The sequence below is a fragment of the Chlamydotis macqueenii genome, chromosome 3 (genome assembly GCF_036417535.1).
Source record: "Chlamydotis macqueenii isolate bChlMac1 chromosome 3, bChlMac1.mat, whole genome shotgun sequence".
Classification (NCBI taxonomy): domain Eukaryota; kingdom Metazoa; phylum Chordata; class Aves; order Otidiformes; family Otididae; genus Chlamydotis; species Chlamydotis macqueenii.
Genome location: NC_141558.1, coordinates 87,674,977 through 87,952,768, shown reverse-complemented (window position 1 = coordinate 87,952,768; position 277,792 = coordinate 87,674,977). Strand labels below are relative to the sequence as shown.

Sequence of the window (277,792 nt, the reverse complement as noted above, 5' to 3'; positions counted from 1 at the left end):
ATCATAGAGATCTTTAGCATTGGCTGTGGCCAAGCAAGAGTTTCGTTTCTCTACCTTTTTTGCCTGTTCACTGAAAGCAGTTGAAGGTGGTGGTGGTGGAGGGGGTCTCACAGGCATTGCCAGCATTGTCTGTTCACTTTCAGACACACCTGGAGCTACTTCATCCGCAGGGATGACAGATGCCTGCTGGACTGCTGGTGGAGGAGGGGGTGGAGGTGGAATATCTGAAGTCTGAGAAGACTCGCTTTTCTCTGATGCTTTCAAATCCTCCTCTGCCCCTTTTAAAATTACTTCTTCTCCTCCAAAAGCTTTTGAGATGATATCTGGAGGCAGTAGAAGATCTGTATTGGTTTCTTTTACCACAGGCAGTGGTTTCGTGGTAGTTCCAGAGGATTTTATTGACAAAAACGTGTTCAAAGGTGCTGGTTTGCTAACTGTTGCAGTAGTAGTCTTCCTGAAAATCATTGTGGGGACTGGTAGATTGGGTAGAATTTTTGCTGGTGTTGATGTGGAAACAACTGGTGTCCATGGGCTAGTGTGTGGAATAACAGTTTTCCCAGACAGTTTGATTTCAATGGGCTTAACATGGAGTTTCCCAGACTGACACTTGTTCTCCTCTTTGTTTCCTTCTGTACTCTCCTCCTTTGGAATAACTCCTCCTGGGGTTTTATCCTCTCTCTCAGTCTTTTTCCAGCTGAATTTCCCAAAGGAAGTCTGGCTTGGTGATTCCTTTTTAGACTCATCTTTCTTTTCCTCTTTTTTCTCCTCTTTCTCTTCCTTCTTCAGCTTAAGCTTGATACCCAGTTTTCGCCCAGAAGAATCTATTTTGCCTTGAGTTTCACTAGTCCCTTCTCCAAGCTCTGGGATGCTGTTTGCTTCCTCTTTCTTTATTATTTTTGGTTTCTTCTCGTCCTTCTCTTCTTTCTGTTTCTCAACTAGTTTCCGTTTCAGCTCACTCTGCCGCCTGCGCTCTGTTTCCAGAACTACAGCCAATCCAGCCTGACGGTCTAGATTTCTCCTCTCTTCATAGAGTGGGTTTTCATCTATGTATTTCTGTGGAAATAAATGGCACAATTTTAGCCACTGTTTCCATGAAAAAGAAATAAATAAATTCAGCTCTGTAACAATTTTGACTTGTTCAGTAAGTGCCATCTCAACACTAAGAGAGCAGGGAACTTCTTCCTACCAAGAAACTGAGATGCTACAAACTCCACATTCTCTAATTTAATGTGAACTGAGTGGTGGCTTGCAGCAGTGGTGGCACTTTACAGAAGAGTGTGAAAATCAACACTGGGACTTAAAACACAGTTTCACCCCCATGCAAATGAAAGATTAGTCTCTATATAGTGGGAAGTTCTGCTTGTTTAGTTCAGCAGAATGTAGTGAAGATAATCAAATAAATATACTCTAAGGAGTCAAATGTCATTCTTCAGGAAAGGAAGACAGTAGAAGCTAACAGAAAGAATGACTCACTCCTGGTACACCAGTTACCAACCTTATATTTCTCATTGTGGGGATGACTTTTCACATGCTGCTCTGCTGAGATTTGATCTCCAAAAAATTCATGACAGAGCTGGCAATAATATCCAGTGATGGGAATCAGAAACTCAGAGCCTGAAAAGGCCGAAGAAAACCATCAGAGAAACAAAACTTAATAAATGCCAAGCTCTTAACAAAGCCAGACAAACATAGCAAAGAACAACAGCAAAACCTCCAGCAATGTTCCTTTTGGAATAGTTAATCCTGCTTTCCTTACGCTTACAGTATGGGAAATACGACTACCAGGAGCAGACATGTAAAGTGAAGAAGCTTGATTACTATGATTCAAAAAATTATTTTAGTGCTCTCCATCATATTAAGGCTATCCCCTATTCAAGTAGGTTAACATTTCCTACAGCCTTAATCTATTTTCCATCTTTATGGTATAGTCTGCTCACATACTAAACACCTGGTTTATAAAAAGAACACAAGTATTTTCAGTGAAGTTCAGCAAGACTGCATCCTTGTGCCTACAGAACCAGCTGCCATTATCTATCACACTGCACATCCTCCTTTAGTGGGCACTACTAGAAGTACATAACAGATTAATAAACTGAGACTGATCACTGGCCTATTTAGACATTCAGATTTTAAATCTTATATTAATTTTCAAATAACTTACAGCCCCTTCCATATGGCTTTCTCAGATTCTCTGTATCTACCCTCCACCAAGTACTCATCCGTGATTTTTCAGGGACACTTCCACCAAAAATGTATTGAATGGAAGAGTCTGTTACAAGGCTGTGTGGAATAATGCACAAGATCTGCCCAAACACAGAAAGTTCTCGTGGTCATGTTCTGAATTCCATTAAGTTAGCAAAAACCACTTCAGAACTACACTGGAGAAAAAAAAGGCCAGCTGGTATTAAAAAAAAAAAAAAAACACCCTAAACTCTAAAAAGAAGAGAAGGAACCATGCTATGTTTTCCTACGGTACCGCTTCATGACCTTTTCCACAAGAATAACCATGAAATTAAATAATTTGCCTTTTACCTAATAATATAGTATCTAAGTGTGCTCCTACAACAAAATAAAGTTTTGAAATTCCTTTCTCTGAGCAATTGGAACGTGCTGGAGGGCAAAGGGAGCTGATATCCACGTCAAAAAAAATTAACATACCTTTGGCAGGAACAGTTATCTTATCGATGCGTTTTATGGAGTCTTGTTTGGTCTCACTCTGCGTCTTCGAAGCCCAAGGTCTGTTGTAAGGATCCAGGGTCTATTTGCACAGTGACAGAGGTATACAGGCTCATATATTACACTAGCAAGGCAAGTACACTTGTCTTTTTCCTTTTTAACATCCTTTCAGAACACTGAACATTAAAATCAACGTGCAAATATTTACAGGAATTATGTTTTCCTCTCTTTCCCCTCCCATTTTGCATTTTATAATGAGAAAATAACCTGTGAAAAGGGTAAAATGTAAATGATGGCAAGGGACAGGTAAACATAGGAAACGCAAATATCAAACGCTAGTTCCTGAGGGAACGGAACACAGGCCCCATATACACTAGTCGGAACACACTGGTAGCTGTACAAACTGCTGAAGTCCAACATTAGGGAAAAAGAATCGGATAAGCAACTTCTTGGGTTCATTATTACTTCAGATTCTCTTGTAAAATTTAGTTCTTCGATGTGTGTTTTAGTGTTAGTATTTATAGCAATATGAAATTCACTTAGTGAAGGAAACCTGCAACATACCTGTCTGTGTTTCTTATTATGCATGTGTGTGAAAAAGTCAAACATGGTCCCGCAGATGGTATTGCAGTCTTTGCACCAGTGGTTCCCTGCATCATAATATTCATAAATATTGGCCAACTGGAAAGGATGTTTGGAGGACTGTGAAGAAGATTCTGCTGGTTTCGGGCTTCTACCTCTGGATTTCTCATTAGTAGTTTTTGATTCCTAAATTGAACAAAAGGAAACACTTCTCTAAGACAAGGCAGGACAGACATAATGCTCTAGAACTCAGAACCTGCCTCCAGCAGAAGCCACATACATAGAAAATATATATATATATATCACCTGCTTTTCAGCGCCCAGGCTAATTCCATCGTTTCAGAGAGCTGGTATTGCCGACTAAGATGCTGCGTGGTCACAGTGAAGAGCTTCCAATAATGAAGAGCTCCCAGATGTAATGGCTGGATGGTTGCAGGTAATCAAGGAACCAAATGCACAAATTCCCTATGGCATGCACCCTTCTCACTTTATGGGTTTTGCATAAAGATCTGAATAGCTCCAATTTACCATACTAGCCAAACAATGCCCAGAAGACCTAAAATGGTTCCCCTAGAAGCATTCAGAAGTTACTGTAAAAGTAGCTTGGATTAAAGCAGATTGAAAAAGGAAGTAAGAATTAGTTGACTATGATTTAACTCAATTGGCTTTATCAGATTATTTGAGAACTCCTGAATTCTCCAGAAGACTCGTGGCTTAGCAATAATAGAAGGATGGTGTTTTGTTAATTACCTGAGTATATAAGGTGAAGCATATTGCGATTTAAAGATGTGATTATTTGCAATTACATTGATTTGTACAGAAAGATGCCATACAGTGATACACAGACATTTCAGGACTCTAGCCAAAATTAATACCGCACTGATGCTGCAAAGTAGCAAAACAGATAATCCCTGAAACATATCATGAATGAGCCCTGCTAATTTAGATTACGACAGTACTAGATGTATTCTGAGTTTTGAGTTACATTTTCAATGGCTGAAAGGCCATTATGTTATCATTTCTAATCTGCATGGTAGTCTGGAAAAAACAGCATGTTAACTTAGCAGAACTGAGTTCTGTCGTATGACTTGTTATTCACTGTTGGCGTTGAACACATTTACTTAAACAGATTCAAAATTGTTAAATAACATCTGCCTTACTTGAAATTCCTTTCGATAAACAGGGATAGATTCTCTCCTATTAACACCTCCCCACACAACATACATTGTAAATCAAACAATGAAGAGACACCCAGGCCACTATGCACCCCACCAATATCCATATCCCACTACAATCTAGTTCTTAGTAGCAGAGTAGGGAGTGACCAGTGAATATTTACATATATTCTGTCTGCAAGAACATAGCAAAGCTGACATTCTCTTAAACAATGAGAAGACCAACTTATGATCCACAGGAAGTGTATGGAAGGATGTTCATGACCCACCCAATATATCCTATAAAAATACTATCTCAACCAGAACTTTAAAAAGACAATGCTTCTCACATAGATAGCTGACAGCCAACTCTTTAACTCCAGTTTGTGCTTAACCCCAGCTCAAAGATGCCTTTATAATTTGCTACTATTTAGAGCCCAGAAAAGATGATCTGTCTGTTTAGTACAAGACCAGCTTCACCTCTGCACTCACTATCTAACTACAACACACAAACACAGGTTCAGCAGCAAGAAACCACAAGGTAGCTTGCACATAAGCAGAAAGGCATACGTTTTTGCCCTTAGCTTGGCATAGTCGATCAATCCCAGTGTCAAAAGGCCTGCACCGTCTTTCTTTTCATTAAAAAAAGTAAACAATCAGAATTACAAGGTGAATCTTAGACACTAAGGGCAATGTCCTACGTGCCTATAGATATCTGAAAATATTAAATGTTCCTGGCTAGCGCTCAGAATTTTCCATGTTAAAATAAGGAACTATGAAAAGGGGATCAAGTTATTATGGGTATGGACAATACAAACAATGAAAATTAAAATAATAAAAAATATATTCACACATGCCTTATCTCAATATAAGAAAGCAATGTAACTTAATGCAATGTAGGATTTAGCAGACACTGTTGCCTACATTAGTTTTTCAATGTGGTGACTGAAGCAAATGATTTGTAAAAGTAAGTGGATACTAGACTTCAGTGACATCTCAAGAAACAACAAAAACAAAACACAAAAGCAAGCCTTAAAATCAAAGACATCTAACGAGTTATCTGAACCAGAACACGATGAAGCATAAGAAAAAGTCTACAGGATACACAGATTTGAGTGATCTTGGAAGAAATACCTCTTACCCTACTAACATTTTCCTCTCTGCAAAAAATATACAGTAAAGTCTACACAAAAAGCATCTACCATCTCTCATCAACTATTTTAGTTACATATTTGAATAAACATCTGAAAAGCAAGATAATTAATCTCCTAAATATACGTATAACCTTTCAGATGCTACTATCATACAGTACTTCCAAAGTAAAAACTATATTTTGGAATGCAATAAGCCTGTTCTGGTATATCCAGCACTCAGTAGTACAGACCATGTCAGAGAGACCATACTGATGCATTTCCTAAGACAGAGCATGTACATAATAATCATGTTAAGCTGACAATCATATGTGAATCTTGTGATTTGTTAATATCATCACCCAGTGAGAAGACCAACATGCTCCAAACTTGCAGAGAGCTTTGCTGCTACAAACATTCCTCCTTGACAGGCCATGCCAGAAATGCTGTAGAGAAAAAAAAAGTCTGTCCTCCTGGTATGGTATTGAGACTGAACAGCTACAAACACTCATGATATTATTTAATCCAATCAACACCTCAGCAAAACCAAGATCAAGACCAGGAAGTGGTACTGAACTGCACAAACCCTGAAGGAAATCATAAACACTGATACATTGATTCTCACCTGCATGCACCATCAAAACCAGCGTATGAGATGTGATAAGAAATGACATCAAATGATCCTCTAGTGAATGTCTGGGAGCAGCTGTCTCCCCAGTGCCCTCTTCTCTTAGTGGGAAAATCACTAGCACACAAGCCAGAAGACTTTACCTTGTTGGAGGAAGATGTTTTCTCCAGACCTTTTGTATTTTCTGACTTGCTGTTCTTTTCCGAGGAATCTTTGGTTTCCACAGATGGCTTCCGGGGTTTTTCAAAAATGTTAATCCCCAGGATCTGTGCTACTTTGTCAAGCTCAGACTGCTTCTTGTCAGCTGCATCAGATTCTTTATGCAGCTCTGAAATCTCCTTCATAATGTTCTCTTGCAGTCTGTTCACTTCAACCAACAAGGGGTCTTTGTGTCCATCCTTCTCACGACGTTTTTTCCTCAACATCTCTCCTGAGTCAATCAAGGAAGCAGAAGAATTGGAAATGCAACAGGAAAACTGTCTTAAGATTTGTATAACTATTCCAAAAATAAGTAAAACACTTATATTAAATATTACAGCTAAATCTTAACTAGGAAGCTGTAAAGATGGAACTGACTCTTAGGTACAGCATCACTAAATCTGCACGATCCACCTCTATAAGGACTGCCTTAATATACACCCTAACAAAAGCACCATAATCCTCAAGAGAGAGAATAAATTTAATAATCACTATTTCCCTGTGTGACCAAACAAGCAAAAGTTAATCGTATGTTCTAACCTGAAAGTGTTGTTTTCCAAAAGTGAAAGAAATTCGTATTTACTTGGACTGATCAAAATTTTTAAAAATAAAAAAGTTAGCTCTGTCTAGAGAGGACTTTTCCTTCTCCAAATAAGATTCATGAAAAATTGAAAGGCATGCTGACATATCTTCAGTTACTCTTTCTCACTTCTTCTAAAAAAGCACTAAAATGCAAAGTGTAATTCATTTAACTTATCAAGCTGCCAAACAAGATGCAAGAGCAAGTGTTTGCTTCAGTGTAACAGACAAATTTTGACATAATTAATTTTAATATAGTAATTATGTCACTGCTTTCTCAAGAGTTCTGCATTGCCTAGAGTATGAAAATACCAGTTTTAAACTACAGACTATTATTATTTTGTTCTTCACCTCTCCTAGTACGTACTAGAACGTCTCACCTCTCCTAGTACGTACTGGAAAAAAAAAAGGGGCGAGGGGATGCACTCTACCTTGCTGTTTACGAAGCCTGTCCAGTTCAGTCTTGAGATAGTAAAGCTTCTTTTGCCGTGCTTCTCGTTCATTCTTCAGTTTTTCTCTCTCCTCTATCACCTAAACAGATTGGAAGGGGACTGGATTTTCTTCTCTTCCCAACAAAAGTTGACAAGTCTTGCAGGAGTGACAGCAAGACCTCAGTTTGCCAGTCACAGAACACTGCTCGCTATCCTTAAAAAGTTCTTGAGTATTTTAACACAACAAATACACCTCTACCTCTGCATCTGCGGGTAACTGTATCATGTGCTCATGCTCAACCCTATATGCAGGTGATTTTTTTCTTTTGAGTAGTGTATTCCTCAAAACCACTTTATTTGTTGCACCATTTCCCAAGGCACTTAGGCTCAACTGACGATCTTCTACAGAGGTGAGCAAGATCAATGCTAAATGGCTCTTCAAAACTCATGGCAGTATCTCTACAGCTGGCATGTTCCATCAGTGACAAAAGACTTCACAGCCTTTCACCTTGCCTCCTGCTTCGACTCTGGCCAATTTTAGCTATTATTTAGGTTTCTGCTTCAATCTCATCATAACTATATCACCAAATTATTTTGCAGGCAGAACTGTCTGAAATTAAACACTTGGATTAAGTTTTTTTTTTGCTCAGTAAGGTAAACTCTGGAATAAGGAGCTCACAACTCTGCTTTTCACTGGTTTCCATTGATTCTCACAGAAGGAAACGAGGCAACAGGCTAAAATGAAACCTGATAAGTTCTTCCAATTTCTTCCAGGTTCAGTTTTCAAGACACAAATCTCAATTTTTTTTTTTACCTTCACAATGCTCTTGAAGCTTACTATTGACTTCTCCCTCGAGCAAACAACAAACTACTATGGCAATGTAAACATTGGCAGGATCTAGGGATTCTGGAGTAAGCCCTGGAAGGAGTTCTACCAGCACAGTTAGGCCATGTCTTAAATGCCACAATTTTTTTTTTGTGTTTGTGTTGTTTTTTTTTTAAATCACCATTCTGAGTTTTCTGCCAGTATAGGGAGTGCATCAGCTGCAGCATGCAAGATTTTATACTCCAAGCCATCCCAGCAAAAAAAACCAGTGGACTAAGCCCAAGGCAAAGATGTCTGTAGTGCAGACAAAGTGCTAGAAATTCTGCCATGCATAGGTGAGCTACCAGGGTATGTCACGGCAGGAGAAAATGACACACCTTCAGCCAACAGAACTTGTCCAGAAGTGCCAAGTTTCATTAACAACAAAATTTCAACCACGTCAGCTGAAGAAATTACTAGTCCTGCAAGCAGTGAAAGCTCATTTATCTGCTGATGTAACACTGTTTAAGTACTTGAGTCACTTCAAACAAAAAGCAGAGAGGTTATCTCAGACCAAAAATTTAAAGTGACTTCTTTTGAGCCTCTCTTGGATTTAGTGGTCCATCTTTCCATGGCCTGATTCGTTCTAACGAGTTTTTTTGCCTACTATAACTGAGTAGGCAAAAATAACTTTCAGGAATCTTCCAGTCCTTTGACAGTTACAGAACTACAGTTTCCTATTCTAAAATATGCTCTTCCCCACTACTCTCTAATTATCATGCAAACCAAGGTAACTAGAAACACCCATAACCTAAACTGGTGTCAGATGCACCAAGTAAAGAACAGTTTCCCTTAAATTCTTCCGATTTTGTGATTCTTAAAAGAGATAATGAATACAAATGGGGGAAACATGTAAGCAACTGTGAATGATGACATCCTTCAGTATGTATTTAAGAATGTCTACTACAGGTACAACCATGGTATTGCTGTACCATGTACCATATTCAGATGGAGCCTCCTGTGTTTCAGTTTGTGCTCACTGTCTCTTGTTCTGCCATTGGACACCACTGAGAAAAGCCCAGCTCCACCTTCAGGTATTTCAGTATCTAAAGCTCAGCAGAAGAAAGCCAAGCGGTTGCCACCATGTCTTTCTTCTGTAAGACTGTTGACTGGCCCCAAGAACTTTGACTTTGTGCTTGATTTCATCTGTTCAGCCATAACCTATGGGTGTATAACTCTGAAGGATTTTTAACACATTTTTTAAAATTGTCACAGCGTAATACAGACAAATACCTAGAAATCTTTAACAAAAGCAAATTTAGTCCAACTGCTTTTAAACTGGAGCCATTCAGGGAAAAAAAAAAGTGCACTTGGAGTGGAAAACCTTCTACCCCAGCAATCAAGCAGTCCAACATATTTTGATGTATTAGAATAAAAAAAACATACCTTCTGCTTTTGAGCTGCCCTATTTTTTTCATCCGACATCTTTTCTGTGGTATTTTTGAGAGGGTGTGAAGACAGACGAAGGGGCACTTTGGAATGAGCAGGCGTGGTAGGCACATGAACGAGCACAGAACCATCTCTTTTTACATCAGGGACATCCTTTCCCATAGAGACAGTCTCAATCACGCGGAGGTTGGGACGTGTGGGGTTTGCTGACATGGCCATAGTAAGAAGACCATGAGCTTCTGGCAGTGTAGGATTAGGCTGCTGGGCCGGAGGGTACATGGTCCAGCCAGGGGCTGCATATGCCATATAGTGTCCATATGCATCATATCCTGGAGGAGCCATTGTGGGAGGTGGATAGTTTTGGGGCATTGGAGTGGCAGTGAACTGGGAATAGTTGTGAATTTGGTATTGGGAAACTGAAGTAGGTGTAGGTGGCAAACTAGCAGGAGCTGGGGGAACCGAGGTAATGAGAGAGACAGAAGGAAGAGGCTGTTCTGGTGCACAGGGAGGTATATCCTGTCCCACTGGCTTGTTCTTAGTATATTCTGATTTCTGAAGAGAAGATGCATCTTTAGACTGCTGGAAAGAGACTGGAGGTGATGCTGAGTGCTGCTGGCCTGATTCGGGAGAACGAGTGTCACTCCGGCTGCGACGCAAGTCCCAAGGGTCCAGTCTGCGAGAATCTGAAGAGCGACGATCAGGAGAACGAGACGCCAACTTTTTGCCATGAAGGCGTTCCTGTGTACGAACAGCCAGTTTTCCAATTTCAGCAACACCGATGTCAAGTCCAATGGTTTTGAGTAAGTCATGGATCTTTGCATACTCAGCATTAGGCTCCTCTAAAGGATCCAGCTTGACAGCTGGAGCAGGAGTAGGAGGTGGGGTCACTTTCTGGCTTGTGATCTCATTGCCACAACTCACGGGGGGCTTCTGAATGGGGAGAGATTCAGTTTTGGTGTCTTCATCCTCATCACCATAAAGAAATTTCTCTTCATCCTCAATGTCAGGAAAACTACGCCTCCTCTTCTCCTGAGCACTAACAGAATCAGCCATCATGCCCAGAATTCGGGAGAAACCACTGCCATCCTGACTGGCCCTCTCATGAGGCAGCAGGAAGTCAGTATGGCGATCAGCAGGCTCTGACTTGGGTTCTACCTTTTCCTTGTGACTTAAGAAGCTTCCAAACTTCTCTTCAAACGTGAAAGCGTCTTTGGGAGCCCCAGAAAGCGGGCTCCACTCATATAAACCGTCACGCAACTCCTTGTTTGCAGACTCCACAACAGAGTCTTTGTTAAACCGTTTGAGAAAGTTCTCCACTTCAGAGGCAAAAGGAGCCATGTCGTTGCTCTGGGGCAAAGATGAATGACTAGAAAGAAGAGGAAGATCCTTGCTGGGAGCTGGACTGCTTGAGAAGCCCTCAGGCTGAAAGAAATAGAAGTTACTATTTAGTACAGTACCTTCTGAGGGGACTATGCACCTCACAGAACAAACAAAGGAACATGTAGATTTCTCCTCAACTTCACAGCTGAAGAGTTCAAAAACACAACACACAATTCAAAGAGAAGACAAAATATTACATAACAAGTTGCCTAATGATTCTGGAATGTAATGTCCAGCAATGAATGCTTATCCCAAGGAATACACAAAATCACAATTATATTTCATTAATTTTTTGCAAGCATAAAAACTTTGAAATTGAATTCCCATAATATAAATTTGGCTATGCTTTGAGTTTAATCACAGACAAATAGGATTTCAACACCTTAAAACAGATAAAAACAACTGCACTGGGGTTATTCCCAGTCAATTCTTCAGATACGCATAATTAATGCCACGTTAAATAGGACTTCCAATAATAGGTATAGAATAGGATCCTCAGTATTGGAGCACCTCCTGAGATAAACATGTCACTGTCAAACCCAAACCGATCAGTACAACAGGCAGATCAAAAGTGACATGCTAAAACATCAGAAAAGTCAATTTAACACAGCGGTCGCAACCGCTTATCTTTCCATTGCTCTGATTTTGAAACCCAACTGGTACAGCCTGGGTACAAATTAAGTAGGACTGATCCCAGCTTACAATCCAATGGGAAAAAAATAAGGAAACTTGAAGATGTTTTCAGCCAGAGGTACTGAGGATACATTAGGTAGTTCTCTAAGTTTATGAAGAAACAAGAAAGAGGCACTGTGACAGACAGAGAGCTTCGATCAATGTCCTGACAGCCTGTAGTACAAAAAAGACTCAGGTTTTCTATAAAAGCTAGCACAGATCTCAGCATCCTCGGCTGAATTTCAACAAGGACACTTTACTCTGCCTCAGATTTTATATATGTTTGACTCTTGATTAAATGCCTTCACCGTTTAAAGTTTCTAATGCAATCCTAACTTGTATAGGCCTCCAAGAAGATACCTGTTCTCTCAAAGACAGAAAAACATAAAGACTTGGCTTTTCTATTCTGGAAATCAAACTAACATTCTGTATCATGAAGTGACTGTTTTGGAAGGCAGGAACATATAGACAGACAGACAGAGATCAAACCTGAATAGGAGACTCTACTTCCATCTCCACTCGTTTCTTCAAAATAGATTTTTTGGGCATGGATGGAACTTCCTCAGGCCTATACATATACCGAGGCTCAGAAGTCTGTGGTGTGTTAGTCAAGCCAGGGATCACATAACCACTGCCTGAAACATCATTATTCAAGTTTCTACTGCGCTCCTCTTCTTCTCTTTTCCGCCTTGCACGGTCAAGCTCTCTGAACTCTTCATTCAGGTATGATGGACTTGGGCTTCTGCTGCGGCTGCGGCTTCGTCTGCGATAGTTTCGTGTTCCTGATGAGAAACTCTGATGCTCTCCACTCACACCATGTATCTTGTCATCCTTTTCATACCGTGGACGCTTTATTTCTCGTCCCCTCTCTTCTGGCCTCGATGGGTAGGAGGATTTCCTGAGTTTGTCACCATCTCTGTCAGATCCACGAGGCAGCTCTTCTCGACGACCATAATGCTGACTATAATCTGAACGATGGAGAAAAACATCTTGGTTGCGGTAGTCTTCATCATGTCTCATGACAAAGGAACTCGAAGGTTGATCTTCATGTGATGTGTATCTCTCAAGGCCTCGAGGACATGAGAGGCCTCTAGTGAATATTGGACCATCAGCCACATCATCCCTGTGTAAGAGACGCACAGAATAAACATAAGTGCTCAAGTCAGAGTAAACTAAATCTTACTCCTACTCAAGAGTAAGAAATTCCCAAATCAGTTTCAGAATAACATCTCCATCCCTAAACAGAAGCAACATTTTATGTTCTTAAAGGGCAGGGGAGAGGGGGAGACTTATTTTTAACGGTACATGCCTCCTGGGAGGTCACCTACAAATACAGTGACATGAACAATTCAACTCATACTGCAGAGGGAGAGCATTGAAAAATTGATAGGATGGACTTACTTCTGTGAAGGAGAAAGACTACACGTTTTAAAAAAAACATCACTGTCAAATTTCAGACCACAATCCCTTTCCTCATCTCTGCCAGCAAGATGCCAAGGTCACATTTCATATGAATTATTCAAGGTATAATTCAGTTTCACACCAGCAAATGCAACCAGATCCTCTTTTTATCTTCTGCTGTGGACAATGACCACAAATTCTAGCAACATTTTCTGTTGCAACAGATCTGTAGACAGGACTATCACTAATCACATGAACTACTATACCCGAAAAGAAGCAGAATTTTTTGTAAGATATCTAGGAACAAGGGACAGTAAATGTAATAGTATCAATGCTTTGTGCTAGCCTCTGCATTATTACACACAGTGGATGTGCAATTGGCACAACACCAGAATAACCACAGCATCTCTTGGAGTATCTTCTTTTGGACCAATTCCTACACACTCATCCAATTAGGAGTATCGTTTTAACTAAGGCCTTTGGCCCCACCTCTAAAAACTTTTCTGGGACTGTTCTTTAGATGAAGCAGAAACAAACCAAACCAGTTGCTCTTTTTACTCGCAGGTATTTAAAAAATAGAGCAAGATTGTCCAAGAATGGGAGGCAAACGTGCTCCTTAAGTGAAATCAATGGGACAGAAACCCTAGATAAACATCTTGCCCAAGTGATCAAGACATCAACTTGAGATAAAATATGTGTGATTGCTGGAATCCTCAAAAATCACCTCCTCCTACTGAGAAAAGTCCCTCCACAGATCTGAGAAGGGAAAAATCAAGTAATGCCAGATGACATCTTAAAAAAAAATCTGCAGATAAATTATAGCCCTAGTTTTTAAAATCACCAGACTAAAGAATAACAGACATAATAAGACAAGGTCTTTTTCTTTAGTATTTTCATAGTTTACATATGCATATTTAAGAACAAAACCAACACGAAACTTGACTTTATCTCCAACCTGCATCATTGCAAAGCATTTCATATGTTATAGATGCTTTATCAGTCCAACACATCTTATAAGGCAAACATGACACAAACCACTACCATAGCACTACATGGTAGCTTTCCAGTTCCCAGCAAACTACACACATCCACTCCCTCTAAAAGCACCAAAATATCTAAAAAGTAGCTAGAATTAAATTTCATACATAAACGTTGCTGTTCATAGCCTACATAAAGGTATGTCTATCCCCAGTGTTACCTTTTCTGAGAGCCTGCTAAACCTATACAAATTGCATGATCGCACCTGTTGGAGTAACAGATGTACTTCACCACACACCTTCAGATGATTTTTGTGCAAATAATTCACATGCATGCTTAATTCAAATGCTCTGACTGCAGTGACAAAGCAGAAGGAAAATTTAATCATACTTCGGAAAGAAAGGAACAGCAAACCTACTATACTTACAAAAAGATGTTCCAAATACACTCTGAACAGCTAAGATGCAGATTTAAAACTCAAAGATTAAATACAGGTGTGAGGAAAATAATTATCTGCCTTACAGAAACTTTGATTCTTTGAAATATGTTTTCTGTAAATATAGTCCAACAGATACATGTCCCTCTTAACTGGTTTGGATGCTTTTAGTCAGCAAAGTCCACTACAAGCTATTGCATCCCTGAGAGAGGATACAAGCTGGTACCACTGTGACCATCCCAAGTCCTTCACCAACACAGAATCCATGAATTACTAATTTGCAGTTTCAGAGGAGAACAGACCCTAGACTACATAGACATGATGCCTTAGAGAGCTACAACTAGTGTAAGGTAAGTTTACTTTTTGGCATATTTATTCACATACATGGAAACAGAAATAAATAATGGTATTCTGCTGTCAGCAACCGACAGGACTCCACCTTAACAAACAGTCTTTGAATAAGAGTCAGATGAGCTGCTCATACTCAAGCCAACTGTCACTCTTGATATTATGCCAAAAAAATGTTATTTCAGAGCACAGCCTAGCACAGACCAAGTCTCTGCAGTGATATGGTCTAGTATTTTGGATTAACCTCAGATAAAAGAATTAGTGGGATGCTCTATATAGCTTATGCCAGCTCAGATAGTAGCAGAATGTCTTAAAAATGCTGATAGAGGGAGAGATGGAAGACGGAGAGAGGGATAATATTCTTCACTTTGATAGAGTGAGATTCTGTAAGACAAAAAAAATACTAATCTGTTGAAGTAGAAGACTGAAGCTGCTTAGGTGACCTTGAAGTCACAGGCCAGCAGCTTCAGTATGCTTTCTTAGACATGTGAAGGAGGCCAGCTGCCCTAGAAACTCGGGGCAAGTTCCTACAGATGTTTTAGGATGAGACCTGCACATGGACACACACCCTGAGAAATGCTCCTGGGGCATGCTGAAAATCCACTGCTGCAGGAGGATACAAAAGCATCCTCGATTTCCATCCTTTAGTATTTTATTTCCTTTATAGGCTAATGTATCTCTCTACGATCCCAAGGCCCTGCGAATTACAGAGCATAATTTGTCAAAGTGACTGCTTGAAATCTCTGAGCAGTTAGCAAAAATAGCTGAAAATAACTAAATTCAGAATTATTTGCTCCAATTACTTCAATATTTGAAGTGACATCTTTAGAAAACACTCTATTTTTTACCTTTTTTTTAAATGAAAATGAGAACATACCACATACTAAATAAGAATGTGATATGCCCAGTATTAAACCCAATGATGACTGATAATAAGGGCTAATTTAAAGCCTAGTGATAGACATAGAATCAGTGTTCCAGTACCAGGGCAACCTCTCAGAGAGGGAAAAAAAAATACATGACAAAGAAATACATGATAAATAATGTCCTTAACTGAATACAAAGCATATTCTAAAAACAACCAAAATAACTAAACATTGAAGAAGTTTGAAGTCTGAAGCAGTACCTAGAAGCTTTAGGAAAAGCTAAGGAATGACTAGGTTGTCACACCCTTTAAGGTTCTGGACAGCAGGCAACACTCAGCCAGCACAAACAGATTGGACAAAAAAAAAAAAAAAAAAAAGTGTAACCATGTAACCACATGGAGTTCTTGCATACCTACACTATAAATATATGGGAAGCCACTTAAAAACTGAGGTCTACATGGTCTCACTTTCTCTTATTCTCATTCTGATTCATCTGTCACTTTTATACCTTCTCAGGAGTCTATTCTGAACACTGTTTTACATCTATGGGTCCTGTAACAGAGACAAAGTGAAAGTTCTTCGTCATGTTCACTCATGTTAAAATAAACTCCACTGTACCTGATGTTACTTCTAACCATGCATCATAACCACAAACCAGGTTAAATATAAAACCTCACTGGAGAAAAGGAAGCAATGGCACAAGCACACGTACTCCCCCTGCATGTTCTTAATTTGCCAGAGCAGTGCCAGTTCTCCTACATACCATTTCCTGCTCCTTCCAACCACTGTATTCTCCCTGGGCATATGCACTCATTTCATTCGGAAGACTGCAGACCGCACAGGGGATTTACAAATTGAACACTGATCCCAGGAGAACTGAAGTAAAGGAGTAAAAGTGACAGTACTGAAAACTAAACTGTCATTTGGTTTTCCGCACCTGCTGAAACTTAATCTTACACTTGAGAAAGACAGGAAATTCACTCACTCTGCTCACTTCTCTCTTATTATTTTTTTTTTTTTAAACAGCTAGGGATAGTTGCATCAAAAATGGAAGTTAATCACTTTTTTTTTTTGTGCTGGATGCTTATCCCTGACCTGAAATTGCAATTGTCTGCTCTACAGCACAAACTATGCCATCTTTAACTTCACAATTCAAGACAAAGAAAACTATTTTATTTGCACAACGTCTTCTAATTTTGCTTATTTTGCCAGATTATACCTACTGAAGGAAAAGATCTCCAAACAGCATCTACAAACATTTATATTTCACTGTTCATAGCAGTATTTTTAACTTAAAATATATCTCTTCATTAACTATGTTTCTCTCCAATTCCAATCAAGGGACCCTAAGAATTCTAGCACTTATTTTATCATGTATTAAATAGTCTGACTATGTTCACTTCTCCTCTGCAGGGTTTTTACAGTCAAAATAATACATTTTCTCCAAGCTACAGTAGAGCTTTCTTCTGGACTATTCTCAAAAATCAGGGAAGTAGATTATTCCTCCCAATAAATGAGGAAGTTGAAGTTTTACACTATCCATAAACAACCTTCCTTTCAATCAGGACTAGGTAGGTTCATAAGAAACAGAAGAAGGTGGCCGAGGCTGTGAAACATCAAATGAAGTAGTTCTCTCTTGCAGTACACTCTGAGCATTTTTAGTTTACATGGGTTTTAGAAGCAGTTCACAAAAATTAGAGAAGAAACATCTCTTTAGAGTTACTATGAACACAGGCAGTGACTTTTATTCAGGAACCCCCTGCACCACAACTTGCTGGAGGCTGAGGGAGTACTCCAGGGAAGCATCACTATGTGCTTACCCTCTTATTTTCATTCCCTACGCATTCATTGAGCTAATTAGATGTTTGGTCTCAGCCAATACAGCCATTCCCACGTTCTTACTGCTTCACACACTTGAATCCCCATCTGTGGAGGACCATACCTGTCGCTCAGGTTATCAATTGGTGAGCCCAGTCTATCAGGCAGCCTCCTTCGCTCTGGTGTGCCAGTGCAATACCGGTCATTACCAACAGTAATCCGCAAACTCTGTTCCAGTGAAGACTCAGAGCGGAGACTCGGTGAACGTCTCTGTAAATTGAAGAAAGAGTGCAAGCCCATCAATCAGGGAATTTTAATCTCAGCTACAGAAAGGCAAGTGACTCTGTTCTGCTTAACACACGAGACTTAGGGTGGATGGATCAATTAAAAAATCAAACTAGAAGAACAATTGTTCCAAATATTTCAATTGTCTTTAGTTACTAAAGAAAAGGGAGGGTATTGAGTGCATTTAATTTCTAATCCCAGCTGCCAATAACGCGCTTTTTATTTAAATAAACTAGAAGGGAAATTTTCAACTCAAAACCACATTTCATAAAGCACCATTTTGGAAGGTGGAAAAACAGAGAGAAGTTCAAGAAGTCCCAGATTTGCTGCTGTCCTCCTTTCTTTGTAGAGAAGCAGCTAAACAAACAGTGCATAAAGAACCGTGCCAGGAATTTCTTAATAAAAGTGTCTGGATTTCTGGCCCTTTCCAGCTTTAGTAACAACATAAACCATAGTATAAACCAGTGTAAACAAAGATTTTCCTAGCAATGATGTTTTCATCAATTTTCCTCATCTCATGCTGCTTTCAGCAGGTAAGCGCAACACAATACTAAAAACACCAGTGACTTTAGAAACACACTCTACAACAGAATTCCCATTATAATTATTTATTACTGGTAGAGCTAAACCAGAGCTAAGTAAAGGTCCCTTTGAAAAAAACTACAGCAGAGAAGTTCTGAACTAACTGCCTTTGCACAGACCTTCCTGTGGACGCATAGTCAATACAGTAAATGTCATTACTGGTAAGTTATACTTAACTAGTTATGCCTCACATCATTCTAGAATGTGGCACTAGAACACAGGAATGATCCAAGTAAGGGGAATTCCATGAGAAAGACGAGACTGCCTGAAGACAGAGATACTTGATTTACATTTTTAAACCAACGTGGTTTAGATTCTGCTTAACAGGAAGCAATGAACCAGCTTCAGTTCTGCCAAACTAGTCATACATTGCATATTGCTTTCACTGTTGAAATCTGCAGTAGCAAGCAGCAGGTGCACTACACTGTCTGCATCCACCCTGAGAAGACAGAGCAGATTCAGCTCAATCTTCCAAGAGACCAAAAGAAGAAGAGTACATAATCTTCAATAAGAAAGCAAAAGAACCACCTCACAAATGTGCTTTAAGAAAATTTACTTGCAGTACAAATCTGCACTAGAATCCACTGTGCACATAACCTTGTCCTAAGGTAGCATATTAGTGATTTCTGGTTTGTTCCATTAATCTGAATTCCAGCATTTATCAGAACACATTTTAATTACTTTCTAAGAGCAACTGTGTTGTATAGCGTAATATGATCCTGCAACAGCCTGACTGAGATGTAACATACACAAGGTGCACGCGTCTCATAGAAACACATCATGAAGGCTCACGTGTGCCTAGTATAACACAGAATTTTGAGGGCTGCCTCAAGAAATTATTATCTTGAAGGGCATCTTCTTGCTATCAAGACTGTTGGCAAGCTGGGCACATACATGACAACCATCTCCAGGAACTGGAGACAGAGAAGTGATGACTACATCTCAACAAACTTCTGGGAAAAGGAAAGAAACAGTTTACATTTAGAAAGTTTGGGATGTAACGATTGCCTATGACTGCCATACAGATTACCCAAAGACAGCAGTTACAGTGGCACATATTTTAACTTCTTTTTTTTTTTTTTCCTCCAGTTTGAGAAACTTGAGTTTTATCAGCTTTTTGATTTGGAGCACTGAACACCACTACTAGTCATTCCTGCCGATGCACTGCACTGCATTTTCCTCCTTTCCTGTTCTGGCGCCTAAACTGCAGTTACCATTGCCATATTATTGCACAGGTTTCATACCAGCTCTCCGTTTCTTCTTTTCCTGTTGACCCAACATGCTCCAGTCCTCTAATTTCAGCCAACTTTCTTACAAGAAAGCAAAGAAGCTGAGAGAAACTATAAAAAGAACAAGCACGCAGGTCAGCAGGGACAAATAAAAGCAGCATGTGTCAGCCTTGCAAGAACAAATAAAGTCTGCCAAAATCTGTCACCGTATAGTCCTGACCTTCCTCTCCTCCACTACATTTTTCATTACTCACCCCAAACCTTTGCTGTCACTCCATGCTCTTCCATTCCCACAAAGTTTTCTCCAGCTAAGAAACTAACACCACTTGCACTTACAATGCCTGATACACAAGCTCCACTGGCAGTCAGCATCCCAGCTATGCATGGGAAAATGGTCAACGATGCTGATAACCTGGGAATGCATGCACGCATGCACTCCATCTCAAAAAACAAAACAACAAAAAAAGAAACCACCAAAACAAAACAAGCCAACCAAATCCAAACTCCCAGAAGCAAGAAAAGGGAATAAGAAATCTCCAAGGCTGCTCCTTCCACACTCCAATTCATATGAAGGGTAGGGACTAACTTAGAGCTTGTACTCAAAACTTTTCTGCATTTCAACCCCATGCCCTTACCCCATCAGTCTCTTCATTCCACATCCTACATCTTCCACCCTTATGCATATACTCCCCCCCTCCAAGTCCTCCTTCCTTGTTGCAGCTTAAATTCCTCTTCCTCAGTCTTCTGTCTGAATTTATATCCTTTCAGTAACAGCTCCAAAATAACACTTACTAAAACATTTGTGTAACTCTCCACATTTCCACATTTTGTATCCCCAAACTTCTGGAGAGGTGGTCTTAAGTTATATAAATCTGAAAACTTTATTAAAACTTTACCCGATCATGCTGCCCCAACATATCTGCTGTCTATTTTGTTTTGATCACACTTCATTCCACTGTCTGGAAAACATCAGCATAATCCCACCTTTGATCTTTATCTAACTAATGCTAATTTTGTAAACAGTACTTCTAAAAAAGTAAAATGAACCTGTATATGTATTTTATGCTTTATAACACCAGTTTTAAAGAAGAAGTAGTGCTGGTCAAACACCCCTTGGTGGACAAAAGCCTCCATGGACAAAAATGTGCACAATATACACTCTTAAGAATTACTTACACTAGGCTTTAGCATATGCAAAAGACTGCGCAATACAGGTTGAAGAGCTGTATTTAGTTGTCTCAAGATCCCTCTTACTGTGAGAGCTGCTTCCTAGACAAAGGTTTTCCTTAAATGCAGTGATATTCTTGTAAATAAACAAAAAATGTATCTGGCTCAGCAGTTCAGCACTAGCTAACTTGCTAAAGCCTAATTTCTAGGATTAGTAATTTTTCAGTCCTTCTTCTCTGAAATTAGAATAGGCAAGAAAAGCATCAAGAATCTGCAGCAATTTGTTGAGATGACTACTGTAACTTGAGACAGAAGTCTGCAAAACAACCTTGGAAGAAAAGCGTTTGTCAAGAATAATATTTGTATAAACCGGGGGTTTTGGTGGCTTTTTTTCTCCCCCTAAAGTGGGAGTGGGAGACTTCCAGTTAAAAATTCCTAGTTCAAATTTCTCCAAGTCTGAACCACCAACACATTCAGCACTGAAAGTTTTGTTACAGCCGGCACAGGTTCACAGCCTATCATGGATACAGTGAAAAATGGCAGACTGAGCGATGGTGAAGTTAGTTTAAGAAAGTTCTGCTCCTTTATCCCAGTTTGTCATTCCGTCAGTTGTGACCATGCAGGTGTCCATCGAACTACAATACAAACTGACACGAATCAGATTTAAAATTACTTCCTTTTAAAAAATCACTTATTTTCAACCTGGGTCTTACTAGCAATGCAATTTGCAGGGCTGCCCCACAGACACCTTATAGGACTGAGGTAATCAAATGGCCAGAGGCAAGCTTCTCAGTCTGGCTTGGCTTACCTGTCAAATACAACACTATCTTCCCATACAGGACAGCTCACCTTTAAATAACAAATAGCACCAATAGCTGAATTTTAACTCCACTACAATCACCTATGATCTCTCCTACGGCTACAGCTCCAAAAAAATCCAGTAAGAACCTGTACCACCATCAGAATGGGCAATTCCCATTCTCTCTTGGGGTCCCATCGTGCAATGAATCATAGCAGACAATGAATGTTTGTTGGATTGACTTTCAGCCACACCATTTCCTCAGATCAGCTCATCCTGCAACTTCACAAATACAAGGGTAAGCACAAAGGAGAGGGCAGATATATGGCAGAGCAAGAGGAAAAAGTGAGTCTACCATTCTTTTTAATTGTACACGGGCTGGATTGAGTGACCATGGAACCATCACCTAAAATATCCCAGTATAAAAATCTCTTCTTTCAGCACAATACAAACGCAGAGTGTACCTATTATATACCACAGCTAACAGTTACCAGACAAGACAATCATTGCACTAAAGAGTAAGAAGAGGAAACCTAAGTGAGCTCAAAAAAAAAGTACAGCTATACACTTCGGTTTAGTAAGAAAGCGTCTGCATCAAGGTGGTATCACTTCAGACGCCAAATCAGAGTTTCACATGCCCAAATCAGATTTTGCCAAGACTGAACGAGAAGCCTGGAACACCTTGTGCACAGTTCCAACTACAAAGCAGTGCCTATCAAAGAATACCTGTCAACGATATAAATCTGTAACAGAGTCTCCTTTGTATGCCCATGACAGCAGGAAGAACTCAGATGAAGTACTCATTCAACATCCTTTTAAAAAAGTTATCTTCCCATAAATTAAACGACATTTATACAATAACACAAACCGGTGTTAAATGGAGGAAAGCAACTACTAACATCTTTTGCCTTCGCAAAAGACAGCATCATCTTGAAGCCTTATCTAAAATGGCTCTAGCCGATAAGAGAGAAATAAAAATGTAAAGGAAATTAAAGGAAAACCATTACTTAAAATGAAAATCAATTATTTGTTTGTTTGTTTGTTTTTCATTTGGCTCTCTAAGGAATAGGGGGGAAACCGCCCTTCTCCCTCCGCGCAGGGAGAGCCCGCGGCCGGTGCAATTCAGCGAGGATCCCGCCGCGCCAAGTCCGGTGCCACCGGCCCGCTGCCCCCCGCTCCCGCCGGCCCCGACCCGGGCTGACCCCTGGGCACAGCTGGGGGGCCGGGGTACCGCTGAGGGGAGGCCAGTGCCGGGAGAAGCACCCCTCGCCAAGCCGCGGGGGCCGGTAGCCGCCGTGGCCGGGAGCCGCGGAGGTGGTGAGGACCCGCCGCGTCCTGACAGCCCCCGAGGGAGGGGGCAAGCCCTGCACCGAGCCCCCAGGCAGCTTCGCTGCACGGCGGTAGTTACCCGGCTGCTGCTGCCGTCCCCGTGCTCGCTCCCCCGGCGGCCCCGGGTCCCTCCGGGGCCCGGTCCTCCCGGCGGCGATGGCAACCTCCTGCTGCGGTGCGGCGACGGGGATCGGCGGGAAGCGCCGCGGTGGCCCGACGGGGAGCGGTGGCGGCGCGGCGGGGGACGGGGCGAAGCGGAGCGCGGCGGCGAAGCGGAGGCGGCGGCGGTGGAAGCGGTGGCGGGCGGCGGCGGCGGTGCGGGAGGCCGGCCGCGGCCTGGCCCCGGCCCCGATGTGCTGGAGCGGGAGGCGCGGGACCCCGACGAGCTGCCCTCTTTCAGCCGGTGGGAGGAAGACGAGGACGAGGGACCGGAGCGGCCGCTGCTGGAGCGGTACATGATGGCGCCGGCAGCCCGGGGGTCCCGGCGGCCTGCGCGGGCGCCCCAGCTCCTCTGACCCGGCCCCCCCCCGCCGACTCCCTCCCCGGCTGCGCCCCCCCCCCCGCCCCCCGCGCCTGCGCGCCGCCGGCCGCCCTGAGCGCGCTCCCGAGCCAGGCACCCCGGGGCCCGGCGGGGGGGGCGGGGTGAGCCTGGGCCGGGGAGGGGGCGGGGGGCGGGAGGCGTTGCTTGGGGACGCCCGCACAAAATGGCGGCCGCCGAGCCTCAGTCACGTGTGGCGGGGCGGGTGCAGGCCGGCGGGAGGTTGGTGCTGCCGCTGTGCTCGGCCGTGCGGGGAACCGCTTCCTCCCTCCCCGCGCCTGGTCGCCGGCGGCCGTGAGGGGGACGCGCTCGGCCGCGCACAGGCGGGTGCTCCACCCTGTTTGCCTCTCGTCTGGGGCCTCCCGCTGCGCCCTCCGCCGCGGCCCCCGCCTCAGCGCTCCCAGCTGGGAGAGCGGGCCGGGGGCGAAGGCGGTGGGGAGGGAGAGAGGGAGCTTGGCCGGGGAGGCCATGGGTAGCATCCCCCTCACGGAGGCCGAGGGGCGGGCTGTGAGGCGGCGGCCTCGGGCGGGCCTTGCCGCAGCATGGTGTGCCTGTGGTGACAGCAGCCTCTAGGTTGAAGCCAAAAAGGCTTTGGGGTTTTTTTTTGTCCCCACACTGTGCTGTGGAACTTGTCGGTATGAGTGGTGTTTTTAAGTACCGGTGTGCTCAAGAGTAGTCCTTGGCTGCTCGATGAGGTGATGCTGAGCTTCCAGCTCAAAATTTCTGAACAAATTTCTTTGCTGTGGCTGCCAGGTAGGGAGGAACCACTTCCCACCTCCTTCCTCTCCTCACCTGAGCACCTGCTACCGACCATGCTTAGTGCAGGCAAGTGAGTATGACAGTTTCGATTCTCGTAAGTGAAGCATGAAATGTTTCTCTTGTTTTGTGCTTGAGCTGTCTCTGGTGAGGAGGAGGATGACAAGTGTTTTCAATTAACTGAAATGGGCTAGCAGTGGAAAGAAATGAATGCAGAGAAGTGAAGATTCTGATAAAATTATCTATTTCCCAAATTCCTGAGCCTTTATATCTTGTTTAGAAACTGGGAGAAGTTTCATGTGCTAGATTTGTGTTTTATTATTAGCTTGATGCCATGTGAGGGCTTGTATTTGAAGATCTAGACTTGGATGAAATTTTGTCTGTGTTTTTGGGGAATATATTTGCTAGAACATAACACACCATTTGAAGCATAGGACTTACGGCAGCAGTGGCAACGAAGAGCAGCAGGCTGACAGGTGGGCGTCCATTTGATACTATAATAAGGTATTTCTGCTGGGAGTGGTTGGGTACAAGTGTATATTAAAACTAACTGCCGCACCTTAACATTTTCTGAGTGAATGCACCACTACACAGGCTCAGGAAATATGCACAGTTATGCCAATCATCAAAATAAGCACAAGCTATATAAAGACCTTATTTTCCGTTACCATTGTTCACTCCTCCCCCTTCTCTCCTAAGGTTGATAATGTTCATCAGTGACCTTAATTCAATTATAAGTATCCTGGAAAAAGAATTTCTTCTTTGAAGATGCCCAGCAGACTGTGGATCTGCTTCTGGTGTGAGCAAAATGTAATGACAGTGGAGGCAATGGATACTTAACCTGTTCAGCAAACTACCCAGCGCCGCAGACTTGGTGACACTCGGAGAGGCACAGGGTTGTGCTTTACAGTAACTCCAAAACTGATGTGTACATAGGAATTTTCCCTCTAGTTCTGTAGTGTAGATCACATCCAAGTAGTTTATTGCTATAAGGAATAAACTATTATGCCAAATGCGTATTGTTTCTTCATTGAAAGGAAAACCATGTTTTAATACATTCGTGTCAGGCGTCTGTGGGAAGGGCCCAGTTTCACCCACTGAAATACATAAAGAACCTACCATGAGAAAGAAAATGGACTTGTTTAGTTTTGTACATCTCTTCCATGCTGTTGCATTCTTCACATCAGTTTTAAAAAATTGTTTTAAACCACAGTTTGACCTTCGAAACCAAGAGCCACAATCCCAAGAAAAATAGCAAATTATTTTATTTATGTAAAGTTATGCATATAATATTTAAAAACTTTGTAAAATACCAGAACATTAAAATATTTTCTAACTTATTTTTGCCTTGTATCCAAAAGAGGACTACAGGAGGTGTCCTGGTAGTTCCTGGTGACAGATCTCAGTGGCATTTGGAAGGTAAAGGAATCCAGCTGTTAATAACTAATTAGAAAGTTCATTAAAACTTCTGTCTGCACGCCAGTAAGTAAACTGCTCAAGAGAGGAATGGTAAAAGAAAGCAAACAGCATGTGTTGTGGTGTTAAAAGAGTTCGGAAGAGAAAAATTCCATTTGTTGGAGAAAAAATATTTGACTGACTAGTGCTTATTAGCATTTTGTAGCACCCTGTCGTCTTCATGCATTGAATTACAATTTATAAACTTGTTTTGTACTAGCTGTAGTGTCATCTTTCCATCACGTGCCTAACTGAGTTAAGTTTTTAAAGGGACTGAGCACCCATAGTGAGAGTCAGTTAAATTGTTCCTAAAATCAGTACTGAAATTTGGGCCCAATGGTGCAGAGCAAATCGAGAGTCTTCACATCTTTGCAAGAGGAAGTACTGCAGTTTGTCTCAGGGACTGAAAAAGTGAGGCAAGGTCCTTACCTGCTTTGCAGAGGTTTGTGTAATACTCCTGCAACTGATGCTCTGGACTCTCACTGGACAAAGGAGGTGCCAGTCAGTCTGCTCTGATACAAAGTCAGCTCCCAAACTCCTCTTTGGAATTCCAAAACTCATCTCTGAACTTGCAATTAGCTGCTGCTTAGACAGATTTTAACTAATTGGATGCTGAGGGTGATGGACTGGTAATAAGGTGTCTCTGGATTCTCATTAGGCCTCAAATAAGAACATCACAGGAGCAAACAACATGGAGAAAGAAAAGAATGGAAAGAGAAAAGTTAGTTTAGCATGAACAAGTAAACAGACATCAGAATTGAAGTAAATTCAGGTTGGACCATAAGGTTAAAAAAGCAGTACCGTAACAGAAAAAAACATAAGACCTATTTATAATTTTTTACATTCTTACACCTGAGTCAAGACTAGATCCAGGGGCATGAGACAACCATGCAGCACTTCCTCTAATGCTAAATGGCTAGGCTGCTAGTAAGAACAAAGACAATTTCTGTGTTTTTATGACAAAATGAGTGTTCTTGTGAGAAGGTGTGGTGGAAGATATTCTGTCTTCTGAACTTTGCGGGTTCCCCCCGCGCCCCCCTGGGAAAACAGGGCAAAATGTGTATGTTGTGTCTTTGGGTCCAGACAAAGCAACCTGCTCACGAAAAGTTTTGGACTGAGACAAGTAATCAAGGCTTCCTTGGTCATGATGTTACGGAATTTGAGGATGTTTCAGCTGATAGCAGAGCCCTGGCTCACAGAAAATGCATCCAAGCAGACAACTGCTTTCCGAGATTTTATATCTATAATTACAAGGTTGATATTTCTGAATTTAAGGCTTGTCTAGGCTGGCTTCTGTTTCAGCTCAATATTTACTTTTAGCTGGGAAATGGAATGCACATGCAGCCCACACTCATTCCCCGACTGTGTGTCCTGGGAGGGTTATGAAGTAATCTGTAACAACATAAACTCAAAAGAGAAGGCGGCGGGGGACAGTCTCCCTTTGCCACATAGCTCTTCCTCGCTATGGGTCCATCAATTGTTCTGCCAATGGACGGGGGTTAGCACTAAGGACACAGACAGCAAGTTAAAGAAGTAAGCTTATCTTTACTGGCAGTTAAAGCAGTGATATGTTATAGATAAAGATATTGCAAAGATAAAGCAAAATACGGCAATGCACGTAGTCATTACTGCATACAGTTAACTGTAGTGATTCAGATACATCACCATTGCCCTGATGCTTTACCATCATCCAGATCCACAATCGCTGGGGAGCCCCGGTTACAGTGAGGATTTGGAGAGCCTTTCCCGGCAATTGGGAGGTCCTACGCAGTGCATCTACCCGTAGGTGAGGTCTCCAAAATCGCTGCAAAAGGGTCCCGCCTTTTGCTAAATAAACAACTTCCATCTCTCTAAAATGCAGAATCATCTGGTTTCAGCTACCCTGTTGGCCCCCCCTTCTAGAGCTTGGCCAGAGATCAAAAGAGGCAACAAGGGAGCTGCTGTGATATAACGCTTCTCTCTTGCATATCTCCTGGTTTTTTTCATACACAAGGCGAAGGAGTTGTTACTTATTCTTACGGTGTACTTTCTCACACTCTGTGTATAGTGAAGAAGTTACAATTAAAACAGCACAATCCTGCTGACCATAGCAATGCGATACGGATCTTCCATGGGTCAGCTCTGGCTCAGGCCTGTTAGTCAGGCCCGATCCCTTCATCAATCTAGAGCATTAAAAAATTCTGGATAATAAACAATGAATAAAATCTGGCCTGTGGGGGGTGAATTAAATTAAACCTGATGTTGTTGTTTTTGGTTTTTTTCCCATTGTAAATGCTCTGATTTTTTGATAAATGTCAGGTGTATGATTATTTATAGTGCGCAAGGTATTTTGTAAGCAATATAACCGCAGCCTGTACTCCACATGGCACACATCTTGAATCAGCCAAACACATAGCAATAAATGTCACAGGCAGCAATATTCAGGAACAGGGGAAACGGCCAAAAGGAAGCACAAAAAGGAGGAATGTCTATTTAGATTCTTGCCTTGCTCCTATTTAAGTGTCCTTATGTGGAACAGGCACCAGTGATTTCAGATCAGTTAGGGTGGTATTCTAGGGTTCCTTTTTTTTTTAATACCCTTTATGTTTGTTTTCTCATGTGAGTGTAGATAATGCTGTCTGGAGCAAAAAGGGATATGTGGCATCTTAAAACTGCCTTATCTTTCAGTTGAAAAGTTCATGGTTTTGAACATGAAGAGGTTAGGAGATAAGAGCAAGCAGAACGCAGCACATTAAAAAGAATGCTAGAATGCAATGTGGCTGAAATAGAAAAGCTCTGAGAATTATTAGCTCAAGGGAGAGAGGATGGTCTTTGTCCTGGTATCTGAGAACTTCTCTGGTGTCTTATTAAGTCAAGAGAAGTTGGTGGTTGTTTGGTTTTGTTGGTTTTTTTTTTCTAATTTTCATTTGGAAATAAATAAGACATTAGAACCAGGCAATCTAAAGGTTTCATTCATGTGTAGCTCATGCTCCAGCCTCACACATCCTCTATTTGCTGTCTTGAGAGTTCACTGCTTTCACAACATCTTTTTGAAGGGAAGTTTCCTTGAGCGGAGAGAACATAAAACTTATTATCAAGGCCTCTACAGGAAAGTTTATTCTAGAAACCTTTGGACAACCTGTGGGAGAAAAAGCAGACTGGCCAAATACACAGCGTATGTAGCTAGCTCAGCTGTGAAAAGGCAGCCTTGCAGCTGACACACAGGCAAAGATTACTTTCAGGGCTGCGAGAAATCAGAATCCTCAGAGACAACAATTAAACAAGGAGAGATATATATATGTTTACAAAAACTTTCAAGGAAACTATGATTAGAGAGTACTGTGGACTCCAAGCTCTTGCTCTTATCTTTCCTGTCTCACACTCCCTCAGCCAGATCGCTGTGTTTTCTCAGACAGGAATGTTACTGATATTTTCCTTCCTCACCACCCCACTGATAACACTTCTAAACTGTACTGGGTTTGCATGGCAAGGTTTTGGTAGCAGGGGTAGCAGGTGCTGTGAGAAGCTGCTAGAAGCTTCCCCTTTGTCTCATAGAGCCAATGCCAGCCGCTTCCAAGATGGACCTGCTGCTGGCCAAGGCCGAGCCCATCAGGGAAGGTGGTGGTGCCTTTGTAATAACATAGTTAAGAAGGGGAGGGGGGATCTGCACAAGGGAAAACTGCCGCTGGAGAGAGGAGTGAGAATATGTGAAAGAAACAGCCCTGCAGACACCAATGTCACTGAAGAAGGAGGGGGAGGAGGTGCTCTATGGTGAGGCCGGCTGTCCCCCTGCAGCCCATGGAGGTCCACGGAGGAGCAGAGATCCACCTGCAGCCCGGGGAGGACCCCACGCCGGGGCAGGTGGATGCCTGAAGGAGGCTGTGGCCTGTGGAGGGCCTGCACTGGAGCAAGATCCTGGCAGGACCTGTGACCTCATGGAGAGAGACACCCACCCTGGAGCAGGTTTGCTGGCAGGGCTTGTGACCCTGTGGGGGACCCACACTGGAGCAGTCTGTTCCTGAAGGATTGGATCCCATAGAAGGGACACACGCTGGAGCACTCACTGAAGAACTGCAGCCTGTGGGAAGGCCTCACGTGGAGAAATCTGTGGAAGACTGTCTTCTGTGGAAGGTACCCCACGCTGGAGCAGGGGAAGAGTGTGAGGAGTGCTTCCCCTGAGGAGGGAGTGGCAGAGACAACCTGTGATGGGAACCCCCATTCCCCACCCCCCTGCGCTGCTTGAGGGGAGGACGTAGAGAAAATTGAGAGTAAAGTTACGCCCAGGAAGAAGGGAGGGGTGGGGGTAAGGTGTTTTAAAATTTAGGTTTTATTTCTCATTATCCTATTCTGATTTGATTGGTAATAAATTAAATTAATTTTCCCCAAGTTGAGTCTGTTTTGGCTATGACAGTAATTGGTGACTGATCTCTCCCTGTCCTTATCTTGACCCACGAGCCTTCCTTGTGTTTTCTCTCCCCTTCCCAGCTGAGGAGGGGACTCATAGAGTGGCTTTGGTGGGCACCTGGTGTCCAACCAGGGTTGACCCACCACATAAGCTCAGAAAGTGCTTTATTATAGCTCTAATGAGCTGCATGTTGAAAGTAAAGTTTGCTACCTGTGATTAATTATTTACGGTGATATGCTAATTTTCCCTGCCAAGAGAGAGTACTGAGGGAGGGTTTGGGAAAGTGAAGTACTCAGAGCATCTGTTATAAAATCACTAGTAGCAGCTAAAATTGCCAGGCAGTGTGGTGACACTTAGTGCACACCCCTGTATTGTATAACAGAGGGGTTGAGCCTGGATGTCCTCTCAAGTTTGTTTCCTCTCAGCTGGAAAGCTGAGCATTTACTGAGGCCCCCAGTGCAACGTGCTCTTGTAGTGAAGACTCAGTGTCATATTTGGGGATGCTGCTTGTATGTGTGTGTTTATGCTCTGGATAAACATAGTCACTGAGCATAATACAGGTAAAATGGAGTGGTTTTCTTTAGCTTGTGTTATTCAGATGACTGTATTAGGCTAACATAATGATCTTGCTTTATATGGCTATTACTGCGCTAGGAGAGCTCTGCCACTTTGGGGTATACTGATCTATTGTTGGCAAAGCGCTCTTGTAGTAACGTCATCTGCCACCAGCAAAGAACACTGGCACCTCTAAAAGCACATTTATACCCGTAGAAGTACTGCCTGGGATATACCTGACAGTGTGCACTTGTGGAGGCGCAGCGGTGCATAAATATTCCTGTGCTGTAACGTGCGCCTGGTGTGTGTTGGTGTCAAAATGTCCATGGAGTGCCAGACACCGTGGGCCAAATATGATAGGAGAAGGAGGGGAGCGATAAGTAAGATCACCAGGAAGGAACTAGAGGAATTTGGGGGAAAATCACATTTGTTTGTGACCGGGGACTGATTTTTAGTTTGTTTTTAACTAGAAGGTAAAAGTCTGAAGGAGCTGCATGTTTAATGCGTTTGCTTCTCCTTATGTGGGCCTCACGCTTTTGCCCGAATCCCTGAATTCCCTTGGGTTTGCCATCTACCTGGCAGCAGCACGGCACTTTACCGGCAGAGTTGAGCAGGAGCTGCTTGGGAAGAGACAACTGCTCCCCACCGCAGGGCCCTGCCGCCTCGCCTCCCCGGCTGCCTGCGGCCGGGCCTCGGGCCTGGGCCGCCGCCGGGGCCTGGCGCTCCCGCCTCCGAGCGGCCTCCCCGGTCCGGATCTCCCGGTCTGACTCGCGTCCTCATTTCGCTGCTCGCCGGCTCGTACCTGGCCCCGGCCCCGCAGTGGCTCCCGCCGGCCACTGTCCGGCTCCCCGGACCGCTCGCCACCCGCCCCCTGCCAGGGCTGCAGCGCGTCCTCCCGGCCGGCAGGGGGCGCACGGGGCGGCTCTTGCGCCCGCTCCTCCCCCTGCGGTGCGCGCCGCGGCGGCGGGGGGCGGGGCGGGGCGAGCCGAGGTACGGCGGGGGGCAGGGGTCAAAGCTCGCCGTTCGGCGGGAGCACGGGGAGGGGGTGATGGCACCGTTGCGCGTCGCCCCGGTGGAAATGGCCGGGGGGCGCCCGCCCGCTGCAGGCCGTCTGCCAGCCTCTCCGCCTGGCCTTTGGTTCAGCGAGGCGGCCGCCAGGCAGGGCCTTAGCCAGGGCTTCCCCGCACGCAGGGCTGCGGCGGCGCAGGCCGGGAGGGCCGCCATGGCAGGGCCCCGTCCCCCGGCTCTGGTGCTGCAGTGCCCCGTTCCTGCGTGCCGAGCTCGGCCCCCCGCTCTCAGCCGGCCCCAGGCTGGAGGTGGGACTGGCTGGTGCAAACAAAGAAATCTTTGTAAAGCCGCGGCCTTCCCAGGTGTGCCTCAGCACACAAGGAGGAGTCCTGCTGATTCCCCTGCCCTTTGCAGCTTGGAGGTGCCGCCTGCTTTTCTGGATGGGCGCTGGCATCCTCCCCTGCAATTTGGAGGGTGTGTAATGTTACACGCTGTCTTAAGGAGTACTGCTGTGGGGATTGTTGTGAAGATGGAAATAAAATTGATAGATTATTGTTGAAGCAGCTCAAAATACTTTTCAGAGTGATCAATTGAAAGGCAAATGCTTCCTGACATTAGTTTCAAAGGACAAACTGGCTGTGGGGAAAAAAAAATCAGCCTGGAAATAAGCAGAAGGCTTCAAATTCCCAGAGCACTGAGGTCCCAGAATGACTTAAGAGGACAAACAACATAATTTATTTTAAGCTGGAGCTTGATCATTTTGTAAAGTAGGTGATCTAGCAAGTGCGCAATAGCAGGGCCCGGACTGTGTGACCCAGGAAGTTGCTTCTAGCCCTATGTTCATTTCTTATCACAGTCCGCCTTGGACTGAGGCTGTACTTTTTCTGTTTTGTACCTCATGCTGTTTCTTTTCTACTCTAGGAGCTCCCGTCTCTCACATTGAATTCCCAGAAAAGGATGGAGAACATCCTGGCTGGTTTGTGTGGGACCAGCCCAGAAGATCCACTCCCTGTGTGGGTTCACGGCAGCGTTGGCCATTGCTTTAATCAGCTGATATTAAATGTGATTCCTCATGTGATCCTTGCAGTGGTCAGTGCCTGCTTCCTTGGCACTCCAAGGTATGACAACTAACTGGTCTAGCTCTTGATTATTATGCAGGGTGGGGTGGAAAGGTTGGAAATTAGACCTCCCTATAATGTGTTGAATATGTAATTAGAGAAGGACACAATATTATAATGCTATTATATTTATCAGAATCTGTCCTAATTCAGAGTACTGTGTACAGCTCTGGTCCCTCCATTGCAGAAAGGAATCCAGAAAGAATAGAGAGGGTAGTGAGCATAAAATCACAGAAAATAATTTTAAGTAATCTCAGTGAATAGGAATTGGGAAAACTGGGAGTATTGTGGGAGAGGATGTAAATCCAAGGTGGCATGGAAGCCATGGTACACATGGTAACAAGGGGTTCAGAGAAACCAAAAATTGTTTTTCTGTTTACTCTCTTCTGAAATTTGTAAACATGGCAACATTTACTGATATTGAAAGGCTACAAATGATAATGAATCAAGTGAGAATTAAATATTTTGTTATGCAATAGATTGTGGTCTTTATGTACACAGCATCACTGAAACCAACAGTGATTAAAATGTTTCTAGACAAAATATCACAAAGACAAGAGAAATCAGGGATTAGAAATTTGACACAGAGAATCTGATCCTCCAGAGTTTGTGTTGAAGAGGTTAGATACACTTTTTTTTTAATCCTCAAGGATTGGCATCTGATTTGAGTACAAGATATCGCAGTTTGCAAACACATTTCTATAGAGAAATGCTATACTTTGATAGCATCTGAATCTCTGGTGTTGATCAGATGCGGGGCTGTATTGATCTGATGTAGTTTAGCAATGCCTACAGTCTGAAGCAATTGCAAATCTAGGGAGGTCAATCCAGGAGGTTAAGTAAGAGTGAACAGATAATGGGGGAAGAGGAGAGGAAGAAAGGAGTGTACTGACTGAGAGGTGATGGAATTCTGACTGTAAATTTTTTTCTCTGCTCTTTCCTCTTCTAGATCTGGCTCGAGGGTGCCTTGCAAGCCAGGCTGGGGATGCAGAATTGCTGCCTCCTTTGCGCTTGCTGGCCTATTTGTTGCTGATACTATCCCAGCCACCATTTCTCAGCAGGAGCTGGGCCCTGTGTACCTGGAAGTGCTGGCAAATGGCACTGCCGCCCTGACATGGCTTACGCACGGCCTCGCTCTTCTTATGCTCTTCAGGTCCAGTCACGGTTCTACCAGGGGCCCTGTGCCCCTGGCTCTCCTTGCTCTGTTACCGCTACCTTCCTTCATCATCACGCTGGTGTGGTACTACCAAAGCAGGACAGCTTGGTCCCCTGCGCACCCTGCTGCCTCCTCCAGATTTGCCATTCTCTGTCTGCAGCTGGCCTCTCTGCTTGTGTATGTGATCAGCTACCTCTTACCCACCACTGGCAGGCAAGACTTCCTCTCTATCAATCGTTCCTGGCAACAAGACCAGCTCATCTCAGAGCCAGGGATCCCAGTGCCTGATCAGCAGGGAGTGGCAGAAGATGGTGAGAGCTGGCTCTCACGCTTCTTTTATGTTTGGATGAACCCTCTTATGAAACGTGGCTATCAGTGGAAGCTCAACCAGCCACAGGATGTCTATGAGCTTCCTCGCCAGCTCCAGGCTGCCAGGGTCTGTGATCGGTTCTACGCTTGCTGGCAGAAGAAGGCAGCTCTGCACCAAGTAGAGGAGGAGAGAGTGTCTCTTACTAGTCCAGTCATTGCTGGAGGCAATGGGAGTAGTGATGCCTTGGACAGCTCGCACTATGCTCAGAAGGCCGTGCGACTCTTCTCAGTCCTTCATGCGGCCTTTGGGCTTCGTTTCTACTCCCTTGGACTTCTCAAGCTGGCCGGCAACCTGCTGGGTTTCTCAGGTCCTCTGCTTCTGAACCTGCTGGTGAATTTCATGGAGTCGCGGCAGGAGCCCCTGAGCCATGGGGTGCTCTATGCCCTCGGGCTTTTTGCTGGCTCCTTCCTGGGTGCTCTCTTGCGGAACCAGTTCACCTATGAGGTGAACAAGGTGATACTGATGATGCGGGCTGCTGTCGTCTCTGCAATCTACCGCAAGGCTGTGCGTGTCAGTAGCACCAGCCTTACCCGCTTCACCGTGGGGGAAATTGTCAACTTCATGAGCACAGACACCAGTAGGCTGGTCAACTTCTGCCTCAGCTTCCACGAAGTGTGGAGCCTGCCTTTCCAGTTTGCCATTACCCTCTACCTCCTCTACCAGCAAGTGGGAGTTGCCTTTCTAGGAGGCTTGGCCCTGGCACTGCTGCTTGTGCCCATCAACAAGGTCATAGCTAACCGCATCATGATGAACAACAAGGAGATGCTGAAACACAAGGACATACGGGTCAAGGTGAGGGGCAGCTGGTGGCTCTCTGAGTTTGTTGCTGTATTTTCTCCCTGTTTGTCCCTAGCACGTTGGTTTTTTGGCTGCTTGTCATAATCCAAAACAGATTAATTGAATCACAGCTGTTGGGAAAAATGCTAGACGAGACAAACACAGAGATGCAGTTTCACCACCCACAAGACAGTGCACCTTTAATGCTTGTCTTGCCCTCTGGGCTAATTCAGGTTCCCTTGCAGATTTCTTTTCTGTGTGTAGTAGTTGAGGTGGGACTCCTGATTGCTTCCTCTAGAGATGCTTCCATCCTATTGCTCCAGTCATGCTGTCAATGGTGAGGTAGCTTGCAGTCTGGACAAAGGCAATTATCATGGATGTAGCAGTTTTGTATCAGTCCAAGCTTGGCACCCTCAGTCATCTTTCCCACTGCTTTTTGCATATTTGCAGTGCCATCTCTCTCCTTGCCACATGTCAAACATTTGATTCCCATCTTTTAGCCTTATATCTCTAACGTGAGGGACAGTACTTTCACTTGATATTTCCATCATGCTTTGGAAGCATGAAACGTAAGTCAACTCCATGTCAGAACTGTTGGGAGCTTTTACAAGTATGTCTTTTCCCAACAGAGGGTGCTTCTACTTATATGGGGTTTGCTGGACTTTCTCAAAGTATTCTAAGACTGGTTTCCTGCCTGAACTCTTTCTTGTTAGTTTTCTTTCATGTTGGGCACAGACACATCTTGGCTTGCTCTGCATGTGCTTACCTGAGAGCAGGAATGAGAGGGCAGGGACACCTGAGCTGCTGGATGTGAGCCAGCCAGGCTCCAGATACAGACTAGCTGTGTCGTGGCAGCACCGGGCCTGGGAATCAGGTGTTACTATCTCAAGGTGCTGTCAGGCTGAAGTAGGTGAATGGCATCCAGGCTGGAGCTAGTAATTCCAGACATCTGTTCACCTGTGTTGCACATCCTTCAGTTGGGAAGTAGTGTGATAGTTTGCCTTTTCCTGAGCCGTACACAGCACAGGTGGCTGAGGAAGCTGGCGGAATGAGTGAGAGCAAAGTTCCTACTACCTGCCACTTGATTTTATGTCTTTGTTAGCAGTAAATGGTTCCTGATATCTCTAACCTGGTCCTTAGTACGAGGCAGCTGCAGACCTGGCCCCAGCCCAGATGCCTAGCTGGCATTTGGTGCATTAGGCAGGCACTGGTTGGTCTATATGCTTTTCCTCTTTGCCTGCAGCTAATGACAGAGTTCCTGTGTGGCATTCGTGTGATCAAGTTTTACGCTTGGGAGAAGCACTTCAGCACCAGGATAAATGCCTGCCGGGCTAAAGAGCTGCAGAAGTTAAGAGCCATCAAGTATTTGGATGCTGTGTGCGTGTATCTGTGGGCAGCGCTGCCTGTTGTTGTCTCCATCGCCATCTTCATTACCTATGTCCTGTTGGGTCACCAGCTCACTGCCACAAAGGTGAGTAGGTGGTAGGGAGAGCACCAACCTTGTCTCTTGCAGAAGACAATCTGCAACAGGGCTGCAGTCCTGAGGCATCTTCTCTGGGAAATGAACCCAGCCTGTGCCTCCCCACGGTTCTTCAGGCTCTCACTGGTGAAGCTATTTGTAGGATGCAAGATGCAAGGGAGTAATTGTCTCCAATTCATGGCTGTTTCCTTACCCATGCAGGTGTTCACAGCACTGGCCCTTGTAGGGATGCTCATTCTTCCCCTGAATAACTTCCCATGGGTGTTGAATGGGACCTTGGAAGCCAAAGTTTCCCTGGATCGAATCCAGCGTTTCCTTGAACTTGTGGACCAGGACCTGGAAGCTTATTATGCCCTAGGTAATGGGGAAGGATGCTGCTGGGCTTGGGACCCTGGGCAGGGGGCACTGGGAGCAGAGAACTGAGGTGTGAGGCCCAGAGGCAGTACGGGAGGGCAGCTGTCTGTCACCCCATGATGCAAGAAATTTGGTTGTCAGAGGCAGAGTGAAGGCACTTCACTTCAGGGGAAAACAAGAGACAAGTCTGTCACATTCCTCCTTACCAACTGTAGGTCATTGCTTGTCCCCACAGAGCCCTTGCTGTTAGTGTCCCTCTGGAAGAAGCTGCTCCCTCCTCAGTCCAAAGTTCCTCTGACATCAAAGCCGTCAACAACCTTGGCTTTGCCTGTCAGAAAGGCTTGAGTGGGCGCACTTCTTCTGAGCTTTTCTCTCCTTCCTTTCCATTTGCTGGCTCTCTGCCATTCTTTCACTTTTAGCAGTAGTAAAACCAGGTTATCCTTATAGTGTCTGCCTGACAGCCGGCAGATCACCATCTGTGTCTCGTGGGAGCTGAAGAAAGGAGGGTTGGAGGAAAGGAGGTATAAGTTTAAGGGCTAGTCAGTAGGCAATAATATCATTCTGTGGTTGGGTCCAGGGCATCATGGTGGTGCCCTGTTCATGTCTCATCCATTTGGGAACAAAGCTGATAGTATTTGTGATGCCAGGTGCCTTTCATTTTCTGCCCTTCTCATAGTAGTGCAATGCTGTCCTGCTTTTCCCTTGCAGATAGCCCTTCAGTTACTGCTACTGCCTTGGACATGCGATGTGCAGCTTTCTCATGGGGACCAGTTGAAGAGGAAAGCACTAAGCAGCCCTTACCCAGGGGCACTCTGCAGCTGTACATTGAGAACCTGTCAGTGAGAAAGGTGAGCAAGGATGCAGGAGGTAACGGAAGAATAGCACTAGAGAAGCCAAATAAAGGAACAGGGGTGCCATGTTTTCCTGGTCTTATGAGCCATGCACCAAAATCTTCTCTTAGTCAAGAGGCACAGGACACATATCACATCTCTCAGAGCTGAAGGGGCTGGAGATCCAGGCATGGCTTACAGACAGGAGATGAACCAGCTCCCTCTGCTTTCTACCACTGCTGCAGAAGAGGACTGGGCAGGGAGCACAGCTGGGTTCCAGAGTAACTCTGTTGTTAACACTCCTTGCAGACTTGTGTTGTGCCACATCAGGAGTCTGGTTTACCCAGCAACTGTACCCAACTGCTGCTGGGCCTCTGAGATACTCCTAGTTTAAGACAGCAGTCAGCTTTCTTACAGGCTACTGGATGAGCTACCCTATAGTAGTGCATCAGGTTGCTGCTTTTCATTTTCCTTTGCAGGGTATGCTCCTGGGGGTTGTTGGGAAGGTCGGCTCTGGCAAAAGCTCTCTGCTTGCAGCCATCACTGGAGAGCTCATTAAGTAAGTAGCTTAAAGACTCCTCCCTGTCTGGTTCCTCTATGGTAGAGCAGGCAGGGACTATCCAGCACTATCCCTATTTGTAGGCCATTTTGGTCTGCTGACAGTTCTCCTTTGTTGCTCTTCTCACCCACCTGCGGTGTGCTTGCAGACAAGGTGGACGAGTCCATGTTAGTGACCTGGAGCAAGGATTTGGTCTGGCCACACAGGAGCCTTGGATCCAGTTCACCACAGTCCGTGAGAACATCCTTTTTGGGCGGGAATATGATGCGAGACTGTATGAGGAGGTGGTGGAAGCCTGTGCCCTCTCCGAGGACCTCAATGTAAGTGCCTAAACCGTAAACCTGCCTGGGCCTCTTTGGCCAGCTTTTGCATCCAGCCTGAACCTCACTGGGAGCGGTTTTCATTCCTGCAGGCTTGAGCCTGCTTTTCCAATGTCTCAGTCATGCAGGATTGCTGTAATTACCAATCCCAGACTATACCTGGCCCCACTGTTCTTTAAGGTGTGGTGCTCTTTAATGCTCTCTAAGGCTACTCTGGTAGCATTTTGGATGGTTTCTTCTGCTGAGCCAAAAGCTTTTGATCCTGGGGAAACGAGATGATCTTGCACTGCTGATAACTGCTGAATTTTTCAGGCAGAAACTATCAGCAGCTGATGCTTTTTTTGATCAGAAGGAACTTCCATGGGATCTGGAAGGGCTGAGTCTGTGGTCCTCAGGTTCTGTATTCTAGGCTTGAGGTTTGTGGCCATGTTAGCCAGTGAACCTGCTGTTATCATGTTAGGAAGCTGGCCACCTTCTCCCAGTTTATAACCTGATGCCTGATTTTCTAAAGGGCCAAGCACTAGGAGCTCCTGTTTGCTTTGGCAGGAGCTGCGAATACTCTGTTGAGGCAAGGTATTTATTTGAGAAGCAGCAGACTATTCTTATGCTACTAAATCAAGAGCAAAATGTTTCCAGCTATTGAAACTCAATAGTTTTTACTGCTAAATTGTTTGAATGGGCCCCAGTATGATTTTGGTGCAGGCACAGCGATTGCTCTCCCAGAAAATTCCCAGGTGCAATTTCAGAGTTATCTCAGACCAGAACTTGCTCTTGATAGGTAGTTCAGATGTGGCCATCCTATTCTGGAGTGTAAGACCATTTAGTGGCATAAGTGTGACCAAACTTGCCAGTTGTCTGCAGAACCAGTGCATGGACTCTTGCATTGTTTAATTTTCGGTAAGGTGTCACCCTAAAGGATTGCTGCCAGAGGCAGGAAGGAGACTGCAGTGTTCCGGTTTTCAGTCCCCAGTAGTTTCCTGTCCCTTCTAAATGGATTTTCTTGAATGTTTCAGATTTTACCAGCAGGTGACCAGACAGAGGTGGGCGAAAATGGTGTGACACTCAGTGGGGGACAGAAGGCTCGAATAGCCCTTGCCAGAGCTGTTTACCAGGTAAAGAGCAAAGCAATCATGCTGTGGCAGATTGTGCCCCGTGCCAAGTCGGATGTAAAGAAGCTGGAAGCACCCAGTTGTACAGTGTGCTGTGGCAGCATGTCTTAAACCACATCATGCTGGCCTAAAGGTGCTGGCAGTGGGCAGCATGGAGACACTTGCACTGTTTGCTCTGGCAGGACCACCAGCTGTATCCTTGTCTTTTGTCTCCCTCTCAGGAGAAAGAGCTTTACCTTCTTGATGATCCCCTGGCTGCTGTTGATGCAGATGTAGCCAACCATCTTATGCAGAAGTGCATTCTTGGAGTTCTCAAACACAAGACCAGGATCCTTTGCACCCACAGGACGGAGTTTTTGGAGAAGGCCGATGCCTTGTTGTTGATGGACAATGGCAGGATAGTTAAGACAGGTACACTGGCTGTCTTCTCAAGCGTACACTTGTGCCTGTGTACCAGACGTGGAATGGCTTGAGGAAAAACAGACACAAGGGAGTAGGATTAACTAGAGACAAACCCAGTGATAAAGAGCTTGAGGACACTGCTTCTGGGCAAAGATGGGGTGGAAGGGAAAGTGCAGATGCATAGATAAAACAGCACAGCCATAGAGATGGGGAGTTGATAAGGCAGAAGGCCATAGCAGGTTGTATGGAGCAGGGCCTTCAAGGGTGCAGGTGCTGTGGGAGAAAATGGGGAGTATTATGAGAGAACAAAACTGGGCCATTTCATAGCAAGAGACAGTGAGCAGCTGGCATGTGTTCCTCACAGACTCTGGAGCGTTTCCATGTCTCTCTTACAGGCACACCAGCTGAAATCTTGCCACTTGTGGAAGCCTTCCCCAAGTTCAAGGATATGGACAAGAAGCGGAAGGATAAAGGTCTGTACCGGGTGAGCTGGAGGGTGGATAGGGCAGCACGGCTCAGCTGAGCACTCAGACAGAACCTGCACCTGATGGCTGCTGGCCTTAGAACAGAGCTCCCACCACCTTGCTCTGTTGTGGTAGTGCTGATCTGTGGGTAGTATGTGCATAGAGGGAGAGGAGGCCCACGTATCATTGGTTGTTGGTCTGGAGCAGTATTTGAATCTGCTCTTCCACTTGTGGTCTGGCTTTAGATGAAGATCTGTCAGGATCAGTGCACCTGTCTTTAAAGGAGAGAGAGGAGGGAAGAAAGTCTCCCTCATAGCCTAGAGTTGCTCTGCTCATAGCAAGGAGCAGCTGCAGGAGGAATTTAAGTCGCACTGGCCTTTGCTTTTGCCTCCATGTCCACAGGCCCTGATGAACACTGCCAAGAAGAGGCCATAGAGACAGAGGCAGAAGAATCAACCCAAAACAATCATCTCATCCGCAAGGAGGAAGAGAAGAAAGAAGGGGCAGTGGCTTTTCAGGTTTACAAGGCATATTGGCTGGCAGTGGGCAGCTGCTTGGCATTATCCATCCTCTTCTCGCTGTTCCTGATGCAAGGTGAGGCAGTGGCCCAGCAGCACATCTCTCTTTAGATGTTCCTCTCCTCTTGTTCCCTGGTTGTGTGGAGTCCAGGGAAGAAAAGTGAGAGAGAAAAAAGGAAAAGGAGAGCCCTTTTCTCTTCCCCAAACTAAAGTAGCACAGTGGGAGGGGGCACATGTGGGAACAGGATCTGGCATCTCACTGCTGCAGTTGACTGTCTGCTTCTCTAGCAGTGCCCTGTCGCTGCTGCGGCTCAAGGGTGTTCCGTTGCTCCTGCTCTACTACTAACATTGGAGAATGAAGGCAGGGGACTAGACTGGGCAGTGACACAATAACAGAAGTTATCCAGGAGCTTCCTTTCCAGCCTCTCTGCTTCATATTTACTGATTTGAAGGTTGAATGCCTCTTTATGCAGTCTGTCTTTCTCTGTAGCATCCAGAAATATCTCAGATTGGTGGCTGTCACACTGGATCTCCAGCATATCCCAGACAGCAAATACCTCTGTGATGGTCTGCTCAGCTTCCCCGCCTTCTACCGAGCTGCTTCTCTTCTCCATTGTTGGGCTTGTGTAAGTGAATGCTCGTCAGAAGATGCCGAAGGAAGCTAGAAACCCCCTCCCATTCTGCTCTTAAGTGCATTTCCTGTGAAGATCCTTGTTGAGAGCAGGGATAAACTGACCACCCCGCTGCAGGGGATCTGTGTGGCTGCTTTGGCAAAGAAAGAGAATTGAAATTTCTGACCTGATGAGGTGCCCAAACAACATCTGCCTGGGGCTGATGGAAGGCCCCTAGCTGCATAGTAATCAGAGTCTTTGTCCCAGAATGGCAAAGGGGTGGTCTCACAGGAGTATCAGGTTGAAGTATCCTGGTTTCCTCTTGAGTATGCTCCTACGTTCTCATGCCCTGTCTGTGAGTTTGCTATCATGGGGACCTTGGCAGATTCATAATCTTCCTCCTTCTGTCATAATCTTCCTCCTTGTGTGTTCCAGCTCCCCCATTCAAGCTCTGGACACCACCCCAATCCCTTCCAATGGTTCACTGGATTTGAATTTCTACCTGATAGTTTATGGGAGCATTGCAGGGGCCAACTCCCTCTTCACCATTCTTCGAGCCTTCCTCTTTGCTTATGGCACTATCCGTGCTGCCACTGTCATTCACAACCGACTGCTCCAGAGGGCTCTAAAGGTAATGGTCAGAAAGGCCAGGACAGACTGGGGCTCCTGTAAGTCACTCTGCTTTGATGTTCTCATAGTAGGGAGTAAGGGGTTTGGGAGGCGGATTAGGGTTTCTGCTGGTTTTAGCTGATGAGCTTCCCATAGGACTATATCCAAAAATGGCTGCACCACAGCCAGCACAAGGGACCAATGACCTGGGGTTCAAAATGTGTGCTTTAAGGCTTGTTCCATTCCATGGAGGGGTGGTTTATGGCTGCAACCTGCATCTATTCACTCATTAGGCCTAGATATATAGCCAAGATGAGGGCCAGTTGAATCAAAGTAGCTTTTGCAGGATTATGAGCTCAGATTCAGATGAGGTTGGAAGGAGTCATTAAGCAAGATCTGGGGCTGATGCTGGCATGTGCCAGTTAACTTTCTTTAGGATTTGGGCTTTCTTGGGTCCTTGGGCTAGAGTTAGGATTAGAGGATTGGAAGATAGGATTAGAGAATTGTCTTACTGGCTACTGGTGGGCTAGTATGGGATGTGAGTGACTGCTGTCTTTGTAGCTGTCTGCCATTCACCATGGAAGGGCTCCTTCCTTTTACTGTGCAAACAGCATGAGTTGTTCAGCCATGAGTGGATGCTGACTCTGGAGTCTTGAGATTTCTTCTCCAGCTGAGGAAAGGAAAGGGGCTGTGGTGGCCACGCCTTTGTGGCCTTATCTGCTCCCCTTGGTGCTGTGCTGTTGTGCGGCTGGATCTCGCTGCAGCTAACTGACTCTTACTTTCTGGTTCCCTTGTTGCCAGGCCACAGTCACCTTCTTTGACACCACACCAACAGGGCGGATCCTGAACCGCTTCTCCTCAGACTTGTACTGTGTGGATGACAGCCTGCCATTTATCCTCAACATCTTCCTGGCCAACATGTATGGGCTCCTGGGCGTGCTGGTGATAATCACCTATGGCCTCCCTTGGATTGGTCTAGTCTTACTCCCTCTGGCTGCCCTCTACTTCTCCATCCAGCGCTATTACCGGCGCACATCCCGGGAGCTCAAGCGCCTTTACAGTGTCACCCTGTCTCCCATTTACAATCACTTCTCAGAGACCCTCTCGGGTCTGAGCATCATCAGAGCCATGCGGGCAACACGGAGGTGAGTGGAAAGAAAGAGCACCTAGAGAGCCAGAGCTCTGGCTTTATAGACCAGGGCCTTCCTGATACAGGGCTGGTTGTAGAGTGGCAGGAATGCCCCTGGTCTGAGGCAGCAGGAATGGAGGTTGAATGTTGCAAACCTCTGTTGTGCACCTGACAGATTTGAGTTGGAGAATCAGCTGCGCTTGGAGGAGAACCAGCGCTGCCTCTTTGCCAGCAACACAGCCGTGCAGTGGCTGGACATCCGCTTGCAGATGATTGGGGTTGCTGTGGTTACTGCTATTGCAGGAATTGCCATCATCCAGCACCAGAAGCAACTGGGAAATCCAGGTAGGTTGCCAGGGGTTGTCCTGTGCCCACCCCTAGGCTGTGGCGCAGAGGTTCCTCCTCTCCTAGCCCAGAGCTGCACATCTTCCCACACGGGCAAGACCCAGAGCTCCTGCTCTCTGTCCTTCTACAAGTCACCCACAGTGTAGTGCTGCAGCTCCTGTCTCCTGTGTGTCTCCATCGTAGAGTGCGATCCCAGGCTCTAGAGTGCTGACTTCTGCCTTGTTTCTTTGTCCTCCCACCAAAATCTCAGTTCCTTCCATGTCAGTAACATTCTTATGCTTTTGTCCTCACAGGACTTGTTGGCCTCGCACTCTCATACGCCCTGTCTGTCACAGACCTGCTGTCAGGCCTCATTTCCAGCTTCACTCTGACAGAGACCATGATGGTGAGTGTGGAGCGGACAGAGGAATACACCACAGACATCCCCACGGAGCCCCAGGATAAGATGGTCCAGGTAAAACCTCAAATATGTTCTCAGGGACTGGCTCTGTGCCCTGCATTTGCCACCCAGGGAGATCACAGTGTTAGAGTGAATGGGTGGAGGACCCTAGCAGGGGGCTGGAGTTGGAGCTGGGCTGTGCGTTGAGTCTGCTTGGAAGCCAAGCAGCCATCTGAAGGGATGGGTGGGGCTTGGCCTCTGAGGAGTTGAGACTGAAGATGACAGTAGGTCGCAGTCATACCCTGTCTCAGCCAGCTATCCCTCTTAGGTTGCTGCTGACTGGCCAAGCCAAGGGCTTGTGGAGTTCCAGCAAGTGGTCCTGGTCTACCGAGCAGGCTTGCCCAATGCACTTGATGGTGTGAGCTTCACCGTTTACCCTGGAGAAAAGGTGGGAATTGTGGGTCGCACAGGATCTGGAAAATCCACCCTTTTCTTGGCCCTTTTCCGCATGCTGGAGCTGAAATCAGGCCGGATTCTCTTGGATGGTGTTGACAGCCAGCTGGTGGGCTTGGAAGAGCTGAGGTATGGAGGGCTGAGCAGAGTGGAGGGCAGCGGGGGGGGGGGGGGGGGGGGGCGCCTGGAAGCTGAGAGCTGTCAGTGGTTGGATGCCAAAGGGAAGAGTGAGAAGCAAAGGACTCATCATGGCACCCTCTTGTCTGATTCTCATGGCAGCTTCTTATGAGTTTCTGTGTTGTTTCTGAACAGCTGTGCTAAGGATACCAGACTGAATATGTGACCCATGTCTTTGTGCCCCTAAGATGTGCAGCAAGCAAAGAAAAAAAAAAAAAGGCCTTTGCTTTCCTTCAGAACCCACCCCATGAGCCCTCGACTCTCGTTTTCTTGCAGATCTAGGCTGGCCATCATCCCCCAGGATCCATTTTTGTTTAGTGGCTCAATCCGAGAGAACCTGGACCCCCAGGGAAAGCGGACAGATGCTGAGCTCCACGAGGTGCTAGAGCAATGCCACCTGTGGGATGCTGTTACTCAGATAGGTGAGTCTGAACCCAGCGAGGAGCAGTTGGTGAGCCCTGGTTCTGGAAGAGGGGAGAAGGCTTCAGCTCAGTCAGGGAACTGAGGAAAAGGGACTAGGTGGGTACAGTAGGGAATTGATTAGGTGAAGCCACGCTAAGACCAGGGTGGGAACAAGTTGGTGGGACCCAGTGGCATTCCCTGAGATTTAGTGGGAAGAGACTGGCAGGTGGTGGATTGGATGGTAGGATCTTGCTGATGAGACCAGGCCGTAGTGAATGTTAGAGCAGACCCTGAGAGATAAGCCAGCCCCTAGTTCTAGGGGAGTGTGGCATCTCTATGCCAGGTGTTGCTTGCATCCAAGTGTAAAGGCTCCAGTTCCCAAGGCCTGGGCCTGAGCAAGACTGGGATTTTGAGTGCTACTGGGAAAACCCCAGACTGCAGGAGCTGTCTGGGGCCCTGCGCAGGGTCCAGTGGGGTGACTGCTGAGCTTGACCCCTGCAGGTGGATTGGACAGCGAGCTGGGAGAGAGGGGAAAGAGTCTGTCCGTGGGACAGAGGCAGCTGGTGTGCCTGGCAAGAGCCCTCCTGACAAAGGCCAAGGTGAGTGCCCGGCCTCCATCAGAGCAAGGGGGAGGACGAGCTGCTGTGCAGAGACAGCAGAATGCTCCAGAGCTGGGAGTGTGATGGGAACAGACATCCTGTGCTACCTTCTTGGGCTGTCTCTAGGCAGGGATTGAAGTCTCCCCTGTGGTGCCTGGGAGCTCCCTTCACTCTCTGTCCCTGGTAGGTGCTCTGCATCGATGAGGCCACAGCCAGCGTGGATCAGAAGACAGACCAGCTGCTGCAGCAGACCATCCGCCAGCGCTTTGCTGACAAAACTGTTTTGACAATTGCTCACAGGTACTGAGCAGGGAGGTCCTCGTGATGAGGCTTTTCAAGTGCAAAGGGCTGGACCTTGCCTGTTTGCCTGTTCTGCTTTATTAGCTCCTGGGTGCTGGGAACAACTGACTGTGAAAATGTTGTACCCAGAAATTGAGGGCCGGCAAAGGGCACATTGTATGGCAGATAGCTCTCCTGGGCACTGCCTCCTGGGACCGAGGGAGTGAATTGGACCTTGTGGTTCTGCCAAATAGGGCAAGAAGCCACAGAGAACTATCCTACAGAAATGAGAAGCGTGGAGAGCTGGGAGGAGCAGGTGTCTCTGGCTCAGTAGAGGGCACTGCAGGACAGCCGGCGGCAAAGGGCTGCAGCCAGCTCCTGGCTAGGGGAGGCAGAATGCTGGGTAGTTCTTTTTCCAAAACCCTGAGTTTTGGTCCCAGCCTGCACCCAGTGCCAGCAGGGCAGGACAGGGCAACAGTGCTTGCCTCACAGCTGAGTGATTTAGTGTAAGAGTAGGGACAGTGGATGGTTGCAAAACACAAATACTGTGAATACTGAGAAGTGATGGGCTCCCTGCCCGGGGTTTTCCTACTCTTGCCAAGTGGAGGAGAATTTGAAGGAGGGTTATGCAGTTGTATGGAGGGTGTTTTCAAAGCACAAAGGTTACCACAAAAATAAAAATCAAATGAGCAGGTGGCAGGGGCTGGTGTCCTGCTGCACAGAAGTGGGAGTGATGGATGACAGGCGGGTTGGGCTGGGCCTGGCGAGTGAACTAAGTGGGTCTTGTGAAATACATCAGATAGGAGGGAGGCAGGAGGGGTGTGAAGGGAATGTGGTTCCTACGCTAGGGAGATTATGCAGAAACAGAGTAGAAAGGTAAGGGCACTGTGGGCTGAAGTGTGTGTTTGGTTTGCGGGGGAGGCCACCTCTGATGGAGAAGCAATTAGAGAGGAGAACCAGGAGAGGAGGGTGTGACAGGAGGCAAGGCAGCAAGACTGAGTTGAAGATGGCCCCAGCCCCACTTCCACTGGGATGAGGGGAGATGGGGGAGAGCAGTAATAAGGAGGGAGAGATGGTGACATGGTTGTTTTGTACCCGTGGTTCTTCCATGCCATTCAGCTTCGGGTGAACCATTAATTGGATGGGTGAAATCTAGGATGGGAGGTGATTCAGTACTTGTTCTTTGCCCTTCCAGGTCACTTCCAGTGCTGCAGCCTGGCACTCTTTTGGGGGTTAACATGTAACCAGAGTCCTGAACCCCATAATGTTTTTCCCTGCTCAGATCCTGTGCTGCAGGTTCCCTGTGACTCGCAGCTTTGTACAGCTCTAGTTTCTCACTGAACAGTGCATGACTGTGCAAAGGCATTCCTTCTGCCTTGTCCTCCCTCCTCAGGGCCAGAGGTTGCTGCCCGACCAGCAGCCTGGGCAGAACTGGGCACGTACATGTGCTGTGGGTGCTGTGGTTGGCAGTCTGGCAACTACAAATCCACTGGTGGTGGCAGCATAAGCAAAGATGCCAGACTGCCGGGGAACAGCAGCTGATGAACAAGTCAATTTCTGCTGCTGTCAGGAAGGGGTAGGTGAGGAAATGTAGGGGCAAACAGAAGCAACTCAATAACTCTTCTGTGGGAACAGAGACATCTTGTGCAACCCCAGAATCAGGTGTGCCCTGAGCTCTCCCTTCACAGAGCTTCCCTGTGTGCTCCTGATGCCCTGCCATGCTCAGCAACTGGAAGGCGTCGCTGTGCTCTCCTAAGAGGTGTGCGTTTCAGCAGTGTGCAGAGGCTCTCTGGGGAGCTAGACTGCAGGGTTTCCCTGAGTGCAGAGGGGGAAGCTGATGCTGGGACATTTCTTGGGCCACCCCGTGACAGTAGGGGACGCAGTATCCAGGGTTCCTCTTCAGATCCACCAACGTATTTCCTGGCATTTGCTGTCCACAGGCTGAACACCATTTTGGACTCGGACCGTGTGCTGGTGATGCAAGCTGGAAGAGTGGCAGAGCTGGATTCACCTGCCCGCCTAAGCCAGAAAGATGGCTCCTTGTTTCAGCGCCTCCTGCACAGCGGGCAGCAGTGACCTCCCTCCTGGGCTGAGCCCAGGCAGCTCTCCTGTCTCTGTGGCTGGCTTTCCTCTCACCCCAGCCACCAGCACAGTGCCTGCAGGGCCAGGAGCTGCTGAGGTGAGGGAAGAGGTTATTCCTGCCTGCAGGAAACAATTGTGTGTCCTCAAGGACAGGAGCATGGCACTGCAGGCCTTCCTTCAGTAGGGAAGATGGGACCTGGTGTTTAGGGCCATGCAAGCCTGGCTGGTGGGATACTGCTCCCCTTCAAGGCCCCCCCTTTGAGATTACAGAGGGCTTTTCTGCTCACTGAAGAATCAGTGACTCCTAGTCTGAGACTTAGTCTCACATATGCAATCTCAAATAAAGTGGAAACATCCTTGTGAAGCTCTGTTTTTCAGGTTCTTGTCCCCTTTTCCCCCCAGACACAGACTTCCTTCTGAGATACAGGAGTGGTGCCTTCTCTGCACAAACACAACCCTACCTGCTCGCTACTACTTTCAGAGGGCACTGACCTTTCCAAGCCCAGAAAGTTGCACCCAAGCACCTTGCTGCTTTTCCTCCAGTTTACAGTGGAGAAGGCCTGAAAAGCCAGAATGTGATTATATTCAAGGTCTCAAAGGGTAGTTTATTTCAAGCCACTCTTCCAAGGAAAAGTCCCTATCCCTCCTGCCCTGCTCCCAGCTGCACAAACCCACAGCTGCTTTCAGTTTTAGGATCAGATTGCTCTTCCCATCAGAACCCTTGGACTCAGTCTTGAATTTTGCCCTTCTCCCCAGCACTGGGGCAACACCTAGCAAGTACACAGCTTTGCTATGCTGACCTAATGCACGTGCCCTTCCTTCCCCTGAGGCTGCGGGATTCATCTCCACCCCTGCAGCCAGAGCATGGCACAGGACAATTCCTGTGCCACAACCTGGGTTTGCCTTCTTGAGTGACATGATGGAGATACTAATCCAGAACAAGTAGCTGAGCAACGTGATCTAATTGGATCTGCTGCACGCAGGTCCCTTCCAACCTAAATTATTTTATGATTCTCTGATACACTGTTTCTGGGCTTGCATTTGTTTTATTTGATAAAGGTACATCATCCATCCATGTATTAAAAAAATAATCTTTCTGATGAAGCCCCCAGTCCCCTTTCCCAGATCTCCTTCCTGGCCGGGTGCTCACTCCTCTCTTTGCTCTCTTCACACCATCTTGAACCAGCTCTGCAACCGTACAGGCCAGTAGTAGGGTTTGGGTTGTGGGGTTTTTTTACTCCACTGCTTACCCCTCCGTGCTCATGAGGAGGCACGGAAAACCCTGGCCCTGGCTGGTTACTGCACACCAGACAAGCACAGGCAGGAGCAGACCTAGTACAAAGGCTAAGTGATCCGGCCATCTACTGCCTCTTAGGTGTGCTTTAGCACACCTGGTCCTCTCGTCATCCCAGGCTTCGTGGCCTGGCCTCACAGCCACTGTGGGAGCTTAGCCTTTGTATCGAGAAATGCTGTAATGACTGATTTCAGGTTAGTGCCATCAGCCTGCCTTGGAGTGACTGGGAGGGGAAAGGAGGGTCTGGATCTCATATTGCTCCTCAACCAGCCGCAGCACATCTCCAGCCTTGTCCATCTCCAGTTTCACCTGTGACGGCATATGAGGACCAGCTCAGGCCCTAAGGACCCCAGAGGGGAGCACACCATGCTCCTCCTCAGCAAATGGTGAGGCAGAAGTGCATGCCGGCGAGGGGAAGGAAGTTGGTCATTTGTGGCCAGACTAGAAAAGACGGCTTGGTAAGTGGGGGGAGAAGACCCCTAGATCATCAGGAGGAAAGTACAGAATGTGTTTGTAACCCCAAGTCTGACAGCAAGAGGAGGGAGCATCACCCAGGGCAGAAGAAGGGCACAAGGAGACCCCAGATGATCTCCAGAGTCTCTCTGAACTGGCTCACAGAACCACAGACCAGGGAGCAAGGGTGTTTGCTCACTCCCTAGGGACATGGCATCTGAAAAGACAGCCTCTAGAAACAGCCGTAACCCACCCCATTCAGTACCAGGGCAAGAAGGCCCATGCGGTCATGACTGTCCTGAAGGCCCCAGAATAAACATCCCAACGCCAGCGGAAATGTGGTCAAAGCCCGTTCCAGTAGTCACAGAGAAGAGTTATAAAGGGCCTGGCAGAATCTGGGCTTGCAGGAAGGCTGTGCCCTCCTCAAACACCACCTGTCCTGTTTCTGAGAGCTCATGTTGGACAATATCGGCTCTGCATGGCGTGAGCTGCCGCAAGGGACACGTTCCTGCTCCCCTGCAGGCCTGGTCCAACACAGCCCTGCTTTCAGATGCCCATGGGTGGCGGTTGTGCCAACCAGGCAGGAGATGGCTCAGACCCAGGCGGGACCATCACTCCAATGCTTGACGCCCAGGGGTTTCGTTGACACGTTTGCTGCCCTGTGCAGCCCGTCCCTGCTGCCTGGCACAGCTCCCCAGGGTGCAGTTCAAGGGCTTTGCCAGCACAATGACTTGCCAGGGCCTGGCACAGAGTCCTCACAGCTCACAGCTCCGTCGTCTTCCTGGGCTCGATCAGGACGGTGTTGAGCATGCCCACCTGGCACTCCTGGTCTTGGAGCTTCCTTGCAGCCTGCGAAGGGCTTTGGCACCAGTTTGACCTCTGACGGCCCCTCTGCCAGTTCCTCAGCATTAGCAGGACGGTGATGAGGACCAGCACTGCTGTCAGCACCCCAAACACCAGCACTGTCACCAGCTGGGCTTCGCTTAGCCCTGAGTCCCTTTGGGTCACCACTTCCTTCACAGAGATTTTCAATAACCCTCCCCCCGGCTCTTTCTCGCTGTGGTTGGCCACACGCCGCCCTGTGACCACGGTCCTGACAGGCTCTGGCTGTGTCACCCCCGGCATCTCACTGGTGGTGCTTTTCATGACTCCACTATTCTCGTGGTTTGCAGAGTGGTAGGGGGGAGCCCAGGTGGGCTCAGGGACGGAGATCTCGCAGGTTTTTCCAGTAAAACGGTCGGGACACAAGCAGTCATAATCATTGATGCGGTCGTAGCACTTTGCCCCATTTTTGCATGGCTGGCTGGCACAGTCATTGATGTTGATGGTGCAGAAACGCCCTTCAAAGCCCACCTGGCACTGGCAGGAGAAGCGGTTGATCCCATCGTGGCAGGTGGCACCGTTGGCACAAGGACGCATCAGGCAATCATCCACATCATTCTCGCAGAGAGCCCCCACGAAGCCAGCGAGGCACCGGCAGGTGAAGTTGCTGGCAAAGCCGTTTTCATCTTGACATTGCCCCCCGTTCTTGCACGGAGACCTGCGTGGAGAGAGTAAGGACAGTAAGCCCTGGAGAGCAAACAGTTTCCCCTACCCCAGGGAGGAAAACACACACAGTGGATTGCGTGGCCAGTAGGTCCAGCGCTGGCTTTCTCCTTGGGGACAGCTATTCTCAAGTAGAAGACTGGACAGGAGTTTTCACCTCCCTGAGTGAGAGGTGATGGGATCTGCCCTAAGGCCGTGGCTGTGCACAGGCTCACCACCCACCACAAAGGGTATTCAGCAAAATGATCTGAAGGGGAAACGTGCCCTCCTGATGCTCCTCAAAGGCGTGACGAGTGTCAGCTCATCACACCTACAGCGGCGAGGGACAGGAATCCGTTCAGATTGCAACACAGACCTTGCCCCGGCAGGACTGCGCAGTGCACGCAGCTAAACCAAAGGCAAAGATGGTTTTGGCTTAGCTTCATTAGCGCATGGAAATCCACAGATAACGAGCCAAGCTGGGCCACCCCTTGGCAGTGCGTGACTGGAAGCTAATGCTGTCTGTAATCTCACTGCCCCCGCTGCCGTGGCTCACCCTGCCTTCTCACATGGCCCTGTCTTCATCTCACAGTCCTTCCCATGGAAGCCTTCTGGACACAGGCAGGAATATTCCCCGTCTCGATCGTAGATGCACTGAGCCCCGTTCTGGCATGGGGACTGGTGTTCGCAGATGTGTATGTCTGAGGGGAAAGAAAAAGGTGGGAAATAGTGAGAAAAGAGGGGTGATGTGGCCAATTTAGTTGGAACACAGCCTGTCAAACTCAGGTGGGATGGAGAAATGGCAGGAACTTTTCCTGCCTGTTCTCTCATGGGCACCTGCAGAGAAAGCACATCGTCCTGCAAATCTGCACGACGTGAAGATGCTGTGCATGCCATCCCGCTAGCCAGTGCAGATCCCCTGGCACTGAGGAGTCTCTGAGGCTGGAGGAGATGGTGGCCCACCAGCCACCTGCCAAAGGCAGGAAGCCCCAGGGGAAGCAGGAGGTGCTGCCCAGAGCCCAGCTGTGGCATGGGAAAGGCAATGAGTTCATCTGCTCCATATCCTCAGGCTGGCCGGTGTCAGGGCAGCTATTGCCGTGCAGCCAGGGAGCAGGTGCCAGCAGCCTGACCTCTTCTGCAGAAAGCGGATGGCTCCAGCCACAGCAGCCAGACAAGATCCTATCTCCTGGTCAGCCCAAGCAGCATCACCCAGGTGGCTTCTGGCTACGCCAGCTCACCTGTCCATGCAGGATGTGCTGGGCTTCTGCCCTCAGCACTGAAGGCTGGGATGTCCAGTGACTCACCTTTGTCACAGAACTTGCCGGCCCAGCCGCTGTGACAGATGCATTGCCAAGGCTGGTGGCACGTCCCATGGAGACACCCTGGCATACGCACGCACTCCTCGCAGTACTCGCCCTCCCAGCCTGGATCACACCTGCAGGAAGACAGGGCATGGCAGCATGATAAAATCCAAGCAGCGGCTGCGGAAAAGCTTGCTGGTTGCCGTGCAGAGTTCCTGCAGACACGACGGCACTAGGAAACCCTCCCAAAGCCCACCATGAACCTGCTGGCTCGCTTCTCCAGAGGAGTTCAGTACTGGCATCTCATCTTTCCAAGGAAGCAAGTGGACAGAGTGGGAGCAGGCTCACCCTCTGCAGCCAGAGAGGATGAGGAGGCAGAAACAGAGTTCAGCAGCTTTGCTTTTAGTGCCCATGCCCCACTGCTCTCCTCCAGCCGACTCCTGTGTTAACTCAGCAGTTCCTGCACCTCCCTCATCGTGCAGCCAGCCTGATGGGCTTAGAAAAGCCCCATCCCTAACCCTGAATTCCCTGCGGGAAGGGGACCAGAGGCTCCTGAGGCCCACATGTTTCATTGCGCCACTTCGCATTATAACGTGTGTCATTTTTCCTCTGAAGTGCACCATAAATCAAGCTGCGAAACCTTGCTTGTCATGGCTGGCGTACGGAATAGACTTGTCAGCCAGCTCACAGGAGCAGTGTGATGGGAAAATCCAGAGGACACACCAAGCCTTCTGGCCCCAGAAGAGTGGGGCAATGGTGATGGCTAAGTAAAGCCAATCTGCAAATCTGCACGATGTGAAGACAGTGTGCATGACATCTGGCTGGCCAATGCAGATGCCCTGGCACTGAGGAGCCTCTGAAGCTGGAGGAGATGGTGGCCCACCAGCTACCTGCCAAAGGCAGGAAGCCCCAAGGGAAACAGGAGGTGCTGCCCAGAGCCCAGCTGCGGTGTGCCACTGTGTTGCTCCACCGGCTTCTCTCAGGCTTGCCAGCTCCAAGGGGGAAAGCGAGTGACAACAAGATGAGAGCTGAGTGGAGGTGGCACCAGCCACAACAAATCTATACTCAAAACCACATGAAATTAAACCTAATAAAACCAATGCAGTCTCCAGAGTAACCAAGGGGGTTCATTTTCATGGCTGGGGTTCATTTTCATGGCTGGGGCTCATTTCAGTGTGATGTGCAGTGACTGCAGCTTTGACTACAGCTGGTCCAAGCAGTCACACCTGGACTGACTATTGCCACTGCAGGTTGTTGCAAAAAGATAAGGAAAATGATTTAAAAAGTAAATATATATATATTAATTAGAGGCCTTTTAATGGGAATGGAGGCGATACCATGTGCCTGATAGAGCCTGGGGAAATGCATTCATACTTGGACAGCCATGAGCTCACAGAGGGCTGTGGGCATCCCTGCCCCCTAGTACCTGCTGGAAGCAGGTGCCATCAACTTTTCCCCTTCTCTAAAAGGGAGATGGCCAACCTAAAAATTGCCAAGAAGTGGGCCAAGTAAGAGGCCAAGTGTCCTTGAGTTTGGGGTACTGCCAAGCTGCTGAAGGGTTCAGCAAACCTGCAACCCGGAGCAGGGACACAGGAAAAACCTGTAGCTGGGCCACTCCACTGCATGGAGAAGTGTGGCATCTCTGGATGGGGCTTCGCAGCACTGAGCTCAGCGGCTGAAAGGGCTCAGAGAGGAGCAAGCTCTTTGCAGTTGCAATCGGGGACCCAGCAAAATCAGAGCTGGATGGTCCATGTTGCAGCAGTCCGTGCGGTTATGGTCACGTGCTGTGCAGATGTCCCAGCCCCGAGCTCCCCAGCCGGGACGGCCAGGCCACATCTGTGCCATTAGGTGAAAACAAGTGGCCCAGGTGTGGTGTGGCACTGGGGACTGTGCTGCGAAAGGGGGCCGAGCATGCCCCAGCAAGGATAATTGGCTGGCGGTGGGCAGTCTGTTCCCTTGCAACACAGATATCTGGGCCAGCCCGAAGCAGCCTGCTCCTCCCAGGGCTGCCCTGCAGGGTGGGGGCTCTGAGTGGCCCTACGCCGTGACGAGGAGCAGTGTCTGGGGCCTTGGCAGCTGCGTGGTTGCTTCCCAGGCTGAAGTGCAGGATCAGGCTGTGAGCTTTGCCCGTGTGGGATCTGGCCACCAGCTGGAGCTGGGACGCCAAGGATCACGCATGCACTTCTGCTGCAGTAGCTCCCAGCTTGCTGGCCAGCCCTTTATGAAAACATCTAGAGATCACCACCATAGCCCAGGCTTCTGAGAGGGGACCCCTGATGCCCTCAGACATTTATATGCACTCTGGCAGCTCTGCTCTTCCATGTTCCCAGGGAGAGCATCCCCATCTCAACCAGTGTGGAGGCCATGCAAGCAGGGCACCCCTCAAGCCTGTCCTTGCTGCCTGAGGACTTTCCCCATCATATCTGAGCCAAAGGGCTGCCTCCCATCACCCAGGCATGGCTGAGCTGTCCTAAGCTCCTGTCTACACAAAAAGGGCTCAGCAGAATGATATCAGTCAGTGTGTGGTGGGGCAGACCCTGGAAGCACTGGAGCAAAGGCTGGGGGGACCAGCAAGAGGTTGAGGAATCAAAATCTCCCACTCCAGAGGGTGTCAGGTAAAAAGAGAGAAGAGTCCTTGATTCCAGGTGTGGGTGAGTGGAGGAGGAGGTGCCTCCACTTGGGGCAGGGGTGTAGACACTGAAGACAAAGCATCAAGGGAGGGAGAGCATTTAGTCAAGGGCAGCAGGAGCGGAGAGCCAAGAACAAGCCGTACCTGCACTTCCCATCCTGGTCACAGCAGCCGTGGGCGAGATTACAGCGCTCGCTGCAGTCATCCCCTACAAGGCAGGAGACAGATGGATTTGGGTTAAGCGGAGACCACAGATGACTCTAGATCTGCCTGTGGCCTTGCTGGCTCACAGCTTTTTTTTCCTTCCTAAGCCATCAGCCCGGCCCTTCCCCAGAACTGTAAGGTGATGGACCTTCCTTTCAATAGCTGGATGCCACACAAGAGATGAGGATCTTGCAGTAACCCAAGCAGTCATAACACTGTCTTTACTGAGAAATGGGACTCCGCTTCAAAACTACCCAGTCTCTCATCATCTTCCTCACTCTCTCTCTGCTGCCTCCCTTAGATTTCAGGCCCTTCTGGGCAAGAGCTGGGCTTGCCCGTGCATTAAGGCAACCTGTGGGCCTGACACACCTGGGACCTTGGTCCCACAGTTGTGCAGCAAGTATGGTGGGAAAGCTCAGGGCAGGTACTGCGAGGGGCACAAAGGGACTGAGGATGGAAATGAAAAGAATGGCTCCTCTTTATCACCTAAGATGTCCCGTCCCCAGAGACAGCTATTGGCACAGAGAGGTCTTGTCAAGGCTCCTGCCCTCCATCAGGACCCAGCTGCCAGCGCTTCCCCTCTGGCATGGGGAAGCAGAACAGGGCATCACATGCAGCCAGGTATCCAGTTCTGTTTATTTATTTAAAGGCCACAGAAGCTGTAACTGAGCCATGGCCTCGTCGTGCCACTTCTCATCCTCTGCTCGGTGCTGGCCTGCTTTCTCCAGCCAGGTGTCCCCTTTCATCTCCACCTTCCCCTCTCCCCCATCACTTGCTTGCATCCTAGCCCCACAGGGAGCTGGCTTGCTACAGCTCCATGGGCGGTAGAGCTAGAGCACATGCCAGGAGGCAGGGGGTTTCTCCAGGAGCTCAGCACGATCCCAGGCCAGGCCCAGGAGATGGATGCCCCTTCCTGACTCAGCCCCTCCATCCTAGACCAGGGCAGTATAGCCCCCACACCAAGAGGTGTGCTCAGGCTTTCCCCACGCCGCACGATGTGCTTGCCCAGGAAGCAAGCAGGGAGAGAAATCCCCCATGCATGTGTTTTTGCTGGAATGGGGCAGCAGGTCCCACTGCTCAGGATAAGACACAAGCCACTGTGGAACTGGAGCAGCATCCTGGGACTGCTCAGCCCAAGCCTGGGTATCGTCATCTTTCCTATTTGTAACTATTTCTCCTGGCAGATGGCTTTGGGAATTCATTGCTCATCCGGAGCAGGGGGAGAGCAAACCAATCTTTGAGAACACATTTTGTCTCAGGGATCCAGGATTAGCCATTCACTTTTGAGAACTTCTTTCCCCCTCGCCCTGCCTCTCCGAACAGGCTCATCAGCTCAGGGACCCATTTGCCCTAACTGTGAGAGACAGAGCAGTGGGACCTCTCGCTGCTGATCTGCTCAGGCACTGCCACTCCCATGGGCACCAGACCGGGGGTCTCTACGGTTGCCACCAGTCACTCCCCAGGTGCCAGATGACTGAGCAGCATTTTCTGGTCTTCCAGGTCAGGCCAGCTCTATTTCACATAGAGAACTGAGGAGACCTCAGCAATGCCAAGGACAGGTTTGGAAAGATGGATATAAGAGAGAAGGACCCATGTCTGCAGACACTCACCTTGGGCAAGCTGGTGATGGGCCAAGAGGATCCAAACCAAGGACATGAGCTGGAGGCAGAAGCTCCTGAGCATGGTCAGTGTGGCCCCACCGAGATGAACACCTAAAGAGAGAAAAAGAGCAAGCTTTTAAGAAAAATCCCCTGGCTGACACCGCAGCTTCACTTCACGCATCCCTTCCTCTCTGCTACCTGGGAGCTTTGAGTTGAAACATCCAGTTTTGTACGGACTTGTCACTGCACTCCTCTCTGTCCTTCCAGACTCCTTCCTCTAAGGCAATGTTGGAGCACTAAGAAGCAAAAAGCCCTTTAAGATGTGTGTATGCGAGAACTGAATGCACACACTCAATCCTGAGTGTGTAACAAATAGCTCAGGCTGTTACAGCACATTTTGCAGCACCTGTCCCTGCTAGCTGCTGTCAAGAGAGCAGAAGCCTCCAGAAACACCAGTTCAGCTGTGGGGACCTTAATCTTCCCTCCCTAGCTCTGGAGGTGCTTCAGCTTCCTATTAAGCAAGGTTCCTCCTGTGCATGTTCGAATGAATAGATGGGCTGAGTCTTTTTACAGTGCCCAGGCTGCTTCTCAAGACCTTCAGGAGGGCAAGGAGTCAAGAAGATCTAGCAGATGGGCAAGCAGTAAATGGCAGCTCCTTTGATCCTAAGAGAGTGAAGCCATAGGCACTAGATGTGGGCCACAGCCCCAGGTAGGAAAGGCAGACACGCACCCCATGCCAGGTGTGGTCCTTTTCCTCAGCTGTCCTGCAGAGAGCCCCATCCACCCAGGGTTCCTGCACCCATCTATTTTCCAACCGCCTCCTGCCCTCTTGAAGTAACACTAAATACTTTCCAAAAACACTTCATTCCCTCCCAGCCTTCTGGGGTTGTTAAGGGCAGGAAATTTGAGGGTGATATCATAAATACATTACTATAATGAGATGGGAGGGGTTAAACAGTTCTGCTAGAAGAGCGGTGAAGTTATGGAGCAGACTCCATCCAGCTGCGTGGGTGTGATGGACAGGGGCCATTCCACTTTCAGCTTGACTCTTTAGCTCGGGAAGGTTGTGTTGGGTCAATAGCTGCATGAAAGATTTCTCAGATGGGGACAGAAATCCTCCAACCCACCCACATGTACACATGCATTGCAGGAAGAGATTCTGGGGTCCCTGATAAGGGCTTCACCTGCCTGGACCGGACAAAATAGTCCACAAAAAGCCAAGATCTTTCTTGAAGCATCTCTCTGGTAAACAAACCATCACCAGTGACGGATGCAGCATTTTCAGAGGGGCTACAGGATGTTACTGTCACTGCCCCAGCCAAATCCCAGCACAGACCGTTGCATCCTCCCTCCCCATGGTCCCCTTGTCACCATGCTCACAGGACCCTCCTTCGCCTCCTGCCCCAAAACATCTGCTGCATTTCAGTGGCGGGTGAATCAATTCCTATCAAACTTATAAAATAATTTAGGGCTGAAAGGTCGGTGTCCTGTTCCTTTGGGGCCATGAAGAGCTCAACCTCCAACCACATGTCATTGCAAAGGTCGTTTCCCCCGTGGCTCCTCACAGCCTCCCCACTCGAGGCTCAGCCTCTCAGACCTCCTGCCGCAGCTGCCCCCCAGACGCTGCTCATTGCACCCACCCAGAGGCCACCCCAGACCCCAGCAAGGCGCCGGGGGCATCCCGGGGGGCAACCGGTACCCGAGATAGGTGTGAGCAGCAGCCGGGCAGGCCTGGCTTTGGATGGCAGGGACGCAGGGGAGGAAGCTCCCTCCGTCCCCCGCCTCTGCTACCGCCTGGCCGGACTGGGGGCTACCAGCCCCCCAGGGGCTGCGGTCCATTAGGGATGCCCCCGGGGGCTATTAACCTCCCCCTCGGGGGTATTAGGCACCTCCGTAAGGTTGGGGGCTACCAGGGCACTCCCCTTCGTGTGGGGGCTAGCAGGGACCCCTCCGTGCTGGGGGGCCGGGGGCAGGGGCCGCTGCGGCTACCCTCTCCTGCCTCCCCCTTCCCGCAACCCCCGCCGCGGCTTTGAGACCACCCCAATGCTCCCGATGCCCCTCGGAGGGGTACAGCCACGGAGGTGCCTGTTTTCCCCCCTTTACCCTCCCGTCTGGCCGGGGGGGACGCTCGGCGGAGCCCCGCACCGCCCCAGCCCCACCAGTCCCCACTGCGGCCGGGACGACGGCGGTTGAGGGGGTCCGGGCCAGGGTGGGGGGATGCTACCGGTCCCCGCCGCGCTCTGCCGCCCCCCCTCCTTTCCCCTGCTCACCTCGGCGACGCGGCGGGTCGTGGGGGGCTACCGCGGGGCGCGGCGGCGGGGGGCGGCCATGCCCGGCGCGGCGGCGGCGGGGCTGGGGCTGGGGCTGGGGAGGCGCGGGGCTGCGGAGGGAGCTGCCGCCGCGTGTGCCGCGCCGCGCCGCGCCGCGCCGCTCCGCCCGCCGCCGTGCGGCCCCGGCCGCCTGCCAGCCGCTGCGTGTGCCTGCACATCCCCGCTCCCTCCCCGGGACATCCCGCCTCCCGCCGCCCCAAACCGCAGGCAGCCCCCGGCCAGGCCCTCCCTGCCCGCTCACCCCTGCCCTGCTCCCACCGCGGGGGCCGGGGGGCGGGGGGGGCAGACGGACACACCAGTCACGGCCCCACGCGGGCCTGGCTGCCCCGCGCCACAGGTCGCGTCCCCCCAGGACCGGCTCGCCGTGCGTGGAGGGGCGCCCCGGGCAGGGGATGCCCCCCCGCCCCGCCGCGGCGCGGCCCTGCCAGGGAGATCCCACTCGCGGCTCGGGGGGCTGCAGCGCTCGCCCCCACCCCGCGATTGCACACGCGTGTTTGGGTGAGGCTTGCGGCCCGCAGGACACCCCCACTTCGCAGCCTGGTTCCTCTTTCAGAGATAGATGCGGGATGATCTGAGCCCTCATTTTGCTCAGGTTATCCAAAATAAGCAAAAACACCTCCGGTAGCCCTTCCCTGTCAGCTTCGGGGGCCACGAACACACCTCCACCGGCAAACCGCAGGGTTAAGAAGCCCCATCCTTAATGTCGAGGTGCTACATGTGGGTCACCCCACAAGAAAGAAGCCATTCCGCGAAGCTGTGGTCCCCGGCCCTTCTCTCACTGCTGCTGACAAGCCCAGGGCACAAGTGCCTCGGTGAAGAATGAGACAACCCTGACAGAGGGGCTGGGCCGTCACATCTTCGGGAGGAACAGCTGCCCACTCTCCTCCTCACCTTGCATGGCCTTTCTGCTACTAGACAAGATGGTATCTGTCACCTTCAAAGGTCCTAGCAATACTTAATTAGATTACAAGTTCATCTCAGCCAGCCCTCTTCTACCCCTGCACCCCACGAGGTTTGCTATTTTCCACCAGGAAGGAAGAAGAGACACATGCTCCTGGCACGTAGGTGGATGCTTCCACATCTCATCTCCTCACCTCACCAGACAAAGCTCACCCCATCCCTGCTCTTACCTTTTCCAGTCCCCCTGTCCCTCCGCAGCTCCTGACAGCCCCGTCAGCACCATGCACCTTGCGGCAGCTGTGGGTGGCACTGCGGGCCCCAGCACCCAGGACAGCCCAACAGCCAGCAGCCCCATCAAAGCCCAGCTCTCTGCCGGCTATGGCTGCAGACCCCTACTTGCTCCATCCTGGGCAGGTCTGGACAACACAACCCTACTGAGCAATAACATGGGAGCTTCCCACCCTGCCCACTGCCACAAGAGCTGCCTCCTTCCTGCCTCTTTCCTGCTCTCCTCTCCACAGGAACACTGCTCCTTTTCTTGCCTGCCTCCTCCTGTCTCCATCACCCCACAAAACTGCTCCAGGGTCCCCTGAGGGCCAGAGAGGTCCAAACCTCCTGCTACTCAGGCTGCTTTGTCAGCTCCTCAGGTATTTAGGGGACAGGTGTGCACCCGCTATGTTCTGAGATGCTTCCTGTGGTTCTCCATCCATTCTCATGACCCAATCCTTCACATCAAGCTCAGCCTGCTTCTGAGGTCCTGGCTCACACCATATCTGGGGCTTGCAGCAAAAGGGAGAGGGGAAGGCCAAGGGCCAAGCACAGCTCTTGGCACTCGGTTAAAAAGCAGACAGCCTTTCCTTCAGTCACTGCTGCTCTAGGACCTGGGGGAATCCACCTTTCTCCTCTGACCCCTGCAACACCCTGCCTTGCACTCTTTGCTCTGCCAGTAACGGTTGGAGGCCAAGTTTTTACTGGCGGCACCTCCAACATTGAGTGTAGGCTGCTCAGCCTCACCCTCACCTCCTCCTTGAAATCCTATTGCCTACGCCGACTGTCTCGGGTACAACAACCACCTCCTGCAACATCCTCACCTGCTTTCGCACTCCTCTGCTGGGATCTGCCCCAGACCTGTCCTGACCGCCATCACTGAATCATGCCTGGGTGCTCTTAACCCTCCCTTGGTTAAAATGCACCTCAGAAAACCCTTTGGATGCTGCATTTGAATGAGCAGGTAGGAGGGTGCGTGTGGAGGGGTCCCTGCACGTGTCGATATCCATATCTGCATCCACAACACAAGCGCTGCGGGAGAGGGAGATGGGATTAGGTTGCAGTCAGTGGAGCCGGACACGTGGCTCTCCCCGTGCCGCTTCTCTCAGAGGTGAGCGTGGTGTGGAGCGAGGGCTGTCCTAGCTGAGGAGACAAAGTTGGTTGCTGGAGGTATGAGCACCAAGGCAGGGGAACGGGGAACAGAAACCAGGGCTGGATTTCACAGGGCGCAAAATGGGTGTATTTGAGGAAATGGGGTTTGAGGTTTTGTTTTGAGTGTGAGTATCATAGACAGAAGCAGGCAGGGATGGGTGGGAGCAAAAAAGGTGGGTACAGAGGAGGGGGAAGGGACCAGAAGGGAACCCCAAGCACTATGGACCTTGGTTGCACTCCTTGCTCAGCACTGAAGAGCTCCTGTCCCATCCCTGGGCACACTCCTGAGTCCCAGGCTTGCTCTGGCCATCCCTGGGCTGCCCAGGGTGATTAAAGCAGAGCAGCTCTATTTGCAGACCCAAGAAATAGACATTGAGGAGGGGATTCCTGCGCTTGGCTTAGACCTTGCTCTACTGGGCTCTGATCCCTGCCGTGCCATCCCTAGAGGCGTCTCAGATGGAACAGCTGCTGGGTCAAAATTAGGAAGGATTTTTTCCTAGCCATAAGAGTCTCTCCACTGCTTTTCCCTCCGGTGAAGGAAATCCCACAAAGCAGGGACCCGGAGTGGGAATGGGAACGACCTGTCACCACAGTCAGCCCCTCAGTGCATGCCAGCCCCAGGCTCCCTCCCCTGACGTCCTTCCATCACCACTCCCAGCCGGAGGGAGGAATTACCTGTCAAAACCAGCTGGAGCTGCTTCCTTTTCTTCCAGCACCTGGAACCTGCACCTTGGAGGCAGCCGGACATCAGGGGTGAGGAGCAGATGCTGGGCTGCAGGAACAAGTGATGTCTCCTCTTCTCCTCCACCCAGGAGCCTTCCACGGAGCAAGGAGAGAAAGAAACTCTTTCCCGTGCAGAAGCCTGGAGAAACTCACCCCTTTCTGCCCACTCTAATCCCTCGAGGGAGGCAGAGGAGCAGCACAAACCAGCTGGAGAAAGATGGCAAACACCTCCAAGCTGCCAACTCAAATGATCATCCTCTCCCGCAGCTCTCACTCCGGGTCACCCTCTCCGCCTTACACACAGCACCAGCCCGGGGTCTCTGGGTAAAAACAAATGTTCTCCCCCATCCCACCCCCCTTGCTTTTCCCATTCCACCCCAGCCCACAACAATCAGCAGCTCGCTGGCCCTGCAGCCATGTAACCCAACCCCAGCCATTGTTCCCCCTTCCCCAAGGTCTATATTTGACTCTGCAGCAGCACCGTGGCTGTGCGTGCGTGCGTGTGTGCGCACGCGCTCTCACTACACACAGACGCTCCGATATTTGTTCAGAGCCTCATTCCCCAGATGCCCGGGATTGCTTAGGAATAGCTTCCATGGGCAGTAGGTGTTTGTGCCTGCAGTGGGAAAGTGGAGGGGGTGGGTGAGAGAGGCAGCGAGAGGGTGAAGGTCGAAGGTGGAAAACTTCCTGGCTCTTCCCTGCCAATTTGCACCATCTCAATGATTTGCCACTCTGCGGAGCATGGCCAGGTTGACAGATGACCATGCATACACTGAACAGTGGGACTGGCGGCAGAGCTGGGGACCGATGGAGAAAAGCCCAAGCTGTGTCTTGTTGAATACATCCTGTGTCACTTTGTGCTAAGTTTATCTCTCTGGTGGCAAAAGCCCATCCAACTTTCCTAGGTCAGCCACCAGAAACAGCACTGGGGAGGGAAGTACCTAATTCCCTTAGCCTGGTGGCTCTGCAAGGGGTGCCTCAGAGTATGGGAGCTGCTCAGGGATTCACCCTCCTCTGTTTCAGTACTGCGTTAAGGGTAGCCACCCTGGGCTACCCCGCAGTGTGTTTTCCCAAAGCCTCCAGGAATACCGCCCAAGCCCTGTGTCACATTCCCCATGACCCCAGAGTCCCTGGGAACACTGCCGAGACTGGGCATGAGCCTCTTTTATTTGCATCCTTTGCAGCCTGCCAGGACACATGGCAAAATCAGAAATAAGTGCAGTCAAACCAAATGACGGGAAGGATCACCTTTTTCCTAAACATTGATGATCCGGGGAACTCATTGCCGCTAGGTAACAAAAAAGGCATTTGTTTTAAAAATGACAAGCCATTTATACAGATAGTGAGAATAAATAGGAACGAACTCCGAAGAACTGTAAACCCTCTTGCTCCAGGGCACTGAAGGTGAGCCCCAGGCCATGGAGTAAGAAGCAGCTTTCCACGAGGGTAGGTTCTTCAGTAATTTCGCTCAGAGTAATGCTTGTACCTTCCCCTGAGCCATGCGGACCTGGCCCTGGGAGGGGAAGGATGCTGGGCATGAGGAGGCACCATCCATACAACCAAGGCTGAGGGGGGATGGACTGTATGGATGTTCCGGTGGTGCCTGTGAGATGTCCTGGAAAGGGGATTCCCGGGTGTTCAGAGCCAAGCGTCAGCCTCCCTCCAAGCCTCTGACCACCAGCTTGCCTCTCCTCCGCTCTGAGCCAGCTCCAGGGATTCCCTCATCATCAGGGCTGCTGCTTCCTGATGGGGGTCTGAACCCTGCACTGGCCTCCAGGCAGCTGCTCTATTGGGACTAGCTAAAATCTGGCTGCCAGGCTGCTCGACTTAAACAGATCCCCCGAGTGTAGGAGACTGCATGTGTCATTGTATGGGACTTGAGTTCAGTACCTGGCAGCCTCCAAACCTGCTGTGAGGAGCTGGAAAAATAAGCTTAAGTCACACGTTATTTTGAGATACAGATTCCCTGAGTCTACCCTCAGTACTTCTATCCAAAACAGGACAGAACCACTAGGAAAAAAAAAAAAAAGAAAAAAAAAGATTAAATCCTGGATTCAAAAGGCGTTAGACCTGGAGAGGGAGGGAAAGAGATGGAGTTGTATATAGAGGGTGGCTAGAGAAAAGACATCTTACCTTGTGCTCCCACAAATCAAAAGACTGAGTCATCCCCCTTCAAAAAACTCCCATGAGTTCACTGAGAAGATGTAGGATCTTGTTTTGCCCTGTGTCTCCATGTGCATGTGTGACAGCTAATGTCAGGGCTCTACCAAGCGCACAGACTTTAGGGGCTGTACCTGCTTCCCCCCACCTGCCTCCCACTGCTGGCAGGCGGTCTGGAAGGACGAGAGCGGGAAAGAGATGTCCACCAGGCTTTCCCTTTGCTGGCACACCCCTGCGGGTGCTTTGAAGCCCATCTCTAGCCATGCCCTCTCCCTTTCCCTTTCCAGCTGGCAGCTCTAGTGATGAAACCTCTTAATCTCACCGGAAGCGCACAAGCATTTAACGGGAGTTTCTAGAAGCAGATGTTTTCAGCTTCCTTAGTGCTGGTCTCCAAGCTTGCTCCTGGGTATTTACGGAGGTTGGTGTATCTTGGTGTTCGCAGCACAACCTGGGAAGAGAGCCTGTTGCAGTGGATTTCAAGGTCATTTCACGAAACTACAGCTTGTGCTTAGAAAGGCTTGAGCGAATCCTGGGTGCAGAGGAGGGGAGTCCGTAATTAGCCGCCCCAGGGGATGTGGACGGGTGTTGCGGAGGGAGGCTAATTGCAGACTGACTGGCTCCTTGGCCTTCAGCAGCTCCCGCGAAGCAGGGAAGCAGTGCGCTCAGCCAAGCACCAAGCGTGTCCTAGGGAAAGGTAATTCCTCCCTGGCCTGCCTGAACCTGTCCCTATAAACAACGAAAGCAGCGCGGGGAGAGCAGTGCTGCAGATCTCACAAAGGCAGAAAAGGTCTCTGTGAGCTGGAGACACGTGCCAGGCACGCAGAAAGGCTCCTCGGGAGACGACACATCGCCACGTGCCTCTACCTGAACGAGCCCGTGAGTCCCTGCTCTGCCCTCGGAGAGCTTGGGGCATCAGCTCCTTCCTCCCCATTTGTGCACCCTGGTAAAGTGCCATCCCCAGCATGCAGTGACCTCCCCTCATGCTCGGGTGAGTGCTCAGCCCCAAACCCAAACAAAGCCCTATCTGCCTCTGTGTGCCAGGGAGTGGCAGCATCACGCCTAACTCCTCTGCCACTTCCCTGCGTGCTCTGGTGAGATATTCCCCCTCTTCCTCTCCACATACTTTTAGCTCGGTTCACTTCAAACACTTTATTAACATGACAAGCTAAACAAGTTTTGACAAAGGGGAAGGGAAGCACAGCCCCCTGAGTCTCTGTCTGAGGCTGACCCCATGACTCCAGCCTTTGCTTCCTGTGGGGTTTGCCTTGCATTGGAGCAGCCATCCTGCCACTTGGGCGCAAGTACCCGTTTCCCTCCAGTCCTTCACCAGCCTAAATCGCTGGCGTGGGAGGACAACTGCCCTTCAGTCTCTGTTGCATGGCAGCACCCATGCTGGATTTAGCACCCATTTGGGCAAAGGCTTTTACAGGGACCGTTGGCGGGGTTCAGGTGAGGTTGCGGGAGGAGAAACTGTGCAGTGCTGGGGCAGCTCCTCCCATGGAGAGTTCACCCTGGGGAGCAGTGGTAACTGTAGTGAGTCCCAGCTTGGAACAGGTTTTTTCTGGTACAATATCCTGTATAAGGTCATAAGCTCCTGGCACCTGGTACCTTGCAGAGCCCTAACACCACATTGAGTAAGAGTTGGAAGCACCTGTGCTGAGACTGGTTCACTGGGTGAGGGTGGCGTGGAGCTGATGGTGCACAGAGGGACAAGGGGGATGCCTCAACCAACTACTTGAGGCCAGAAGACCCCAGTTTCTGCTGCCTGCCCCTGGGAGTGATGCAGCAGGCACAAAGCAAGTGTGGAGAGTACAAATCCACCGCTACCAGGCTCTGCGCTCCCTGCCCCTGCGATGGAAGATTGCACCAGGGACAGGGCAAGAGGCGAGAGCCAACTGTCACTGCACTATTTTATGGCCAGTTAGAAATGGCCAGTAGGGGTCACTGATATCTATTTATTTTATTCTATTTTTATACATACGCGTGTATAAATACACAAAACATGCATAGGCAGCAATTGTAATGGGGAAGTGTTGATGTGCAATGTATTCATCGAGCGCACTTCTGAAATACCAGTGTGAGCTGTGCATCCCTCTCTGCTCAAACCCCGTGATGGCATGAAACCACTGAGCTGTGCCAAGAGCCAGGGTACCGCAACAGTGGCTTTCTGCTATTGTTCTCCAGTTCTGCCTTCATCCTCCATCCTGTGTTGGCAAAGATGTTTTGAGAGAGAATCAAGAGATTCAGAGATTCAAGCCTTGGGGGAAGGATGTTGTGTCTGCTTGTCTTTCTATACAGTGCCCATCGCCATTACATCCCTGCTGCGATGAGTGCCTTTAGGCAGTCCCATAAGACAAACCAGCACTTTGGGTTGGGATGGGTCAGCACAGTTCTGTTCTTCAGCTGCTCTTGCTGGGGAACCTGACAGCAAAGTGTTTGCTTGTGAAAAAAGTCCTGGACTTTTTTGAGGGTTGCATCTTCATGTTAAAATTGAGGCCCAGCCCTCACTCTTACATAGTGGGATGGACTAACTTATACATATAGGTGTTGTTACCACAGTTTTACTGGTTGCTTGTATTTTTCTGGTAGGTGCATACTGCAGGCATACTGGCAGGATGTGTTTGGCCATCCAGCTCTGCATCCAGAGACTTGTTTGGCTGTCCCGGACTGGCTGTACTTTGCTGTTCTTACTGTTCCTGAGATGCTGTTGTTTTTTATGTTGGGGTCTTGTATTGGCATATCTCAGACTGCAAGCTCTGCTCAAAATATATCTTGGGTTTTCTTTGGTGGGCTCAGCCCATCCATGAAACCTATTCTGCCTCTGAGGGTTTCCCAGATGAGGTCTACTGGGAGCTGGAGTCAGAGAAGTAGCAGAGGAGGTGAGTGTTTCCTAAGAGTCCCCTCAGGACTGCAGCATCCAAGCAGGAGGAAATAGGACTTCACGCAGCTCTCAGGCAGGTGACAGCCCCCAAGCCAGCCACCAAAGGGTGGTCTGGAACCTGCCATCTTCCCTGCTTGACCTGAGTTGGTGGGGAACTTGAGAGGACCAAGCCTGCACTGCCTTCTTCTGGTGGGGAGACATTATATCTGGTGTCTACTTCCTCACCAGCCAAGACTGTAGGCACTGTAGAGGGATTTGTCCCTCCACGGGGTGGCACCTGCCCTTCCCACTTTATATAGACCCCTGTAACTGTATAAAAGGAACCTCCAGGGGTTCCTTTTATACAGTTACAGGGGTCTATATAAAGTGCTGCCAGCTGGAAAATATTTTGAAGAGATTCCTTCCTGCTCTTCACTAAGGGTCATAAATTCAGCTGGTATTTGAGAGAATCTCAAATGTACTTCCAGAACTGTTTGCTGAGGGCTTTACATCCGCCAGAGGCCCCTTAAAATAAAAGGATTATTGGGAGTCAAGTGTTAGATTACCTGGTGCTTGTTAATTGAACTTCAGAGGCTTTAGCGAGCAACTGGCTTTAGCAGGGAGCAGCGCTTTGGTATTAATGGTGTTATATAAATGAATATAATGTAACCTAACGTCATGCTTCCGCATCATGTCACATCTCTGGGCTCAGGGCAGCAGTGAGTCCAGCTCCCGAGCATACCGGATACAGGAAAAGGCAGAGCGGATGTGTGAGGGGAGGGAGAGGGAGATGGATTGGGAATCAAGGTCTTTGGGATCTGAGGAAGAAGTAGGTTTTGGTGCTCAGAACAGGTGACTGGTGTTCAGGCATCCCAAGTTCAATTCCTTTCTGCCTTTGGCTGTTTGACCTTGGAACCTCATTTTAGGAAGAGTTGAGTTTAATGTAAGCAGTAAATGCTGAGTCCATCTGAAAATCAAACTCTCTCCTTCCTGCGGGGCTTATTTCACCTCGACTTGCAAAAACCTTGAAAAACCTACTCTGACAGGTCACCAAAAGAAAGCTGATTACTTTAATCCTTGCTGCCATCAGTGCGCACCCACAGAAACCTGAACAGACCACAACTGTGAAGGCTCCAAGGCGGCAAGGCCTGGTGGAAATGAGAAACCTCATCAGCTATGAAAATTTCATCAGCTGGCGCTGTGGAAGCAAGAATCTGGAAGTGCAGAGCAGATGGGCAGCCTGGATTCTTGGAGCCATTGTTCTTCTGCTTGTTATCTGATTCCAACACAGGGAGGATTTGGAGAATTTATGGGGGCACAAGTAGCGAAGGCTTTCTTGAAATATCCCTGGCTGACGTGTGGTATAGTACAGACAGCACTTGCTGGGTGCACAGCAGACTTTTTTTGCACAATATTCCCAAGGTCATGGAAGCAGGGTCCTGCTGAGCACCTGTCTTTTATTGTGTAAGAGAGGGGACCATTTGGGCAGAGTTTGCAGTGCTGCGAGCCTGGTGCTACCTGAACACAAATCTGGAGGCTTCATAAATGTCATACGTTGAGGAACATCATTCAAATACTATCAGAACTTTTCTTGGCCATGCAAATTTCCTCTGGACTAGGCTCCATTATTTACCATGTGAATAATTAATTCAGGAAATGTTTGTGGAAGAAAAGGTAATAGGGAAGGGAAGCAGAAGGTGACTAAGTCTATGTACTAGGCATGAGAGGCAATGGACAAAGTACCTGTGTGAGCTCAGAGTGGAATAAATGGGGCAATTTAGTTCAAAATTAAAATGTGTTGACTTATTGAATTCCCAAGCCTGGAACAATACGATGGAAGATTTTGCAAATAGACACCAAAGCACATTACCAAATTGTGTCCAGGTCTGACTAGCTCTTGTCTGCCTTGGGCTGGTACACACTGTCCTCAGTCCCTCTCCTTTGAGAAGCAGGCAGTTGTGCCTGGGGGTTTTAGGTGGATTTTTCTATTGACTACTCTCCCTCTCTCCCTCCTTCTCCACCTGGCCCCACGGATGGGAACAGACTTCCCTAGTGATGGGCTCAGACTGTCGGGATGTTTCTCAGAAGCTGAGGCAGGTAAGAAGGTGAAGGAGCTGATCCTGGACACTGGCTCCCAGGGAATTGTCCTGGCTGGCAAAGACCTGAAGAGGGCACATCACCTGCAGTTACTGTGAGCCCACCTTGGGGTCCTGAGCACACCTACAGGCTCTAACTGCCATGACATTACTTTTTTTTTTTTTCCCTGTCTTCTTCATCAACTCAGGGATTGAGCTGCCCCTTCTCAAGGTCTGCTCTCAACTGTGTGACCTCGGAGGCAGCCTGCGAGGTGACCAAGGGCTCCAGCCCGGCTGCGCTGCTGGAGCCTCCAGACCCAAACGCAAGGGCGCGTTCTGCATCCTTCCCCTGAGGGCTGATGGGCCGTGCAGAGGCCTCACGGGACCCTGCTCTTACCGGGGGAGCCCCCTCCACGGGCTCTGTCGGGGAAGGAGCCCCAGCAGCCCGGCAAAGATGGGCGAACTCCATCCTCCCGTCCCCCCCTCGTCGCTGGCACTCGGGATCGCTCGTCCTGCCCGTCCCCCCCCGCATCGCGCGGCCCCGTTGGTTTCGCCCCGTCGCCCCTCTCCCCCGCCCCGCCCCGCCCCGCCCCGCCGCTCCCCTAGCGTTGCCGCGGTTACGGGGCAGACGCACCGCCCGCCGCCGCGGCTGGCCCCGCCCCCTCGCGTGCTGCCCGATGACGCAGCTGCGCCGCGGCGTGGGGATTCCGCCGGATTACCCGGCCTGCCCCGCGGCAAAATGGCGGCCTGAGGCGAGAGCGTGAGGCCGGGGCCGAGCGGGGGCAAAGTTTGGGGCGGGCCCGAGGCGGGGCCGAACCGAGGCAGAACCGGCCGCAAAGTCACTGGGACCCTGGGCGGAGCCGAGCCCGACCGGGTCAGAGCCGGGCTGGGGCCCCGGGGGCGGGGAGCGGGGAACGCGACCGGCTGGGGAAGGAGCCCGGGCCCGGGCGAAGCCCCCCGCGCCCCCGGGCCTCGCTGGCCTTCCCAGGCGGGCTTCGGGCCGGCGCCCTGCGAGCGGGGGGCTCTCCCTGTCCCCGCGTGTGGCCCCGGGCCGGGAGGAGGTGTCGACTTCCCTGAGGACAGCGGGTCCGGGCCGGTCTCACCGTGGACAGGGGGAATCAGCCGGGCGGGGCGGGTGGCAGGTGGGGGCCGGGTGCGGGAGGGTGGTATGGCCACAGTCTTGGCTCCAGGGAAGGGCCTGACCCGTGGGGGAGGGTGGAAGGGTCACCACCTCGGCCATCAGGGCATTAGGGAGCTTTCCTTCCCGGGAGACCTGTGGCGGGGAGCAGAGTGGGCTCGGAAGCGGCAGGCCAAACCGGGTCCATGCAGAATGTAGCCTTGTCTGTGTGATGGAAAGGTAGGTGGTGTGGGGGATGAGAAAGCAGTATCTGTGCAGGGAGCGTTGCTGGAGTAGGAGCTGCAAAGCAGAACAAGCCTGGGCCAGTGTGTGTGCGTGTTAAAGAACCGGAGTATAACTGACAGAGGCAGAGTTGGAAGGGAGGGAGCAGCACTCATCTGGTGCCAAACCTGGCAGGGGGAATAGGAAATTCTCTACCAGCCTGTACACCCTCTCTGGTACAAGGGATGCTTCCTGCTATAGAATTAGTGAGCAGCCCCTGGGAATATGGGAGGACTTTGAAGAAAAACAGGTGAACTGCGTATTCTGTGAATACAGAACTGCGTCTGGCTCTGGGCTTGAGCACATAGCACAGAGCAAAGGATTGAGTGCTAATGGGGGAGATTGCATTGGTAGGCATCAGGGTGTGCAAATTATATGCAAGTCTGGCAAGGCTGAGAATGACCTACATCTGAGAGATGCCAGGTGGAGGTTGTCCACTGAAAAGAATCATCCATCAAATGTAGATAGTTCTGTGCCGGCGAAAGGTTTTCAGAGGTATGCATCTCTGTTTTACAGATCCAGAGAAGGAATAAAGGAAGGATAAAGGGTCTACAAAAGAGGAAGTAATGAATCCTTGAAGCATCACACAGCAGGTAAGAAGGCCAAGAATGAGATGATGCTGAGTCAGACTGTGTTTTTTTTGGTCCCACAACTCGAATTTTTTGAGAATATGTGAACCACATACCTGAAAAACTGTCCCTCTCTGTGGTATTATCTACATCGTAGTAGGCCTGAATTGAGAGGCCAGGGAGGTCAATGAAACGGGAGTGACCCTGAAAAAGTCAGTAAGAGCCCGTGGGAAGAAAAGTTCAGTTAAAGGTGTAAGCCGGTGCTCTTTACACACCATCCAGAGAAGCAGTCTAAAGTCTGTTCTGTCAGTACTGAAGTAGGTGTCTTTTCTGTATAATCACAAGGATCTACCCAGCCAGAATCCCAATGAAATCCTTTCTGATGATCCTGCTCTTGCAATAATTGTGATACTTACCAAAGTTAGATAACTCTAGTGATCCTCTGTTCTGTTAGGTTTTTCCTCCACCACATTGTTTTTTCCACACATATTTTAACTGATCCCCTGGCAGGTGCTGCAGATGTACCTCTGGCCTCCCTATCTCCTGAACTCACTGTTGAGATCCAGTTTAGAGGGGCAGCTATTTGGTACCCAGCAGCTGGTCCTTTGATCGTACTTTTCAGTTACTTATCAAATCACTTTTAGTACAACTCCTTTCTCTTTTCTTCATTTCTTAGTGAATCACTGCAGAAAGCATAAGTATACCAAGAGTGCTTTGCGTACAGTGTGTTTCAGCTTCTGGATGTTAAATCAGGATTTAAGCTAGTGGGTCTTAGCTGTGGTATCAGGAGCTTTTGGCTTCTCGTTCCTTCTCAAGCAGCCAGTGCTCCTGAAATCATGAGAATGCGTTTCAACAGGGCCGGCAGAGTTCCAAAGTGCAGCCTGTGGCTATCTTCGTCTTTAATATTAACAAGGCATTGGGTCAGGAGGGGATGAGTTACGTGCCAAGACCTGTTGCCTCCTTAAGCCAGCTTTCTGAACCAAAGATGACCTTGCATTCTTTTCCAGTCTGTTTCAAGTAGTTTGTTGGCTGCTGCTAAGTCACTTGTTTGCAGCTTTCAAAGCCTAGATTCTTGTATCTATCATCCACTCTAAGTACAAGCATATAGCATAGTATGTAGGGGAAATAGACAATAGCTTTGAAAGATGTATAGTCCTTTACAGGTCTGCCCCCTTTTTGTCCCAGAGCGGGACAAATAAAGTCAGATAGGAAAAGTAATTTTTGGTCAACGTACTGGCGTGAATGGTGCCAGAGCTGACTTGGAGAAAGGATTTGTGGCAGCTGGTGTGGCATATAGAGTGCTTTTTAAAAAGTGAAGAAAACCAAACTGTTTGAAGAATAGCAAAATAAACAAGTTTCAGTAAAATGCAACTGTATTCTTCAGTAGTTGTTTGAAGTAGACTTGATGCTTGTGAGTCCCAGAGGCTGATGATTTTTCTGAAGGTGAGCTCCCTAACTTGTTAAAATGTCTGCAGTGTTTTATAGAGGATCCACTGAAAACTGGACTCTCTGAGATTTCCGTGTGTCACCACATCCGCAGTGTAGTTCCAAGAAATAGTTCTGGAGGTAAGGTCATAATGAATTAACCATGTTGTGTCCTTCTTAGTAAGGGCCTAGCTTTTACAGCACAGTGTGATAAGAATAATGTAGTAATGACTAATAACCCTCTGCCTTTCATGTTGCTGGGAGAAATATAACATGTAGGGTTCTCAAATGGGTCTGCATGAGATAGAGATTGGGGGCAGGATTCCTCTGCTAAGAAACGAGGGTTTGGCTTGACACCTTTTTGACTGATCTCTGCTCTTTTGACTGGGGTTGTCAGGAACTGGAATTGTCATAACGGAGCAAATTTTCTTAGCTGTTCAACTTGATTGGTGCTTTGCGAGTAAACTTAAGGTCCTGCAGCTGGATATGTTCGTCTCCTTTCTTGAAGGCTTTGGTTTGAACTATGTCCCCTTTTTGTATGACACCTTGAGCTATGGGGAGAGTGAGTGCTTGTGACATTTGTGCTAGCTGTGTGTATTTCAAGTCACTAGTAACCAGGTAAATATGATCCTCTCTGAAATTAATTTTACACAGGACTGCAAATGAATTATGTGCGTAATCTATGCAAACAGGGCTAATGCCTTAGGGCATGAAATCGTCTGTCCTGTTTCCCTGCCAGTTCCTCTACCTGAGGGCTTTTCCTTAGATCTAGATTGGCTGGGTCTGTAACTGTAGTACGAAGAATGTTACTTTTTAAAACTGAAGTAACTTTACAGGGGAAGGATGACCCTGTGGTCGGAATTCTGAACTGCAATGTAGGATACCTAATTTCTGCCACAGATTTATTGTGTGAACGTGTTGAGATCATTATGGTTTTTTGCTCTTCATTCTTTAGTTGCAAAATACGATTAATGTCCATCTTACTGGGGATTTAAGGAAGAGTCCATAGCTGTCTATAAGATGCTTGGATACTACGGTGTTGAATGCTTTAGTAAAGCTCAGTGGAGGAAAGATGAAAAGGATATTCCAAGCTGTTACTTCAAAATGAAGCAGACCCTGCCTTGTTTAAGGCAAGTGGGCACTCTGAGAATCCTTCTTCTCTTTCCTTCCCAGGAGCTATTTGCTTGTTTCCATGGCTTGTAATGCCAGATAACTGGATGAATCTTTTTTACTTAAATTAATCTTTTCTCTTTTTTTGCTCTCTTGTTTGTTCCACACTCAAAATTATTCTCTTCATTGTCAGGACGTTCATGTATGGTCTTATTGCTAATATGCTGAGGCAGAGAGGGCCAACAGCAGCAGTTTGCAGGCTGTCTCGTGTTTGGAATGACATGAACCACCATCTCTAGAGTATTCTCCTAGGAGCCATGCTTAGGAAGGAAATGGCGTGGAAGGCCATGTAGGAGTGTGAGAATAGCTTTGCGATGGTTGGAATGCAGGATAAGCCTCACTTGGGTGGGCTCAGTTTTCCTCTGCTTTTCAACAATGCTGGATGCCAAGCCTGAGGAAGACTGCTGTGCAGAGGTGAAAGAGCTGGAATGTATTCTTCAGTTGAGGTGAACACAATTGAGTGAAACTGATAGGCATCAAACTGAATAATGATTTTAAAGTATTTTCACATGATGTCTAATCTGTGGAAATTCACTACCACATAATAGCACTGAGGCTAAGAGCTGAGCGGGATTCAGAAAAGATCAAGCACTTACAAATGGAAATGTTCAGACTTGCTTTAGCTAAAGAACTCAGTTGAGAAGGTGTATTTTTCAGACATAACTGAATCTGAGAGGTAAATGTTTGAAGAAAGGGCAGTTTGTTCCATAATTGTCCACTGGGGCTTTTTGCTCCATCTTCTAAACCACCTTGTATTGGCCTGTGTCAGAGGCAAGGTATTGAATCACACTTATTTGTCATGTTATGTTGCTCACTAACCTTTCTTTTTTTGTGATAACTGCATTAGGAAAATAAAACAAACCACCAACCAAAAAACAAAGCCACAGAGCACTCCAGTTGCTTTGATTAGGTCTGGTAGTTGAGGATTTTAAGCTGGAGGAGAGCAGGGTCCTTGGAAAGATAGTGTAGTCCATAGATGAGAACTATCTTACCCATGAACATGAAGACATGTAAGTATTGTCTCTTTGTGCTGAGTGGTCAGGAAGAGTGCTCTGTGCTTCTTACCTTTGCTTGTAAGAGGGAAAAGAATATGTGGAGTTTGGCCTTTCCACGTTGCGGTCTTATGGTGGACTTTAGCCTGGAAGGTGGCTGAAGGGAAGGGCTTTAAGGCTGTTCAAGTGAGATCTGGAATGTTGTAGCATGAGCTTTAATGTCTCAGCGTCTGGGAAGATACAGTCTGTGTCCTGTGCTCATGGACAGTCTGTCTTGAGGATCAAGAGAATCATCAGTGCTGCTTGGTCAGGTAAGCATAAATTTGGTTTGATGGATAGGGTAATAAAGGTAAGTGGCAGTGGTATGGGGATACGTATAAAAAGGTGTTTATTTGTAATGTTTGTAATGCCTAAACACAAGCGGAACTCCTGAAGGAAAGAATGTGTGGGGGGATTTTCAGAGCTAGTGGCAGGTCTGCAAACTTGAGATCCCTGTATAGATACTCTCCCTATGGGCCGTTCTGGGAACAACATGTGCTTTGGGGCACAACGTAACCCATTTGTAGCAGGGGCGTAGCAGCTGTGAGTAAAGGGTTTCTGACATTCACGGTAGTTTTGTGATGCTGAGAGTGAAATGGGTCAGGATTGGAAAGTAAGGTTTCCCGCAAGGGTTAGGCTGGTTTTTAGGCATAGAAGATCTGACCTGCTGCTAGTGGCAAAAGGGAACTGATTTAAATTTCTGATTTGTAGGGGTCAGCAAATTAAAAACTGAGAGTCTGACGGTAACTACTGTGTCTTTGGTTGAATTCTATATTTGTATTTTGGCTCTGCAATAAAGCTGGCTTTGGCAATGTTGTAGGAGTCATAACTGGATTTTCTTACTCTTCTGTTTAAAGTCTCAGTTGTCCAGCTGCATTAATATAACACTCATGCATGAATGGTTCTGAAATCAAAAGGGACAGATGAGGTAGTTTCTCTAACTATTGGGGAATTATACTTGGCTCATAAAAAGCCTTAGGCAAATTTTACTTCATAGCACTTGTTTCAAAAGAGTATAAGTTATTTTCCTGAGATAATAATTAGATAATAGTTGTGGCAGTAAGGTTTTTGACCATTATTTTAGCATATGCTACTCAGGGTAACTGCATTTAGACCTGGGTGTGTCTTGCTGCACAAGCTCTATACAATTCCCAAAGATGCCTTGCTTCATTGTCTCCTAAATCAGATTTCATCCTGCAGCTTTGCTGTTCATTAGTGAGGACTCTGCTACTGCCCAGCGGAAAGTTTAAAAGTATTCTAGGAAGGTGACTTGAAATCTGGTCTATATCAAATAGCTGAAAAGCGATTGCAGTTAATTCTACTGTTCTGGTTTTTTTCTTGTGTGTTTTTATTTATCATTTTTTCCTTATTGAGGACTCTTTCCCCCTTCTCTTTTACCTGTAGGAGATCCGTACCCAGTGTATTGTGTGCACAACCCTTTCAAATGAGGGAAAAGAAAATGAAAAATGGCAGGATATTTGTTTAAAATTAAAGCTGTTTTAAGTAACCTTTCTTGAGAATGGACTTCAAGTTCACATCCTACCTTGAAGTGGTTTAATTTTGCTAAGCAGAAAGCATCACATGCACTAAAGTATGCAAAATATATTTCTTGAACTTTTAGAATTGAATTTTTCAAGTGTTGCTTGCACTATGGTTATGTAAATACTAGAAAATGAAAACTTTGCTCAGAAGGATTTTCTCAGCTAACTGCATTTTGCTAGTGATACACTCTCTTAGTAGATGTCTGTGTAAGCACTCAATCAAATTTCTTTTAGCGCTAGTACAGAGTGTCATTTTTTGGAAGCTTCTCGCACCAGGTTGGATTGATTCCTGAAAGCAAATCACCCTTGCTGAGCTGCAGCATTTCTGTAGAATCTACTTATAAGTGTATCCATTTTTCCTTTATTAGATGATGCCTGTGTAAATAGGTCCCCAGGTGTATCTGAAATGGCTGTAACAGGCTATATTCAGTGTCATCAAGGCTCCAGCTGGATGGGGAGGGCTGTATTACTGTGCTGCTCCAGGGATGATTTACTACCCGACTGACAACGTGCAATATAAACATTAGTCCAAGCATGATCTTGTCCCAAAACCCCGCCTACACAGGGAGCCAGGAGTCTTCCTGCCACGTGCCATAAATCGTTTACGGTTTGCTCATGCCCATACATTTGAAAACCAGCTGTGTATTGGGGATTAGCAGTTTGCAGAAGGCCCATGCAGGGCTAAATTAGGGTCTCTTGCCTTAGTGGCGAATACCGGTATTGGAATAGCGGGAGTGCTTCTCTGCAGTGGAAAGCAATTTACTCTGGGAATAGGGGGTGGGTGCAGGATATCTGTGAGGGTACCGCAGCCAAGGCAAAGCATTGGATTGTCGTGCTTCAGTTTGAGCTCAGATGCTTGATTGATAGCTGCCCAGCATGGTGAGGGATTGAACAATTCATTGTTAGCTGTGTGGCTTTTTAAATTTTATTTATATATTCATTATTTATATATAATTGGTGTGTATATATGTACACACAAAATGCAGGCAGGCTACTTCTGTCTCCTAGGAGCTGAAAGATGATAGAATTTTTAGGTCTTTTTACATTGTGAAGTTTGCTAGCCCATGGTAGCAGAATTGAATAATATAGAAGGCCATCTGGGGCTTCACAACTAATTTTCAGCTTTTATGAAAAGTTTTACTGTGTCACTTGGATTTATTACAGCTTTGCAACTTTAGCTCCCAAAGTAAAACTGTTTTTGTGCTGGCTGCGAGAATTTAAAATATCTCCTGGAGCTTGTAATGTCTAACTTGTGTTTATGGTGAAACCTCCCATTTGTCCAAACCTGGAAGCACAATCTGTTTGATAACTTTAAATGTATTGATGCTTTTACGTCAATGCTGAGTACATCAGAGCCTAAAGTCAGTTGGTGCCTTCCAGTCTTTCTGTAAAAAAGAGAATATGCAGATTTTGGTGTACAAGTGAGACTAGACAGTACAGTTCAGATATCTCCCGTGTGCTGACTGGAGGACTAGCAGCTGGGTAAACCAGGTATAAGTAGATCATTTTTATCTGGGTTGGTGTCTCCATCAACAAACCGTTTCTTGAGTGCGTTGGGTAAGAATCTGGGTGGAATGTGTCAGCAAGGTGCCTCTTTCTAGATGTTGAACACAAGTGCTTCCAGACTATGCCATGAGCATCTGCGGGGCCATGGGTAAAGCCAGTGGGCTCTGGGTAAAGCAGGTGACTTGTTTCCAAAACGACGCAGTTAGAAGGGTTCTTACTATTTTGCTGACGTCTCTCTGAAATAAGACCATTTTCCTGGAGCTTCCTGCTCTACTTTCTTCTGTCATAGGTTTGGGGAGAGTAGCTGGAATGGTTCATCCTAGGCTTGTTTGAGTTTAGGAGTTGCCTCCATTTTTCTTATTCCTTTTGGTGAAAGACTGTATGGTCTGTTTGATTCTTTATGCTTTGCTGAGATGGAAGCCAGATAGCACCAAATATGTTTGTGGCTGTTTGTGTGGGCATTTGAGATTTGGAAGGCACCTGTTAATGAGCTGTAGGTCATTTCATGTCAGATTGGCTAAGTTTCCATCAGGCTGGTTCTTTGTTGCGGCAATGTATATGGACTGTGTATGTTTGGAGATCCCTATTATCTATCTCAGATGGAGAGGGCTTTCCTCCTGTTTGCTGCCTCCTCTCTCCCCACAAGAAAAAAGTAATCACCTGATTCTGGAGAGCTGTTAACCTCCAGATTGAATTAGATGTTTTGCTGTTACTTATATAGACTTTTTCAGATATATACAGAGGTTAGAGAGGGGTGTGGATATGTGTTCATATTTTCAGCTTTCCCTCCTTCTCCTTGTTTTTCATGCTGCTGTTGGAATTCACCCTTCCCTTTTCCTGGGAACTGGTGTGAAGGATTTGCTGTCACCCAGAGCAATGCTCAGTCCGCTTGCCTCAAGGCTTTACCTGTCCAGGTTAGAACTTTGCCCAACTTCCACAGGCAGCAGTTTGTTTATGAGCTTTTGTTACCTGAATCTTCTGGGGTAGGTCTGAAGGGAACAATTCAGGGCAGTGGAAGTCTCGGAGACGCTGGGATAGGGGAGGGAAGGAAAGAATAGGGTTAGCAGTACAGTTAACTCTCCCCCCCACACACCCTCCTTTTTTTTCCCCCTGTTTCCTCACCTGCCCAGCTGTGTAGTAGGTTAGCAGTACGTGTCTGTTCTTATTCTTATGAAAGTAGACTTTGTTCTCTGAAGACTGTTAATCATGCCCCATGGGGGTGTAATCAGTTTTAAGGTATTTAATACAGTGCAGGCGGGAACAGGCCGCCTGGCCGGGCTGGCAGATTGCAACACTACAATTATAAAGGGCCCCTTTCCCCCACTCACCCGCCCACCGGTGGCAGGATGAGGGTTGCACCTTGAAACAGTATTAAGTCTATGAAAAATAAAGATGTAGTGGGGGAAGGGAGAGGAGAGGCTGAGAGGGCAGCTCCTATTCCAGGAAACAGGCAGACGTACATGCTGCGAGAGCTGCAGCCATTGCAGGTTGTACTGGTGAGACTTGGAGGAGTTTGGATGTGTCACTATCGAAGCAGATTGCACAGGGATGGCCCTTGGCAACCTGTAGAGGCAGCAGGGGCTTCCATCCTCTCCGAAATGAGTTTTCTTGTGGTGTCTGGAGTTGGAGAGGTGTGGAATGGTTAGAAGTGGAGAAGCCCTTTCTCCTGCATGGAGTGATTTAGACACTAATCTGTTTGGGTGCTTTTGTAAATCCTGCCAGGCTTCTATTTATATCTCTGGATATAAATCTATTGGCAAATCTGGCATTTCATGCCTCTTTGTTCCAAGTACTGGAGCTACTGCAGCAGCTTACCTTACTGGCTTAGAAGGGAATAGGTAGCTTGAGGCCTTGCATTTTAATGGGCATGGGTAAGTCTACTGGACCTCATCTGGTCTCTTCTTGTTACCTAATACCAGACCATTCCTCTCATTGAGGGCCTTGAAATGCACGTGGGGTGTGGAGCAGCTGGGCCACATCCTTATTAACCATCCCTGCTCTGGCAGCTTGGTAGATGCATCAGTATGTTTCTGGAGCTTGTGGCTATGTTGACCTTTCGCCTTCCAGGTTCCCCAGAGATTACAGTGTTTCAGCCCTTCATGGGTGCTGTTTGAATTTGCTGACACTTCTGTGCAATGACAGTACAGGGCTCCCTCTGTTTGTGTGCTCTTTGCTTCTTGGAAAGTAGAAGGGAATATGTGTTCTGCCATATCCATTTGTGTTAAATAGTTTCTGTTATTTTTACCTCATGAAATCCTGCTCCTTTCTGACATCTATGTGCTTTACTGAAGTTCAGAATCTACTCTGCAAAGCACACCAGATAGAAGCTCTTTTTTTTGGCAGCCTTTGGGACACTGGTGTACATTCAAGTTGGATATATTCTTGCTACAGTGCTTGTGACTGTTGGCTTTCCTGCTTGGTGCTGAGAGAACGCTGGCTCACAGTTGGCCCTTAGAACGGTGCGATGGGTCTTTAAGAGTGGGTTGATGTTTAGTTGTGTTACACAAAGTAAGTGCAGATTCAAGACTGGGGAGTTCACAATACAGCCTTCCTTTCGTGGACTTACGAACACTGTTGACAACTTCATCTCCTGATGCATCCTTATCTGTTTTCTTTCAGAATAACTTGATGTTTGGGAACAGTGAATTCTTTGGAAAGCTTTGAGATTTGCAGGAATGCTGTGTGAAGGAGGAGTAGTGGTTTTTTTTCTTACTAGAGCGTAGTCTGTTTGTGACTCTAAAATAGAGAGGTTTTGAGACAAGAGGTTACCCAATGTTTTGGGTTTTTGTATATTGAGTCTCTCTTCTCCTGATTGTGAAGTGACCAGATGTCACTGCTGTAAGGAGAGAATAATGTACAATCAAGATCAAATCTGTTTCTATGGGCAGTGGGGACAGTGTTTACAAAAAGATTTTTGGGTAATGAGGAAGTGCCTGCATCTCAGAGAAGCCGCTTGACTTAAGGTAGAGCAGTTTCCTGGAGGTGGAAAAAGGCCTGGATCCTTCCAGGCAGCCCTAGTGCCTGAAGTCAGCTTCTTACTCAGTTCTGTCTTCTCAACTCGACAAGTCCAAGTGTTACGTTTGCCCCTTGTCTTACAGCAAAAGTCAGGGAAATACCCTTCCCAGGCTACCGCACAGAGCTGTTCCTGCCCTGGAACACGGTTACTTCCTAGCACTGGTGACATGACTCTTCTCCTCCTTGTGGCTTGCGTGCCCGGTTGATAACTGTCCTGCTGTACTCTCTTTCTCCTGCCCCATGGCTTGAGAAGTTGCTTGGAGAACTCGAGGACTCTCCCACAAATGAGTTTGAGGCTGAAGCCGTTGTTGGGGTCCTGGCAGTGGCAGGGCTGGCATGTGTAGGGAGCGTGGTGGGTGTGTGGGCTTTGCTGCTTGTTTTCCTTCCCTGCCTGGTGAGGAATGCAATGTGTTTGCCTTCCTTGGCCTGTGGTTGCAGCCACATTCCTGCACTGGGAGTCAGCGCGGCGGCGGGCGGCGTGCTGTTCATGCCCCCTGGCTACATGCTTTCAGCTCCACATCAAAGGTGTGTTTAGTGTGTAGCTTGTGCCATTCCTGGCCACACCTGGTGGCCTGCAGGCATGCAGGAGGTGGAGTCTGGCTGTGTTTCCAGATGGCATTCAGGGTTCAAACTTCTTACTTGTGGAAAGGCTGGAGCTGAGTCCATGCTAAACAACCCTAGGAATGCAGCGGGAGAGCTGAGCAGCACAGTCACTCCAGGGGCATGTCCTAGCAGCAATGTTTCCTTTATAGCTGCAGCAAAATAACTCATGCCTTTTCCTCCAAAGGAACTGTCTGTTTGCTTGGGTGTGTTGTACAGTTTAATTTACACCGATAAGGCCAATTAAGGTTGGCTTGTCCCCCCTGCAGCCTGTGTGCTCTTGGAGATCAGTAGATGATTGAGTGGCTCGTGCCATCAAGCTCTGCTCAGTACAAACTGTGCATGAGGTGTCTGCCTGGAGATTGAATGACTCTGGGATTTAACCCAGGCAGGAGTGCTTCACCTAGTCAGTTGGTAAAAATGTTCTTGCACATGTGTGCTGCAGCTGAACTGCTCCAGCTTCTGAAGAAGCTTCCTTTTTCTGTCTGGTACCTCAAGAGATGAGGACCAGAAGCTTGGTGAGGGATGGCAGATCAGGATGTGGATGCGTTGTTTTGGAATCCTTGACATGATGTCTGCGAGAAATGGTCACTAGTTTCCTATGCCCCTATCATGCAAGCCATCCTTACCCTCTTTATGCAAGTCTTTCATTTGCCTGGCACAGGGAAATGTGTCCCTTCTGTCAGTGTCAGTATGGGCAGCCCATGGGCAAGGCTGTGGAAAGAACAGCAGAACATATTCTGTGTCCTAGGTAAGCCCTGGGCTATTAACTTCATTACCCAGTTTGCTTTGATCTTTGGGACTTGCAGTTTTGCTTCTGTCAATTTCTAGTAGCCTGAAAATCTGTGATCTGCCAGTCATTTCCATATTGGTTAGTCTTCTGCAGAAGACTTCCCTACTGCCATCCTTGTACAGTAGCAGACATGAAGGAATGAGCTCTCAGAAGCGGTCTGTCTTTATAACGTAGTTTTTGTGTTTTAGCTGTTCCCACAGTCTCTGGGTCAGTTGCTACAGAGCTACTGTTACCAGACTGGTCCATGCCATGCTCTCTTGAGAAGGATGTATCACTTTTCATAGCAGGATCTCAATGATGGGTGCTTAGGGGAATGTTACTTGTTGCAAAAAGACTCTTACCATTGTGAAACGGTTGGAAGTTATTCACATTGGACGCCCTTCTCTCTTTATTTCATGTAAACTGTGCATTTTATTTCAAACTAGGTGCCTTTGACTCTGTACCTGACTTCTAGGGCTTGGGTGTTGACGAGAAAGTGTGTTGCCTGAATCTTAATTTTCCTTCCTCTTCTGCAGTGCAGAACTGAACAATATGCCCTGTGGGCAGCATGAGGTGTAGCAAAATATAAGTAAGTCTAAAAATGGGTTATGTGGAATGTTATTGATAGAGCATTTAAGTGTGTATAATCATTGGGTGTTTCAGCTTTGTCATGTGATATAGGTGACAGCTGTAAAAGTGGAGGTGGTCTATAGGATTAAATACTGCTTCTGCTATCACTTCCTGATTGCCAGGAAGAGAGTAAGTGAGCTGAAAGAAAATGGATATGATGTTGGCTAAGGAGCGGGGAAGACTGATTCTTGGCCTCTTTCTTTCCTGTCAGTGAGTTTTACCATGTGGAGAGAAAGTGACTGCTCGTTCCTTGTTTTGGCTTCCCTGCTGACCTTCAGGACTGTGTAGGAATCCAGATCTCTGTGCTTCGGTGTCTGTGCCAAACACCTCTGCTGAGAAGATGCGCTCGTCTGGCTAGAGCAGTAATCCTCACTGAGTAGCTAGATCTCCCCCTGGTGGGACAAGGAGCAGAAAGTAGGGCCACAGCTGGACAATAAAACTGGGAATTGATCTGATCCTAGGGCACCTTGAGCCGAGAGCAGATGTGGTGTTTCTACAGTTGAAACATTCCTTAGTGCAGAGTCACAGACTCTGTAGAGCTGAGCTTGTGCAGCTGCATGAAACTGAAGGCATGAGCGAACGATTTGCTGTCGGCACTGGACAAACACCTTATCTTTGTAACATCTGCCTGGCAATACACTGGCATTCCTCCATGGTCTTTGTCCTTAGGTGAGCCGTGAGCTGCTAGCTCTTTGAGTGGTTTAGTCTGACACTTGAGAAAAAAAAAAAAAAAAGTACCTGGAACATGATTATTTGCTTTCTTTAGAATATCTGGGGCTAATCATCACCCTTTGAGAATAGGTGACTTCATTTTGCAGGTGAACTGTCTTTCATTCCCAACTTGCTGTCTGAAGAGCTGCATAGAGCTTACTTACAGGGGGGTCTACAGGGAGGACCCCAGTGGAGGTGAAGAGCTTGTCTTCACTGCTAAAAGGAGATGTTTTTCCTTAACCTCAGAATAATTAACGAGCTTATGCTATCCCAAAGGATAATGGTGGTAGAGACCAAGCATTTCAGTTTTACAAGAGTAATTCCAGGCAGGGGATGTAGTGCTGGTCTGGACAAGCTGACCTTGTGGTAAAACTAAAGTGCTGGGCTTTCGCTGCAGTTGCCCTTTGGGACAATTTATGCTCATTATTAGCTCCAGATGAAGAACAACAGTGGTGCTAGCCATGATGACAAATGTGGAACAAGATGGTTGATGAGAGCTCTAATTCTGCCCTGAGGAGGGGTTGTGTTTGAGGAAAGAGCTGAAGCAACCCTGCTTGGTCTCAGATGGGGTGTCTGTGGTTCACCTGAGGGAGGAAGGTGAACCTAGAAGGTACATACTGTCTATACAGAAGGACAAGCAGTGCAACCTGTGACTGCTGGTGACAGAGAGCCTCCTCATGTGCAGCCTGTAGGGCAGGGGATGTAGGTGTGGATCCCCTCTGCTGTAGTTAGGATCCTGCTGTTAAAAGGGCTGACTGGAGCCTAGGTGAATGGGGAGAGAAGAGCCATAGCCAGTTGCGTGCTTTATGCATGTCACCAATGAAAGATGGGTGGGTGGATCTGTTTGTTTTTCCTAAGATGGATTAAACTGTGTTGTATTTCTGTGACTGAATTCTCAGAACAAAATCTCTCAGCAGTTCAGTGGTGCTGAAAACTAAGAGAATAATTTAAAAAAAAAAAAAAAAGACAAAAAACCCCAAATGGGGCAAACTGAGGTAGATTAACTACAGGACCACACTACAGAAAAGAGAGAAGATGCTCCAGGGTTACATTCTGCTTCAGGAGCCATGCGGCTCTGTTGTTTACAGAGTTAAGACGAGTTTTATGCCTGTTCCTGCCCTTGGCTTAGGCTCTGAATCTGCTCGGCCCAAAGCATATTTTTGAAACCAGTCTTCTTTCCTTGTTCTGCCTTTGCGCCTGTTGAGACGATTACTGCCAGTGTGTAGGTGTGGGTGCTCTAACACTCCACATTACACCTGGGTGCAGAGGCTAAGTGGAAGTCAATGAGGAATACTTAATATTGTCTCCAGAGTAGGCAATGACGGTGACTTGGGTTAAGTGAGAGGCGTCTGAGCCTGGTAGGAATCCTGCTTTGCAAAGGAGTTAGTAGCACCATCACTCATAACGTCTGGGAAGGGAAAGCGGCAGGATGTGATCAGCTTTGGGAAAAGGCTGTGAACCCCTTTAACTTTTTTCCCTTTGGCTGGATAAGTTTATTCCTCTAACACCACTTTTTTTTCTCTCAGTGCTACACTGCTTTTCCTTGCCAGTTTCTAATGAGCTATTGCTTATTGTAGGTGAAGCAAGGATCAGGCGGCTTGGTTGAAGAATGACCCACTGCTATCCTCACACAATGCTGGAGTCTGTAATTTTACTTCATTATACTGATGGCTGTCTGTGTTCAGTGCTGTAGAGATCATAAAATATTTCTGTGCTAGAAGATCTTCTCTGATGAATAGCAGAGAGGATGGCTCAAGTTTCCATGGCAATGCTTCTGAATGTGCTTCTGTCACCAAAGAAAGGGGGATTTTCTGTTGATTAAGGTTTGAGGATTTTATCTGAGAAAAGGGGATGGTGGTGAGACTGCACGTTAGTTGTTTGCCTGCCTTTGGGTAGTGCCTCTGACTGATATATAATCTGGAGAAAGAGGAAGCTGACATTTGGCTAATGGCAAAGATGGACTGTGTCATGCAAACTACAGCTGGACTCCTGGACATGCTTAACCGTTCAGCTACAGATGCAGCTGCACAATCACCCAACAGTTAAGCCTGTACCATTCTCTGCCTCTCACATCTGACCATCTGCTAGGGAAAAGCTAATTAAACCAAAACGATTCTTGCTGGGATTAAACCCCAGCAGCAAAGAGAATTGAGTATAGTACAAATATTGTTCTCCTACTGGATCAGAGTTGCTGCTTTATTTGTACTTATAAAGAATTGCAGGCTATTCAACCCAGTTGCTGTCAGGTAGGTGTTTAGCTCATGCACATTTTCCTTCTCTTTTCTATCCCAGATCACTCCTATTTAGGTGCAGGAAGTTAAGGCTGCGTCTTGCTGAATTTTCCTATAGTTCCTTTCTTACAATAGCTAAGACTATTTTTCTTTTGCATAGAATTTCATGCAAAAACAGTGCACAGAGCTGTTTTTTCTCCTAGTGCCTCAATTTCTTTACTTACGGAATGGAAGTTGTTCCTGTCTTCCTCATTGCATATATGTCTGGTGAGTGTGAATTCTTGAGTTGGTATGGGGCCACATAACCTTAAAATTGCTAGAAGCTACCAGTGTGCATCTGAGACTCAAGACCAAACAGTTTATTGCGAAAATGTGCCTGCAGCCCTTTGAGTGTTGAGATTTAAATCTCGTAAAATAGAAAATGTGGAAGTGTAGTTCCCTTAGCAACTGAACTCTTGTGTATACCTGTAGTCCATGTTGCCATGTGATCAGGGCTTCAAAATAACTCCTTCCAAAAATAATAAATTAAATAGACTTACAAGTCTGATTTCATGGCTGCTCCTGGTATGCAGCAGAAGTGATAGCTCACCATGTTGGTCAGAGTTGTGGCCCCATTTAGTTTCTGAAAGCCAGTGAGGGATTTAGTTCTCTACAAGGGACTCTGAGAGGATTCTCACTATGGTCTTTCCGTGCTGAACACAGAAAACTTGTTGCACTGGAGAGGAAGTTAGTTCTGTATATGGTAGTTCAGAGATGACAATAGAAAGTGGCAGTGGTGAGAGGGTGTGGTGGTTGCCTTGATGGAGTAGATGTGAGGAAGGCTGGAGGGGGCTTAGAGAGACCTGATTGAAGAAGCAGGTAGAGATGCAAGTGAGTACCAGAAGAATTAAGATAAGGAGGAAGAGTTCAGATAGTTTTCAGTGAGGAATGGAAAAAACCCTAGTGATTTTTGGAATTGCTGGAATTTAATTTTGATTAATATGTTTCAAGGGGAGAATGCTGTGAGAACTGGGGACATGAGAGGTGATTAGAGTGTGGATTTGTAGCACGTTAGGTCTTTGACCTCAGACATGTTTTGTGTATGTGCTTACCCCACAGATAGCCAGAGAACTTCATATTTTGGTGGAAGAGGGGCAGTAGTAAGACCATGCCTGGGGGCAGTTAGATAACGTGCTCTAACTCCACACTCCAGTTTGCCCAGATAAGCTGTTGGTGAGCCATACCCTTAGGAATGAGAGAGTGGGGAACATTGCCTTCCTGGTGTCTGAACTGCTCCAGGTATGTTGGACATCAGCAAGGAAAAGCTGTGTGGGTGTATGTAAAGCAACGCAAGTATTTGGGATCACCCTTCCTGTCTTGCTTGGAGGGAGCAGAGAAAACGTTATGCCATGCCAGTCTGAGCATTATTATGATATTTAGTTGGCATTGGAGTAGCAAAATTTTCGAGTCATATAAATGTCAATACCTTTAATACCTTAATATACCTTGTGTAGTGTGGTTAGCTTATATTGATTCTAAGAGAGATGTGCCACTCTTGAGTTTGTTTTTTTTTTTTTGAAGAAAAAAATCAAACACAAAACCCAGCAAAACCTTCTTTGGAAGCAGAAAAAGGTAGAAAAGGGTTAACTTCAATATTGGTAAGGATTTTGCCATTGCAGGGAAGTTGTACTGATTTAACTTAATCAGATTAGAAACAGCTGTGATTATATTAGTGCAACATTCTTGTACAGGCATCCTTAATGTAGTTTGTGTCTGGTATCTATCTATTTAACTTAAGTTGATTCAATCGAAAGTGTTCTTAAACTGAATTAAGAACATTTACCCAGGAGGGTTATACCGCTTTATATTATTTTCTAAGTCAATTTAATTTAGTACAGTGTGTATGTAGACAAGACCTTGGGGAAAAAGCTGATCCTTTTTATTACTTGCTGAACAGTATGTCAAGTTTGGCTGCAGCCATGTGATTGTAGAATGAAAGAGCCTGTTGTGATGTATGTTGGTGGAGGATGGGTGAACTGATCGTTGCAACCTTTGTACAACTTGGTCATTCTTAGCCATAGTGTTCGATTGAAGTAGATTACTCCTCCTTATAAATCAGGCTTTTTCTTGTCTAATACAGGTGTGAGACCCCCTAGAATGTTATCTTAAGGTTCCTCCTCAGCATGCCAATAAAAGTGCCTGCAGACCTGGTTAGCATGCTGTGTATGCAGCAAAAGCAGCATCTCAAAACTTTCGCGAATGTTTAATGTTTTCAAAAGATTTAGATGACTGAGCAGGTTTGAGCTGGACTTCTCTACAGCTAGGCAGAGCTTGAGAGAAATTTCACCCAATTTTGATGCTGTTTCCCAGTCACTGTCTCCCCCAGTATGTGCCTCAGTATGCATAGTGACTTTTGCATGTAGAAAATGCATGGCCAAGGAAGAACTTACACAGTAAGTACTGCAGATGCCAGTTCTCTTTCTTGTTGAAAAGGATAAATCTAGTCAATACATCTTGTGTTTTCTGCTTGCGAAGGAAGGCTTTATGGGAACAAAACTGGTATGTGAATTACTCCACAAGCGCGGTTGTAGTGATAGCATTTCAGAATAAAGCTGGCTGCTGTAAACAGCCTTTTCAGTTCTTGAAATTTGCTTTTGCTAGCACCTGCAAGCATCAAGGCTGGATTTAACACCTCCTCAACATTGCAGATGCTCTGGGGGCTGGGTCACTGCAACAACTTGTCCATCTGTCCTCTGTAAATAATGCAAATAATATGCTCTGCTCCATTGTCTGGCTGTGTAGATGCTGCATAGTGTGTTAGCTATCTGTGTATCACTGTGACTTGTAGACAGTGCGGGTGTTTTGGAGAGCGTATTGAGGCAAGTATATAGATTGCAATAACGGAGCATTCTCTAGCATTGCTATATTCTCTGCTAGAGAGAGGGCTCAGTGACATTCGCTTGCTGGCACTGAGAGACTGTAGTTTTCCCAGAACTTCTGAAATCAAAGGCTGAAACAAGAGAACTGCTGATACTAATTGCTGGGGGCTGTATGAGACTTAGGGAATACTTACAGAGGCTGAGAGTCCACTTTTCAGTGCTTGGAGAATTTAAGCTGCTCCTAGCTTGTCCTAATTAAATGTCTTTTGATTTTATGCTCTAGGAAGGTAATGTATGATTTTTTTTTTTCCTACTTTTCTTCCCCTCCTACACAGCACAGGAACTGACAGGGGTCTGGGAAAGGAATTCCTACATGTTGATTTTCTACAGAAATGTTCACCCACTCACTCCTTCACTTCTCTTCAAATGTTTGCTTGCCGTAGCCATTCCCTAGCTTGTGTTTGAAAAAGGTTAAGGCCATGGCTCCCAAATTTCCCTCACGTGATCTACCAGCTTTTTGCCAGATACATGTTGTTAGAGTATCAAGATTTGCTTTTTCTAGCAGGTCCCAGACAGTTATTGTCAGGAACTTTTGACAGTTCTCCTAATCTCCATGAGTTGTTTTCTCATGTCTGGGTATGCATCTCTAAATATCTGAGAAACATGCTCCAAAAGTCTTCCCATGGACGATTTTGAAAGAACACAGGTAAGAAGATGGAGTGGGGAAGGACATGAAACCCAACGTGCAAAGATGAAGAGGCTCTGGAAGTATGCAGCCTAAACCACTTTGAGAGTTGAAAGGATCACTGAACAAACTAAAGAGATCAAGCTAACAGAATCACTGAACAAACTGAACAGGCTTGTGTTGTGTCAGCATTTCTGCATGAGAAGTTGTCATTAGCCCCTGATGTCGTGTTAGAGGTAACTTGGCAAATGACCTCTTGCAATTTCAGATGTAGCCATTAAAGGTGGTTCTATGCTTTTATATGCATTAGAAAGCTAGCATTCATTTCCTGGTCAAAATCTCCCCGGGGTATTTTTATTCTCCATTAACATTCCTTCTGGGGATTGGATTTGGGTGCTTTGCTTCCTGTGCTGTTCCTGTTCAGATGTTAATCAGCTGTTGTGTTCTATTCCAGTTACGTGTTAGGGATGTTAGTGTTTCTTGAGCAATGCTGATCTCTCCTGGCTTTTATAAAAGGGTTACGGAAGCTAAGCTACTCTTCACACAGCAAAGAGAGTCGATGATAAAATGCATACTTCAGGATATGGAGTGCAACTAAATTAGAGGGACTGGGATCTTTGTATTGTGGAAGGAGGAAGCAGGACTGTAAGGAAAGTGCAATTCTGATTACTTTTAAGAGACTTCCGCAGGTTGCAATGGGTATGACACATGATATGTCCAGTGGTATTTATATGCAACAAGAACTATGTAAGACTGTAGAGTCTAGGGATTTAATTTTCTTTGGAAATATGTTAGGTGTTAAGTAGGGCTTGTTACATGGCCTGTTGTTCAACAGCTAGCCTGATCCCTTTGTCTTAATAGCTCTTGGAATTGTTCCCATGCGGGGAACAGAGATTTCTGCCTAATAGTCAAGGTTAATTGGTATGGAAAAACAGGAATGAGCAATAATCTTCCTGAAACTCGATTTTAATCCAAGAGTCACTATAATGCTATTACTCAGATCTGAATTGTGAGCATTAACGTACAAGCAGAACTGAGATGCCAGTTTCAGCACTAGGAGCTGTTGTCCTTTTATTTTAAAATGACCCTCCAAGTAGCCAGCAGCAGAATGGATCTGAATGTATTTTTAATTGAGATGCCTTCTCTGAATGAAAAGATCTCTCTCATTAAATGTTAAAATGGCCTTTAATAACCTTGCAGTCCTTTTCCTCCATACTTGGCACCAGCAGTCTACAGGTGCTGCTTTTAATTTCACACAACTTGTTCTTCTGTCCTGGACAAGACCTCTTGATGCAGTTGCTGTATCATCCACCTTGCTGATTAGTTGGTCAGACTTACTGTAGCAGCTTCTCACATAGTTCTGGCTAGAGACATGTGGAGGCTAAGGTTGCCTGTATCCTTAAGCATAGGAAGGCAACTGGACAAATCTCTCTTGCTTTTGCTTCGTATGATGCTAGTGAAGAAACGTCGTTACTTCCGAAAGCAGGATCTGCCGATGTCCTGCATTGGATATGCATTGGATATGCATTCAGGTACAGGTTGGCCCACACAAAGTGAAGATTTTGGGTTGGCTGTGATGATCAGATATGTGGCACGGGACAACAGAAGCTTTTTTTTTTTTTTTTTTCCCTTTCACATGTGGGTATTGCATTTTGAGTTTTTTGAGTACACTGAGCCTGTGATAGCCAATGAATGTTTTTGTAGTGTTGCATTAGAAACAAATGTGACTAATTGTGTTATGGAATCTATTTTCTCTGTCATACAAGTTTATCTTTCTGAATAAAAAGCAAGGTTAAAGGAATGCTACTTTTAAGAGGGAAAGGCTGGAAAGATGACACAGTACCTGAAATAAGAAACATTTTCTGCAACATAATCACCATATTTCTGTTGAGGAAGGGGGACTGCTGACCCTGAACACTGGTAAGCAGGCTGTTTTATAAGGTCAGAAAAGGCACACAAGAAAAGATGACAATGAGGAAAACCCTGCAAGTCTTCTGCCTCATTGCAGGGAATGTTCAGCTGCTGCAACAGCAAGCAAGCAGAAACTATCTGCATCCTAGAACCAAAGCTAAGTATTAGCTACCTCAGGCCTCAAGGGACTTGCCAAGTATCAGGAAGACAGTAGGTGCCTACAAATGTTGCTTTTTTTCTTTGATGCTTTCCCTTTTTGTCCAAAGGGTTCCTTTTTGGACCTTTTTTTGTATGCTGTGGACCTCTTTCTTGTTACTGGAGACAAAGTGATGCTAATGGATAGTGTTGTGGTTTTGCATGCATGGCAAGTGGCTCTTAGTTCTGTGGGCTTTGTACAGAATAGCCTTAAGCAATTTCATACTAGATCACATCTATTCCTGATGTGTAGTAAGGGTTTTGCCTTTCTCAGAACACACAGAGAACATAGCTAACTCTGCAAGTGGATTTTTATGTTGAGGGATGCTCTCTGGTAAAAACAGCGAGAGTCAAGCTTGTATACTGCCTGTGCAGCTACACTCTTGAGACTGCTGTCCCTCACTGTGAAGAGGGAAGAGGTTATGTATGTTTTATCTTTGTGGGATGTGGAGAAATCCTCAGCTTCTTGCATTAGCAAAGCAAATTGTTAGGTTTCTGCTGCAGTCTTCTGACCCTTTGTGTGTTCTGTTTGCCTGAAAGACAGGACTATTGATGATCAGTGTGAGCCCAAGCTTTGTAGCCCTCAGTGAGCCATTTCAGTGAAGCTGTAACTGTCGATGAGCTTAGAAATGAGACTAAACCTACACTGGGCAGCAGCTAGAAGACAGTAGAATTGGAGCTACTGCAGCCAATAGCCTGCTAGGAGGAGGACTGTAAATGTTAAGGAGCGTTACTGATGAGAGATGGAAAAGGCGGATAAAAGGGACCAGGAGGTTAAGTTTCCTCTTGTATTACAGTGCTAATTAGAATAGCTGAAGAGCTGCCTTCCTGCTGTAGCTCCAGGCTAAAGCTGAGCTTCTACAGGCTAGTCAGAATGTGGACTTGACAGCAAGCTCCTTTAGAGAGAATACTGTGAATAGCATGGTGAGCAGAATTAGTGCCACCTTGTAGTTCTGGATATTGCCTATATCCATTTCTGCTTTGGAGCACAAGGTCCATCTATTCTGCAGAGAGTATCTGTTCCTTTCTGAACAGAGGTGTAGCGAATTGAGCCACCTTTGGATTCTCTCTCTGTGGTAGCAAAGGATGCCCAGGTATTGTAGGCAGGGAGGGCTTAAGTGCGCTGTTTAGTGCAGGGTAGTCTGCAGAACAAAATTAGGTTGGTGTGGCAGGGTGGCTGGAGCAGAATGACAGATACTGGATTCCTGGTGTTGGACAGGAATGCAGGTGGGGAAGCAGTGACCCTTGGAGCCATCTAGCAAAAACAGCTGCCTTTCAGAAGTCAGTTACTGGTCTGCACAGACATCCTGCTCAGCAGAGACAGGATTAAAAGACCTTATTTTCTGGGGACACAGTGAAGACAAGGAACTTATTTTACTGGAGGGTCCTGGCGTTAGATAGTAGCCTGATGGTGCAGCAGTTTGCTGCCGACTCCTGCCCTGGCACCTGGCTGTGGGTTGCTCTGCATATGCCTGGCTGTTTCCATGTGTTGTGCTGATAGGTGACTGACACCAACTTTCCTTTCTCATGTTTCAGGAGCTGTTGGCCAGATGCTGCTGGATGCTGACAGGGGAAAGCTGATTTGGAGACAAACGACCAGAAATGTTTGGACACGTCATCCCTTTGGATCTGTAAGTCCTTGTTTGAGGGAAGGTTGCCTGGAGGCACTGTGAGTATTTAAGTATCTCTGGAAATTCTCAGATCATGAGGGCAAGTTTCAAATCGCGATATCTTTTCCAGGTAGGTGAGGATGAGATGGCAGGTAGCATAGTTGCTGGCTCTTGGGTGGGAAGCAGGACAGTCCTGTTTGAGCCTGAGGAACTGTGTGCTGAGAGACAGGGAGGCCTTTGGCATGTTCGTTCTGAGCACCTCTGCAATGGAAACATGTGTGAACCCATGGGTGCAGCTGTTCCTGGAAGCCTCTGCTTGTCTGCCAGCCTGTGTGGCTGGTGGTTTTGCCTTGATGCTGAACCAGCTCCTGCTGGGAGTTGGTGGAAAAGCATATTCAGACTGTGCTGGCCTGGTCCTTCCTGGACATGCACGTTCTCCCTCTCTCCCTCTCTCTTTCTCCCCCATACTTTAGAGCTTTGCCCTGCGGAGCAGTTATGATGTTGTGAAGCTGTTTTTTCCTGTGCTAGTTGAGACCCGACTATAGCATTGTAGTAAGGAAAGGGGCCAGACAGCTTGTTGGGGCAGGGCCAGCACTAGGGCACCTCTTCAGTTTGTTTTGGCAAAGCTTGAGTTTGCGTGGTCCTGGTTGCCTGCCTGTTCCATTCACCATCAATCTGGCTCTCCCCATGTGTGTACAACTGCTCCACGCCCTGCACTCCTGTTCCACCTCCAAGGGCTTGGTGCCGTTGAGAGGGGAAAAAGCAGCACAGCGGTAGAAGTGCATCAGGGGAGGGAAGGCTCCACTGCAGTCTCTCTTGTGCCAGCGGTAGAGTGATGGCCACAGAGCTACGCTCTTACAGCTGATTCCCAGATCAACCCAATTCTCTTCTTGTACTGATGGATACCCTGGGCTTTGAACAGAGAGGAAGGTTGTTTCTGAACTTGTGTTGTGTCCATGGTTGGCTGGACACTATTTTACAGAAGCCTGTTAGCAGCAAGGTAGAGCATGGCATGCTGCTTGCTGGAAGTCAGAGTAGCTTGTCTTCTTTTGTGGAGGTGTGGGTTATCACAGCTGTAGGCACAAGGATGTAATGTTTTGGCTCAAACAAGAGTCTGATAATTGCCAGCTCATTTGTAGGTGAGCAGCAGTGACTTAAAAGGACGAGTGAGGTAATTGTTATCACTACCAAGCTTCTGTACCGAAGGCTTCACAGTTGGCATCCCTCTGTGGTAGTGGGGAAGATTAGCTGGGAGGGTCACATTTCGTAGGAGATTTTAGTCCTTCCTGGAACCAAGGTTCCCTTGAAGCTATTGCTTCAAGAATTTTGAGTTTGTGTGGTCCCAGTCACCTGAGTGCCTTGCACATGTCCTTTCCAGGTGCCTTTCCAGCTCTTGCTGGGCTATATGGCCCAACTATCCTAGGATAATTTCATTTACTTTCAGAAGATCTGATGATGGGGCAGATACCTGGAGTGAGATGACCATCCAGTTGTCCTTGGTTATAAACATTCCCTATTCCTTACATATTTATGGAGTGAGATTTCAAACTGGCTGTTTTGATGGATGCTAAGCTATTTGTTTCTCCTCTTCAGGGCATCTGAGTGAGTGTCCCTGCTTCATGAGGCTTCAAATTTGAGCCCAGGCTGGTAAGTGCTCACGTCCTTGTGGCCTACAAAAATGATTGTGATTTCAGCTTGGGATATCTCTGTATGCATCTCCTGCCCTTAGCCTAGCAGGAATTGACAGAAGAATCCCCTAGATCACCTGTTTGGTAGTGGGGTGTTGACAAAGCTGCTGCTGGTCAGGATTTTAGCATTCCTCTTTGAAGAAGAAAAATGTCATCCCAGCAAGTCAGACCCATGTTTTGCTTGGGGATGCAGTGGAATGTGCATTTGGTATGCTGGATGTGATTTTTCTAAAGTATTAGAAATCTCTTCACCTACTTGAGCCTTTGTAGGAGGGGCCTTGAGGGAATGACTGCAGCAAGGGGAAGTTGACAGCATTCTGGTGGTGGAGATTTACAGGTTAGTTTTAGGAAGTTGTTCATGTCTGTAAAAAGGCATGAGAAACTTTTGCAAGCTTGTGTTTTTAGCAGAGTGGAGGACACCTTGCAAGTGTTTCTGTAAAGTGTAAAGACTGTTGTGGCTTGCAGCTACTCTGTGCTTGATGCATATACCTCATGCTTGCCAGTCCTGCCAGGGAACTCAGTGTAAGTGTTAAAAAGGTGCTGTAAGCAAGAGCAGATAAGAATTAGAGATAATTCTTGGGGCTTCAGTTAGACAATTAAAATGTGAAACTCCACTGTCCAAAATGCCAAGCAAGTGAAGTCTGTTAGGTCACTGGCCCAACGGTATCCACTGACTTCCTTGAAGGTGTGTGAATGGGAGTCAAATGGCCCTGCCTGTAGAAGAGGGCAGAGGGTGGTCCTGCACTTGGAAGTGCTACAGGTCAGGCCCTGAGGATTGAAGAGATACTAGGCTTGATCAGTGTTAGGATCCAGCAAGGGAAAGGGGAATCAGAAGTGGGTGCTTACCCCAAATATAGGGGGACTATGAACAATGCCTGTGTTGTCATCGAGGAAGGTCTGGTATAGAGCTTTGCAGGAACTGCTTGGCATCTCCAAGACTTCTTGTCTTGTGTACAATAGGGTGGTTGAAATCCTGGCTGTTTCAGGGGAAGTCTTCCTGCCTTCCACTGCAGTCTTAAAGTGGTGGAAAGGAAGCAGATTCTTCCATGTGTACAAGACAGCTGCTTTCCTTCTACCCCATTTTTTGCTCCTGTACTGCTACTGCTCCTGCAGCAGGAAGAATCCTGCCAGCACGACTTGGGTGAAGGGACTAGTCTAGTCTTTCCGCGAGTGGTACTGCTGCATGTTGCAAAATCTGGCCTTAGGTACCAACATCAATGGCATTGTTCCCTAATTTGGTGTCACCTGTGACTTGGGGGTGATCTTTATCTTTTCTGACAGAGTGAGCAGTTGTAATGATGTGGTACCTCTTTCTGACAAGCCTTCTGTGGTCTGCTCTATTGGGGTTCCAGTGTAAGCCAAAAACTTCTGGGTTTGGGCTCTTTAATGGCTGGAGTCTCCTCCCACATAGCCCCTGCTGACAGTGACAGCACATGATCAATAACTCCTGCTCCAGCTGTCACTGCTGCCTGTAAGGCTTGCAGTTTCCATACTGGAAAAGGCCTTTCCTAAAGAGCCTAATCAATATGCTGCTGTGAGGTCTGTTCTTGTTTGCTATATATAATCCGGACACACACAAACTACGTGAGTGAGCATGTGTAGAGGGGGGGAGAGGATGTGCCAGCCCTCTGCTCTCACTGACTGGGAGAAGGACACAGCTACCTCTTACTTTGCTCCCTCTCCTGCAGCCACTGCTCAAGGCTTGTGGCCACGTTCTTTCCCTCATCTATTAGCACTCTGCATGGGGACCTGCTCTGGGACTCCAGGGGAGCCACATTCCTGCGGGTCATTTCTAGGGTTCGATGGAGCGCCTGTGACTCTCTCTTCTGTGCACTTTCTGCTGTTGGTAGGTGACCAACTTCTGGAGCCACGCAGGTGGGAGGATGTCAAGCACAGCTCCATCAAAGAAGCCTTACCGCAAGGCACCCCCGCAGCATCGCGAGATCCGCCATGAGGTGCCCATCATTCGTGATGACCAGGATGGAGTGATCTTGGCCGAGCAGAGTCAGGTAACGGCTTGCCGGGTGGCAAAGGGCTTAACACCATTGCACCAGCAAACGGGGTTTAGTTATACCAAGGCAGGCCAGCTCAAGCAGGCAGAGGGGTTTGAGGTTTGCAACCTGAACTTCTCCTCATCGTGGTCCCTGGAGTCCAGTAGTGAGAAAGAAGTGACAGAGTGCAGAGCAGAGTTGAACATCAAGAGCCAGACTGTCTCGCCAGCACTTCCGCGTGGTGGGAAGATGGGGCAGCGAAGTGGGAAGCGGTGTCCAAACCGCGGTCGTGGGCACCTCAGCAAATTTGTGAGCCGTAGCATGGAGACAGTTATGGTGTCTGGAGATGAAAGACACCATCCCACTTGCTCTTTCAAGAGCAGAAGCTTGGAACGCTCACTTATGTTTAAAGAGCCTCCTGAAATCCTGACACCAAGGAAGTTTCAGGTCTCCTCTACACACCTGCCTCTCAAAGGGATCCTGAAGCAGACCAACATGACGGGCCCATGCCCTGAGAGCTTACGCAAGTCCCGCTCAGTAGAGACGCTTTCCCGTGGCCATGGCTCACACAAGTACAGTGATCCTCAGCTCTGCCTCAGCCATAGAGAGAAGCACTCACTGGAACACAGCAGCAGCAGTGTTGCTGACTCTGCCAAGCGCAGGGAAAAGATCACAGAGGAAAAACTGCAGTTCTCCAAATTCCTGGATGAGATTACCCAGCGGGTGTTGAATCCCATCCGCTTGCGCTCACTGGGAGAGACAGGAGCAGAACAAGACCAGAACTCTCCCCTTTTGCCCAGAAGCTCTGTGCCAGAAGGCCAAGGGGAATGCCACCTGCAAGGGGTCAAAACCAAGCATTCAACTCAAAGATCTGCCTGCCCAAGCAGAAGAAAAGCAGAAAAAAAATGTGAGGGTCTGGGAATGGCTTCATGCCAGAGAAATCGTGCTGAGGAGGCTGAGAGACCTTCCAGACTAAGAAAGAAATCTGTCCTTGGGAGGAAGGACAGTAAGGAGAAACTCCTTTCCTTGGAGAGAAGGGTAGTAGATCTGTGTCAGTATGAGCTGCAGCAGCTGACAGACCTGGGGCTGGCAGGGACATCCTCTGAGAAGCAGCACTCACTGACTTCATGGAAAAGCAGTGCAGAGGGCAGAAGGGATGAAAGCAGTCCCTGTTCACGGCTATTACAGCCACACCATCAGTATGCTAAACTTGGGCAGAAGCGTGCAGTGGAGCCGAACTACCCAGAGAAAGGATCCTTCTCCACTACAACACGCTGGAGTCGGGAGGAGGGGCCTACCCCATCTAGATCCTCCCCTTCCTTCAGCCTGGCACTAAACAAGGTAGGTGCCGGGGCCGTTGGCTCACAGACGGGGGTCTCGCAAAGGCCAAAGCTCCCTCATGATCTCACCTGGTCTATAATGCCAGTGGGGAGAGTGAGAGCAGGCCCCCAGACCTCAGGTTGTGGATGCTTAATTACTAGAAGCTGCTCTCTTGTGGGCGCCACTCATGGCTATGCTCCAGGTTAGGTATATCTTCGTGGGAGGAACTAGGTTCCCTTTGGCCCCAAGAGTTAGGAAGGCAGGAGCTGGTGCTGTTCTGCCTGCTGCAGACTGTCCGGTGTTTGCAGGTTGGAGACCCTCCAGGCTGTGGGGCAGCAGATGTGTACAGGAGGCAGGCAGCTCTGTTGTCAGAAGGTGGGATGCTCCCAGTGCTTTGTGTGTACCCTGTGCCTGGCTGTCTTGGGGTACTGGATCTTTGTATGATGACTGTTTCAGATCTTTATAAGCCTTCTCTTTTCTCCAACCTGCTTTGGGGCCATCACCTTGTTTTAATAGGAACCACATTATCTGCATCTGCTGTGTGTGTATTTGGGGGGATAGAGGAGACAGTCACTAGATAATTCTGCATGAATTAACCGATTACCATGTGGGGTCAGGATGTAAGAAAATAATAGATGTGAATAGGGTGTATGCAGATGGTAAGGACCGTTCTTTTAAAATGTGAATTGATGAAGGAAGCAGCCCTGTGATTTCTTAGGGCCAGGACTTGGGTGGTTTGCCTTCTGTAATATTGCTAGCAGCTCCACAGCCTCATCCACAACTGTCTGTGGGATGGTCTCTCAGCCCAGAGCTGACTGTAACACTTAATGGACATAATCTAAAGTGTGGCAGCACATTGAGTTTGTCCAGTGCTGTTGGTACCAAGCACTAAAAATAATCTATGAGCAGCTTGGACTTTGTAAGAATGGTCACAGTCTTGGACTTTCACAGAAAATACAGTTGCTTCTAGTGCTCGTTAAATCTCTCCCAGCCATGCTGGCAGACAGCAGCCATCTCATGGGTTAACACAGAGAGTGCAAAGGAAGTGAGAATAGCTGAGTGATGTGCTCTTATCACACCACTGTGTCTCCTTGTTCTGCAGGTCCTTGCTCCAGCCATCTCTGGGGATCTTGCCCAGAATGTTAATTTATTTCACAGGCTTTTCTGACCTTTGTTGTTTCTTGTGCTATCCTAGAACAGTTACAGTGGCTGGTTTCAGGTCTGCAGAAATAAAACCTTTTCACAGCACAATCTGGATAGTGTAAATAGTAGACGTGTTTTTTGGCTCCCAAATGATTCTCTCTCACTGTTTTTTGTGGGGCTTCAAGGGTGTTGTGATTGCTGTGGTGACAATTTAATCCTCAGTGTATGCTGGGCTGTGAGATTCCTGCTGCCCACTGACTGTGGGTCTGGAGGAAGCTGAAACATCAGCTAAGGTGATGATGTTACGAGAGATGCTAAGATTGCACTGTGGGAGAGTAAAGTTACCTAACTTGTGTGATGGTTTCTAGTCTAGATCTTCTACTCTGAACCACAACACACTGTCTTGCTGTCAGGCAGCTGAGTGGTGTGTACAGATCCTAGCAGCTGTAAGCTTGCCTAGCATGACCTGTCAGAACAGGTGAGGAAGAGCCACAGGTAGGCTCTAGCAACCAAGTCTGCTGTTTAGGACAGTGTGAGAGACCAGCTCCTCCTCTGAAAGAATCTCACAGCTGTTTTCTTCCCTGTGCAGGAACCCTTGACGGATGCAGAAAGGATGAAGTAAGTGTCCTGCTCCCCCTTTATGCCTGTCATACTGCGACTGTGTGGGTGCTGATTCCTCACATGCTGCCTGTGCCACCTGCACAGCGAAGCTGACTGGCCCTCCGGGCTCCTCTCAGATCTTTAATCTTCTTGGGGTCATGTGGGCAGAGCTTTAGTCTGTGCCTTGCCAACCTCTGCCTTGCATGTCTCTCCCCCTGGAGGGGAGGGAACATGGACTCCCAGTGCAGGTGCAGGCAGAGGAGTTGGTGGGTGTGAAAGAAAGTAGGAGATGAAGCCTTTAATACAGGTGGAGAGAGGAGTGCCTTTTTTAAACCTCTTCTTGTTGCCGCTGTTCTGGTGTAAACCACCAGAAGCAGCATGCAGAGGCCTGCTGCTGACTGAGGGTGAGTGAGAGCTGAGCCCTTTGGTGGTGGTGTGGGGCACAGACAGCTGCTTAGCACTGAGCTCTAAGCCATAGTGAGGAGCAAGCTCGCACTGCTAGAGAGAAGCCATGCTTCTGGGTTTCTCTGAGCAACTGAGCACAAAGGAATGAAAAACAACAGGAAATTGGTCTGACCACTAGGCATGTCCTGGTTGGGGAGGAACAGAGCTCCACACTGTGTTGGATGGGGTTGACTGGCAGCTGTGATCACATCTCTACATGCACCCCACCACCTCTGCTTCTGTGCTTAAGGCTGTATGGAGTATTCTTTCTACCATGTATTAAAGGTGTGAGGGGTTTTGAACAGTTTCAGGGGAGGAGAAAATTATTTTAACTCATTTTGCCTTCAACTCTTCTAACCTGGACTAGGATAAATTATTGAGCAGGTTTCATTCACCAGTGAAGGACACTGGAGCTGCGCAACTCATCTGGCTAGTGGGCTTTATCCAAGTACTGCAACCTGAGAGGGACTTAGGAGCCCTGGCTGGCCAGCTGGCATGTGCTCCTTTGCTCCTGCTCCAAGAGAGTCTGAGTCTCCGTCTCCTGACAGAGATGTACCTCTCGCTGTGTGTGCTGTAGTCTCCTGCCAGTTCAGTTCGCGATTTCCTGGGACCACTGCATGGGGCCTTGGGCCCTAGAGCAGGGCAGTGGGGTGCTGGTGCTGGTGTGGAGTACCCCTTGTGCACTCAATGGTACCTTGTTCCTGTGTGCCCCAGGCTACTGCAGCATGAGAATGAGGAGCTGCGCCGACGGCTAACGTATGTGACTAACAAAATGGAGGCGATGGAGAGGGAGCTGGAGTCAGGTCAGGACTACCTGGAAATGGAGCTGGGCCAGAACCGTGAGGAGCTGGAGAAATTCAAGGACAAATTCCGTAGGTATGGAAAAGCAGATGACAAGGATAGAGCTAGAGAGATCCCTCACACCGAGGACTCCCTCAGCTGGTGTGAGTAGGCCGTGCCTTGTTGTGTAAAGCAAAGGCATGCTGCATCCTCAGAAAGGTGCACCCCTACACTGTAGGGGAGTTAAAGGCTCTGCAGCCATTAATTCCTCCATGGTACAGTGTAGGAATGCTGCCAGTGTGAGGGGCTGACAACAACAGGGAATTCTTAATCTGTTCAGGGTAAGGCAGGATCCAGCTTGGATGGTTATGCCACATGTGCAAAAGGAGCCAATGATGGCTGCAAGAAAATACATCACCACTTTACCTGAAAAGTACCTCAGTTAAAAATCAATGCCAGTCACTAGTTGCGTATTTATACATTACATAGCTCAGAGGAGTCCTCCAAAGTCATTCATACCCTCCCCTGCAAGATCCTTTCATCCAGCCAACCTCATCTTGCCTCCAGTGCTTGGGGTCTGAAAGCCATTATGTGGCAGAGGTGAGGCATAGTTAATATGCCTGTCTTAGTACTGTGAATACCAGTCTTTCTGGAGTTGTGAAGCTGGTGGTTTGCTTGGCAGCTGTGAAGGGGGACTTGAGTGGGTGCCTGAGATCCATTCCCGTGTATATCTTCTGTAGGTTGCAGAACAGCTACACTGCTTCCCAGAGAACCAACCAAGATTTGGAGGAGAAGCTGCATGCCCTGGTAAGTGCCCTGTTAAATCACTAGAGAGGAGGTGGAAGAGACCTGTGTATTAGGAGCAGATGAGGGAAGGGGCCCTGGCTTTACCCAGCAGATGTGGAGGTGGGTGAGGGGTGAGATTCTGGCCTTGACCATCTACTCCCCATTCCAGCTGGTGTCATGAACTGGTTTCTTGATTTACTGAGCCCCTACGTGGTCATGCACGTGAGCTTTGGTTCCCCACAACATAACTGCATGCTGTTCCGTCATGTTGCTTCAGTCCCTCTCAAAATGCCAGGGATGTGTCAGCCAGTCTTGGGGTTGCCATTCTGGGAGGATGGGGGCAGTCAGAGCAGAGCCAATGTGCGTGTATGTCTGTTGTGTGCATTCATAACACTCATGGCTGTTTCTTTTCTCTCCCTCCCTCTCTCTCTCTCTCTCTTTCTCTCCTCCCCATGCTGCCGCTGGCACACGCTGGGTGCACTCACCTCTCAGGCCTCTCTCAGCCAAAGCTGGATTTTTGCAGTTGCGTCTTTTCGTTTGTGTGTTTTTTCTTTTTCCTCTTTACGTGTCTCGGCCTGTTGGTTTCATTGTCAGTCCCACATACTGTCAGTCCCAGATGGAGAGGCCCCAGCCCTCGTCCAGCCAAGGACTCACCTGGTATCCAGCAGCTGCCCGCAGATGCAGCAGGTCCTAGCTTGCAGTGCTCCATTTTAAGAGCATTTGACTCTGAGCCAGCTGGAGCATGGCGTGCTAGGAAGTGGTGCCCATAAGCTGTGGCACTGCACGAGATGTGGATGGCTGTGGGCCTCGTTTGCTCCCTTTCCTTCTCCTTCTGGGCTGTGAGTAGGCAAGTCAAACAGCTGAGATGCTGATTGCCTCCATATAGTCCAGGATGAGATTTTTTTGGTTCTAGCACTTTAATTTCTTGGGTTAATATTCATTGTGCTGGTGCCTGAAGAGACTGCATATGTGGGAAGCATTGTCCTCCCCTGCCTCCTTGTGTGTCACTGTGCTGTACGCCTGACGCACAGCTGGGCCCTGGTGGTCACAGCCTCAGAGCATCCGTGGACAGTATTGGAAGAACTTCTTGAGAAGGGGATGGCTTGGTTGTTCTGAGCTGTTGCCACTCTCTGACGTTACATCTGGGTGTCTATCAGCCCTGTACCTGAACTGTTAGGGAGTCTAAAGAGGCAAGATTGCTTGCTTTAGGGAGGACATTAACTGAGCTCCAGATGAAGGTACGCAAGTCCTTTTTCTTACTAGAGCAAGGCTTAAACTCTTTCCAGATGGTGCCCTCTCCCTGACAAACAAACCTTTTGTCCATTTAGCATTGACTGCTGGAGCTTTATGGGCAGTATTCTTGTTCTGATGCCCCAGAGAAGATGGCTGGGTATCACAAGCTCAGAGGTCTTTGCTGCCAGTGGCAGGATGGGATTGATTGCTGAAAACCATGAGCTTTCCACCAGGCACCTTGTGAACCAGGTTAGAGAGGAAACATGATTGTGCTGCAAGAAGAGATACTGCATTAAGGAGGTTCAAACTCCGCCTGTTGTCTCTGTAACTAGCAGAGTGGCTGGCTGTTTGGCCTTTGGTGTACCTCCCTTGGTAAAGAGACAGACTGTCCTCCTTGTCTGTGTGGAAGTTTTTCTGTCCCAGCTGAACATGTCATTGTGCTATGCTTGGGCTGAGGTGGGTGGTGAAGCCAAGTTCTTCTGTACTGGGGAGATTTACACCTGGTGTTCTTGCATCCCAGATTAAAAAAGCAGAGATGGACCGGAAGACGCTGGACTGGGAGATTGTAGAGCTCACTAATAAATTGCTTGATGCCAAAACCACCATCAATAAGCTGGAGGAACTCAATGTAAGTGTCAGTCTGCAAATGGCTGTGGAAGTGCGTGACTTGTTCAAAGTCATTAGTGTAAAGGAGCATGTGAATGACTTCAGTGTATTTGAAAACGTGAGAGCTGCACACAACAGCAGGGACAGAAAAACAGAAGAGGGTCTGAGGGGTGGAGCAAGGAAGAACTGATCTTCAAGTCAGTGAAGCCTGAGTCCAGGCTGTACCAATGGAGGAGTTGCTTACTCTAGAGCTGGGAGGATGGTAATGCCTTTTCTGCACCATTAATATGGGAGTTCCTGGACCCAATGCTTGTTTCTATGAACTGCTCTCAGCTTCCTCCAGTCTATCTGTCTGCAAGATGCCTGACATCAGGCTGTGTCTTCAGGCATGGCTGGGAGCTCTGAAATGGGATAGCAAATCTGGTGGGACTTTTGGAGATCATTAAAATCCCCAGAGGGAGAGGGGGTTGATACACTGACAGTATATGCCTGGAGCAAGGGCTGGAGTTGAAAGGGACACCTCGGCTGAGTTGTAAGAAAATACACAAGGGTGTGGAGAGGAGGGAATGGCAGGTCCCCTCATAAGCAATTCAATCACATGCCTCCTCCTGCTTCTATCCAAGCAGCACCTGGTCAGGTGGTGCCTTTTCTGGTAAGAGATCAGGCCAGTCTGACAGTGTTGCACACCTGTGCCCTTTCTTGCAGGAACGCTATCGACAGGACTGTAACCTTGCAGTACAGCTGCTCAAGTGTAACAAGTCCCACTTCAGGAACCACAAGTTTGCTGATGTGAGTAGCAGCCCTGCTGAGATGGGGAAGAAGGGCTCGTGGTTTCTGCCTGCATCTTGCTTTCTCCAGCTTTCTCTGTAGGGCTGTTGGTGTCTCATCCTTCAGCCTCATATAAGAGGTGTGGGGGGGCTCCTGTTCCCACTCCCACTGAGAAGGCAGCACAGAGCCTCTGCCAGCTCCTCTTTCATGCCAGCTCCATTTCATAGCTCAGCCAGAAGCTGTTATAAAAAGCACAATAACCTTGAATTTGATAGCCTGCTCTGGGTGCCTGATGGGAGCTGGCAAGAGGACAGACCTCTCTTTTACCCTGCTCTGTCCTCTTACCTTTCTCACCTGGCCACATGGAAGGGCCATGCTGCCTGATAAGGAGTCAAGCAGCAGTAGTCTGGCCCCACTTAACTTCTTACTCTCAGGAGAAATGTGGGAGGCAGCCATTCAGGAGGCCTATAAGACACCCTGAATGGAGAAGTTGGTACCAGCTTATACTCCCCCTTGTGGGGTCTCTTCAGCTCATCCTGCCCTCCGGACGAGCAAAGACAGAGTTTAGGCCTTTCACATTAGTAGCATCACTTGTTTGGTTGGAAGTGTAATTCAGGCCCTCACCCCAGGTCTCTCTTTGCCGTACCCCTAGTCTCCATCCTCTCTTATGTTCCTCTCGGCAAAACCACGTGCTTGTTTTTTTTAACTTAGCAGGTGACCAATGTCACCCTCCCCCATTGTGTCTCAAATTAGCACTCTTGAGGTCAGTGTATCAGTTACTGCTGGGGTAACCTTGACCTATCTCCCAGCTGTCTCCCATCCCTGGAGCTTTGAATTTTGCCCCCCAGAGTGCTGCGTCAGGCATAGCTACCATTGGAGGGGGGTTGGTGCTGAGCAGCTGTGCAGTCTGCCTCACAGCCAGGTGTTGTCATGCAGTATGCACTGCATCCCCAGCTTTGGAGACAGTTTCCTTGAGACAGAACTTGCTGTGCCACTGAGTGGCTTGTGGAGCTCTGCTGTCCGCTTCATGCTCTGCATGGATGTGGTGACCAAGGTGAGGGCAGCTGGCAGGGTGATGGGGAAAGCATAGTGCCAATTTGCATGACAAGGAGCAGTGCTTACCCCCTGTTGAGATCCCAGTCCGGCAGCTTTAGTAATAAACCCCATGTTTGCCTCTGAAATAGAGTGAGGAAGTGGGATGAGGTGGTAGAGTTGATGGGAACAAGGGAAGGCATCGATTCTGGTCTGTGGGCGGACTGCCAAGGTGGCACGGCTACAATTACCACATTTGGGGAGCACTGACAGATCCCAGCACTGGGGGCTGTTGAGTCACTTCAGTGCAACCACCAGCTGATTTTCCACAGATCAATAGACCCGTTCCTAGCATGCAGTGGCTGGGCCTTGTCTCTGTGCTCACAGGCATGGGGGACTGAGCCCGTGTGCTGTCTTTTCTTGTTCTCTTTGCAAAATGGGGCCTGTGAACCATGGCCTAGAAACATGACTGGCATGACAGCTAGCGCGCCTTGTTAGTCCCTCACATGGGGCAGGTTTGCTTTGAAAGAAATGCCTTCCGCAACATATGTGGATGTTAGGGTCCAGATAAGGATTACAAAGTACATGTGAAGGTTGGTTGGAAAGGGCAGATTATTTGGAACTTAATGGCTTGCATGGCAGCTCCCTTCTAATGTCCTTTTCCTTCTCCCTAGCTTCCCTATGAGCTGCAGGACATGGTCAACAAGCATTTGCACAGCACTCAGGAGTCCTCAGGCCCTGGTCAAGAGGCAACCCACACCTTGGCTCCATCTGATGTTGTTCCCACCTCAGTCATTGCCAGAGTCTTGGAGAAACCAGAATCTCTGGTTCTGAATTCAGCCAAGTCTAGCAGTGGCAGCTGTCCCATGGCTGAGGATGTCTTTGTGCATGTGGACATGAGTGGAGCCCCTCCTGATGCCTGCAGCAGCGCAGGGCAGATGGGGAAGGAGGGAGGAGATGCGGGGAAACAGCAGAATGGTGGCTGCAAGCCACAGACCAGTGTGGAAAGTGTATCAGAGGAGATGCCTGCCTTTGAGAAGCTAAGCCCATACCCTACACCCTCACCTCCCCATCCTATATACCCTGGGCGCAAAGTGATTGAGTTCTCTGAGGACAAGGTAAGGATCCCAAAGAACAGTCCCCTGCCCAACTGTACATATGCTACACGCCAGGCCATCTCCCTCAGCCTGGTACAGAGCGAAGATGAGAGCTGTGACAGGCACAGAACGCTCCCCAACAGCCCTGCTTCAGAAGGGCGCCGTTCAGCCTCCAGCTGTTCCTGTCAACAGTCCCCCAAAGCAGCCAGGGCTCACGGCTCTTCCCAGAGCAGCCCATTCAGCAGCCCTCCCCAAATCCCGAGCGCCTTCGCCAGCTCTGCCAGCTCCGAGGAGGACCTGCTGGCCAACTGGCAGCGTATGTTTGTGGACAAGGCACCCCCGACCTCGGAGCGGGTGCTGATGAACCGCACGGCCTTCAGCCGTGACACAGCCCCTGAGCTCCAGAAGAGGTTCAGCCGCTCCATGCAGGAGCTAGGTAGGGCAGCCTCAGCTTACTCAGATGGTGAGGAGTCTGTGCAGAGCTGCAGCTGGACCGTGAGCCGGGACTCAAGCGTGGACACAGACAGCACTGAGTCCAGAGCCCGCAGGAGCCATTTCTCCTCAGATTATGGTACAGATTTCTCCCAGGATGAAGCCCAGAAGCTGTTGCAGGAAAGTGGTGGAGGCACTGCTGAGCCTGGAAGCCCCTCACCAGAGAAGCACAAGGACTATGTAGACCTTGGCTTGCCTGAGAGCCCAGCTGAGGAGAGAGAAATGTTGCTCCAGGGAAGCAAGGAGAGCAACCAAGGAGGTGCCCAAGAGGAAAGTGGAGAAGGCAGGGTCAAGCCTCCCTTCAGTCGGCCACACCGCAGCCCCAAGAGGATGGGGGTCCACCACTTACATCGCAAAGACAGTCTGACACAAGCCCAGGAGCAGGGCAACCTTCTCAGCTGAGGCAGGGCAAGAAGCAGCCACACGCTGCAGAGCTGTGGGCTGCCTCCATCTGTCCACCTTCTGAGGGAGAAACCTTCCTTGGTACCCTCCTCCTGAGGGGGCTCTGCTCTGAAATTTTATATTTATTCTCTTCTTTTGCTACCTGGAAAGAGCTGAGGTCCCCCTTCCCCGGCACCTCAGACCCACAGTGTGCACACACAGTGTGCAGAAGCACGCCCACTGCCCTGGCACACTCGCAGCTCTCTTCACAGCCTCACACTGGTGCCTGTACCGGAGCTCGTTCTTGGTACCCCTCGTCCTGGTGCCTGTGCCTCTTTATGCTCGCATCTTCCTTCCCCCTTCCCACTCAGGTACCTGAGGCCCTGGGTGCTCCCATGCTGGTTGCCCGCAGCTGCTCTGCTCTCTTTTAACTTGTGCCAACAGGGCAGAGTGCCTGCGTGGTGGTGTCTCATTCCCTGGGAGCCCTCAGGGGCTGTCAGTGGGGCACGAGGACTCACCCGGCGGACGGCTGTGGGGCCCCTGGGGATGTGCTTGGATTGCTGGTGTCTCGTTTTCCTGCTGGGTTTTGTTTTCCTCGGCTGCCATCTGGGTGGTTCTCCAGAATCTGCCTCTGCAGGTCCCCATTGTTTGGCTCCTGTGTGGGGCTCAGCACCCGGCCCCCGCTGAGGCAACGCATGGATGCTGGTGCTGTGGCGTGGGGCATGGGTGCTGTCTGCCAAGGTGGTTCGGGCAGGCACCGCCTGCTAGGCTCTGGGGTTTGTGTTTGTGTGTCTCCTCCCTCACACCTCTTCCCCCGCTCTCTGTGCTGTTTTGTTTGAACGGTGCTGATGCTTTGCTCTTGGGTGGGCTTCTTTCTTCTTTCCAAGCCTTTGGTTTTGGGGTGTATTGTTTTTTCTTCCCCCCCGCCCTACATAAACAGACGTAGCTTGGCAGCTGGTCCAATGCCTGCGTTGAGGGTGTGTTAAGGAGGCTCAGCTCTCAGAGCTGCACTTCCCTCTGATCCTGGCCTCCAGCCCTGCAGAAACCCCTCCAGACTCGAGAACAAGGTTCGGCTCTGGGTGAGCAAGGTGTGAAGGACGCTAGTGGGCTTTTCTGGGCAGAACTTGCTCAGTGCAGGGCTAGCAGGGGTGCCGAGGAGCTGCTCCCTGCAGACGCACTACCTCACGGCTCAGCAGGAGCCCTTTGCCAGGGTCTCCTCGCATGCCCCCGTCTCCAGGGGGCTCCAGGTTGGCTCTGGCACCTCTCCAGGGCCTCCCCTTCTAGCTAGGGCCTCTCTGTGCGTTTTTCCTAGTGTAGTGTGATATCGTGTGACTTCTTCGCAGTCTTGTGTGCTTGGTGTCTTGTTGAGGGGGGGAGGGAAGGGGAAAGGTCTGTAGATGTAGGTATATTTTTGAGGGCTTACAAAGCCCAGGTGTCCTGTTTTAGTTTTGTCCTGTGCCCTCATCTGTCTGGTGTTTCTTGGCTCCCCCAAGGGTGCAAGGTAGAGCATAGCCGGGTTCCCTGGGCCGTGCCCCCTCACACCCTGCTGGCTGTCCTCAGCCTGCTGTCTTTTTTTTTTTTTTTTTTTTTTTTTTTGGAGTTGGGTTTGTGTTGTCCTCCCACCGTACTCAATGAGGGCTCTTTGCTGGGCTGTAGGAGAGCAGCCCTCTGTCCAGGAGGGAGCTCCCATTCATACACTTACAGCAAGATGTGCAGCCAAGAGCTGCCTGGGGGCACTGCTCCCCTCCCCAACCCTTGTCTCTGCACAGGGCCTGCAGCTTGCAGCTGGGGCCAGCCAGGGCTTCGGCTCCAGCCTGGAGGCTCCTGGGCCTGTGAAAGGGAGCTGCAGGCCTCTCTGGGGGCTGTGTAGCTTGGTTTGTGTACCCTGGCTGGAGCTGCTGCCTACACGCTCGCCTCGTTTCCCACCTCTTAACAGTTGTGGAGCTGGATGCCATGCTCCAGCACTCAGTATTTCACTACAGTATTGCACTTGATAACCTGTGCAAACAGGCTGGTGCTGAGAGCGGGAACCTCCTGTGAGCCTGCAGAGTGTTCATCTCCCCTGTCCTGAACGTGGTGGTGGCATCCTTGTGTTTGCTCTCATCAGCTGCTCCACTGCTGCATTTCTTCTGTTCTGCAGGATGGGTGAGGGCTTGCACCTGCAGTGGCTGCCTCATGGACATCACTTGGGGTTGGGTGCTCACTGAGTGAGCTGCTCTGGCTCTGCTTGTGGCCTGCCTGTGGGCAGTGAGGGAGGCATTGCCCCTCAGGGCTCAGCCCCGTCCCCCCTGAATCCTGGCATGCTGATCTAGGGGATAAAAGCTACTCTTGCTGAAGCAGCTGGTGCTGATGGTGCTGGGCAGAGCCAACCTCCCTCTGCTTTTGGTCACAGTAGACTTAAATGCAAAACAGTGGAGAAATGGAGGGGTGGCAAAGGGATGCCCAACGCCTCACCAGACACTTTGCAGCATTAGGCTGCCGGCGGAGCAGTGGCCTCAGGAGGAGCAGAGCCCTCTGTCTGTGGGCACAGTGCCTGCCCTCTGCACTGCCGCTCACCTCTGGCACTATTGGCCCTGGGGCCTTGAGCTGACCCCACTTTCAGTGTCCCAACTCAAGACTGTTAATCTGTAACTAACATGGTTTTTTTTCTGAAATTTTCAAACTGATGTATATTTTAAGACCAGAAATAAACTATTTTAAAAGTAGGTGGTGATGGCTTTCGCTGTTGGTTAAGACCTGGGCTGAACCGATCCTGAATATGTGAGGGAGCAGAGCTTCTCAGGGTACGATGTCCCAAGTTTGCTGAACTGCATGTGCCACCAGCTAGCTCTCCAAGGGAGAGCAAGCCTGTGCCCTGTAAGCTTTTCAGGCAGCTGTGAATTCACTGATCATCCTCAGTGCCCACTTGGGCAACAGCCTGGTTCAAGGTGTTTGTGCAAATCAAGCCATCTGTGTTGGAGAAGAGGCACAATCCCAGGTACAAAGCAATGTGTGGGATGAGCAGTGTTGTACATCTGTAATCGTATCCAGTCTCTGGAAACTGTTCCCTGGCTCTGAATGCAGATGGTCAACTCAGATTCTGGTCTGCAGGCTTGGTCTGTCATTCACAGCAGCACTTGTGTCACTTTTGACCCAGAAGCTGACAGTAGCTTAAAAAAATGGCAGATTGTTTTTTAATGTTTCCCAGAGTTGCCTGGTTAAATCCTGTGGCTGTAAAGGCCAGGCTTGTTTGTCAAAATCTCTGCGGTGAAGCCTGTTGTGCTGTAAGCAGGCTCAGTGTTACAGAGAAAATTCTGCCTACTCCATTTCAAGGATTTTGCTTTTTGTCCTTCTGCCTGATCTGTCCCTTGGCAAAGACCTCCGTGTGCTGATCTAGGATGAGGTGTAGCTAATTCTTTCAATATTCATTGATTTTCTTGAAACTTTAGCTCTCACAGTGGTGTGAGAGTATCAGTTCTCCATTTCAGAATCAGAGTTCTGTGGGAGCACGTAACATACCTCCTCTCTAGAGTTCATTAAGAGTTTTAAAATGCTAGTGTCATAATTTTGTGGTTTTTTCTTTGTGTGTTGAGGGAGGACTGGGGTTGACAGGACATACCCCGCATAGGAAGCTCTCCAAGCATGAGACTGAGTTCCTGTAGGATGCTGAGGTGGACACGTGGAAGCGTTTCCTTTTCGTGTGGAACAGTGCTGCAGAGGTCTGTGGTGAAATGTCCTCCATCTTCCAGGTTACACTGCCTGTGCCCTTCTGACCTAGGTATATGCAAAGCATAATGCAGGAAGAGTTTCTTGTTTCTTTGTCCTTATAGTTAATGATTTTATTCTGTGTTCCCTTGAGTAACAGCTGCTGCCACAATTTAATCTTCCAGCCTAATCAGAGCCTTGAAAGACGATCTGCCTTGCCTGGCTTGGCCGAGCAGTGAAACCCACAGTGCCGGTGCGGGCTGAAGCCTTCACCAGAGGGTGCACGCCTGGTGCCAGACTCCCTGCAGCTGGGCTCCAGCCCAGCCCCCTCCCTCCTGGGCAGAGGGAAGGCCCGGGGTGGGGAAACAGCCATTTGGGCTACGATCGACCGACCTCCAGGGCCGGGCGAGCGGCGCGGCGAACCCGCTCCCGCCAGGACGGGGAGAGTCCGCGAGCCGGGCGAGATGCTGCTGCCCCCTGCCGGCGCGGCGGCGCTCACCGGGCGCGGAGGGACGGAGGCTCACGCCGCGATGGTGTCACGTCCGTGACCTTTACAGAACCCTCGTGGCGACACTGCGGTACCAGCGATAGAAACAACATCTCTTATACGCATCTGAATAAATACAGCCTGCGCCCTCCGGGCACAGCCGGGCGCGGTGGTGCGGGGGGAGGCAGGGCAGCGTGAGCTACACATGCAGCGACCGGACAATCACAAGCGGCTGACGGGGCGCGTGACAACACAGAGACGCGTGTGGAAATTTGCTCTGACCGGGCTCCGGTGCTCAGAGAGCCGAGGGAGGCATCAACGGGATGTGAAATGTATCACAAGGTGGCTGGGGCAGCGGACCCGAGGCAGTGGGGCTGGTGGACGCACGCTTCCTCAGCGGCCATGGTGCTCTTCACAGGCAGGGTAGCCCAGCTACATTTCTGTTTCTGCTAAGAGGCTGTCACCAAGACCTGACGTCATCAGGACCATCTGGGAGCTGGAATCTGTGGTGAGAGAGGGAGAAAACCATGAGCCAATTGGGCTGTCGGAGAGCATGGGGCTGTACGCCAGATCCAGAGGTGAGGATGAGGAATTAAGAGTGCTAGGGGGTGGGAAGCAAACTGCTGAGAGGATTGTGAGATTAAGTAGTAACTAGGTCTACTCTGGCCACGCAGCAGAACAGAGTCGATGTTTGGGGAGGAGGGAAGGCAGAGACAGCAGCAAGAGCAGAGGGGGGCATCTGCATTTGTTATCTTGGCTGTCAAGAGGAACATCAGCTCTGAATCCTCCCTACATACACTTGCAGGTGACATTGGTTGTGCTCGCCCAGCTGTGCCGTTACCCAGCCCTGCATAAACCTTTAAATCTGCACTCACCAAGTGCCTTCTCAGCTACAGACAGTGTCCAGGCGGGCTGGGCTGGCAGGCTGGGAGCCAACCTAACGCACGTAGGGTGGTGACGTTGCCTCCCCAAAAGCAGGGAACACAGCAGGCAAGCAGCCATTTTGTGACAGTGGAGGCCTGGAAATCCTGACTTTCTGCACTGCGTGAATGGAGGGCTTGTGCAGCCCTTCCCTGCCTGCCTCAGGAAGGTGATGGCAGTTTGCTGGCGCTGCGGCGGCACAGAGCGTGAGCCAGGAACGCTGTGCCTCTCCCCACACCAAGTGAATCAGGATGGGCATGCATAGCAAGTAAGAAACTCAGCAGGGTATGAATTTCCCATCCAGAAGCCTTTTTAAATAGAAAAAAAAAAAAAAAAGTTTTTCCCTGTGCCCACATGTTTCCCATCCAGAGTCCTACACATTCAAAACTGCTGTGTGGAATCTCTGTTTTGGGGATCAGTTTCTCGAAACTGGATCCAAAGCTTGGAGCTCTCAGTAAAGGATTTTTATGGCTCTAATAAATGAGGATCCAGATGTTTTGAGGCTCATGGAGGGGTTGTGTGTGTTTGCTGCTGTTCTGATATGAGATTTGGGAGGAGGAAAGGACAAATACAGGTTAAAAAAAAAAAGCTACCAAACCCCGCAAGGAGCAGGATCACGAGATAAGCATGACAATATACAATATCAAATATACCAACAATACACAACACTGTTGTGTTACAATACACAACACTGTTGTGTACTGTTACAAGCCGCTGCACAGACAGGCTGTGGCACCTGGCTAACCCCTCACACATTTGGGACAGAGATAGGAATATCTGATGCTGTGTGGATTGCAGGGAGGTGCTGGAAGCAGTGAGGAATGATACGGCAAAGGCCCCTGAGACCTTTAATGCTCCTGCCCTTGAGTTTTAAGACTGCACGAAGATTTCATTCCTGCAACATCGGGGGAAAACGCCTCTGAGGTACCATTTCCACTCTTCACAGCAGCAGCATTGTCCTTGGAGGCTGCCCTTCCAAGCACAGCTCAGCCCAAGCGCTATTCAACATGAAGGTCACGCCTGGAGGCTGTCTGGATTCCAGATCACAGGGAGGAAGGACAGACCCCATTCACCAACCCCACTGTAAGAGACCAGTGGCGCTGGAAACACCCCAGGCACCCCTATTCCTGCCTGTCAGCCCCTGCCCGCGGGCCAGGTCCCAGAGCTCTTACTGGTCTGGCAGATCCAAGGGTTCTTCTCCCTGGCTGTGACTTCGCGAGCCTCCGTCTCCTCCTCTTCCTCACCCTCTGAGAGCAGGTCAGAGATCTGCTGCTGCAGCTCGGGACTAATGTTGTTCTCTGCCAGGATGAGTGTCCGTAGGGCTGTGGGGTAATTCTCTACCATGTCCAGCAAGGTCTGGGTGGACAGAGAAATAAACAGGCTGACAAGCAGCACAAACAGCAGCTAGGCTGGGGAGTAAGAGGTTTAAAGCTCTTATCTCCCTGCAAACTCCGGCCCTCCTCTTACCTCTGCCTTCCCTTGGCTTTGACCTCCCTTTGCCAAGCTTTCTGAGAGGCTGAGGGCCACACATCTTTCTGTGGGAAGAGCTGAGCCTGGATTTCCTGGCTTCCCTGGCTTCCCTCTAGAGGAAGGGACTGCTCTAGACCCTGTTGCTCCCACACATGCAGGCTAGTCCCCTCTTTCCCCTGGGAGCTGGGGCTCTGAGAGGAGAGCCTGCGCTACAAAGCCTTGGCCCCTACCTGCCCACAGAGCTTTAGCTCTGATCCTCAGTCACAAATCCAACCCCTTACTTCTTCCAAGAAAACCGAATTACAAATAGATCTGTGTGTTTCTCCCTGCTGACTTTCGGGAGATCCAGGAGCCCTAGGTCAGAGCTGTGGCTTATGAGCCTTCCTCCTGTGGCCAAATGCAGGGAGGGAAGGAGGTGCACGTGGACTCGAGAGACAGGGATGGAGGCAGGTCCTATGGCCTCTATAGATAGCCAAGACCTATGCTCTTGAGACATCAGCAATGCTGTAGAGTAACTGTAGGCTCCCATACCTGGGCTGACTGGTTGGTAAGTCCTGTTCCCTCCAAGTCCAGAACTTCAAGGGTTCGGCTAGAGGCCACAGCAACCGCAAGCATCCCTGCTACCTGGTCACCTGTGGGAGAAGCAAACCAGGGCTGTCAGCAGTGCCTGCCTTCCCTCACGTAGTACCACATGCCTTCGTGGGCCTGGGGCTGTCATGGAAACATCCTCTGAGTATTTCTGCCATCAGACAACCTCCAACTCTCAGTTACCTTGGAGGGGTGGGGAAAGCTGTTTACTGAGAACAGAGACAAGATAGAGGTGCACCATTTTGTGGCTATGGGAGCAGCCACTGATTATCAGGGGGAACACAGTGAAATTGGTTTTTTATTCCCCAAAGAAACACGTCTTCCCAAATCTCCTTCCTACTCAAGGAGGCAAGGGCCTTTAACAGTCCTTGTGAGATATCCCAGATGCAGACTAAGGAGCTGAATACCCCAGCCTAGGGGGAGGATCCTGCACCAGCTGATGAACTGCCTTCCTGGAAAGGGGGCAGACTTTTAGGGGTGGACGCAGAAGGACCAGGAGCACTAAAGATTGATGCTGGTGAAGAGACAAGACTCCAGTGTGTTCTCCTGACATTCCCCCGCGAATGCCAAGATACCATACAACTGTGATGCCTGGAAAAAAAAAAAAAAAAAAAGACAGGTTGCTGTCAGGGTAACACTCTGAGGCCTTTCCTGCCAAGATGAGGCACCTGGTCAGACAGATAAGGGTTTGGGGCAGGCTCCATTTCCAGATGGGTTGAGGAGGGCAGTGCCCTGCTGATGCTCAGGGAGGCATGGCCTGGTCTCCTCCTCACCACCTTGTAGCAGAGCAGGAGAGAGTTGGTTTCTATGGCAACGAGTGCCAGGCTTTCCTCCTCCTCCTCCCTGCTCCATCGGGAAGAAGAAGGAGGGAGCACAGGGACATACTGCATCTGCCAACAAGCCAGCATCAGCGCCCAGGGCTTCAGGAACAGGGGAGACATGGAGGGTCAAACATGACGACAAAGGCGGTGGAGCAAGCAAAGCACAACCTCCTTTCTGCATCTCCCTGCAGGGCTCAGGTCCACCTCACACAAGCAAAGCAGCCAGGCTGGCTTTCCCTACAGCTGAGGGCACCTGGCAGGGTGAACTCGCTGCCGGGGATCAGAAGGCACCTCTGCAAGAAGCTGCCCCATCCTGCTAGTGAAGATCTGCTGCCCTCCTAGAGCTTAAGCCCCAGCCACCCACCAGCACAAATCACACAAACACTGAGGCACCAGAGTGCAGCACCCCCTGCTCCTCTTCCTTGCCCCCCCCCCAGCTTACCTAGGGGGTTGTAGTCCAGGTTCAGTACACGGAGCTGTGAGCTGTGAGCCACGGCGATGGCTAGGCGTCCCCAGCCTTTGCTTGTGACGCCTGGGTTGGCACTCAGCGTTAGCTCTTTGAGGCCTGGAGAAGAGAGAGAAGCCAAACCAGAGCCTTAAGGTCTCAGAGGAACTAGTTCAGCTAACCAGGACAGCTTTGAGCCGTGTCCCCTGTACTCCAATGGACTAAAGGGTTTGGTTTGCTCTGACAACTGTCATCACGTATTTCACTGATCAGTGAAATACTTCACTGCCGTCAGTGGTAGCCCTTCATTTGCCCATGCTGTGATTGCCCCATTTCTCTGCTCTCCCAAGCTGTGTCCTCCTTATCCTAAATAGCAAACACAATGGAAACAAGTAAAGGATGTGTGAGGTGACTGACCAGGAGAAGGAGGTGGCACAAGGTGACAGGTTGGAAAGAGGATAACAGGGACAGTAGGCTCTGAAGCCTGAACCTGGGAGGGGTGGCCAGCAGAAATAATAGCATCAGTGGCAATGCGAGCACACAGAGGAAAAGGTACTGGGGAGAGGTGGAAAGCACTTTGAGAGTCAGGAGAGAGCAGTGGTGCTACCACAGCGCATTCCAGCTCTCAGCTTAACTGGCCTACTGGCCCCTGACCACCAAAGATCGTCCTCTGCAAAGATCTGAGTCTTGGCACTAAGGCTATGGCCACACAACTACACACTCACAGAGTGCACCCACAAGCAGGGATAATTGCCAAGCACTGACAACGCAGCCAGGTGCTGAGGTAGGGGCACACCATATATTTATCTACGGTCATTATCAACACACAAATGCAAAACAATAAATTCAAAATCCAAGCTGTCCCCTCCTCCAGTTTCAAATGCTTCTGTCATGAACTAGAAGCAACCTGTTGGTCCCTGAGCTCTGAACCGCCAGCAGGACAGATCAATAGCAGAAAGCCCATGCCTGCCCAAGGGAACTGCTCCTCTATTGCGCAGCTTTTCTACTTTACTTAAGTTGAGGAAAGAAATTCCTCAGCCCAGCCAAACTATAGAGCCTGTCTCCTCCAGGGCTGAGGATTTACTGCTGCATGCATCTGCTCTACGTGAAAGCTCCACTGGTCATCGTGCAGTGCATGGCCACTGGCGCTTACCGGACTTGGCCCCGTCAGGCGGCAGGAGCCCACAGATAAGGTTGATGCCTTCATCGCCCAGCATGCAGTCTCCTAGATCCAGAGCCACCAGCGAGGGGTGGATGGAGAGAGCAGGGTTGAGGAGGGCCAAGCCTGCATCTGTCAGGGGACTCCCATGGAGGCTGTGCAGGTAAAAGGGAAAATTACTAAGCAGCCTTCCTCCTGGGGGCTAATTAACCCAGAGAGGAGCGAGAAGCAGATGAAATGAGGAGATGAAAAATCCTAGCTGCAGGTGGGGAAAAAGCGCTGGGAAGCCTCTGCTGCAAGGGTCACCTGGCCGCTCAGGCAGCCCTCCTCTCCCGGCTGGGACCAGGGGGTGCAGGGGATGCCAGTGGGGCAGGGGCAGCCCCCAACCACGGGGGCAACGCAGGTTGGAGGGGCCGGGATGGAAAGCCAGGGCCCTGCTTCGTTGGGGGGGGGGGGGCAGACGTGGCTTCCTCCCAGCCGGGTGAAGGGCGAGGGGTTATCTTCTGCAGCGTCAAGGGCGTTTTTTCCTCCGACCAGACTTAAAATTCAGGGGCTGGCCCGGAACTGCGAGCCCCCGAAAGAGCCGGGAGGGGGCCAGGGGCACCCCCCGCAGCCCCCCCCGCCCCGCTGTACTCACAAGAGGGACTGGACGGAGCGGTTTGTCTTCAGGGCCTCGGCCAGCTGCTTGACGCGGTTGATGTTGGAGACGATGCCCAGGTTGAGGTTGAGCTGGGCCAGGGAGCGGGACTCGGCCGCCCCCCGGCAGATGTGCCCGAAGTCCCGCTCGGAGAGCTGGCAGCCCCGCAGCGACAGCAGCCGCACCGAGTTCTCCCGCAGGCTCTCGCAGATGTCCCGGATCTCCGCCCCTGACAGCGTCTCCCCGGAGATCTGGATGGACCCCGGCAGCATCTTCCCCCGGCTCGGGGAGCCGCCGCCGCCCGCCGCCGCCCGCCGATCCGGCCGCGGCGGCTGGGCGCTGGGGGGGAGCCGCGCTGCGCGCTGCGGGCCGGGGCGGGCGCCAACGCCGCCGCCGCTGCTGCTGTTGCTGCCGCCGCCGCTGCCTGGCAGTCCCGGCCCGGCCCACCGTGGCCCCGGGGGCGTCACCGCGCAGCCTTACCGGCAGCCGCCGGGCCGCCCCGCTCCACCCGGTGGGGCCGCTGTCCCCCCTCCGCGGGCGGCGAGACCCGGGGGAGCCATCGGCGGGGGCTAATCCGGACCGGCGCTGGGCTCCGAGCTCCGCGGGGCCGCGCCGCCCCGCTGCGCCAGCATCGCCGGGAGGGGGGCGGGGAGCCCCGCCGCTCCCCGCCCCGCTCCACCCGCACCTGCCGGGCCGCCCCGCCTCCTCCCTCCGGCCGCCCCGGGCCCTCCTACCGCCCGCCGCCGCCGTGCCCTCGGCCCCCCCCCGCAGGTCGGGGCTGCCTCGACACGCGAAGGGGAGGGCGGGGAGGGGAAGGACCCACTCCGGGCCCCGTCCGCCCGCCCCCATGTCCCACCACGGCGGTCCCTGCCGCCATCTTGGGCCCCGGCAGCACTCGAAGGCTGTGAGGGGCGACAACGGCGCCCGCCGGTTCCTCTCTGGTGCCCCGAGGCGATGGCGGGGCCAAGGGCGGCGGGGGCTGCATCCCGACTGCTGAGGGGGTGGGAGAACCCACTTGAAGGGCTCTCCCTGCCTGTCCCACTCTGGCCTGTGGAAGGGGCCAAAGCCATTTGGGTACTCGGGTGCCTCCTGGTCTGAGGAGCAGCGGCCTCCTGCCTGCTTCAGGAACATTTATGCTTAAATGCGCTAGACATTGAGCTTGGACCCATGGCTTAATGGCGAGGTCAGCATGAGCCGCTCCTCGTGGCCCACGGCTCGTGGAGCCAGTGCTGGGAGACAGCTGGTGAAAGGTGGAGGTGCTGGGAAGTGCCGCAGGCTTCCTTGTCCCCTTGGCACTCGGCCTTCACCCTCGGCCTGACCCGAAGCATGAGGGCCTTACCTTGTCCCCTGCAAATTCGCAGGTATGGATCAGTGGGATTTGTCCCCTCTCTCCCCCTAGTTGGGTAATCCTGTGCTTGGAGAGAAATAGAAAGCAGGGCCCCTGCCTTTTCAGCTCCACTGAGCTGAAAAAGGAAGCCACTGATGTGGAAATTAGGTTAAACCGCCTAAGTAGGCAGCTTTCGGCACGTAACTAATCTGGCTGCTGCATAAAGCAATGCTCAAGTGAATTCCAGTCTGGTGGGTAAGTCGGGGACAAACCCAGGGTCCTCTGCTTGATTTGCAGGCCGGGGGATGGAAAGTGAGGGGGAAAACAGGATGTGGTAGGGGATGTGAAGTAGTTTGTCTCCATTGAAATGGAGGAGCAAGTCACCTGAGTGAAGGCTGCACATTTGGTCCTGAACCAGACAAGGGGAACTGACTGGTAAGAAGCTGACTCAGATGTCAACTTTAAGACTTTGGCTGCAGGATCTAATTTACAGCGTAGGTGTCACCATGCTGTTTGAGTAATCCATTGCTGTTCTCTGGAGCTATCTACACACCTTCCTCTGTTTTCCTGTTGCACACGGGTGGTGGGCTTGATACTGCACCTGCAAGCTGCACTGAGAACAGACCACTGGCATCTCATCTGCGCTGGGACGTGAGCAGCAGCTGCAAGCATCGAGCTGTGCAATACTGGTACAGGTAATGGCTTTCAAAAAAGGAGTGACCAGTCTTGAAGGGCACATTAAATGGTCCAGGTGAGAACAAGATCCTATGTATTGCAGGGATGTGAGCGGCAGAGGCTGGATTCAAGAGTGGTGGGCAGGGGGTGACCAAGGAAATATAGGTCGACTGGAAGACTGCACTCAGTCTCACCTCGTAGTTACCTCCAGACACTAATTAACCCATGCCTCGTTAAACAGGTTATTATTAGAGAGCGCTTGGAGGAGAGCCCCTGGGACATGTCCCACTTCAACTGACAGGAGCAGCCCTGAAGCATTGATGAAGATGCCCTAGTGCTGGCATCTTCACTGCCTGTTGTCAGGAACATGAGTACATTGAGGGGACAAGTGTCCTACCTTGCTTTATGTTCAAATACATTGGGAAAAGTGGTGCAGGAGGTAATGGTTCTAAGCTTTGGCTCACAAAACCTAATTAAGGGCTAAGCAGAGGGGAATTTGGCAGTGGTGTTTCGTGAAGGACTAGATATTGCTTCCTTGCCACGTGCAGTTACGCAGCAGGTATGGGGAAGGTAGTTTATTATTTACCTACTGGGAGCAAAGAGAATGAGAGTTGACTCTCTAGACCGATGCTATTAAGACCTAACACATAAACGGAGAAAAACAGTGGATGAGAAACAGGTAGAGTGAGACTAGATGCAGGAAGGAAAACAAGTTGGAGAAGAAACAGCCTGCCTGTACCCCAAAACACAACTAAAGTGACAATAAGTGCAACAAGGACGGACTGTAAAAAGCATTGGACTCCCAGGTGCTGCATAGGAGAGGAGGAGGTCGTAGCATCCTTTAATATACATTTTACTCTCCTGTTTTGATTCTGACAGCTTTCTATGTGTATTTCAGCCGTAATAAAATGGGGCTTACATAGTTCTCATAGAGCTACCCTTGCTCAAAAGGGGAAGGTGATGGGCAGGGCTGGGGGGGGATTATTTTAGATTTGCCGCAGGAGCCATAGCAGGAAACAAAGGCAGAGATAGTCTGGCATGATAGGTCTGTAAAGCTTGTCCTGATAACTAGAGGACTTGAGTAAGCACTGCGAGGTGCCCTCCCACAAGGACTTTACTAAGGCTGCGTGCTCAGCATGCTCCCTGGAACTGCAGCACAGATGCATTTCCCTGCAAAAGTGCCTCCCTCTCTGTCAGCAAAAGGAGATGGTGAAGCTCTCAGCCGAGTGCTGAATTTCTGGCAGCACAGAACAATTCAGCTTCCAGCTGCTGCTGCACAGAATTAATCAGGGCTGAAGAACTGGAGCAGAGCAAGCCCCACAGCTTCCAGCAGGGAGGTTGGTTGTCACCCTGGTCATTTGTCCCCAGCTGACATGACACACACAAGCTGTGCAGGGGAAGCATGAAGTTTGCTTACTGCTCTCTCCTGTGCTTTGCATGAAAACACAGGGCACAGCTTCATCCCTCTGATTTAGCTGAGGGACTAAGTGTGGGACGCAGCTCTTCTCCACCAGCGTCCATCAGCAGTGATAAGAGTTTGGCACAGAATAATTTTTCTTCTTGGCTGGACTTAGTCTAGTGACAATTGTCTCTTTCTCCTTTCCTTCCCCCCTGCCTGTGCTTGGAGAGTTTTGCACCAAGAGAAACAGCCCCATTCTAGGCTGCCAGGGCAAGAAGCACAAATAAGAAACCAACCTCCCATGGAGTCATGCAGCATTACAAACTAACACTTCCATTTTGTCAAGTTTGAAAGTAACAGAAATTCTAGGAGCTTAAAGTGGTTCCATTGGTCCAAACAAATGTGGAGACCACTAGCCCAAGTAATTAATTTGATTCCCTCAAATAACTTGCTCTGGGTGGTGTTCTTCAGCCAAAATAAGCTTCCCAAAGTGGAAGGGGGGCAGAAGACAGCAAGTGAACATGTCTATTATATATGCATTTGTTAGCAGACAAGCTTCTTGCTCTTGAAAGGGGAAGAAATTATGAACTCTGGAATAAGCAAACAGTGGAAAGTAGGTCTGTGACTGAAAATGCTCAAGTCCTTTCCAGTGATTTTTTGTTTTAACTGAAGCAGATGTCCAGCCTGATGACAGTAGCTGGCACTATCTTTTTTGTGGCACCTTGGCATTAGTCTGAATGCCACTACAGCTGCATCCTTTCCCACTAATACAAGCAAGGGGCCAAAGAGTACAGTTCCAACACGCTGTCTGCCTTGGGCACAACTAACTTGTGGGTACACCAAGACAGGGAAACTTTTTTTTTTTCCAGCCTGAGCATAAGGGTGAACTTCTCTAAGTAGAGGCTCCTCTCCCCCAGTCATCCAGGGCTACAGGGAGAAGAGAGAGGAGGTGAAAGCCAGATAGCAGCTAACAGCTTTCCACTCTTGGACCAGTAAAAGTTAGAACAGTGAGGGAAGGCTACATCTGAATGATGCAATTTTGAGTTTCTGCAGTGCAAGTAAGCCTAGGCTGGGCTGCTTTGCTTCCCCATCCTTACTGGAGCTTTCCTGCATCAGTCTGCCGGAGATAAATGTCCCAACTCTATTACCACTGCACACTTCCACATTTTTCTCCTTGTTTAATTAAAATGCTGGAGAACAGTTTGCCAGAGGCTCTCAAGGCTCCACGAGTCCTTTCAGAGACAATGCCTAGACTCAGCTTGAAAAGCCAGACAGTACACAGAAGACTGTGTGTCTGGGGGAGCAGGGTACTGCTCCGGTTCAGAGCAGTAGGGTGACAGTCACCATGGCTGGAAGACATGAAAAGCTGCATGAGGGAGAGCTGAGGTGAACTGGCCTCTTCAACAGAAAAAGCCACAGAAGACCATGCACAAACAAGCTGCCCCTGCAGTCAGAACTGCTGTCCCACAAAGCGACACGGGCAGAGGGTGATAAGAACACTAGGTGCTGTAGACACACATGGACAGATATGTTTCTAACACAGGAGAAGGGATGGTGAAATGAGATGGAAGCTTGGACCAAGTGAAAAGAGCACGATCAATCTGGAACATGACAAGGTAGAGAATATGGTTAAACACCGTTCTGTTCCTGAACAGAGAAACTAAAGTTCCTGTTCCTTTTGGGCTACGGAAATGGTGCCCAAGACAGGCCATGTATCACAGAACATTTGAAGAAGGACAGCAGAAAATTGCAAAGAATCCTGCTTTGGGTCTAGGACAACACAGATAAAAGCATAGGGACCCAGCACCACTCTCCCATTACACAAGTAGGCTCAAATACAAGACATAACTCAGCACCAACATCAATTTAATTCTTCCCTCTTCAGCACAGGAACAGGGCAGATAGTCCTGGGGTTACATCAGCAAGCAGAAAGAGGGGTAAGGGTCAAACTGCGCTGGGAAATCCCAGCTACACATGCAGCCAACAGAACCACCCTGCTCAAACAGCCCAGACCTGGGTGGGTTTGAAAACTCAGAAACATAGTTCTTCTGAGTCACTAAGGTGCAGTCCACTCAGCTGCCCAAAACTGCAACCCAAAGGACAGGTCCAGGAAAACAAAACCAAGTCTTCTTCCTGCTGTTCTGTCCAGTTCCTAAGAGGCAGCAGGTTATTACGGCCCTATGCAGCCTCAAAAGTAGTGAAGGAAGCAAGTCCAAGTCTGTGAAACTACAGGGTCAATGCAACAGCTTTGGCTGTTGTGTTCAGTACAGCACTGGAAACAACAGAAATGTCTCTGGCAACTCTCTGAAAGGGCGGCATGTTGGGTCCTTCCAATGTGTCCAGGATACCTGCAGGGAACAGAAAAAAAGGGGAGAGTGGCAAGAGTTAGTTCAGATGCAAATGGCATGTTTGTTCTTGCTTTTCTTTCTGGCCAGGTACTGGCTGATGGTGGCAGAGCCCAAGACATGTGAAGGACTTGGAGGCGATGGGAGGAGACATCTAGCCCTAAAAAATGAACAGCAGTAAACACCTCCATCCAGAGACCACAGGGTACAGATCAGAGCTTGTCCTCGGGGCAGTGAAACTCCATGTTCCCAAGGGGAACAAAGGTCCTTTCACTTTAAGGGTACCAGATCCAGTCGCCTGCCATTTGACCCAAATGCTGACATTGCCAGGGATACTGCTTCGCTGAGGCAGCTTGATAAAATCCTCCCCTCACCTCGTCCCAGCACGAACTCTGCTCTTAGTCATCCTGAGATACAGGGAGCTGCAGCTGGGGGTGCAATGTGAAATTTTTGTCAGTGCAATGTGAACATAGCCCCTGCTTGGCAGGAAACATGCGTACAGATGCAAGTGTCTTCCAGTTCCTGTCAATGACCTTCTTAAGAATCAGTCTTGGGAGATTCTTGAAGGATAAAATACACTTCAAACAATTTTCTATTTCATCTGCTGAAAAGTTGCAGATCAGGGCTCAGAATTTTTATCATAAGAATGGATCCAGGAAAGAATAGTATTTTCATCTAAAAGGTCTTGTAATGCTGTGCTGTAACCCCAAATTATGCAGGTTTAGTTGTAATACCATGAATCTGGCTGTCTAAACTCAGAAAGAAATTTAAAAAAAAGGGGGCAGGGACATGAATATATAGCCTGGTAAATGGCACCGACTGTAGAAGATTGCTTCTGCTATCAGTGTTGTACAACACAATAAAAAAAGGTGTTACACAAAGAAGGAAAAAGACTTATGACTCATTTCCTGATAAGAGAAAAGCAACCTGACTTCAGCAACATTCAGGAAGGGACTGGACATCTGCATGCAAGAACAATTATTGCTGTAACACTTCACTTGTGGGGAAAGAATAAGTGTCGTGCCTCAACTGAGGTCTTCAGTACTGTAAGTACTAAAACTCAGTGCACAGAGAGTACCCCACATCTACCTGCTGCCCTGCTTCGACAGCTTCCTCTGACAAAGCTAGTGCTGGTCACTCTTGGCTTGCAAACTGGCACAGATGCCCTCAGGTCAGATCCAAACTGTCCATCCTTTCTCAGAGAAAACAAAAAGCAGCTCCTCTTCCCCCAGATCTAACAGGGTATGTCTTCATATCTCACTTGCTTACCTTCTACCACCTTGTGATAAGCAAAGTGCAGATAGAGGAGGAAAAGCATGTGCAGAGCAGCAAGGGTCCCACACAGGATGAGGCGCTGGGTATGCCCCACGGTACGTGACACCAACACAGCAACCTAGGAGAGAGGTGGAGATTAGAGACAAGGTAGCTGCTACCCGAGCTCTGGCACTGCAGTCAGGAGCACACAGGATAGGCCAAGTAGCAAGGGCCAGTGGAAACACCACTCAAAGCCTTTTTTGCAGTTTGCATCACCAAATTCAGAGTAATCTGACTTTGTTTCATGCAGGTGAACCTTGCCCAGTATTGTCAAGAGTTCAGGATGCTCAGGCATGGCTCTCCACAGCAGCAGGGGCTGTAAGGGAGCAAACCTCCTGCAGCTGTTAGAACATGTGACAATATTAAGCCAAGTGTCACCTCCATATACCAGTGGCCAAATGACCCAGGAGCATTGGGCTACTCTTCACAGCAGCCTGACTGGCTGTGAAATGAACTGTCTGGCTCAAGGAAAAGAAAGCACACAACACTTCCTTCCCTTTTTTTCTGTGCCCAGAAGAGGAAGGCCCCAGGCTGCCTGTCCCTTACCATTCGTAGTGTAGAGAGTCCACCAACACCCAACCAGAAGATATAGAAGAGGGAGTGGAAGTGGATATTATATGTGACAAAGAGAGTGATGCAGTGTCCAAAAAGACCGTAGCCCTGACAAAACAAAAATGTCCAAGTTACAAGCGTCAGTCCCACACAAAGGGCTGTTGATCAAGAGCATGAGTGGCCTATTCCTGCAATGCTTCACCAAGGCAAAGCTTCACAAACCACTCATTCAATGCCAGAGTCAGCAGCACAACAATTTTAACAGCAGCTCACACTCAGATAATCTGTCTGAAGGATTTTCACAGAGATGTCAGAGATTGCAACAACTTGGGAAAAAGAGGAAAAAGCCTCTGATTGCAGAGAGACTGAAATTTCCTGGGTTTTTTTATGTCCAGGCTCTCAGATCAGGAAGTGCAAAGCAGGAGACCTGCACAAAGGCACTGCCTCTTTGTGCTGTCACTGTGACCTGGGGCAGGTCAGAAGAGCATCCTGGAATTCCAGATTGTCCCAGTGCAGTTACCTAGGACCACCGATTTACACGGACTTTTCCCATTCTCTGGGAAGAGCTCACAGGCCACCCTTGTGCTGGAACAGCATGCAGCCAGCCCACACCTTGGGGCATCCCCATCTGTACATACCAAGAGTGAGAGCATCTGCACCATCGTGATTTGGGCATTGCACAGATATGCCAGGAAATAGATGAAAGAGGAGACGCCCAACCAGTAACCAAAGCAGGTGCCAATGGCTGTGCCCATCAGTGTGCCTTCCCTCTGTGGAGACAGCGTCAGGATGAGGAGGACTCAAAGAAGTGAGGAGGAGCATCTGGACAACGTTTAGTTTTAGGTATTCCTGTGGCGGGGGGGCAGGGAGTTGGACTTGATGATCCTTATGGGTCCCTTCCAATTGAAGATGCATTCTGTTCTCTGAGTGACCTGCTAGCACCCAAATTCCACCACAGAGAGTTCCCAGAGCCTTTCCAGGCATTACAAAATAGCTGACTAGTAGCACCCAGGGTGCCACATGACTGACACCCCAGCTCTCCCAGCAGCAGAGCACCAAGATTTTCTGATGCATCCTTCCTCCCATCCCCAAACCAACAGGTTCTTCCTCAAATCAATCTGCTTTTCATCAATATGCTATTTAGTCATGGAAGCGTCTTCCTCTCCCTTTCTGGTATTATTACAGCAATCCAGAGCCCAGTCAAACCCAAACTTATCACTGAAATTCGACATACAATGATGGTGTCCGAGGTCTTCATCCCATGCAAAAGGATGGCCACCAGTGTGAAAACCAGCATGAGGGGTCCGTACAGCTCGCCTGCAATCTTCTACAGGAGAAGACAGATCAGGGAAGGTTTGGTTAGTGCTCCTGAATACCAGGCTCTCCACCCTAAGTGATGTGAGAAGCACCTTGGATGAAGTTTATCACCCAAGAAGTAACAGCAAGGTCATTGCTGACAGGAGCCAGGCAGAATAGGTTGTGCGATGAGGAGTCTACGATATGTAAAATCTAGAGGTCTAGAACTGTACCACCACTAAAGGTAGCACACTGGGGTCTGGAACAACCAAAGGAAAGGGTTTACCAGCATTTTCAGGGAGACAAAAACTAACAAACTCAGGTCCTTAATAACATGGACTACTTTACTTTTACAAGGTGCCTGTGGGATGTTCACTTGGGCTATGGAGTCTGATTCAGCAAAAGGGAACTCACCTGTGGGAAATTAATCATCTTCACAGGAATCATGGACTCCAGCAGTCTGCATCACAGCAAAACAAGGAATGACATCAGGAGCAAGGAGGACAACAGGATGGTTAACAAAATGCTTCAAAATTAAAAGATCCCATACAGCCATTACCAGTGTTTTCTGCTGTGGTTATAGGCCTTGGGGAACAGACATTCCTTCTAAAGGAAGGTAAGGTAACTAAAGGAGAAAAACCTTACCATCAGTGGGTTAACTTTGCTGGGGGGGATTAAAAAAAAATGTTTAGGGATCCACTCAGAGATGAGATCATTGGCAGAACAACAGGAAGGAAAAGCACCTTTCTTCATCCAGCCTCACAAAACTTTGCCTTTTTGGACACAGCTATGTCACAAACCCAACAGAAGCCACATAATGCAGCTGAGCAGTAAAAGGCTGAAGATGCTCCAAAGCCCCGTTTTGTTGTTTTTTTTTTTTTCCTGAGGAGGCTTGCGGGGTGACTGGGCTGCCAGCCCAGCTGGCAGACCTCACTAAGGACACTGGAACAAAGCGCAGTGTGTTTCCCCGTATCTGAGCCTTGCTGCCAGCCTACCTCAGCTTGCTTGCTTTGGGGGTTCAGCCAGGCTCTCGCCTGCAAGAAGCCGCCACGCTAACCCGCCACCCCGCCCCGGTGGAGACGGCCCAGGCCGGGCCCTGCCCTGCCCACCTGGCGCGCACTTGGACAGGCTCCACGTCGAAGTAGGGCCGGAGGATGTCGATGTTGGCGTAGAGGCTGAAGGCCCTGGAAGCTTGCCTCTTCCCCACCTGCCACATCTGCGGAGAGAAGGGAGCTGGCAGCAGCCGGGCGGGGATCCCCGGGGCTGGGGGCGGCAGGGGGCCGCGCTCACCTGGTCAGCAACCTGCCGGCCCAGCTGCCCCCGCAGCCCTTTCATGCCCAGGAACTCCCCGTCCTCCTCCTCGGCGGCCCCTGCCTCGCCCTCCTCCTCCTCCTCCTCCTTCATGCGCTGGTGCATCTCCCCCATGTCTTCGAAGCTGGAGCCCGACGTGTCGTCCATGTTCTCCATATCGATGACGGCGGAGCCGCCACCCTGCGCCGGGACAGACAGCGACAGCGTCAGCGCCCGCTCCGCTCGGCCCCACCGCTGCTGCCGCCGCCATCCCCGGCCCGGCCCCACCTGCATGTTGTCCTCGAAGCCGCCCCAGTCAGCGGCGCCACCGCTCCTGCCGCCGCCCGCAGCCGCCGCTGCCCCCGGTGCGGACATGGTACCCGGCCCGGGCCCCGCCGCGCTGGCTGCTGCCGCTCGCCAGCGGCGGAGCTCCCGGATGTGACATTGGAGGTAGTGGAGCCTTCACACTCTCGCGAGGGTGGGTGGGCGCCGCCGCCATCTTGTGTGTGGCACAGGGCGGAGAAGTGGGGCGGCGGGCTAGGGGAACGACCTGACAGCGGGGGGGGGGTGGCGGGGGGGGTGTGGGCAGGGCGGGCGAGGGGGATGCACTGTCGCAGGGACCCCGGGCCGGCCAGCGGCGGGAGAGTGCCGCGCTCCCCGGGCGCGGCGAGGCCACGCGTGGGCGGGCAGAGGCGCATCACGTGCCGGAGAGCGCCGCCCCTCTCCCTCTCCCCCGCCCCCGCTGGCGGCGGTGGCGGCCATGGCGGCCAAACGGGTTACCGACGAGATGCGGGACCGCGTGGTGCTGGGCGAGTTCGGCGTCCGCAACGTGCGTGGGGCGGGGCGGGGCGGCGGGGGGCTCCTGGCCCCCGGCCTCGGCCCCCTCACGGCCCCGCGTGTCTGCCTCCTCGCAGGTCCACACCACCGACTTCCCCGGCAACTACCCCGGCTACGAGGACGCCTGGGACCAGCGGCGCTTCGAGGAGGTGGGTGAGCGCGGCCGGCGGTTGGGGCCGTTGCGAGGGGGGCGGGAGCGGGGAGGTCGGGTCGGATCGGGTCGGGTCCCACGCCCGGCGTGACCCGCGGCGCGTGACCCATACAGGCGTTCCGCGTGGACATCATCCGGGAGGAGGAGGGCGCGCTGGAGTTCGACATGGTGGGCATCGACGCCGCCATCGCCAACGCCTTCCGCCGCATCCTGCTCGCCGAGGTACCGCCGCGGGGAAGGCCCGGGGCTGCCGGCCTAGGAGCTGGGGGGCAGTTGCGTGATGGGGAGCGGGGAGGGTCCTGCCTTATGTCAGCCCTTGCGGACAGCTTCTGGGTTTGGGAGAGAAGCGCAGATACCGTTCTGCGTGCGTGCCAGGAGCCCAAAGAGAGTTCGGGTGTTAGCAGCATGAGGGATGTAGCTTGTTGCTTTCAATGGTGCTGTTGGTAGTGTCTGCGGATCAACCCGCCCTTCGCCTCTTGTGATCATTTGTTTTAAAATAAAAAAAAAAAAAGAGGAAGGGGGTATGTTGAGTGTAAGTGTATATTTGGTAGCCTGGTTTGGCAGAAATACAACTGCAAATAGTGTGCAGGGCAGTTATTTCTGGGAGGGAAGAGACACTCTAGCTGGATATTCTGTTGGCATGTAGTTCAACTGTCATCATATGTTGACTTGATCTCTTGTCTCCCTGAGGTGCCAACAATGGCTGTAGAAAAAGTCTTTGTGTACAACAACACATCCATTGTGCAGGATGAAATTCTGGCTCATCGCTTGGGCCTCATCCCTATCCGAGCTGACCCTCGACTCTTTGAATATAGAAACCAAGGTGAGAGTCTTGAATCATATAGCAATATTGAAGGTCTCCCCCAAAGCAGGAAATCAAGGTCATATAAACTGAACAAAAGTGTGATTCCATAGAGGCTCATGCTGTTCTCCCCTTCCCAGGAGATGAAGAAGGCACAGAAATTGATACTCTGCAGTTCCAGCTGAAAATAAAATGCAGCCGAAACCCTCAGGCAGCCAAGGAATCATCTGATCCTAATGAACTGTATTTCAATCACAAAGGTGAGATCTCTGCTAAAAATAGGTGCTGTTTTTTTTCTTTTTTGATCAACAGGATTTGGTCTGTTCTCTCAGCCCTGTGAGCAGAGAGAGCTGATTCCCTCATTCTGACAGACTTACTTTTTGCCTTCTCCAGCCCTGTACAGGTCAGCGATCCATTTTGAGGCAGCAGCTGGCTGATGCTTGTGGCTTCTCTTTGCAGTGTACAGTAAACATATGACATGGGTGCCCTTAGGGAATCAGACAGACCTCTTTCCAGATGCTGACTTCCGACCTGTTCACGATGACATCCTCATTGCACTGTTGCGACCTGGCCAGGAAATAGATGTGCTTATGCACTGTGTCAAGGGTATAGGTGAGTTGTGGGTCCTGGGGCAGCAGGAGGAGTAGGGTGGGTGCCTGGACTAGGGCTCAGCCGTGCGAAGTAGAAGGGTGGAGAACTGGTTTTCCCTCTGGAACTTTAGGCCCTGGCATCCTTGCATTCTCATTCCCTGAGGCCTGCCCTCATCCTTAACTCTTAACTCTTTGTGCAGGTAAAGATCATGCCAAATTTTCTCCTGTGGCCACGGCTAGTTATCGACTGCTTCCTGACATTACTCTCCTGCAGCCTGTTGAGGATGAGGCAGCTGAGATGTTGCAGAAGTGCTTTTCCCCTGGAGTCATTGAGATCCAGAACATCAAGGGTACTTCTTTGCTGCTCTAAGTGCCTTGTTGCTTACAAACCTTAGCAGAGCCTGATTAGAGACTAGAGCCCAACCTTGTAGAGACAAAACGACATTGTGATGTTGCCTTGCCGATCAGCAACTGTTTATGCTCTTCTGAGTCTGGTTTTATGGATGAGTGGCTGTCGCTCATGAGTGACAGCTGGGTGATGAACTGGGATCTTCCTGAAATACTAAGGCACTGGGTGTCTGTCTGGGGAGCTGTACAGATGCTGGCTGAAGCTTTCAGTGCTGTTCATTTGTCTTTAAGACAAGTGAGCTTGTTCTTTCCAGCAGCAGAATGTGGAGAAGATTTCTTGTGTCCTGCTCAGGACAAGCTTTGTGTTTGGGTTGGAACTGTTCGAAAACACCAGTTCTGTCAGGTTGGAGTTTCATGTTGAGGATGTGCTAATTCTTTATATTTGTGGCTTTGCTGTCTTTGCTGACAGGGGAGCGCATGTTTGAGGGGTACGCACTTCCCATGACCAGAAGGCAGCCATCTGCTGCAGGCGCTCATCTCATTTCATCTTTTCCCCTTTAGGAAAAAAGGTGGCAAGAGTAGCCAATGCACGGTTGGACACATTCAGCAGAGAAGTTTTCCGTCATGACAGTCTGAAAAACCTTGTGCGCCTTGCAAGAGTGCGAAACCATTACATCTGTAAGTACCTCATTTTCCATAGAACACAAGAGCCTTGCTGTGGTTTGTGCAAACAAGGAGAGACTGGCCAGCATGTATAACTGGGTCTCTGCCTCCCCCTTCCTCCCTCACATCATCAGCATTCATACATTTGTATTCTACTGGGTAACTGCTGAGGTTGTGGTTTGGTGTTGCTTTAGGATTGAATGTGTTTGTACTTCCTGCCAGCAAATGTAACCTCTTCTCTGGCTGTCAAGATCTGGCTTGGCAGAAGTGCAGTGTAAGGGAAGACGAGGGACAGCAATGCTGGAGCCAGGTGTAGGCTGAAGCTGCCTTGTGGCTGTGCTGACTTGTGTTTCTGTGCAGTTTCAGTGGAGTCGACGGGTATCCTGCCTCCAGATGTGCTGGTGAGCGAAGCCATCAAGATCCTGATGGGAAAGTGTCAGCGCTTCCTGAATGAGCTGGACTCTCTGCCTATGGAGTGACCAGGCTGTAGCTGGGAAACGTATCCCTGCACTGCGGTTCCAGGCTTCCTGCACCTGACTGCGGGGGTAATTTATCTTCCATAGGCAAGAGGTTTGAGATGGGCTTGTTGAGTCCTAGGACCACCTCTTTGAATTTTTTTTCCTGTTGGTAATGAGCCTCAGTGAGGAGACAGACTAAAATAAAGGCTTTTCTTTACAGCTGTCTCCTTCTGTGCTGTTCACAATTGTGAGACCATAATACACAGAGAAGAAAGTGGCAGCAGGTCTGAAGATGAGTATACCATTTATTTTAGATTGCATGCAGTATGTGAAAAGGACTGATACGGCAGTGTAGTAAAGCACTTTGCAGCAGGTCAGTGAGATTTAACAAGTCAGTATCAATGCAGGACTGTTTTGCAGGTGTCTCAAACCAGCTCCAGGGTAGTGAATGTGATTGCTAAAAGGCTGTACTGTCAAGAGGGCTGGAGCACTTCTCCTGTGAGGACAGGCTGAGAGAGTTGGGGCTGTTCAGCCTGGACAAGAGGAGGCTCTGGGGAGACCTTATTGTGGCCTTTCAGTTTATAAAGGGGGCATGGAGAAAGACTTTACCAGGGCCTGTAATGACAAGACAAGGTGTGTAATGGTTTTAAACTGAAAAAGGATAGACTTAGATTGGACATAAGCCATTTTTTTATGATGAGGGTGGTGGTGAGATGCTGAAACAGGTTGCCCAGAGAAGTGGATGCCCCATCCCTGGAAACATTCAAGGCCAGGTTGGATGGGGCTCTGAGCAGCCTGACCTGGTTGGAGATATCCCTGCCCACAGCAGGGGGAGTTGGACTGGATGACCTTTAAAGGTCCCTTCCAACCCAAACCATTCTATGATTCCATGACAACAGTACTGGGCTTCTCTGTGCAAAGGTAGCGTTTAAAAACGTGCTCTGTAAGGAGGGACTGTCCCTTCTTAAATCGCTCAGGGTAAGGCATTTCTCCCCAGGTGTTAGTTTTGACTGCTCTGTTCTCCCTTTCAGTGACTGAAGGTACTTTGGGCTGACCTTGAAGCAGAACTGGATGGTGGAGGGCAAGTGACAGCCAAAGGCCTGTCTCCACCCAGGGAACCCTGGGAGAACTTGCACGTTAGTCTCAGTGGTGAGCAGTACTGTTAGTCAGCACCGTGTAGGTCTTGGCTTGTGAGTCTCTCTTGACGAGCTGATGAGGGAACTGTAACTTCAGAGACTGAGTGTGTCCCAGTTGCTTAAGTCAATCCTTACTAAAATGTTAAAATTTAGCATAGCAAATCATACTTTTTCACTGCCTGTTTCAGTTGGGCTGTAGTTACTAATATTGTAAACGTCCTTTAGTTGTTAATCTCATTTGAAAAAATAGTAATTTCTATCTGGATCCTTTCAGTTTAAACAAGCAGAAGGAGCTTCTATGCTCAGCTGGGACTTTGGAAAAAGTTTTGTAACAAAAAACTTACATTGATGTTGCTCAGGCCCACCTTTTTGAGGGGTTCTGTAAGAGAGACCTTTCATGCAACCTTCATCGGGTGAGGGGACAGACCAAAGGCAGTAGCTACTTCCTATTCCCATGTTACTGAGGTCAGCTGAGAGAGTTTTGCCTAAACTACAGTGCTATCACAAGACATTGCTCCTCCCAGCAGCAGCTAGAGTTGGGCTTGGGGGCTACTTCAGTAGCATATGGACCTTTCTGTGCCATTGCTTTGCGTATTTCCCATACTCGTTACGGGACCTATCCTGGAATAGCCATGCCAAAGGGTTTCACTTTGGCGACATGTACCCTTCAAGCTGTAAACTGGGACCTAACAGCTGTTGTGGAGCTAATGTAAACCAGTATATAAATACTTTAAAATGCAGTTTTCTTCTCGCCTTCTAATTTAATTATGTAGTCTGGAATGGTTCATCCTCTCCCTGATAATGCATGTTGACTACAGTAAAGGTGTTCCCTTTTTAGTAGCTGGACTAAGGAGTGCTGAACGAGCCTTAGGAAGGCAGTCTGGGGAGAGCAGAGGCCTCAGACCTTACTGAAACAGATAAAAGTATAAAAGTGAAACCATGACAACATGTGTATGAAACTGGAATAGCTTTACTGACATTCAGAGGTGTAACAACCAGTTCAGAGACAGCTTCGGATTTAAACATTCCTACAAAAACGGTTCTAAAAACCATTTAAAAAAAAACCCCTTGTGTCTAGCATGAAGTCACAGAATGTTAAAAATATCACAACACAATAAATACACCCAGCCTTTGCTAGAGCCAGGAGCCATGTTAGCTCAGAGGTTAAAAAAGTTTGAGGCCAGGAGGAAAGTGGAGGGTGCTGGTGGAACAGCAGCAGCAGGAGGGTGACTGGATTCCCAAGGCCTGCTCTTCCTTTCTGTGCTCCCACCCCTCTCAACCCCAGCTTTTCTGTCCAGTCTGTCCAACTGGAGACACCACCTTCTCTACCCACCACAGTTTACTACTTGTTCTGTCTCCTGGATGGCAAAGCTACCAGCTAGCTCTGGACAGACGCCCCCAGCTCCTGTGCAAACGCTAGGATAGATCAAGTGAACCATTTGTTGTGTAAGAAGAACCAGCTTTGCAGATTGGAGTGGCTTGATGGAGTCCCACCTCACCTAAAACCCAGTTTCTGACCTGGTTCCCCCCTGTAAACTGCAGTATAAACCCCACCCCTCCTGTCCCACCATGCAATTCTCAGAAGTACCAGACTGGGTAAAAACACAGGCTACTGTCACCTCCACAGCAACAGGGTGAAGAGATCCCTTTTGGTTGGCAGGTGTTTCAGATATTGGTCCAGATTTTGTGTACCCTGCGCTGGCCATGTTCTAGACTACAGGGTATGGTAAAAAGAAAATAATAATAATAAAAAAAAAACCTGTCCTGCTCCCCCTGAGAGATGTCCAAGAAAGGCTGGCACAAAGTAAAAGCCTTCCATTTGGCTCTGGGTAGAACAAACTGTACGATCATATATACACACATACATGTATATATGCCGCCTCCTAGAGACCAGCTGCACCTTAGAAAGGCTGATCTCGAGGGAGATCCTAGGGCGCTGCTAGGCTTCCCAGCACGCAGCCCTCAGCCCCAGGCTCAGCAATCCTGGAGGGAAACGGATCCATCAGAATACCAGTCTGCGAGGTAAAAGTGCTGATCGGCGTGACAGGAGTGTCTGATGTGTTCCCTACAAAGCCTGGCTACTAGCACCCACAGGAAGATTCTGGTAGACCCTTTTCATGTGGCGCACTACTCTGCCTTCTGCATTAATCCTAAACCCCAAGGGATGAACAAGTGGAGCAAGAGCGACCCAAGGCTACAGGATGACCGGGCTTTACCTAATGGAGTCTATGGGCTCAGCTCCCACCTTGCAGAGGTCTAAAGATGCTCATCCAATGGAGGGGAGGGAAAGGAATCAGGGAAAGCTTAACAGACTGGTTCAAATGCCACCGCAGGCCCTATCCTAGTGTAGGGAGGAGAATGGGACAGGACCTGTAAGGGGCTTTATTCAGATGAACGCTTGTGGAGGCGATGGCAAGGAGAATCTAATGTGCTTACTATGAAGAGAGATGAAATAGAAGGTAGGGAAGGAGATGGTTGCAGCATCCCGGGCTCAGGGCTCAAAGAATGCAGTGAGGCCCTCTCCATCCTCAGTTTCTAGCACATCTGTCTCCAGTGATGGCTTCACCTTTTTGAAGAGAGATGGGAGGTTCCGGATATGAACCTCCTTGCGGAACTGCTCCCCGAGTGGCTTCTGCAGAAGACAGGCAGGCAGGCATCGGTCATTACTGCCTTCATAGCCTCACCCTCCCCCCCCCAACTCAGGGGCAGCCTGCCTGCAGATCAGAGGCAGACCCCAGATTCTGAGCAATCCCCAGGCCCGGACCCCATGCTTGTATTTTGTGGAATCTCAGGCTTACAAGTGCCTTGGGGTGCCACCAGTGCACCAGCTCCCCAACTTTTAACCCAATGTACCAGACTCCAATGCCACCATCCTCACAAAAGCCCAGCACCCACCCAGTAGCTTCATTCAAACATTTTAACACCCCCTTCCCCCAGGCACCCTTGTGCAAGGTCACCCTGCCTCTCAGTACTGGAAGGGCTGCTCAGTCTGTACTGCCATCCCCACGGTACCTCCAGGTTGGAGAGAGACAGAGCAAACACTGAGAACATGCTGCAACAGCTTCCTGGCTGGGAACAGGGGTGGCTGGGGAGAGGCAGGTAGACTGGCTGCCCCCTCACTTCTGCAGTGAAACCAAACAGGTTCATTTTCCTCCAGGATATCACCTACCCCAATGCAACCTGTGATGAGGCGCTTGAAATGATCCTTCCGGCGCTTGTCTGCCACCTTCTGCAGTGTTGGGTTGAGAAGCTTTGAATCAAACTGCTCCAAAGAGTCCCTCTGGATATCTGGGATCTGCTCCATCACCACCTTCAGCTCAGCATAGCGAGGGCGCTGCAGGGAGAAGTGTGGTTAACACAACTCTCCTAGAGGAGCAGCCTTGCCCTCCTTGGAGGACCATTAGCTCCTCTGCCCCTACCCAAGCAGGCATGGGATTAGTTTTCCACCACTCCCCAGCCAACCTCGCATTCGGATAGAGAGTAGAGTTTCTCACCAAGGCCTCGTAGATCTGGAAAGCCAGGTGGACAAGAGCTGCCATGCAGCCATCGTGCTGCCCGTGTGTTTGTAAGCCCTTCAGCACACTTGTGAAAAACCAGGAGACTGCATCAGGCAGGAGGTTTCCTGGAAGCACCTGGAGAAGAAGGACTGTCAGTACAGAAGCAGGATACTGATACGACTGCCTTTCTGCAGCAGCTCGGTCCTTCCAAGGGAGAGGGTGCCCAGGAGTGAAGCAGCCACACTTCTCACAACATTCAGAGCTTACTCTCCCAATCCTGCCAGAATCAATCCCTTCTTCCTCCCAGAGGTACCTGTTTGAGCAGCGGCCAGCAAAGCTGTGTTGTGGTTCTTTGGCAGGACAAGGTGTCCTTCCAGGAGAGGGACGTGTAGGCAGTGATCAGCAGTGCAGTGCAAACATCCTGAAAATGAATCAGAGGGAAACCAGTTAGAAGAACAATTTCCCACCTCCCGAGTTCAGACCTGAAGGGAGCCAAGAAGCAATCCAGGGACTCTGCAGGAGCTCCTTGGGGCTATCTTCTGACAACGATGCATGCTACTGCTGCTACTCCAGCTGAAGGTGCTCAGAGGCACCCAGTATGCCCTGAGGAACCAACGTCAAGCAAACCTGCTCCCTTCATCTCCCCTGGAAAGGCCCTGGAGCACCCATGGACTCCCATCAGCTGCTACTCTCAAGTCACTGCAAAGGCTTTGCAGAAGCTTCTGAGGAGTCTGCAAGAGAGGAGTACGGAGGTATTGGGACAAAGGTTCTCTGCACAGTGGATTGTGGTAACACTTTGGCTCCTGTGCCAGCTCTGGCAGATTTTACAGAAAGTAAGAGCTGCTGTGTGAAGTTCTTCCTCGTGAAGGCTGGAACCCAGGATGAAGGCAGAGCCAGGGAGCACCCTGGGGGCTGAATGCCCAGGGCCTTGCCCACTGAAGGGCTGAACCTCTGTAGCTGTGCCTTATACTGGATCCCCACCCCCATTTGCTTTGGGGCTTCTGCAACCATTAACAAGGCCCTTAACACCTATGTCCTGAGAGAAGATTCTCACACTGGGGAATGCTGCAGCAGCCTAGATCTCTGTAGCAGCATCTGGCTGCACCACAGACAAGTACGACAAAGAGTACAGAGAAAGGACAGTGGAAGTCAGAGCGTGTGCTCTTACCTCCTGCTTCATCAGACACTTGCCGAGCTCAGTGAGCTCTGCGCTGGCAGGGGGAGTCACGTCCGTAGCCATCGCCTCATCATCTGCAGAGCAGAGCAAAGGCAGCACTGTGAACATGGCCTCCCAAGGACCAAGGGAGACACAGGGAAGAACAGTGCTAACTAAGCCAGGGACCAGGGGACAGCACACAGAATCAGTATGCTGGCACAGCCTGCCACGTCTCTCTCCAAGCAAAAGGCACCCATCCTTTGTGGGGCAGGAAGGGCACCCAACTGGCTACCTCCAGCTCTCAGGAAGACCATGCACATCCCCCTCTTCTCAGCCCTCTTCTTGGTAGCTTAAGAATCAGCTGCTCCAACATGCTACCTGTGAACCCTACAGCACCTAGGGGTTCGGGTTCTTCTGCAGCCCCCAGACACACTGGGAAAACCTCTTGCCAAAGAAACTGAAGGCTTCTTACCAAACCTATACCCCTCACACAGAACTTCCAGCAACAGGCCAGCCTCTCCCTCAAGAAGTGCATGAACAAATGGGAAAAGTGCTTGCGCACACCAAGGGGAAGAAAGGCAAAGGCAGGCATTTACTCACCGTCTCCGTCTACAGCAGCAGTAGTGTTATGCTCAACACCTTTCTTAGAAACACAGCAAACAGCTGTAAAAACAGTTGCAGGTCAGTGGAGCAGAAAAGGGAAGACGCTACTTCAGAACATGCACAGATTATCCTGCAGGTTCTGATGGGCTCACAGCTGCTTCAAGCTCCCCCAGCTCTTACACAGTACCTAGAGAATCTGAAAGCCCAGTCTAAAAGCCAAATACTGCACTACCTGGAAGGCTGGAACACCCCACCCACAGCATCTTCCCACAGTGGAACGTGCTGCACAGTGGCTGCTTCAAACTACTGAGAACCAGAAACGTGCAAAACCATTTGAAGCCTATCACCTGAGAAGAGCAGCATCTTAAGGCCACTAGGCAGATCAGTAAAGGAGATATTAGACTGAGGACCTGTAATCTCTATGCAGAGTCAATTTTCCCAGTTTCTTTGCTCAAAGGCAAGCTGGCAAAAACACAATGTTCGAGAAAGGGAACCCAAAGGAGATTGTGCGGGGGGAGGGACTCTTCCCTTCTGTCTGGCTACAGACATGGCAATTGCCAGCCACAAAACTGCCCTATGCTTAGGTTATCCACAAATCAATGTCCCCTATTACACTCCACGGTAGAGAAAGAGAGAACCCAGATTCCGAAGGAGGACTGGACTCCTACAGGGACAGGAGCAAAAACATGGAGCCCTACCTGGGGCTCTCTTCTGAAGAAGAACTGTCTTCTGAAGTTTTTGATCTCTTACTAGGTTTTTGCTAAGATTTTGGCAGTGCTAACTGTCTCACACCTAGCTTCTAAGGATGATGTTAAATACTACTGGGCATGATAATTAAAGTTTTACTGGACACTGGAAATTGCTATTGTCCCCTCCAGGGCAAACTTCCCAAATATCCCAGGGCACTCAGCTTGATTTAACTTACTGATGAGATCCATGACTTCTCGGGTCAGCAGCCTGACCAGCTGTTCCTCAAGCATCTCCTGAGATTCAGGGTTGTCATCTGCAGCATCATCCTCACTGAGAAGAACAGGTTTTAGTGTGAAGAGAGCCAGTGTCTTAAAGCATGCCCTCTAACCCAGCACAGGGAGCGAGTCATTATCTGGGCAAACAGCGTTTTCCAGCCCTCTGCTGGCAGGGCTGCTCCCTGGGCAAAGGGCCAAAGCTCCATCCCACTCCCCATTTCCCCTTTTTAGTACTCATATCAAGGGGTGAAAGCTTACCAGAGCATGCTTCGCTGGTTGATCACCTGCCATTTCTGAGACAACCTCTGTTCAAGACAAAAGGGAAGATTCAGTACCTTCCTGAAGAGCCATGCTGGACACAATGTAACAAGGCCCAAGTGCCACTCTCCCTTGCAAAGTGACAGCTGATGACAGAGGCTCAACAAGAGCTTTAAACACAGCTCTCATGCCAAGCCCAATTCTGAATGGGGCAAGAACTGCTACCAAAGCAAGATGCTGTGGCTGTGTTGGCTGCAGAAATTTGAGTGACCTATCAGGAAAATGAGGAGCCACAGGCAAAAAAAAAAAAACAAAACAAAACAAAACAAAAAAAAAACGCAAAAATTCTCAGGGCTGAAGGTTGAGGAGCCGATATCCACAGGCTTGAATTCACAGCAAGGAGTGCTGTGCAACAGCCAGGGTTCAATGCACCTCAACCCCACCCCCCACCAAACAGCATCAAAATCATTAAGCATCAAGGTTCTGCCCTTGTCTCTGCTGGTCTTGAAGAGACAGATGTTCTCACACATTGCTGCCAGCTGCTACAAGGAGTCTGGGCTGCCAAGGAACAGGCATCAGACAAGCTGTTTTCTTACCACGTGCAGATAGGTGAAGAGTGGTCCCAGCATGGGGCAGACAAGGGTTTCGTAGTATTCTGAAGGGCAGGAGAGTACCAAGGGCTTCACAAACACACCTGCACAGACTAGTTAAGGAAGAGACCCAGCACATAGAGCCAGCTGCCAGGGAGACTGCAGCACACGGCCCAACCCAGCCCATTCCACTGGGAGGCCAGGCAATAGACACCTCAAAGCCCATCATCTCACAGCCCTGAATTAGGTGGCAGCAAGAGCATGAGGTATTCAGCCTCTTCTCCCAACAGTTCAGCTGGGAAAGGGTGCTTAGCACCTATTTCCTAGCTGGGAGACTGAATGTCTGACCCTGGAAAGTGGGTTGGGAACCCTGGATGGTCTCCCATACAAGCCCAAAATCTACTCAGACATGCTACTGTGAAGCTCCCACACTATCCAAGCCCTCTTTACCCCCAGAATGCACTACCCACCTCTCATGGTGCCTCCAGGATCACACAAATCCTCTGCATTTATTCTCTCTGACCCCATGCACTGCTGTTTCTGCTCATGCCCTCCTAGGCTCACACCCCATCCACACCAGGTGTATCCTTGTTTGTTTACCTCCTCAATCACCCTTCTTTGGCTTGGCCATACTGAAAACGATGGGAGGAAGCCACCAGGTTTTCAGTTTACACGCTCAAAGCCTCCCTAGCTGGTCTGAGACAATGACAGAAGGATACGGAGCATAGGACGCAGTCTGTAATCAGGAATGTTGTTGAGGTTGATGAAAGCTGAGCTGAGGAGCTCCGTGGCGAGACCCTCAACGGTGTAGAAATCCTGTTGCATGGAAGGGCCTGCATTTCCCAGGATGTGGAAACTTCAACAAAAAACAATTCAGTTGCAACTTGGCTAGATAACAGGTACCATACCTCTGGTCTGCAAAGGCTGCAAGTACCATCACCTTGAGATCAGATAGTTGCTGTATTCTTAAACAAATACTATAGAGGAATTTTAGCACACTAATTTTTTTTTTTCTGGGACACCTGCAGAGGGACAATGAATTAAGCATTTAAGCACTAAAATGCACTTTCAAGTGCTGATGTGTCCTAACATGATTAAAAGTGGCAAAGAGACAAACTAGGTCAGGATATCAGATAAGTGCTCCGATCAGACTACCTATCTGCAAAAGAGCTAAAAGTAGATCCACATTTTGAGGTACTTTTTCAAACGACTGCATTCCATGCTTATGTGGTAGTTTGCAACCACTGAGTATAGTTCACCACTACAGCTCATACTTGGATGTTATAGGATACAGCCCACATGAGAAGTCTAACTCTAGAAGTCAGCAGCCAGCAACAGCCTACTGCTCCAGCTGTGCAACGATGGACTGTGTACGGGAGATCTCATGCTCTTACCAGTTGTCGTAGAGGGTACAAAAGAAGCCCTGCATCCTTTCTAAGACCGTTTTGTAAACAGGAGAGTCGTAAAGCTCCAGCAGAGGCTGAGGGAGACCTGTAGGAAAGAATAAGCTTCAGTTACATTAATGAGAGAGCACAGAGCACCTTCAGAGTGTGCTGGGCAGGCCCCAGCCAGCTCGATGGCAGCGAGGGAAGCACTTGGCAAGATCAACATGCAGCCAAATGGGAAGAGGTGCAGCACCCCTGGGGCAGAACCTCCCCTCAGAGGGCAGCCAAGTTCAGGTTGGTTGTACCCAAAGCAGAGGTGTTCTCACTAAGGTTGCTATAACCCCCTCATTTCTCCAAAGCAAAACTTACTGGAGCTATCGGAACCCAGTCAGAAGCAAAGCTGACAGTTGTACAGCTCCTCTACCAGCCCTTCACGTTTGTATTCACCTCTGTTGGGACACAAGCTACCACTGAGCTACGATCTTAAAAAGTTCAGAGCAGAGATCAAAGCCCTGCTGCTTTATGTGCAGTGGTTCACAGAGAGTTTACAGGTCACAGAAAACAGGTAAAGGAAGCATCTCCTCATTTTACAGATAGGAAACAGAGATAAGGAAGACAAAGCAACTTCCACAAAGTATTTCACTATCTGTCAGAACCTGAAATTAAACCCCAGTTTCCAGAGTCATGGTCCACGCTTTATCCACAAGCTCAAACCTGTTCTAAGATGGCTCCAAAAGCCTCTTTCTAAAATACTGTCTGGAAACAAATGACAAGGCTGTAATGCAGGACTGGGCTCTTGCCCTCCAGGACCGGTCTCTGCACCAGTACTCAGGGATTCTGTGGAGCAGTAATTCTGCTCAAAGGCACACAACTACAACAAACACTCCCAGTCTCTCCAGCCTGAAATGCCATAGTGCAGAGACCACTACGCAGCTGGGATAAGCAGTCTGGTTAGGGGACCCTTCATTTCATGCAGAAGAAACCAATTTGTCTGAAACCAATAATTTAACTTCTTCATTTCAGCAGGTTCAAACAATAGCTGAGCTGTGAATACTATGAAGATGGATCTACAGCCCCTCTTCACTTCCACTGCTATTGGTGGACCACTGCCTCAAATACCTCCAAGAATCTGCCCATTCCTCCCCAAGAGAAGCCCCTTACCTAGGATGGCATTCTTCTCCACCTCCAGCATATCCAAGGCCTTTGCAAATGTTTCCCCCAGCCTAGCCACCATCTCTGGCATGTAGAGTTTGTTGTGAGTCCTGAAATAGAAGAGTACTTGGTTTATACTCATGTGGGTCAACCCCTTCTGCCCTTGACAGTGGGATCCTCTCCTTCAGCTTGTGAACAGCTCCTCTGAGGCAGACGATGAGGAAGGTGAGACCAAGCACGTGTGCATGGGATCCCCCTTCCCCACCTGCAAAAATATTGGGGAAGCTGACCCGACAGAGACATGGAGTGACTCCGCCTCATGTCCTCAATCTCCTGGCTGCCCCCTCCACTTATTTCAGTTCACCCCACCCCTTGAAAGTACTGGCAGTACAAAACTCCCAGCAATTCTCCAGTCGATGTTGGCAACAGCTTGTTAGCTTGGCCAAAGGGATCAGAGGATGTATTTTAAAAACTGACAAGACGCAGATTCTATCATCTCAAAAGATCTTCTGCACCTAAGGCCCCTGCAGAAGGAGGGGCTGTTTCAGCTCCAAAATACACACACTGCCCCCCAGGGATGGGTCACAGTCCCCAGAATGGCAGGTGGCATTGGAGGGACTCTAGGGAGAACATCAGCCCGATCAGATGTTACTCATGGCAGACACGTGCCCCCTGGAAAACAGCCGGGAACAATTCCGCATCATCAGGAGGTGGCCATGGTCAGCTCTCCGCGAGGGACACCAATTCAACCATGGGTGGCTGGTTCTTGCCATCCAGGCCAAAATGGGTCCCCTGTTAGCCAGGGTACTGACACTCAGAGCTGGACTCGGCAGGGGGTGTCTCTCTCACCTACCTCTCTCCTTTGAGACCTCAGACCTCCACTCTGGGTGTCGCCAGCTGCACACAGCACAAATCCTGCAGCCTCCTCCAAAACTGCAATGCCATTGTACCTGCTGCTAGAGGTGATCAAGGGCAACTCAGTATCTCCCCCTAGAGCAGCGTTTCCCAAAGCAGGGGGTTATATGGGAATGGCTGGGGGAAGGGAGCGCGGACAGACCTCAGTATGTTCTCCAGAGTCTCAGCTTTCACTCACGTTTTAATGATTTTTTTTTTTTTTTTTTTTTAAGGTCTCTGTTCACAGCCCTGGTAACTCCGATGCAGTGACGTCTGCCTGAGTTTGCAGAGAACCTGAGTTAGCTCTGAAACGGTAACTGTCCCATTTCTCTCTGCAAGTGTTAAATACTTCCCTGCTCACTGCACGTGAGGAAGGCAAGTATGTGAGTTTCATAAGAGCTACATAAATTACTTCTTAATGACTCATACTCTCATTCTGGGCTGGATCTAACACCATGCAACAGGCCTCAAAGGGGGCACAAGCTGGTTTTACTTTCCCAAGAGGGGCTAGAGAGCAGCCTAGCCTCCACAAAAGGCTGGATAATGCTGTTCCACTGACTCAAAAAACTGTGTATTTCTGCTTGAGGCTATCCTGAAACCTAGCTACTAAAATAATCTCCTCTTGTATGACTCCTGCCTGCTCCATGCCAGTGTTGGCTTTGCCTCATGCTGGGCGGCAAACACAAGGACTGTGAAATTGCAGGGGTGAACCTTGAAATCCCACTGCTCTAACACCATCAGGATGGCTCAGACAGTCATATCCTGAAGTTGTGGTCATGGTCCTTAGTTGTTTCAGAGTCCTTGAAGCATTTGCTCAAGTTTGACAGTTGGGAGGGCAGATGTTCACTCACAGGCCAATCTCCCTTAATTAATACTTCAGCAAGGTCCCAGTGGTAACAGAGAGAAAATGGCTAATCAGCTGCTTCCCATGGGAGTTAAAAAGGCATCCAACAGCCCTCATACATGATGAAGATGTGGCCCCTAGGTACGTTGCAGCTGAGACTCTCAGCAGTGAGCAGCCATGCCTGGGCATCCCACAAACATGATAACATGGGAAAACAAAATTAAAGAGACATTTATGCTTCAGAAAAGACAAGCAAAGGATATGGCAGGACTTCAGGGAGTGTATTTTCAGTGATGGTCACAGCTCTGCTGGAAAGAGTGTCTGATGCCCAGAGAGGTGGGCTTGAAGGCCAGAAGATGCTTCCTTTAGGACAGCCCATGCTTGAAGAATCTTGATCTAAAGCTGGAGCCCTCTACACTGAAAACGTCTATAGCATCCATGTCTATCCAACAATTCTTTCACCAGCATTAATGCCTTGGTAATGACAGCATCTCATCAAGGGGAGTTCCAAAAAAGCCTTTGTCCATGTAAAGCACTTGCTGAGCCTCACCAGTCCTTTTGTGACAAAACATGAGCAAATCTCAGCACAATAAAGGTGCTGCGCCAATCAGTTCATGCAGCTACTGATTCCAGAAATGCACCTTTATCTAAAGGTGGAGATCATGATCTGGGTTTGAATTTAGGAGAGAACAATTTGAGCCAGAAGCTAGAAAGCACCTAGATGAAATGAGTTACCGCAGAGGACAGGAAAATCATCACTCAAAAAGCTGTAAGCAGTGATTAACAAAGCAACCTCAAAATCATTTGGTAAATATAGCTATCAAGACAAGCGACAAATATGGGTAGGCACAAAAAGACAGGCTGGCAGGGAAAACACCATGCTGTCTATACCACTCAAAACTACCTTATTTTTCCTTGTTACCTGGATGCCCTCTCATTCCTCTCAGCTCTTTGGTCTCATCCATGATCTACCTTCAAGCTACTTACCCTGGCAAAGACCCAGTGGCTTAGCAGCTTTCATGGCTTCTGTTTGCAAACACAGCAGAAGAATACCACACAACATCAAGAGAGCAGCAGACCCAGCTGCTCAGCCTGCAAAAAGCCGTTTTTTTTGGGTTTTTTGTTTTTTTTTTGGTTTTTTTTTTGGCATACTGGTGCCTGACTTGGTGTTCAACTCAGCAGCTCAGTAGCATCTATGCTGCTGCTACTTGCAGATCTGCTCACACAGTAGCACACACAATCTGTGAGGACTTCCACATCTGCTTCCTGCATAAGCACACGAGCAACACTGGACCTTGCTTATTCTCACAGAGAGCTGCCTAATGGCATAGAGCTAAGAGAAGCATCCATCCACAAGCAGTAATGCAACTATATTCCTGAAGGCAACCTCAACACATGCGACTTTCCTGCCAGCCAGCTTTCCTCACATCCCTCTACTTCCTGTCTGCCGACAGGCTGCTACAGATTGAAGAGGGCCTGAGGAAGCAGTACATGGAAGGCACTCAAAGCCAGCAAAAAACCACCAGAAGCTCCACAGCACAAGCTCTAGCTTCTCCAGAAAGACATAAGCATCATCAAAATTTGCACTGAACAACTGTGAGCTTGCAATTGTCACACAAAGAGGCCTCAACATCTAGCAGCAGCCAGGAAAGGTATGAAGTGGAGGATCTACTGCTCTTAATACACCATTCATTGGTTCTTGTTGGAGCATCCAGCCTTAAGAAAAGCCCGGATACCTCTGAGTGAAGTACACACTGCTCCATGTGCGTTATCTACCACGTGCTCAGAAAAAATTTTAATCTGCAGGGGAGATGCTTGAACAACGTGGATGCATTATCTCAAAACACAGCCAGGGAGCCTCTTCCTCTATGTAGATGGTGAAGCGCTGGCAATAGAACACAGCTCATATGTTTTCCTGGAGGTGGTAAACAAGCAGGCACAGAATTTCTGCTTCTTTACAGGTAGTGATGGAGTTTGACAATAGTTTCCTAAGTTTGTTGTAACAGATATCTCAAGTGTTTTTAATAATGCGTAAGTTCTGGCAAGAACAGCAATTACACAAGCAAAAAGTCTATCCGTTGCAGCCTGTTCAGACCTTGGGCGATGGTTTATTTGGTCTCCCAAAATATGAAGCATGTTCCAGGCTCTGGAAGAAATGGCATGAGGCTACCTCTACTCAGGCAACTCTACTCTACCCAACCTCTCCCAAAAGTTCATCAACTGGATCTTCAGCCTTCCAGGATAAAAGGCAAAAACACTTAAAGCACAGCTCCAAAGCCATAACAAGACGGTTTGAAGGTGCTCGCTGGCCAAAGTGCCACCTGCTGTGCTACACAGAGCTTTGTGATGAGAAGCACAGCTAGGGTGGGCCAAGACAGCACACCTTGTCCTACCAGACCAGCATTTTGCTTCTCACTGGAAGCAGCACAGTCCTGAGCTTAGCGACTATCAGTCATATCTGACTAGACGGAGAGTAATAGGGCTCCTTTCCTCACAGACCTGGGAGCTGAAAAATCTAAGTGGATCTGACAACGTTCTTTCTCAACAGGCTCCTGCCAAGGACAGAGTCTCAAGTTTTCAAGTGCTTAACATGTAGTGTTATCTCACAAAATTGCCCCATAAGCCTGGCAAAATCCCACTGTCAGCAGTTAGCCTGAGAGAGATTCCTTCTTTATAATTCTGGCAACTTTGTTATTCAGGATTTCCCTTTTCTGCCTTTTCTTGCTCCCTCCTCTGCCTGCCCCAGATGTACGCGACACCAGTGACATGCCGAGAGGCACTGCAAGGTAGCAACAGCCTGAGAGTATGCATTCACTGATTTCAATAGCAGAGAGTCCTTCAGGAGCTGGTGGTCATGTTCAGCAAAACCAGCTTAATTTAACACTGAAGAGAGAACAACGCAAACAGGATGCGATGAGAGCTGGGACTGCCCTGCTGGTAACTGGAGAGGTGGCCTTGTAGGGCCTGAGGGCAGAGCAGAGATGTTAGTCGAGAAACGATTAACTGGGTGGCAGATTTATAGCAGTGGAGGTGGGGGAGGCAACCCCAGCCCAAGCTCCCATTGGCTTTGATGGACTCTTGTAGGCCAGGCCAATGAACATTCAGAAGGCTCCAGTTTCCCCAGTGCCATTCCCCACTGTGAACAGTCAGGAACAGTACTTGGGCACCTGCACCAGCCTGTGTTCCCGCTGGCTTCGCTGGGAGAGCGTGCTCTGAGCATTCCATGTACTTATCACAGCTCGGCTTTCAAAGATTCTTAAGTCAACATAAATGATTTCAAGTCAACTTGACCCACCTTATAAGAGCAAGTAAGTTGTCAAGAAGCTTCAGGACCTGCTCAGTGCAGGGATTACGGTAGATTGGACTTCCACTGGGCATGTATCCCACCAGGAATCCTCCAGCTTTCGCCTCTTCAGCGGCAGCAGGCCAGCGAGCTCGTTTCACAACTCCCAGAATGGTGTACACGCAAAAGCTTATCTGCAGCAAGAGATGTGGAGAGAGTGTTTCTCAGCCACCGCACAACTTGAATAAATAGCTTTCCAGAGAAACCTGTCATCATTCCGTCTCAAAGGGAAGACTCTACAGTGAGCCTAATCTGGTGACAGGAACAAACTCTGGTGGGTTTGCTGCCAAGAAAATGTAGCAAACAATCATGCTTATGTTCCATCATCTTCAGTTACCCTTGGCCACGGCAGGATGCCCTAGGGACTCATTATTAGACAAAGCACAATAGTCTCATGAGTACGTAAGCAACCAGGCAGGTTGCCCTCTGAAAGAAAGAGTCTACACCATCGGTTCCTCATCTCCTTCATGTGCTGGGACAGATGTAGAGATCTGTGATGACACGGTGGTCAAATTGCATTAGCCCCAAATCATAAGGACAGCTCTGTGGACTGCATTTCCGTGTCTTCTACAGGCCTAAAGAAAGCAACTGCATTTGCACTCTGTCCAAGAAGTGAAGACATTTCACTAACAATGCGAACAACACTAATCTCCTCAGATGAATTTTAATGACATTCCATGCTGCAGTCTCAGCACGACACTTTCCATACTGCCTGGCTCAAAAAGCACAATTCACTGCACCGCACTTCCAAAATTCACGTAAACCAACTGCTTCTCCAAAACCAAACTCTGCTACACGAAGAGTAGGGAGTAGTGTTTTACTTTGATGAATAATCTGGTTTTGCATGGCCTATATGCTTCCTACTGTAGCTTAAAGAGGCAAAAGCCAGCCTGTTATTCTGCAATCTGAAAAACCTACTGATCCACACCCTAGAGAAGTAGATGATCAGGAGAGATCTTGTGTGTAACCACAACAGAAATGAGAGTTGGAAGGAGGCAAGCCCCATCTCGCTAAGGATTACACCTCTCCTAGTAATGATACTCACTCTAGAGCGGTTCAGACCACTAGGATCTTCTAAGACTGGATCGGCAATTTTGTTGTCTGCACCCACATAGGAGATAAAGGCTTCAGGATCCGAGAGGACTCTGGCAGCAGCAAAAGACAGAAATGGGGATTATTGTTCGTACTAGTGAATTTGAGCAGAGCTTTGCACTGGCAATAATCATCTTAACAAATATAGAGCAGGCTAGAGAGACTAGCTAGTGCTCCACACTTTACATGGGAACATGATAAAAAGCTCCAGAGACGTGCACTCTCTCCAAACATCTCCAGTTGTCTTGGGCCATGGGGACCCAAAACCTTTGAGTCTCTTTGAAGACAGCCCTGCTGGGAAAACTCTCATGCATGCCCAGCTGACCAGGGCTACGGGACACCTCAGCTTTAGTAAGGAGAGCTCAGCTTCCTAGCTTCTCCTGGAGATGAGCAAAGACATCATTATTTCTGATTTTCTGCAAATGCTTTGAGCACGCTGGGAAGTGTTCCTCTATCATCTTAAACAACTCTTACCTAGCAACTGTCAACAAACAGCATTTAGACTCAGTTGGCAGTTTCTGAACCGCAGGAAAGCTATTCCTACAATGACTGCACAGGATTTCATGAGGCACCCCACCACCCTCATTTGGTTTGTGCATCCTCTTGCTAGGCAAGAGACTGCCTCCTCTGCAACACCTCCAGCTCAAAGCTCAGAAAAATGATCCATACCTCTGCATCTCTGGGGAGAGCCATAAGCCAGCAACAGGAGCCATGAGCTCCTCCAGGAAAGCCTTCTGCCGCTCATAGTCCTTGAACTGGTTGCTGATGAGGACGAGGGCCTCCATAAGAGCACACTTCTCCATCTGCGTCAGAAGTAGCTCATTGGAGAGCAGCTGCTTCACGTGGTTGTACAACATCTCAAAGTTTGGCTAGAAAAGACATCCAGGTGGAAGAGTGTCATGCATTTGGTGTGGAGGAGGGCCACTGGGGAAGGCAGAGGTGGGGTGTACCGTACTACACAGAACAGTTGGAGAAGCATGTCTGTTACCTTTCTCTACAAAGCCATCTCCTTCTCAGTCTCAAGTTTTTCTGAATGTTTAGTCTAAAAGAACCTCTTTTCTTCCCTACCCCTCTATCATCATCCTGCATCCAGTTTACTTTAGTCTCCAGAATGACTGAAATAAGCAGAGGAAACCTTCTCTCTTCCCTTAGAGCAGTGTTACAGCTCAGAACAGTTCTGGTGCTTTTATTTGCTCACAGAAAGCAGCTCATTCCCTTGGCTCTCAAGTGCCAGACTTGGGACTATTCAACCTCTTTGCTCACAACTACGTTAATAACAATTCATATGGTTATTGCTATCTCCACAGGAGTGGTTGAGTTTCTTCCCTACCCACTCTAGTCAAAACCATGTCTTCCTGGAACTTTGTATAAGTGTTAACAATCATCCCCTTCAGCAAAGTCACATGAACATATTTTGGGGCAGCTTTGGGCCCTTGGCTCTTCCAGTGAGGACGTCCGATTGGCCGTGGGAAAGAGAGAGCTGTAGTTCAAGGACCAGTAGAGTGAGACAAAGATAAACCCACTAGTTCTTAGCAGCTATTGCAGAATGCAGACTGGAACCCCTAAATTACCTTAATCAGCATCCTCAAAAAAGTCTTTGTTTAAACTAGCAATGGCCTACGGTGCTCCCATAATCCTAGAGCCACTCCACACAAACACTGCTAAAGAAAGGAGTTCAGAGCTACAAGTATTGCATGCAGGCTCTTTAGTTCAGCAAAACCAAACTAAACACCGGCTCATGAATTCTGAATGTGTTTGTTTTTTTCTAGTCTCCTGAAGCTAATCCAGAAAACAAATACTCTCCTCTAGCTCCTACATTTTGTTAAGTAACAGAAGAAATCTGGAGATTAGTCATTGCTAGCACCTTCAGCTGAGGAATCAAGTGAGACCACCACAAGTGAAAAAATTGAAATTTAGCAAACATTCCCAAAAACCGAATCTAGTGCTGCTTGTATCCTCCTTCTCATCCCTTACACATTTAACCTGTCACCTTTTCATTTAACTCATCACTTCACAATTCAACTCTTCAGGAAGAAAATTTTTCGGGGGCGGGGAAAAAGGGAGATGCAGGAAATAAAACACTTTGCCATTTGCACAGCAGGAATTTTTCTTGGAAGACAAACAGAAGCTGTAGCCAAGGAAGCTGAAGATCCCACAAAATCCAGCTGAAATTGAGGCAAGACTCTTCATGATAAGAGTTGAATTTACATACCAGGACAAGCTGAGGGTAATCCCGACACATCTTTATGATTGAAGAGCATGCATGCCTTCTCACATTCTTCACTGCTCGAGTTCTAGGAGCCTGGACAGACATAACAAACTTCAATGCAACAAAACAAAAGTTCAGACAAATGCAGGGTATCTTCATGACACAAATGCATTACAAACAGTTTTCTGCACTGTTGAGTACAGATCAAAAGAGCATTTCCACACCCCCCCACCCCAAACAATCATGCAACAACCGAATTTCCTCTGGAACAGTAGCCAACCCAAGAATCCCACGTTTGAACAAGCTGTGCTCAAGGAGCGAGGATGCCATGGATCTTGCTCACTATTTCAAGACTCCCAGCACTCCCTAGGTAGCTGGCAGCTTTACAGCCATCCTTCACAGTCATGTACACCCATCACTGAAGAGTACCCACAGCAAATGAAGGGATTTCACTCCCAGGAAGGCCAGCAGAGATACTGGGACTAAGTGCACTGGCCTTAGACCACACCTGTGGCCTTCTAAGTTTGTGAGCCAAAGCTTATTCAACTATGTCAACCAAGAACAGGTACCTAGGCTTCCCGTCCCTTTCCAGGAGCAGGCTTTGAGAAGCCTACTACAGCAGAGTCTTCAGACTCAGCATTCTCTTAAACAGAATATGATTTGATCTAACTGTTTTAGCTTATTAGTAGAGAATAATTCAGACATACCTTACTTTCTTCTATAACTTCAAAGGTAACTGAAGCAAACAGCTGTGAGAAAAGGGAGGAAAAATCCAAAACCTCATGTCATTTGTTAATATCTAGCACTCGTGTGTTTTGAGCTCAAGGAACAGATCATAAGACTTTGGTGCAATTTCATTAAAGTCAGTGAAGAACCCTCGATTAAGGTGACAGATCAACCCTCAGTGAGGCCCTGAAATAAAACTGTTTACTGGCCAGAGTGCGCACTTAATGTTATTACTTAAGGCCAGGGACTGCAAGATGTGTGTTATTTGACATTGTTTCTTCTTGAACAAGACTCAATCTTGCTTTTCCCCATCTTTAATATGAAGGACAGTCCTTCCCTGACCGTAATGCCAAGAGGATTAACTCCTGCAGTTCAGTACCAGGGCCTTGCACAACAAAAAACCTACTTGACTTTAGTATGGTCTGCAAGTACCTACCTTGGCAAGCACTTGCGGTAGGTATTCTGGTCGGTAAGTGACAAATGGGAAGAGAGCAGAGACATTGGTAAGCACACAGGACAGGATGAGAGGATCCTTTGTTTCGAAATTAAGGACAAGCTGCAGCAGATCTATGCCATCATTCACTGGTATTTCCTACAGAGGCAGGAAAGAGAAAGCAGAAGGAAAGAAAAAAGAAGGCAACACTCAGTAATTCAGCCTGTAGCACACATCCTGCAACTTCTAGAGCGAGGCCACAGAGCTGCTGCTATCGTATCAGGCCTCTCAGCTGAACATAGCTGTTCTCAAAGCAGAAAGAAAAGCAGCAGAAACCTCAATTTAACTGTGTGCTATGTGCACTTGCTAATGGAAAAACGACAGCAGCATTGCCATTGTTGGTAGGGCAGTCCTGAGATGTCACTCTCAAGTCCCCATAATATTGCTTGCACCTCTGGGGAAGGCAATTTTCCCCTGTCTCAGTATGGCTCCCAATTCTCCTCTTGTCTCTCTCCAATAGATTTCATGCTTAGCTAACCATATCAACCCATATAATTATTTTACTGTAATTAGAATGCTGAACTAAACTGCATAAGCAGGCTAATATGATTAAAATAAAATCCAGACAGTCTACATCAAACTGAGAAAAAACCACTTTCCTTCTGATTTGCCTGCTGTTGAACAAAAAGCAGAGAGAAATTGCTTCTGATCTTCTACTCCCTGAGCACGGGTTTCTCTCATTTAGTTAAAAGTTAAACCAAAATAAATTTTTTTAAAATCTAATCAGGGAATGATTAAAAGCAATAAACTTAGGAAATTTCCGCTTAAGCAGTTCTCTTGTCCTCTAGCAAGGCTATGGCAAAGCATCCCACCTAAGCACTCTCCTGTGACTTCCCATGGCCTACCATCCAGAACCAAGACACGCCTTACAGAGTAAGCCAATATGAGTTTGGTCCCATCTAAAGAAGGGTCACTACTGCTCTTCAGAATCACTCACCAAACAATCTTGGGATTTTGCATGGAGCTAACTGGTTACTACAAACTTTTCAAGGACCACGCAGCTGACAAAAACCACTCATGTCAACCCAGAACAAGCCAGGGGAGCAGGCAAGAGCACGTGGTACACATACGTCTTTATCCAGGGTTCGAAACATCTGGCTGACAACGCTCTCTGAGAAGAAGGTCATGGCATCCCACTGCACAAAGGATGGAGAGAAGATGGAGCAGAGACCTTCGCCTGTCTTAGCTGAAAGGAAAAGAACACTGGCGCTCTCACCACGCTCCTCCCCGCATGCACAACACAAGTATTTTGGTCACACAACACTCCCTGCAGATGTCTGGCAGGGATGCACCTGGAGAATTAAGGTACTCCCGTGTGATTTGCCTCGTTCAGGTGAAGGCTCCTGGGACATAAGTCTGATCTTGGAGATAGTACAGGGAGCAACACCAACAAACCAGACTCAGCACTGCAGTCAAGACTGCCCTCGGTGTTCCTTTGCAGAGCACCAACTGACCTTCCTTCACAGGAGAAAAGCAAGATGACTGACAGAGGGATTTGCCAGACAAGCAGAGCTTCCCTGGGCAAAAATAATATGTTACGGAGATAACAAGGCCCAGATAATTGTAAAGCTGTATCAGAGGGACAGGTGCCATCTGTTTTGCAGATATTTGGGGAAAAGAAAGGAGGAGCCAGGGGTTTTACATTAGGTATTCGAGACTGCAAAGGGTTAAATTTGGGGTAGGGTGGTTTTTATTTGATTTTGCTTTTAACTTGCAAACACCTTAAAAGTCTGAAGGCTTAGTGTTGAGTCTTGCCTCCCCCTTAAAAAAAAGAGGGGAAAAAAAAATAAAGCGCAAAGAAGTTTCTTCTTGGCTTGAATGAAAACACAAATCTCACATAGCTGTTTTTTTTTTTCAGGTAACTTACAGTTCATGGGACCAGTATCAACAGGGGCTGTGAGCTGGTACTTCAGCCATTCACCAGCCATTTGGAAGCCAGTTCGAGGGTCCAGACGACAAGCCATCCTCATCACCTCTCCTTGCTGGGCTCGGAAAGCTGCAGTGAAAAATCAGATGCCATGCAACAAGCTGATGCCACAAATGCTCCCTTCCCCAAAGCTCACCTGCAGCTTTGCAGACCTGGGAACATTACGAACTGTTGCTCTGGCAATAGCTGTGTAGTAAGCTCAGATATACAGTCAGTAAACTAGGTGTAACAGGATGGGCAGTTTTTGAAGCAATTTAAACGGACTAAAAAATGATGGATTAACATAAAAAGAAGTGCAATTAAAATACAATATCAGTTATTAAAATCTATGCTAAACCTAGATTTACTAAAATTAAGCCTCCATTTTTCATTTAAAAAAATATTCAAACTACACATTTGCAAGCACCTTGAGATACTGAGATAGAAAAACAACATTAGATAACTACCACTTCCTTCAGCTAAACATACTTTATTTCTAGATTATTCAACTTAAGCCAGTTCAGATTCTAGGCTGATAGCGAACGTGAACTCAAAAACCTAAATAAGTCTTGTTCTCAATTTCAAAGATATGAAAAGCGAAGTACAGAACAGGAATTTCCTTTGTTTCAAAAATATTCCAGTACATTACCATGCAAAAGAAGTACATCTGCTCACTACAGATGTAACTTGTATTGTTTAAAAAATTGTTTTATCAAGTAATTTTATTTAGTGTTTCAAATCGGATTTATTTTCTTATATATGTAATACCTTTAACACTATTTAACTCTCTAAAACTATTTCAAATTCCAGCTTTATGCATTTAGCTACTTTTTGATTTCCACTCAAAGAGATTCATTGCAATAAATAAAAAATAAACTTGAATAAGCAATAAAAAATGCAACACCTAAAATCTTCAAACATAAATGTAAAAAGTAAGAATTTAATTAATTTATTAAGTATATCCTCCCAGTCACCAAGTGAATACTAAACTATACCAGCCAGTGAGAATCAACCTTGGTTTGGGGAAGTAAAACACAAAAAGAAAGAAAAAAAGAAAACTATTAATACTCAGGATTCCCTGTTTGCTAATTTAAGATCATTATTAAATTTGGCTATTTTAATTGCTCTACTCTAGCTATTGGTACCAAACCAGAAACTTCTTAGAAGAGCCAAGATAGATTTTCTTTCTGGAAGGACATTTAAAGTCTTTTGTAAGGTGCCTTCCTCTTCTAACCTGAGCAGGACTCCAAGCTGTCTCACTTCCTCCTCTAGGTGACCAAGAGGCACGTTTTCTTCAACACTAGGTAGCAAATGCTACTAGGCCACCTACCTGGCCAGGGGGCAAAATAATAGCAAAAAGTAAGTAGAATGAAACGCCTGAGCTGCCACAGGAAACTCCTAAATTAACTGAACTCCAAGATCCAGTCTGAAAGAGTCAAGGCACAAATGAAAGCTGCCAAGCCAACACAGTAGGCTCCAAGCTCAGACAGCAATCAACAGTAAGAGGAAAGCTCTACACAGGTTGATGGCAACTTACAGTTAAAGAAGGCATTGAAGTCCTCGTCACTGTCAAAATCAAAGCGGGAGTATTCACAACTGGGGCTGTCTGTTTTAGAGGGAAAGCCCACCTGGAGACAGAGTGGATAAGGTCAGGGAGGCAGAGAAGTCACCCATTACAGCTAACACTAGCTTCAAGGAGATGACGACTGAAGGCAAGGAACAGACAGTAAAATGTTGAGATAGAGCTGTCTGTTCAGTGGCCTGGAGATTATGTCTGTGGCAGACACAATAAAAATGTAGTTTCTGCCCCACAGGCCATGTTCACCTAGGCATCTTCTCAAACCTATCTGGCCACAGTTCCCACATACCTTCACTAGGTTGGTCATCGATGCACGGAGATACTTGGGAATCATAGCCAGCAACAAGGCGTCACGAGATAGAACTTCATGCCGAAAGAGAGCTCCCCATGTGATCTGGGTGGAAGAGCGCAGAAACTGGGGGGAGAAGAGGGAAAAGAGGGGAAGAGAGAAGGATTTCAGTGCTGGAATTTCCACTGCTAACATTAAGGGTTGCTATCAGAAGGCAATAGCAAATTACACTGACTATTCAGCTGAGTCCAAGGCACCATGAAGGCTCAATCCAAACTTCCAGAACACCAAAAACCTCTAACTAAATAACAAGGCTGATTACAAATTCTGCCCTTTATACTCAGCACCTCTATGTCAGGCACTGTTCCTAATGGAGTGGTAATGGAGGAGAAACCACTCTGCCTTCCAGATCTTCAGCTGAAATGGAGAGCCTAAAAAGCAGTATTTGGCAGCTACAGTTCTGTAGTCTTCTATAGGTTAGATCAATTACATATTCACACATTCTTACAAAGACATAGTATCATGGTTTAACCTTAGTTGGCAATCAAGTACCACACAGATGCTCACTCACCTCCCTCCTCCCTGGGCAGGGAGCAGGGAGGATTGAGAAGAAAGGAAAATTCGTGGGTTGAGAGAAAGAGTTTACTAGGATAGCAAAGGAAGAGATAGTAACATATATATTTATAATAATAATGAAATATAGAGACAATAAAATATACAATATAAGCCACAAAATTTCTCGCCACTCAACAACTGATACAGCCCATCCCAAGCACCAATCACAGAACAAAACCAAAAGTGATCTCGAGCAGCGAGAGGAAGAGTGAGAGAGCTGCCCAGCAGCCAACCCTCACTTACATACCGAGTATGATGTTTATGGTATGGAATACTCTTTGGCCAGTTTCGGTCAGCCGTACTGCCTATAACCCTCCCAGTTTCCTGCACTTCCCTGTTAGTGAAATCTGGGAAGTTCTGTTGATCAAAAAGTCCTTGATCTCTTTAGGAACAATAACATCAGTGTACTATAAACATTCTTCACACATCACATCTCCCACACTAAACCCAAAACACAGCAGCCACTGGAAGAAAATTAACTCCTTCCCAGCTGAAACCAGGACACATACATGAGACTTTCAGCCCTTTACACACCTGGCTAGGATGGGTTGTGAAGGCTAAAAACGAGTCAAGGTATTTTCCAAAGTTGGCTGGCGTTTCCACATCAGGATCTGAGCCCTATTAGGAAGACAAACAATCAGACAAAACACTAACTATATGTCACACTGGGCTCACAAGTGCTATGTCTCCGGGTAAAGTACGAGCACTACATCCAAAGCCACAGACTGTAAAGAAGCAGAGAGAAAAAAAATGAACAACACTGATTTTTTTCTGAAAGCAGTACAGTCTGAGGAGCAGCAAGTTCTGCTGACCAGCCTGGGCGTGCTGGAGACAGCATCACCCTTATGCAAGAGAAAAGAGTGACTACGCAGATGCTGGAGTTCTGCTAAAACCAAATTCATAACCACTGGTGCTGCTGTCATAAGTCACAATTTTACTCCTATTGGGTCAAGCCAAGGTGGAGCAATTCTCAACTGCAGATCGCAGAATTTCACCAGCAAATACATCCAGATGATTTCACTCCCGTTCCTCCAAATATCTTCTGCATTTAACATATTGACATCTCTTATCAATAACTGTCTGTGAAGCTTGTCAGGAAAGTAAGTTTTACCTGGAGCCATAAATTCAAGGTTTTGCTACTCCTTCACAGCAAGTGAAGTCACTGAAAGTAATAACACATCCTTTGTTCACTGTCCATTCTTTTTAGAGATAAATTCTCAAAGAGTTTTTTTATTTTTTTTTCTTTCCCTCCCTGTGAGAATTTACTCTGCTCTATCATCTCCACAGGCTGGCTGCCTCAGTCTCCCTATGAACAGTATCTCTCCACAAGCCTGCCTTCCTTACTGTAGAAGCACTGTGCTGAATGGAGGGAGCAGGAATTCAGCAGTCAGCATGGCAGGCAAAGTATCAGTGTTTATTTTCCTCTTAACATTGACACAAAGCATTGGAAAGATGAACAGTGGGAATAAAACCTGTTTCTTCCTTTATCTTGAGAGAATCTTAGTAGAAGAACACACAGGTATACTCTTCGAGTTATTTTTAACGGGGAAAATTAAAAGGCTTCCAACACAGAAGCAATTTCCTGGAGTAGTTTTTCTGTAGCAGTAGACAGCAAGAAACTTGACCGATTCTCAATAAAGCTTCAGCATTTTACAGAAGTTAAAGGAGATGATTTTTGATGACAGCAGAAGCCTGGAATCAGTCAGGGTCCCTCCATTCTACACTCCTATGACTTGGCAGGATACAGTTGTCCCATTTGCAAGCAGAGCCATTTCTGTCTCTACCAAATGCATGGAGAGAAACCTACAGCTACTAAATGGGCATAAAGAACCCTGGTCCTACCTTACATCAGAGTTGCCTCATCCTCAGCCCTAAAAACTAGCCTTACCAGAGTCGCTGCTGGTATAAGTAGAGACTTACTAGCAACGCACATAGCTGGCTGCCCAATGCACACAGAACTTGGCAAAGTCTCTTCAAGAAAACATAGTGCTTCTCCACCAGGCCTTCTCCATCTGCTGTCCTGGGAATGAGGGAAGGAGGAAAAACAGGAGCACAGTTACTCATGCTGTAGGTAACAGGCACACTGCTATCTATCTTGTAGATAAAAAGAGGACTAGAGCAATTTGATTTTATTGCAGTGGCATTTTCTTTGCTATTATCAAGAAGCACTACTTTATTGGCCTCTAAAACCTCTGAAATTGCCTCTCTGAACGAGTCCCTCCTGATTAGTTTCAGGCTAAAAGAGAAAGCTGGGGAAGCTGTGATATTTACACCACTTTGCTCTTCAATTATGTGATTTGAAAAAACTTTCAATTTGTCAGGTTTTGCAAAATAAAGGGTGGTTTTCTTCTCTTGTAACCCAGTCCCAGCTTCCTGCAGCTGAGCAGCAATATCTTTTGCACGTCACATCTATAAAGCCATTTGTATGCAGTTTTGTGTGAAATTACTGCAGCAGGATGGTACTCACTGGGCAGCAGAGAGAATGTAGTGCATGGCAACGTCTCCAAACAAGACCATCAGAGGCTTCCGATCCTCCAGCTTACCCTATGTGTAAAATAATCCAAATGCCTCAATTAGAACATAACTACTTATTCCCATCTGCAAGTGAAATATCTTCCATCAGCGGAGGGGCTTAGAGTCCACAAATGATTTCAGTAAAAACTTGCCAAAACATCTGTGTTATTCCCGATCTCAAGAAATTTCCCCAAGCCATCCCACCACAGGAACTTTAAAATAAGAAACTGATCCTGAGACATTAACTCTTCTTCACTGCAGACTGGATAGTTACATAAACGCAGCAGATAAACACTTGGCCTTGACACTAAGCTGCCTGTGACTGTATGGGTCAAATTACCTGTTTAGATTCTGCTGTTATTGCTCTGAGCTGCCAGATGACACAGCTGGTGACAATATTTACCACTTCACAGTTGCAGCAAGAGAGGAAAAAAAGTTAACGGGAATCAACAACTTCAAAACTGCGAGGAGAGGCAAGCATGGAAGTTGGAGAGGGTTCCAACAGCTGCTGTATGTGTTGTGCTGGCATGATGTTCACGCTAAATATCATTAACATAAGCAGCCAAATTTGAATTGTGTTTCTTAGATAAAAGGGCAAAGATATAATTACTCAATCTGAAGAATTAGATAGGAGAACAGGAGGAAAACAAAAGGGATCCAGAGGAGTTGAAGAGGAAGAACTCACTTTTCTACTGACAGCAATTAGGAGACACTCTGCTGCTCCTATTTGGAGCTCAGGCTCATTCAGGAGCAGACACAACATTTCCAAGAGCTTGCAGTTGTCTGCTGTGATGTGACTCAGGGCCACCCAGTCAATGTAGCCAGCCAAGGTGTTGAGTGCTGCTATCCCCACGCGGCAGTTTGCCTGGGCCTGTGAACAGAGAGGAGGCAAGAAGTCAGAGTCCGAGAGAAACACCAATTCCCACCTATAGCCATCCACTTCCCAGAAGAACAGTACCAGGAACCACTCAGAGAGTGAGGTGGTAGCAGAAGGGTAGTAGAAGTCCCCCCACTAAGAATGTCAGTTAAGGCCTGAGCATTTATCCACTTGTGCCTTGCTTCTCCAGTAATTAGTATTACGGGTGAACAAATCCATCATAAATGAGAATTGTAGGTAGCAGAATCCAAAGCCTTGGGGAAGCCTGGTTCTAAGCAACCATGGTCTTAAGAATGACTAATGCACTAACTCCCGCATAGCTCCACTCACCTTTGGCTCCTGCGCCAGATCAGCCTTCTGAAAAAGAAAACAAAAGATGGTAAGTGAGCAGCTACAGGACACGCTTCTACTCAGCCGCTGCTGGACACGCTTATTCTTGAGAACGCAGCCAAAAGCAGCTTCACAGAACAGCTCCCTAGTGACAGAGGCTGCAACACAGTCTTCCCTGCTCAGGACATTGCTGCAGCCATCATAACCACCTCCACAGCCCCCTGGCAGGTAAGACAACAGGACTTTCAATTGCAAGTGAAGCCACAATTTCCTTCTCAGCCAAAAGATGACACTCCAGTCAGTAGGCATCAGGAGACATAGGGGACAAGAAGGAAAAGCATTTCAGTGCTTCCTGGAAGCTTCCAGGGAATAAACTTTTGACCTCTTAGAGCATCTTAGATCCAAAAGCCAGCCTCTGAAAGATGTTGGTGGCTTATATACATGGAGATTTATGTGTGAAAAGGGTAAGTGATTTGTCCATGGCCAGAAAGGCAGCTGGACAGACAGGTGGAGCAAGAGCTTACAGCCTGACTCCCAGTTCCAAACACTTAGCAGCAGCAACGCACTGCTTGCACCACCTTTTTGACTAATGCAAACAAGTCCCTCAGACACTCAGGTTTGATTTGTTTTTCAGATGCAAAGACACCATAAGTGTTTCTTTCTGCTGCAAGGCTTTGGTTTGGAAATTCTGTCCATCAATGTATTCAGGGCAGCGATTTTAAGTTAATCTGGTTGTGTCCCAAACATTTAACAACTGAGCCACCGTACTAGAACTGCATACTTATAAGCACTGCAGATTATGGTCTTGGGGAACTGCCCATCATCTCCCCCAGTCTTAGTGTGCAGACAGGTAACTGAACACCCAACCCTCAGAATTTACCCTGTGCACAAACATCCCAAAGATCTGCTAACCTGTGGAATGGTGAGGGCTTCTTGTTCCTGGGGTGCTCCAACCTTGCCAATCAGAAAGATTCCACCGTTAGCAGAAGCAGCCACACTTCAGAGCCTCAAGCACTGCAATTCAAACCTTACCTGGAAATGTATTTCAACCAGACTACAAAACGCACCAGGGTTTCCCACCCACCACTATGAACTGCACAGAGAACTATCTGCTCTGGGTGGGTTTGTTCATCAGAAAAATTAACAGAAGTCAGCTAGGATAGGGTTTTTCATTGCCTCTCAGTTTCACATTTAGTGTAACTGGATTTTAATTCACAGAAAAAAAGAACAAGAGATACACCTAAGCAACTTATTCCTAGACTGGTTTCTCAATTGCGCTTCGCTCTCTCAAATCTACTTCCTTCTCACAAAAACAGACTGAGGCAGAGATTTGCCTCCACCATTCATCTTGATCAACTTGCACACCTCCAACACTAGGTAAGAACTCAGGAAAGAAGTCTCTTTATGCAAAAAGGAAGATCATTGCTCACCATATCTCAGAAAAAAATGGGCTTCATGACCTGAGCTGTCAGCGAAAAGGACCAGAGATGCCCAGATGCAATGCTGAGACACCAAAAACTCATGCATTTTGGTGCATCAGCACAAAGACACCACTGCAGCATAAGACAGCAAATGCAAGCCCAGGACATCTCTTCACCACTGTGTGTTACATAAACTACCCCAAATGAACCTGCTTCTGCCACAACCACGCCTTTTTTTTACTAAGCCGTACACCCCTAATGTCAGTGGAACACTCCAACAGCACAGGCGAGGCATGCATCCACTCAAGCCATTTACGCTACCAAATCCAGGCACTAACCCTGTCAACCTTGTGTGCTCGGACTTTCTGATCAGCACTGGCTTCCCAGGCCACAGCAGAACCCTACCTCACACTGACAGCAACAGGTATCAGACAGTTTCTGCCCTTGCTTCCCGAACAACTTGCGAGTCGTATCTCAATTCCTAAACGTCTCCAGCATTGACTGAACCCAAGGAAGTGAGACTCTTACCATGCGTCTGTATTTGTTGACGTTCTGCTGCAGGGTAGTTAATAGGAAGCTGAAGATCTTCTCCATGTTCTGGGTGAGGGTTTGCTGTATATCTCGTCGCCGCTGAGTAGGCAGAGTTTGAAAAGTCACCACATCCTCCGCCAAACGTAGGAGGATGAACATCACCAGTTCTGTTTGAGTTTCCTGATGTCCCAAAATGAAATACACCCATCAGTACAGCTCAAACATTAAAATCTCTAGAGGGCAGCTCAGAGAAAGCAAGCATCCATGAAGACACAAGTCACATCCTGGGAAAACAAGACAGGAGGATGGCCCTCTCTCTGCCAAAATAATCTCCTAGAATAACTTAGTCTTACGGGGATTTTTGAGTCCATCACCAGCCTGTCTCAACTGACCATGAGTGAGTTAGGCCTTCCTCAGGATGATGGAAGACTGAAACCCACACTATGTGCAAGCAGAAAAGAACCGACAGGTATGTTTCGTACCCCTTGCTTGGAGAGTGTATCCAGCTCCTTTAGCATGTCAGGCCAGTGCTGAGGCCATTCACGCTTGATCATCTCCACCACAATGCGAGACAGAACATCCTTAATGTGACTTTCCTCCTCTAGAATACTTTGAGTTCCCTGTGATAAGAAAGGGGTAGAGTTACACAAACCAGCAAACACTAGACATTTCTAATTCTGACCCAGGAGGTACAGTGATTTCAAGTATTCCAAACAGCACAAATTAAAAGATAAAAACAAAATCAACATTAGGTAGCTCTTCATCCCAGCAACCTTGAATGACACTTCTACCCTCCCAAGCACCGATAGCTAGCAAACTCTGGGACCCAGAAGGATTTTCCTCGAAAGAAGGTCACTCTGTCACAAGCGCAATCATAACGACAGAGAAAACACGACTAATATAAAGACTTCAGTATTCTTGCAAAGGATGAGAAAATTCACATTTACTGAATTTCCCTCTAAGAAAATAAAAAGTATCTTACGTATGCTATACAAGCCTCACAACTCCCTGCCATGTGAGGTGACTTGGTTATCAACTGGACTACAAGACAGAGAAAAGCACTGTAACAACCAGGGATGCACAGCAAGAACGTAATGAAGAGCTGAATTGAATTTAGGTCCTCCTAATTAACTGGAGTCATCTTTTCTTTTTCACTCCCACTTTCTGTCTCCAAGCGAAAGACGTATGTTTCAGAGAACAGTCTGGGGCAGAAGGTACTTACACTGGATATGAGGCCCATGACATTGTTCTTTAGATAAACTTTTTCTACACGAGGCATATTGTTCCAGCGGAACCTGTTTAAAAGAGTTTAAAGAAAAAAAAAAAGAAAAAAAAGAGAGATAGAGACAAAAAGGACACCAAGTCAAAACGTTTATAAAGATCTCTGTCTTTATTCTCACTAAACTATCATGTCTTTACCTAAACTAGAGAGAGACGCTACCGCTCACTGACCCTGCCAGTGCCCAATCCCTCAATGAACAGGCTGAGTTAAAACTGCTGCCGGCAAATGGGTGTGCACCAAGGTCACGAGACATAAGAAGCAGCAGCAAAAGCACAAAGCATCGGGTCTGTAGAGACGGCAGAGAGAGGAATCTCAGAACTGAACTAATACAAAGCCTCCTTGTTAGCATGAGGCTGACGACAGAAAATGCTGCAAAGACCTACGGATAACCCTGTGTGCTTACTTACACCTTGCAATGTTAATGTGTCTTAGAACTCAGTGAATTAACCTTCCCAACCTGCCTGAAAGCCATTTTTGGCAAGTAGCATAGAGCAGGACAGCAACTGTCCTCTGCTGCAGGAGGAGGCTCTCTGTGTCCTGAAAATCCCTTCCTGAAGCGGGAGGCACTGAACGGGAGCAGACCCCACATCGGTGGCTGCACAGCAGTGGGCTGGCACCCTTCGCCAGCGCAGGGGTGCGGGCGGTGGGACGAGCTGCCTTACTTGACCACATGCTCCAGGATCTGCAGGCCGAAGTGCCGGACGATGGCCGTCTGCGTCTTCTCCGCCAGCTTCAGCCCGCAGAGTACGCAGATGGGACACTTCTCCTTGAACTCCTCGCAGAACTGCGAAAGCACCAGGGACACGCAGTTAAAATACAGGAGTGGGCACGGGGCGGCCAAAGGGCGGCCCGTAACGGGGGGCTGGAGGGGTGCAGCTTCGACCCGTCGGGGGGCACGCTGGGGGTGTGGGGGGGCCGCCCGATCCCCTCAGCGCCGCGCAAGAGCAACCTCTGCCGCCTTCCCCCGCCTGCTAACGATTCCCAGCGCCTCGGGGGCTGCCCGGGGCCGGCCCGACACCCCCCACCACCCGCTGGGCCCCGGGGCCGTGCGGACGGGGCGCCCGCGTGGCCGGAGCCCGGTGCCTCCCCCGCCCCCAGCCGGGTACCTTGAGCGCCTCCAGGCGGTAGCGCTGCGTGGAGGCCGGGTCCATGATCACCGTCACCGCCTTCACCAGCTGCTCGCAGAGGCTGCTCACCTGCTCGGCGGACATGGCGGCGGCGGCAGCAGCGCCTGTGGCAGCCCCGCGCCACCGGCCACCAACGAGCGAGAGGAGGGGGCTGCCGGCACGCGGCGCACGCGCGGCACCGCCGCGGCTCTGCGCATGTGCTTTGGGGGGGGGGGCGGGGGAACAGAGCTGGCGGGAAAAGCGCATGCGCCGCACGGCGTGGAGGTGCTCCACCCCCGAGAACTACAACTCCCGGCGTGCCCCGCGAGGGGGATTACGGCTCCCGGGAGGCGGCGCGGCTCGGAGGGGCGGAGCGCTCGTACCCGCCGGGCGAGCGAGCGAACGGTCATTCAGTCGGGCGGGAGATGTCGCGGGGGCGGGAGCGTGTGGTGGCCTTGGTGGACATGGACTGCTTCTTTATGCAGGTGGAGCAGCGCCTCGACCCGCAGCTGCGCGGCCGCCCCTGCGCCGTGGTGCAGTACACCGAGTGGCAGGGCGGCGGGTAGGTGCCTCAGCCCCACGCACCCCTGCCCGCGGCGGCCGGGCCCGCCCTGCACCGCCCTCCGTTGTCTTGCAGGATCATCGCCGTGAGTTACGAGGCGCGGGCCTTCGGCGTGTCCCGCGGGATGTGGGCGACGGAGGCGCGGGCGCTGTGCCCGCAGCTGGCGCTGGCGCGGGTGCCCCAGGCGCGGGGCAAAGCCGACCTCACCCGGTGAGCGGGGACGGGGGGGGCGGGGGCGGTCCGGGCGGTGGCGGGGGCCGCCTTAGGCGGGGCGGCGCCTGAGGCTGTGCCCGCCGCCCGGCAGGTACCGGGAGGCCAGCGTGGAGGTGATGCAGGTGCTGTCGCGCTTCGCCGCCATCGAGCGGGCCAGCATCGACGAGGCGTACCTGGACCTGACCGGCAGCGCGCGGGAGCGGCTGCGGGCCCTGCGGGGGCGCCCCCTGGCGGCCGCCCTGCTGCCCACCACCTTCGTACAGGGGCTGCCCGACTGCCCCGGCCCCCAGCCCGGCGGGAAGGGTACGCACCGACCCGGTACCGGCCCCGGCCCCGGCCCCGCGGGGCTTCGGCTGCCGGGGCCGGCGCTTTGCATACGGTGGCGGGGAGGCTGTAACGGCTTTGCTTTGAGGCTGCACCGCGCAGCGAGAAGGGAGCCTGCTGCTGCCGTTCCTGCTCCCGCTCGATCAGTAACGCTCCCTGTACCCCGACAGGGGTGGAGGGTGAGCTGCTTTACCTCCCCCAAAGCAAGAGCATGGTAAACGGGATCCATGTTTTCCCCAATAAATGGCCTTTAGGGTGCCCGCTTTTCATCCTTGCTGTTGGCACAGGAGCATGTGGCCGTTTCCTGAGGCTCGCTGATGCTACCGGTCCTTTTGCTGGGCTCAATGAGAAATACCCACGTTGATCCCCTTTGTGTCCCTTTTCTAGAGGAGCTGCGGGAACGTGGCTTGAACGAGTGGCTGGCGTCGCTGTCTTTTGATGACCCTGACTCTCCTGACCTGCAGCTGACTATGGGTGCAGTAATTGTGGAAGAAATAAGGGTGGCTGTAGAAGCAGCCACTGGATTCAGGTGTTCAGCTGGGATTTCGCACAACAAGGTACACATGTAACACATCAGCCTGATTTCTCCTGAGTAGCAGGGTCAGAATGTGCTGTAGACGCTCTCCTATGCACTCTTCCAAGTCTCCTGTAGAAGATGAGCTGAGTGGATTTTACTGATGTAAATTCCCAGCAACCTGGAGGAAGAAGAATACCAGTTTGAGGCACTGAGGTGAGTCGGGTTGCTTTTCCTCTTTCTGGTCAATCAGTCTTTACCCCCGCTGGTCATGCGTTGGGTGATGCTCAGCCAGCTGCTGAGAGCAGCAACAGGAGCACTTCGTGCATGACAGCAGCTGCAGAAACAAACAGACTTTGGTGCTGCAGCTATAGAGGGTTTCCTGCTGGGTGAAAGGCAGGGTGATGTACTGAGAGCACCCAGCACTCGTTTCATTCTTTGCAGAAAAGGTCTGTGCCTACAAAGGTAGGCTGGCTGTGGAGGCACTGTGGCATGTTCTGCACAGCCACATGCAGGCTTCTGACATGGGAATCTTCAAATTTCACCTTAGACTGCTGCAGAAACAACTGGAACTACTACTAGCTGTACACAGGTACTGGAGCTGGTTCTGCCCTGGCTCACCTTGAAACTAGAGTGGACTGCGAGGCAGCAGTGAGCCAGCTGAGGAAGATCACTGGTGTAGAAATTTCCAGTGGAAGGGAGGTTCAACTTCCCTTTTTGTTCTGTTTGACCGAGAATAACATCCCTGCTACCCCTAGCAGCTTCCCCCGGCTTCCATTAAGTTTCTGTGCCAGCAGTCTTAATGTTTTTGTTTTAAAGGCAGCAAGGCAATGATGATATGCTGTGCTATGCCTGAAGAACCGTGTATCTGTACCAGCAAGCACAATGCAGAGATTACCATGTCAGAAGCCTGCATGTGCAGAACACGCCACAGGGTTTCCACAGCCAGCTCCGCCTCTGTAGGCACAGACCTTTTCTGTAAAGAATTAAACGAGTGCTGGGTGCTCTCAGTACATCACCCTGCCTTTCACCCAGCAGGAAACCCTCTATAGCTGCAGCACCAACGTCCGTTTGTTTCTGCAGCTGCTGTCATGCACGAAGTGCTCCTGTTGCTGCTCTCAGCAGCTGGCTGAGCATCACCCAATGCATGACCAGCGGGGGTAAAGACTGATTGACCAGAAAGAGGAAAAGCAACCCGACTCACCTCAGTGCCCCAAACGGGTATTCTTCTTCCTCCGAGTCACTGGGAATTTGTCAGTAAAAACCATTCCCTGGCTACAGCCACTGTTGCCTAAAACTCAAGGTGGAAGTTACTTTCTTTAAGCTCGTGATTTTTCTAAAGAAAATTCTCCTGAGGGACTCTTCTTCCTAGTGAGCTAACTCGTTAGAGTAGAGCAGGAACCCCGCTGATGCATGAGACCAAATAATTGAATGAGCTTTTTGGAAGCACCTGGAGGACAACAGCATGGTTTTATCGAGAACTGCTTGTGACAAACTTGTTTATGTGCCATCTTTGACAGTATAAGTGGCCTAATGTACTGGGGAAACAGCAGATGTGAGATATTGACTTTAAGGATTCTAATACACCTCGCCCTGAGTCGCATCAGCTGACAATGACACCCTAGCACAACACAACATGACTGATGTAATCTAAAGGGCGTGCGTCTAGCTGAAGAAAATCTTACTGTTTTCCACAATGATTTTGTTCAGTGAGTGGCACTCAAATTGGGATGTTTAGAGCGGGATCTTGCGGGGCATCTGTCTGAGGTCTGCTAAGAGCCAATATTTTCACTGAAGCCTAGAGAGAGGGAGCAGCTGTAGGAATTCAGGTGATGCTAAGCACAGATGGGGCTCAGGGCCTGGGCTCTGAGAGTTCTGGGAGATAAAATTAGAGCTGAAAATTCTGGGCTTGGAAAAGCCCATAGATGGTCTGAAATCACCAAGCAGTGCTTCTTGTGCCTCTCGCTGACTGTTTTTGTGGTTTATAGGAAAAAAGCAACCCACAGGCTTTTGGCTAATTTGCAGTAAGTCAGAAAGTAGCCTGGAGTTATTGTGGACAAGCAGCAGGGTGAGTCAGTAATATGAGTGCTCTTGTAGAAATGGCAAATCCTGTTTCAGCATGTGCAAATTAGAGAAGGTGTCAGAGAAAGTAAATTATTTCTCCCCATGAAGTCTCAGTGACTGGTTCAGCTTGCAGCACTTCACTTTATGAACTGTGTGGGTGAACTTGGAAGAGTCTCCAGTGAAACAACAGTAACAATAATCAGACATCTGGAAAATGACTGGATATGAAAAGCTGAAGGAAAGTGATCTACTTTATCTAGAAAAGAGTAAGAATGTATGTAAGCCTGTAAAACAAGCTGTTAATAAAAATCGTAGCTCAATAGGCAGGAAGTAAATTTTGCTTAGTTATAGGATGTGTGGTAAAGCAGTGAAAGAAGAAATTATTAGACTTGTGAAAAAAAAAAACAACCAACAAACACGCAAATACTCAGCTAAATGTATTTCAAGCTGATCTGTGTATTTTTGATCCTGTGGTAGATTAGGGTGGGAGGGGAAGCTGTACAGTAGGTAGGCTAGAGACCGTCCCTTGCAGGCTAGCAACTCTGTGTTTTGCAGATTTCCTTTTGTGGCATTATGCTGCCACGGACCTCGCTGAGAGATTAAAATAGTGACATTGAGAAAAAGCAAGACAAATGCAGAAGATTGAGCAAGACATAGTGAGAGAAATAGCCTGGGGAGGAGTATGGGGATGCTCTGGAAGCTCTAGCAAGCTTGCCTAGGTCAATCAGAACAGGTGATAGGCCCAGATCCTCATAGCTGCCTGGAGCAGGAGTCTAACCCTTTGCAGAGGTAGAAGTCTGTAAGCAGCAGTTTTTTTTCAGAGCACCCAGCCAGTGTGTGCCAGGTCCCAAGGTGGCTGCTACCTGGGAGCAAGCAACGGTGCAACCTGCACATCCTTCCTAGCAGCTATTCCACAAGCAGCTCTTAGACGTGATGCAGCACAAACCATTAGGCAGAGTCACAATAAAGTCGGTGCAAAGTTTGTAATAACAGGATTTCCACCCTCTTGTGTGTTACAGACACTGGCAAAACTGGCCTGTGGGTTAAACAAGCCCAACCGCCAGACGCTAGTATCTTCGCGATTTGTTCCGCAGCTCTTCAGCCAACTGCCCATCAGCAATATGTAAGTACCGGGGGGCTGCCTGCTTTTGTGCAGCTTGCGGCCCAGGCTGAGCTGCTCTGTGGCAAGAGCATGTATTTCAAATGCTGGTGCTGTGCTCCTGCAATCCAGATTTTTGTGGGGAAGAGAGTCCTGTTTTGTCTTCATCGTTGCAGTACTTGCTCCTGTTAGTTTGTCATTGTTGCTTGTGCGAGCAGAACTGAAGTGCCTTGGGGGTGGGAAACTGTTCCTGGCCAACTCAACAGACAGCAATTTGATGCTAATTAATAGCAGCCAGCAAAGGCTTTCAACTCTGCAGTAACTGCTCATCAATGCTGCAAGAAATTGAGAGGAAATCCTGCCAGTAATCCTTCACAGCTGTGAGTAGCAGTCTAGGGAGAGCTGCAGCCTGCCAGTGAAGGGACCACAACGGAAGAGCCCACTAGCATCCTGTGGGCAGCCTTTCCCGGGGCAGAGCTGTGCTCAAGATGATTGCTGGGATGTGTAGGTGTAAGCTGGAGCAATTGCAGGCAAGGAGGCTGTAGCTGTGCCTCTGTGAGTGACAGAGCTGTGCTCTGAGACAGCAGCTGTGGTTTGGTTTTGAACATCTGCACTCTGCAGAAATACTTTCCCTGGTGTGGGGAAGAGTTACCAGCACTGCTGCTCCAGAGGAAGTAGACCCTTGGTCCTCTCCAGACCTGCACCGCTGCTCTCTGTCTTCAGTGTCTCCTAGGGATGGAGAAAGGGTTGTGTGGGGAAGGGTCCTATCTGTGTAGGAGGAAGCAGGGAGCATGTGAGCCATTCTTCAGAGCATGGTTTGGGATCACATTTTGAAGGTGGAGCTGAGGGAGAGGCACTGAAATTGGGTGTGCTAAGGAGCAATTCCCACTTTAACTCCTACGCGTCCTTGTACTACAAGTAGGAGAGCTGTTACGTACCACCAAGTGCTCCCTTTTGTCCTACTGTTTTCTGACTGCTTCTAGCACTCCTGAACTAGGGGCAGCTGCTCCATAAAGACTTGGCATAGTCTCCACATGATGCTTCATTTGTGTTCTCTGTTTTTCTTTCTTTCTCTACTATAGCCGTAACCTGGGAGGCAAGCTTGGTACTGCCATCACAGACATCCTGGGAGTAGAGTACATTGGGGAGCTGACACAGTTCAGTGAGACAGAGCTCCAGACTCACTTTGGAGACAAAACTGGGTAATGATAAACCACTCACCACAACTTGGCTCTTGGCAGGAACTGAGACTTCCTTTTGGTCCCACCTTCTGCTGTGATTAAGAAGGCTGGAAGGTAAAACTTCAGTGATGTCTTTGTGGGCCTGCCAGACCAATGCTTCTCAAACAGGTTTCCAGTCTTGCCCGGTCCCTGGCACCCTCCCCAGGATAATGTTTTGCCAGTCAGCCAGCTCCTCTGCCCTTCTCTACAGTGTCTATGGATGGGGCCAAGCTGTGGAAGGGCTCCCTGCAGGCTGGGAAGCAGGCAGGCTTGACGGTCTCATTACAGAGGAAATTACAAGGCTGGGCTGGAGCCTGAAACACCGCTTCTGGGCCCAGGGCAGCGGTTGGGGTGCCCTGCAGACTGCTGAACTCCTGCCACTTCAGGAGAAGAGGCAGAGGAGTTGTGCTGAGAGGCAGTTGTGGACTGAAGGAAGCCTGTCTGTTCTGCTGCGGCTGCAACTGCAGAGCTGGGGACGAGGGGCGGAATCACAGCTTGCACAGGGCTGAAAGCATGGCTCAGCAGAAGGCTGACTTGCTGCTCAGTGATGCCTGCCTGTCTGTGGCTGCCTTCACCTCGTGCTGTCTCTGTGGTTTTCAGGTCCTGGCTCTATGACTTGTGCAGAGGAATTGAGGATGAACCTGTCAAAAACCGGTACCTGCCCCAGTCTATTGGCTGCAGCAAGAATTTCCCTGGGAGGACAGCCCTGGCCACACAGACGGAGGTAGCAGAAACCTACATCTAGCACAAGGCTTGGCTTTTGCACTGGAGAAGATGGGAATGCTAAAAGCTGACACTAGCTTGCAAAACTGCTGCTTTTCTGTGTCACGGTGCCCTGAAACTCGGCTTAGGGGCTTTGTGGGAGGAGGTAGTTTGGGCCCTAGAAATTAGGTGTATCTCCCCTTTGACATAAATGCATTGATGAACTCCTGCACAAAGAGGTCCGACCTTGTAATTTCCATGAGCAAAACTGTGGGCCTGTGCTGTTCAAAAGGTATTGATGGTGCCAAGCTTCAAGGGCTTGTTTGTTAGAAAGAAGGTAACTAGCCCTCAGAAGGAGGGAGGATGCATCTTATCTGTTAGCTCGGGAGAGGTTTCCACAGAGCTGTAGGGAGCCACAAAGAGCGATCCAGGGCAGGGGACCCAGACTACTTGGCAATGTCTAGTAGTAACACTGCAGGACTTGTATGGTATCTATGATGCCTCCAGCATTGAATCCTCACCTGGGCCAATTTCTTCAGGAGTACTCCAGATATGGGGCCTCGTGATATTCTGTGTCTGTTCCAGTCTGACCGCCCTCCGGCATTCCCCGGTATGCGGAGCATTGCTCTGGCCTGGTGGCAGCGCTGTGAGCAGAGGCCCAACCTGTCTGTTCCTGCTGTTTTGTCCAGGTGCAACACTGGCTCCTGCAGCTGGCTTTGGAGCTGGAATCCAGACTGATCAAGGACAGGAGCCAGGTAAGGAGAGAAGGTACGGGGACAGCGTTGTCCCTGCTGGCCTTCAGGAAGACACGCAGTGTGTTTGCACTGTGAGCTGTTTGCAGGAGGCTGAGGGTGGTGTGTGGTGGGGGAGGAAATCTGCTCGCCCTGCCTGTGTGCTGAAGTGCCTCAAGCAGAGAGGTGTGCAGGAGCCTGGCCAGGAAGGATGGATTTGCCCCAGAACACTGCAGGGGTAAGAACGGTCCTTGTCCCGTGCTTTAGGATGCAGGGACCTGAAAGCCAACACACCTTCATCCTGCTGCACTGCTGCTCCCTCGCAAGCCCTTTGCTGATGCAGCTCTGCCTGTGCTGTGGGCTGTGAGAGGAAGCAATATGCTCAAATCTGGGTGGTAGACTTCAGGCTAGGGTGAGATTAATCTGCTAGCTTCGTTGCTGCAGGGGGGGCCAAGAAAAGATGGGCAGCTGCCTTTGAAGGAAAGCAAAGAGTAACTGCTTCCCATCCTGTGTGGCACAGTTGTACTTGCTGTCCTCTATCTCATCCCTTGGAGATCAGGCCAGGCAGGACAAGCTGCCGTCTGTCACGCAGCACTGTCAGGAGGCGGCAGCTGATAGTACAGGGTTCTGGGCAGCGAGACGGTCCCCTCGGCCGTTCCTGCTCTTGCCTGCAGGTGTCGCTTGAAACACGGCTGCTGCTTCTCTCTGCAGAACCACCGAGTGGCCAAACAGCTGATGGTAGTCATCCGCATGCAGGGAGACACCCGGGTGTCACGCTTTTGCGCTCTGTCCCGCTATGATGCCCAGAAGATGTCCAACGACGCCTTTGCCCTCATCCAAAACTGCAACATGGCTGGGGCTCACCAGGCGGCCTGGTGAGTGTGGGAGGAAGTGGTTCATGTCGCCGTCAGGGGTTGTTCTGCTGTGAGAGGTGCAGGATGAGCCAAGGACCTAACAGGAAGGAACGAGTGTGTTATGCCGTCGGGCAGGAACAGTGATCCCCAGCACACACAGAGCGGAGCGCAGCAACCTCCAATTGTTAGCAGTAGCACAGCTGTGAGAGCCTGGCCTGTTCCTAACGCCACATCTGGCCAGACACTTCTGACTTCTGTACTTGGAACTGATGACTGCTGCTGGCACGGGGGTGTCCAGCTGGAGCGAGTTAGTTCTTGCTCTTATCAGCTGGAGAAGCTAGCTAGGCCTTGGTCTCCCCTAAGGACAAAGGTGCTTTTTGGGAGGAGGCTGTTGGGGCAGGAAGGAAAACTGCCATATTCAACGTTCCTTCCTTCCTCCTGTTCTGCAGTGAAGGCTGAGGCATAGTTAAGGCAAGAAGGTCCCGTCTGTTAGGCTCTGACAAGGCTGCTGCTCCCTTACGGCCCTCTCACCTTGCCTGGGAGTCTTCCAGCAGCTCTGGCCTGTGGTGGAGTGAAAAGCCAGGCTGACAGTCGGCTGGTCTTGCTCCTGTAGCCTTCCTTTTGGGAAATGTTGCTCTGGGAAGAGGCAGCCTGCTATGTCTGTGAGACTCTGTTCTGGGAGGTAGCAATATTAACATTTGGTCATAGGAAACATGTCCCCCACCCCCTGCCAGATACCCAAACTGCAGTTCCCCTGTCCCCTGCCTGTGAACATTTTATGTTGCTTAAAGTCTTACCTCAAAAGACTTCTTGCTTCCCAGGCTGCTGTCTGAGATGATGTTGGTCTGTCCTTTGCAGGTCTCCACCGCTCATATCGGTGCTTCTCTCGGCAAGTAAGTTCTCAGAGCCTGCCACGCTCCTCTCCGCAGGCATCGCCGCATTCCTGACGAGTGATACACAGCCTGATGGCACTGGCACTGCCAGCCAAAACACCACGTCTTCTAGGAGGCCAAGGGTGAAGTTCTTTAGGAGCCCAAGCAAAGAGCTTAGGCAGAAGCCAGCTAATGCTATTGAGTCATTCTTCCAGAAGGCAGCAGAAAGGCAGCAGTTGCAGACAGCAGCAGCAGCCAGCTTGCCCACTGCTACCGCTGGAGAGTCATCTGTGCCCAGCTCCCCAGAGCACCAGGAGAGAGATGGCGTTGGACTTGTCTCTGTGCAGTGTGACCTGGAGTCCCCTGTGAAGCACAGTCCCAGAGATGGGAGCCCTACTTTTCCTTACAAGGGACTTCCCTGTGAGAAGTCGTTGCCTGATGCTACACAAACACCTTTGACTCCACCCAGCACCAGGACCCTTCTGAAATTAGAGCCAGCGATGGAAGGAAATGAACAGAATTTGCCACCCTCTCCTGAGCTCGCCCCGCTCCCTCCTGCCTCACCGGGGGACCAGCAGCACTGTGAAAAGTGTGGTGAGCTCGTGCTGGTGTGGGAGTTCCCAGAGCACATGGACTACCACTTTGCTCTGGAGCTGCAAAGCTCCTTCCTGGAGCCCAGTGCTCCCACAGCTCCAGCAGCAGCTCCCAGCCCAAAGGCTGCAGCTTCCAGCTCTCCTGCTAAGGCAAAGAACAAGCCCAAGACTCCAGCAGGATCTAGTGCAAAACGACCCAGAGAAGGTGTGACAAGAACTTTAGATTTTTTCTTTAAGCGCTTGCCTCCTTAACGCTCAGCCATGTTGGACATTTTTAGATAATCAGTGTTTTTAAAGAACTGGTGTTTTTAAATAAAATTAAAAGCTTTTTACACTGTCTGTCAGGTTTTAATGCAGAAAAGTCTAATAAATTATCCTACCCCAAGTCTAAGAGGAACTGGAACTCGTGAATTGCACATGGTGCTGGATGACGTACCCAGTTTAGCTGGTGGCAGCTCTGCCTGCTTGGTGCTACCAGAAGCTGCAACATACTCTCACCTACACTTCCTGCCACGGGTATTTCCATAGCATCACTGCTCAGTAATTTTGTTCCTACTGCAAAAGAAGGCACTGTAAGCACAGTGACTTATCCCAGGGACTCTCCAGCTAAGCCTAGGCTTCAACCCCTACCCAGTCACTTATTATGAAGCATTCACCTCATGGTGGTCCCCCTCTGGCTGCAGTTGCAGGCCTTGCCCATACTGTATAACTTGTGTGGTAGCTTAGCACTGTGATTCCTTGTCCCCTCTCCACCTGGAAGACACTGATTTTTGTTCCCCCCCCCGCCTCCCATCAGGATTTTTTATTTTTATTACAGATGGTTTGGCAACTCCCTCTGTGTAGCAGTCCATTGCGTGATGCTTATCACCAGCTCTGGAGTGCACAAGAAAGACTGCTTCTGTCCCGTAAGATCTGAGGAAGCTGGAGCTGCATGCATGCTTTTTGTTGGGCTTTTTGAAATCTCGGCACAAGTTCGTGATGGTTGCTATTGACAAATAAACAGCCTACTGCTAGAGTCCTTGTGGAAGGGATGTCACACAGCCCTCTGTGAAAGCTTTCCTCCTGTGCAGGAGTGTATAACCATTTCTCCTTCCCAGAGACCGGGTGATACTACATACAACTTGATGACAGGTATCTGTTTTGATTGTGCTTTGCCGAATGACTTGTTCAGCTCTCTGGGCCACAGTTCACATCAGTGTAGCTGCCCCAGAGCTCCACAAATTACAACAGCCAGCTCAGCAGAATATTGTGGAGGGACAAGTGGGCACTGAGAGAGGGCAAGACCAACTCCAGGGCAAGAGATGCGCTTGCCCTCAGCTGCCCGGCAGGGCTCAGCTCTGTGCTACACCACTGACTGCCTGGAACCTGCCAGCCTCTTCCAGAAGTGCTGCTGCCAATAATTTGAACTCAGCTCTTGGGGAAGGAACACACCACACCAAGGCAGCACTGGGTGGGGTTTAGAAACACAGTTTGCAGAGAGTTTCATCAGCTGCAGGCTTCCCCTCCCTTAGCAGGGGAAAGAACCTTTCAGGCAGCTGATAATGATGCAAAGTGCAGCTGTAGTTGCATGTGCTATTTTTTTCCCTTGATTTCTGAACTGCACTGTCCTACTTGCAGCCATGAACTGCTCTCCTTCCAGCAGCCAGCCTGTGCTGGGAAGCTGCTACATTGCTGCCAGTAAGGGTCCAGTACTTCACAACACAGTTGTTGCAAGAGTTCAGGAAGCACAAGAAGCTCATTCTGGCGCGTGCAGCTCTGCTGGTCATTGGGAGAGGAAGGAATTACAGAGTCACTCACATTAATGTCAGTCCTCACTTTGCTTAGTGACAAGTTTCCCAAAGTCCTCATATAAAGAGAAGTAGCAACCAGTCCGGCAGGGTTGCCTCATGCTCCTGTGACAGCGGCGTGTCTCATTTCCTCAGCATCTGGCAGGACCAGACTCAGCAGATGCCACTACCTGACACACAAACGAGTTGGGAAGAAGCAAATCCCTTCAGTGACACAAGTTACCTCCACAGGGAAGCCCTTCTGCCTCTGCTTGTCCCAAGGGAACAACCTGTTCTCATGGAGAGAAGGCAGTTGCAAACCCCTTGATAAGGTCGAAGCTATTTTTAAAAACAAACCACCGGTTAGACGCGTGCCCTAGAAAGCATCCCTTTAATTAGGCTCTGGGGGAATTTGTGGCTGCGAGGAAGCATCTGCCAGAGCCCGTTCCGCCCACAACAGCCTGAAGTGCTGTGCTCAGGGTGACGTGGCTGCCCGTCACCCCAGGCTGCACACCCAGGCTTGCTCAGATAAGCCAGGAGAGCACGGTTGTAAACAGCAGTGCGCGTGCATTCCTTCCACGCCACAGGACGGTATTTATAGGGCTGAATGCAGGAAGCTTAGCAAGAGGTGAAAGGCAGCCATCTCCAACCGTGACCTGGCTCCAAGGGCAGCAGGGCAAGAGCCCAGCTCCACCCTCACTCATTGTACAACTCAGCCAGCAAGCTCAATAAAACATCTTTATTCTGTACACTTATATATAGATGCTTGGGGAACAGGGACAACCCCCAGCATTAGAAAATTTCAAGACAACAAAACAGCAATTATGAAGAGCATGGCACCAAGAACAGTCATGCCACAGATGGCAGGGACGAGGTGAGACCAGCCATCAGCTATTTCAGAGAAGGTCACAGCGCCCCATGCCCGCTTTGGGGTAGAAAACACCAGGGCTGCTGCAAACAGCTGGAGTCCCCCTCCCCCCACCCCCAGGCAGCTTTCTTTGTGACCCACTGGCACAAAAGGGAAGAGCCTGCTGGGTATGTCTTTCTTGCAGGCATGGGTGAAAGACCATGTCACCGTAACACCCAGACCACTGCCAGGATGGGTAGAAAGAGGGATCCTGCTTGAGTGGCGACCCTGAGCCAGCAGCTCCTGTCTCACTGTGGAGCTGATGGGGAAGAAGCAGGTTTTCAGCTGGGTCGGTGCTCCCCCCAAGGGACAGGTCACTCCTGTCACTACTGCGCTGCCTCTGAATCCCTTCATTGATACCACCATTTCACTGGCTTCCCCACAGGGTGCAGCTGCCACCTCCTCACCGCTTTGCGACGTCCAGACCGGCACAGGTCAGTCGACTCCACAGGCACTGCCCGCACCAGCAGCCCAGAAGCAGAACTTGCTCTCAGGATGGTAGAAGGGCTGTTTGGGTGTCCAGGTGCTATCACAGGCCCTCACTCTTCTCTTCAGTCAGGGCTGGCAGGCCACCATGCCATGTGACAGGGTTGGCTGAAGGCCTGTTGCTAACAGCAGCCACATTTGGTCTAACAGTCAACAATAAAACCAAAAGCCTATGTACAGCTATACAGCCCCTGGTGCACCCTCCAAGCTACACAGGGGAGCTGTACGACAGCGAGTGAGAGACAAACGTGCTCCACTCCGTGCACAGAGTCCTTGCTGGTAACATCAGCCTTCCTCTGACAACAAACCCCAGTGGCAAGGGAAAGAAAATAATTCTTCCTCCAGGAGAAACAGAAATAAAGTCACGCCACTGTCAAATCACATCTAAACAACAGAAGTCAGCTGGTTTTGTGTTAGTTACGCAGCCTGTCCTCCTCAAACATTAAGGCAAGCGTGTGAGGAGTAAGCTGGACTGGGACCTGGAACAGCCACATCAGGGAGCCCACTGCAAACCACTGCTGCCAGTGTGCAGGTGACACCTGCAGCTGAACATCCACAGAAACGACCCGCACATGCCAGCACAGGCCTGGGTCCCGCTCTGCTCCACAGAACGGCCTCCTGCCCAGCTGCTGCGAGGAACAGACGCAAGTGCAAACTCTGCCTTCTTGACGTTACGTTGTCAAGGCTGCACCACGCAGAGCAGCCGCTGCTTCCCAGGAGTCAGAAAGCAGGATGCCAAAGGAGTGTGTACATGTCAGTGGGGAACAGGACATTTGTCCAACAGTAAGACACTCAGATTGGAGTAATGCAAAACCAACACACAAATGGACACACGGTAGATTAAAGCCAACCAAGATTAAAACGGTTAAAAAGTGTCCTGAATGCATTCTGAGAGGTTCAGCCAAGCCCTTGCTGTGGGTAGCAGGGCCTCTTCCATCCCCTGCCCAGAAGGATGTGCTGTAGGATGTCTCAAGAGAGTATTGTTATCAACCCAGTGCTCAGACAGCAGAAATGGGACCAGATCTTGTGTCAGAGATGGAAAAACATCCCTTCACTGCTAGTCTTCAAGGGTTCTGCTCCTCCCAACCGGTAATTTTCAAACAGTAAACAAAGCCAGAACTTGCCTGCCCGGGTCTGCAGGTGCCTCTGATCTATTCTGAAGGAGGACAGGGTAACAAAAGCTGCAGGCGATGTGGAGGACATGCTTAACTTGCCCCATGTACGGCACTGAATGCGAGAAACTCTCCCAGACTCCATCTCACAGTGTGGAGAAGGGACACCCATGCTAGAACGGGACAGCAGCAGCTCCAGGCATCACTCAGAGAGCCATGGAAGCTTCCACCCTCCTCCCTGGGTACTGGTGAGTGGAGATCTCTCTGACCTAGTGGTAGTCAGAAGCTCAGCTGTCCAGGCCCCAGCGACTCCTCCAGGCCGTTTTCTTTGGTGGTGATGGCTTGGAGGTCAGTGACATGCCCAATGCCTTTGGTGACTCCTTCACGGAAAAGCAGCTTGGCTCCAATCTTCAAGTATTCAGGATGCTTGATGAATCTGAAACGGACAACTGCCTTCTCTCCTGTCCGCAGCTTGTCCTGAATAGAAAAAGGGGAGAGCTTAGACCCATCTACCATACCAATGCAGACAGGAGAGGTGTCTGTGGATGCTAACATGAGGCAGATGAGCAGGCTGCCTCCCTCAGACTGCATGGCTTGAGCCCTTCCCATTAGTGTATGCCTATGGGGAGACAGGAAGACACAAGCTTTGGTGAATGGAGAATTCATGTCCCTTTGCAGTCTTGCTGCAGTCCATCATGCTGCTTGTTTTGTGGGGAGGGAATTCTTTAATGTGTTGGGAGGAAAAGCAACCAAATGGGCAGGATAAAGGGATGACGTGTGCTCCTAGGAAGGGACACAGCTACTCAAGATACCAGTAGCCCCTAGCTTTATTAGAGGGCCTGGTGGAATACCAACAAACCCCACAGGGAGGTCCATCTTCCTCCCCTTTCCTCCCGTGCCTACCTTTCCGTGGATCTTCTCTACGATAGCAGTCTGTCGCACATTCCCCACATGCACCGTCACCTGGAACCCCTTTCGGAAAGTCGTGGCATGGAATAACAGCACGATCTCGGCTTCAAACACTGAGCAGATGGTGGGGTTCATTTCTGGGCTCACCATGACCATGCCCTGCACAATGACCCAAAGCACAGACTAGTTAGGGCCAGTCCCCTTGCTTCTGAACAGCCCCCCAAACCACAAATACATCTCCACCCTGCGACTTGGGCTTGCATCCCATTCTCAGCCTTGTACTCATCCTACTTTGTAGCCTGTCCATTTCCTCCCCTTCCAGCAAGTTTCCTGAGGATGGCTCTACTTCATTCCCACCCTACCAATGGGGGATCTCCAGGGAAGCCTTGAGTCCTGCTCACTGGACCAGTGAGAAACCTGACAACAGCAGGACTCACCTTGCGCAGCAGGGAGCGGTCGAAGGGTCCGAGGGCCAGCGTGGCTGCCTGTCCGGCCCGCAGCACACGGCAGGCTGAGCGGTTGCGTTGGATACTGCACACTTTCAGCCGGAGGAACTTCCCATCATCAGTGGGACCAACCACCAGGTTCTCCCCTTCTCGGCAAATCCCACTGTCCAGGGTAGCAGAGCAGGACAGAGTTCATCAGGAGACAAGGAAGAAATTTCACCCTCCAAGATCAACCTGCCCAAACTCCCCAGGACCAAGGAGGTGAGTGTCCTCGGACTCTTACCTGGAACTAACTAACAGGGATGGCGGGAAGAGGGATTCCTACAGTAGGAGCGAAAGCCACACTATCACTTCTAAGAATAGCAGGTATCCCTCAGATAGGGGCCATTCTGTCCTCAGTGCTCTGCCACACTGCATGGTTTCTACTGGAGAGACTGCAGTTGATGCCTGCTCTGCATGGATGCGCTGGAGCCAAACTGCTCTGATCACTCCTGAACACTGAGGGACAGCTGTCTTCTCATGGGGTAGCATGCAGTTAACCTCTGCTGGAATCAGAGGACTTGCCTTGTACATTTCCTCCCCCTGCTTGAGGAAGGAGGAAAGCAATGCCTTGGGATCATGGCAAACCTCTGCCGACTCGAGGTCCCAGCATGCCTTCCTTCAGCACACTACAGGTCACATTCCTAATCCAGCAACTTTAGAGCAGAATCCCTGCTTGCCACCATCTGAGCAATGGTCTGCTCCAATGGGCACCTCCCAACACCCTGGAGGGCTTTGCCCTCTCTTGGCTCAGTCACCTGGCAGCATTCAGGACTAAGCCTCGCACTGCTTTCGTCTGCAGTGGGTGACTCTAACCTTGTGGGAACTTCAGCAACCATTCACACCCACTCTTCTCTGCCTGTCCTCGCTTACCTCGACAGAGTTCCTCCAACAACAGTCCCCACCTCTGGCACAGTGTAAATTTCATCAACCTGCAGCAAGGCAACAAGAATAAGCTGTGAAATAGCACTCCAGAATGAGGACAAGGTGCCTGCCCGTTGTGTGGAGAGGTGAGCTCTCTGCTGGCCATTAAACACCATCTTGGAGCCTTCACCAGTTCCTATTACCTTCCCATTACAGGAACATCTGCTTTTAAGTGGCAACCAGAGAAACAATCTTATCCCTGAGATGGGCATCTCTTGATTAGGACAGAGCCCAGCCTAACAGGCTTTTTTCACAGAGTGAGTCCTCTCTTTACTTCAATGTCTCCTGCTAGGCCTGGAGTTCATCACATCCCTCCCCATGCTGTCCAGAGCCCCCAGATGTTTGCCACATGACACAGCAATGAGTGCAGTACCAGAACTGGAAACAAACTACCCTTACACACCTGAAACTCTGTGAGTTGCTGCATTAGTTCTTCCTGTTCTTTACTGTTGGTCAGTGGAGGGAGGATGTTGAGGAAGACTTTTAAGAGATCCAGGTTCTCCCCAGAAACACTGGACAGTGTGAAGATTGGGGTGATGCTGTCAGACGCAAATAGACAGGAATAAGGAGGAGGCCAGAGTGGAGCTGCAGAAGGCAGCAGGGATCCTGAATCTACCGAGTCCAGCAAGAGGACAGAGACTACAGTGATAAATGGCCAGAGCAAGAGGGCACATGGGCTAGGTACAACTTTGCAGTAACCTGTGCCTCAGGGGTTGGTCAAGGCCCCACTCCTCTGCTAACCCACACTTCTATCACGGAGAAGTAACTCCAGTGCAGCCTCAGGCATCTTTTGCTCCCAGAGCCCAGAAAAAGGCCTGGGAGGGGAAAATGCCTTCCAGGAGAAAGCACAGGTAGGAAACCTCATGAGGAGCCAAGACATTAGAGATGTGATTGCCTCCCCCATAGTCACCCTTCCCAGCTCCACACAACAGCCCAGTCTGAGTTGCCTGCTCCCAGCAGAAGAAAGGAATTGTCCCTTACTTGGGAGACTGTGCAAACTGCTGTGCTGCTGTAACAGCATCGTCATCTGAGTTCACAAGCAGGGGGAGCTTGTTGCAGCCTGGCTGCTTCAGGATTCGCTCCAGCTGCTTCACTGTCCGTTCCACTGTGGCTTTCGAACACAAGTCAACTTTGCTGATGACAATGAAGAATGGGACCTTGAGGGCCATGGCCAAGCCCAAGTGCTCTCGCGTTGTACCTGCTGCAGGAGACAAGGGAGAGTGTAGGTGTGGTAGCAGTCACCACAGTTGCTTGTTTATGGGATAGCTATGTCTCCTGGCTCTCCCACAAGGCCACTCTAGAGATTTCACCCTAACTGCTTAGTTCATCAGGCAATGAAAAAGCAAAATTATTCTTTTAAACAAAACCAAACATCGGTCCAGAAAAATAAAAACCACAAAGAATTTTTCTGACTGATCTGTTTGCTTCATAAAGATGCAGTAGTTTTCATTCTTGGGCTAGAGTTTGCCAGAAAACAGACACAAAAATGTCAAGGAAAGATGTGGGAGAACTCCAGCTGCTTTTTTACAAGGCTTCAGGATTCAGCACCCCTAAGAATATGTAAAAGGTGGGGTGTTTTTTTTGTTTTTGTTTGTTTGTTTGTTTTTCTCTGACAAACACAGCCTCAAATTACAAACAAAGCCTCTCTGTCCAGGGTACAGTTTAATGTGGTCTACAGCTGGTAAGAGGATCACAACTCTGTTCTCCTCCCGTAGGCACTGACTTACAAGAAATCAGTAGAGGCTTCCAGATTAATTTTTTTTTTTCCTGTCAACTGTTCCCAGTTAACAAGGACCCACTGCCCCCATTCTCCGTTTCTCTTCGCACATTGCTGTTAATCCATGCAGGCAGGGCAACACTCACCAATGCCAGTGTTGGCGCTAACCACCAGCATAGCAAAGTCCGGGCAGTAGCTGGTGAGGCCGAAGATGGTTGTTTTCAGATACTTGTGGTGGCCAGCCAGGTCAATGAAAGTGATCATTTTGGAAGAACTCTCACAGATCTCTTCTGCTGTTCGAGAGTCACTGTAATTTACCACCTGAGGAACATAAAGATTAAGTGAGAGAAGGAGCCTCAGCAAGCAAGTGAAGAAGATTCATCTCTTATCTATCCACTTTGACCTCAGAATTAGTGAGAAGACATCATTCACCATAAGTGCAAGAAATTATGTCTGTGGCAAATGGACAACTAGCACTCAGGTTCAGCTAAAGGAACACACAGAGCTGTGCCACTCTCTTCTCTCGTGTCCCACTCACAGTTGTAACAGGAGGGTGATCCTATTCTCCTCCAGCTTTCTGAGTTCAGCAGCCCACTTTCTCACCTCTCCTTTGCTGTTGAAGCCAAGGATCTCAAAGCTGATGCTCGACGTTCTTCCTGACTGGATTTCATGGAGATGCCGGAAGAGGTTGAGGCGTGCTCTGCCCCGCCCGTTGTCCAGCTCTCCTTGCGTTAGGACACCCAACAGGGTTGACTTCCCTGAGTCCACATTCCCCAGCACAGCTACTCGCAAGTCTAAGAACTACAGGAAGAAAAACAGAGAAATCATGAAACTTAACCGCTGCTGTGCTGGGTGTGCATGAACACTACATGGCAATGGAGATGGGCCTCAGAGAGCTTCCCTCCACGACTGACACTGTGCAGCGTAATCTTGCTCAGATTCTCTCTTGCTCCCAGCAAACCACTGCCCAGGAGTTGTGATACACTCTCTATAGTTGTGATGTGACACATCAGGCTTTGATATCAGAAAAATGGTCCTTTGCTGCAGCAGGAACTCTAAATCCTTCCTTGTTTGCACACTGGCCTGCATCAGAACTGTTGCTGTAGAACTGAAATAATTTCTCACCTCTGATTCAAGCGATCTCCCCTACTGGTATCTGCCTCAACCACAATCTTGGAGATGAAAAGCATTATCATCAAGCCTTCCTCTGGCAGCTCTTTAAAGCACCTGCTATGGGCCACTCTATGACAAAGTGCCTCTAGGGTTTGGGCTCCCATCCCAAAAGGAAGTGGCTTGTATGAAGCCTCTAAGTCTCCAGCAGGAGAGGACGGACAAGTCACAGGTCCCTACCTGCTGGTTGTCGGGCACCTTTCGAACAAGCACCTCCGTTATCTTCCTTGGAATGTCGCTGTCATAATCAACCTCCCTCTCCCGCAGCACTGTAATGTCAGCCCCAACCCTGCAACAAACGTGAAAGGAAGGAGTGAGACACACACTTGTACTCGGCAGCTCTTGCACCTCCGGAATCACAGCTGGCAAAGTGAATGGGATGAAAGCTGGGATAGCAGGGAAGAAGCCTCAAGCTTCCAGCCAAAAGCCCTATAACTGCCTTCACGTTTCCAGAACCTCATGATGAGGGAATTTCAGTCATACATGGGCTTTGTAGAATGGAGCCACTGGCTCCTCAGCGGACTCCTGGGGCCAAGCCTCTCTACTGGAGGCTGTTTATACTTGTGGGTCTTGCAGATGAAAGGGAACACATACTTCTCTGCCATACGCCGCAGTGTCTTGAGCGAGGCACGCATCTCCTCCTCTGAAAGGCCCACCAGCAGCCCATTGTCCTCCACGCCGATCTGATAGACGGCCTCACCTCGGCCTTCCTGTAGTCGCCACTTCATCTGTGTCACCAGGTGCTCAAAGCGATATTGTGAGGGATTCACTAGCTTTAGCTGTTTAACAGAGGGTATAGTTACAGTCACAGCCTGGATGCAGAGGGAATCTTGCCCAAGCCAGCAACTCTCTAAACAGCATGAACTTCCCTCACACTAGGAAGCAATGCCCCCACTGCTGACCCACCTTTAGAAAACACTGCCCATGTTAATGTCTGCACAGAAGCCACAGGACAAGTGAAAAAGCGTTTTGCAAAGGTGCATACATATGGTAGAACAACTTTCCCGCATCTCGCCAAAGGGATCTGTACTCTGGCTTCTGTGGGGGTAAAAACAGCACTGTGGGACCCATCTGTGACATGGGAGACAAAGAAGTGCAAATGGCAGAACAGCCACAAGACAGTGACAAATTATTACCAGGGACACCTGCAGCTCTCTCTCAAAATGAGGAAGATTTCAGGAAAAACACAGTGGGTCTCATCTTCTAAAACAGATTCCTAAAAATCAGTACTGAGACCAAATTCTTCCAGCTCAGCATACTGGGTATTGCTAGGCACAGAGACACAGAAGATGACTGATAGTTCCCTGACTGATAGTATAGTGTCCACTTCTCTGTCCCTTCCTTGGGCATGTTTCCCCTGTGTTGCCTTTGGTAAAGTTACTCACTGTAAAATAACCCTCTGGGAGGAAGACCTCCTTCTGCAACCTCAAAAGGCTCACCTTGTACTCGATGTTCCCATCTTCTGCCTGGTTAGAGAATGAAACAAGACAGAAAGGTTAGATGCTCTGCCAGCAGGGACTTCTGCCATCAGCTGCCCAGATAGTCTGCAGCTTGTGCTGACCATTTCAGAGAGAGGGAAAGTGGCAGAAATATACTGTGTTATGTCACAGCCTCTTCTGCCATTCATTCCTACACTCAACTGGAAATTACTTTAGGCTTGTATGAAGAAAACATAATGAAAAACAGAGGATAAAACTAGAGAGTAACACAGGGGATAATACTGCTTTTTGGGGATTTTTTTTTACTGCCAGTAAAGAATAGGGCCGGTCTAACAGTCACAGAGAGAGAGTTCCAGTTTCAAAAAGGCACAGGGCAGCAGATGATTAAAAGTATCCCCCCTCACCCATCCATGATCCACAATGCCACGCACAGCATCCCACTCCCACTCTATCCAGCAGCTTCCATCCACCGAATGTGCACAGAAACAGGGGACTGGGAACAAAAGTCCCTGTCTTCTCTCCTGCATACTGATATCCTCCCTCACTCAATTACTTTTTCATTGACTGCTTCTCGTATTCTTGCACATCTTCTCTCCACAAGAGGACTACAGACATAAGGAAACAAGCTACTGTCTTCTTTGCAGTAGTAGTTGCTCCAGAACTGGGCTGGCAGTTCTGGAGAACCAGAACTGATCAGGACTCTTTATGCACAACGTGCTCAGGAGAACTTTCCCAGAAGGGCTGGGGCCAAAATGGACTGTGACAGCCTAAACCAGAAAGGCCCAGGTACTCGTCAAGCCCACTTCAACTACAACAGGCTCCAGCTTCTGAAGAGAACGTACAGCCAATATTGAAGTAACTTTTCCACTGATTCAGTCTAAGGACCATTGAGAAAGGGCTGGAGCCTGTAGAAAGCCAAGTACTCTGCCAGACTAAACTGAGATGCCAACACTAAACACTTCCTTTTCCTCTGGACACTGATTTGCACATCAGGAGAGGCAATAGCCTTCTCCTTGCCTTCTAGCTCAGCTCCTAACCACAGCGGTGCTTATGGTGGCAGCAGGCCAACAGAAGGAAGTTCTGAATTATCATCTCAGTTCTTGGGCAGCGGAACTAGGTACTTGCAGAACGTTTTACTCTTTTACCATCTACCAGCTTTAAGAAAAGCACTGCATTCACATAAAGGACATTCACTGTCCTTTAAATAAGGGGGTGGGTGTCTTTCAAGGCAGCTGAGACTATAAAAGCAACAAGCCTAGACTTGCTGGGCCACATACTACACAGGGTAGCCAGGGACAGGAAGCTGTGCTGAAACCATAGGGGGCTGTCCAGCCTCCAGCTGAAGGGAACAAAAGCTAAACTGCTGCTGCAGGGGACAGCCTGCCCGTGGAGAAGATCTAACAATAGCAAAGCGCTGTTTTCCCTTCTTGCCAAGAGTCACAGTCCTGCCTTGTGGAGGAATTGCTCCCTCCCAGCACAGGCTCTTATATATTTTACAGAAAGCTCACCGAGTGGGGCCAAGCGATCGACTCCGAGGCAAAGTAATGCTCCGCACAGTGACAGTCCTATTAGTGCGGTGCCAGCTGCCTGAACTAACCAACACACCCACTTACTACCAATGCCATTTCTTCCTGCTGCAAGAGGCGAGTGCCTCACAATGTGTCAATACCGTCTGCCTCTCCACGTAACAAAACAGTTGCCAAATTAGCTGGGAAGGGAGTCACTATAACCTGCTGAGCAATATCTACGAGTCTGGCAGCTGGAAAGGGACTTACACCCACCAGATCGGCTCTCAGGGAGAGACACGAACAGGATGCTCGGGACTACGAGTTGAACAAAGCTTTATTTCCGAAGCTGTTTAGTTCCCAGGTGGTAAAACACCCTCAGACGGACGCCGAGCAGCGAGATGCTACTAACGGACAGGGTTTGGTGGACCACACAGGGAGCTCGCTGGCACTGGCGGCACAAGCACTGAGCGCTGCCACGTCAAACCCCGGAGAGACCGGGGCCGGGGCAGCCGGACCGCCCGCGGGGCTGCCAGCCCAACCCCGCACCACCCCGCACCAACACCGCCCGAACCTTCTCCAGAAACTGCCTCCAGCCTGACCCGCGACCAAACCTGCCAGGGTGCGGGGCAACAACCCCGCGTCACACCGGGCCGCTGGGAGGGCACCTTCCCTCAGCAGCCCCCCGCCCGCCGCAGCCTCGCAGGGGCGGTGACAGCGCCCCCCGCCCCCGGGCCCTGCCCGGCCCTGACAAGAGCGGCTCGGGCCCCCCGCGGCGCCAGGCCCCGGGGCGGGGGGCGCCCCCTCCTCAGCTGACGGGAGGCGGCGGCCGTTGTCTCGGCGCGGCCGGGGGAGCTCACCTCGGGCGGCAGGTACGGCGGGTTGTTGGCCTTCCCCCCCCGGCTCCGCCCGTTCTTCTTCTTCGCCTTCGAGCCGCCGCCGCCGCCGGGCGCGGCCCCTCCGCGCCCGCGCAGCGCCCCTCCCGCCCCGCCGCCCGCCGGCCGGCAGCAGCCCCCGAACAGCTCCGACACCCGTGAGTCCATGGCGGCCGGCGCGGCCCCGCCGCTCCGGTGCCGCTCCCGCTCCCCGACCGGGCTCGCCGCCCCGGTCCCGGCGTCAGCAACCGCCGCGCGGCGCCACGGGAAACCGAGTCCCGCCCGCCTACGGCTCCCAGCAAGCACCGCCCGCCCGCTCAGAACTACAGCTCCCGGCGTGCCTCACGGCACACCCCTCTCAGTCCCTTATGGGCTCTCTCCGCGGGGGCGGATGGGAGTTGGAGTCCGAGGGAGAGGGAGCATCCGCTCCCCCGGCCCTGCCGATACCCGCAGGTTTCCCCTTTGGCAGTTCACAGGCAGAGCCCCGGGTCCCCTGCTCAGTGACAGCGAACTTTCGGCACCCGTCCTGACTGACATCGGGGAGCCAGAACGTTTTTGAAGGTGTTTGGCATCGGAGGTGCCTCGTAACTACACAGAGGCACAGAGCAGTCCCAAAGGGCCCCTTCAGCTCCTGCCGAGGTGGGGGCAACAGCCAAAGGCCCTCTGGCAGTGCGCCGCATCCTCCCACCCAACTTTTCACCAGTCTCCAATGCCCTTGCCACCAAGCCTCGTTTTTTTTCTCCTCCGCATCCCCTGGGGAAGGGCGACGCTTGATTAGTGTTTGTAAAACTCTCACACTCTTGGGCGCTTTTGCCAGGCAGCCGAGGTGGCTGTAAAGTAACCCGGCCCGCCGTCACGGCCGGGGAGCGGCTCCTCCCGCCGGCAGCGCCCGCCCTCCCCTCGCCGCGTTTGGGAGGCAGCACCCAATGGGGCTGCGGCCACGTTGTTTCCAAACACAGCAGCTCCCACTCACCGCAAGCTCCCCGCCTCCGCCTCCCAGCTGCGGGAGGTGGAGAGCCCGGCGGCGGGGCGACGGCAGCTCCTCTCCAAGGGACCGGAGCCAACAGGGCTGACAAGGCGGAGGCGGAGGGAGTTCAGCGGCCCGGGAGCGGCCGGCGGGGCCTTGCCCCCTCACTGCCGTCCATCCTGCAGACGTGCTCCGGGTGGGCCCCAGCGCAGGGCGGCCGGAAAACCAGTTTCCCTGTTTCCCGGAGCCCCCTGGGCAGCCCTGCAAGGAGGCAGCCGCAGCTCATGGCGCCCGGGCTGGGGCGCTGGGGCACCCGGGCCCGCCGCGGTGCCTCCTCGGCCCGGTGGTCGTTATCCCCACCAAACACTCTAGCAACGGCCCGTATGCTTGCTCCCGGTGCGGCTGCCGAGCCCGGAGCAGGAGAAGCGGGCCGGCCCGATCAGCCTACCCCACTCCCCGTGCATGGGCTGGGCTGGGCTGGGCTGGGCTGGGCTGGGCTGGGCTGGGCGGGGGTGGGGTGGGGTGCCCAGAGACCCCCCTCCTGCCGGGCCAAGGCGAGCGGCCGGGCAGAAGCCTCACTCGCCCTCCCCAACATGGCGCCTGCGCCGCCGGAAGTCGCGCGGGGCGTGCGCTCCGTTACTCCCATGATGCTCCGCGGCGGCGGCCATTCAAATCCCAACCGGCCGCCGTTGGCTGGGCAGAAAATGGCTGCCTCTGGTGTTGCGGTAGTTCCTGCTCGTGCTCCCACCCAAGCGAGCTCTCCCACGTCCCCGCTCCTCATAGCTGAGGCGCCGCCGGCCCTGGATTGCGGTAGCGGGATGAAGACTCGGCGGAGCGGGCCGGCGGCGGCCGCCTCTCCCCCCTCAGTGTTCGTGGTGTTCCCGGGTGCTGTAAGCCGGGAGAGCTGCTGCCGCTTCGCCTGCGAGCTCCTCAAGCATGTCCTGCACCAGCGGCACCAGCTCCCGCTGCCCTACGAGCAGCTCGCCTACTTCTGTCGGCGGGCGGCACAGGTGAGGGGGCCGGGGCAGCGCGGAGGGCGGCCGGGGGGGGACCCCAGGGGGACCCCTGGACCCAGAGGCGGCCATGCTGCAGGGGCTGTGGCGTTTGAGTTTTGCCTTACGGCCAGCTATTCTAGCTCAGGAACTCGTGTTTTACTGTGTCAACGGCTTCTAAAGTAAAGTGTTATAGTAGCTGTATCCTTAAATGTTACCACAACTTCATTTAAAATAAAAAAAAAAAGCTTTATATTAGGCTGCTAAAGGCCTCAACAGGTTACAGTTTTATTGCTGTGCTCAAAGCATGTAACTGTTTAGTTTGTTACTCAGACAACTCTGAGAAAAAAAAAAAGATAATGTTAAGTGGTGTTGGAGTGATAGCTGACCTTTAAAAGACAGAGCTTCTAATTCTTGTAGGAATTAATCAGTAGTGTTATTCAGGTTCAGACTGGGTAGCTCTAGAGTACCCTGTCACGTTTCTATTAGATCTCCTGATGCTGTATGTGGGTACCTGTATCTCTTAAAAGGAGCATAAACCCCTTTAAACCTTCCTGGACTTCTGGGGATGGGATGAGCCGTGCTTTCTGAAGAGTGTATTAGGACTAATGTGTTCTAATAATGAAATGTACTAATTTTTTCATTTTGTTTTTCAGGATGGAGATGTGATTAAGAAGGCACCCTCCATGGACCTGGCAAGCAAGAAGTGCCGGCAGGTGCTGACGGACCTGGAGGCAGTGCTTCAGCACTTGGAAGTAATGTTTAGTTTGACACTGGTTCCTCGACTTCTCATTTTACTTGGAGGCAATGTCATGAGCCCCAGGGAGCTCTATGAGCTCAACTTGGAGGGTATCTGGGAGGGCAGTGCTGAGGAGAGCCTGAAAACTGCATCCTGCGTTCGCAAGCTCTTTCACTCACTCTTCGTTGCGGATGTCTTCAGTGAACTTAAGGCTCTCCCTGTCATGGGCACTGTTGTTATGCTCCAAGGACACCGTGATTGTGGTGTTGATTGGTTCCGGCCCAAGCTCGACTATAAAGTGCCGACCCGAGGGAGGAAGCTAACTGTTAACTTGTCCTGTGATGGAGACATCAACGTAAGTGCCTCGCCTCCTCAGCATATGACTTCTACTTGGGAGGACTACGTCTGGTTTCAAGCACCAGTGACACTTAAAGGCTTTCATGAATGACCTGTGCTCTGTAAACTTTAATGGAATATTGAATAACCTTTGGTGCTGCTTTAAGTGATAGTAACTTTATCAAATGTAACCGCATATTCTCTTCTCCAAGGCATCTCCTGCCTTCCTGTAGCTCGACTGTGTTAATCTGTCTTCATCTCCTGCATTGTTCTTGAAAGCAAATACCCTTTAAGGCACAGTTGCACACAGATACAGTGATTCTTTAGGGACCTGAGTTGTGGCACAGGAGATGATTTAGTGTGTTGGGAATAAAACTTTCCTGCTGCATGCTTACCGAACTGGCAAATACTGGATACAGTCTTCTCTCTCTCCTGAGTTTTAATGTGGCCATTTCTCTGGTAATAATTAGTACATTAGCTGATTGCTTGGACTCTAGGTAATGTATGTGAATACACTTGACCTTCACTGTAAAGGCCACAATTATTCTTACCTAGCCTATGCCTGTAAAAGGAGACCTTTCCCTGCAGTCTGATCAGGCTTGAGTACTCGAGTGTTTGCCCATCTCTTTGATAAAATTAGACTTCCCTATAATTCGATTTCAGTTACTTAATCCAAAGAGTGGGACTTCTCAGCAACTGGGAAGTCTTGTAGCACTGTCTTGTACTGGTGATGAAGAGAGGCTGAGCAGTCCTGTGAAGGCAGGGAAGCACATATTCCTGGTTTTTTACTAACATTCAGTCCAGCAGCCCTGACTATCAGTTAGAGTTAAAAGTAAGCAGTTTCTGCTCTAACCCTTTTCAGAGGAAGTTAGGACTCGTGCCCCAATATGCTAGCTTATTCTCCTGTAAAACAACAGCAACAAAAAAGTTAATTTCTTGCTTACATTTACCTCTCAGAGTCTTAGACTTGAAGTGTTTCTGAAATGTGAAGAAGAGCTGAGGGCAGTGTGATCAAGTTCAGCACTATCTTTATCTGTCAAATTCCTGTTCGAAGGCAGAATACATTACTTGAAAGCAGAACTTGAGCACTTTCTTCTGGCCTAGTGTCTGGTGCAGAATGGGACAAGGAGGGAGGGAGAGAAACCCTTAGAGCTCAGTGTGTCAGAGCTAGATACCTGCTGGAGTTACCTTCAGTCACTGGGTATGTGTCTGTAATATGATGAGCTTAATAGCTCTATCCCATTTGAAGAGAAACTCAAGCCTACTGGTAGTGAGGTTCCTTGCAGTTTCTTTACTAGCAAAAATTGCACGATGGGGTGGTAAAAATCCTTTAAAAGGAGGGTAAAGGTTGAAGTAACCCTCTACACTTGGTGCATGTTTTAACTTTGACCTTTTGGAATGGAATGAGATTACAGAACTAGGAGTAAATTAAGTTGATATGTCTGAGCTTGGAGAACACTAGGAGTGCTCTCTGCCTTACTATCCATTAACAACTGTTTACAAAGCATAGTAACTGCTAAAGCTAGCTCTAGAGGAAAAACTGCTAGAATGAAGAAAGCTGCCTTATGTGCAGCTTGCCCACTTGAATATAAATTGAACGTGGGAATGGTTGTGCTCAGGAGATCAAAGCTCTTTATACTTTCACCCAAGCTGCCTGTAATGCATATTTAAGAATGCTAGCACTCAAGTATTTAAAGAAGCTTTTGAACAGAAGCCTTAGTTCTGAGGAACAAGGGGCCAGTTCCTTTCTATTCTCTTCCCCAACTGAGTGCAATGTTACTGCATCAAACTGTTTACGTACTGTGTTATACTTGAACTATGGATGCAGCAATGATATGGTGCCAGGAATGAAAGAAGACAAGATGCTTTTTTTTTTTTTTTTAATCACTCTCTTTTTGAAGAGCTTTACAGCTTGAGTAACAAATTCAGTACTATAATCATTATCAAAATAAAATGCTGGTTTCTGTATGTGGTTACACTGGATTTATTTAATCCCTCAAAGTAAAGGTTCTGCTGGTGGCAGAGCAACTTGCTTCCATTTTATAGAATCATAGAATCATAGAATAGTAAACTGCGGGTTCACAGCTGTTCCACCTTTCTGACAAAGTGCATGATGTCTTGTGCCAGAAGCTTTGGTTCCTCAAAGGCAGCAAAATGCCCTCCACGTGGCATGTAAGAGTAAGTGACGATGTTCTTGAAGACCTCCTTTGCCCAGGCACGTGGTGTATGTACTATCTCCTGAGGAAAAGCTGCAATCCCTGTGGGAACATGTACTCCAACCCTAGAAGACATGAGTTAACTGCATTTTTGAAAGAAGTCATGGGGAAAGTCTATAAAAACCTGATTCTGGTAACTGCCACAGTCAGCTGGAGAAGTTTCACCACAGCAACCTGTTTTGTGGTCTGTACTCTGCTGAAGAGCTTCACATTTATTTGGATCTCAGATATGGAATTTATTTATGGAATTTATTATTAGCAAGATTGGAAAAGACCTAAAAGATCATCCAGTCCAACCATCACCCATACTTCTCAGCTAAATCATATCCCTCAACACAACATCCAAACGTTTCTTGAACACCCCTATGGTCGGTGACTCCACCACCTCCCTGGGCAGTGCATTCCAGTGCCTGACTACCCTTTCCGAGAAGTAATTCCTAATGTCCAGCCTGAATCTCCCCTGGCGCAGCTTGAAACCATTGCCTCTAGTTCTATCACTGTCTACACAAGAGAAAAGGCCGACCCTTAGCTCACTACAACCTCCCTTCAGGAAGTTATAGAGAGCTATAAGGTTTCCCCTGAGCCTCCTCTTCTCCAGACTGAACAATCCCAGCTCCCTCAGCCGCTCCTCATAAGGCCTGTGCTCCAGACCCCTCACCAGCTTCGTAGCCCTCCTCTGAACGCGTTCCAGGGCCTCAGTGTCTTTCTTGCAGTGAGGGGCCCAAAACTGAACACGGTACTCGAGGTGCGGCCTCACCAGTGCCGAGTACAGGGGGACAATTACCTCCCTGTTCCTGCTAGTAACACTGTTTTTGATGCAAGCCAGGATGCCGTTGGCCTTCTTGGCCACCCGGGCACACTGTCGGCTCATGCTCAGCCGAGCATCAATCAGTACCCCCAGGTCCCTTTCCTCCACACAGTCCTCCAGCCACTCCGCCCCAAGCCCATAGCGCTGCCTGGGGTTGTTGTGGCCGAAGTGCAGGACTCGGCATTTGGTCTTGTTGAACCTCATCCCATTGGCTTCAGCCCAGCTCTCCAGCCTGTTCAGATCCCTCTGTAGGGCCTCGCTACCCCCAGGCAGATCCACACTCCCAGCCAATTTGGTGTCATCTGCAAACTTACTGAGGGTGCACTCAATGCCCTCATCTCCTTGAGTTTAAGAATGTTGTACCCACAGATGTGTAAAGTAGAGCCAACTGTGCATGCAGTTCAATCTTGAAATATTTCAGATTTTTAAGCTTATCTTGTTTTGTAGTTCTGTGATATGTGGCAAGATGCCACAGAAAGTCAGAAATGTTTACTTTAGAATTTATGGTGCCAGCATAACAAACAATTCTTTCAAGAGGAAAGGTAAACAAGTTCAGTCTACAAAGAAAGACTCCTGTTTTTTTTTGTATGATCAAACACTTGGAGAGTTCTGCTCAGCTGACCATTTTCCTGGTCAGCCTCTCTTACAGTCATCTTAAAGCCAGCAGCTGTTAGAAGGTGCTTGTTTCAAGGTGGTTTCCAGTACTGCTCTCCAAATTGCTTCCACAAGTTTGTGCTTAACAGGTATAGTTCTTGGTTTATCCACCAGTAAGCCATATCCTTCCTGATTCAGTTTAAACTTTGCTTTTAGAAATGCTTATTATTTTCTGTTTTGTTTTTACTGAACTGAGCCACAGATTGCATTTTTTTTTTTTTGTGAATATCGACCTGTATTTTGAACACAAACAAGCCTGAATACACTTTGATAAGTCTTCTGCATTACCTTGGCCACAAGCTACCTTGTGTGACTTAGAGGTTCAAAAGAAGTGACCCTTAACTATATTTATCAAAAGAAAATAAGAACTTAGATTTTTTTTTTTTCCCCCAACTAATAAATTTGCTGTTGTCAGTCATCTAAAAGTTTATACAGGCAAATATGGTTCAATCTCATTTGCAAATTTCTCTTACACCTGCTGCTTCATTACCTGGCAATAGCAGTTAGAGCAGGATCCTTGGAGATGTTCTCCTTGTAGAATCGCATTGAGGACACAATGGAGGATGTCACCCAATAAATCATCACATTGGTCAAAAGGTCATCAAGACAGTATTTGCTGTTGAGAGAAAAAGATGAAGAAATGTAATTGGAAGCTGTTTCTCAATATGCTATATTGGGCTCATGCCCTGAAGAACAGTTGTTCCTCTTGTTCTCCACTCATTTTCAAGCAGCAAATTAATTGGCACCCATGTGCCCAGAGCAAAACTGTCCAGTGCTGAAGCAGTAGCAGTCTGCTCTAAGTTTAAACCACTACTTGTCATGCGTAATCTTTCATCCTTAAAATTCAGCTTTGACTGGCCAGTCTTTTACCTGTCACCTCATTAGTTCTCATGACTCATTCTTTTGATGAGTCTTCTCACGGAAGAGCATCTGTTTTCTTACCTTTCCAAGCCTCCATCATCTTTATGCAGAAATGATTTATCTGTCCAGGTGGAGAATTTCTCCAAAATATATGCAGCAAGCCCCACAGGGGAGTCATTCAGTCCACAACCTAATTCAGGAGAAGAATGGGAGAGCTATTACAGTTGCCTGGCATTGCAGTACTTCAGTGGAAGTTAAACTGGACTTTCATTAATTATTTAGAGTTTTCTATGAGAATTCAGTAGAGAGTCTGTATTTTACTAGCCCCGGTAGTACTTCATTCTTGACAAATTTACTCCAATGGAATTCCATCTGTAACTGACAGCACTACAAACTCAGGTAATTCCTATACAAAAAAAAAAGCTAAGAGCTAAGAAAGTCCTGTTGGCTTCTTGGTGATGTGTGGCAGAAGGAGCAAATTCAGATGTAAAGGGATTACACTCTGAAAAGAAATTTCAGATAAAATCTTTGGGAGCACTGTCCTTACGATGGATAACCAGGACCCTGAGTGCTGTTCATCACTTTTTATCTAATTTAAACAGTGGAGTGTTGTGTATCTGTTATCTGTTCCTGCCTTTGTGGAACACTAACAAACACAAACACAGCAGGTACACAGCACATTATATCTGTGTTCTTATCTGTAAAATAGGGATAGGAATTACTGCAGTAGGGATATTGGCTTGCCTTGGGAAAATTCCTGTGCCATACCCTAGGCTGTAGTTTTATAGTATACTCAGTGTTGTCTGCTCTCAAGCGTATTTTAGTGTGACTTTAACACTGAGGGACTTTGTAGAAGATGACGCACAACATGGTCTCGATTTAATAGTGAACATAGCTAACGCAAAGTAGGTTTCTGCACTGGTACAACAGCTTCCCCGCACTGGCAGGCCTAGAGTGATTCTGCTACAGATCGAAGTCATGTAAGTGCTTTGACCGGCAATGGTCAAAAGGTAGAACAGGTCAAATGGTAGAACAGGCTAGGATGTGCCAGCTAGCATGTGACCTGACTGGAGGTGAGCATTTTCTTGGCTGAAAGCTGCCTCTGAACCACCGTATTCCGTGTCCATAGGTTAGATGCTCAGAAATGTCAGTCTTGTTGGCAGCTTATTAGTCATTCAACCTGGACCACATTTTAGGTACCACAACTTGTGGTGAGAAAAAATACTATAGCTTTGCTTTAAGTGTGCCTAATGAGAACTAAACTGATAATGTTGGTATTTCCTGAGACTGAGTAGGGAATACATTTTTTTTTCCCCGATTAATTTTCTACATTTCATCATTTTAGTGTGCTGCAAAATCCCTGCTCTTCTTTTTCCATGTTGAAGAGTCCTAAACTACGTACAGTGCTTGCTTACTTCAGTCTTTCTTTTCTCCCCTTCCTGTATTCTGCTGATTCCAGAATATATTTATGAAACAGGATGAACAGGGATCCAACAGATTCTGAATATCATGGATTTAGTGTTTTGTCTTTGTCTTGCTTTCTTCAAGAGTTTGTAAGATTCTCTTAAACTCTGAGCTGGCTGACATTTCGAAGCGCTATCCATGATTCATGGCCTCATATGGCAGCAACCAAACGAGAGCCCATTGTGATTTTCTTCCTCTACTTAAATTGCTTTGGACTTTGTTGACATCGTTTTTTATTGGCCAGTTTAATCAGCCAGTCACTTAAATGTTTTTGCAACTCTCTGCAGTTATCTTTAGATTAAACCCAGACCCTGGCTAGCTGTCAATTTTTCACTTAACCATTAACTTTTATCTGTACAGAATTTAGGGTCATGTTGAAATGTACAGGTGCCAGCACAATTTTTGTGATACTCTCCCTCCTCTGGAAGCTGCTTACTTATTCCTATGCTTGGATTCTCATATTAGCTAGTTATTAATCCATTAACTTATTTCTTTTCCTAAGGCAGTTTAATTTCTTTAAGAACATTGGGGGAGGAACCTCAACAAGACTTTTATTGGAAATGAAATACGTTCCATTACCGGAGCCACAGTGCTCTGATTCTGCTAGAGCTCTGATTTTTGAAGCATGATTTCCCTGTGATATTATCACCTGTAAATCAATTCTCCCTTTTAAAATAGTTCTGCTCGTTTTCTGATCAGAGGCTAGACATAGTGGTCTTCATTCTTTTGGGGCTAGCTTCACTGTTTGACTCTTAAAAAAAAAAACAACCCTAAACCCCTGTCTCCCAAAAGGAGACACACAAGATACAAAACCTGGTATCTTGTTTGTCTCCTTTTATTTCTTTGGTATTTCAATCTGTTCAAGCAACAGACTAGGGATTAGTTGACATTTCAGTTTGAGTTTCTTCTTTTCCAGCAAATTTCCAGGATGGGGTGCTATTCATTCTATGGTCTCCACATCTGACACCAGTCTGAGCCAGCTCTGCTCTCTTTCCTGATGAGGGATTATTTCAATAAAGGGATTATTTCAACCCCATAATCCTGCTAGTGGGGAAAGATACAAATAATTTATTTAACTTTTCTGAGATGGCCATATCTTTCTTCAAACTTCTTATCTACTGGCCCCACTATATCAGGCTTCTGGTTTTTCAGGTGTTAGTGCTGTGTCTACCTTTCTGCAAGTTTCACATTGCACTTGCTTATGAGATTTTTCTTATTTTCACCCACATTTATTTCTAGAAGCTTCAATTTCAGAACCGTGTGCTTTAATTTAAAAGTAATTCCTTTCTGCAAAGGAATTCTTTCCCCAAGAGAAGTGCATGCCATTTAAAAGACCTTGAAAAGTTATATTTGTAGTCTCCATCTTTTTTTTTTAAGCTGTTCATTTTAACTTGCTTTTATGTAGTTCTTGTCCCCATGTCTTGCATTCAGTCACCAGAACTCATTGCTTCTCAAACATGGTTGGCCTTTGTTCAACTATAAGTTTTTATATAACATAAACAGTTAGTATACAATGTTCATAGTGATATAGAGAAGGTTCATTACCTGCAGTGTCTGGTTTGGTGGCTTGGATGTGTAAGTATCCAGACTCTCGCAGAAGTTCATATACATTCTTCTGCATGAAAGGGTACGTCCGTTTAACATCTTCCCTAGTGAGGCCTACAAGCCATGGTACATAAGCCCCAAGCATCACAGAAATCATCCTTCTCAAACCTTGTCTGTTGATGAAGATGAGATTCAGATGAAGCCCTTTCACAGATCTAAAAGTAAGTTAATGAATAGAAGGTTAAATCAAGTGATTTTTTTGTTTCCAAATTTTCTAGAAAATAAGTGTAACTGGGGCTGTGACAGAAGCATTTCACTGAGACAAATACATAAAACTCTTCAGGTTCATCATGAGTAAAAAACAAAAGTGAGTTAGAAATGGTACAGCTAGTGCCATCTCCATCCAGCTGTGCCGCTGGTATGATGTTAGCTTTAGGTACTTAGTTTCTGGATGTGGCATATCCATGCTGGTAGCTCCGAGTGTTGATCTTACATTGTTCTGTGCTGTAGGGAACAGGCTGCACTGGGTATTTTCTGAAAAGCCTGAGTAGGTCACATGTGGCCACAGTGCTCTGGGTGCTGTGAAGCACAACTTCAATCGGTAACAGTGAGCTGCTCAGCCTGCAATCTAACTTCTGTAAGAGCTTTTCCACTTTATCTGTTCTCTAACCTAAGCATGGCTGTGGTGCTTGCTTTTCATTAAATGTGAAACAAAGAGCTATGACACCATATTTTAAGGAAGTTATTGTGTCTCTTTTCTGATCAGTCTCAACTCTGCATTTTAAATAGGAAAGTCCTATATTTCGTGGTACTGTTCAGCTGCTCAAAGGCTGAGCTCCTTCCTTCCTTTTCTCCCTGCTGATTTTAAATTTATCTCCTTGAGGTCTCAAACCAAAATGGAGCAGAGTTTACTTCCACAGGTAGTGAAAGAGAAGGAAAACAGCACTGAAATTTAGGAAGTGTGAGAACTGTGCCAATATCAATGCAAAGCGTATTAATACAACTGAATGCACAGGAGTGGGGATGTCCCTGGAGGAAACAAAGCAGAAGGGGATGAGGGGCAGGGCAAACAGAAGGCAGGAACAGGACCATGGAGCCAGAAGGTGGGGAAAGAATTGGAGGCAGCTTTTCTGCACTGGTTCCCTTTGCTACTCACTGTGGCAGCATCTGAGCCATGATTGTGGTAATCTGAGACCCCCAGTCTCCTCCCTGTAGGTAGTATTCCTTGAAGCCCAATCTGTTCATCAGCTTATGAAATATCCGGGCAGTTGCTATGCTGTCAAAGCCTGTAGGTAAAGAGAAACACAGGAGACCTGTTTGTTCTAGTGTTCATCTCCTGGCCAAAGATTGTGGCCTGATAGAGGCATGTGAATATGCTGCTGTGTGAAGGCACAGTGTGCTATGGCGCTATGCCTCACTCCTTGGCAATAAAGTGAACACAAGATGATAGAAATTCAGTCGAAAGTGGAGAAAGTGGAAAGTCGATCCGGCTTCCACCTACCATTGCCTTCCAAATCTCCACAGCCAGAGCAGAGCCTCAGCCACTTGGTCTTAGTGCAGAGCCAAGCATCTGCATTCACAAACTGCAGTGATCTGGGGATGGCTGAGGTGTTACTCCAGAAACCTTGTGATTCCAACAGAGCTTACCTTTCTGGTGCGGTGCCTCTGAGAAACCATAGCCTGGGATGGACGGGCAGATGACCTCAAACACCACATCACCCTCGTTCAGGCCGTGCCCAGCTGGCTCTGTGAGTAGGGGGATGATCTTGTAGAACTCGTAGAAGGAGCCGGGCCAGCCGTGGACCATCAGCAGAGGTTGAACAGCTCGACCATGAGGGACGTAGGAGGGTTTCACGTGGATAAAATGGATATCAATTCCTGCCACACATCCAAAACAGATAAATTAAAGCTCTGGTTCCATCACAGTTTCTGCCCTGGACTCTGAAGAAGGGGGGTGGCAAAATTGTAATTAGTATTTGTAGCGGAAGTTACACAATCAACCCATGGCAAGAAGATGCTTAGCTGAAAGGGGATGCCTGGCCTGGTACCTATGTCTCATCTTTTTCATACAGACAGAGGTATTGATCCCAGCCCCAGATATTAGGGTCACAGGAGATTGACCATCCATCTCTTGAGAAACTGGTCTCACAGTATATAAGTAGAGCTGCACTTAAATAAGTAGCATAATACAGGTAAGACACATGCAAAAACATGAAAAAATTACAAAACATGTGGGTAATAAAAAGAGAAACAGGAAAAAGTAAGTGCAAGATAGACGTTTACCCTGCAGATCATTTGCCTAAAGTCTGGCTAACCTCACCTGGCTAAACTGGGTGGTGGTGGGGGAAATTCTAGCCCCAAAGTCTGGGTAAATTTTTAAATCTTTAAAGGTGGCTTCAATATAATAACAGAAGAAAACCTCATCATTAGTTAGCACAGGTTCAGAGCCACATGAAACCCGTCTTGACGCAGACCTAATCTTATTGCCATTGTGTAATGGTCTTAATCTATTGAAGGTTGTTAATAATACAGCCTCCAACTAGTGATATTTCACTCATACCATTAAGCTGTTGTGCATACTGTTGTCTTAACTACTGTAACCTCTTAAATCCCCCCCTTCTCTCCATGCGTTTCAGAGCAAGACCTGCTCAAGCCATAGAGACTCTTTCACCTTCAATGGTGGTTTGGAAATGGGGGTATTTGTTCAGGACTTCCACTTGCTTGCGCCAGTCGAATTGGTTCCTCCAGTAGGCCACCACCTTCCTCAGATAGCTGGAGTTGAAGCCATAGTGGAAGGCAGCCCCTTCCAGCGGTGGTGCGTAGCGGGCCTGCTCCAGGCGGCGGTGCAGGTCCTGTGGGGGAGAGCCCTTCTTGTGAGGCTGGCCAGCTGCCCACGTGTGCCCTACACCAGGGTGGGCATGGATCCTCTCTCCTGGCTCTGTTGGCTTTTCTACCACTATCTGGGACACCACGAGCCCTCCTGAAGCAGTGGAATATTCTGCATGACCCCCTGAATCATTTATATGGGGAATATATTTTTCTATATGTTACCAATTCCTCTAGGGCACCCAGGAGTACTGGGTCCTACTCTTGCCTTGCTGCTAACTCTCTTTAGGGTTTCTGGCACTAGGAGCTTGCTGGCATCACTGTCTGGGAGAAGAATAAGAAGCTCAGCCTGAGCTGTCCACTGCTAGTTGACCAGATATGTAGGAACAGGCAGAAAGGGACTGCGACTCAGTCAAGACTCCGTCCCTCTTCCCTTTCCAGCCCTTCCCCCTGTGGAAGCCCCTCAGTCCTGCCCCACTGGTACCACTGCTGTCCCAACACCCTCCCACCCCACTCTACCAACCGCAGACTCAATGTCAAAGTCTGCTGCTCAAAGCACGGCCTCTCCGCAGAAGCACCCCCAGGTTGCATGGAGGTTCTGTGGTCTCAGAAAGTCTTTATGGGACATTGTATTGAATTTGAGCTCAAATTCTGTTTATAAAGGGCAGTGAGCCAGAGCATCATCTAGTGGTGCTAAGTAGCTGCACTGCTGCCTCTCTGAAGACATCACCTTGAGCAGTGAGGCACCTTGCAGATTTCTGCCCCTCCCTACAGTACCCCACTGGTACCTCAATTTCTTGGTCGGACGTTTCAATCTTGAAGGGACGGATACTTTCATCTTCTTTCCCTTTTAGGGGTCTTTCACCTGCACCCCACCATCCATCGCCCATTTCAATAGTCTTGGTCTTGTGTCTAGACCTCAGCCAGTAAACTAGCATCCCTCCAACCCCCAGGGCAGCTGCAGGGACCAGGACTGCATTCTTCTGAGAATATTCAAAAGACCTGGAGAGGTATAAAATTGTGTTCAGCAAGAGAAATGTCAAAGGTACAGGGACTATGCTGAGGCTTGTATTCACATCAGTTGGGCCTGAGCAGTAACAAATACCTACAAATTGCATGGAGTCAGCAGGGGAGGTTTCTGTTATTTTTGATGCTCACGGGCATGATTTGGGGTGGGGTTACATCTACCAGTGCTTCTTAGGGACCTCAAGTCCTTGCTGATCAAGACTTGCTGATCACAAGGCTTCCTCGGCTCTCACCTTGTGAATCAGAGTACTCCAGGGGGCAGAGGTCAATAGGATATGGGCCACTCTATTTTAAGGCAGGTACTGGAGTGAATGGGATAGTAGCAGCTGCGCTCCTCCAGGAATAAAAACTGCACAGACAGAATGGGCTGAGGAGCAGGAGAAGAGACAAGGGTCTTCAGCTGCTGGAGAGAGCTGGATGTGCTGGAGATGCCTCTCTTGGCAGTGCTTTATACATAGCTCCCCTACAAATTCAACAATCTTTTAGGGCAACACTGGCCCTATGCCATAGCTCTCTACAGGTAAGTGTCTCAGGTTGTCTGTCTGGTGCCCCTGTTTCTGTTCTAGACAGCAAGGTTTCAAACTTTCTAGAAATATGGGAGCTAAGTCACTGGAGTTGATTTTAACAGACAGACAACATGTTTCAAAACCATTCAAACACTTGAGCAATCAGTCCCAAATGTAGTGCACCTTCCTGTCCCTCTGACTTGTGCCTCAAGCTCTCCAGCTTCCCTTGGGGATTACTAGAGGTGTCTGGGGCTATTGCAGGGGCCTGCAAAAGGGACTGTGAATTAAGAGTTTGTTGTCCTCATATAGAGTAAGGAAGGGACTATGCTGTGCCCCAGCCAGGATGCTAATAAAAAGTGGAGACCTCAGCACAAAGCAGCTATTTCACTCACCTGATCCGGGATAAGATGCTCTCCCTAAACAAGTGAAAAAAAAAAAAAAAAAAGAAAAAAGAAAAAAGAAAAAAAGATCCTTATAATCTGATAGTGTTGTCTGAATGGTACCAACCCTTCTGCATGGTGTGTACAAAATCACCTGCCAGCACTGTTTACTGCCCAGCCATGGGATCACAAGCTGTTTAGCCACCAAGCAATATCTGACATTATTTTTCCTACTTTTTGGATGGGGGGGAGAGAGAGACGGGGGGGCTCAGAGCACTGCCTATGCACAAGGAGACTGTGTTTCTGGGCTGCGTTTTAGCTAGATAGTTTGTTGCCAAAATATTCCCTCCTTCAGCACAATTTAGATAAAAGGCACTAAACAACTGGGTAGGTGTCCTTGCGGTGTTTCATCCTACAAGCGGCCATGTTACTTCAGGCAATAAAATAGTTTATTTTGACTGCTGTGCAGCGATACGTGCACAGCCTTGGCAGGGGACTTCCAGGCTCAAGGGTTATTCTGCTGCCCGGCACGCGGAACGCTGCAGGGCTGGCAGGAAAGGCTTGTGGGACCTTTCCCTGTTCAGAGTTCAGCGAGCTGTCACGCCTTTGCTACTTCTAACTACTCTTTACTGGATACCAAGCTTTTACGTCTCATCTGCCTGCAAGGAAAAGAAAACATCCTCCTTAGTTCTCTTTCAGCCTGGTAGATTCTCTTGCAAGAAAAGAACGGTCTAAAATCTTGCAAAATTAGAAGTGACGAGAAAGTCTTGTTACTCTGCCTTGTGGAAGGCATCTAGATTAGGGAGCTCTTTGGTGTCATTATTAGGATACCCTGAGACAAAAGAAAAAAAAAAAAGACATGAAACTCCATGAAAAACCAAGTCCACTGGGTGTTTCTTTTTACCCAGTATAATTTCCCACTGTTGCCTGTGATGCAGAACCTGATGTCTGTACTGGTGACCCCAGCAGTCACCAAACCAATTTGGTAACGATCTCTGAGACAGCCTACGTGTGACTTTTAAGAAGGTATTTCCTTAGACTGCTCCCAGACAAGGAAGAACAGGGCTCCTAAGAGCAAACAACATCAGCTTCCACCTTCCTGGAGGCTGAGCAACTTATGCAACTGGTAATAATATCCTCCTGCTCTTACATCCCAGAGTTTAGTGAGTCAGAGGCACGAAACCAGTTATCATGGCAATAACTCAAACTCGGCACTGCTAACAAAGCAAGCATGCTCCAGACGCAGCTCTCTGAGCAATACAAACCAAGGCTCAGTCTAACAAAATCTCCTCCCCACTCGTGCTAAGGAGAACTCAGCCGCACGCTCCCACCCTCCGATGGCGTCGTGACCCTGCAGGGGCTTTCTCCCACCCCAACCCTGGGAAGCCCCGCTTGGAGTCCCTCCTTCCTGTGCTGAGAACTCACCAGGCATTTGAAAAGAGCTCCAGACCCATGTCCGCTCCTTCTCGCCTGGCCTTCAGAGCGAAGCAACCCAGGTATCTCCTCTGCTGTTTTTTTCTCTTCCGTAGTGACGTTCTCTCGATAACAATGCAAGTCACATCATTCAGTAGTGCCACCTATTGCCTAAGCGTGCAGTTGCAAATGAAGTTCAACAGAGGCAAATGCAAAGTCCTGCATGGGCAGAGAATAGTCCTGTGCACCAGGCATGGGCTGGATGCCAAATACACAGAAAGCAACTCCGCGGAGACTGGCCTGAGGTCCTCAGCTGAGCCTGAGTCAAGAAGGTGACCTTGCAGCAAAGGCCAGCTGCATACGGGGCTATACAGCAAGCATGTTAGCCAGCAGGCCGAGTGAAGCTCTCTTCATTGCTCTCTTCAGCACTTGTGAGACCACATCTGGAGTGCCACGTCTAGTTCTGGCCTTGCTGGTAGAGGAAGGACTGAAGTGAGCCCACTCGTGGTGGTGTGGGGTCACCAAGCTGCCAGCAGACTGGAGCATGTGGCGTATGAGGAGAGACAGAGACCTGGGCTTGTTCAGCCTCTAGACGAAAAGGCAAAGGATGGGAGTTTATTGCTGTCTACAGCTACCTAGCAGAGAACGTAGGAAAAATGGACCCAGCTTCATCTTGGAGGAACAACGGTTGAAGGACAAAAGGCAATGGATGCAAACTGCAACAGGGGAAATTCTGGTTAGATGTGAGGAGAAATTAGTTCACTATGGAGGTATTCAGAAACTGGGACAGGGGCTCAGAGGGGATATGAGATCTCCATCCTTGGAGGCATTCAAAATTTGACAGGCACAAGGCACTGAGCAACCTGACCCACCTGCAGCTCCTCTGAGCAGGAGGTGGGACAAGCTGACCTTCAAGTGTCCCTTCCAACTTCTGTATGATGGGGCTCTATTCCATGTGCACCTGTGATTTGCAGCAGCCAAAACAAAAAGGAAAAGTTAAGTTTTTAATTTTCCACAGAAATCAATGTTTTGTTTTAGCTCAAGGAACTAGATTTCATCTCCCTCATGGTCAGTAAAATCTTACTGTATGAAGGCTTCTCCTTCTTAAATTGTTGCACAGTGTCGTTGCTGTGCTTTACTCTGGGAATAGCTATATTTTACTGTCAGAGGAGATGATTCCGATCTCCATGCAATGCACAAATTGAAGTACCATCACCAGTGAGATCTGTGGTGATTAGGTCTCATACCGCTGTTAGTTCATATGCAGCCACTGTGCCATCACAAAGAGCCGTTAGGAAGAAAAGCCTGTAAATTCTTCATTTGGTCAAAGTTCAATTTAGTGCTCCATCATAGCTATTTCTGGTTGTGTCCATCTGAGATTACTTATTTTTAAGGTCCCATTTCCCAAACAAGACCAGCTCTCTTGAAGCGTCTTGGAAGACAGTATCCCTGATTGCAGAGGGATTATAGTCAGAAGACTAGAGAATTATTAGCAACAAGAGGAAAGAATGACAACCCTTGTGGAAGGTGCCAGGCTGTGATGTCTCCAGGAGACAAAAGAAACCTTGGGAATATTCGATTTCTTACATAGCACTGGGAAAAAAAGCATAAGGGCTAGTGGAGGAAGGTCTGGCTTAAACATCTGAGAGTGAAATTATCTATACCAGGAATGTGGAAAAAGAGCCAGCAGAACTAGTTAAAGCTGTAGAGAAAAGATACAAGTTGCTACTCTCTGTCTAAAAGACTTGGGAGAATCACAACAGCTTTTGCTTAAGATGTAAGTGGAAACACTAAGGCCATTAAGACCCTGGGGCTAAAAGGCAACAAGGCCCCACTGATAAATCTGAAAAGAGCTGAGATGCCAGGATCCCATCTACCGAAATGCAGGGTATGTGCAGGAGTTCTGTCTGAGTGCTGGTGGGCAGGGATCAAAGGGTCCTTGAGGAAACCTTGCCCTGGGATGCTGCAGCAGCTTGTCAGTGGAAAACAAGGTTTTTTTTCCCCCTCTGTCTTACAACCTCCAGTGGAAAAATCCAGGCAGAAACTGCTTGCTGGAGTCAGCAAGGCTGCCTTCCATGAGATTTTGATGCATGTCCCATAAATGGAAAGGGGAATCCCGCAGGAAAGGATGTGCAAAACTATATCAGAGCATCTCTCTGCACTGGGGCAGGGTCTCTTATCTTTAATGACAGACGTCTTGGCAAACCTGTTTTTAAAAAGCCTCTGTGGAACACTATTAGAAAGATTTCTGCCTCTGTCCTAGTGCTGTGATTTTGCTGCTATTCTGGCATGGCGAAAAAAGAGGAGAAAATAACATTTGATATACTGTACTTCACTATTGCAACTCCGTCTAAACTTCCAGCTGCTGCCATCCTTCAGTCCCTCTATGACTGGCATAATTTTCTAAAGGGATTTCACATGTTTCCATTGCACAAATAACGTACTAAAGGAGAACTTGTTTCCTCTGTTTTTCTCTTGCTCTTGTCACTGATCTGCAGAATCACCCCTGCAACAACGACAGAAAATGCCCACATGGAAATGTTACCGTAATGTGGGGTTTTTTTTCAGCCGATTTAGCAGCTGGATACGAGCAGGAGGAGCCGAACACAACAGAACCTGCCTGCTCTCCAAGGCTCATTCACTAATGCTGGTGCAGTGTGACCTGCTGCTGGAGAAAGCACCCAGAGGCCAAGCAGCGGTTCTGCAGATACTGGGTGCCCTCTAGTGGGAAAAGGGAGCTGGCAGTACCCGTAATAACACTTTTCCCCATTTGGGGCTTTTTTCCCCCTATTTTGAGCTTTCTGCTCGTCTCGTTGCCAATTGCATCAATCATAATCCAAGCCTCATAAATACTATTAATACCAAAACCTGAGACACAGGGAGGAAAGTTGGTGTTTTCTGATTATGAAATGAGCTGATGAACAGGGGTAAGAGTGGAGCATAAAAGATTTGAACGCAGCTGTTTTATAGCTGGAGATGCCATGGCAAGGTGGAAATGATTATTCTGACCTTTAGAGCCATTGCAAGCCCCTTGCTGGGATTTATGGCCTTGGCTGTAATGGTCTGCCCTTCACCTTACGGCACGATGGCTTTGCCACATTATTTTCCTTTTGCATGCACCAAACCAGGTCACTGTCTTAAGAACATTACTAGAGAGCAAATAGCGCTCAGTAACAGGGGATCTTTATGAATATGGTCTCCTGACTTACACCAGGGACCAGGTCTCCCCTTTTCATTTGGTCAGTGGCCACTACCGGTGATCTGCTGGCTGGTGGTTTTGCAGGGCAGAGCAATACCTGGAAGCTTCAGATCTCTCCTGTGTTATTCCAGGCTCCTGCAACCATACATGCCCCATGGTATCACTCTGTTTTTAAAGGAAGGTCCCTGAGGCTAACAAAGTGTTCCTCTGCGTGACTGGACCTTTGCTCCCACAGGGCAAAGACACTGAATGCTGTATTTTCCAGCATGACTTCTGAAGGGGAATGATCTCCACAGTCTAACAGGTCAAAGCTGGGAGAGGCTTGAGAGGTGGGCCTGTGCAAACCTCATCAGGTTCAACAAGGCCAAGTGCAAGGTCCTGAACATGGGTGAGGGCAATCCCAGGCACAAATACAGGTGGAGCAGAGAATCGATTGAGAGCAGCCATGAGCAGACAGACTTGGGAGTGCTGGTTGATGAGAAACTCAACATGAGCTGGCAAAGTGCACTTGCAGCCCAGAAGGGCTGCATCAAAAGAAGCGTGGCCAGCAGGTTGAGGAAGGTAATTCTCCCTCTTTACTCTGCTCTTATGAGACCCTACCTGGAGTACTCTGTCCAGCTCTGGAGCCCCTGACATAAGAAGGACATGGACCTGTTGGAGTGGGTCCAGACAAGGGCCATGAAGATGATCAGAGGGCTGGAGCACCTCTCTTATGAGGACAGGCTGAGAGAGTTGGGGTTGCTCATCCTGGTGAAGAGAAGAGACCTTATTGCAGCCTTCCAGTACCTAAAGGGGGCCTTCAAAAAAACTGAGAAGGGACTTTTGACAAGGACATGTAGTGGTAGGACAAGGAGTAATGGTTTTAAACTGGAAGATGGTAGATTTAGATTAGATAGAAGGAATAAATTCTTTACTGTGAGGGTGGTGAGGCACTGGAACAGGTTGCCCAGAGAAGTTGTGGATGCTCCATCCCTGGAAGTGTTCAAGGCCAGGCTGGATGGGGCCTTGAGTGACGTGGTCTAGTGGAAGGTATCCCTGCCCAGGGCAGGTGGGTTGGAACTAGATGATCTTTAAGGTTCCTTCCAACCCAAACTATTCTATGATTCTGTGATTCTATGACTGTCCGTGCAGATGCAACTCTTCTCAATAGGTTTTATCATAAAAAAAAGCCCTGCTCAGAAATGGGATGACACAGGACAAACTGGAGAGCTTATCACATGCGGCTGTATCCTGGGGGTTAAAGAAAAGCCCCAAGCACATCACCCTACCCTTAATGGACAGGCAAAGTTTTCACCTTTCCAGTGAGGTCTCAGGACATTCAGCTTGTTGGTGGGAGATTTGTTTTGCACCCAAATTTACCCCAGCCCTAAATGGTAGGCTCTGTTCTCAGCCTCAGTGATCATATCCCTGGAGGAAACACTGAGCTCCTAAGCGCTTCCAAGCTGTTAATCCCTGAATCTTATTAACAAGAGCCAGCTCAAACATCTGAGCAGCAACACCTTGCTCCTGCCTCCACCCGCAACCAGCCCACGAGGCCTCCGAGGCCTCCGAGCTGCTCCAGGTTATCTTACATAAAAATCAGATTGCAGGAGCGATGAACAACTTGGGAGGACCAGGGGCAATCTCTCTGATCTGCTCCTCCCCCTTCAAAATGCTCTTTTCCTGTGTAGAAAGCCCATTATCATCCTCTTCTGCGAGTACCTTCCTCTCACACCTTCTCTTTAGTCCTGTGCTCTGTACTGTAAAACGAATAAAAGTTAGCGTTTTCCCAGCTGGAAATGACCCCTTCTCTGCCTCCCTTATTCTCAGGAGACCTCACAAATGTCTCACTGCTACCTCCAGCAAGGATTGGCCCCTTCTGTTGCTAATTAGGGAGCTAAGAGGCTCCCCCAGGCACTTCCCAGTGAAACTGAGCCCGTTAAATGAATGGCAGGCAACATCTCTGGGGGTGGGGAGCAAAGTTACACAACAGCTGCTTGGAAACAGGCAGTTTGTTACGTGTGCTGGTTTTAGAGACTCAGCAACATTAAAAACAAAAGCAACTTTCAAGTCCAAAACAGCGTATTTAGGTCACTGATACCCCAGAGATAATCTTGGGGATATCGGTGATGGGAGGCAGGCAGCAGGCGCTGGGAGCTTGTGCTCGGAGCCCAGATGCAAAAAATGTGATGGTCCTTGCATGTGCACCCAATACATTTAGAAAGGCAGGTGTATGGGTCCTTTCTGTGCTCTGGGATATAGGTCCTACTTTTCCACACACTGAGAGTGTTAATCCTGGAGCGTAATGTGAGCCAGAGCCCTGTTGGGCTTGGACACATTGCTGGTGTTTTTGTAACTGAGTGTAGGGGAGGCTTGGGGGCTTGGCTCAGCTCAACCAGGTGCCCAGCAGCCTGGGCATGAGGAATTTCATACACAGAAGGAAACCTCATACAATCAGTATAGATACAGCTTTAAAATCCTGGTCAGTGATGCCATTTTTGTTGACTTACAACCTTAGGAGTGTGTTGTGTACCTCCCACAACCATTGCTCCAAGCCATGTAAAATTATCATCTCACAAAGAATGCAAGAGTAATTAAAAAAAAAAGGATGCAACTGATCAAAGGAAGTTGAGGAGGGATTAATCTTAAGATCTGTAGAACAATATAGAGATGAATATCTTATGGAAAAGAATATCCTGGGTGACTTGTCATTAGTGTAGTGACAGAAGTATTGGTAGCAGAAACAAAGGCCTTATCTTCAACAAAGATTTGAAAATAAATCACTATGCACAGGGGGTCTATACTCAATAATTTATTTAATATAACCAAAAAAAATCTCTTAAAAAGCAATTATCGTGTTTGGCTGAGGCAAAAAGAAATGGCAGAGAATGATCTCCATCGTTTTCAATAACAATAATCTTTGCTGAGGATGCTGTGATGCTAACCATTATCAGGGGCAAGATCCCAAGTTCCTTTTCCCCATCCTTATCCTGGCAAACTCCTGGACTTGCTTTCAGGGGACATCACTGCTCAGTGGCTGCAAGAGGTTGGTGCATTGCAGGAGAGGGGCAAGTTGTCTCTGTCCCCTTGCTGTGCCACAGCTCTGCATAGCCAACTTCCTGAAGCTAGGCAAACCTCCTACAAAGAAGGGCTCCAAAGGGAAAGGAGAAGCCCAAACGTAAGCGTGAGTTTTGGAGAGATGTCAGCCACCAGCAGAGCTCCCATGATTGGTACAGGAAGCAGCTGAGGGGCTGCTGCAGTATTTGAGCCCCTCTTTGCAGGCCTGAAGAAACATGCAAGAGAAGATGTGTTTTTTGAGAAGTTGGTCTCACATTGTGTTCAGCTCACTGGAAATTTTGGAAGGTTGTCTGCTCTGATCTTGTGCATTATGTCCTCCCTCTCTGGGAACGGCGCTAGCTGTTTGGAAATATTTCTGCAGCCTCCTTTCTGAATAATTATTTATTCTCTCTCTGTTTTTTTTTCCTACTGCTCATTATTAGTTGTTATGCCTACACTGTATAATAACAACCACAACAGTAACATTAAGAAACTCTTCAGGTCCAGACATATTAAGAAAATGAAGACTGAATCAGCTGAACTTCTAACATAAGGATATGATTTTCATTTTTCATTAAAAACAGCTAGTCTGGAAAACCAGGAATGTTTGGGTATAATGTAATAACAGCACTGCAGACATCTCTTATAAAGAAAATAGCACTATGGAGCTTGAGCCCTATAAGAGGATGCACAAATACAACTGAGAAAATAACTAGGTATTGTATTTTAAGATATTGGTCTGAATGCGGTAAACAAGACTCTATCAACAAGTGTGTAAGTATATTTTTTTTTTCTCTCAACCAGCTTTTCAGCATTCTTGGAAAGACTTATCTAAGCAAAACCCCAGCATATGTAACTGACTGGCCCTTCCCAAAGGTACAAGGATAAAGCCCTTTGCAAGTGGCTATTAAGAAAACTTGGCAATAATAGCCGCAGGATGAATCCTTGCCAAAGATTAATAAGCAGTACCACAAGCAGTGGAACTAATGAAGCCTCATTTCCTACATGTATTTGCAAAACACAGCTACTATTTGAAAATACAAAGAATTTGTATTGTGCAAGTACAAACACAAAAACTTTCTAACTGAATTGTTCTAAGACTTTGTTTTCTCTAGGTATGTTTATAAAATTCCCTCTGAACTTCCCAAAGCAATCAGTTTTCATGAAACATGTAGAAACACTTTTCAGAAGTGTTTTTGAAATCTCTGCTTGCCAAAGTTGTTGAAATCAGCAACCAGATCAAAAAGTTACTGGGAGGACACACTTAAAGACACACCAAGTTGTTGTACAAACATTGGTTCTGCAGGAAGCAAGGAATTAAAGCGAAGTTGCGAAAGCAAACAGAGGAGAAAGCATCCGTTTCTTTGCAGAGTTGCACTGACAGGAGTTGTAAGGCATCTGCCATGATCAGCGCTGAGATGTACAGTAGCCAAGAACGATCCAGTCCAAGTCCTTTTGTTTCAATGGCAAAATCTTCAATGCCATTAGTGAGACCACAGCTTACTTGCACCACATCCAGAGGATGAAGTGTTCAGTGAGGTGGCCAAATCTATGTAAGATACAGGACGACCAGGAAAAACTTCAAAAGCCCTTAGTAAAGCTGCTGCTTTTAAACCCAATGCATGTTTTGGCATTTGCATTTGGTGGGAGCAGGAATGAACCAAGTTAGGTAAGTGGGACAAAGTGATGGCAGATGGAGCTCTCCGTATGCCAGTGTAAGTTAAGGGAAGCTGAAAAATAATATTTAACTTACCTAATATTTAAATGAAAAACTCTGAGTTAGAGTTGATCTCAGGGAAAAGTTCTGGGTACGTCTGTGGATAGCGCAGTGTTGAGAGCGGAAGCTCAATGCAGAGCAAAGCAAAACCAAAATAAGATGTCATATACTAAATAGATGAGGAAGGTATGTATTACCATAATAATTCCTAAATAAATCAGCTGTGTATCTCCATCTTGAAATCATGTTAGGTGTGATCACTTTCATAACAAAGGGGCAGAGAAGAAAAGGCAGAAAATAAACCAGTACCATCATCACTGGAACAGTGGAGGCTGTGATGGGAGAAGGGAATAAGTGAGTAGGACAAATCAGCTTTGTGAAGAGTTGAGTTAGAGTAAAGATAAACACAATTAATTTCTAATTTGACCTTTGATAAAGACTCTTGTCACTTTCTGAGCACTTTCCATGAGTTTATATGAATGATAACTTAAGAGTTACAGAATATCTAGTGTTATAAAGTAAAGCAAATCTAATTTTATGCTGCATATAATTTTGAGACAAAAAGAATTGATGAAAAATGTGACCAAGAGAAGAAGTAGCTGTAGTGATAAAATCAGTATTGATGAAGTTAGTGATGGTGAAAGTCTGTCAGTTCTTGTGCCCCTTGTCTTAGGATTTGCATTCAGCTTAGGATTTGCATTCAGCTCACTGAAGCTGAGATTCTTCCTGCTGCTCTCTGAGCACAGCAGGATCCACATGGGGACATACACTTAAAATGCAGAGAGCTAGAGCTGAGGATGGGCAGCCAGAAAAAGCCAGTGTAATCCTGGTTTCTGTTGCAAAGGCCTCACTTAAGAAAGCGCACAGTTATCCTTTCTGTAGCTCCCATGCAGTTACACATTTCTGTCCTGAAGATATCGGAGAGTTTTTTAAAAGCTGTATCTTCTCTCTGGAGTAACCACCTGAGGGCAACATCACACATGCAATGGGACACACAGGGCTTCTGTGCCTGGAATAGCGTTTCCAGGAACCACATTACCAGAAAAATCATGACAAACGAGAAGTAGCTCAAAGAACAGCAAAAAAGATGATTAGGAGGCTGGAGATACTATGCAGGAAAACATTACAAAAGCAAAATCTAGTTTGCCTAAGGGATGATTGATTAGGAACAAATATTTGAAGAGTGAAGAGAAATTATTCAGCATAATAAAGGAAGATAGAACTATGAGTAATTGGTGGAAATGAGGCAAGGAAAATGTGCCTGGTCTTCCTGTTGTATTTTTCCTACCTGTGAGATACTGGGCTGTGAATTGGAGATATTAATATTCTGATTCTCTAATGAAAGTTCAAGGCTCTGTCAGAGTAAGCACAGTATGGGCCAGAAATAGAGACCCTTGGGCAAGAAAAGCAGCTCATAATCTACCTGAATGTCAGGAAATGACTAGTGGGTAAAGCAGCGGGGGCAGGAAGACATGGATACCACAAAGTAAATTCCTTGAAAAAGAGAAGTCATTCCTCCAAGAAAAGCGTACAAAGTCCTTGGAAATCCAAGCTGTTCTTCATCATCCACAACTGTAAAAATGCATATGGTCCCCTATGACAAACGTTTAGGGTTGCTCTAGAACAATGCTGATTTCAAGCAAGGGCTTCTTCTCCACCTTCCCATGCCTTTCCAAGGAAGTGGGTATTTGAGCCCTTCGTCAGGCATGACAGTGGTTGGAGGCAGCCCAGGGGATGTATCACCATTTTCCCTGACTCTGGAGAATTATTTTTTCTGGTGGAGAGGAGAGGGCGGGCATCCTGCTCTGTGCAGACACTGAGCTGGTGCCTAGAACAAGGCATGGAAGGGAGCGCTGAATTTATAGTATTGATATGAAGTGCCACCTACCTACATGGGCAGACAGGTCTGCAGAGGGGACACAGAAGTCCTGCCTGCCTTGCAGTGAAGATTTGGCTTCCTCACTGCATGGATTTGTTTATCGTAGCACAACTTTAGCAGAGCCTCGTGATGATGGGCAATGAGGTGTTTGCTGTACTGCTGAACCAGTAGTGAGCTGTGTGCTGTGAGGGCTGTGCCAGAGGGACCTGAGGGGACTGAGAACTAGGGACCGTGCAGTGTGGACACAACTGAGCACCTTTAATTGCCCACAGGATGGCCATGATGGAAGAGGGGCAGACAGCCCTCCTCAGCTGCCTGACAAGGTGGAAGAGATGTAAGGAGTCTTCCAGTAAGGGGCCAAGGAGGATAGGACAGGGGGAGCTGGACGCACTGGGCAAGCTAGCAGAACTGTGGTGCCGCAAGCCTTGGTGCTGCCCCTGAGCCTCTTCAGGACAAAGACTGGATTTAGCAACCTAGGAACGTACATAGTTGGCAGGATCATACTGTGCCAGTGCTGAAGGCAGATCTAAGCTGCAGAGCTAAAGCTGTGGCATTGAGGGGTAGGTTAGCAGCCATCCTTTGTTTGGCAAAGGAAAAGCTTACACAGTGCTCACAGTGGCAGGGGGGTCGCAGGGGAGGAAGCTCTGAATGCCCCTGTAAGCACAACACAAGAAAATGACACTAAGACAGAGGCATAGCGTGTCATTTGGCAGGAGAAGCCAGCCTGCCCAGGTTAGCAGTGCTCGCTAAAGCAAGCATTACAAACCAGGACAGCACAGGAGTGTCATCTCCTGTCTGCCTGTCCAAGCCCAACCTGTATGTCTGTCACATCCAGCTCCCTTGTGGCACTGAGTGGATATTTTTGTGCAGGTCTTGGAGTCACTAACCCTGACCAGCTCAGCTCTCCTGCTCAATTCCCCTCTCAGTATCCCTTCCTGGTGAGGTCTGAGGGACACTGGCACAGCTGAGAGCCATCTCTTTCCCTGCTTTTCCCTCTGACAGCTGTCGCTCATCCACCTGGCACACAAATTGAATCCCCCCCCCACCCTCTGTATCAGAATCTCCCTTTCTTCCCTTTCTGTCCCTCCATCCACCTCCTTTAGCCACCGATGGGGCCACACCAGCCCTTGGGACATGCCAGCATGAAAATCAGCTCTTTGCACAGAGCTCCCTGCAACCACGGAAGTCTGTCCAGCATTTTCACACGTGCCTGGCCCCTAGGTGGAATTGGAGCAGGCTCAGCTAATCCTGAAGGGAAAAGATTAGCAGCTGTAGACTTGCATCCCAGTGGCATGGGATTTGGAATTCATTTTCTTTAAAAATGCAGAGCCAAAAGCTTCAGGGTGATCTGGGGCCACTAGGGAGCCCTGGAAAAGGAGCGATTCTGGACCTGTCCAACGTGCAGAGTGCCCAGTTACACCCGGACTTTGCAGAAAGAGCTGCAAGATGTTCCTTATTTAAAATGCAATTGGAGAAGGGAACGCTGCATGCTCATCTAGCTCCAAGTAGTCAGGATGTCAGCAGAAGCGAAGCCACAGCAGCGAAGCCACAGCAGCATGGTCTAACAAGCTTGCTCAAGCCCCTAACTAGACTTAACTGGCCTTCCTTGAAGTCTATCTTGCTGTTACTTCATCCTTGTTAGAGTTTATAAACAGTTGCTATGCTGCAATTAAACACTGATGCTGTGGTAGGCATGCCCTAAGTGTGACGGAGTTTGAAAATTTGGGAAGCAGATCAAGCTCTAGTAACCAAACTGACTCCAAACAGAAAGCAATAAAAGGCAACAACCCCTCCTTCCTTTCCAAGATGCCCTATTTAAGAAAGAAAATCCCAGTTCTTCTAACAGTCCCGTTATAGTACTGAACTGTACCAATGAAAGTAGGTCTTTAAAAAAAAAGATGGGCAAATCTACTGTCTCCTGTCAGAGGGCTTATCTGCAAATATGGCTAACCAGATCCCTTTCCTACAGTCTGCAGCAATGTTTTTTTTTTCGTTTAGATTGAGAAGTCAACACTCAAATACATCAGCCTACCTCAGATCCTGGAGGCAGACTAATGCACCCTTCCGCTGGAGCATTATCCCCAGAGCCTGCTGTTTTCAGGTTCCTGTTAAAGATTAATAATCAAAGAACAAACAGCTTTTGTTTTCACTCTAATACCAATTCAAGCCTGGATCTCTGTTTAAGCAAAAGCAAACTAAGTAAGTATTCATTTGTTTTGAGAACCACTGGTTCCCAGGAAAGAAGACAAATTTCTCTTCCCATCTTCTAGACAGTTGGTGTGGGCGGCTCTGTGCCCAAAAGGCCTTCACGCCTCAATGGCACAGTGACTGGGACCCAGAGCCTGTAAGACAGGCTCCTATCCTGCAAACTTAGGATAAATTGTTAGGAAAAAAAAGGCAAAGTGATTTTCCAATACAGGGCACTAACCTATGGCTTTTCTGGCAACATAAAGCCTTATGTGTTCTTTACCAGCATCCTCTCAGGTTCCCAAACTGGGTACCTCTGAGCTGAGGATGAGAAGGCAGAAAGAGGACACCAATACTGAAGTGCTTATTGCTCCGTGTTGGTTTCTAATATCTCCTACTCTAAGGTTTCACTGATGCAAAGCAACATACAAAGGGTAACATACAGCAATGCATTCAAGTACCTGACCTGCACAGTGACATGGAGAGGGAGATACAAACTGTTCTCTTATGGAAGACATGGCAGAGGTCCCCCTAGATGGAGAGGAAGTCACTGCTAGGAGACTTGTTTTTCCTGGCAGTTCTTTCCTGGCTTTGTAGTGCCCTTGCCCATAGGCTGTTTACCTGGGAGAAGAAGTCAGAGAGGTTCATTTGTTTTCCTCATGTCCTGTTTTCACTGGCTTCTGGAAAATAAAGCTGTTGTGAGTGTGAAAGAAAAAAAAAAACAACCGATGAGCCCTTGAACAGCGACCCATGGAACAGCAATAGCTTCCACAGCTATATGTGCTGCCCACCCATCTCAGCCCCTACTTGCTGCACAGACCCCAAGGGAAGAGGTGTGAGAACATCCAGCATCCTCCTCCTAGCACAGAGGCAGTGAAAAGGTGTCCAAATATCTGCTAGTGCATCACTAACAGGTCAAAACCATCACTGGCTATGGAAATTCTGCTTGTGTGCTGGCTCCTACCTCTCAGATGTGTGAGAAAGGCAGCAGCTCAGCTTTTCAGGTGCTTTCTTGCTCTTTTACTTTAGCTGCACAGTGCTGTTATCCCACCCTTTCCCCTTCTGACTTAAAGAGGAGAAGAATGGATCCACCAAAGCAGAGACACACCGGCCACTGTGAAATTATGTTGGTCTGGGAAATCTGGAAGCCAGCAGCCCCCTCCGCTTAGGGCCTCACGCTTTATCCATCCTCCTTTGCTCTGAGTTTTGGGAATATAGATCCAGCCAGCTTTGTCTTACAGCTGGACAGGGAGAAGGGTCATTTCACAATTGTTTGGAGCTGCTCTGGGTTAGCTGGCCTCCAAAATCTGTCCCATTGCGTATTCTTGACATCCCTTTTCCATCTAAACTGCTCTACCATGTGAGATACTGCCAGGATTACTGCTCCTGACTGCAGTGTACTGTCGTGCAGAAGCCAGTGCCTCACTACCTCAGCTAAGTTCAATCCTGTATACATTCCTCTTTCTAGTGGTTTCCTGGATGACAAAGGTTTACACAGATCCTGGACCTCATGTTTCAACAGGATTAGAGATGGAAGGCATTTAATATTATCCTCCTGTGCTTCCTGACCTGGAGGAGTTGCAGGGATGCCATCAAACACCAAGGCAAAAGAAGTTATCTAGAGTTTCACACATTATTTGGAAGAAAAGCATCTCTCCTTCTCAAGTCAGTCTAAACCCTTTGCATCACAAGAAGCCTTCACCCTCCAGGCTGCTGCCCCTTGGATGCTCGTTTGCAAGTTCCTTCAGCAGGGGGTTAAATGGAGAAAGATGCCACAGAGTAACTGTGGCCACTTTTCTCGGCAGGAGACCATCTTTGGCTCCCTTCCCAGGGCTGCAGTGAACTTCTGGAGGAAGTGATGGAAGCTGAGAAAGCACAAGGCCTTTGTGGAAAACTGTTAGTACATTATTCCCCTCTTTCCATTTCTCCTAGCATAACTGAGTATGTTCAATGGCACACGCATGAGGTTAAAAGCCTCAGTGGCTCCAGGCGAGCAGACCCTACAGGTGCAGACACTAACTGCGTAATGGGGTGTGAGTGAAAGGAAGCCCTGGAGCTTGTCCTGACATGAACCCCTTGTAATCAAAACAACTGGAAACAGTGACCCAAAGGGGAACCAACTTGCATGGTTCAGCCTCTTCCTGACAGGGTCTGGTGAGCCCTGGGAATCCTGCTGAGTCTGGCAGGGCAGGAGGAGCTGTACCGTCAGAAACACACTTGAGTCTGTAGCCTATACCATCTCCCAACACATCCCAGCCTTGGAGAACTCTTCAGTCCTGGCAGCACTGCCTGCCTGAGGAACCGCCCTCCAGGAGAGTGGCTGGGGATGTGCCAGAGCATGCAACTCATTATGTACAAAAGTGCTACACCAAAACATAAAGGAACAAGAGATTAAAGGGGAACAGATGTTGGCTGATCTTGTCCACCCTGCTCCTGGGAGGCAGCCCAGTGCAGCTGCTGTCTGCCCCAGGCTCTGCTAGCTCAATGTATCAGGGCTGGGATTCTTGCAGCCTTGCACTGCTCTTCAGAGAGCAGTACTGAGTATAGCCCTGCTGGTACCCTTTTCTGCTCTGGCAGCTTGTTTCATGGGGCAACCTTTCTGTAAAAATTCATTTAGATGAACCCCCATGACCATAAGACATGAGCATTTAACTGTGGGATGCTGGGCCCCACTGAGGTGAACTGTCCGATCCATAATGGGAAAGGACATCTGAACCACTGGGTCATTAGTCCCAAACTATGTTCAACCATCTGTGATGCAAAGCTTGCCATCAGCAAAGTCAGAACAGGCTGCTGACACTGCCTGACTCTATACACTGTACAGCTGTCAAAACTTGCTTTTCTCATAAAACTGCCACATTATTCCCCATTTTTGTATAATTTTCCTGCCTTGCTTTCATTGTCCATAGCCTCCCCCTCAATACTCTGTCTATTCCTGCCTCCCTTATTTTGCACTCCGCTGTATCAAGCCACCACTTACTCATACAATGGCTGGACTTCCTCTCCTCATATTCTCCTTGCCCACCCTGCCTTTTTTGTTAAATCCTCAGGGGAATGCTGCTATCCACACTGACCTTTCTGAGGGATTTTTGAAGGTGCCTCAGCCAACTTCTGGAGAACTTATGCTTCTGTGTCACTTAGACAGAACAAAAAAGCCCAGTCTTCAGTCATTTACATTTCTTTCCCTAGAGGGCCCTGATAGAGAGGGATGAAAAAAAAAAAAAAGGTCTAACCAAGAAGAAACAGCTCAAACTGAGCTGTTTTTTTAATATTGTCCCTCAGTATCTCTAAGCCCTTTCTACTGTTTACTAATCCCTCCCTTCTGCCCATCCCCACCACTGGGAGCTATTGTCTGCCTAATGCAGAGCAGGACATGCCAGTAAGCTCCGGCCAAATTCAAACCATTAGTTGTAATGTGCCTACCACTACAGTATCCACAAACAGCGGTGAAATCCCAGAGAATTAAGCTTGAAGATTTAATGGCAGAATCTGGCCTCTTGATTTTTATTTGTATATAATGGCTCACTCATACATGTTTGATAACGGAGGAACTGTGGCTGTAACCACGCAGTGGAGCTCCTTGCCTTCCAGCCTGTGACAGCGCTTTCCCCACACGTGTATCCTGTGTCCTGCCTTCCCCATCTCCTATACAGTCAGGAACAGGAGAGGGGGTCACCCTTGCTGGTGCACCTCTTGGACTGTCTTTCTCCACTCCTTGCCACATGCTCCAGCCTGTTGTGCTCACAGGGCTCTGCTGAAAGCCCAGCGACATGGCTACAGCTCTGAGATCACCGTGCCTTCCCTGTGGGGCCACCTTAACAGCTCACTGCGTACCCCTGCTTGCAGCTGGGCCTTCCCCAGCACCCAGTGCCACCAACAGCACCTCTTCTGTGTCTCTCCTGATACAGCATCATACGCTACCTGATCCTTGCAAAAAAAAAGAACATCTTTCTCAACAGGTGTCCTGAGCCCCCCAGGAAGTGTTTGCTGTTCTCTGTTTGCAGATCTCTTCTCATTTATCAGGCCAGCCTGGTCACTCATCGCCTCCTGATGTTAATGCTGGAAGACAGGGCCACTGAGTGCAAGAGTGGCAAAGCTGTCATGCTCCAGCTGGGTAAAAGTGGAGCCTCACTCAGTAAATATTGACACGTCTGCAAGCAAATAGAAGGCAGCTTTCAGCAGGCAGCTCTCTGGCTCCCTGAACTGATGCTGGACCAGAGACGCTTGGTGCTTTGTGGTTATGAGCTGCTTTTTACAGAGGGCAGGATGCAGGAATGGGTCTCCAGCAGCTGTGATGACAGTGGCAAATTGATGGGCTCACAGGAGCCACCAGCTGCGTGCCCACTGCCCACCTGCAACACAAGTGGCTGCAACCACTTCAGCCTCTGGAAAAACAAGCTGTCTTTTCCATCCCTCAGCAACTCCCAGATGGGCTTTCTTCAAAAGGATATTCAAGACAGTTTCTATTAAAAATAGATAGTACAAAACAGGAATTTGTTCCAAGTCTTTAGTTCCCCTGATTTCCTGTCCTAAAACATTGCCTTTAGTATTTAGGTGGTTATTGCACCTCCTTTAAGTTGCCAGATTTAGGCAAGTCACAGGTGCAAGCAAGTATAAACACAGAAATAACCTGATGGAGTCCTTCTCATGAGTCCATAGAATCAAGTAGCCACTCATTAGCAGCATCGGTTCTTACAGAAATCCCAAAGTTTAGTCCTTAAGCCTTATAAAAACTACAATTTCACTTATATCCTAAAATGGGAGTTTTATGCTTCCTTTCAGGCTACTGCCTGGCAGCTAAATGACTGCATTGCCTGCACAAGTGGAGCAGGGTCCTTATGCAAAGAAGAGATGGGATTGCAAGCAAGGGGTGGTGATGGATTGGGTTCACTTCCTGGCCCACCCTCTCTATGACTTTGGGCAAGTTATTTGATCTCTTAATGCTCTGGTTCCCATCCATGAAAAGGAGGTGATAATGCTTTCTCTCTCCAGCTCTTTCTTTTACCTACTCAGACTGAAAACGACTTTGCTTTATTCTGTGCTTCTGTGTTTTCTGTTTGTTTGTATTCCTAGGCCAATCAGATTCTGATCCACAGCAGAAGTTCCCTGTTCTGCAGTAAACGCAAATAATTATCTGTTCTCATTTAGAGCCTGTGGGCACCATCAACGGCCAATAAACAAGAGGATGACTCAGATCCTTAACCCACATTGTGTGGATCTTAGATAGAGAACTAAGGAGGGAACACTAAGTTCAGAAATAGATCCCAGGAGTCACCATGCGATTAGTCCCTTTCACCTAATTTTCTGAACGTCTAAGTTCTTTCTTTACATTTATTTTCCTCTGCTTAGTTTGTTTCTACTACCTAACTCTCTCTTGTGGTTAACTTGCAGACAACAGTTAATCCCCTGTTCCTTTCCTCTGTAGGAAATAAACACTCTAAGTAATATGCATGCTTTGGAGAGAGCACAGATTCCTGCCACAGAGCATATCTCCTCTCTTCTTCCCTGCTGTCTTTTGTCATTTTAAATTTCTAAATCAGACTGACAGTTTCTCAGAGCAGGGACGTTGTTTGTGTCAGGGAGCAAGCACAGCATGCCAATAGCACTGCAATACGCTTGACAGGCCATTGGTGTAGACAGTATTAGGAAGAGTTTCTTATTTATTAATTTCCTAGAGTAAATCAGTCACTCAGAGTTTTCTGTCAGATAGCTCCTTTGCTGAACCACGTGTTGGGTGATGACAGGTACCAAAAACATGGAAGAGGAGGGTGCAAACTGCAACCTAGGAGCAGTGGAAGAGAGCCCAAGGATTTGGTTGGTACAAGACCAAATGTCTCACTGCTACAACAGCTACAGCCCAAGCGCTGAGCAGGGCTGGAAGACACCTAAGTGGTGCTTCGACAGCACTGGTCTTCTGATCCAAACCTCAGCTTCTATAAAGCAACTGTTTGATAGTAAATAATTTCAGCTGTTCCTCTCCTTTGACCGCCCCTCCACCATGAGGCCTCTGCAGAGCCCCGTAAGGAAACCCACAGCTCCAGGCTGAGGTCAGTTCTCTTGCCAAGATCACTGCACATCATGTCAAAGCCAGTGCCAAAACTGCTGTGTGCCTTCAGCACTGGCAAGACTACCAGTACAACTGAATTGCAGGAAATAAGTGTAACAAGGCACATTGCTGGAGATCCAGGGAGGGAGAGAGAGAGAGAAAGAAGAGGGAGACACAGCAAAGGACAAAAAGAAAAAGAAAGGGACATAGCAGACATAAAATGGACCTAAGGGTAAATTAGAAGGGCAAACTGGTGATACCTTTTGTTAAATGTTCATTGAATGATGGTTTGCACAATTATAGCCAGACGCAGCATTAGCAGCAGGCACTGAAACTTCACTGTGCTGGTAAGCTGCATTCCTCTTCTGAAAGTCACCCATCCTGACCACTGCAACAGTATCAGTGTAGAGCTGTCAGTATATAATGATGCTGAAAATTATGCCAGGCAAGTTTTTCCTACAAACTGCTTCCAGTATAAGAACACACAGGTAAAGAAACTACACTTTATGTCACCTATGCATGTGAGACAAAATGAAGAATCCTGTTATTTGGTCTCCCCACTTGACACTGGGAAAAGCAGAACTGCACTGCACCTCTGGCTTCTGTGCCTAGAAAAGGATGAGCAGTAAATAATTTATCTGGAGGCTTTTTTTTCTGTCATGGACAGATGTGTATAGACACAGAAAGGAAACATTGCTTGTTGAAAGGTCAGCATATATTGGTTATGAGCAGGGGAATGTTCTCACAGGAAACACTGAGGGCTGTGCAGAAGTAAACATACCTCCAGTGCGGAGTGGCGCGGTGATCCAGCTGAGTCCCTCTCTGGGGACTAGCTTCCCAGGAATGATGCACAAGGCCCTCAGGGTATTTACACAGCCCGTTCTCTAAAGAACAGCCGCCACTCAGCACAGTTTATCTTCTTTTCCTGATTATTCAGTTTGTGTTTTCTTTGCTCTTTCTGGCTGCCTCTTCCTCCAGTTCCTGGAACTGTGAGGAGCTGAGGGCCTCTATAGCACCTGTGTGCGTGCGCCAGGCACAGCAGCTGCCGCATCCCTTGATGCCGAGTGCAGCCTGCCTGCCACATGCATTCCCACACCACTGGGCAGTAAGGCTACTTCTACATCTTTCCCATGCAGGTTTGTTTCTCAGCCCAGAAACATTGTATTTTCCTGCAGCATGAACACTCTGCTCTTCGCCCCTGGCATCTCCACGTTTCGTATTTGTTTCAAATAGGAATGCTTCCCAAAAAGACCCATCTTCTTGTTGCTACCAAAACGAGGAGAGATGGTTCAAATTTGTGACAAGCCTGGCTGTACTCTAGTAGAGGTACAATGAGTGAGGATCTCGCTAGATCCCTGCATTTGGGTCCTGCAAAGGCTCCAAATTCCAAGAGCCTTTCAACAGAGACAGCGATTGAAGCAGATATGGTTCTGGTGCTCCTACAGAGGGTCAAAACCCCTCTTTATTTCTGCTGGCAAAGGCTTGCATGCCCACGTCTGCTAGCTCTCCCTGTAGGGACACAAAAGTCTATGCTCAAATATCTGTTGCTGTCTCCACTTCAGGCTGGAGGAGCCCTGACTTTCCAAACACATGAAGATTAAGCAGGCCAGGATGAACGGCTGGCATCTCTTCCACATACTTGTTAGCCAGAATTTTGCTTACTTCTTGCAACAGAAAGGTTCAGAGGGATGCATTCTTCTTTGTGGAACAAAGAGGGCACTGTCTACCAAGCTTTTGCTGTATGAAATCTGTTCAGTGACATTCACGTTTGCTGCTTGCCTGCTTCCTAATTTCACAGGCCTGCTGTCTTGACTACCTTCACTAGACCCACTATTTTTTGACCTGACCGCTATGACAATAAAAAAATAGTGAGTTGCTCATAGAACACAACTTACATCTGTTTCTGGAACACAGTACCTAACAGAGAGATAGATTTCTTCATCTACCCTAGGTCTTTTCTAGAGTCATAACCCTGCAAAGAAATAATTCTTATAAAACATGATTTTAAAAAGAGAAGTACTTAATACATGCACAAACAAAAGCTTCCCCTCCTACCTTCAGATTCTATTAGCATTAAATCTCTCAGTTTAAAAACAGTGGAAGAGAGGAGAAATGATAATGTTACTATTCAAGAGTTGTTCATAGCACCCAAGGAGGTGCTGTTTAAACTAAACAGAAAAGAGATTTATTGCATGCTGCCTTCTCCCAAACCAATTCTTACAGGGAGGAATGAGTGCCTTGATATTCTTACCACTGAGGGAGCAGGGGGGCTGCCCTGGTGGGTACGAAGTCTATGAATGTTTACAAGGTAAGATTTCTACAGCATACAAGGGAGCTAGTCATCAACCAAGGTTCCTTCTGCCTTGAGCAATCGATTCAATGGACTTTAGCATTGTTGTATAATTGTAACCAGAAGTCCTCTGAGAGTTTAAACCATGCTGTTGTGCTCTCACAACAAGTAATTTGTGAGGCATCTCTCCCCTTAGGAGTCCACATTAGTCAGTAATATGGAGCAGCTGTGAGCTTTCTTTGGGAGAGAGGTACTCCCAACAACCAGAGGCCAGGTTATGCTCTAATCATCTCCCATGATGTTATCCTTCAGCTTTTCTTCAGAGCATGTAGCCACCTCGCAACCACTTTAACTTTCTCATCAAGTTCAAATTGTAGGTTTATAATTTTGTTTCTCCATGGAAAAACATCAAGCATCAGACCTTACCACAACTGTTTTACTGCTGTTCTTGCTACCGCTGTTCCATTGGCTCCTAATTTGCACTCTACAGGTGAGATCCTGACCTGGCAAAATCAATGAAAGCTTTGCCACTGACTTGTCCCAGACCTAGGCTTCAACCAGTGTTGTTAAACCTGTGTTTTAACCCAGATACTATTTCTGATTTCAGGTTGTTTTTTTTTTTTCACAGCATGATTCTTCCAACCACTCAGCAACACACACATTTAACAGCCTACCTGAGCTCCTATTTCTGCTTACATCAAGTAGATAATGTTTTGAAATAGGCTGCAGCTTTTACCTACCCCCAGCCAAGTCCATACAGCTGTGGCCCATAATTTCAAAGAGAAATGATCTCAAGTTGATAAGATGTCATTCTCTTATTTGGGGCAGAAATTTCTTCCTGTTAAGATGCTCTTAACAGGGGCAGAAATAAAACAGTGGTCAAATGAAAAGGAAACATTAAGTTGTTTTGTATCTTGAAACTGATTAAGCATTTACACACAGAGGCTCACTGAAGTCCTAGAACTGGGCATCCAGATCAGTCAGTATGACCTGAACAGCTCTCTCCCAAAACAATTACATCTTAATTCATCCTTGCTGGTAGTGGTAGCTATAAAACAACCAGTGCTTGAGGTTGCCTCCTGGTAGTTCTCTGGGAAAGGAAATTTTGTTCAAAAGCACTGCTGTAGTCCAACTCTGCATATTTCAGGTGCTCAGAAGTTGGCAACAGCCCATCCCACAGTATTTCTACTGTGCCAGGTCAAGCTTTGCGATCTGTTGTTACTAGTCTGAGGTGAACTGTAAGAGACACTATGGCTGTCTAAACCAGGAGTTTAGCACAGCACCCACTCCTCTGCCTTCAATCCCAGTTTTCTTTCCAATGGAAACCAGGAAGCATGGCAGGGGTGGGAGGGAAGAGAGGGCAGACAGTTACACGCCAAAGCTGCATCCTGACAAGCAAGCAGGATATGACTGCAGTGCACATCTGGGCCTCTGAGCTGGAAAACAGGCTCAGGTCTTACACCTCTAGGCCTCAAAGGTTGTTGTGAGCACGAAATTGTCCCTTGGCTGGCTATAAAGCCCAAACAACTGTGTGAGATCCCCGCCATTTTCCATTGGCATAGCACTGTGCTGCTGCATTGACAAACTCGCAGTGGGGGCTTGGGTATGTGGTTTCTCTTATTGTCATTGAGGAAACTTCCCTGGCTCAGATCTGCAATGACCTCCAGACCTTGCTGGACAAGGACAAGGTCACTGTGCTGCACTAAATTCTGAGGTAGAGGCTGGTAGAAGCAAAGGCAAACATAACAAGTTACTGCAGGAAAGCAAGCTGGTAGTCGTCCTTATCATCATCATTACATGTGACACTACTTGTATTCTCGTACAGACTAAAGGTCACAGGTAAGACTAGGGAGAGGATGAATTCTTCTAGGTGCTGAACAAACCCAGACTGACCCTCCACCCTTGCAGTTTACAGGTGTAAGCCAGGCTCATGTAAAGGAAAATCTCTAAATTTGCAGCATTTAGTTATTCACTTTTTTTCCCCCTGTAAATTACTTCACTTATTTAAGGATCAGAGAACTGGAAAAGAGATCAAACCAAGAAAGGCTGGAGTCTGCAAGGAACAGCGTGACTCAAGCCCAAAAGTTATGATTTTATAAAGTTAATTAGGTTTTGGGAGTGATGCAGACAATGATAAACAAATCAAAGCAAGAAAGAGAGAGGTAGGAAATAAATTTCAAAGGATTATGACTCTGGATTAGGTTGTTAAGAAGAGTCTTCATGCATGCCCATGAAACCACAGACTGCATTCTCTCTTTAGATCATTTAAGAGTCTCTAAGCAGACAAGAAGGAAAAATGGCTCCTACTGGAGCTCTGTCAATAAATAAATGTCAAGAATAATTTCCCAACACAGAGGATAAAATACATTTTACAGGGTGGTCTATTACTTCTTTCAGTGACAACCCTTCTTCTCTTGGTTACAAGTGATTACTTAGCTTTTCAATAGCTATGTTGGAGGAATACATCCATTTAATATTTGAAATTTTTCATATATAATTCCCTTCTGAATGGGCAGTGTGTGTTTAAGATTTTACTAAATGAATAGGGACAAATTCTGCTCTTTGAAAATTTGACAGAAATCTAAAGTATCTGTTGTAATATAGACTTACACTTGTTGTTAAATCAGTAAATGAGAGCACACTTGGGCCTCAGGATATCCAGCACAGGGGCAGGAATATAATACAAGAAAGGGTTGCTTTCTAACTGCTTGTAAGATTTAAGGCAGATAAATAAATAATAATAATAAGTCTTTGTTTCTGAAAGGAGATATTCAGTCTACCCAAAGCGCCATCCAAGTCATTAAAGGATTCCCAGGTGCCAGTATTTGGAAAGGGTATTAGCTATTCAAACAGTTTAGGCAGAAGTCTCTGCTGTTCTCTCTCCAGGGTCATCTCAGATTTCCTCAATCTTTGCCCAGAACTGAGCACAGGCAGGAAAGAAAGGCTGGAAATTTCAGAGGAGTAGCATTTTTCTCCAGAACTAGAGTTTGTACTGCAGTCTTGCAGTACAAACAAGGAAAACCCTCTGTTGTGAGTGCAGCGGCAAGGCTGGCTGGGTGAGGGCCACATGCTGGACATGGAGGGACAGACTCTGCAGCAGATGCTGTGCAGGGAGCCCTCTTTTCTTCCTGTTTTCAGATATAACTTACCTGGCTCTACTCTGCTACCGGGAGAAGAAACCGCACAAAACTGTTAGCACAACACAGCTGGGTTGTTCAAACAAAGTAAGTCAGCAGCAGGTGGGAAGAGTGAAAACACACAAAGGCAAAAGGCTTGCTCAGGGGATGGCTGAGCTCTGCTGACAAGAGTCAGTGCCCCAGAGGTGGGAATGCAAACACTTCTCTGGGTGTTTGATGCTTGGGGGGAGCAGACAGTTATCTGAAGCCACCCACCCCAGTTTGTCTCTGGCTTCTGCACATTTTAAAGGTTAATAGTTCCAAGCAGGAGCCTGAGACTGAGCGGAAATTTCAGATTTGGGAAGTATTTTCCTGAGGGGAAAAAAAAAGGTTTTGGAAATGGCAATCACTATAGAAAGTGACATGAGAAAAGCCCAGTGGTCTCTGATGATCTGGCAAAGGGAGAGACACAGACGTCTCAATAGCAATAAGCTCTGCCTAGATAAAAAGCAAAGCTTACTAGAAGGAGGTTTTCTGAAAATGTCATCTTTAGTTAATGCGATCTACCTTGTTAGTTGTTCTGGTCCCAGAGCTCCCCTAGATCCACTTCCTCACTCTGCTCTGGGCTCTCAGGTGGTATGCCAGAAACATCCCATTGTCAGCTTGCGATGTGCTTTTCTCACACATCATCCAGGTCTTTGTTGCCCCTGTGCTTAAACGGTTTAGAGAGGTTCTACCTGGAGCTACTTACAAGCTGCAGACTTGTTGGGCTTTCTTCCAAGGACAAGTTGATTAGACCTTGTTACACCAAGACTGTGCTTACTGATGCTTACTTACTCCTTCCTCTCTGTCATGTGTAGCCTTGGTCATAGAATCATAGAATAGTTTGGGCTGGAAGGGACCTTTAAAGGTCATCTAGTCCAACCCCCCTGCAAGGAGCAGGGAACATCTCCAATCAGATCAGGTTGCTCAGAGCCCCGTCCAACCTGGCCTTGAACGTTTCCAGGGATGGGGCATCTACCGCCTCTCTGGGCTACCTGTTCCAGTGTTCTACCACCCTCATTGTAAAAATGTTTTCCTTATATTAAGTCTGAATCTGCCTCCCTCTATTTTAAAACCATTACCCCTTGTCCTATCCCAACAGGCCCTGCTGAAGAGTTTCCCCCCATCCTTCTTATAAGCTCCCTTTAGGTACTGGAATGCTGCTTTAAGGTCTCCCCGGAGCCTCCTCTTCTCCAGGCTGAACAGCCCCAACTCTCTCAGCCTGTCCTCATAGGAGAGGTGCTCCAGCCCTCTTAGCATCTTCGTGGCCCTCCTCTGGACTCTCTCCAACTGGTCCATGTCCTTCTTATATTGGGGGCTCTAGAGCTGGAAACTATACTCCAGGTGGGGTCTCACGAGAGCGGACTAGAGAGGAAGAACCACCTCCCTCGACCTGCTGGCCATGCTTCTTTTGATGCAGCCCAGGATGCGGTTGGCTTTCTGGGCCGCAAGTCCACATTACCCACTCATGTTGAGCTTCTCGTCTGCCAGCACTCCCAGGTCCTTCTCCTCAGGGCTGCTCTCAATCCATTCTCCACCCAGCTTGTATTTGTGCTTGAGATTGCTCTGATCCACGTTCAGGACCTTGTACTTGGCCTTGTTGAACTTCATGAGGTTCACACACCTCTCTAGCCTGTCAAGGTCCCTCTGGATGGCATCCCTTCCCTCCAGCATGTTAACCACACCACACAGCTTGGTGTCATCGGCAAACTTGCTGAGGGTGCACTCTACCCCAGTGTCTATGTTGCTGATAAAGATGTTAAACGGCACTGGTCCCAATACTGACCCCTGAGGAATGCCACTCATCACCGGTCTCCACTTGAACACTGAGCCATTGACCACAATTCTTTGAGTGCGGCCATCCAGCCAGTTCCTTATCCACTGAGTGGTCTGTCCATCAAATCCATGTATCTCCAGTTCAGAGACAAGGATGTCGTGTGGATGTTGTGGCTCTCAAAAGGCCAAACCATTCAGCTCCTTGCCACTGTAAGACATACTCTTCCACCATGTTGCTGTAGCAGCTGCAGCTTGTAGAGATGAGTGTCAGTCCTAAAAATTGAACTTGTAAAGACCAGGGATCATTGTCAGCAAACTGCCTCCAGGGAATCACCAAAACAATTTGGAAATCTTTCCCGCAATTCCTATCCTTGCTTAGGATGTTTAAAAAAAAAAAACCTGTATTAGTTATTTGTGAATATGTTAACTCCTATTGCCATGACACTAGGATGATGGGCAGCCTGAGATATGGATAATACCTACACCAATGCATTAAATCCTCCTGAAGCCTAACCACAGTCAGGACTACATTTACATAGCAGTTTCTCACTGTGCTGTTTTGTCTTTCCCAGGGTTCCTCAACAGCATCCTCCTACTGAGACTGTCAGCAGTCTGACTGGCAGCATGGTGGGTGCAAGGTCAAAGGGCTGCATCTCACCCCTCTGGGTACCTGAAAAATGCAAAGAAAGACGTGTGTGTTCAGTTGCCAGCTGGAAGTATCACAGCTACTCATGTGATGCCGAGGCAAGATGATATAATCAGCACATTGGTACTTCTTACCCCAGTAAACTCTTTACCTGTCCCCTGTGCCAAGAGCAGTCAGGAAGATAGATGCTATTAGGGGAGTGATGAAAAGCATGAAATGAACCTTAAAGACATAGAAAACTTCATGATACAAAACCAACAAAGCTCTGGCTCTTGTGCCTGTCTTTTTCTGAGTAGGGCAGGATAGCCACTTTTTGGGCATATTGCCTGCCCAGGATTATGTCGAATAGAATCTCCGGGGAAGGCTTGTCACAATCATCCCAGAGATTTACTCTTTCTCTCAGCACAGCTGTTCCCATCCTGACCCACTAGCCTGGTTTCTTGCTGACTTTTTACTGCAGGGATTCCAGATGTGGAGGAGTCCAGCCCATGGCACACATTGCACCTTCACCCCTTCCCCTCCAAGTCTCCCAGGGACTGTGCACAGCTAGCTCAGTTCTCACTAACGGAGAAAGTGATGTTAGTCCTGGACAAGCCAAAAGACCTACATCCTTTTTCTTTGAACAGTTTACAGTCAAAGTATTCCAGAGTTTTGCCATATTTAGTACAATCTCCAAGACAGAGGAAAGTGCCTGTATTCTACTAGGTAGGGACATCCCTGGTGCCTTCTGTTGCTGTTAAACCATTACTTGGCTCCAGTTCCTCACTTTATGCTCAGCATAGCTCAAGGCTTCACTTTGCAGTTCTTGAAGTTTGTTCAGCTGCTTGTTGTCCACAATCTCCTCCCCTTCTGTCAAGCAGCCATCTATCACACCTTCCTTATTGAGAAAAACTCTGTACTTTCCTTTCTTGTTTACTATCTTTTACTATTCTATTTAGCTTATACAGTAATGACTTATATGCAGGAAAAATGATTCAAAGCTGCAATGTTTCTGAAGTCAGAGACAGTCTGAACTTTTGAGATAATTGAGAGGAAAATCAGACATTATATTCAACATACCTGAGAACAATAACCCCTATCTATTTCTTGCTGCATCAGAACCGACTGCAGACTGTCCCCACTACATGAAGAAGTGACCTGGATGGTGGATAGCGGTATAACTTGTGAGCAGTGTCAGCCTAATGGATGCCCAGGAAAGTGCAACCGTTGTCCTGCAAGAGTATTTTGAAGGCAGCCTTCTTAATCTGTACCAGCAGAAATGGTGATGTGGATTAATAATTATTTTTCTTTATCTTGAGAGGAGGGATACTAAAGAATATGGAGGAAGATGAGCTCACTTCCTACTATATCACTAAAAGTATTTTCAAATGTTTTATAAAGCTGTGCAAACATAGAGCAGCTACTGTGGACTCAGCAGTTACTTACATGTATTTCAAGATACTTAACTCTGATGCTGCAAATAGTTCTGTGAGCTTCAGCACCTTGCCCAGCATGAGTGGAAGGGAGCCTGAGTTTGATTTCTCATTCAAAAGGATGCCAGCTCTAACGGGGTGGAGCTAGGAGGAACTGAAGGTGTTTGGCACACAGGTAGGTGTGTGTTCTGGGCAAAGGCAGGAGAGCTCCGTGCTACCACGGGAGCTGCTGTGCATTGGGGGAGCGTGGCACCTTCCCTCCCCGAAGCAGGTCTCTAAGAAAAGCCACCTAGGCAGCAGCCGGCTGAATGCTGCCCGGTGCCTCTCTTCCCTCCTGGCTGCCCGACTGCTGAGCAGCTCCTTGTGTGAGCCCGGGATGGCAACCGATGGGAGAAACTGCTTTCAAACTGTTTAATAACAGTGATGGTAACCTTTGACCTTGCTGAATAGCAGTGCTTTTGACCTTTCATTTGTTAAATAATACAACCACTTACTTCCCGATCCTTATCAGTGTTTAGTAATTGGGGTCAAGACAAAGCAAAGCCGAGTACAGTTACCCACCAGACTTTACTGAACCAGGAAGAATTTCCTTAAGCTATAGATTTCCTTTTTGATAATCTTCAGTCAAGACGGGCAAAGACTGGAGACTGGGTGGCTTAGGAGATCCATAACAGGCTAAAGAGGCTCTCAGCTGTTAGCATCTGGTTTGAATCCAGCTGTGGCTGACAGTGGCAAAAATTCATTATGGTCTCAAGTTGCCTCTCCGACTCGTATGAAATGCGTTTGGCTTACAGTTCTACTCTTTACTGGCCCGATGATAGCCGTAACATAAAATATTAACACACAGTTCTAGAGACATTAGTGATTAAGTGAGTTTACAAAGCCTGCAAATTCCTGTTCCCAGAGAGAAAGTTAGACTATGTCACAGTGGTAGGTGACAACATGGACAAAAAGTTTGTGGTCACTCCTGCATGTTCTGCACAATTCACATCAAAGAGAGGCGGTTAACCTTTGGGAATCTGAGTCGCTTTTTGTGTAGTGTAAGTAAAACTAACGGGTCAGGTTGTGTGCTGTATAGCTCATCACTTGACAGACAAGCAGGTGACAACTGTTACAGGCAGCAGTCCCAGGACCAGTGTTTTCCTTAGAAGTGAACAGGAAATGGATGAAAAAGAAATCCAAGAATTTACGATGTGGTGATGGATTGAAATGTAAGTGCACATACATATATTTATTTGTATAATGCACACATATAAAAGCTTAAAGTTCCTAAAGATGTCAAGCAGAAATTCTATTTGTCTAGGCAGCTGCACAACCTCATTACTTATTTATTGCATTGTGTATTAAGCTAGACTGCAATTTTTTTTTAGGGCAGGAGCTGTTCGTAGATGTGCCTGTAAGTGATTCAGCAAAATAAGTCCCTAAAGAGTGATCCAAGTGCTGTCATTTATAAATAAGCCCTGTGTTTATAGATGTACATGAGCTAGAAAAGATCAGTAAAAATGACACAGTAACTAGTGAGATTCAGAGGCTGGTTTTTTTTTTTTTTTTTTTTTTTCTGCTATTCATGGAAGAAACGAGGAAAATGGAGCCCTTTGTGGTATCCCAGCTAAGTTGCACTACAATAGTCCTGCTTTTCGGACTTACCGTTAGATTTAGGGCTCATGAAATTGAGGAACAGCTATGCAGGTCGGCCACCCCTAACTGCATGTGTGACGGGTCACTGCTTGTCAGTATTTCTGGGTCTCGAGTCGGGGTTAGCTTTACACAGGACCGGCAGGGCCAGGTCTGCCCGCACAGCCACGTCTGCCTGCGGGCTCCCTAGGGCTCTGCCTTCTCCTTCCTTGCTCTGGAGGAAGCCCGCGGCTGACCCCGAGACGGGGCACGGCCTCCCCGCCGTCACTGCCCTGCTCTCCTCAGCCCCTCGCGGAGCGAAGGCTCGGCCGGAGCCGTAAGCGGCGGCTGAAGCGCACGGGAGCTGCCATCACCCCGTGTCTGCTCAGGTGAGGGCCCCCCGCAACGGCTCCTCCGTCGCCTCCCGCCCGAGCCCTCAGCCCGAGCCAGCTGCCCTCCCGGGCTGGAGGCCCCGCACCGAGCAGCCGCCATTGCCCGCCTGCTCCCACCGGCGCCGTTTCCATGGCAGCGGAGAGGCGGATCCGCCTCGACCCCCGCCGCCGTTGCCAGGGCGCTGACTTTGATTGACGTTTTGAGCCGTTCCCTCCAGCGGAAGCACGCCGTCACCTTTGACCCCGGCGCCGCGGCGACGGCACCGGCGCGGCGTTGCCTGGCAACGGCGACGCCGGAGCCGCCATGGAGGCGGCGTCGCTACCCGCAGCGCTGGAGCTGGCGGCCAGCGGCGGCGCGGGGCTGAGCCCGGAGAAGCGGGCGGCGCTGGGGGCCTCGCTGCTGCTCCTCCAGCGCGACTACCGCTTCGAGCGGGTCTGGTTCTGGGGCTGCATCCAGGGCCTGCGCGGCGCCTACTACATCACCGAGGGGCTGGGGCCTGACCGCGCCGCGCCCCGCAGCCGCCTTTACAGGTGCGGAGGCCGGGCCGGACCGGGCCTCACCGCCACTCCGTACTGGGGACTGGCACTTCCCTGGGAGGTGGGACCGGGGAGGTCTAAACGGCCTCAGGAGGAAGGTTTGGGGGCTGGGGAGAGAAGAGAGGGGACTGGGGAGGGCTGCACAGTTCTCCTGGAGGGAGCCTTGCTGTGCCTTGAGGGGCCTGGTAAGGCTGCATGGAGCCCCGTGCTTCAGCAGGCTCGGGCCTGTGTCCTGCTTGTCTCTGGCAGCTTGAACTGCGTGGAATGGAGCCTCCTGCCACCAGTGACTGAGGAGATGGTTGCACAAGCTGAGCAGCTGAAGGGCCGCTTCCAGGGGGATCCTTCTTTTGAGTATGCGTACCCTGAGATAAATGCGCAAGATGCTGAAAGTGTGTTTGAAGATGGTAAGGAGGTAAATACAGCAAAACACTTTCAAACTCTCTTCACTATGGTTGTACCTCTTGAATTGGACAGGTGTTGGCTTCTCCTCCTTGTTTGTAATAAGGAGCCTGGGCCTGTGCTGAGGCAGAATACACAGTTTCCTCTTTGCTGTCATTGTGTAGCAACAGCTTCTTGATTGAACTCTTACTTCAGTTGCTCCTGGAGTTAGACATGGCTCAGAAATATTCTTTGTCCTTTGTCCTTTTTGTTTTATTATGCGTGGATGGTGCAGGTCCTCACTGCAGTGTCTGAAGCTTTACATAGGAAGTGCAGGTACCATTCTTTATAACTGAAGAGACAAGTCACAAGTAGCTTAATTGAGGAGGAAGAAAGGATGGATGAAGGGAGGGACAGGTAATTCTCTGGTGAGTCTAGACTGTCTGCTCCTAGCCACAGATCTTATGAGAAGAATATCTGATTTGTGGTCCTCCTCTTAGCGCCATCAGGCTCCAAGCTGATGAGTTTGTTGTGGTTTCTATTGTCACCTCAAGTTTATTTGCAGAAATGACAACAAGGAAAGCCCTGCCTTTAAAATTTGCCTATTTTTCCTTAAAGCACATGATCAAGGAGGAGGCCCGCCTCGTAGCTACAGTAGAACAGATAGACAGAGCAGTCGGTATCATCCCCCGGGGGGCATTTGTGAAGACTCCTTTTGGGTCTGTGCAAGAAAACAGGAACTTTGAAGGTAAATTCTCATTTTCTGTATCACGATCAACTGTACTTTGATCATAAAGGCTGTAAATTAAGATAACTTTCTCTAGTTGATGTTTTGATTTCAGGTTTATTTTTTCCTTGAGTAAGATGAATAGGGAGGAGAGCATCCAATGCCACTTATGTTCAAGTGCATGATTCAACTCTGGAAGGTGGGAGGAGTGGCAGAAATGGCTCTGAGTCATTAAACCTGTAGTTTCATTTGTCTATGTATAGTTTATGTCAGTGTTTAGTCAGTTTAGTTTTATGTCGGTTACAGCTGCAGTGAATTCTCCATCCAGATACAGGATGTAACCATATGGGCACAGAGAGTTGGTCTTGACTGGGTGCCCATTGCCTACCTGGGACTGCAGTTAGCATGGTCTGCAATGCACAACATCAGGGAGTACTGCCACACATTTCTGGCAAATCTTTGGTCTTCTGTGGAGTCCACTGGAGAAAGAGTGTGATTCTGTCCTGTGCTGTAGGCATTAGAGAAACAATGACATTTGATGGTATAATGTCTGTTAGCCTGGCTCACTGTATTAATGGTCACTGATGGCTGTTGCAGGTCTTTCTTTGACGGAGGCAAAAAAGTTAACTTCCTATTTCCATTTTACTGAGCCTGTTAACCTGAAGAATAAAACCCTGCTGGAAAAGGCTGATTTGGACCCATCCACTGACTTTCTAGACTCTCTGGAGCATGATATTCCACAAGGTAACGGTAGCAGAATCAACAGATACATGAAAGGGAAGGCAGTCTGAGTCACCTGGGAAACGCTGAGGCAACAAGGCGTGCGTTACTGTGGAGTTTGTATGCTTGGGAGAAGCTCCTGCAAATCTGTAAAGGAACTTTATCCTTTACTAAATATTGCACTTAATTCCCTTTTTAAGCAATTCTAAATGCTTACAGTGGCAAGATGTAAGTGTACCAGGGCTGTCACATTGCCACAACAGGTCTGACCACACCGCCACAACAGGTCTGACCACACCGGCAGTTACCTCCTCTGCCCTAGTGCCATATTCCCTCCTGACTTCTGCAAAGCCTGTGACAGCTGGTGTCCCTATGGTGGAGATAATTCACCAGTGATAAGGGGAATTTATGTGGTTTGAAGTATTTCACACCTCCTATCCCACCCAGTATTACTCTTCTTTATCTAAATGGGCTCTCATTAACACTAAGCTCATATCTCTGAGAGGCTGAATTCAAACTTTCCTTTGATAAACTGTGTCAGAAATGCTGTAGTGTGGAATAATCTGTACTCTAGTGGGATTACACACTGTGGAAGGATGAAGAGAGATGTGCATACCAGAATGTATCTTCAGTTCACATCTCTACTGTTCTGTTGGACAATTGTTAAATATATTTAAAGCCTTCCATCAATTCCTCTGGCAGGATATTTCTCTAAAGAGATGGGAATGACTTGTTATTTGTTTCTAACTGCTTTTTTCTGATTTGCTGTATTTTTTTTTTTTTGATTGGGCCAAGCATTTCCACATCCTGCTGTCTAGAAGGATTATTGGGACACAATCAGAACTTAGATTTGCTATTTTATTCCTATCCTGGAGCAGCAGAATAGGCTAGTGGGTGTCTTGTGCCAGATGGTATTGGCTGGAAGGACAGTGAATTGCCAGTGCTGTAAGTAGCTTTTCAGACTTTGTTTTATATATATATATATATATATATATATATATATATATATATCTCCCAATCTCTCCTTGGTCAAAAAAAAATGAGAATGAACCTAGTGAGCTCCTGCATGAATTCTGAATATTTTTGACGATTCAAAGCATAAACAGCACTAAAATATACGCCATTGCTCAACTTACTGGGAGTGTGCTTGCTGCAGTCATTTTCCAGAGGTGTAGTCTGGAGAGACAGCACATTTTTGCATACACTGGCTCACTGAGTTGTCCCTTTTGACTCAAAAAAGGTGGAGTTAGATCCTAGATACCTCCTAAGAAAGTTTTAGCTGTAGTTTCCTATGGTAATTCAGGCATTGCTACTGTTTGCATTTTTTCCCCTTTTTTTTCCCTAAGGTTTGTGGTAGGGAGACTTTTCGATTTCGTGAGGCCTGAAACCACAGAGCAACTGCATCAGGACATAAATCTGCCTTGCTTTCTATGTTTCCACTAGAAAACAGGCTCCGAGGGCTAAGAGCCTGAAGGCTAATTTGCATGACAGAGTTGGTTTTAGCCACCTTCAGCTGTGATGGAGAATGGTACCTTTGAAAGATTACAGATCTCATACTGAGTGTTTCTCATCTAGTTCAAGGAACTAGGCAACTGGCAGGTCATGCTGTATATTCGACATGAACATGGCAGTTTTGTGGAAGTCTTTAAATCCAATTTGACTTGTAGCTGTATTTTACCCAGTGGCAGATTGAAAGTGGGGCTCAGCTATGTCACTGTCACATTTGTCTTCCTGTGGCAACCTGAGGTCTGTGTAAGCATGAACCTTTGCCCCTTGCCGGGAGGTTGTTGCTGTTAGTGCAGATCTCAGTCTCCTCAAAAAATGTTACCTCTCAAAGACTACCTGAGCTCAAGTGCAGCTGAGTGCTTTTTAATGGAAGAGAAGATTCATCATGGTGCCTGTGCAGCACTGGCTGTATTGTCCTGCTCTTTTTTGGACTGAACCTGGGGATTGATGGAATGAGCTTGTCAGGCAAAGGAAGTAAGACAGGAACTGGTTACAGGATCGGCAAGGCATGTAGCCTCTCTAATTGCACTCTATCGCATGCAGATAGGAGCTCCAACATTAAAGAAAGATCAACCCACCCTCCTTTAACAAGCATTCTGGCTGCCTAAAGTACCGGTTGCTTGTGAAACTGTGAGGGGAAAAAAAGAACAGAGGGCAGACACAGGCTTTCTGCTGATTTTATCAGCATGGCTCTGCCAAAGTCACTCACTCCTGGTTGCAAGGCACTCAAACCCTGGTTCTTGGATTACCTTCCTTCAACTCTGCTACTGCATGTTGGTCCTGACCCAGAGCAGACAGTGCTTTTTCTGTTTCCTGACATGTTGTTCATAGCTTTGGCAAATCCCCTCCTTTTAACCTGAAGCTTTTCTTGCCTTTCCTGGCTAGATCTTCTCTTGAGCAGTTATCAGAGCAGACATAGGAATTCTCAAATCTATTGCATCTAGAATTGTGACTGAAGCCAGAATTGTCTCTGCCCTCAACAAATACACAAAAAGTGGTCTGAGGGTAAGTGACATCTGAGTGATGCTCCCAGCCTGTATTGGCTAGAATTCCGCAAGCATCTTAAAAGACCTAAACAACAAGACTGAAAGATTAAGGGGTGATTTTAACTTGTCCAAGAGTAACAACTCTGTTGGAGTAGTTTTCCTTATTAACTGGAGACTGAGCATCTGTGATGGCTGTCAGGGGGGTAACTGTCATAAAATGTATGGTGTGTCATAGGAGAGCAGAGGTGTTTTACAGAATGGAAAGTTGGAGGCAGAGAGAAGATTTTATATGACAGCTGAGAGGTGGGAAGAAAGGAAGTTAAAACTGTGTTGAATAAAGGAAACAATGGTAAAAGGAGAGCATTCAGTGCAAGACTGGAAAACCTGGAATTTTGTAACAAAACTGTCTGCCACTCTTATCTTTACCAGTGATATCTGTGGTGATTGCAGGTTCCAGATTCTGTGTCTGTCTATCAGGTTATCTGTGCACTTTAAGAGTTCAGAATCATACTGTGACTCTGTCTGTTTTTTCTTGGTGTTTCAGCTCCCAGAGGTAAGTGACTGCGTGACTTAGCTTTTATAAAAAAAAAATACATTTTGAAAATGATTGTAGAGAAAAGTGGGGGAATATGAACCATTTCTCAAAAGCAAATTCAGTCAGTTTATTCCCTTTAAAATCTCCAGCTCTCTGAGCCAAACCCGTAATTTTGAGTGGCCTGACTCATTATTTTTGAATATGGAGGGGTTGCCGTACTGATCTTCTGTCACTACAGTATCAGATCGTGTAATGCTTCATTCTGATCCAAATGGCCAGCTGGCCAGAACGTTGCATGCTGGGATCTGTAGGTTTTGCTGGCCATATGTCTGCATTAAAGATAAGCTTGTTTGCTCTAGCCTAAGCACACAATCTGCTCAACTTTATGCACAATTAGATGTAGCCTTTCAGCTGCTGGCAGCATGGTCCTTTCTGCTGCATGGAGTTCAGCACCCTGGGCGACAGCATTTCAGGAACTAGAGTTGTGGCAGTTTTACATGTGCTTGTAGATAATGGCATAGTAAAGCAAATAGCAATAATTCCTAGCATGCCTACAGCGTTTTCACTTGATGACCTAATGTTGTGTAGATATGAAATAGTAGTCACTTGTCGGGCATTGGCATGATGGGGAAAGTGAAAACAGGGGAGGAAAGATGATTTTACTGTGACCATGGTCAGGCAGTGCTACATTCTGCAAGGATAAAGGAAGGGGTTAGAAGAAAGCCTAAGGTACTAGTGTAGAATGGAAAGCTTGGGAGGAAGCAAAATAGAGGCTGGATAATTCAGTTCTTTGGTGCTTTCAAACTACAGTTCAGAAAAGCAATAACTTGACTGAAGATTTGTAACAGATTACTGACTCAGATCACTTTGATATGGAGATAAGGGACAGCAACAAGGCACTGTTAAAAACTGATGCAGTAGGGGAGATATGTCAGAAGCAAAGGGAAAGAAAAACATAGCTAGAAAAAGATATGAGTGGAAATAGGATTTCTTTGAGAAGAATATATTCAAAAGTTGTGACTCCCAGTCAGAAAATAGCTGCTTTTGGCTGAAAGCCTACCACACTTCAGTAGTGGAGTAAAAGTAGGAATTAGAATAAAATAAAAAAAGCCATATAAAAGGAAATGCAGAACAATTGGGAACAATTGATAATTTATGTAAACTGGAGTTGATAATGACTACAGAATGACAAAAGAAGCCAGGATAATATAGAGTAATCCATGACAACTTTAAGGAGGATTTTTTCAAGTATATTGAGAGGAAAAGAAAGCATAGTAATGCTACTGGAAACTGTCACTAAATGGTGACAGCAAAAAGGCTGATAAAAATGTGGAAGGGCAGAAATGCTCAATATTTTTTTTTCTGCTTTGTTTTTGTAAAGAATATGGACTCACATCAAATGAAGACAATAAAATACTGTTTCAGACAGTTTTCAGACTATTGCTAAGGCGAATACTTAGGCAATATTTTCTGCTCATTAAAAAATTTAAATGGTAGAGCCAGAGAAGCTACTCCTCAAATCATTATCTCAGGAGACTTGTGGCATACTTACAATGCTAACCTTTAATAAATCCCAGCATTGCAGAAATATTCCTCTAAACTGCTCTTGATTAGTACTTGTAATTCAGAAATCACTGAATGAGTGTATTTCTGGGAGCAGTCAGTCAGGGCTTCAGCTGGGACCAGTGCCCATACTGATATTCTTCAATTTATTTATAAATGATCTAGAAGTAAAGGATTGGTGGAGAGACAAATAATGACAAGGGCAAGAGGTCTACACAGATCCGGCAAACTCGGCTTACTTAAATAAAGCACATCTTGATGTAGCTACCTGCAAAATGACGTATCTAAGAGCAGGGACTGGAAGCCAGGCTTGTATTCTAGAAGCTGTGGCTCTGAAAGGAAATCCAGGCACAACCCACTGAACATTAGCTCCCAGTCGGATCCTGAGACTTAAAAGGCTAATTTGATCTATAGATATATAAACAAGGGCGTAGCAGATAGGGACAGGGAGGTGACTTTACTTGTGCATATGCTGTTAATGGAATCAGAACTGGATTATTGCACATTGCAAAACTGGAAAGTTGCAGAAAAGAGCCACAAAATGATTCAAGGGCTGGTGAGAGACATAAACAGTTCAATCTGTTTATCTTACAGAAAAGAACATGAGAATGACTGTATTACACTGTGTAAATACTCCATGGAATTTAAATATTGGGTACTGAAGATCTATTTAGTATAGCAGAGAAAGGCATAACAGGAACCAGCAGCTGAAAATCATAGCCAGAAAAAAAACTAAAATGAAAAATTTACACATTTTAACAGTGAAATGATGATTACCAGCTAGCAAGGGCAGTGGATGAATCTGTGTCTCTTGGTATTGCAGCATCATGCTGGATGTCTCCCTGGGAATTGTGTTTTAAACAAATGTAAATATAAGTTGCTAGTCCTGGACATGAGTAGCTGAGTTCAGTTTAACGGGCAGTGGTATGTGGGAGCCCAGAACAGATGATTTCCTGGTATGCCTGGCTGTAAACTTGTCGACAGCCATGGAGGGTGATATTTAGCTCAGGCTACTTCATTGTCAGTGACAATAACACAAAGATGACAATGGATTGCTGAGACAGCGACTCCAAGCGCAGGACTCTCAGTAGGGTTGGCTTTGCTTCCTGAACTATAACGCCTGAGGGCTCAGAAGAGGACTGAGGAGATTCCGGACTTATCGCTGTCCGTTGTGGAGGGTGAACTGAGGAGCCAGGACCCCTCAGATGTAGTTGCTGCTATTGTAATGCTGGAAGAGATTTTATAGCATCACTCTAAATAGGTGTACAGTGGCAACATGGATCATAGTGAGTCTTGTCCACTTGATGTTTCCAAGATTCAGTTAGAGGAAGGGGAGAAGTGCCGTGCCTAGACAGAAGACCATTTCAGCTCCTTTACGATTTTGACTGTGGAGGAGGTGACAGTCACTCAGTCTGTAACTCTATTTCTTCACCCAAATGTGCAGTGTTTTTGGAGTGCTCCTTATACAGCATTACAGACAAAAGGATTGGTGACTATTTCCTTGGCTGAATACTTTGGGCACTAGCCTTTCTGTAAGCTTGCTGAACAGTAGCGTGGGTTAGAACACTAACCTCCTGTCCTCTGAGCTTCATTAGCAGGCTCTGTATCAGTTTAGCAGAAGCTGGTGCTTAAGGTGGAGAGGTTGCATTTTTAAGTGGGAGATAGTTTCCTTTGGCCACTCTCAACGGCCATTATGGTAGCCCCATCTTGGGTACCCCAAAGCCCAGGAATAAGAGGTTCAGGAGACACAAACCTGTTTTATCTCCATGCATTAACACAGCTAATTAACTCCCTTTTGACCCTCCCTCCAGGCAATTAATCCCCTATCAGCCTGTCTCCAGCCATTTGAAGAGTCTGTGTCTGCAGAGGTATTTACAACCCCTAGCTAGCCAGCAGAGAGCAAGCTGGTCCGTTATCAGGGCTCTAAGACAAATGGCTGCCTATCTCCCCAGTGGCCTTGCAAAATCCAGCAAAGTGCTATGCTGTGCTGGCCACCTACTTTCACCCAGCCTCCCTTCTCCACTAACATTTCACAGATGTGACCTGAGCCCTCCCCTTTCATTGCTTAACAATAAGCAGCACCTCCCCAGCTCTGTGAAAGCTGAGAGCAAGAGCACTTTACTTCTTAGCCTGCCAAGAGCCACATGGGGACAAGGCTTTTCAAGCTGTCTCACTGAAATCCAAACTAAAAGACTCATAATGAATGAGAGGGCAATGCTTCATGTTAGCGAGGATAAAAAGAGGTAGCCAAAACATAGACCAAAATACCTAGTGTGGCTCACAGCTATCCTCATTCCTGGTTAGGAGAGGTGATCGTTAGGCGTGGTGAATGTGTGAAACTGAGCTGCAGGGTCCCGTGGAGTTACCTGACATTTACACAAGTGGTTTTGACAAACAATTTTATAACACAGTGGTACAGAAGGAGTAAACTGGATTAGTGTGCATCAGAACAGTTGGCTTTCAGATGTGGGAACTGAACCAAATAGCTGACTCAGTGGGTCGTTAAAGCACTGGTACCTGAATTTCTCTGTTAAAACAGAAGTCGGCCATCCCTATGAATAATTCTAGGCTGGCCGTAGCTGCTGCCTTCCAGCAGGGCGCACTATGGTGCCAGCATTGTCAGTGCCGGGGACGGGAAAGGAAACCACAGAAAAGTAAAATGAGAAAGAAAAGCACCAAGAACAGCATCAAATTGAGGAGAAGGTATGGCCTGTCTTTCCAGGCTGTGTGTGGTATCTTGACCCCCTAAACTGTAGGTATAGTGAAGAGACTCAGTCTCTTCCAAGCTTAGGCAATTTCTGGAATGGTCACTGGGCTTTTCAACAGCTTTCTTAGCATCCTTAGTGATCGCAGGCATGCAGTGGACATACACAAATACATAAGCATGTCTCCTGTGTCCTTCAAAAGTAGAGACACGCTTCATTTTTGCTAGTGATGTATGGACTGGGGAGCCTTTATAGGCTGCTATGGCTACTCCTGCAGTGACCCAGGAGAGCTGCCTAGGAGCAATACAAGCTGTTGTCCCTCCTACAGCTGGGATGCTGCTCAGAAGTTCAAGATTGGACTGGAATTTCTCACGTAGCAATACAACAGGAGGACTCCAGAGCAAGTTAGTATTATAGCTTTTGACTGGCTGTCCATAGTCTGCTTTGCTTTCTGGAAAGGAGTCTGTTTTCCTTGGGCATTGTGTCTATGCGTAATAAAGTAGTGCATTCACTGCTTTTGGGTCCATGTCTGTATCACCTCGGAGTTCTTGTTTAGTCAGAGGCCTTGGATGAATTTCTACTGAAGCAGGGCTGCCCATCAACTGAGAGCTGTAGTGGAGTCCTTTGCCCTCCTGACTGCTGCAGTGAAAGAATGAGGACAGAACCAGAGTCTTCATAGCAGCTTTCCAGGGATTGTATTTAAAGTTTTTTTTTCCTCCTCAGTAAAAGAAATCATTGCCCACCCTGTCTCTATTTCAGCTCCTGGTTCATTTGACGTGAAAAGGAGATGAACTTTTTACTGAACTGATAGGAAGTTCTGGTCAAGCCTCTTAGAACCAGAAGTTGTAGTTTTATCACCACATCAGTCAGCCTTGGCCTAACCCTTTCTCTAGGGAATAATGAAAAATTACTTGCAGGGGAAAGCCTAGGCCAGTCTGTGTGTCACTGAAGTCACAAGGAGATCAGCTTGTGCTAGGAGTGATCTATTTCTGAAGGGGGCTCCATGCAAGGAGTGGCAGTTCCTACCTGCGCAGCAGTTGGCATTGGTGCCAGCCCTGTGTATAGCTTTTCTTTGCTGTGTGCTGCCCCTTTGGCCATAGAAGTTTTGCAGGGAGGGAGTCAACAGGCGTTGACTTATTTTACTGTACACAAATATCATAGGAACTGAAATTCTGCATGCCGAAGGGGTGTCTGGCTGTGTGTAGAGGGAGAAGGACAAGGGACAGTTGGGTCCCTTGTCTATATCTATGGGTATATTTGTACAGCAGCTGTGCTGTGCAGAGATTGCTAGGCTATCACAGGCATTGGAAGATGCTTAGCTATCTTTAGTGTTCAGAATTAGCTTGAGTATCAACACAACTGCGCTATGCTGTGTGGATGAGCTCAGTGTGACAGTGTTCTCAGAAACTAGTAAACTCTTCAGGTAATTTCAGCCAGAATTCATATCTAGCTTAGTATGAAAACACTGACAGTTTATAATCTGTGCCATCTGTTCCTCGTCCTAAGCCCTTTTAACTAGTCCTGCTAACGACGATGAGGGAAGAAGTACAACTCGGGGACTGACAGAGCTTGTAGCCTTGCCCCTCCTGCAGGGGAGTGAACTGGATGTGCTCTAAGCATTCGGTGAGTATTGAATCCCAGCATCAACTGCTTTGTATTCTTTCAGAATTCAGAGATCAATGTGAGGTTCTTTGCCCCTAATCCAGCCCCTGTTCATCATTATCACCGCCTCAAAGTGGCCAGTGCTTTGTTATCAGGAGAGGCAAAATCTTACAAGGTGGCCATAATCTCTTCTGAGAGTCAGACAGATATTCTCCCGTGGGTAAGAAAGTGACAGTGACCGAAAGCTCTAGGGGGAAGCAGGCTAGAACAAAGCTGTCCATTGCATCCTTTCATCAAACTGTTAATCTTTCTTTCAAAGACATCACATTTGTTTGGTGACAAAAGCCCCAAAGAAGCTGAATTGAGCCTGAAATCCTGTAGCAAGATTTAGAGGAAGCGTCTTTCATTCAGAGCAGGGAGGGGCGAGAGACTCCTTCTTTTTCTTCCTACCAACCAATGGGCTCACAGAAGCCCACGAAGGTGACGGATTAATGCAGGGGCTCCCCAGGTAGATGCTACGTGACTCCTGGCACGCTCCAAAAACGTTTCCACAGCGACCAGCTGAACAAGAAATATGGAGTGTGACGGGATCCAGCGTAAACCTGTGCTTTGGAAGAAGGGTGCTTTGCCACTCAGAGATTTCTAAATTTACTACAGAAGGGCCAAGATATAATGATCTGTATTGTAGTTGTCAGAATCCAAATAGCAGGGAATTTAATTTGTATTTCCTTGTAAGTTTTGATCGCATATTGTCTTGCTATTTCCTCTAGTGCACAGCCCCATTCCAAATCTTTGTTCTGGATGCTTTCTGTGCAAAGTCTGCATCCTTTTTTTTTTTTTTTTTTTTTTTAACAAAAAAAAATAGTAAAAAAGATTCTAACCCTGTTCTAATTGTCAGGTGGATTTAGGACTAAAGAGCAAACTAACTGGGCTATAAGGGAGGCTGTAATTTGATGTGTATTACTTCTGTGCTAGCTTTTTCATTCCTTCCCATCCTCTGCTGCTCATTTATGTCTGTGTCTTGTCCCTTGGCATTGCTAGCTGTGCAGCCAGATTCCAGCTGGAAAAATAACTTTATTTTCAACTAGACTATTTTTCACCCGGATCATTTTCCTGACCTGGTTCACTGAGCAGTAAATAAACACTTTTGTGGTCTCTATGATGGAAGTGATTGGAGGGTGGCGGAGGGGAGAAGTAGGGGGGAATAAGGGTTTGAGGGCAGAGGCTGCTTCAACTGGATTAAGCAGCACTGTTGTCTAAGTGTGACCTGAATTTCACTCAGTACTTGGAGGCACCTGAATACTGTGCATCTGGGACAGCATTGCAATCCTTGAGTCTTCCTTGTCAGCAGGAAACAGGTACTTTGTGTGTAAACGAAAGACCTAGGCCTGTCTTAATCATTTGTGCTGCAGAGGCGTCCCCAGTGGGAGAGGATAATGGAGAGAAAAAGCCTCTGAAGTAAGATCATTTTACTTCAAGATCTGGGCATGGTTGTATTTGTGTGTCAAAGATGTGGCAGGCGTTAGGACCATGCAAGAGCTGCTTGGCAGCATCTGACTGTTTGTAAGCAGTGCTTTTCAGACTCCGGTGGCTTTTTAAAATAGTACTGAACCTGCAACCAGTCTGTGTTTTTATTTAATTGTTATTAAATAGTTATATGGGGAATTGGAAATATTGACAGCAGTGTTAACATATGGGGTGCAGGTGGCATGTCAAGCAAATGAAAGAGATTTAGTCTGCAGCCAGTACGCGGCATGAAGGAGTTTGAGCCCCATGTAAGAGTGTTTGGATGTGTCCGTATGGCTGGTAAGCTGTGCGTGAAATGTCCGTGTGGCGAAATGTGTTGAGAGCCAGAGCACAGTGACCTTTCCTTACAATTGCTCTGCTTTGCAATTTGTCTTTGTTCCCTACAGACAGCAAATTGGAAGTAGGAAGCTCTTCCCAGTGTAGATTTTCTGTTGGAGGAAAATGGAAGCTAAATCCCATGGGTGTAGTGTACCTTTGTCAGAGCTAAGTGCTTGGGATCGCACAGCCAAGCAGTGGCTGCTTTTACAAAGGGAAATGGTTTTGTTGCCCCTGTCTGGGTGTTAATATTTGTCCTGTAACTCCGTACTTCACTCTCACTCAGAACTGACTGCAGCAAGATCTGTTATAACCTGCTCTTGTGGCAGCATATTGCGTAAATGGTCAGAGCAACCATGCTGTAGCTGTTTTTCCCTTGAGACATTTCCTCCTTTGAAGAGGAATTGATAATGTCACTTTTATGACCCTCTGTGAGCTTTTGCGACACGGAGCCTCTGTATCAGGCTGTCTAGCTTTTAAAGCTGTTTCTTCTCAAGCTTATGCTGAACTGCATTGCTGAATCACCTCCAAAGCAGCAATGTTATAAGAGGTCATACTGAAAGTGGACCAGTTATGGCAGGAAAGTTCTTCTGCAAACAGCCCTCTTAAAAGGCTTTTGTTTAAAAGCTAATGTCTCACGCACCCTATTGCCTTTGTGAATTACAAGATTCAGCCCGTAGCTGAGACAGACACGGGGGATGAGACAGGGATTTCTATTGGCGACTGGAAAGGAAGAAGAAGCTGAGAAGGAGGTTGACTTTTGAAATTCAGCCCTGGTGTCCTGGCAGCTGTTGAAGGGCCATAAAAAAGGCAGTGGTTTAACACTGGGTGAGCATCAGGATCTTCAAAAGCACTTTCTTGTTTGGGAAAGATGTAAGGAACTCCTCACAATTTCTCCCTGTGTTTGGAGGGGTGTAGGCTGCAGCCTGATCCAAAGAGGGAATAGGAAGCTCCAGATCTTCATCCAGCGGATATTTTTCCCATGCTCTTTCCTCCCACACAGCAGTTCCCTCCCTTCCCTTCTGGAGCAGCAACAGGCAATAGTTTCAGCACAGACAGTGCTTGGCTTCCTTAGGTTTGCTGGGTGCAGCTTAAGAATTAACTTGCTCTTTAAAAAAAATGTATTTTGAAGAATGGAAACCTCACCAGAGCAGTGTTACTGTGAGAAATCTCTAGCGTGAGAGCAATGACCTCCAGTTCCCTGCACCTCAGCAAGCTTTGCATGATGAGTGAGGTAAACTCTGCTGCCTGATTGAGGGACAATACGGGCTACAGCTTTGCACGTAGATGCAAGTTAAAATCAGTATTTAACTCTAGGAAAGCCAACTTTTACTTGCTGTCTCCTAGTTCTAGTTGTATTCCCTCCAATGCAAATAATAATAATTTGGTTTTTTTTCCTGACATCTTTTATCTGAGAGTCTTGGTGTACCTTACAGACTGATGCTCTGAGCTTCCCAGCCTCCCAGTAAGAGGGATGTTGTCTGACACAGGGGCAATGACAACACAGGGACTGACATGGGATATTCTGAGCCAATGTCAGAAAGGACTTGAACCCAGCATCCTTCTTCTGCATTTTTATAGTAATGCAGACCTACACCTACCTAAGCAATGATTTTACTCCAAGAAGCATTTGTAATAGCAGGGAAGTTAAAAAAAAAAAAAAGAAAAAAGGATAAAAGCAGCATTTAATTTTCATAGTTCTCATATCTTTTTATATTGTGTTATTAAATGCATTTCTAAGGCATTCTCTTGAAGGAGGAAAGAAGCCATATTCATTTTAAGCTATTATTTCATACTGTTCATTAGCTACTGATTAAAGTACTTTTAGAGTGATTTATGACATCATTATTTCAAACTCCTACAAGAAAGGTGGGCCTGAAAAAGCATCTTGTTCTTTGAAGATTGTGAGATTTGAGCTGTGATGGAAGATAATGCAATTCATAGAATCATAGAATGATTTGGGTTGGAAGGGACCTTGAGATCATCTAGTTCAAATCCCCCTGGCATTGGCAGGGACACCTTCCACTAGACCGGGTCGCTCAAAGCCCATCCAGCCTGGCCTTGAACACTTCCAGGGAGGGGACATCTACAGCTTCTCTGGGCAACCTGTTCCAGTGTCTCACCACCCTCACAGTAAATAATTTCTTCCTAATATCTAATCTAAATCTACCCTCTTCCAGTTTAAAACCGTTACCCCTTGTCCTTTCACTACATACCCTTGTCAAAAGTCCTTCTCATTTTTCTTTTAGACCCCCTTTAGGTACTGGAAGGCTGCTATAAGATCTCCCTGGAGTCTTCTCTCCTCTGGGCTGAACAGCCTCAACTCTCTCAGTCTGTCTTCATAGGAGAGGTGCTCCAGCCCTCTGATCATCTTCGTGGCTCTCCCCTGGACAACAGGTCCATGTCCTTCTTATGTTGGGGGCTCCAGAGCTGGATGCAATTGGATCTTTCAAGGAGAACAACTTTCTCTGTGTCTCATGAGTTCAAGTATTAATTGTATTTTCTGGACCATTTCCTCAAATGCTACTAATGTGGTGAGGTATGGAAAAAAAAAAAGTACTGAGATAATGGGCCCTAATTTCCTCCTTTAAATAAAGGGACCAAAATAAGCAGGTGTGTTCCAGAACTTTAATGTGATGTCTTATCAGAAGGCAGACACCAGCATCGTGTATCAAATGCAGTTTCTGAATGGGTTTTGTGTGTTGCAAAAGTCCAGTCTGGAAAAGTATACTGAATAAATTACCTTTGATAGCTGGGTTAGAAAAATGTCCCCAGTGATCTGGTTAGTAAAACAAGGAAGGTGGCACTGCTCCTGCTGTTTGGCTCTGCAGAATACAGAGCAGCTCTATGACTAATCATCATTCTGGCTGAAAATAGAATCTGAGTGAAAACGACATTAGTTTCAGGCAGTTTCTTATAATTTTTCCTGTCCTCAGCTTACATTGTGTCAGTCCAGTTGGGACTGCCTTTCAGTAACCTGCTTGTTTTGTTCAGGTCCTCATTTCACAGGAAGACTTATGCAGCATCAGCAAAACTTTATTGTCCATATTTGCATAGAACTAGATGCGGAGTCAAGGATCAGAGAAGAGCTGGAAAGTATAACAACTTAATATTCCCCAAAGGTCTCACATTTATGAAGTGACAAATTTGAGCCCTTTGAGAGTTTGCAGCTTGGAGAGATGATAGGGAAGTGAAGCAGCTGCACATCACAGCCTTCAGAGATCTAGCATAAAAGTGAATGGAGCTGTCTTCAATTACATCTGTCCATTTCTGCTGGGTGTGAAGGTGCATGCGAAGTTCCTTTGATCCGCAGTTAACTGCTGATAAATACTCTGCAGAGACTGATAAGCCTGTGTGATACTGGGTAAATGTTCTGAGGAGATCATGGATCCATGTATATATTGCCCCAGAGCATAGATTGGAGATTTAATCAAGTTGAACTCTTACCTTCTCTGCAAATTTTCCCTCTCACCTTTCCCACTTGTCATGCTCCAGGCATTTATTTTTGTTCTTTGTAAATAGTTTGGGGCAAAGGGTTCATCTGTGTACATGAGCATACATACACAAGCTAGCACATGTAGTCAGGCTGCTGGATGGTTCCAATATGTTGGGAGGCATTAGCAAACTAGATAATCCCTAAAGGCTTTCACCACCCCATAAGGCAGGACAGTCCTATCCTTGACAGACTTGCTTCTCAGAGGACTGGTCCTAAATCAAAGACAATGAAAGTTCATCATTCCATTATCTTTTTCCAAAAGTTTACAGTCCGTCGTCCCCCCCCCCCACCCCGCAAACCAGCATGTAAAGCTGCAGCGAGAACCACCAGTATTTGGATGAAGGGCTTGCAGAATGTTTCTGCAAGCTCAAGCTGCAAGAACCCTGCAGTGAAAGCAAAGTTAGTTCAGTGTTCAAAGGAGAAATGGAAAAATGTGTTTGTCACAATTACATTCAGACCTATTTGCCTGCCACTTGTTGCTCAACACCCCTCTGCATAGTCTAGCTACTGCCACTAGCAAATGCTGAAAACTTGTAGCGGCAAAGTTCAATAAACTGTTGGAAGGCGTGTCCTTTGACAGCAGATGGCCTTGTAGTAAAGTGTTCTTAATCTGGATTTCCATGCTACCCAAGTAGTGAAGTTTCTTTATAACATATCGATTTTGTCAGAGACCCAGTCAGTCAGAATTTGTAATCCCAGTGGCTGAACCATAATATGTGTTTTTACTCCAGGTATGACAAAGATCCAGTCCAGTTTGTGTCCATACAAATGGCACTGAAGAGACTGCATGGGAGACTGGGGTTGCCTTGTAGGTGAAACCACTGCTTGTGAAGACACTAGCTCATGTTTTAACTAGGACCTGAGCAAAGAATGTCACAGTACAAGGAAGGTGAAAAGATGGCACACACCTGTACTGATCGTGCCCTATACTAAGTAGTGCTTTGCTTTACTGTGATTCCAGCTGCTTGTCTTTAGTGGAAACATGAAGCTGAGCGAGTCAGAAGTAAGCTCTCCAGTGCAGAAATCTCATGAGTCTTTAAAGACTGTGAATGTCTCCTTTGTACTTGTATCCTGCAGACAGAGTCTGTTTGTCAGAAGGTTCGGTGACTGTTATGGAAGTTATGGGTTCTTGCTGTTCATTTAGTTCCCTGTTTGCACATAACTGAAGAGATTGAAGATGACACAGGACTTAGGTTGTGCATATTATGGTATGACAAACCTGTGGAACTTGCTACTGAAGGAGACCGGGAAAACAATGGTGTCCAAGAAACTTTTGAAAAATAGAGAAATACAACGAGAAGAGATAGGTGACAGGTGAACAGCACAACTCGTGACACCTGGTTTTACAGGGCTTTGAATTGTGTTCTTCCTTTCTGATTCTGCAGACACCATATGTATGTTTCCCCTCAACTTCACTCCTCCCTCAAGCCCTCTACCACTTTAGTTTGCCAGGAACTGCATAAGATGCTACATGTACTGCAAGTGAGCGTGCAAGAGCCCAAAGCTAGGCAAACACTGATTGCCCAGCTAGCTGCTGCCTCTTGGCTGCCAGGCAAGCCAAACAGCCTGTGCTTCCTTGCCACTGCTGGCAAGCCAAATAGCTTCAGGAACTATAGTAAATTCCTGGGCCATGTCCTGTGGTGACCTGTTGTAGGAACTTGTGGTGTTAAAGCCCTTCAGCCCTTTGTCGGATGTGACTAAAATTGGCCAAGAGTCAGAAGTTAGTGGGAGGCGGAGGACTGGCAGCTGACAGCCATCACAGAAGCCCTTCCCCAGGCTAACCGTGATATGAGTAAGCATGAGTCATACCATAAGTTGATGAGCCTAAAATTATCTACAAGGATGAATACCGTCTAACTAGCCCAATACATTATGGGCTTTCTGCTCACTCTGGAATTGACAGATTTTGTCTTTGGGTGCGGATAGGCTGACCAGTTGACTCTAGGCCAGTAGTAGCCTGACAGCTCTGACTGCATTTCTTTTTTTTTAATTTGGGTCTAGTGCTTTTGCTTTTAGATGGAGATTCAGCAGGAACCTTCTTCCCTACATTGTGGCCTCTAGGCATTACTGATTTGGTGCTGCAGCTGGTATTTTCTTCTCCTGGCAGCTCCTTGCCCTCTGGCATTGAATCCAAGCTGATGCTCCAGCCCCCTCCCATCCGGCATTGTTCCCAGGCTGTCGTGTCAGATGCAAAACAAATACTCAGTGGCTCAGAGCTCCTTGCATCCAGGAGAAACTGCATTTTCACACTGGCTCTGAACCTCCTCTGCAGAGCCAAAGCAAAATTAATGCGGAAAGTAATCCCTTTGCCCCTACCACGCACATCCTCTTCAATGGTGGAGCCAAGAAATACTGAAAAGAATTAACCTTTTCTGCAAATTTCTCTGAGATAGGAAATACCTTGCTTTTCACTTTCTCTTCTTCCTCTTTCCCAGTAACTGCATCAGGGAAACCAGTCTTCCCTGGAGCAGAAAAGCATCTTCTTTCTCTTCCCACTACTAATGCTACAAGTTTTTTTTAAGAAGAAATTTCATACATATGCAGGATTGCTATAGCTAGACTTGGCTCTCTATAGCTGTTAGCTAGACCAAGTAGGTGGCAGAGCTTGTTAGAGTAACTGCTGCCCACTCAGAAGCAGCCAAGAATAGCTGTACCCTCTCCTAAGGATAAAGTATACAAGTCTGGAGTTCCAGGGGTCCCTTCCTGTGACGCATGACATTACCATCTTAGCCATGGGAATATGCTGCCGTGTGAACCTAGACACAGACATCCAGAAATAAGGGCAGCCTGTAATCCTGAACTGACAAAAAAAAAAAAAAAAAAAAAGGTCATAAAGGTTTCTGGTCTCCCTGACTTCCCTCTTTTCAGGTGTCACAAAGTCCAGTGCAGCCTTGTACACTAACTGGTCAGGCAGAACCCACTGGCAGTCCTTCTCTCAGCTTAGGGACAGCCTGCTCCAGGAATACTGCCTCTTTCTCCTTTGCAGTGACTCATTAGCACATGTTCTCGCACAGGCTCCTGGGCTGTCCAGCTAGAGAAGGGAGGCACTGTGGTGGTACTGCGGAGCCTGCTGTGGCTGGGACTGACGTTCTACCACGTCCCAATGACCAAGCAATATGGCTACATCTACTTTGGCACTGGTGAGAAGAACTTAGATCTGCCCTTCATGCTGTGACTCTCCTGTCTGGGACGAGGACTCAAGAACATTTAGATTTTATACTTAGGAGATTTTTGTTTACTGCTTGTTCTAATAAATGTGTGAAACCTCTGCACTTTGAGCAGCATTCTTTTGTGCCTGGACTCTGGCCCTGATTCTTCTCCTAAGACTTCACTGTGTGCAATCCTCCCTCAACTCCAGATTGAACTCCCTGTAATGTGTCACTGCAGATCCTTTAGATGGTAACAAATGGCACTTTCTTCCATGACGGGCGAAGCCCTAGGTCAGAAATCAAACCTAGGCCATCTGTCTGATTACAAAGACACCATGCTTACACAAAAACTAATTTGGAGAAAACATGAATGAATGCCTGCTGTCACCCATGAATGACAAACAAAAATAGAGCTGGAATCGGAGTAGAAAGCTGATGCATACTTTAAGGGATCAGTACTAAACCCTGAACTCTAGAAAGGCATACTGAAGACAGTATTTTGTTTTTCAGATGTTAGATTTCAACAAAATTAGAGGGGTCTTTCCAGCTCATGTAGAAAAAAAAATTATCTCTGGGCATCACCTGGTCTTTTGCAAAATGTGGTCATTCAGGTTCATCTCAAGACAAGGATGTAATCCAGTGACTTTTCCATTAGTAAAGCTCATTGAGCTACCTAGTCTAGAAGACATAGTAACTTCTGTTTGCAGGAGAAGAAAGAAAAATCTTCTCCTTTCTGAAGGGCTGCAGGTTTCAAAGCTTCAAAAAATAGAGATGGTCAGACAGAGATTTTATCTCAGGATAGTTAATGAAGTTTTGGCTCTACCTCCCAAAGTAAAAAGATCTTGGCCAGCTCAAGGGGCTGAATGTAGGGCTTCAATTTCACAAAGTAAGGCTAAAAAGAACTGTTACAATCTAATTTGATTTTCTGGGTAATACAGGTTTAACCTTACCCTTTATTCCTGTCCATGCTGATAGCTATTAGCATATGATTCTGATGAAAGCAGTACAAGGTTAAGTGGGCATAGCAGCACATCAAAAAGCTGTGTTGATTTGTAGCCCCCAGGTAAATATAAAAGAAATGGAGCCAAAGCAGGCACATGGAAGACTTGTGGCTAATTATTTGCAAGGGGAAAAAACCAGGCTAACTCAGCAAGGATGTCAACATTCTGTATTTGCACAGAGTGTTGCTTCACAGGAGTGAAGCACAAGCCACGAATCCTTAAGAGGACATGTAAGATGCACACATGCCTGTCTGCCACTGCCACAGGTGTTCTGCTGAAAATTATGGATAGTACAGATTATTAAAAAAAAAATAATTTCAGTAGTCATTAACAATTTATGTTATCTCCAAGGAAACACAGTGCTGCAGGAGACTTTTTCTTCCGTCAATGTCACAGGTACAAAAGCCCAAATGAGGCAAATCTGAGTGGAAACACATGTTAATAGGGAAACACCATTCATTGTTGGACAAAGAGGAAACATCCTTCTCCAAACTCAGTTGTGGACCATACTGAAACAGAAGCCTTCAGATTCTTTCTGGATTTCAGGTGAAAGTCTTTGCTCCCTGCTTTCTCCAAATCATTCTGCACATTGACCTTTGCTTTGCTGAATCTCATATACTCCTAGAGAAGCAGATTGCAGCTCATTCATTGGAGACAATATAGAGTACTAACAACAATTTTGGAATAAGAAAATTTGACATACTGAAGAACTTGCAAAAAAACCAGAACAGTGGAAAACATCTGTGCTTACTGACTATGCCAGTTCTGGCTACTAGTGGTTTAAACAGAGAAGCTTGTGTGTATATTTGACATTATCCTTCAGCAAAGGGTGTCCGACTGGCATGGGTTTTTTGCACCACTTAGGGCCCCTCCTCCAGATGGGCTTTGCAGATCTGACGGACCAGCGGGTCAGATACCTGTCAAAACAACACAAATGCATTTTAATTTCAGACTGATCACTGAGAAGAGGTTACAATTAAAACAGCAGCAGGCACCGTAGCCTCTCCCTCCCCTTATGCCTCTTTATAAAAGGAATAACCACGAGCAAAGCTGCCTCAATTCAGAAGGGAGCACTGGAAAGGAATTTTTGTTTGTTTTGGAACTTATAAGCTGCACCTCTGTACTGAATTGACTGGTACCTGCTTGACTTCCAGTCTCACAAAACAAATCAAGTGTTGTCTCCAGGCCGCTGGCAAGTTGTCCACCTGTAGCTAAACCGGAGTGCGGAATTCCTTCATTGAAACTAAATCCAAGATTGAACGCTTCCAGCCTCTATGGGAGGTGTTACTTCAACAGCTGGCCTCAATAAGGTAAACTAATTACAAAGGCTAAACTCTGTGAGAAATAAAGTCTCTAAAAGGGGATTCGTTTACTTTTGGTGGATAATCGGTTATTTATTCTGCATGGGATGGGTTTCTGGCCTCGTCTTGTATTTTCATATGTCCAAATTTGCTTTAGTGTTCTCTGTGCAATACTATTGCAGCTTGCTGGTACAGGAAGTCAGAACCTACAGTGTAAGAGGTACTAGAATGGAATTATCATCACAACTACAAATCTCTGTGAAGAGCAACATCTGGCAAATATCCTCTGCTTTTTACCATTTGAAGTTTTAGATTTGGCTTTGCAAACAGGCAGGGGATTTCAGATCCAGAATTGGTTACTGGAAATCTTACCCTGTGGCTGGGTGGCCTGGAGTTTTGTTAGGCTTTAAATCTTTTGCTACCAGTAGAGAGGGGAATAGAGGTCCTTAGAGAAAGAGAAGTCTTTTCAGACAATAAAGATTCAAAGTAAAACCCTAGCATAATCTGCACAAACAATGCTCCAACAAATTAGAATTTGGAACAGACTGATAAACTTTGTCCAGTGATGTTTGCATGCCTCTGTTGAGTAATCCCATGGTCTTAATGTAACCTCAATCAGTCATCCTCTCCCCAAACAGCTTTGTTACCTTGTATTTGCATCGTGCAAATCTGACATATTAAGAACTTTGGACAGAGACCATGTAATGCATTTGTTTGAAGGCATTTGGCACATTCCTGAGAACTGCAAAGAAAGCTTGCTATGCCAGGCAGCTACAACTATGTAACAGCAGCCCATTTTCCTAGCACTTTTCTTCCTCAGCAATCCCAAACAGCACAAATTGAAAAATGGATCACATTTCGAGGTTCCAGCCACTGAAATGAAGCCACTTCCAAAATGCTTTGCTTTTGCTTTGAGGAGTTTATGATACTTAAAACACTTAGAAACAACAGCAGGAGAGATTTCGAAGGCTATGTAGAGCAAGATCCAGCCACTTAGTCTCCTGTGCGTGTATTAAATTAGTCCTTTTTGACCTTTAGTGTTATGGTAGTGCATTAGTGGAATCCCTTACATAACAACATCAGGATAGGAAGGAGGAGAGACTCTCCTGTCTCTAATTTTACATGCAAAGGGAGTTCAAAGAGTCCAAAATGCAGGTCCCCAGTTTGGAATATGTCAAAGAACCATGGCAAGGCAGCTCCTTTCAGAGAAGCTGTTGGGGTATTTGAAGGGCAGATGGGGCTAGGTCCTTCTTTTCACATTCCCCTTGTGGCAGGGGGAGGTCTGTAGCGCAACTTTTGATATTGCAAGACTGCACTTACAGCAAAGGAGGGAAAAAAATCCCAAATTCTTTTAATGCATTGGTGTGCCAAGTGCAGTTCTGGTCACATATCCACACGCTTACGGGAAAGTGCTCCCGTGACAATCAATGATCTCACTAGGAGAGAAGTGAATGTGTGAATGTGAGATACACATCAATGCTGTGTGCAGGTTTAGACAGACAGTGGCTTTTTAAGAAATGCCTGTTTCTGTGTGGGGGCTGGAAGTGCACACCCCAATTCTGCATAGGAAGGAGGATTTAGTAATGGCCTGATTTTAAAGCTTTTGTTATTTCTCTTTTGAGCAGGTCTAATCCAGCCCTCTGGTCCAGCCTTTTGGCTTCCTTTGGGGACTGCAGGCTGGGGCTTTTCATTGTTAGCTGAAACAGACATTTGGACGCTTTCCCTTCCTGGAGCACATTTGCTTTTAGAGCTTTTAATACTTGCTTTGTCCCAAACTCAAACTTGTCCTATTTTGTTTGCTGCCTTTTTTTTTTTTTTTCTTTTTTTAACCTTGATGCAGCAGTGGCAAAAGCCTGATGCCTGGGAGCAGCCAGTCTACAAAGTTCCTTTTCCTCTTTGATTAACTCCAGTTCCTACTGTTTCACAGATTTTTTTTTTCCCTGAGACTAAAAACAATCCACAAAATTCACATATGAGAACTTCAAAGCCCACCACACAGGACTTTTCTGCAAACTCTGCTGTCCATGTAAGGTAGTGTACCCCCTTTTCTAGCCAAGTGATCCAATTTTCCATTGTATCCAACCATACGGTTTGTCTTGGGGCTTTTACAATAACCTACAAACACACACTGGCAGATGGTCTGAATTTTCTCAACCAGCTGAGGGTTGTCAGGACACAGCCTCCATGTGGATGCCAAATGCAGCTGGTCTGCAGTCTCCTAACCTGTTATCTCAGTGTGCAGAAGTCTCACTCTGGACAAAGGGGGACAAAACTGCCAATCTCAGGGAGTGGGAACCCACCTCAGGGCTCTGCTTGCCCCCTGGAGTACAGTAGGATCCTGGGCAACAACCAAAATCCCTAGACTCCAAGTGCACAAATAAGTAGTTTGGATAAAGCGTGATGGGAATCCTGGTGTGATTTTCCTGATAGGAAAGGTAAGATAAAAACAGGATGGAAACAACTGTGGTTAGTCCCCTGCAGTCACTGCAATCACCTAAAATCTCTGTGGCAAGTGGAAATCAATTTACATGGATTTTATTCAGTGAGCAGGAGGGCCCCAAATCTTTCCCACTCAGAGGATGCTGCTTAAAATCTAGCAGTAGGCACAGGGCTTCAGTGTGCTGGGTAAGAGAAATGACCTACCCAAGGGGCAACTGCAGTCCTGCATACAGCCCAAGCAAAGGCCATGTTGGTGCAATTCAAGGCTAAACTTCTGTACCCTCACTGAACTTTTTCAATCTGGCTTTTGTTTGGATTAAGAGCAGAAGGCAGAGGGCTACAGACTGCAGGAAGCACTCGATCAAAGTGCTGGCAAGACTGCTTCCTCTCTGCCACATCCCTTCCCATGACACCTCTTGGCTTTGCTCACCTGCAGCCGCTCTGGCTCTTTGCTATGCACAGTACAGTTTCCATGCAGATGAAAGAAACCACGTGCTGCTGGAGTGAAATGCTGATAGCAGTGAAACCAGATTCTGCTCCCAGGGACGAAAGGTGTCCACAGAGCCTGAGAACTGTGTAACTCATAAGGAATTCACATGGAACCTGCCTCTTTCCTAACACACAGCAGCTCTTCAGTTCAGGTGATGGAGGAGGGATTGACTTGGATATTATCTGTGCCAAGTTCTGTTCTTCCAGTAGAAAAGTTGAAAATGGAGTGGCAGCTGAGCACTCAAAATCATGTACTTCATAATCTAGAGAACCTCTTGCTGACAGAGCTCAGGCTCAGGGAACCTGTGACATCCCTCAGTCCTTTTGGAACGGGAACAACTTCACAGTGTTGTGCTTTAACCAGTACTTTGGACCTGCCAAAATAAAATTAATGCTATATTCACATTACAAAAGTGTCTAGATGCTGGCCTGAAACTCAGTGACTGTTCTGGATAGAGTGTTAGTCCACACAATCCATGTGACAACCTTCATGCTGGAAGGAAAAGTGCTGAGCTATTCAGGTTTCCATTCCTGAAAGCAAGGATAGAAGTTTGACCCGCAGCTGTGCTTGACAGTTTCCCAAATGGTTCTGATATGTGGTGGCCTTACACACACAGCTTTGGAATATGAGAACAGTCTCTCACTCTGCATGGTGCTGGTGAAACCCCCGAGAACTTCCTTGGACTCATGGGCTAGTGAAAATATTTTGTTTCTGCAGCACTTAACTGGAATGTGCCAGGCTGAAGCACAAACAGATGCAGAAATAACAGCAGGAAGTTATGAAAGGGAGAATTCAGGCTGAGGATGAGGGAACAATCCCTGGCTTGAAGGCAAATTTGTTTGTGGAGTTATCCCTTAGAAACAGTGAAAGCCCCAGACTGGGCAAAACACGAGAAAATGAACTGTAGGCAGTAATTCTGCATTGACAGGGGTAAACTTCATGGTTTTCCATGTCCAAGTTCTGCAGAGAAATGATATGGAAGAGAGGAGGAGAATGGCAGACTAGAGAGTTTATGGATGATGTGGATACTCTGACAGCCGTATTTCTGCAAAAGCACCCATGGCTAGTAAAGCAGTTAAATAGTAACATTCATGAGCTACTGCTGTCAAAACCAGATCAGGCAGAAAGCAAAAAGGTAAAGAACTAAGTCCAAGCAATGAGAAATATCATGGTAAGTCTCACCTGGACAGGTCCCAACTGCAGGGTGGAGAAGAGAGAACTGTGGAGCACTGCCCAGTTGAATTCTGACCACAAGGTGTTCTCACGTCTCCTACTTTCCCCATGATCACAATTTGGCTCAAACTGGTGTTTCACTTTCATGTTATACCTTCCTCTGCGGTTCCCAATCTCCTCCTCTACATTACGTTACATCCTGGATGGGTAATCCCATACTGTGTTTGAGAGTTGGATGACCAAGAACAAGGAGGGATCTGCAAGCCACTACGTTCCAAAGCGTTCTGCTCTTCCTCTTGCATTCCAGTTGTAGAAAAAGGAACAGGATGAGGAGATGGGGTGGGTAGTGGGAGGCCAGCTGTCAAGTGACTCAGTGCAAAGCAGGAAAATTCTTACCTCTTTGCAGATAAATCTGGGGCTTACAGGAGGAAATGTCCAAAGTTTGTACAGTGGACCATTTGTACAATAAAACCACTCCAGAAAACAGAGCAAGGATTCTGCTTTTTGGAAAGCAGTTAAGTAAGCACCAGAAGAGCACCTTCTAGAGGGGCAGACCAGGCAGAAGGCTTCTGGATGATATTCCAGACTTCACATCACTGGATCAACAGCAGGGCAGCACCCCTGGCCCTTGTTAAAAGAAGACAATTTGCCGATAGTTCCATTTGGTGGCATGTTGCACTTTAATCTCATCTAGGTGATAGCCAGTGCATGCCAGACACTTTGTATTTGAAGCAGGCTCACTTTAAACAGGGTGACCATGATGTGGGCCAAATATTCTGGCTAACATAGCCACGAAGTGCAGCCAAGGCAAAGCTGAGCAGCAGCTCTTCTGGTGTTCTCAAAAGCATACATTAACACAGCTCCTCAGCCCTTCTTTATGTAGTTCCTTAGCACCTTTTCCCAGGAGCCACAGATCTCCTTCTATGCAGCTGGCCTGTACGTCATCTCAGGGGCAGAGACAAAGCAGTTTTTCATCAGGCTGCTTTGTTCCTCTTTCAGCAGTAGGTGAAGCTGCTATCAAAAATACTGACATAACCTTGGAAGAAGCCTGGCCAAAGGAAGATTCAACTAGAACCTTGCGAGACTGGAAAGAAATGAAAGGGATTGCTCATCCAAATGAAACAATCTGCCAGACTTCTGCCAGGCAGGGGCTGCTGATCTGAGTCTGTGGAACATCCACAGAGTCTACATGCAGTAAGTGGAATGCTTAAGTCTGTATTGTGGTAGAGGTGCTGGGCTCTGACTCCTGCTTCAAGTTACACTCCCCACAATGAATCTCCTTTGGTCTCAGATGGTGTCAGTGGAACCAGTCCCTAAGGTTATCGTAGGCTTGCATCTTGGTCTTGTCACTCTAGCAGCTGATGGTGTAGTCTAATGTCACCAGCTCTACCATCAACAAAACATTCTTCAGCTCAGTGTAAGATTTTCTGTCCCCAGATGGTAAGAATTCTCATGGAAGTATGTGGGGTAACATCTGGAGTAGACAGTGACTTTCAGAAGTCTTTCCTTTAAAAAAGTGAAAGATTTATCACTTTAGAGTGAAGTTAGACAACTGATTGCTTACAGGGGTAAATGAGAGGAATTTCAGGCAGAAGGGGTGAGCACACAAAAGTACAGATAAGACTGAGAGAAATACTGTCCTTCAGCAGGGCAAAGCTTATTGTCACAGTCTTGAGACAGACTATATGCCTCTACTGTGCTCCATTCTTTTCACCTTGCACCTTCCTATTTTAGAACAGTGTAGCAGGAACTGTGTCTTCTGTATGCAAAGCCTTCTTCCATGTGCAATGCAAGAGAGTAAGTACAGAGGGGTGAGGGGGAGACAGCAGGAACAGAGCACACGGGACTGGGAATGGACTAAATTCTCAGTATACTGGATACTACTAGCCACCTGTGAGAACTATCCATCTCAGTTCGCAGCCCTGATACAAGTTTGTCTCCGCCTTTGCTGGCTTGATTCTGCACAACAACTGGCCTTTTTGACCAAAGATAAGAGGTCTGGCTTCATTCCCAAAATAAATACTGGTTGAATGCCTTCAGCATGTGGGTCCCCTTCAGGCTAGAGGAAAGAAGTAATTTGTATCTCCTGCCTTATGTGGTGCCAGCTACTGTTCTAGAGAGCAATGCGGGAAGCGCAGGGATGGGTATGCAGTGAAAACTCTCACAGAACCGCAATGGCCAAGATTTTGCAAGGCTCCAACACACAGAGCTTTCCCCTTCCAGCAGGTTGAGAAGGAAATATCATGAGGTACAAGGGGAGCCTTCCTGAAGTATTCAGCACTCTGTCCTGCCTCTGGGACTCACTTTCTTAGTTCCAGCCCCACCACCAAACGTTCGATCTGATTTCTTCATCCCATTCTCTTGTGTCCACCCAGACCCCAAAGCCTGCCTGTTTCAATGCTGTTCCATCTCCTCAGCAACAGCTCTGCTCTCTTTTTCTAAACTCTGCTTCCACTCTGCTTGTTATGTTCCCTTGCTGGGAGGAGAAAAACAAGAGTGGTGTAGGGAGGGACTACCAATGCAACAGGAAGGGCTTGGGTACTAATCTTAAATTTAAATCTCTCCATTTTAGAGGTGTAGCACACCTACTTGCATGTAGAACGTATCCAAAGGTATCCATTCTTTGTTCTCACTAGAAGTCTATGGAAAAATTTCTAAGAGTCGGGCATTAGATCTGGAGTCCTGGTGTAATTCCAGCAAGATACAGGATTTACCATTTCCTGTCTCAACCTGCTATGCAGGGTTGCTATGTGAACGCTAACTAGATAATGTGCTCCACCCCACAGCTGTTAGATAGACACAGCTACTGAAGAATCCCAAAGACTTGTAAGACACAGGAAAGAAGTTTTCAGAGCTGAAGTATCTGATGGCTACAGGGCTGTATCAAATGTAGTCATCTAATCTGATCCTCACTGATACCCAATGTGCAGGCTGCTAGTATTCAAGGGAGATTTCCAAGAGCTTGCCTCAAATCTCCACTGCAGAGAGTCAGACCTGAAATGCAGGAATCTCTGGCCGCCCCCAGCCCTGCAGCTCTCCCAGCAACAGCCCCATGGCCTCTGGTAACCCCATGGCTTGCTAATGCGAGGTTCATAAACCGCTCTGACATCCCCATGGAAACAGAGTGTGAGGTCATAAACAGGGGATTAGCACCTCTGAGTGCCCAGCACAGCACAGGAGGCTGTCACAGGCTTTCCCTTAGCCCACCAAAGCCAGGGGCCATTCAGGCCAGGGAGGGGGAAGAGAGCCTGTTGCACAGGAAGGGCAGCCTGAGGGCAGTTCACTGACTGGGGGAAACAGGGATTGGGCAGAGTGGAACAGGCTTGTGGTGGGCCCTTGCTTGCTGCTCAGCCCCCCACTCACTGCTGGTACCCCTTCCTGGGCACCCTCCTGCTGTTGGGGGCCAGGCACAAAAAGGCTAAGAGAGAAGGGACTGCTCAGCCTGGAGAAAAGAAATCTCAGGGGTCTTAGTGATGTTTATAAATACCTGAAGGGAGGGTGTAAAGAAGATGGAGCCAGGCTTTTCCCAGTGGTGTCTGGTGACAGGACAACAGGCAGTGGGCACAAAATGAAACACAAGAAATTCTGTCTGAACGTAACAAAACACTATGTGGGTGGTTCTATGAAACAAGCTGCCCAGAGAAACTGTGGAAGTTCCATACTTGGTGATGATATTCAAAAGCTGAGTGGACATAGTCCTGGGTAACCTGCTCTAGCTTGAGCAGGCAGCTTGGACTAGATGATCTGCAGAGGCCCCTTCCAACCTCAACTACTCTGTGATGCTGTAATTCCATGTCTGCAGCATCCTCCTGTCACTGCTCTACTGTTAGTGATGAAGAAACAAGTGCAGCTGAGGAAGGGAGGGGAGACTCTAACATGTGTGACAGTTTTAATCCTGTGTGGATAAATGGTTTGGATGAGATGTGGTTTGTCCTTAAAAGACTGACAAAGGAATATCATGACAGACCTTCCTTCTCTGAAATGCTGCGAGTACTCTTTATGAGCCCTGTTGCCTGAGGTGTTTTACCCAGTTATAAGGAACTGCTTTTCCTCTTCCAAGGAAGAGATGGAAAAAGACAAGACTATTCACCTGTTGAGCTTGGGTTTCTTGGGAATATGCCCTTCAGGAAGTGGAGGCCTGTGGTTTGGCAACAAACCTGAAACAGAAAAAGAAAGACGTGAGAATACTTTGCAGTGCCTCTTTGCCTTGATAGCATCCAGAAGTTACATTACACCTCGTAAGCTAGGCAACTCAGGTCCCTGCTGGGATAGCACAGCAAAAACTCAAGTACAGTAGGAAGGGTATTTTATCTTTAGTCATTGCTGAATCTGCACCCCAGCCAAAGAGAAGCTAGGAGGTTCTGCTGGATATAGAGAGGAAATACACACCAAAGACACAGCCACTTGGGCTCATTGAAGAGGCTTTTTGAGAGGACATATGGCACTGGTGACCAATCAGATTCCATTTTCAGGATGCAAATCTGACTATTAAAGTTCTTAGTCCATTTAACTTGGATACAGCTCAAGAACCAGGCATAAAGATCAGCAGAATACTCTGTGTCAACCTAGGTCCCTCTCCCTGGCTAAAGCAAAAAAGTCTTCACATGGCACATGATAGACAGGTGCACGTTACTAACAGGATAGGGCAAGCTTATGTTAAATCAAGTAATTTTGGAAGCTGGTATTTAATCATTAGTTACTAGAGACTGAGCCACTTCCCAGACCTTTCTGCAACGGCAGACTCATCTACAGAGATAAATGTCTGCTGCCAAGGCAGGATAGAAAGCAGAACAAGTAGTCTCTGGTCCATCATCCTGTCCTAGCACTTGGACCATAACGAGTCTATGGGTGACTGGACAGTGACATCTCACTGAGTTATACTAACTGGGCAGGAAGCCCCTCCTTTAAGGGGTTGTATGGGTACCCCACAGTAAGGGGTTGTCTGGAGAGGAGGCTAGGTACCTGCACGGTGAGCCATCTGCACACAGACAGCAATCTTCTTGTGCTCCTCCAAACAAAGGCCTGTGATCCTTCGTGGCAGCATCCCTCCATCAGAACGGATAAACTGACTCAGCAGCAAGACGTCCTACGGGAGCAAGAGAAGGGCAAAACCATCAGTGCTACAGCTACTTTAACTCTGTGATTCTTAGGTGTTGTGCTGACCCTCGCACTGTGTACAGAACTCAAAACAAAGCAAAACAAAACAATGATTTCTTCCTACGCATTTTGGCTGCAGCTTGACAACAAGTGGCTTTTGCTTGCTGTCACTCCGCCTGCCAGCTTAGCTCAGTAAGGTCACTCAGATGGTCTGAGTCTTTCCCTGACTTCACTCGTATAAACACATGATGTCAGCTGCAATCCCTGCTACTTCACTGTCGCTTGCTCCAAGATTCTAGCTAAGATAATGTGTCCTAGGTACTCAGGCACAGTTACACAAGACCTACAGATGGACAGTGTTTACACAACTTGAAATGCCATCACAGCTGCTATCCTAAAGGTCACAGATATGTTAGATCACCTCTGGCCCCCTCCTTGTTCCCTCAGAGCAGGATTGTTCTCTGCTATCTACTCCTCAAACTTTTATCCAGTTTCCCATGGTGGAACTTCCCTTATGTCTCTCTGGAGGGGTGGAGAGCAGGGAAATGGTCCAAGATCTCGCATGAAGAAGCTTTTTGTAAGAAAAGAACGTGTCCTGATGAGAAAGACCTAATAGGGTAAGTTGCTGCCTTTAGTCCTTTGACTGTGCCTGCATTAGGTGAGGCTGTTACAGCCATGCTGGATGGAAGGAGCACTCGGAGCACGCTGAGGGTTCGTCTGTGATTCCAGAATAATGTAAATTACACTGCTGTTGACCTTTCTATAATTAAGAACTCTAGAAATATAACGCACTCTTAATAAAAACAATATTAAAGGGATCTCTAGGATCAGACAGTATCACAGGGCTGGGATGACAATTTTTTTAAACACAGCAGCAACAGCTGTTGCGTAAGTGTCCCATTAACTATACACAGTACAACAGCCCAGTATTTAGATATGTGCTCTCCACTTCCACACACAGCACTAGTGCAAATGTACCCCTCAGGCCAACATAGGTAGGTCCCCTTGACATGCTGACGTCAGCATAAGTTGGCCCCAAGGGCCTCCGGAGACTCTGTGCTTGTTTTTTCCCTATCTGTTGACAGACTTAGTGCTGGTTGAGAGTTTACTTCTCCACTGCTGCTGTAAACATGTTCATAGTTGAGGTAACTGGACCACGTGGAGGCTGCCTGCAGGCTGGAAAGGACCTGCCAGCGAGCACCCCGACAAAACGAGAATTCAAACCAGGTATGTGAGCACTTGCACTTTACACGCACCCTGTCAAGAGCAACGGGCAAGAACAAAGAGTACTTGTTGCTCTTCATGTTGGGTGACTCTGACTCTGCCTATTGTTCACAGATTTGCTGACCTGCTTCCACTCCTCTATCTTTGCTCTTTCACAAAGAGCTCTCTGGAGCATTCCTAGCTTCATTTACTGCTCTTGCAAAAGGAAACAATCACAAGTGGATATAAAATGAATATTCAGAAAACCTAGCTATCTAGGAATTACACATCAACCTCCGCTGTACAAGACCAGCTCAGCTCTGATGGGGGCTGCTGGAACTCAATATGGCTTTCTGGTAATGATTGATTCTGACAGATGCTGTCAGACATGTGTTGCAGTCAAAATTTAGAAGTTTTTTGGGGTTTTTTTTGGGTTTGTTTTTGTCCTTCCCCCTCCTCCCCTTCAATTCCACCCTCACTAATATAATCATGACGCATAATTTCCCTCTTCCCTTATCTGGCTTCCTTTCTGCCTCCACTTGTCTACAACAAATGTGTTTAGACTGCTTTTCAGACCCAGCTCCTTCGAAAACACGGCAAGTTGGGCAACTTCTCACTAATACAAAATGACTTATCAACCACCATACAGAGTGATCTTGTATCCAAAGAACAAGAGAAGCACAACTGAGCAACTAGCAGCAAGCTCCTGAGAGGCCATCTATAGTTAAAATGGAAGCGGTGTCCTCAGCTCAGCTAAAACATGGCCTTGCCAATGAGAGCAGTAACCAGGGGATCAGCTGGTGCCAGCTGCGTTGGTGGAAACTGGATGGAGGCCAGCCAAACAGGGCAAGGGCACTGACTTTTAGCCACTCCTGAAATGCACTGGATTGGATTCAGGAAACTAGAACAAAATTCCATCCTCTTTTTTCATCTTCTTTAGCCATCCAGTTCTCCAAATCACCAACAGCTCAATTTGCTGTTTAGCACAAACATATCACTTCCCTAAGTGAAAAAGGGCTGTTCAGCTTCAAGTGCCTAGAAAGAGAAAAAATTTCTAGACTTTTTTACTAGCCTGCTGCATTACTCTGTAAGGAAGAGGAAAAAAGGGAGCTGATGGCCAGTTTGAGGCTATTCCAGTCTTTGCAGCCGTGAAAGCCTAAGTAGGCCACAGGCTCTTGTGAAGGGTGTGTGTGGTCCAAGTGATTTCTCTTATTTCCACCACGCCTCATGGAGTCACAGGGTTGTTATCAAGTGTTTCCACGCAAAGAGGGGAGGCGAGAAGCAAAGGGAGAGAGTCTTTCTTTTTCTCCTTGTGGAAAAAATCAGGAAAATCCATTCTCTGTTATCATCTCTGACCAACAGTGTCACCAATTGACCAACACCCTTGTGTGGCAGTCATTTCTTAACTGAGATCATCTATGTTCCAGCCACTGTAGCTCCAAATTGCACTCATGCCGTGTGGGTTAAAATGCTGCACACTTGACAGAAGGTCTGTCCATTTCTGAAGATCCCCGCAGTTAACAGGCCAGGTGCCTCTCCCAGAGTACTCACACAGATGCATCTTACCACAGGGAGAAAGCAGACAGGTACAGCCAACTTTATGGGGCAGCTCCAGAGGGAAACGAACAAGTATGTGGAGCGGTCAAAGAAAAAAAAATATGTCTGGCAAGTTCTCATGGTGCCGTCATGTTCCATGAAATTCACATTTTGTGCTAGTGGACAGCCAAGCCTGTAACCACGGATTTGCTTTAATCACTGGACAGCTCCCACGAGGCTGGACCCAGATTCCCACCCCTGTAATCTGCAGCATTTGATGAAAACAACTTGGATTGAATTAATCTAGGGCTAATAGGCAAAGCTTGCAGTTTGGTTTCCTCTAACTGCTGCCAAAGCAAGATGACATATTTACTGCCTACTCAGACTAATGATGTTTGAAGTGGATAAGGCGGAAAATGAAAAACAAGTTTAGCCTTCATCTCTAAAAGGGCTGGATAAACTTGCTAAATGAAACACTATGTACAGCACGTTCTTGTGAATGGATGGCAACCAACATGCAGAGCCATCTCTGCACTTTAGTATCTGCAGACACTTTGAAAAGCAGGATCCTTGACTGGTTACATGCAATTAGTTAAAAACTTCATTTACTGTGAGAAGAGTTCTGTCTGTGTAGTCAAGTTATTACTGGGCTATATCAGACAAGTCTGCCAGTCATTATTTCCAGCTACACAAGATTCTATTTTTTTCCTTTCTCCCTTACTTCTGAGGGCTGCACACCATTCTCCAGGCATTTTGTAACAGGATTGCAGGTTTCAATCCAGTTGCATCCTTACAATGACTGAAATATTTTTTTTAATCTCCAATAGACATAGGAAAATTCAACCGAGGTCTCAGTTTGAATGGACAGACACATACAGACCACAAACGGTGGGAATGTACACCTTAGGCTCTTTATCCTGAGCCTCAGCAGAGGCTAAAGAGTGAACTGGCAAAGACAACTGCAGCCCTCCACGCCACAGCTGAGGCAGGTTGGAATCATGACCTGCTAGTGCTCACAATGCCTGCTTGGTTGATTAATAACTTTGGAGACATTGGTCCCCCAGTTCTCTGACAGCCAAAGTAACTCATTATGCCACTACTTTAGACTGTGCTAGTTGCACATGACAAAAGGAAAGTCCAATGAGGTCATACTACTCAGCTCCCTCAGGGGCTAATTCAACACTTCCCTTTTCACAGTGCCTCATTCAGTCCAATTACAAGCGTTTCAAGAAAAAAAGCTCACACTTTCCCTTCTGTGTAACTGACTGATCTCAGCTTATCAATCTCAAAGGAACCACTGTGATCCATCTATTCTGATCTCTTACCAAGCACAGATTATAGGTTATGCTCTATGAAATAGGCTATATCTTTTACAAAAGTAGCTGTTCTCAATTTATAGACTTTTAGGACAATTAACCACCAGTGAGTAAATTGTGCTACTATTTAATTACCCACACAGTTAAATGCCTGCACTTTCTTACTTCAGCTTTTCAAGATTCTGCTGCTCATCGTTGCTGCAGCAAAGAAAAATAGCAGACTGCTTTTGTGCAGAAAAGGGAGATTTTATTTACCTTAACATTTAAAAGCGGAAAATCCATGACAGGTACAAAGCATTCAAACATGTAAGGGACTTATTCAAGCAGAAGAGATGGTGAACTCCAGAATTGAAATTTCTCCTAGCTCTCATCAGCCCCACAGAGGAATGCTTCCAAACACTGAGGTAAGAAACTTCTACAATTCTGAAATACCAGTTACCACTACTTTCTCTAGCTTTTTGTCCAGGTTCTCCACGGCTCTATAGCAAGAGTATTAGATATACACAGCAGATGCATATGCATTCAAAAACTACATGACAGCCAGGATGGACATGTTCCTAATTTGTCTCTCAGGACCACAGTTTCTTAGGAATGATCTCAGCAATGATTCTCAAGACTCTGGCTGCAGGATCTCTCCTCACATTTGGTTTTCTCTTGCCTCCATACCGAAAAATAGAAATCAGGATCTAAGAATCAACTGAACTGAAGTGCAGAAGAAAATTCATAATCTTAGTTCATTCTACAAAGACTCATACTTTCAATTGTCTGTTGGAACCAACAGCCTACTTCTAATCCTGGAACTCAGGCTCTACAGCATCACATTGTCTAAAACTGCTTCTTTGGTTCTCAATAGCACTGTTATCTTTCTGTGCAACAGAGTCTTGTACCACAGTTAGCAGTAGAAAGTGAGTCTATATATTAATTTCCAAGATTTAATCCGCTCCCACGGCTCGTTTAATCCCTGCGCATCAGTTTATACTTTCTCTGGAGTTGTTAACGTGTGACTCATGGAATGCTTTCTGGAAATCTGTAGAACTACCCAGTTTAATGATGCTGTTGACTCCTCACATTTAAAAGGCACATAAAACTATATTAACCTTGAAGTATTTTCCAGTGTAAGTAATTGGTCTGTTTTGATCACAACACAATTCAACAACCATGAAGAAGAAAAGAGTTGCAAGAAATCATTGCATTCTAACACAGGCAACACAAAACAAACATGATCTGCTTTTGTAGTACTTTCCATACCTTAATGGAATTTGCCGTTTCCCCAAATTTATCATCATCTGCAGATTAATTATATTTTAAGCTTTCCCAGATTGTTGAGAAACTAGACCAGAGAACACTAAATAATTCCCTGCGCCAAACTTAATATTGCATCCAGCCTGAATCAGAACCACTGTCAACACTCAGATCCTAAAAAAATTAATTTCTGCAACACAGGCTTTGAAAGTTACTAAACTGATATTTTATTCACATTTCACATTTGTTGTTTCACCTGCCCGGAGTAACTTCAAATATTTTGTCTGGCAGTATTTCTGTACTCATGTTCTTCATAATTCATGAGTCATAATTAGTCCTATCCAACCGGTTATTTATTTTTACTCCTAGCTGATACTATTTCAGTTGGAATTTGCAACACTTGATTTATCAAATGGTAATCATCGGCATCATTCTCCTTCCTTTCTCAACTACTCAGTATTTCACTTGCTATTTTCAAACCATTTGGTAATCCCTTAGGTTTTTTTTTCATGCTTTAAAAAAAACCCTGCAAGTGAAGTTATCTATTTGTTAGCTAATTTCCTTAAGATCTTGGGGCTACATGCAATCCAGGCCTGCTGGTCTGTAGCTAATTCAATGTTTAAGTTATTTCTGTACCTGTTTTTTCCTGCTGTTTTACATTTGCAAGATTGCCATTACCGCCTAGATATTACAACATTTTCTTTTGTGTGCATGCGCTAGGACTGCATGTGAGCAGCTTAGTCATTCTGTAGCCAACATGGCTTTCAGTCCCCTTCTCCTCTCATTAATGGATTTTCTTTCTCACAAAGATTTATTTTCCTCCAGATGCATTTGTATTTCGCTCACCCTAATCCTATTGACATTAACTTATTTTGAGTTTTCTGTTGCATCATCTTAGTAACAGCATGTTCCTGTCTGGTTTTCTTCTTTTCTAATTCCTGGGTTTTTAGCATGCAAGGGCAGCACTTAGTCCTTTTGTAAACTGTGTTTGAATGACCTCTTGTAAAGTTACTTTCTGAATCTTCTATCTCATCCTTCTTATTCTAAAGTGTTCTTGACTGTTGTGCTTTTGTTTTAAAGCATTTCAGGATTTCTCTCCCATCTTCTACTTTCAATGTTATTAATCCTCTCATTAGTTTATTAACTTGTCATTAGCATTTCCTGGAAACAGCTTGAATTAAGCCTATTTTTTTCCGTTGCAATGGATGCAAACATGTATGCTCTCCTTCATACCTATAACAAGTTTTAAAAGTTATATAAACCAGTTATTACCTTAGTGGACAATGACCCAGTGAGAAATTGTAGTGCTTGAAGACATATAATTTATCTAGACAAGTCTTTTGGCCTCTCTGGAGTTAGAACAGGCCTGAATCAGTTGACTGAATGGTGCATTCCACTTTGATTCTCCTGCAAGTGCAATGCTGAAAGCCAGCTGGGCACAAGAGATATATGGCCTTCTCAAATCAGATATCCATGTGTATAATTCCAAACCTCCTATCTGATATGAGCTCATCCTTCTGTTTCCCAGGAACACCATCAGCCAAGGCAAACAATTACTATGTAGGAAGCTCTTGTTACACTCAAGAGAAGCGGAGATGGAGTTCCTATCTTTACTACACTCAGCAAAACATGAGAGAGGAGCAAGTGGTGCAGTATGTATGTATGTAGATCCGAGAGCAATATTTCTCTAGCTATGAGGATGGAGGAACCCTCCTTCATTAAACTTACCACATAATCGTACTTATGCTTCAGGTTCCAGCGACAGATGGGACACTGGCCAGAGGGGTTTGGAGGAGTTGGAGTTTCAGTATCCTCTACAATTCTCCCTTCAATCTAGGAAACAATTCAAAGGACATAATGATCAGGCACAGATTAGACATCTACCTGCACCTGTGACTTGAGGAATACTTTTCATCAAGTCCACATCATGTTGACCAGTATTGCGCAGACATAAGGGAAACAGTGTCTGCATTACCCTGAAAACACTCAAAGCCAGGTTGGACGGCGCTCTGAGCAATCTGATCTGGTTAGAGATGTCCCTGCTCCTTGCAGGGGTGGCGAGGGTGGGGGGCTGGACTAGATGACCTTTAAAGGTCCCTTCCAACCCAAACTATTCTATGATTATTCAACTCACTTATTGAGAGATATGAAGCAGTTTGGACATACACAGGCTTTGGGGAAAAGAACAAATCCAAGGGGCACAGAAAACCATTTGGTAAATCTTCTATGTGTTTTACTAAATGTAAACTAGTTCACAGTCAGTGTGAAGGTCTCATAGTTGCCTGAATTCCATTTATTACAGTACTCCTTTGAACCACTATGCCTTGAAATTGTAGTGTCCCTTTAGCCAAAAACTTTAAAACACATTTTTTTTGGGGGAATAACAGAATGTCACAGAACAGCAGATGCTTGTTGTGGACCAGAACATGCAGATGCTTGATAGATTATATATCACCAACAGACAAAATTCTGAGGAAAAGTTAAATTTAAGGACTCTTAGGAGAGGTCTGTAAGTTTGTAGTTTTCTTTTTTGTTTGTTTGTTTGTTTTGTGGGGTTTTTTTTGTTTGTTTTGTTGTTGCTTTTTTTTTTTTTTTAAATACACTAATATTTGATCCAGTTTAATTCCCTGAACAATTCCTTTAGGAGATAGTTTTATAATCTTTTCTATATCACTGCAAAGTGGTGACATCTAACACTCAAGATTTCTTGAAAGTAACATGCAAAGAAATGTAGAAGGTATGTGTGGGAAGAGCTTGAAATATTTGTTTTCTAAATTTACATGTTAGGCATATGAAATCTATCTACATGCGTGCTTGTCTTTTTTTTGAGGACTTACAAATAGAAGCAAGAGCTATCTCAAATTTAATCTAAACAGATAGAAAAGACAATAAAACTAAGCCATTTGTTTCTCCAAAATATTTTGGAAGTTTCCTCTGGTCAAATTAAGATTAAAACCAGATTCTTAAAACCAACTGACAGTCTCAAATAGCACAAGCACCAGAGTTTAAAAAGAAACCCTGGGTAGAATGCAATGTTACTTTTACAAAAAAAAACTGGGAAGAGAAAAGCATGACATTTTCTGTAAGCGTGCATGGGACACTGGCATCCAGCTGAACTGTCAGAACTATTTTATACCATGGATTTGTGTCTCTTGTCTAGCGATTGCAAAATGAAAAACAGATAATTTATTTGTAGTTCAAGCATCTTGGTACCTCGAAGAGAGATAATATTGTCAATTTTAAAGTAAGATTCCTCCCTCCACAGGTAAAACAGCCAGTTTTACAAAAACAAAAAAGTAATTATGAATATAAAATATATGCCAGTATCTAATTTTCTATTCATTGGTATAGTTATTTTCTGGGAAGCCAGTGTATCTGGTCTTGATTCTTGCCAGTCTGGCTTCAGACTGTACTTTGACTGTAATTCTATCTTGGAAATGAATAAAGATTTAGAATGCTATGTCAATATCAGTTTTTCTTGAGATATATTTCAGCATACAGTTTTGGCATTTATTCTTCAACTACTGAGGACTTTCATATTGTTAACTCAGTTATTATTTTTCTTTTAAAGAACTAAGAGGGAATATAGGAGCTCTACAATCTCAGTATGCTGATGAAATCCAGATTTCTCTGGGATTCATTCATCTGGTTCACATGAAACACTTCCTTCAATACTGAGGACACATAGAAAAATGGGCATAAAAAGAAGGATTCAGAAAAGAATGACATAGAGTTGGTAGGATAAATGGAGTGACCAGCGGATATGCTGAGAAATGTACCAGCCCTTTGGTTAGTCAATTTATACCATTTGTTACAAAATTTTCCTCATGTAGGGGCACTGACAGATCCCGGATTGATGCTAGAATATTGTACAATAGAAATATCCAAATCTCCCTTACGCTTCTGCAATGGGCCAGGAAGAATAATTTTTCTGAAGGACTCTGCTACCGCAATGCATATCTAGCCTCAAGCCTCAATTAATGTATTGGGACTTAGCCATTATAATTTACATCCCCTTTGAAACTGACTGAGTGCAAAGTACAGCAACATACTGTGTGTGTTGTGTTGGTGTGCACACTCTTCCCTTGTTTTGGTTAAAAGAACTTCAGGGCATGCTTGCAAGCTCTTCTCTTCAGGTCTCTTGGCAAAGATTAGTAGTCTGGCACTTGAGAAGAAGAAAAATAGACTTTCCATCAGACCTTAAACTTATTTTTGTTGACAGTCTTAGAGACCTTGCTAACTGCCATATTCTATCTGATATTATACATCTAAAACATAATTAACCTGCTCCACTCAGGTTTCAAACATGACAATGGCCACTAATACAAATACAACACGAAAGGACTTTCAAAGGCATGAGCAACCAGGTTTTGTCTGGTTCATTAGCAAGCAAAAAAGTCTGCTCCTTCCTTATTATTTATGTATATATAGATTAGCATTTAGGTGCACTGTCTTCTAGCTATTCCCAAATAATTCCTGCCCTACTCTCCTCATAATATTTACACATTTCAAAATATCCATGCTACCTGTTTCCAGCCAAGGCATAGACTGCTACTGACATATGTAATGCGAGCAGAATAATACAATCTCCTTTGCCCGTCCAGTAATTTCAGTGCTGCTTCTTAAAAATGACAATTCTCTTGACAAAGTGCAACAGATCAGGCAATGTTAAGTAAGTACAATTCTAATTCTACTGCTTCGGTCTTTTCTTTCCTGTCTTAAACCGTAGCCGAGAAAATGCTTGTTTTAATCAGTTACTTCAGAACTTCTGTTTTATTTTAAGGAGCAGTTTTCCTTTAGTATTTAAGGTGTTGCTTTGATGATACCCCCTTCACTGAAACTTTTTTCTTACCAAATGCATTAGAAGATACAAGCTTTGTATCACTTGCAGTCACTATGGTACACACAGTGATTAACAAGCACAACACAAATCAGAGGCAAGTGATGTCTGTGGCACGTAGTCAGTATGTGATGCCACATCATGTTGCCAGCCCAGGGTGAAGTGACAAAACCACCCAGCAAACCTCCTTTGCACCTGCCCACACTCGAGATGATGTCAAGTGTCGCTATTTTTAAGAAATGAATCCATCTGAAGAACTACCTATCGTGTTTTGGGGTCTCAAATGCTTCTGGTCAGGGCTTCCAACTTTACCAGTGGTGCGGCGAGCAGTTTGGTGCCTCATGGGTGGCTCCAGTCAGAGCCACCCATCACCAGCTTCAGGGTGTCAATCCTGACCTTTGGCAGCCAGATCTTCTGTCAGGCTTACCCACACTTGCAATGCACTGCTACCTTGGTTTTGCCTTCACATCCTGGGATGTATTTCAGGCAGAAAAGTGACCATTTTTGCCTTTTTTTTTTTTTTTTCTTTTTCCCTCTGGGGCGGGGAGCGGACACGGACACATATACACACAGCAGGAGGCTGAAGAAGGAAGAGGGAACAGCAAGGGCAGACAATGAGGAAGAGAGGTGCCGGGACTTACTGTAGTCGTGTTGCCTTCAGTCACCTCCACAACTGAAAAAAAAAAAAAAAAAAAAAAAAGATGGGAGGACAAAATGAGACTTATGCAGAAACGGTATTTTAGAGGGGAGAGGGTTAAATACAGTGAAGGCAACCGTCTCTCCCGATCGCGGTGAAACAAAGGTGAAGCCATTAGCACCACCCCGGCCCCCGGGCTGCTCCGCGCCCAGCGTCACCCCCGGACTCACCCTCCCGGAGGGATCGGACCGGTGGCGAGGCCCAACTGTTTCCGAAGAGCCCGGTGAACAACCGCCTTAACCCCCCGCGTAGAAGGCTGGGCGCCGCCATCTTGCCGTCGCCGGCACCACCGTCACTCCTGCTTCCGCTGGCGGGAAGGCGGGCTCTGCCGGCGCCATTTTGATGCGCGCCTCTCCCCCGCCCCTTTCACCTGAGGGGAAGGAGGAGGGGAGAGGCTGTTATTCCACTGCCCAGCATCTTTCCCCTGGGGCGGTTTTCCTTATGTTTTGTTTGTTTGAAGTTATGTTGTTGTTGTCTTGGGGGTTTGGGGTTTTTTTTTGAGCTTATATCTGCTTGGAGTGGAGGTGAATCTAGAGATAGTGCTGGTTTCATGTTATGAGGCCACACTTGTGCCACAACTCCTGAGTCTCTTCTGACTCTCCAGTGAGAGTATGAACAAGGGATGGTTTAGCTTAAATTGTGTGGTGGAGAGGCTCCTCTGTTTGGATGGGCTCTGGGGTAACATCAGCATCAGGGGTTGTTTCAGGCCGACTGTGAGGTGCAGGGAAGGGGCTTTTTTCTAATATGCCTGTTTCACATCTCTGTCTTCCAGGTATCTTGATGTCAGTGCATGTTCTTGCACTGGCTAGTGTAATTTGGCAAGTGAAGATTTGAAGCAGCATGTTGCCAGGATGTGAACTTATTCTGGTAACACGTTGGTCCGGTTTAGATGCTTTCCTTTTTTTTTTTTCTCTAGTATCACTTGCCTTTGACAGGTCTCGGGCAGCATGTAGGCTGCTGAGAGATCACTTTTCCCATAACCTTAGCATGCCTCATCTCTTAGCTCCTGCCACTTTGGTGCTAAGTAGCCTAGGGGTGCCAGTTGAGATGGAAGAAGCAAAACTAATGGAGTGAGATAAAATCCCTCAGAAGTCACGTGCATTGATGGACATTCATGCTGTTCTTTCCTTCAGTAATCAACAGTGCTCATGCAAGATGTTTGGTACATTTTTTTTCCTGAGTTTCTAGCTAAAATATGGTGTAAAATATAAATTGTGACATAAATGTAAAAATTAATGTAAAATAAAATTTGATCTTCCTGTCTTAGGAGGTCTTCTACCTCATTCCTCTTGTGTGTTACACTTGCTTCTTGTTACAATCCAGTTTGCAAATCTCTTTCTGTGGCAGATCCAAGCATTCAACTCTGGGACTTTCCAAAGAAGTGGGAATGAAGGCAGGGCTTCTGTCCAGACTCCTGTGCTCTATGCCAAGCCATGAAAACAAGGCCATCCCAGTTATTCAGAGAACAAATTGAGTAAGAATGCTTGCCGGAAGAGACCTCTTCCTCTCTCGCCACATTATGCTATATAATAATTACTAGAAGCAGGGTGAGCTTTAGCTTGTCCAAAAGCTTAAACATAAGAGCCAAACAAAATATTTACTGCCATCCAGTCTAGGGATAACTTCCTTATGAGGAGAAGAAACATTGCTAGGCACAGTGGTGTAGTGATGTCACATTTTAATGAGGGTTTTTTTTTC

At 47.7% G+C, this 277,792-nt stretch overlaps 14 protein-coding genes and 1 long non-coding RNA gene across 28 annotated transcripts in view; 7 read left to right on the top strand and 8 right to left on the bottom strand.

The window, feature by feature from the left end:
- The window catches only part of ZNF318 (zinc finger protein 318), a 26,786-nt gene extending 3,407 nt beyond the window's left edge, over positions 1-23,379 (bottom strand). For both annotated transcript variants that reach the window (XR_015258096.1, XM_086744206.1), the window contains exons 1-10: positions 23,002-23,379; positions 17,656-17,801; positions 12,174-12,807; positions 9,630-11,054; positions 7,379-7,478; positions 6,314-6,600; positions 3,241-3,444; positions 2,659-2,758; positions 1,496-1,614; positions 1-1,053 (exon numbers count right to left, since the gene is read on the bottom strand). The exon at positions 1-1,053 is cut by the window's left edge. Coding sequence is in view for 1 of the 2 variants with exons in the window: in XM_086744206.1 (XP_086600332.1) it covers positions 1-1,053; positions 1,496-1,614; positions 2,659-2,758; positions 3,241-3,444; positions 6,314-6,600; positions 7,379-7,478; positions 9,630-11,054; positions 12,174-12,807; positions 17,656-17,801; positions 23,002-23,379 (4,446 nt within the window). In the remaining variant the exon portion in view is untranslated. The remainder of the gene's footprint in view (positions 1,054-1,495; positions 1,615-2,658; positions 2,759-3,240; positions 3,445-6,313; positions 6,601-7,378; positions 7,479-9,629; positions 11,055-12,173; positions 12,808-17,655; positions 17,802-23,001) is intronic.
- LOC147601344 (uncharacterized) lies at positions 23,240-25,231 on the top strand. The gene is made up of 2 exons (XR_015258097.1): positions 23,240-23,373; positions 24,916-25,231. It is a non-coding gene; the product is annotated as an uncharacterized LOC147601344 (long non-coding RNA).
- A 6,349-nt stretch (positions 25,232-31,580) lies between these two features.
- ABCC10 (ATP binding cassette subfamily C member 10) lies at positions 31,581-48,504 on the top strand. 3 transcript variants are annotated; one of them, XM_086743821.1, is made up of 22 exons: positions 31,581-31,600; positions 32,540-32,736; positions 33,686-35,054; positions 36,283-36,510; positions 36,721-36,877; positions 37,582-37,721; positions 38,183-38,262; positions 38,411-38,582; positions 39,596-39,694; positions 39,913-40,102; positions 40,489-40,566; positions 40,960-41,151; positions 41,566-41,701; positions 42,122-42,317; positions 43,097-43,440; positions 43,600-43,769; positions 44,063-44,223; positions 44,477-44,730; positions 45,055-45,200; positions 45,682-45,779; positions 45,967-46,079; positions 47,999-48,504. In XM_086743821.1, exons 2-22 carry the CDS (start codon positions 32,576-32,578, stop codon positions 48,132-48,134), a joined length of 4,620 nt encoding a protein of 1,539 aa, XP_086599947.1. In that variant the 5' UTR covers positions 31,581-31,600; positions 32,540-32,575; the 3' UTR covers positions 48,135-48,504. The 3 variants fall into 3 exon arrangements, with proteins under 3 accessions (XP_086599947.1, XP_086599946.1, XP_086599945.1); XM_086743820.1 differs by lacking the exon at positions 31,581-31,600 and adding an exon at positions 31,673-31,980; XM_086743819.1 differs by lacking the exon at positions 31,581-31,600 and adding an exon at positions 31,673-32,092.
- Positions 48,505-49,541: 1,037 nt separating this feature from the next.
- On the bottom strand, positions 49,542-59,798 carry DLK2 (delta like non-canonical Notch ligand 2). Of its 2 annotated transcripts, none has more exons than XM_086744776.1 (6): positions 59,718-59,798; positions 57,156-57,257; positions 55,486-55,549; positions 52,716-52,846; positions 51,968-52,112; positions 49,542-51,427 (listed from the first exon to the last, which is right to left on the bottom strand). In XM_086744776.1, the coding sequence occupies exons 2-6, from the start codon at positions 57,226-57,228 to the stop codon at positions 50,650-50,652; spliced, it is 1,191 nt and encodes a 396-aa protein (XP_086600902.1). In that variant the 5' UTR covers positions 57,229-57,257; positions 59,718-59,798; the 3' UTR covers positions 49,542-50,649. The 2 variants fall into 2 exon arrangements, with proteins under 2 accessions (XP_086600902.1, XP_086600901.1); XM_086744775.1 differs by lacking the exon at positions 59,718-59,798 and adding an exon at positions 59,417-59,477.
- A 10,562-nt stretch (positions 59,799-70,360) lies between these two features.
- Positions 70,361-110,538, top strand: TJAP1 (tight junction associated protein 1). 4 transcript variants are annotated; one of them, XM_086744524.1, is made up of 13 exons: positions 70,361-70,487; positions 71,529-71,605; positions 93,399-93,493; positions 95,066-95,119; positions 97,011-97,168; positions 98,330-98,492; positions 100,204-100,232; positions 101,373-101,534; positions 102,179-102,245; positions 102,717-102,746; positions 103,978-104,085; positions 104,769-104,852; positions 106,538-110,538. In XM_086744524.1, exons 5-13 carry the CDS (start codon positions 97,044-97,046, stop codon positions 107,852-107,854), a joined length of 2,085 nt encoding a protein of 694 aa, XP_086600650.1. In that variant the 5' UTR covers positions 70,361-70,487; positions 71,529-71,605; positions 93,399-93,493; positions 95,066-95,119; positions 97,011-97,043; the 3' UTR covers positions 107,855-110,538. The 4 variants fall into 4 exon arrangements, with proteins under 4 accessions (XP_086600650.1, XP_086600647.1, XP_086600648.1 ...); XM_086744521.1 differs by lacking the exon at positions 98,330-98,492 and having other exon boundaries at positions 97,011-97,169; XM_086744522.1 differs by lacking the exons at positions 98,330-98,492; positions 102,717-102,746 and having other exon boundaries at positions 97,011-97,169.
- A 1,558-nt stretch (positions 110,539-112,096) lies between these two features.
- Positions 112,097-118,399, bottom strand: LRRC73 (leucine rich repeat containing 73). Its single transcript, XM_086745726.1, has 6 exons — positions 118,046-118,399; positions 117,403-117,563; positions 116,247-116,369; positions 114,927-115,027; positions 114,098-114,281; positions 112,097-112,507 (listed from the first exon to the last, which is right to left on the bottom strand). Exons 1-6 carry the CDS (start codon positions 118,315-118,317, stop codon positions 112,437-112,439), a joined length of 912 nt encoding a protein of 303 aa, XP_086601852.1. The 5' UTR covers positions 118,318-118,399; the 3' UTR covers positions 112,097-112,436.
- Positions 118,400-123,295: 4,896 nt separating this feature from the next.
- On the bottom strand, positions 123,296-128,679 carry YIPF3 (Yip1 domain family member 3). Its single transcript, XM_086745371.1, has 9 exons — positions 128,532-128,679; positions 128,244-128,444; positions 128,063-128,169; positions 127,368-127,413; positions 126,892-126,984; positions 126,296-126,427; positions 125,652-125,765; positions 125,061-125,184; positions 123,296-123,794 (listed from the first exon to the last, which is right to left on the bottom strand). The coding sequence occupies exons 1-9, from the start codon at positions 128,616-128,618 to the stop codon at positions 123,673-123,675; spliced, it is 1,026 nt and encodes a 341-aa protein (XP_086601497.1). The 5' UTR covers positions 128,619-128,679; the 3' UTR covers positions 123,296-123,672.
- Positions 128,680-128,882: 203 nt separating this feature from the next.
- POLR1C (RNA polymerase I and III subunit C) lies at positions 128,883-154,702 on the top strand. Of its 3 annotated transcripts, XR_015258231.1 has the most exons (11): positions 128,883-129,072; positions 129,158-129,229; positions 129,346-129,453; positions 129,922-130,054; positions 130,174-130,293; positions 130,493-130,645; positions 130,824-130,973; positions 131,533-131,649; positions 142,706-143,059; positions 143,962-144,041; positions 154,294-154,702. XR_015258231.1 is itself a non-coding variant. In XM_086745370.1 (9 exons), exons 1-9 carry the CDS (start codon positions 129,004-129,006, stop codon positions 132,111-132,113), a joined length of 984 nt encoding a protein of 327 aa, XP_086601496.1. In that variant the 5' UTR covers positions 128,884-129,003; the 3' UTR covers positions 132,114-132,311. The 3 variants fall into 3 exon arrangements, 2 of the variants coding, with proteins under 2 accessions (XP_086601496.1, XP_086601495.1); XM_086745370.1 differs by lacking the exons at positions 142,706-143,059; positions 143,962-144,041; positions 154,294-154,702 and adding an exon at positions 131,995-132,311 and having other exon boundaries at positions 128,884-129,072; positions 129,979-130,054; XM_086745369.1 differs by lacking the exons at positions 142,706-143,059; positions 143,962-144,041; positions 154,294-154,702 and adding an exon at positions 131,995-132,311 and having other exon boundaries at positions 128,886-129,072.
- On the bottom strand, positions 134,179-165,064 carry XPO5 (exportin 5). 4 transcript variants are annotated; one of them, XM_086745364.1, is made up of 33 exons: positions 164,886-165,064; positions 164,442-164,563; positions 163,720-163,792; positions 162,980-163,117; positions 162,495-162,677; positions 161,458-161,499; positions 160,546-160,572; positions 160,024-160,209; positions 159,292-159,368; positions 158,745-158,844; positions 157,359-157,442; positions 156,210-156,335; positions 155,879-155,969; positions 154,303-154,431; positions 153,506-153,621; positions 152,379-152,534; positions 151,924-151,965; positions 151,220-151,327; positions 149,677-149,876; positions 148,961-149,060; positions 147,868-148,049; positions 142,844-142,944; positions 141,692-141,788; positions 141,017-141,153; positions 140,304-140,401; positions 139,708-139,754; positions 139,410-139,504; positions 138,482-138,544; positions 137,894-137,976; positions 137,039-137,146; positions 136,723-136,860; positions 136,398-136,562; positions 134,179-135,860 (listed from the first exon to the last, which is right to left on the bottom strand). In XM_086745364.1, exons 1-33 carry the CDS (start codon positions 164,988-164,990, stop codon positions 135,720-135,722), a joined length of 3,660 nt encoding a protein of 1,219 aa, XP_086601490.1. In that variant the 5' UTR covers positions 164,991-165,064; the 3' UTR covers positions 134,179-135,719. The 4 variants fall into 4 exon arrangements, with proteins under 4 accessions (XP_086601490.1, XP_086601491.1, XP_086601492.1 ...); XM_086745365.1 differs by having other exon boundaries at positions 151,220-151,309; XM_086745366.1 differs by lacking the exon at positions 161,458-161,499.
- A 246-nt stretch (positions 165,065-165,310) lies between these two features.
- On the top strand, positions 165,311-175,024 carry POLH (DNA polymerase eta). The gene is made up of 10 exons (XM_086744203.1): positions 165,311-165,447; positions 165,523-165,657; positions 165,752-165,963; positions 166,372-166,541; positions 169,582-169,685; positions 170,744-170,863; positions 171,482-171,605; positions 172,273-172,338; positions 173,026-173,189; positions 174,027-175,024. The coding sequence occupies exons 1-10, from the start codon at positions 165,311-165,313 to the stop codon at positions 174,883-174,885; spliced, it is 2,091 nt and encodes a 696-aa protein (XP_086600329.1). The 3' UTR covers positions 174,886-175,024.
- A 2,100-nt stretch (positions 175,025-177,124) lies between these two features.
- Positions 177,125-188,127, bottom strand: GTPBP2 (GTP binding protein 2). The gene is made up of 12 exons (XM_086745248.1): positions 187,914-188,127; positions 185,549-185,575; positions 184,704-184,888; positions 184,290-184,398; positions 183,543-183,740; positions 183,086-183,260; positions 182,204-182,423; positions 181,626-181,761; positions 181,172-181,230; positions 180,251-180,422; positions 179,808-179,972; positions 177,125-179,381 (listed from the first exon to the last, which is right to left on the bottom strand). Exons 1-12 carry the CDS (start codon positions 188,094-188,096, stop codon positions 179,184-179,186), a joined length of 1,827 nt encoding a protein of 608 aa, XP_086601374.1. The 5' UTR covers positions 188,097-188,127; the 3' UTR covers positions 177,125-179,183.
- A 1,361-nt stretch (positions 188,128-189,488) lies between these two features.
- On the top strand, positions 189,489-192,190 carry MAD2L1BP (MAD2L1 binding protein). Its single transcript, XM_086745251.1, has 2 exons — positions 189,489-189,905; positions 190,544-192,190. Exons 1-2 carry the CDS (start codon positions 189,489-189,491, stop codon positions 191,072-191,074), a joined length of 948 nt encoding a protein of 315 aa, XP_086601377.1. The 3' UTR covers positions 191,075-192,190.
- Positions 192,191-192,815: 625 nt separating this feature from the next.
- LOC104486566 (epoxide hydrolase 1) lies at positions 192,816-204,719 on the bottom strand. Its single transcript, XM_086745249.1, has 10 exons — positions 204,674-204,719; positions 203,261-203,284; positions 202,125-202,338; positions 201,182-201,362; positions 200,158-200,388; positions 199,667-199,796; positions 198,511-198,725; positions 195,583-195,691; positions 195,131-195,256; positions 192,816-193,243 (listed from the first exon to the last, which is right to left on the bottom strand). Exons 1-10 carry the CDS (start codon positions 204,700-204,702, stop codon positions 193,042-193,044), a joined length of 1,461 nt encoding a protein of 486 aa, XP_086601375.1. The 5' UTR covers positions 204,703-204,719; the 3' UTR covers positions 192,816-193,041.
- Positions 204,720-234,308: 29,589 nt separating this feature from the next.
- Positions 234,309-253,800, top strand: RSPH9 (radial spoke head component 9). 2 transcript variants are annotated; one of them, XM_086744821.1, is made up of 5 exons: positions 234,309-234,544; positions 234,800-234,962; positions 235,547-235,676; positions 236,253-236,399; positions 253,625-253,800. In XM_086744821.1, the coding sequence occupies exons 1-5, from the start codon at positions 234,318-234,320 to the stop codon at positions 253,783-253,785; spliced, it is 828 nt and encodes a 275-aa protein (XP_086600947.1). In that variant the 5' UTR covers positions 234,309-234,317; the 3' UTR covers positions 253,786-253,800. The 2 variants fall into 2 exon arrangements, with proteins under 2 accessions (XP_086600947.1, XP_086600948.1); XM_086744822.1 differs by lacking the exon at positions 253,625-253,800 and adding an exon at positions 249,364-249,475.
- Positions 253,801-254,908: 1,108 nt separating this feature from the next.
- On the bottom strand, positions 254,909-276,409 carry MRPS18A (mitochondrial ribosomal protein S18A). Its single transcript, XM_010117961.2, has 6 exons — positions 276,265-276,409; positions 276,039-276,070; positions 272,286-272,390; positions 265,126-265,249; positions 264,254-264,320; positions 254,909-255,677 (listed from the first exon to the last, which is right to left on the bottom strand). The coding sequence occupies exons 1-6, from the start codon at positions 276,362-276,364 to the stop codon at positions 255,533-255,535; spliced, it is 573 nt and encodes a 190-aa protein (XP_010116263.2). The 5' UTR covers positions 276,365-276,409; the 3' UTR covers positions 254,909-255,532.
- Between the last annotated feature and the right edge of the window lie 1,383 nt (positions 276,410-277,792).

Excerpts from the sequence above, each read along its gene's own strand:
- DLK2 (XM_086744776.1), bottom strand. The coding sequence starts at position 57,228 with ATGCTCAGGAGCTTCTGCCTCCAGCTCATGTCCTTGGTTTGGATCCTC. Across the intron at positions 55,550-57,155 it reads CCATCACCAGCTTGCCCAAG|GGGATGACTGCAGCGAGCGC; the intron begins GTGAGTGTCTGC and ends CCTGCCTTGTAG. Across the intron at positions 52,847-55,485 it reads GACCAGGATGGGAAGTGCAG|GTGTGATCCAGGCTGGGAGG; the intron begins GTACGGCTTGTT and ends GTCTTCCTGCAG.
- ABCC10 (XM_086743821.1), top strand. The coding sequence starts at position 32,576 with ATGGAGAACATCCTGGCTGGTTTGTGTGGGACCAGCCCAGAAGATCCA. Across the intron at positions 43,441-43,599 it reads GCCATGCGGGCAACACGGAG|ATTTGAGTTGGAGAATCAGC; the intron begins GTGAGTGGAAAG and ends TGCACCTGACAG. Across the intron at positions 45,201-45,681 it reads GGATGCTGTTACTCAGATAG|GTGGATTGGACAGCGAGCTG; the intron begins GTGAGTCTGAAC and ends TGACCCCTGCAG.
- POLR1C (XM_086745369.1), top strand. The coding sequence starts at position 129,004 with ATGGCGGCCAAACGGGTTACCGACGAGATGCGGGACCGCGTGGTGCTG. Across the intron at positions 129,454-129,921 it reads GCCGCATCCTGCTCGCCGAG|GTGCCAACAATGGCTGTAGA; the intron begins GTACCGCCGCGG and ends TGTCTCCCTGAG. Across the intron at positions 131,650-131,994 it reads AGTGCGAAACCATTACATCT|TTTCAGTGGAGTCGACGGGT; the intron begins GTAAGTACCTCA and ends GTTTCTGTGCAG.
- GTPBP2 (XM_086745248.1), bottom strand. The coding sequence starts at position 188,096 with ATGGACTCACGGGTGTCGGAGCTGTTCGGGGGCTGCTGCCGGCCGGCG. Across the intron at positions 183,741-184,289 it reads AGGTGCCCGACAACCAGCAG|TTCTTAGACTTGCGAGTAGC; the intron begins GTAGGGACCTGT and ends TTCTTCCTGTAG. Across the intron at positions 183,261-183,542 it reads GCTTCAACAGCAAAGGAGAG|GTGGTAAATTACAGTGACTC; the intron begins GTGAGAAAGTGG and ends TATGTTCCTCAG.
- TJAP1 (XM_086744524.1), top strand. The coding sequence starts at position 97,044 with ATGTCAAGCACAGCTCCATCAAAGAAGCCTTACCGCAAGGCACCCCCG. Across the intron at positions 101,535-102,178 it reads TTCAAGGACAAATTCCGTAG|GTTGCAGAACAGCTACACTG; the intron begins GTATGGAAAAGC and ends TATCTTCTGTAG. Across the intron at positions 102,246-102,716 it reads AGGAGAAGCTGCATGCCCTG|GCCTCTCTCAGCCAAAGCTG; the intron begins GTAAGTGCCCTG and ends CTCACCTCTCAG.
- YIPF3 (XM_086745371.1), bottom strand. The coding sequence starts at position 128,618 with ATGTCCGCACCGGGGGCAGCGGCGGCTGCGGGCGGCGGCAGGAGCGGT. Across the intron at positions 126,985-127,367 it reads AGATGATTAATTTCCCACAG|AAGATTGCAGGCGAGCTGTA; the intron begins GTGAGTTCCCTT and ends CTTCTCCTGTAG. Across the intron at positions 123,795-125,060 it reads TTATCACAAGGTGGTAGAAG|GTATCCTGGACACATTGGAA; the intron begins GTAAGCAAGTGA and ends TGTTCCCTGCAG.
- LRRC73 (XM_086745726.1), bottom strand. The coding sequence starts at position 118,317 with ATGCTGCCGGGGTCCATCCAGATCTCCGGGGAGACGCTGTCAGGGGCG. Across the intron at positions 117,564-118,045 it reads CGCTCCGTCCAGTCCCTCTT|CCTCCATGGGAGTCCCCTGA; the intron begins GTGAGTACAGCG and ends TTACCTGCACAG. Across the intron at positions 112,508-114,097 it reads CCCTTGGATCTGCCAGACCA|ATTCCAGCTCCCAGATGGTC; the intron begins GTAAGAGCTCTG and ends CTCTCACCACAG.
- MAD2L1BP (XM_086745251.1), top strand. The coding sequence starts at position 189,489 with ATGGCGCCTGCGCCGCCGGAAGTCGCGCGGGGCGTGCGCTCCGTTACT. Across the intron at positions 189,906-190,543 it reads TCTGTCGGCGGGCGGCACAG|GATGGAGATGTGATTAAGAA; the intron begins GTGAGGGGGCCG and ends TTTGTTTTTCAG.
- POLH (XM_086744203.1), top strand. The coding sequence starts at position 165,311 with ATGTCGCGGGGGCGGGAGCGTGTGGTGGCCTTGGTGGACATGGACTGC. Across the intron at positions 170,864-171,481 it reads CACTTTGGAGACAAAACTGG|GTCCTGGCTCTATGACTTGT; the intron begins GTAATGATAAAC and ends TGTGGTTTTCAG. Across the intron at positions 172,339-173,025 it reads TGATCAAGGACAGGAGCCAG|AACCACCGAGTGGCCAAACA; the intron begins GTAAGGAGAGAA and ends TTCTCTCTGCAG.
- XPO5 (XM_086745364.1), bottom strand. The coding sequence starts at position 164,990 with ATGTCCGCCGAGCAGGTGAGCAGCCTCTGCGAGCAGCTGGTGAAGGCG. Across the intron at positions 154,432-155,878 it reads CTTCAATGCCTTCTTTAACT|CTTTCCGAGCCCAGCAAGGA; the intron begins GTAAGTTGCCAT and ends TTTTCACTGCAG. Across the intron at positions 137,977-138,481 it reads TGCTGCTGTAGACGGAGACG|ATGATGAGGCGATGGCTACG; the intron begins GTGAGTAAATGC and ends TCTGCTCTGCAG.
- RSPH9 (XM_086744821.1), top strand. The coding sequence starts at position 234,318 with ATGGAGGCGGCGTCGCTACCCGCAGCGCTGGAGCTGGCGGCCAGCGGC. Across the intron at positions 234,963-235,546 it reads TGTTTGAAGATGGTAAGGAG|CACATGATCAAGGAGGAGGC; the intron begins GTAAATACAGCA and ends TTTTCCTTAAAG. Across the intron at positions 235,677-236,252 it reads AGAAAACAGGAACTTTGAAG|GTCTTTCTTTGACGGAGGCA; the intron begins GTAAATTCTCAT and ends TGGCTGTTGCAG.
- MRPS18A (XM_010117961.2), bottom strand. The coding sequence starts at position 276,364 with ATGGCGGCGCCCAGCCTTCTACGCGGGGGGTTAAGGCGGTTGTTCACC. Across the intron at positions 272,391-276,038 it reads CTGAAGGCAACACGACTACA|ATTGAAGGGAGAATTGTAGA; the intron begins GTAAGTCCCGGC and ends ATTGTTTCCTAG. Across the intron at positions 265,250-272,285 it reads AGCATAAGTACGATTATGTG|GACGTCTTGCTGCTGAGTCA; the intron begins GTAAGTTTAATG and ends TTGCTCCCGTAG.
- LOC104486566 (XM_086745249.1), bottom strand. The coding sequence starts at position 204,702 with ATGGGTCTGGAGCTCTTTTCAAATGCCTG. Across the intron at positions 203,285-204,673 it reads GAGCTCTTTTCAAATGCCTG|GGAGAGCATCTTATCCCGGA; the intron begins GTGAGTTCTCAG and ends TCACTTGTTTAG. Across the intron at positions 195,692-198,510 it reads CACCAAACCAGACACTGCAG|GTTGTGGACTGAATGACTCC; the intron begins GTAATGAACCTT and ends CTCCTGAATTAG.